The 288,358-nt window shown below is 41.5% G+C and overlaps 2 protein-coding genes across 3 annotated transcripts; both read left to right on the forward strand.

The window, feature by feature from the left end:
• The first annotated feature begins 100,772 nt into the window (after positions 1-100,772).
• On the forward strand, positions 100,773-237,557 carry cox10 (cytochrome c oxidase assembly factor heme A:farnesyltransferase COX10). 2 transcript variants are annotated; one of them, XM_068058015.1, is made up of 7 exons: positions 100,773-100,899; positions 121,700-121,839; positions 132,947-133,271; positions 148,755-148,879; positions 217,156-217,226; positions 230,426-230,658; positions 234,716-237,554. In XM_068058015.1, the coding sequence occupies exons 1-7, from the start codon at positions 100,869-100,871 to the stop codon at positions 235,138-235,140; spliced, it is 1,350 nt and encodes a 449-aa protein (XP_067914116.1). In that variant the 5' UTR covers positions 100,773-100,868; the 3' UTR covers positions 235,141-237,554. The 2 variants fall into 2 exon arrangements, with proteins under 2 accessions (XP_067914116.1, XP_067914115.1); XM_068058014.1 differs by lacking the exon at positions 100,773-100,899 and adding an exon at positions 130,046-130,184 and having other exon boundaries at positions 121,710-121,839; positions 234,716-237,557.
• Positions 237,558-250,615: 13,058 nt separating this feature from the next.
• Positions 250,616-279,772, forward strand: LOC137384256 (heparan sulfate glucosamine 3-O-sulfotransferase 3B1-like). The gene is made up of 2 exons (XM_068058016.1): positions 250,616-251,414; positions 274,575-279,772. Exons 1-2 carry the CDS (start codon positions 250,855-250,857, stop codon positions 275,191-275,193), a joined length of 1,179 nt encoding a protein of 392 aa, XP_067914117.1. The 5' UTR covers positions 250,616-250,854; the 3' UTR covers positions 275,194-279,772.
• Positions 279,773-288,358: the final 8,586 nt, after the last annotated feature.

Here is a 288,358-nt window from a genome sequence, read left to right on the forward strand (position 1 = left end):
GGCTTCCAGGTCTCGCTCTTCTCACTCCTTCCCATCGCTGCTGCTTTTAATGGTCTCCAGGCCTCACTGTCTCAGTTTAAACAGTTAAACACTCACTGAATTGGCAGGTATATCCACTGCACAGAGAAATAAACCTGTTGTGGTCAAACAAGGAGAGGGAAAGAGGGGAGCCCTTCAACCTCTCCTTACCTGATCATTATTTTTTAGAGATACAGCACTGAAACAGGCCCTTCGGCCCACCGAGTCTGTGCCGACCATCAACCACCCATTTATACTAATCCTACACTAATCCCATATTCCTACCACATCCCCACCTGTCCCTATATTTCCCTACCACCTACCTATACTAGGGCAATTTATAATGGCCAATTTACCCATCAACCTGCAAGTATTTGGCTCATAACCAAACCTTTCTTGAATTCGAGTGAGTTAAACATCTGGCTTTCGATCGCTGGATGAGATCTCTGAAGTTAGAACCCCCATATAAGAACATACAAGAAGGGATCCTGTTCAAGGAATTTTACGATAGTATTCCCTTTAATATAAAGACACATAGTGAGGAACAAAGAGTCACAAGAGTGAAGGATGCTGCTGCAATGGCAGATGATTTTGAGCTCACACATAAACCTTTCTATCATGGAAAACCCTTCCCTAATATTCCCCAGACATCTGGGAGGACAGAAAGTGGGATAGTGACAGAAGATGGGGTGGTAGTGAAAGGGACAGGGTTTAATTTTTAAACACACTGTGTTTTGAGCTCCCCCTTGGTCAATCCTTATTCACTGCTTTCCAATTATAAGGCAAGGAAATGAGCACACGCAGGCTTTCTTAGGTTTAAAGAAGAAAAGTGAAATTTATTAAACTTATACTTTAATTCGGTTAATGCCTACTGATACACGATGCGCCCACGCTAGCATGCACACATGATACAAGCAGGCAGATCGGGACATAAAAGGGCAGAAGAAAAAAATAAAGTGGAAAGGTTTGAGGCAATGTCTGAAGAGTTTTTTTGTTTCGGGTCTGAGCTCAATGTATAGTCCTTGCTTGTAGGTAGATCTTGCTTTTTGTTGGGGCCCAGTATTCTTCTTAAACCTTGTTGGCTGTAGGAGACTTTTCTCTCTTGGGGTCTTTGTGTCTTCAATGGATTCCGAAGCTGGTGAGAAAGAGATGGAAGCAGACAGGCGAGGCTCTTTTCAATCCAGGAGCCAAGAGCTTTTTCCCAGTTCAAACACTGTCTCTACAATTTAAAAACTCCCCAAGTTGGCCAGCAAGGTGGTCACATGACCAACTGGTTTGTCCGGATCTGTTTTGTGTATTGTAGGGGAGCAGGGGAGAGCTCCTTTGTTCCAACACTGTCTGCTAATGTCCAAAAATGTCTTTTCGCCCAGGGGCCTGGCAATTCCTTGTAACAGACTTTCTCTTCTTCCCAGCAACAATTTGAAATTTAATGTCCATTTGGCGAAATTAATGTGCCCCATTCTTGGCAGGGGTGGGCCTGCATGACAAAACATTTATCTTTAAACATGCGGGAAAACCTGTCATTTGTCTGTCTATTGACCATTAAACGCTCAAGGGCTAACACACAATTCTAATAAAGCACACTTTCTTCAGTCAGTTGAGGGGTGAAAAGTGGAAACCATCCCTATCATTTCCCATCTGTCCGTAACAATATGCTTTCGCCCAACAATCCCAGATTGTACAGTTAAACCCTGATGAGCTAAATATAAACACAATCTCTGGTATGTAGATTAGACTCCTGCACCAAAATTCTACATTGAAATTCCTCACAGTGTTCAACATGCTCAGAGGAACCACTTTTATTTTCTGTTAATCAGCACTTCATATTTAAAAGAATGACATAAAAAATAACTCATAAAAATGACCTGTAGGTGGTATAAGGGTTTGAAAGAGTTAATGTTTGGAACAGCATGAGTAATATCTTCCACTATGATGATGTAAGAGTCACATGAGAGAAATACATGAAGAAGAAGTAGCATGGCATCAGTGGAGTTAGATATACTTCTGTGAAGCTGTATATAGTTCCTTCATATCTAATAAACCAGTTATTGTTCAAACTTACCAAAGACTCAGTAATCTCTCCTAGCTAGTGGTACGACCAGGTGAGGAAGGGGTCTCAGGTTCCCCTCTTGCCCCTTTCCTGGTTTAGACATAATAGGGTTTATCTTTTTAAACACAGTGATTTTAACTTACCACCTCAGTGAGTCTTTGCTCACTGCTCACTAATTGTAATTGCAAATTAACCAATCATACATGGTTTCTTTAGTTTAAACAAGGAAGATGTCAGTTTATTAGCCTTATCACTCTAACGCGGTTAAAATTACTAAAATACACGACACAAGCATGCTCGCATGCTTAGGAGATAAACACACACACAAATAGATACAGAGGGGGAGAAAAAATTGTGGGGGGCGGGGGTTGGTGGTTGAAGTAGAGTTGGCAATAAATGGAAGCAAAATACTGCAGATGCTGGAAATTTGAAATAAAAACAGAAAGTGCTGGAATTACTCATCAGGTTAGGCAGCATGATGAAAGGTCACATACGTGAAATGTTAACTCTGTTTCTCTCGCCACAGATGCTGCCTGACTTGCTGAGCAGTTCCAGCACTTTCTGTTTGGCAATAAATAGAATTCAGTTTTGTCTTTGATGTAATGTCCTTGATTGAAGTTAAGGTCTTGGAGTTCTTGCTGGGGCCCAGTGCACAATTTTAAGCTTGCTTCTCTGGTACCAGAAGGCCGAAGAGAGGTTTTAGTTGTCTTCTTGGTGGTCACCTGTAAAGTTCTGTAGTCTTGAGGCTTACGCTGCCACAGTGGTTTCCCTAGGAGTTTGCTGGAGAGAGAGAAAGACAGAGAGAGAGGTGCTTTCTGCTTGGAGTTCAGTTGCAGCCTGTTACCTTTCTGTGAGGCACAATTCAAACAGTCCCCAGTCTGGCCAGCAGGTAGGTCATGTGTCCATCTCTTTGTTTGAAACTGCAGCTTTTGGGAGGGTTGTTGATTTCAAAACTTTCCAGACACACTCGGTGGGGTGTGGAGTTCTGGATCTTACACAGACAAAGAATGTTGATTATTATGATTGCCCAGACCAATCTTGTTAATTGAATCAGTGAGCACTCCCATTGTCTCTCTATTCAACTGTCTCTCAGAATTCAAATCTGCAACCATGTTTTCAGCCGTTAAACAAGTTATGTGCAATGTCCAGTAAAAAAGGTTCAAGTAGTGTCCCACATGACAAAATTAATATGTTTCCATTTGGCAGGTGTGATTTCCATCACACCAGACTAAACAAACATACAACACTGTAAATCTTGGATTTTTCTATCAGTTCCACCCAATATGCGCCTATAAATCAGATCTATTTGGAAAATTGGGCAGAGTTCTGTCACGTCAGATCTTTGCCCAGTTTGTAACACAAGCAAATTCTTGTGGGTGGGCATTGCCAACATTGGATGGGCTGACTTCACATGGGCAGGAGCTGAATTTAACGATTAATTTGTGGGTGGAAAGTCATTCATAACAGATCTCAACATTCTCAGAGGAGCCACTTTTAGGACATTGGGCCTAAATGGTGCTTGCGTGAAATTTGCTTTCAGTTACCAGGACATTAGCTTGTGAGTTGCAGCTGAGTTAACGGACAGAGTAAGTAAATTACTCCTCCAAATTTGAATCTCAGTGATGATCTAGTTTTTCTTTTGCTATCTTGTATGTACTCATGGGTCTTTATGTCAATTGTCCCACTTTTTGCCTCCCTCAATACTGGCACAGTAGGTTTTCCCATTGGAATCCCTTAATCTGAGGATTTTGTTCGGAGAAGAGAAGGACCAATGGAGGAATGGTGGGTCAGTCTTCATGAGAGGTACATCAGGCAGCATCTGTGGATAGCTGAACAGTTAAAGTTTCAGGTCAGAACTGGAAAGAGTTAGACATTTAACCGTTTATAAGAAATTACAGAGGCAGGGAAAAGGAGGGGTGGAGAAAATAACAAAAGGGAAGGTCTGTCATAGGGTGGAAAGCAACAACGATTAAAAGATAAAAGGGATGATAGTGCAAGGCAAAGGCAGGTGGTAATGGAACAAGAAACAAGATGGGTCACAATGACCTGTAAATGGCAACAACAAAAACATTAACAGCATTAGCTGTCTGAGAAAATGGAAAAAGTGGTCATGAGATAAAATAGTTGAACTAGAAGTTACATCTGGAAGGTTGTAAAGTGCCAAATTGAAATATGAAGTGCTGTTCCCCAAGCTTACACTGAGCTCCACTGCAACAGTTTAGAAGGCTGAAGACAGAGAAGCCAAAGTGGGAGTGGGACAGAGAATTAAAATGGAAAGTGAGCTGAAGCTCAATGTCATGGTTGCTTAATAAACAGAGATGTGTAGCAAAGCATCACCCGGTCTTCGTTTGGTCTCCCCAGTGTAGAGAAGACTGCATTGTAAACAGCAGATACAGTTACTAAATTGAAGGAAGTAAAAGTAAATTGCTGTTTCAGCTGGAAGGAGTGTTTGGGGTCTTGGACATTGGAGCAGGTAAAAGGATGGGTGTTATATCTCCTGCACTTGCATGGGAAAGTGCCATGGGAAGGGGTGCAGATCTTGGGGGTGATGGCAAAAGAGAGAAAGGTTTGGCAGAGGGAGTAGCTCCTTTGATTGCTGAAAGGCGAGGTGAGGGTAGACGTGTTTGATGGTGCCATTGCATTGGAGATGGTGAAAATTGCGGAGTATGATCCATTGAATGTGGAGTCTGGTGGAAGGTGAGGACAAGGGGATGCCTATCATAAGTCTGGGAGGGAATGGAAGGGGTTGCAGTGTTTTGAGAATTACATTGTGCATTTTGTCCACTTGAAGCTACCATACAAACAGGTATCAACAGAGGGAGTTGGGGAAAGCTAGGTTAATAATAAAGGAATCTGTGTTTCCAAAAGCATGCACCCGCATTCAGTGCCTCTTACTAACTCTGACTGAATCTTAGTCCCAAGAACATCACAATGCTGATGAGGTTGGTGAAAAATAGGAAACGGATAGGAAACTTTGCCTTCAGGTATGAAACCTTTGAAAGGTGTTTGTCCACTTTCTGCAGACAGCATTTTAAGTTGGAAACTAAGAGCAGTGTATATACACACACTCACACACACACACATCTCATCAAGACAATCATCCAATCTAAAACAAATATATAATCTTGGATCATTGCAGAAAAGTTTCCCTGAAGGGAATACGATCCTGTATCCTTGATCACGCAATATCACTGCGCTGCTGATCAATATGGCGTTGTCTATGCCCAATCTACTACCTTTTGATGTACATTCAAAGCCATCATCTCTATTCCCACATTGGCAAAAATGGCTTCGACATTTCAAAGGCAGGTTTTGCAATCACAGATGAAAAAGGCCTTACTTCTCCACTATGGAGGTGAAAAATTGGAGGACATCTTTGAGACACCTATGCCTGAGCAAAATGATTACAACTCAGCAAAATATGCACTAACAACCTACTTTACGCCCAAGAAAAATACCATATATGCAACAATTGTCTTCCGATATACTAAGCAAGAAGCAAACAAGACAATTGACCAATATTGCAGGCGATTGAGGCAACTAGAAACCAAATGTGACGTCGGTGATGTTGAACATGTCGAAGGGAAAATCAAAACACAATCTATCAAAGGTTGCCTCTCTAGTCAACTATGCTGAAAAGCACTCGAGGAAGACAGAAAGCTGTTAGATCTTTTGGAGTTAGCAAGATCACTATTACTGTCAGAGTCCAGAGCTACTGAAGTTGAGGCTAATGGTAACTACCACACTCCAAGTTCAACTCCTATGAATACTGTTAATCATTCACGTGCCAGGAAACCATCAGCAAAGCCACAACAGCAGTCTCACAAATAATTGTCCAAAGAATGTTTCCACTGTGGTGGTGCTTACCCACACTGGACAGAGTGTCTGCTACTGGTAAAGCTTGTGGAAAACCCAATCACTTTGCTCATGTTTGTCACACAACAGCAAAATCAACTAAGACCAATAGCAACAGAAGGGTGCCACATATGCGTACCACAGCAAAAAGGCGAGAGAATGTAGCCAACATAGAGGTGGTGACCCCGACTGTACTTTAGTGCTCTCTCTCAGACACAGCAAACAGCCACATGTGATAGTGACCTTTGGCTGCTCGAACGTAAATGCTCTCCTAGATATAGGATCACCCATCAATTTCATGGGAGACAAAATGTTCAACAAACTTCAGAATTGCCCCATTTTCTGCAAACCAGGGAATATAAAAAAATTCCCTTACAACAGTGACAAACTGCTGAAAGTTCTCAGGGCCTTTGAAATGCCGGTTTCATTCCAAGACACTAGAAGAAATTCTCTATTCTGTCAGATCTGGAGAATGTGACATACTTATCAGTTTTCACACAGCAACAGAACTACACATGATTGCAGTCATATACATGATTCCTGCACATAACAAAATTATTCTTGAACTGCATGCTGACCCCTTCACTGGTATTGGCAAACAGAAAGGCGTTACATGCAATCTGCATGCAGACCCTAATGTGTCCCCAGTCACACATCGACAGCGACGAATATCATTTCCTGTCAGAAAGCAGACAGAGAAGGAACTTCAGCGCCTACTTGACCTTGGCATCATGGAGAAAGTTGGCGATGAGCCTACCCCTTGGTACTCACCCACACAATTTGTCCAGAAACCCAAGCCAAGAACCAGATTGGAATCTGCGTTAATATGAGCTCACCAAACCAAGCAATACACAGGAAAGACACTTGACACCAACAATCAATGATATCCTGGAGATAGTGAGTGGTGCTAAACACTTTGTTAAACTTGACCTCAATGCAGGCTGCCTTCAAATTGAGCTTGCAGAAGAATCAAGATATCTAACTGTATTCTCCACTCATCAGACTTCTTCAATACAAGAGGCTCAACTTTGGAGTTAACTCAGCAGCAGAGGTATTTCAGTATATTATTCAGTCTTCACTTCAAGGACTTGAAGGCATGCTGAACATCAGTGATGACATTCTCATCTACGGTCACATTGAAAGATGAACTCGAGACATAACTACATGCATGCCTACGATCTCATAGAGAATGTAACCTCACCTTGAACAAAGACAAGTTCTTGTTCGATTAAAGCAGAATTGAATTCTTCGGTCATGTGTTCAGCAGTGAAGGAGTGTCACCTGATTCACAGAAAGTTGAAACCATTGCAAATGCTACAGATCCTACAAAAGTGCATGAAGTCTGGAGTCTGCTAGGACTCATCACGTACTGTAGTCGCTTCATTCCTGACCTTTCTATGTTTTCTGCCCCCTATGCAATTTGGCAAAAGAAACCACCAAGTGGGAGTGGACTAAATCACACAAACAGGCTGTACACCAGATCAAACGACGGTTGTCAGCAAGTTGACAAATGCCAAATTTGGCCCTGAAAAAGCCACCCAGCTAGTCATGGATGCAAGCCCTGTTGGCTTAGGTGCAGTTCTCATGCAGAAACACAAGACAGGTAACCTATCAATCGTTGCGATGGCAAGCAGATCGCTCAGCCTATAGAGCAACATTATTCACAAACAGAGACAGAAGTAATCTCAATCACATGCAGTATCTTACACTTTCACCTCTACTTGTATGGAAGCGCGTTTAAAGAAATAACCGATCATAAGACACTAGTGAGCTTGTTCAACAATCACATAGCAAACCACCCACTCAATTAGAGCATCAGATACTCAAGCTTCAGGACTATGAGTTCCATGTTCAGTATCAGCCAAGCAAGCTCAACCCAACGGACTATCTTTCACAACATCTGTTGCCGACAGTCAGTCCTACTAGTCATGAGGAAAAGTTTGCCAAACAATATCTTACCTACATAAGCCTAAATGGGGTGCCAAAGTTGCTAAAACTAGCTGACATCAAAGGGGCAATGAGACAAGATGAGTCATTGCAACTATGTATGATGGCTATGGAATCTCAAAACTGGAAAGACATGATCAAGAGAATGTCTACAAGTGAAATCACTCACACTCAACAAGGTCTTCACAATGTTCGAAATGAACTCACCGTTACAACCACATCTGATCTCATGTTATGCAACAACTTTGTCATTCCACACTCATTGAGGGAATGTGTTGTCAATATAGCACATGAAGATCACCAAGGAATTGTCAAAACCAAACAACTCCTTAGGGAAAAGGTATGGCTCCCAGGAATTGGCCGCATGGTAAAGCATAAAATCAATCAATGTTTGCCCTGTCTTGGAACCACAATGTCAAATCCTTGGAAAGCAAACAACCCCTTATGACATCCAACCTTTGTTGTGACCAACACAAAAGGACCAATGATCACTGCTAAGTGCGGTTTGCAAATCATCACACAAAACACGTCTACTTCAAAGCACTGAAAACACCACTCATAACCATTGAATCCGATTCCAAAATCAACATCTCTGATGAAGAACAAGTTAATTGAGACTACGCCTGATGTCAGACGATATCGTACTCGTGAGAGAAAACGTCCACCATACACAGATGACTATGTTACGAAGTGAACTGTTGTACTTTTACTCTTTTGGAAACAAATCATTGAAACATGCTATGTCTCTCATTTACTAAGAAGGGGAGGGATGTAGTGTTTCGAGAATTGCATTGTGCATTTTGCCATTTGAGGCTACCATACACACAGATACCAGCAGACAGAGTTGGTAAAAGAAAGCCTAATAATAAAGGAATCCATGTTTCCAACAGCATGCAGCCATTCAGTGTCTCTTACTAACTAGCAGAATATTACTGTTTAGTCCCAAGAACATCACAGGGGTGAGCACAGAAGTGCAGAAAATGGGACCGACATTTCTTTTAAGACCGACATAACTGAGTGCCCTATCAATGAGTGGGACATACAAACATACGAATTAGGAGCAGGAATAAGCCACTTGGCCCCTTGAGACTGATCCGCCATTCAATCAAATCACGACTGATCTGATTGTAACCTCGACTCCACATTCCCGCCTACTCCAGATACATTTTCATCTCCTTTCTTATCAAGAATCTATCTAGCTCTACCTAAAAATTCCACTACTTTTTTTGAGGAAAAGAATTCCAAAGACTCATCTCTGTCTTAAATGGGTGACCCCCAGTTCTAGGTTCTCCCACAAGGGAAAACATCCTTTCCAAATCCACCCTGTCAAGATCCCTCAGAGTCTTATATGTTTCAAGCAAGTCGTCACTTACTCTCCTAAACTCCAACAGATACAAGCCTAGCCTGTCCAACCTTTTTTCATCAGACAACCTGCCTATTCCAGATATTAGTCTAGTAAACCTTCACTGAACTACTTCCAACACATTTACATCCTTCCTTAAATAAGGAGACCAATACTGTATACAGTACAGATACTGTATACAGATGCTGTCTCACCAATGCCCTGTATAACTGAAGTATGACCTCAATTCGTCTCACAATAAACAACATTCTATTAGCTTTCCTAATTACTTGATGAACCTACATACTAACCTTTTGCAATTCATACATGAGGACACCCAGATCCCACTGCATCTCAGAGTTCTGCAATTTCTCACCATTTAGATAATATGCTTCTTTTTTATTCTACATGCCAAAATGGACAATTTCATATTTTCCCACATTATACTCCATTTGCCAGATCATTATCCACTCACTTAATCTATCTATATCCCTTTGTAGCCTCCTTATGTCCTTTTCACAACTTACTTTCCTACCTATCTTTGTGTCATCAGTAAATTTAGCAACCACACCTTCGGTCCCTTCATCCAAGTCATTTATATAAATTGTAAAAAGTTGAGGTCCCAGCACTGATCCCTGTGGCACACCACTTATTACATCTTGCCAACCAGAAAATGAGCCATTTATACCTACTCTCTGTTTCGTGTTAGTAAACCAATCTTCCATTCATGCCAATATGTTAACCCCTACATCATGAGCTTTTATTTTCCGCAATAACCTTTGATGTGGCACATTATTAAATGCCTTCTGGAAATCTACGTACAGTACATCCACCAGTTCCCCTTTATCCACAGCACATGTTACCTCTTCAAAGAACTCCAATAAATTGGTTAAACCTGATTTCCCTTTCACAAAACCCTGTTGAATCTGCCTGATTACCTTGAATTTTTCTGCTATAACGTCTTTAATAATAGCTTCTAACATTTTCCCTATGACAGATGTTAAACCAACTGGCCAGTAGTTTCCTGCTTTCTGTCTCCCTCCTTTTTTGAATAAAGGAGTTACATTCAGTATTTTCCAATCTAATGGAACCTTCTGCGAATTTAGGGAATTTTGGAAAATTAAAACCAACGCATCAACTATCTCACTAGCATGAAGTCCATCAAGACCCGGGACTTGTCAGCCCGCAGCTGCAACAATTTACTCAGCACCACATCGCTGGTGATTGTAATTTTCTTGAGTTCCTCCCTCCCTACAATTTCCTGATTTACAGCTATTTCTGGGATGTTACTTGTATCCTCTATAGTGAAGACCGATGCAAGATCCCTGTTCAATTCATCTGCCATCTTATTTTCCCTTACTAATTCCCCAGACTCACTTTCTATAGGAACAACACTCACTTTGTGAAATCTTTTCTTTTTTAAATATCTATCAAAACTCTTGCTATCTGTTTTTATATTTCTAGCTAGCTTTCTCTTGTACGCAAATTTTTCCCTCCTTGTCAATACTTTAGTCATTCTTTGCTGTTCTTTATATTCTGTCCAATTGTCTGACCTTCCATCCATCTTTGTGCAATTATATGCTTTTTCTTTAATTTTTATACTATCTTTAACTTTTTTAGTTAACTACGGATAGTGAGTCCTCCCCTTGGAATTTTTCTTTCACGTTGAAATGTATCTATTCTGGGTATTCTGAAATATCCCCTTAAATGTATGACACTGCATCTCTATTTACCTATCTCTTAACCTAATTTACAATTGCACTTTAGTTAGCTCTGCTTTCATGCCCTCACAATTGCCCTTATTTAAATTTAAAATACTAGTCTTGGACCCACTCTTCTCTCCCTCAAATTGAATGTAAAATTCAATCATATTATGATCGCTGCTATCTCACTAACTCACTATAAGGTCATCAATTAATCCTGTCTCGTTGCACAATACCAGGCCTAGTATAGCCTGCTCTCTGGTTGGCTCCAGAACGTGCTGTTCTAAGAAATTATCCCGAAAACATTCTATGAACTCCTCATCTAGCCTACTTTTGCCCATCTGATTTTTCCAGTCTGTATGTAGATTAAAATCCTCCATAATTATCACAGTACCTTTCTGACAAGCTTCCACTTTTTCTTCCTTTATACCCTGTCCTATTGTGTGGTTACTGTTAGGGGGCCTACACAACACTCCCATGAGTGACTTCTTGCCTTTGTCACTTCTTATCTCTACCCAAACTGCTTCTACATCCTGGTTTCCTGATCTTAGGTCATCCCTCTCTAATGTGCTAATACCATCATTAAATAACAGAGCCACCCCTCCACCTTTCCTAGCATCCTGTCCTTCCTAAATGTCATGCACCCTTCAATATTCAGGTCCCAATCTATGTCACCCTGCGGCCATGTCTGTGTAATGGCTATCAGATCATACTTATTTATTTCTATTTGCATTATCAGTTAATTTGTTCTATTTTGAATGCTACGTGCATTCAGATACAGAGCCTTTAGTTTTGTCCTTTTATTATTTTTGTAATTTCTAGCCTTGACTGCTTTTAGATTTGTACTCTCTAATCCTTCCTGTCACAGTCTGTTTATCATTTCCCATATGAATACTTTTCTCTCTTGCCTTGTCTCTACTCTTTGATTTACCACATCTTCATAAATTTGATCCCTTACCTCCACTATTTAGTTTAAAACCCTCTCTTCTTCCCTAGTTATGCAGCTCACTAGAGCCCCAGCATGGTTCAGGTGTAGACCGTCCCAACGGTACAGCCCCCACTTTCCCCAGTACTTGTGCCAGTGCCCCAAGAATCGGAACCCACTTCTAGCACATCAGTCTTTGAGCCACACATTAATTTCTCTAATCTTATTTGTTCTATGCCAATTTGCACGTGGCTCAGGTAATAATCCAGAGATTATTACCATTGAGGTTCTGCTTCTTAATTTGGTGCCTAGCTCCTCGTACTGACTATGCAGAACCTCCTTCCTTGTTCTGCCTATGTCTACATGGACCACGGCGACTGGATCCTCCCCCTCCCACTGTAAGTTCCTCTCTAGCCCTGAGCAGCTGTCCCAAACCCTGGCATTGGGCAGACAACACAGCCTTCTGGACTCTCGCTCTTTGCTGCAGAAAATAGTGTCAATCCTCCTCACTATACTGTCCCCTACTACCACTACATTCTGTTTTGCTTCCAACTCTGGAATGGCTTCCTGTACCACTGTGCCATGGTCACGTTGCTCATCCACCCTGCAGCCTCCAATCTCATCCAAACAAGCTGAAAGAACCTCAAACCTGTTGGACATCGCAAAGGCTGAGGCCCCTGCACTCCTGCCCTCTGGATCCCCTTACCTGCTTCAACTGAAGGCACAGTCCCCTGCCCCTGACCACTGACCAAATCAGAAGACCCTATCCTAAGGGGTGTGACCACCTCCTGGTACAAAATGTCCAGGTAACCTTCCCTCTCCCTGATTTGTTGCAGTGTCTGTAGCTCAGTCTTCAGCTCAATGACTCTGAACCGAAGCTCCTCGAGCTGCAAACACTGCAGACGCGTTTGCCCTGAATCACACTGGCATCCAGGAGCACCCATATGCTGCAGCCCCGTGACAAATCACCTGTCCTGCCATCCTTAATGTGCTTTACTTAACCACCTAATTATTTTATTCAATTATTTATTTTCCTTTTTTACATATTTTATTAAATTTACCACCAGTTCCTGTACTATTTTAAACCTTAGGAATAGAATAGACCTTAACCACTTACCAGAGACTCACCAAACATCCAGCTTCTTCCCCAAACTCCCAGCACTCTTTTCAAGTCACACTTTAAATCCTCTCTTCTCCCGCTGCTTCTCTCCGAATCTCCGAGATTTTGGTGCGCTTTTTAAATCCTCTCCTCTCCCGCTGCTTCTCTCCGAATCTCCGAGCTTTTAGCATACTTTTTAAACCATCTCCTCTCCCGCTGCTCCTCTCCGAATCTCTGAGGTTTTGGTGCTTTTTAAATCCTCTCCTCTCCCGCTGCTTCTCTCTGAATCTCTGAGGTTTTGACGCACTTTTTAAATCCTGACTAAGAGTAGATATTAGTATATGTTAATGCTTAATTAAACATATAGTTGAAAATTTCCTCAGAGGCACCTTCATTACAATAATGTCATGCATTCAGTGGCACTGCATGTGAGGGTGCTCAAGAGCCAAAGTACTTGATTAGCCATACCCACCAAGACACAAATAGATTGTAAAGACAGATTAACTTCCAAGACTGTTTGATTTCTTTAGTGATCAGAAAGAAATCTGACTTTTAACATTTTCTTCATTGGTGATGAACAGAGTCTATGATAGTTAAGTTGCACATTTTTGTGGAAAGGTGGAAAGCTAAATTATTTTTCTGATCTTTATGTTAAAGTTCTTGCAATGAATTTGCATCAACTTGTATGGGGCAAAACAGTGCAACAAATGTTCTTCTAAATGAACATATATGAATGACTCTTCTCCTGTACACTAATTGTAAAAAGGAAAGGAAAATCTTTTCATTGGAAAAGACTATTGACAGAACTGAATTTCATATTGTGTAACTACATGTAAATCTGGAATTCTATACAAATTAAATAATAGCTTCTAGTAATTCAATGTAATTTTTTTTGAATCTATCTTTTTAGGGATGCCACCTTCAAGAACTAGGTTGCATGTTAAGAAAGCAAAAACTGAGGAGCAGTTTTCTAATTGCTCAGTTCTTACTTACTCAAAAGGGCCATTGTAAGTTTTAACAGCACACCAAGTGACAGCAATTCTATCAAGAAAATAAAGTTAACATTGTAATTGCAATTGAAATAGTAATGTTTTAAGCTTAATTTATGTTGGAATAAATCTTGGACCACACAGACCACATCACACCCAGCTCTCTAAGGCACCCATAAAGGTTTGCTTTTGAAGCACTGTCGTACAATAAAGATTTAAAAGCTCTGCTACTTATTCACCCAGAAAGTTACCTAGACATTTAGGTTCCTTATTAAATGCTATATAAAGAAATAAGTCAAATAAATGAGGAAAAATGTGAAAATAATTGTTGCATTAACCTTTGGGTTATTTAACCCTTGAAGAACTGCAATTGCGTTTTTGCACTGTTTCAGAATTTTCCAAATGTAACATAAGGCCCATTTTAAGTGCTCTCTAACGTGTGCTCACTGCATTAATTATTCAAGTACTAACTGGAACTTAGGCACTAAAATATTACCTCCATGGGATGTGAAAGTGAACAAGAGTATTTTATGATGCCTAGAGCCAAAAGTAGAACACATTGCTATACTTTCATGGTCCCCTGTTTTTTTTTTTAGTTTTCTCTTCACGAGATGGTTATTCATTCTGGAATACAGCTTCAGTGGTCTGATATCTTGGCCCATGGGAGCTAGCAAATATTATAAATGGTTCCCACTTCTTAGGTATGTTTCAAAACTGCCATCATCACCCATCCTAAAACACCCCCCACTTGACCCCTAACTGTCCTTGTAAATTACCACCCCATTTATGCTGCCCCTTTCTTCTCTCAAGCCCTTGAACAGGTTGTTGCCTCCCAAATCTATCTTTCCTGCAATTCCATGTTTGTATCAGGTTTTTGACCCTGCCGCAGCACTGAAACGGCTCTAACTGAGAGACTGTAACCGTGATGTATTACTCCTCCTCATTCTCCTCCACATTTCTGCTATCTTTGACACAGTAAACCACAAAGTCAACCTTCCACACTTTTCCTTCACTGTCCAGTTCAGTGGGACTGCTCTTACTTTGCTCCACTCTTACCTATTCAACCATAGCTACATCCTCTCACCAATGGCTTCCCTTCCTGCCCCACACTGTTATTTGCAGAGTTTCAGGGCTGCTCTTCTTCCTTATCTACATGCTACTCCTTAGTGACATCAGCTTCCACATGTACACTGACAACCCAGTTCTACTTCTCCACCGCCTCTCTTGACTCTTCCACTATCTCTGGTGTTTTCAGACTGCTTGTCCAACCTCAAGTCTTGGATGAGCCACAAATTTCTTTAAGCTAAACAATGGTACAACCAAAGTCAAAGTCATCAGCCCTTGCCAAAAACTCCTAACTGATTGTCTCCGGCGAGGCCCTAAAAATGTACCTTTTTCCCAGAGCCGTCCTTCACCTTCTTCCGATAGCTGGGGGTAGTCCCAGCAGTGGCCACCACTGCTCCCAGTGGCCACTGCTGGGACTAAGAGCTGCCAGCCCGCTGATAGGCCAGCAGCTCTATTAGATGGGACTTCCTGCCTCAAGGAGGTGGAAGTCTCGTCCAAGACCAGTTAAGGGCCGAGGGAGTGTAAAATCCAGTCTAGCTACCCAGACCCGATGGAGACGGGCTCGCCACCAACTTTTTGGCCAGTGTATGGGCCCCCCCGCCCAACGAAAAACTCCAGCCAGTGGCGCTGCCTATACATGTTGAGCTGTTGGCCCTGTGATTGTCCGGCAGCTCTTGGAGTCGGGAATTCCATCCTAATTAAGTGTTTAAAGGGACAGACGTTGACCCCAAAAGACCAGAGGATCGCTCTGGGTGTCAGAAAAGTGCAGAGGTGGGGTTTCCCCCTGCCTTTTCGGCCTGGCACCCGGCCCCTGGAGCCCCACCTCCTGGATAAAGTCCAGCCCACTATCTCCTTCTTTGACTCAGTGCTCATTATTTCTTTACACCTCTGTTAAGCACTTTGGCCAGTTTTTAACTATGTTAAAGACGATATAAATAAAAGTGTGAATTTCCACAGGGGCTCACCTACTCACCTGACGTAACTTCTGTGGAAGAGTCACAGAAAACTTGGAAAAGCAGCTGGAATGCCTATTATGCTTTTTTCTGGGAATTCAGTGGCTCTTCTGCTGAAATTATGATGGATGATCAGGAGAACTCTCCCGGGAATTTTCCCTCTATAGCTTCAATTTGAAATTACTTCCTTGTCAGAATGCAAAGGTTGGTGATTAATTGAGGATTCATTTTTAAATCTGTACTTTACTTGCCAAGTTGTTAGATTATCGTTATAGGGTTAATGAAATAAACTTTTTCTTTATAAATGCAGTCATTAAACATTAAACAAGTCTGAGCTGCCATTTCAGGGTACATTTTAATTACAATCGCATACCAAACACCATTTTACCAAGAATGCAAACACAACATGAACGAGTATGAAGCAAAGTCTACTTTTGTCCGAGTAAAGTGTATTTGGTATAAACAGTGCTTTATGTGCATTGGAAGTCTGCTCTGTATAGCCACAAGAAATTATGTGATTACAATAAGTAACAATAAATGCATCTAAGTTGCTCGGACAGTGATTCTGACTAAATGGCCAGATTACCTGTTTTCAGTTACATTGTATTTTTATTCATTCATGGGATGTGAGTGTTGCGAGCAAGACCAGCATCTGTTGCCTATCCCTAATTGCCTTTGAGAAGGTGGTGGTGAGCTGCCTTCTTGAACTGCTGCAGTCCATGTGGGGTAGGTACACCCACAGTGTTGTTAGTGAGTTCCAGGATTTTGACCCACCGACAGTGAAGGAACGGTGATATAGTTCCGTCAGAATAGTGTGTGACTTGGAGGGGAACTTGCAAGTGGTGCTGTTTCCATGCGTCTGCTGCCCTTGTTCCTCTAGGTGGTAGAGGTTGCTGGTTTGCAAAGTGCTGTCGAGGAAGGCCAGGTGAGTTGCTGAAGTGCATCTTGTAGATGGTACACACTGCTGCCACTGTGCGCTGGTGGTAGAGAAATTGAATGTTTAAAGTGTTGAATGATCATGTGGGGTGCCTAGTCCTGGATGGTGTCGAGTTTCTCGAGAGTTGTTGGAGCTGCGCTCATCTAGGCAAGTGGGGGTATTCCATCACACTCCTGAATTGTGCCTTGTAGATGGTGGACAGGTTTTGAGGAGTCAGGAAGTGAGTTACTAGCCACAGAATTCCCAGCCTCTGGCCTGCTCTTGTAGCCACAGTATTTATATGGCTGGTCCAGTTAAGTTTCTGGTCAATAGTAACCACCAGGATGTTGATGATGGAAGATTCAGCAACGGTAATGCTGTTTAACATCAAGGGGAGATGGTTAGATTCTCTGTTGTTGGAGATGGCCATTTCCTGTGTGGTGCGAATGTTATTTACACTTACCAGTCCAAGCCTGAATATTGCGGGCACGCACTGCTTCAGTATCTGAGGAATTGTGAACGGTACTGAACATTGTGCAATCACTAGCAAACGCCCCACTTCTGACCTTATGATGGAGGAAGATGGCTGGGCCGAGGACACGACCCTGAGGAACGCCTGCAGCGATGCCCTGGGACTGAGATGATTGGCCTTCTACAACCACAACCATTTCCTTTGTGCTAGGTATGACTTCAACCATTGGAGAGTTTGCCCTGATTCTGAATGACTTCAGTTTTGCTAGGGCTCCTTGATGCCATATTCGGTCAAATGCTGCCTTGATATTAATGGCAGTCACTCTCACCTCATCTCTGGAATTCACCTGTTTTATTCATGTTTGGAGTAAGGACGTAATGAAGGTTGGAGCTGCATCGCCCTGACAAAACCCAAAATGAGCTGCGGTGAGCAGGTTATTGCTGAGTAAGTGCTGCTTAATAGCACCGTCATTGACACTTACCATTAGTTTACTGATGATTGAGAGTAGATTGATGGGGCAGTAATTGGTCTGATTGGATTTATCCTGCTTTTTTTGGACAGGGCATACCTGGGCAATTTTCCACATTGTTGAGTAGATGCCAGTGTTTTAGCTATACTGGAGCAATTTGGCTAAGGGCACAGCTAGTTCTGGAGCTCAAGTCTTTAGCACTACAGCCGGGATGTTGTTGGGGCCCATAGCCTTTGCAGTATCCAGTGCCTTCAGCTATTTCTTGATATCACATGGAGTAAATCGAATTGGCTGAAGACAGGTACCTATGATGCTGGGGACCTCAGGAAGAGGTTGAGATGGATCAACCACTCGGCACCTCTGGCTGAAGTTGGTTGCAAATGCCTCAGCCTTGTCTTTTCCACTGGCGTCCTGAGTTCCACCATCATTGAGGATGGGCATATTTGTTGAGCCTCCTCCTTTGGTTGGTTGTTTAATTGACTACCACCATTCATGACTGGATGTAGCAGAACTGCAGAGCTATAATCTGATCCATTGGTTGTGGGATTGCATAGCTCTGTCGAACGCATGCTGCTTCTGCTGTTTAGCATGCATGTAGTCCTATGTTGTAGCTTTACCAGGTTGGCATTTCATTTTTAGTTATGCCTGATGCTGCTCCTGTCATGTTATCCTACACCCCTCATTGAGCCAGCAACAGACCAAAGCTTTGGAAATGCAATTGTAGTTTGAAATGATTGTTCCTGTATTTATGAGAAAGATGTGGCCAGAGGTATTGCACCACTTTTAATGCAGTTTTTAAGAGCAATGATCACACCAACATTGCACAAACTAAAATTGTTGATCATATTCTGAACATGCTTTTGGTAATGATATGTGGCGTTACTGTTTATTGAATTTCTTTTTTCAGTGAAAGTACAAGGAGCCAGTAAACATTAAAAAAAATAGTAACTATCCCTTGGGTAAGACAATGGATGTTGGAAGTGGCACTGGTCTCTTTGGATAACATTGAAAGTAATGGGAAAATGTTAGTAATAGGAATATGCCAAAGGCCACCAAATAATCAAAGGGAGTCTGATATAATGTTGTGAGAGATGATAAGATGAATGGCAAGACTTCACTTGCAATCCTGGGGCATTTCAATCATCCTGATAATGATTGGAGTACACAGTGAGGAAAGCCTGCATGTGAGCAAGAATTTACTGAAATTGCAAGAGACTTGGTCCTAAAACAGTACATCAAGGAACTCACAGGGGGTAATACCATACAGAATTTAGTTTCAATAAACAATAAGCAAAGTAAAACTAAGGGAAAATTTGGAATAATGTTCTGATATTCAATATAGACATGAGGGTAGAAAACAAAAGAAAGCCAATTAAAATAAAACTAAATTTTAAGGAAGCTGAAAATAAATGTGAAATAATGGCTGGGGTTTTACAAAGCTCCCGACACCAGGCTCTGTGGTAGTGGTGGGCGTGGCGGCCCTCCACCCGCTGCTGAGCAACAGGTCCTGGATTAAAATATTCAAATTAGCAGAATGCATTGACTCCAATCTTACCGTTGGGCCGCGTTCTTCTGAGTGACAGCCGGCTCTCGCGCCTTCACTTTCCAAAATGGGGATAAAAGGCACCGCAATGGTGGCGAACTTAAGATTTTTAGTGCGGGGTGAGGGCAGGGGACATGGAGTCAAATTTATATAATTAGTGTAGGGGATGTTGGGAAGGGGTGACCTGTGCACTTTGTTCAGTTTGGGTGGGGTGGAAGGTCAAGTGTGGAAGCTAAGTGCTTTGGGTGAAGGTAAGAGGGCAAATAATGAATTTTATTGTTATTGGCGGGTGGGAAAGGGGCAGAAGATTTTTAATCAGTACAGTGAGGGGTATAGCTTTAAAAATGTAAATCAACCGGCAGGGCTTTAAAAATGGCGCCGGCGCCTGCGCACAGGCAGCTAATGCCATTGCTGACGTCGGAGAGCCTGTCCCCTCCACCTGATTGGGAAAGGTGAGGCGGCATGTTATTGTGGGCCGCCACAAGGAGGATTGTGGTGGCATGGCAGCACACAGCATGCACATGTGCGCCGCCATTTTTCTTCACTCACTGCCGCTCCTGGTGACGGGTGCATAAAATCCAGCCCAAAATGTGGGAATGGTAAAATGGAAAGAGAAACTGGAAGGAAAATATATCAGTTGTACTCTAAATTCCATCTTTTGGTTTCGTAAGGAAGGCCTTCATCTGCTTATTTTAAAAATATGTTTGCCCTGTATATATATTTTAAAATGTCTTATAGAAGTAATTCCTGACTTGCCGCAGCACAATATCTCTCTGGAGGCTTCGACTTGGCTGCCAATCTATTTATCATTTGTTGATGCACTAATGGATACGTAAAGCACAGAAAAGGTGAGGACAGTTACTTGTCAAGTGATTCTAAGCACAGGATGCACCATTCTGTCCTTGAACTTGATTCAATGTAAGGTCCTTCCATGTTCCTTCCTAATTGACAACCTTTGCTCAGAGGATTTCTGGTATGTAGTGCCAAAGTTTCACAAAATCCTTAGCTAATTTTCAGCCAGATTCCAGTTTCTATAATTGACACACTTGGGGGGTGAAATTGGTCTTGCTCATTACTGCAAGATGGACAGCAGCGTATTGGCAGCCAGTTTTACACCACATTTGATTTTCTTTTTCCCTGAAACCAATTCTGGAGAAAATAGTTTCAGGTTTTTTGAACTAAGTATTTGTACCACACTGATACTTCAGATTTCAGGACATATGGTGCAAAAAACATTTGTTCCAGTATAAGACCAGTGGTATGACTGCTGTACTTTAAAACGTGGCTTTGGAAGTCAACACAATTTTTGTACTTTGCAGCGTGAATTTGAAAAATTGATTTTGCTCATGCTGCAAGATTATTCAAACCACAAGATGACAGATGCCTCTCCTGCACTATGCTACTAGAAACTACAGGGAGAAAAAGCGACCTGGTCAGAGATCTGATAAAAATTCTGACTGTATTGGTTACCCTTCCAGCACCATCAAAAATGATAAACATGTGCTTAGCCACCTGATTGCCAGGCATCAGATCTACTTCTAAACTGAGCTAAGATCTCAAGAGTGTGCACACGCACATACGCACACATGCACAAACAAGCATTGCATTCTTAAACACATGTATTTAAAAAGTACTAACCTAAAACAAGATTTAAAAATGGGAAATTAACCTTTTTGCTGATGTGGTTCCATTGAACACATTTAAAAGCTTACACTCTCGCTTGATAAATGTATCTTTCTATCTTCTTGTAGTATTTCCATTTGCATTCATAGAATCATAAAATTGTACAGCACAAATAGAGGCCAATTGTTCATTGAGTGTATGGCGGCTCTTTCACACAGCAATCTAGTTCATCCCACTCCCCTGCTCTTTCCCCATATCCTCACAAATTTTTCTACTTAAAGTATTCATCCATTTCTCTTTTGAAGGTTACTATTAAATCTTTTTTCCACCACCCTATCAGTCAATGCATTCCAAATGCTAACCATTCATTGTGTAAAAAAAGCTTTTCCTCATGCTGTCGCTTGTTTCTTTGCAAATCACATTACATCTGTGCCCTCTGAAGGTTATTGCCCCTTCAGCTACTGGAAACAATTTCTCTTCATTTACTCTATCTAATCCTTTATAATTTTAAACACCTCTATCAAACCTCCTCTGAGCCTTCTCTGCTCTAAGGTGAACAACCCCAGCATCTCCAGACTATCCAGAGAATTGTAATCCCCTATCCCAGGAGCAATTCTCGTATATCTCTTCCCAGAATCAAAATACAGATTTTAGGTTGATCAGTCAATGGAATCATCCAACCTGTTCCAACTCATTCTGTTTAATTCTCCACAAGCCTCACACTGAATTCAGTTGTCATATCTTTCTTCTTCAATTCCCCAATGCACCCAGCTGCTCATCCTTTCTAATCCATGCAAACCAGATTCACAGAAAAAAATATTCACTACTTTTGTTGGAATTATTGATGACTTTTGAGACATTTTCACATACAACTACTATGATATTTCCGATGAAGGGTCACTGACCCGAAACGTTAACTCTGCTTCTCTTTCCACAGATGCTGCCAGACCTGCTGAGTGGTTCCAGCATTTCTTGTTTTTATTTCAGATTTCCAGCATCCGCAGTATTTTGCTTTTATGATATTTCTGGGCTCTGAATCAAAGACTTTTGCATTGAAAATCCACCACAAGTTCCCCTGCCTCTAAATTCGAATTTTCCTTGCACTGATTAGCCAGATAGCATTGTTACATACTGATGGATAATAAAAACAGCAGGGATGGGGGAAAAGTTGCAAGTCTATCTGTACTTTCAAATAAATTAATTTACAATACTGCTTACTTATATCTATTTATGTATTTATTTTGTGCCGTCAGTCAATCTTTGAATGCTGTGCTCTGGTGAAACAGTAGTGTAGCTGATTTCTTATGTTGGAGGGATTCCCCTACCAGTGTCCAACAGAGAGTGCCTGATGGAACCCCTGCTCAAACAGACTAGTTTGTAGTCGGCTCCTCTCTTGTCATGCCTCACATAATTATCAACATCCATAGCATAGACTGTACAGTCATTATCTCCTGCTAACAAGAATAATCAATGCATTAATTTCAAAGGAATCAACTAGGCTGTGTTCTTACTCCCAGCCTACAACCTCTCACTTTCTCCTTTAGTCATCTCTATTTTATCAATATGACTTTCCTCCAAACTTTTGTCTCTTGTCCAAAAACACCTTGCTGCGCAATCCTTCTACCTCTGCACTTTCATTGTACTGAGACAAGGTTCATCATATTCTTTCCCAGGATCTCAAAATTTACTCAGTGATAAAAGAACATTGAAAGGATTATCACAAAGTATATTACAATTAAGAAAAAGGACAAGTAATATTAACATTGTACATTGATTTCCCTATATATAAAGGATATTGAATTTATTGATTTTTTTCGAAAAAATAATCTTGTATCCTACATATTCTAACAAAATACACACATTTGTTTTTTCTTTTCACCTCAGACATTAAAGGGTATTGTTACGACCAGGTGAGAAAGGTGTCTAGGGGTCCCTCTCAGCCTTCACCTGGTCTTACTGTAATAGGGTTTTATTTTTAAACACACTATGTTTTTAGCTCCCCCTTGGTGAATCCTTGTTCACCGCTTTTGAATTATAAGGCAAAGAAACCAGCGCAAACAGGTTTTCTTAGGTTTAAAGAAGAAAAGTTGAAATTTATTAAACTTAAACTCTAATTCGATTGACGCCTATGGATACTCGACGCGCCCATGCTAGCATGCATACGCGATACACACATGCAAATAGAGACAGAAAAGAGCAGAGGAAAATAAAGTGGAAAAGTTTGAGGCAATATCTGAAAAGGTTTTGCTACAGTTCTTCGAGCTCACTGCAGAGTCCTTGATTGTAGGTAGATCTTGCTTTTCGTTGGGGCCCAGTATTCTTCTTAAACCTTGTTCGCTGTGGGAGACTTTTCTCTCTTGGAGTTCATGTCCGGGAGTGGACAGGAGAGATCTTCTCAGTCCAGGAGCAAACAGTCTTTCTGTGTTCAAACTCTCTGGGGATAGTTCAAAAGACCCTGGAGCAGCCAGTTAGTTATGTGACCAGCTGGTCTAACCAGTCCTGGATTGTATGACCTTAGCAGTCTCTGGAATGTTCCTCTTACACACAATACCTGGTGATCAAGGTCCATTGTGTCAGGGAATGTATCAGGAAATGGTCCTTTGTCCTTCCAATCACTGTCTGTTAATATGCAAATGTCTTTTCCAGCCACAGCTGATCTATTTAACAAGTCATTTCCTCGCTCCAGCAACAATTTAAAATCAATGTTCATGACAAAATTAATGTGCCTCATTCTTGGCAAGTGGGGGCCTAGCATGACAGTAGGAATCAGTTTTGCCAGCAACATTTTGAACAAGGGCCATTGGTTGACGTACTTAAGTGTCTGGGATCTTGCTCATAATGGTGACACACCATTTCATACTCTGCAGTTCCCTGTGGGTTTTTCTTTATTCGCAAGTACTGGAAGCAAATGAGGGTATTGCTAGTATATTGCGTTCACCTTTTTAACACAGACCTGTGAATTATTTTATGCAACCTCTCAGTATCTGTCTGCAACCTCTCTGATAGCAGCTTGGAACTGAAATGGGCCTGTAACTCCTTGTGTTGATACCTGAGATGGCCCTGTTGGTTCTTTTGTCACATCTGCTGTCCACTTTATGACAAAGCTCAAGCTTGTAATCATATTTTAAGATAGTAGGTTATTCTTAAAAATATCTCTTGAGAAGATGTTCAGAAGTGTAACACAGTCTCGAGATTAGAAAGGCATTGATAAAACATGCAGCAGCATTCTCTTAGCGCTCCAAAGAACCCTGGGTGCATTACTTGTAACTCACTCCCAGCCATCCAGCTATCTAGATACCATTTCATCATCATTATCCAAGATTCTATAACAAGGGGAAACATGCTGTGTTTTATTAATTTGTTAATAAATCATCACATCCAATTGAAAATACTCGGAGTATTATACCCAAACCCCACTTTACAAATGGCTGTGAAAAGTCAACAGTCAATTGAACATAGCTTTCTTTGATTAACAATGAAGAATTAAGCAGCTTAGTCATGAGACATGGTGCTCTTTGATTAGCGGGTGAAAATGAAGCAGATTTTAGTCATATTTTTTATATCAATTCACATCATATCGTACAAATTCTACACAAATTAATCAGCCAAGCAAGGATGGCACTTTTTTTTAACAAATGGTGCCCGTCAGAAGCACCATGGAGCAGCAGGTATCAACTTCGCCATACATGAGTAGCTTGAGTCTGAAGAGGTCTATGCCAGCATCTGCTGTTAGGGGAACATAATGGATGATCCCTGAGTTTGGAAATCATTGCAAAACAGATCAGATATGGAATATTCTGCATAACTGTTCTGCATTACCCGAGCCTAAAGACTTAATTAAATTTATGCACTGATACAATTTGCTAGTTTTATGCTAGGCAGCTATTATTCTTTGTCATCTTGGCATTTAACAGCAAATGAAATATAACCATTAGAGCAGCACCAGAAGCAACAAAGATAAATAATGAAGCAAAAACTGATCACAGCCGTCTGTCATAAAATTTAATTACAGCTGGCATCCTGTACAACATGACCAATGGATAAATACTAATACACTCCCTGGCCTTATGTCTCTGTATTTCACTGAAGTGTAAAAGAACAAAGTTAGAAGTTGGATCATTGCAGGCTTTTTTTTCCATTAAAGCACTGAATAGGAGCATGTTGAGGGAAATGTATTTCAAAATGCAAGGCCATTGCTGCTGATAAGTGTTCTCTGATGATGTCTGTGTTCTCTCCATACCAGACAGTGAGGCGAGCTATGTGGCTCATTTGCTCTGCCACTCATGTTCCTGCACTTCCTTTCAGCTTTGATTGGGTTAAATTAACTTCCTGTGGTCTTTAGCCTTGCTGAACCTTCAAAGAAGTAAATTTGAGTATCACCGGAGAATAATGAGCATCCAACACAGTTTTAGAAAGGAAAGACATATTGGGACTGTTTTTTCTTTTAGCATCAGCATAAATGCATGGAAAAAGATGCACAGGCCCATAACACGAGGCATCTGTCCCTTCTTTGCATGCTGTGTTTTTCTGCTGGTTGGGCATATGAAAATAATACAAAAGTGAAGCGGTCCTTTGTTAGTACCATTTTTAATTATTGTCCATACTAAACAGGCATTCAGAGTTACTTAGCTGTACCTCAAGGCCGCATTTTGTTTATAGGTGCAGCCAGTAACTTCTACTTGGAATTGTGTGATAACTTTGTTGGACCTGTGCTGCACTGTGTGCATCAAGGAGCGTGTTAGGTCATCTTTCAGGTACACTCTGGTGTTTCCATCATACCCTTTTGCACAGTCGGTTTCCTGTTCGGAATGCCATTGTACATATGTTACTTGCAGGCAGAAGAGATGGATGAGGAGAAACATTTGGATACTGAGAAAGCCAGGCTAAAGTGCTTATTAGCTTGAGGAACTGGAGGATACAGCAGTGCAGGCACTTTGCTATGTGCAAGAGGCATTTGACAGGTACTCTTAATCAATTCATGAACCCCTTGTGCTGCAACTGTATTTATCTGTAAGGCAGACCATTCCTCTGAACTGCGCATCTATTCCACAAACATCTAAATACAACTGCACATGTTGCAATGGTAATGCCACCATATTTTATTATCTTAAACATGACAAGTCTTTTAATTCTCATGCCTACTATCACAGTATTCCCCTTCCTAAGAGTCCATGTGCATTGTGCTATATCAACTAATTTGTGTTTCTTCTTGATGCGACACCAATAGCTGCAGCCTTTGAGAAGGCTGGCAGCTATGTCTGTGAAAGGCTCCTTGGTTGAGGTGCCTTTCAACCTCTGTGAGCACAAGCGTGATATGGTCCAGCTGCAAGCTCTAGCTGTGAGTACAGCTGTGTGAGGTCATTGAAGGGAAGTGGTGGAATGTTGTGGATCTTTTGGCAGCAGGAGTAAAACCAGTATCATTCATTGCCAATTCTTATTTTCCCTTGCTCCCATGCTCCATGTCACCATTGATCTGTGAGTGAGCAGATCCTGTGATACTAATGTCATTAAAGCCGTGTCAACAGCACTCTTCATTGAATCAGCAAACCTATACAACCGGTGTGGCAGCAGTCTTAGCATTCATGGAAGATACTAAGAATTGCATTAGAGCCATTGCCATGGAAAGAGGAGGGAGAGAGGGGCAACGGGAGAGAAGCCTTCACTATACATGTCCCTTGGGTGTCAAGATGAAATGCATCACACATGCGAGTTGTAGGAGCCTCCACATTAGCTGCCATATGCTAAAAGCTGTTAGGTACATTCTCCAGTGATGACAATGATCTTCCATACTCAGTAAGCACTCTTCATTAAAAAGTAGCACCCCAGAGATCAGCATTTCTGTCCTTTAAAGCCGTAGTTAGCTGCAGTCTGACCTTCTGGCCAGCTGCTTCCTGTTACTTCTGTTCCAGCTCCAACTGCTCGTGCTCACCTTTGCTGTGTTTCACCCAGTGTAGCCTCTTCAAACTCACTGCCTTAATCCACCAGGGTGGGCATACCTTCCTGTTTCTTTCCAGAACAAGATTTAGGGACAGAATGTGCTGTGAAATGAAATGGTTGTTCCTGGCCATTGATCCCCAACTCAGCTTCTTTTGCCATATTTCCATAAAAGGAAGAAAAAAACTGTTACCAACATGTCAGCAACAACAACTTGCATTTATATTAACACAGTAAAGATTTGACACTAAGCCACATAAGGAGATATTAGGACAGGTGACTATAGGCATTAACTTCAATGGAAATAAAAATCAGGAGTATTGCAAAATGTGCTGCTGATCTGCTATCGCCTGTTTATGTTATCGTACAAGTCAAGATTTACTCCATGGAGTTGGGACTCGCCAACAAGAATGATGTAAAAATCTAGAACAATTAGGGTAGAAAAGACCCAAAAGCATAACTGCCTGAAGTTTCTGAAAGCGTTCTTCCGATTTCCCCACATAACAAAAGTGGAAGATGACAAAAACAGTGTAATGTAAATTGTTTCTCCTGGGTTTCTCTCAATCTTTCACAGATATTACAGTAGAAGTCGGGGAACCCCCATGGAAATTCACTGGATCTCACTATTGCTGATATATTCCTAAAATAATTACATTTTATTTAAAGCACTCTTTCCAATCACATTCAGATGTATAAGACCAACAATAGTTTGTATATCTCAGTTACATTTTCAGATTCATAATTTTCCTTTTCCGAGAAACTATATCTGAGAGTGGAGGAAATCTGGGCAGATGTGTGTTGGTAAACAGAGCATATTTCTTACAGCAAACCACTTTAATGATCATGCCAAAACACAACTGTTTATATGGACACTGTCAGTAAAGAATGAAGTAATGTTTCAAAATACTGAATAATATGGTTTACAAACTGAATAATTAAAACATCACCTGTAGTGCCCTAAGTATTTTGTATTGGTCATAATAAAACAGGACATTGGGGAAGATTTGTCCAGATAGAGAAATAAAGGCCATATTTCAGACAGTATATTACTCTCTTAATAAATTGCAAAGCTGTTCCACTGTCTTTGTCACTATGCATTATGAAAACGCAATACACTGTGACACTGATTAATCAGTCACCTTTCACCTTTGCAACAGAACCAAACAGTTTGTTTAAGGTGGGAAACTATTGAATCTAGATGGCAAATATTGGCATGAGAAGCTTTGAATCAATCCAAGAAGCAGCGTTAATCACTGATCATGGATGTGATTAAGATCAGGGTCTAATTAGTTCCCACCCTGATACTATATTAATATTTACTAAATTGTGTGCAGTATTGAAAGAAAACAAAATAATTAAAATTTTGATATACTTTTTGCTCCATGGCTTTTCCCCCATCTTTCCTATCCTGTTGTCTTCGACTGATGCTGCAATACATTCCAAGAGAACAGCAGTCCTCTTGATTCCTTATTCTACTGGCTATTCTTCATATGAGAGACTAGGCAGTGTGTGTTGGCAGGCAATATCTGCACATTTTATTTGTGATTCTTTACTTTTTAATATTTTTCCATTGTTCTCCCGTCTTCACCTCTTTATACTCCCTCTACCATTGGAATTCTTGAACCACAGACCGCAAGATGCATGCAAACAGTTTGGGTGCTCCCCCTGCAATCACTCCTTGCTTACAATTAAGAAGCATCTACTTTCCACACAGTATGTCACTATAACAATGAGACATTAGCACATGGAGCTTTGAGCCTGCATCAAGATCACAAAATAACTACAGGTGAGGAAGGCCATTGAGTCCATCTTAATTCATCCATCTGCAGAGATCTTCCATTCCTCTATTGTAGCAGCTGATTGTTTCTTCTAGGGTTTTTACCACTACTGCTCTATTTATTCCACATATTGATCCCTTTTTGTGTAAAGGAGAATTTTCTGCTATCAGTCCTGAAGTTACCTTTCCCTGGTTTATACCTGTGTCCCTTCATCCTATTCCCAGTTTAGTTTCATAATATTCTGGACTATTTTTTCTATACCCTTAGCAATCTTATGTACCTCCATAAGATGACCCCCGCCCCCTCCCACCCCGACATCTTCTTTCCAGGTTCACTTCTCCGCATTGTCTCCAGTGCTTGAATGTCTCTCTTGTTTCTTACCGACCAGAACTGAACCAAGCAATCAACGTACAGTCTGACCACAACACTATACAGTTCGATCATTACCTGACTTATATATGTAACATATATAAATTATATTTTGGCTATGTAGCTCAAACTAGGTACAGACAGGGGAATTGGAGGAGCCAGCTCAGAAATTAAGGTTCAGCTGGATAACATATGCGCATGGGTGAAACAATGCAAGAATCGATTTATTGCAGCCAAGTGCTGCAGATTGGAAGGAAAAATAGATGATCCACATACACTTTGTTGATTGCCATTTGCATTGGTTGTATATTTTTAGCATTGAATATACTAGGCTTCTTAGATTTTTTTTCAAGTTATCCTTGGTTATTTCAAAAAGGTACCAAAAAGGTAACTTATGTGCAGAGGCAGAAGATGTGGATATGGTTCTTACTGGATACTTTGCATCTGTCTTCACAAAAGAGGGGGGCAATGCAGACATTGCAGTTAAGGAGGAGGAGTGTGAAATGTTGAATGTGATTAACATAAGGAGAGAGGAGGTATTAAGGGGATTGGCATCCTTGAAAGTGGATAAATCACCAGGGCCAGATAAAATGTATCCCAGACTGTTAAAAAAAAGCCAGGGAGGAAATAGTAGAAGGTCTGACCATCATTTTCCAATCCTCACTGGATGCAGATGTGATACTGGAGGACTGGAGGTGTGTTAACATTGTACCTTTGTTTAAAAAGGGAGTGAGGGATAGACCGAATAATTACAGGCCAGTCAGTCTAACCTCAGTAGTGGGAAAATTATTCAATTCTGACAGACAGGATAAATTGTCATTTAGAAAGGCACGGATTAGTCAAGGACAGTCAGCATGGATTTGTTAAGGGAAGGTCGTGTCTGACTAACTTGATTGAATTTTTTGAGGAAGTGACAAGGAGGATTCATGAGGGTAGTGCAGTTGATGTGGTCTATGTGGATTTTAGCAAGGCTTTTGACAAGGTCCCACATGGCAGATTGGTTAAAAACATAAAAGCCCATGGGATCCAGGGGAATATAGCAAGGTGGATACAAAATTGGCTCAGTGGCAGGAAACAAAGCAAAATTGTTGATGGGTATTTTTGCGACTGGAAGGCTGTTTCCAGTGGGGTTCCGTAAGGTTCAGTACTATGTCCCCTGCTTTTTGTGGTATATGTCAACAATTTGGACGTAACTGTAGGGGGAATGATCAAGAAGTTTGCAGCCTACACAAAAATTGGCCTTGTGGAGGATAGCTGTAAACTGCAGGAAGATATCAAAGGACTGGTCAGGTGGGCAGAAAAGTGGCAAATGGGATTTTACCCAGAGAAGTCTGAGGTGATGCATTTGGGGAGGTCAAACAAAGCAAAGGGTTACACAATAAATAGAAGGATCCTGAGAGGTGTAGAGGACATGAGGGACCTTAGAGTAAATATCCACAGATCCCTGAAGGTAGCAGGACAGGTTGTTAAGGAGGTTCAGAAGGCATATGAAATCCTTTCCTTTATTAGCCAAAGCATAGAATATAAGAGTAGGAAGGTTATGCTGCAACTGTATAACTCATTGGTTAGGCTGCAACTTGAGTACTGTGTGCAGTTCTGGTCACCTCATTAGAGAAAGGATATAATTACACGAGACAGGGTACAGAGGAAATTTATGAGGATGTTGCCAGAACTGGAAAATTGAAGCTATGAAGAAAGATTGGATAGGTTGGGGTTGTTCTCCTTGGAACAAAGGAGGCTGAGGGGAGATTTAATTGAGATATACAAAATTGTGAGGGGCCTGGATAGAGTGGACGGGAAAGAACTATTTACCTTAGCAGAGGGATCAGTGACCAGGGGGCATAGATTTAAATTGATTTGTAAAAGGATTAGAGGGGAGATGAGGAAAAATGTTTTCACCCAGAGGGTGATGGGGCTCTGGAACTCACTGCCTGAAAGGGTGGTAGAGGCAGAAACCTCATCTCATTTAAAAGGGATCTGGATGTGCGTCTGAAGTGTAGTAATCGGCAGGGTTACAGACCAAATGCTGGAAAGTGGGATTAGGCTGTTTTTTGTCCAGCAGGTGCAGACACAATGGACCAAGTGGCCTCTTTCTGTGCTGTAAACTTTCTCTGATTCTATGATTCAACTCCATTCCTGAAATGTGTGCGTATTATCTATTTTTCCTTCCTATATGCGGCACTTTAAACGTCTTTGCATTAAATCTATACTTACGTTGCTTCACCCATGTGCATATTTTGTCCAGCTGAACCTTAACTTCTGAGCTGCCTCCTCCAATTCCACTGTCTGTACCTAGTTTGGTATCATCTGCAAATCTGACCAGTTTGCATTGAGTTTCTGAATCCAAGTCATTCATAAAAATTAGAAACAGTTGTGGTCCCAACACCGAGCCCAGGGTTAGCCCAGTCAGTACTTTCTTCCACTTCAACATAACTCCTCTAATGAGTACTCATTGTTTCCTACCTTATTTCCCCTGGTGTGGGAGTCCCAAACAAGAGGGCATAATCTTAAAGTTAGAGCTAGGCCATTCAGAGGTGATGTCGGGAAGCACATCTTCACACAAACAGTAGTGAAATTCTGGAACTCTCTCCTCAAAAGCTGTTCAAGTTAGGTCAATTGAAAATCAGAACCGAGATTAGTAGAGTTTTGTCCTTACAGGTTACTAAACCAAGGTGGGTAAATGGAGTTACGATAGAGATCAGCATGATCTAATTGAATGCTTGAACAGCCTTTGAGGGCAGAATTGCCGATTCACGTTCCTGTCTTCCCTTTAGCTGGTTTCTTATCCATTCTAGGATTAATGCTGAATACCCACAGCTTTGAGTTTAATTAATAGCCTTTTGTGTGGAATTCTATCAAAAACATTTGGAAGATGTGGTGAACCACAACTAGCTTTTAAAAATTCCCTAAGCACAGTGACTGAGCTTGTGATAAATTGGTTACAATATTAGATTTAGAAAATAGTACTTCTGTTTGCTACAGCTTAAGAGGCTATACTTGTATTGTGCCAATAAGAAAATTGAAACCCTCTTAAGAGACTTGGGACAATGTAGTGGAAGCTTCATCCAGATTCCATACCTAACTTAAGAAAGCTTTTGCTGAGACTGGATCAAAAAGTTAAAAAGATTTTTTTTCCCTACCACTGTAATGCCAGAACAAAACTTCCCAAAATTCTAAAATATAATAGAACATGCTGGAAATACTCAGCAGGTCTGGCAGCATCTGCAGAGAGAGAAACAGAGTTAGCGTTTCAGATATAAAAACAAGAAATGCTGGAACCACTCAGCAGGTCTGGCAGCATCTGTGAAAAGAGAAGCAGAGTTAACGTTTCGGGTCAGTGACCCTTCATCGGATGAACTGAGAAAAGTTAGAAATGTTATAGGTTTTAAGTAGGTCAAATAAGGAGGGTATAAAAAGAACAAAAAGGAAGGTCTGTGATAGGGCAGAGGATGGAATTCATTAAATGACAAAAGAGTTGGTGGGGCAGAGCCACAGGGAGTAATAATGGGACAAGTAATGAGGCAAAAGATGTGCCCAGAGGAGGTGTGCACAACACAATAATGAACAGCTGCCGTCCAAAAGCAAAACAAGAGAAAACAAGATTAAGATCGAAATTTCTAATTTAGAAATCAATAAATATTCACTCTTGTAATTTTAAGTAAAAGCTTAAAATATACCAGGATTCCATGTTAGACTAATCTTGCAGCTAGCATAGTACTCTTGATGACATAGCTTATTGGATAAAAGTAAAATAAAAATTGTGACTCCTCCTGTCTCTCTCTTCGTCTGCCATTCTCCAATTCTTTCTGTCTCCTTTTCAAACTTTCCCTCTTCACTCGATTTCTGCTTCACTCAGACTCTTTGTCCCACTCTCAATTTTCTGTAAGACTTTTCTACCTTCTGTCTTTGCTCTTCTGTATGCCTCACATTTTTACTCTCTATCGTTGATGCTGTATGTATGTGTGTGTCTCTCTCTCGCTCACTTTTTGTATGTCTCTTCCACTCTTTGTTCTCAAAGTATTTCACCTGGGTTTTTTTCAGATCAAGCTGGGTGCAGTATTCATATGTTGCAACCATAATGTTTCCCTATTTATTAACTAAATTTACATGAACTGGGGAAAAATGTGCACCTTTCTAAACTTATCTAAGTTAACTATCACAAAACCTACCCACTTTTTCCTTCAAACCTTCTTTATCTGCAAAGCTTTCTTTCATTAAGTTGGTATTCTGTGCTTCACCCTTTAAAAAACAAAGTTTGGACTCAAGTTTCACATCAGGAATTGCCTCCTTTTTGTTCTTTACTATACTTCAGATCTGGTCATATTATTTCAAATATCTTTCTTCTTCCTGATATCTTTGAGATAGTTTATTTTTCTTTTGATAAACATTTTGGTAAAAATTTCATTCCTGCGAATATTTTATTGGATTGGAAGTGGGTAGGTAGAGGGATAAGTTTCTTGGAAGCTGTGAAGTTATCAAGAGCAGGGACAAAGAAGGGGGAGGTGGCAGTCAGGGAGTTGGATGATCCAATCTATCTGCAAGATGATGAAATTCATTAGTCTTTGCATTTGATGCTCAAAGTAATAGTGGAAGGGGCAGGGGGAAAGGGGTTTGAGGAGGTGGTTCATTGCAGAGAATAGTAGCCACGGATTGTTCCTTCTCTCCAGGATAATCCTGGAGTAATAGGAGGATTCAACTGAGGAGAGTTAGGCATGGCAGAGTTGAACAACAATAACAATATTCACTAATTGGTCACCTTTAAAAAAAAATTCCAAGGTTCGCTACAGAGATGGGAGAAAAATAAAAAGAATAAAGGAACAGACACTAACAGTAAATTGGAAGAGTTAGGAGAGATGACTGAAAGCCTGGTTGAAAAGATGTTTTTTGACAAGGTTTTTAAAGGTGCACCAGGTGTGCTTGAGGTTGTGACCCTCAGACTAAGGGAGCCAAGATGTGAACTGTACCAGGGAAATGGCAGAAATGGAAGATTGTGATTGATTTGTTGAAAACAAAGGCATCTAAAGCAGAGGTGAGAGTGAGGTTCAGCAGGCCAACAGTAGCAGAGGTGTCAGTGGAGGAGGACCAGAAAGCAAAAGAACACAGAAAACATGCCCTTAACCAATGAGGAAGAACAAAGATGACAGACATTTGTGGTGATCACTAGTGACATAAAACTATTTATTTTGGAGATAGATATGGTATTAGTAAGATTAAAAAAAAGTATGTTTGTTGAACATTTCTTTTATGGTGGTATAAATGCTGCCATATTCTTATAGAGTTAATATGACTCATGCTGAAGTTTAAAGCTCTAGCCATTTGGCATGAAAAATGACAGCAGAGCACAGCTGATGCATACCACCAAATCAATCGCCACTATTATTATTTTAAAGCCATAAAATCAATTTTAAACATCCGTTTCTTCTATTCTTCCACACTTACATATTTACCCCAGCACAGTCATTTACAAAAACCAGAATCTGGTTTGAATTATTCTATTCGTTCTTTTTTATGTGTGGTTCCTGCCTCAGGCTTTCTAGTAGGTCAGGATTCCCTAATGGCTGTTGTAACTATGGTATGAATAGTGTGTAGTTTTACCATTCACATATGATCCATCTTTCCTTCATAAACATCAAACAAAGGGGCTAAAAAATCTACAATACAGTTATGAAACTTTGGTAAGTTTTATTACATGCTGAAGTTACGTCTTCAATATTGGTACATTGAACTAAAATTGGAATATTTTCTGTGCTTAACCGACACAAACCATAGATCTTTGTTCTCCTCCTTGTGAAGTCCTAATTTTTCAGCTGCAGTACTTTTAAAGTCAAGTAGTTGAAGGAAGCCATCTGGAAAATGAACCATAACAGCAATTAAAAACTGCTTAGATTTCAAGAACGTAGGAAACTTTGACCTTTCTTCATAATTAACCTGGACAGAACTCATCAAAAGCACAAATAATCAAAGGCGCAAAACAAAGGAGGAGCATCTTATTCACTCTACATTAACTACAGCTCTTTCAAAAACTACACTGTGCCAGATACATAAACCAGGTATTCTTCAATAGCTTTTTTTTTAGCAACCATTTTCTTTATGTTTCAGAACTTTCAGGATGGTTATAAAAAGCTTTTGAAAAGGAAGCATGTTGATGCAATGAGTGTACTTGGATAAAATACACACATTTTAATTGGCTGCCAGATGGTTTTGCTTGAACTCATGGACCCAGCTGTACCACTGTGCACAGACTTCTCCTTGTCTTTCATGAGCATCCTTGATTACTCGATAACTCTGAATGAGCTACTAGAGAATAACAGGGCTGGAGTCTATAGAATACAGCAAAAAGAGGAACTTAACTGGGGTATTTAGTTATTTAATAACCAAATATGGGTGATGTTTATATCAATGAAAATATGAAAAGTTAGGTACAGCATGTGGGAAAAAAGTATATTTACTTTGAGCAGCATGTTTAGCAAAACTCTAGTTACCTGGGTGTAAATGTTTTTTTTCAATGAGAAAATCAATGCAGCATTACTTAAGCCCAATGACTGCTCTTACCGTTATGAGAGAGTTGGGACACAAAACATCTGAGATGGACTTCCAAGGCTTCCAACTTCTTTTGTTCAAGTTTCTGCTGTTACTCCCTTATTGTTGAAATATATCAGTCCAGAAACTACTTTCAGCATTTGTATTTTAGATCCTGTTTTTATCTCTCTTTATCTCTGTTCTATTTTAATCTGTTCGTACATTAAGTGAACAAGTTACAGACTGCAGCTATTGATGTCACTATTCCTGTTCCTGTGAAAATGAGGGATAGAAATGGCAAGATTAGGGAACCATGGATGACAGGTGAAATTGTGAGACTAGCTAAGAGGAAAAAGGAAGCATACATAAGGTCTAGGCGGCTGATGAAAGACGAAGCTTTGAAAGAATATCGGGAATGTAGGACCAATCTGAAACGAGGAATTAAGAGGGCTAAAAGGGGTCATGAAATATCTTTAGCAAACAGGGTTAAAGAAAATCCAAAAGCCTTTTATTCATATATAAGGAGAAAGAGGGTAACTAGAGAAAGGATTGGCCCACTAAAGGACAAAGGAGGAATGTTATGCTTGGACTCAGAGAAAATGGGTGAGATTCTAAACGAGTACTTTGCATTGGTATTCACCGAGGAGAGGGACATGACGGATGTTGAGGTTAGGAACAGATGTTTGATTACTCTAGGTCAAGTCGGCATAAGGAGGGAGGAAGTGTTGGGTATTCTAAAGGGCATTAAGGTGGACAAGTCCCCAGGTCCGGATGGGATCTATCCCAGGTTACTGAGGGAAGCGAGAGAGGAAATAGCTGGGGCCTTAACAGATATCTTTGCAGCATCCTTAAACACGGGTGAGGTCCCGGAGGAATGGAGAATTGCTAATGTTGTCCCCTTGTTTAAGAAGGGTAGCAGGGATAATCCAGGTAATTATAGACCGGTGAGCCTGACGTCAGTGGTAGGGAAGCTGCTGGAGAAGATACTGAGGGATAGGATCTATTCCCATTTGGAAGAAAATGGGCTTATCAGTGATAGGCAACATGGTTTTGTGCAGGGAAGGTCATGTCTTACCAACTTAATAGAATTCTTTGAGGAAGTGACAAAGTTGATTGATGAGGGAAGGGCTGTCGATGTCATATACATGGACTTCAGTAAGGCATTTGATAAGGTTCCCCATGGCAGGCTGATGGAGAAAGTGAAGGCGCATGGGGTCCAAGGTGTACTAGCTAGATGGATAAAGAACTGGCTGGGCAACAGGAGACAGAGAGTAGCAGTAGAGGGGAGTTTCTCAAAATGGAGACGTGTGACCAGTGGTGTTCCACAGGGATCCGTGCTGGGACCACTGTTGTTTGTGATATACATTAATGATTTGGAGGAAAGTATAGGCGGACTGATTAGCAAGTTTGCAGACGACACTAAGATTGGTGGAGTAGCAGATAGTGAAGGGGACTGTCAGAGAATACAGCAGAATATAGATAGATTGGAGAGTTGGGCAGAGAAATGGCAGATGGAGTTCAATCAGGGCAAATGCGAGGTGATGCATTTTGGAAGATCCAATTCAAGAGTGAGCTATACAGTAAATGGAAAAGTCCTGGGGAAAATTGATGTCCAGAGAGATTTGGGTGTTCAGGTCCACTGTTCCCTGAAGGTGGCAACGCAGGTAAATAGAGTGGTCAAGAAGGCATACGGCATGCTTTCCTTCATCGGACGGGGTATTGAGTACAAGAGTTGGCAGGTCATGTTACAGTTGTATAGGACTTTGGTTTGGCCACATTTGGAATACTCCGTGCAGTTCTGGTCGCCACATTACCAAAAGGATGTGGATGCTTTGGAGAGGGTGCAGAGGAGGTTCACCAGGATGTTGCCTGGGATGGAGGGCGCTAGCTATGAAGAGAGGTTGAGTAGATTAGGATTATTTTCATTAGAAAGACGGAGGTTGAGGGGGGACCTGATTGAGGTGTACAAAATCATGAGAGGTATAGACAGGGTGGATAGCAAGAGGCTTTTTCCCAGAGTGGGGGATTCAATTACTAGAGGACACGAGTTCAAAGTGAAAGGGGAAAAGTTTAGGGGGGCTATGCGTGGAAAGTTCTTTACGCAGAGGGTGGTGGGTGCCTGGAACGCGTTGCCAGCGGAGGTGGTAGATGCGGACACGATGGCGTCTTTTAAGATGTATCTAGACAGATACATGAATGGGCAGGAAGAAAAGAGATACAGACCCTTAGAAAATCGGCGACATGTTTAGATAGAGGATCTGGATCGGCGCAGGCTTGGAGGGCCGAAGGGCCTGTTCCTGTGCTGTAATTTTCTTTGTTCTTTGTTCTTTATTACACCAGCTCTCAGTTGCCAGTGGCTACACAGATAACCTAGCGCGTGCCAAGGCAGTTAGTGTCCCCTACATAGCACAGGACACTCTCCCAGGTAACCCCCAAGAATATGCTATTACTCTGTAGTAAAATAAAGTGCACAATCACTAATTAAAATCATTTGGAACACAAAGACTTCATATCAAATCAAATGATTTAGCTGCAGAAGCTTGCTGCTGTCACAACTTCTACAAGTGGTTAATCAAAAATGTGTTGAAAATTAAATAAGATATGCCACCCAGAATTGCGAAAGGGCTGGAAGGGCCTGCCCAGCTTCTTAGGTCATGTGTGGTTGGGGAAAACCAAGAGAAAAGTAGATGAATTTTATATCCTAAAAATATTTAAACTGTTCCATCTGTGTGCAATATATAGAAATAGCACAGGTTGCAGTTTGTCAAACTTGTAACATGTCTCAGTGCTAACACTTAATGTCATACAGCCTGGACCATGTGTTAGTTGCTATGAAATAAGCTGCTATATAATTTATACTGGAGCTGTACATAAAATTGTTGAGAAATTTAATCATGAGAAATGTGACAAAGGAACTTAAAGAATAGGGTTGAATGGAAGAATATTTTGCAGCAAGCTGAATTTGCAAGTTGAAAGTTTTTTAACAGTTCAGCTGCAGTGCCAGTGCAAGGTATACATCAATGCTGCCATTATACTGTTACGTAGCCTGAATGCAAGACATAGAGACATAGGAAGGAATATTTAAAGGAATAGGCCATCCAGCTCCTTGAGACTGTTCTGCCATTCAATTCGATCATTGCTGATCTGTGTCTCAACTCTATTTACCTTTAGTACCTGTGCACTAGCTTTTAATGCTTTCTGTACATGGACACCTAAATCACCTTGCGCCTCCACAGCTTCTAGTATTTCACCATTAAGGAAATATTTTGATTTGCCTTTTTTAGATCCAAAGTTAATGGCTTCATATTTCCCAACATTGAAATCCATTTGCCATAGTTTTACCCACTCACTTAGTCTACTCAACTTACTGTGCCTCCTAACTTACTGTCATCTGCAAACCAGGATGTACAACTTTCTATTCCTTTACCCAAGCCATTGATATATGAACTGTTATGACCAGGTGAGAAAGGTGTCTAGGGGTCTCTGACTGTCTTCACCTGGTCGTATTGTAATGGGGTTTAATTTTAAAACACTGGGCTGAATTTTATGAGTGTGCCGCAGTGTGCCTTTAAAAACGGCATGCATCCTGCGCGGATACGTTGTCCCGGAGCCCTCGCGATATTACCCACGGGGATTCATTTAAATAGAGGGGGCTGAGCGGTCGGCCCTGATGATGTAAGGAGGCAGCCACCGCATACCCAGCAATGGCGTATGGCGCCACCACGCAGGCGCCATTTTTAAACTGTAAGCACTTCAGTCACCTTTTAAATTTAAAGGTCCCGATCTCCAGGATGTAACAATACAATGTCATGTCAAATAGAAATCACTGCTCCCACCCCACCCCAATGGGTAAATTAAACAGTAATCGCACTCTTCCCCCATAATAAACCTTTAATAGTATTCTGAACTTTACCCCCCAAAATTTGTTCCCTTTGACCCTCAACCCCTTCCCACTATCCCATTAGCCAGTAAAGATTGCTTACCCCGCTCCTCCACCCCTCCTCCCTGAAAATTCTATTGCTCCCCCCTCCCCACGAAGTTCTCGTTGGGAACTCCGTGCGGAGTTCAGAAGGTGCGTGGAGCACAAACAGCAGCCATAATATTGGTGTGGGACAGCTGCCACCTGCAGGTAAGTTTATTTGCATCTCATTTGGTATGGTTTTCATACGTATATGAAGGGCCCACCGCCTGGCGGCGTGGCGGGCTGCACCAAGGTCCCCTCACCGCTGGTAATATGTGGCAGGCCCTTCTCGACTTTGTGGGTCAAGGCGGGCCTCTCCCTGCAGGATTTTACCGGCCCCCATGCCGTGACCCATGGCGTCGAGGGGCCAGTAAAATTCAGCCGACTATGTTTTGAGCTCCCACTTTGTGAATCCTTGTTCACAGCTTTCCAATTATAAGGCAAAGAAATGAGCACAGCAGGTTTTCTTTCGGTTTAAAGAAGAAAAGTGAAATTTATGAAACCCTAAATTTAAACTTTAATACGGTTAACGCCTATGAATATACGACGCACCCATGCTAGCATGAACATGCGATACAGGCAAATAGGGATAGAAAAGAGAAGAAAAATAAAATGGAGAGGTTTGAGGGAGTCTTTAAAAGGATGGTTTCTTGTTACTGTTTCTGTGTTTCCAGCTCGCTGTAGATTCCTTGATTGTAAACAGCTCTTACTTTTCATTGGGGCCCAGTATTTTTCTTAAACCTTGTTTACTGTAGGAGACTTTGCTCTCTTGGGGTTAATGTGTCTTCAATGGTTTCTGAAGCTGGTGAGAGCGAGATGAGAGCAGAAAGCAGAGAGGTGTTTTCAGTCCAGGATAAAACAGCCTTCTGAGTTCAAATTCCTTGTTGGAAGCTCAAATTCAAAAAAACTCCAACAGTCAGTCAGTCATGTGACCAAACTGGCCCAACGACATCTGTTTGTGTATTCGCCCACCTTAGTAGTTAACCAGGAATACTTCAATGTCTGGTAATCAAAAGTCCATTGTGGGTTAGTTTGGATCAGGGAATAGCTCCTTTGTCCTTTGAAGTACTTGTCTGTTGATATGCTCATGTCTTTCTCCAGCCAAAGTCTCCAATTGTTTTTTGAAGCAAGTTCTTTCTTCATCATCAGCAGTTTAAAATCAATGTTCATGTGGCGAAATGAATTTTCCTCATTCTTGGCAGGTGGGGGGGCTTGCCTGACAGAAGATACGGACATATGAATTAGGAGCAGGAGTAGGCCACTCAGCCCCTAGAGCCTGCTCTGCCATTCAACAGATCATGGCTGATCTGATTGCAACCTCAACCCCACATTCCCGCCTACCCCTGATAACCTTCCACCCCCTTGCTTATCAATAATCTATCTACCTCTGCCTTAAAAATATTCAAAGACTCTGCTTCCACCGCCTTTTGAGGAAGAGTTCCAAAGACTCACGACCCTCTGAAAGATTTCTCCCTAACTCTGTCTTAAATGGGCAACCCCTTATTTTTAAACGGTGACCCCTAGCTCCAGATTCCCCCATAAGAGGAAACATTCTTTCCACATCCATCCTGTCACGATGCCCTCAGGATATTATATTTCTCAATCAAGTGGCCTCTTACTCTCCTAAACCCCAATGGATGCAAGCCTAGCCTGTCCAACCTTTCCTCATAAGATAACCCGCCCATTCCAGGTATTCGTCTAGCAAGCCTTCTCTGAACTGCTTCCAACGCATTTACATCCTTCCTTAAATAAGGCGACCAATAATGTACACAGTACTGAGGGTGTGGTTTCACCAATGTGCAGTATACCTGAAGCATAACCTCCCTACTTTTGTATTCAATTCCCTCGCAATAAATGATAACATTCTATTAGCTTTCCTAATTACTTGCTGAACCTGCATATGAACCTTTTGTGATTCATGCACTAGGACACCCAGATCCCTCTGCATCTCAGAGCTCTGCAATCTCTCACCATTTAGATAATATACTTCTTTTATATTCTTCCTGCCAAATGGACAATTTCACATTTTTCCATATATATGCCATTTGCCAGATCTTTGCCCACTCACTTAATCTATCTATATCCCTTTGTAGCCTCCTTATGTCCTCGTCACAACTTACTTTCCTACCTATCTTTGTGTCATCAGCAAATTTAGCAGCCATACCTTCGGTCACTTCATCCAAGACCCTGGGATGAAGTCCATCAGGACCGGAGACTTGTCAGCCTGCAGCTCCAACAATTTGCTCAGTACCACTTCCCTGGTGATTGTAATTATCTTGCATTCCTCCCTCCCTTCCATTTCCTGATTTACAGCTATTTATGGGATGTTACTTATATCCTCTATAGTGAAGACGGATGCAAAGTATCTGTTCAATTCATCTGCAATCTCCTTATTTTCCACTATTAATTCCCCAAACTCACTTTCTACAGGACCAACGCTCACTTTGTTAACTCTTCTTTAAATATCTACAGAAACTCTTACAATCTGTTTTTATATTTCTAGCTAGCTTTCGTACATTAATTTTGCCCTCCTTATTAATCTTTTAGTCATTCTTTGCTGTTTTTTATATTCTGTCCGTTTATTTATGATATTTATGGTGAAAGGCTGTGGCCCCCCAGTACAGATCCCTGAGGAACAATACTTGTCACATCCCTCCAATCAGAGAATATTCCCTTTAAGCCTGCTGCATTAAAATATCAGAGAGAGGAATTTAAGACGAATGCATTCGGCATTCGTATACTAGTATCCCACAGTATACTTTTGGGGCCTCTGAACCACTGACCTCAAACATCACATTAGTAGAGAAGCTTCAACAATCAGTATATGACGGACACTTTGTTACCTTTCTAAATATTGATAACATACCTGTATTTTTAACAAGATAGTTGACTCTGCTCAGTAAACCTTAGGCTGAATTATTCCTGATTAATGTGTTAACCTAGTGTTAAGGTTTAACTAAATTACATTTTAAAGTATGTTAAACACAGATGTTCCTTCTGTGCACCTAAGCCTATGTCTATCATGTGCCAGGAGCAACAAGCTTTCATTTTAGCTCCATTAGCAAAAGGAACTTTTAAAATCTCAAAGTTTCCATGATTAGAAAATCAGGTCTTTCTTCTCTGCCAATCTGTTGGTTCTTAATGGTAGAAGGCAGTGGCACTGACATAAAATGTAATTTTGTTTGATATTGTGTAACTATAGCATTAGTTTCTGTTTAGACTGTGTGTAAGAGTCACCTACAAATACTGGTATCAGAGTATTGCTTCACTTATGCCTGACAGACTACATAGCAGGCAGTATTGTGTACTGTACTGGTGCCAGTTTAGTGGGCTTGCATAAAATCAACTGAAAGTCTTTGACTGTTGCAAGGCATTACTTTCCATCCCTAGAGGCCAGAGACTGTAAACAGAGCTTCCCGTTTGGAAACTTTTAATTAAATAGTTGCAGAGTATTACACATGAAGGTTAGGTTCTTTTAAAAGGAGGAATTCACTGGTATATAGGGAGGTCAGTAGGGAGATTCCCAATTTCCATACACTCTATAATAAAGTGAATGTTCAGCATGTCAGCAAATTCTGTGTAAAATACATTCTAAAGGCTCAATACAATTTCTATTTTTGTATTTATTGATGTCATGTAGAAGAGTGCATTTAATGAAAAAGGTTATCACCCCCTTTCCAGATTCGTTAATCAAGATTTACCACTTGACAAAGGCCTATTTACTGGGTTTATGCAATTACTGAAAGGTCTCAGATAAATAAATGTTACAAGCTTATGATCTTTTTTTTAATTTCTTGCTTTTGAAGAAGCAGCGCATTTTAATTGGTGCTATTGGCAGAGGGACCATTAATATTTTAATTGTACCACCAACAATCTATAATTAAAGCAGTACTTTAATTAAAAGAAGTATATTTTGTGCAGAAGAGTACTTCTGGCACTGTTGTGAGGCTGGCAGATGTGGCCAGGCTGAGCAGCATGTAACTGGAAGTCCAGCTGTTGCCTGACCCTATTCCTCCTACATGGTCAATGAAGGATGCAATAGGCTCACTGCTCTATTTGTCGCTCCATCTTTTCTAGAGGGAGGTTAGTGGGTGAGTTAGCAATACACTAGACTAACTATAAAAATCAAATGCCTCAGCTTTATATTTTTAAAAATAATTAATGTTGTTATTAACATAAATTGTGTGTACAGATATATGATTATTATTGAGAAAATCCAACTACAAGTTATAAATTTAAACAAAGTAGAAAAGTTACCAATAAATAAAGTAACACCCTTCTTTAACATGTGGATAAATTTTCCACTCACAGTACAATCAATATGTAATTCACAAATTCCTGATGTGTTTTTTCTCTCTCTGTGGAAATTAAAATAATTTATAAACCCGATTCATGGTGATTGCATGAATTATTTTAATGTAAATAAGTCAGTTCCGAAACTAAGCAAACTGGATTAAATGGAGAATCGGGTCAGTATTTATGAGCTCATTTGCTGATATTGGAATAGTTTACCCTGCTTATGAAACGAATGCAATTAACAAGTGCTGCCCAAATAATAAACTCCCCTGTCACTGGATTATGTTTTGGTACAGTGCCTTCCTGCACCTTTTAATTGGTACTGTTTTGATGATCATATTCTGCTGCAGAATCTCATCATAAAAATGGGCTCTCACCCAATATGTAATCACCCGAGAGCACCTTTAAAGGAATGCATTAGATATCTCAACCAATAAATGTGATAATGATAGAAGTAGAATGGATCGTAATACTAAAAATAACAAAACTTACACATTCTTATCTATGTACCTCACCTTTAATAAACAGACCTGCTGGTGATATGCAAGTCTGTGTCACTGGTCTCCAGGAAGTAACATTAAGAAAAATAATTATCTTCTTAGTGGCTGCTTCTCGTCACTTCTGACTTTCAAATTAATGCATTTTTCAGTGACTAGAAGACAAAATATATAAGTGATCTATATAACATGCAGATCTACATGTTTGCCCTAGCTTCTTACAAGCCCACATTTATCATCCATAGCTATTTCTCATTCCCATTTCAAAATAATTAGTAAGACAGTTGCATTGTACATTGTATTGTAGTCTGCAATCTAGTCTACAAGGTTTACTTGTTTAAATTCAGGTCTGCGAAAAAAAATGACGCATAATTGTTGAAGGACGGTTTAGAATTCCATTGAGTTTATTTGATAACAACTTTAAACTCAGTACTGAACAATATAACCCAAACCATGTAGAATCAGGCCAAAGTAAATAATGGTATTGATCTTTAAACGGCACAATTTACACTGATACCGGAGTGACTCCATTTCATGTAAACGAGAACTATATTGAGTAAGACCTTTGTACAATATTTTGAAAAAAAATGAGTTAACTGTTTGATATAGATCAGTGTAGTAGGAAATATCAACACTTCAAATCATGAGATCAAACATCCTGAACTTCGGGATTGTAACCTGAATTAAGTCCAATTCAACCCGGGTTGTGCTTAAAAATGTCTTTTAAAAATAAAACAAAGATGGAAACAAAAAGTCTATTTGTACACTCTGTTGGCTACTAAAAATCCCCTTCCATTGTGGTTGATACCATTGCAACAAAAGTGATTGCTTAGTTTTTGTTTTATTTTCTTACATCATGGTTCCTTTTCAAGGGCATCTGATCCCTTGCTGCCTTTATTTGACTTCCTTTGAATAAGTGACATGTGCTGTGGATAAAGGGGAGCCCATTGACGTACTGTACTTGGATTTCCAGAAGGCATTTGACAAGGTGCCACACAAAAGGTTATTGCACAAAGTAGGAGCTCATGGTGTAGAGGTAACATATTAGCATGGATAGAAGATTGGCTGGCTGGCAGAAAACAGAGTATGCATAAATGGGTCTTTTCTGATTGGCAGGATGTGACGAGTGGAATCCCGCAGGGGTCTGTGCTGGGGCCTCAACTTTTTAGAATTTATATCAATGATTTAGATGAGGGGAGTGATGGCATGGTAGCTAAATTTGCAGATGACACAATGATAGGTAGGAAAGTATGTTATGAAGAGGACATAAGGAGGTTGCAGACTGATATAGGTAGGTTGAGTGAGTGGGCAAAAATCTGGCAGATGGAGTATAATGTGGGAAAATGTCAAGTTGTTCACTTGATTCATTTAGAGATACAGCACTAAAACAGGCCCTTCGGCCCACCAAGTCTGTGCCAACCATCAACCACCCATTTATACTAACCCTACATTAATCCCATATTCCTACCACATCCCCACACTAGGGGCAATTTATAATGGCTAATTTACCTATCAACCTGCAAGTCTTCAGCTGTGGGAGGAAACCAGAGCACCCAGCGAAAACCCACACAGTCACAGGGAGAACTTGCAAACTCCACACAGGTAGCACCCAGAATTGAACCCAGGTCACTGGAGCTGTGAGGCTGCGGTGCTAACCACCACACCACTGTGCCACCACTTGGGCAGGAAGAATAAAAAAGAAGAGTATTACTTAAATGGAGAACAACTGCAGAATTCCGAAGTGCAGAGGGATCTGGGTGTACTAGTGCAGGAGTCACAAAAAGTTAGTATGCAGGTACAGCAGGTAATAAAGAAGGCGAATGGAATGCTATCCTTTGTTACAAGAGGAATTGAAACTAAAAGTAAGGATGTTATGCTTCAGTTATACAGGGCATTGGTGAGATCACATCTCGAATACTGTGTGCAGTTTTGGTCTCCTTATTTAAGGAAGGATGTAAATGCTTTGGAGGCGGTTCAGAGGAGGTTTACTAGATTGATACCTGGAATGAGTGGGTTGTCTTATGAGGAAAGGTTGGACAGACTGGGCTTGTTTTCACTGGAGTTTAGAAGAGTGAAGGGAGACTTGATTGAAGTTTATAAGATCCTGAACGGTGTAGACAAGGTGGATGTGGAGAGAATATTTCTTATTGTGGGTGAGTCCAGAACTAGGAGGCAGTGTTTTAAAATTAGGGGTCGCCCTTTTAGGACCGAGATGAGGAGAAATTTTTTCTCTCAGAGGGTTGTGCGACTTTGGAACTCTCTGCCTCATAAGATGGTGGAGGCGGGGTCATTGAATATATTTAAGGTGGAGGTAGATAGATTCTTGTTAGGCAAGGGAATCTAGGGTTATCGGGGATAGATGAGAGTGTGAAATTCGAAACATAAACAGATCAGCCAGGATCTTATTGAACGGCAGAGCAGACTCAAGGGGCCGAATGGCCTACTTCTGCTCCTAATTCATATGTTCATATTTTTCTTTTTGTAAACTTTCTAATTGTGTAAAGTGGTTATTTAATCCTTCCTAGGTCAATGGTAGGTCTGAGTTTACCTCGCAGTTTAGTGGGTAGCAGATTGTCCTGCATTATTTGGATATTCCAAATTTTAGGACTTCTGAAGCTGAAATCAAGTTAGAACACAAAACATTTACTGTATGCCAACAGTGCTTTGTAACAAATTAACACCAAGAAAGGAAACCTTGCATTTACATGACACCTTATCATATTCCTAAGAAATGTTTCATAGTGCTTCACACAGCATGAATGACTTTGAAAACCTGTCACTGTTGTAATGTAGAGACATGTGGAATCATTTTACACACAGAAGGTCCTCACAAATAGCAATAGCTAGCCGACTAGTCTATTTTCAAGAGAGCATTGTGTACATCTGACATTTCCACTTGAACACTTCTACTGACCAAGCCAATTGACTTTCAAGGAGACTTCAACATGGCTTCAATGCTTGTATTTCTGCTTCAGCAGTGTAAAAACTATTTTTTGCCGCAGTAAATTTTCAGACTTTCCTGGAATTCCCAACCCTTTTCTGAACAAGAATAATTTTCCAAAGCTGGATTTCCTTCAAATAAAATTGAGCCGGACAAATGAGATCATAAAATCATAGAAACTTACACCACAGAAGGAAGCCATTTGGCCAATTGCGACCACGCTGGCTGACAAATAGCCATCCAGCCTAATTCCACTTTCCAGCTCTTGGTCTGTAGCCTAGTTGGGAACAGCACTTCGAGTGCACATCCAAATACTTTTTAAATGTAATGAAGATTTCTGCCTCTACCACCCTTTCAAGCAGTGAGTTCCAGATCCCTACCACTGTCTGGGTGAAAAATTTTCCCCTCAAATCCCCTCACAACCTCCTAACTAAATCTATGCCCCTGGTTGTGGACCCTCAACCAAGGGGAATAGGGCCTTCCTATCCACTCTATCTCAACCCCTCATAATTTTATACACTTAAATTTGGTCTCCCTTCAGCCTCCTCTGTTCCAAAGAAAACAACCCTAGCCTATCCAATCATTCCTCATCACAAAAATTCTCCAGTTCTGGCAACATCCTTGTAAATTTCCTCTGCACGCTCTCTAGTGCAATCACATCTTTCCTATAGCGCATGGACCAGAACTGCACACAGTACTCCAGTTGTGGCCTAACTAGTGTTTTATACAATTCCAGTATAACCTCCCAGCTCTCACATTCTATGCCTCAGCTAATAAAGGCATGTATCCCGTATTCCTTATTGACCACTTTATCTACCTGCCCAGCCACCTTCAGGGATCTCTGGACATGCACTCCAAGGTCCCTCTGTTCCTCTACACTTCTCAGCACCCTACTTTTTTTGTGTATTCCCTTGACTAGTTAGCCTTCCCCAAATGCAATATCTCACACTTCTCCGGATTAAACTCCATTTGCCACTGTTCCACTCACCTGACTAGTTCATTGATATCTTCCTGTAGCCTAGTTTTCTTCTTTATTATCAACCATTTAGCATTTAATTTCTCTGATTGCTGTTGAGGGCATTATGTGCGAGTTTAGATATTCCCAACCCAGTTTCATTGGTTAGTTAGGTTCAATTTTTGTCATGCTTGTAACAGTCTTAGCTTTGTGAGTTAAAACACTTTCCTTTCATGTTGAAATCCTTAGGGTTTGAGCCTATGTCCTTGCAAATAGGATGAAAGACTGTTAAGGGTATGAAGTGAAAATTAGTTTGGGAAATCCAAATTAAGTTCTGAGTGGACGTGAGGCCATGGAACAAATCAGCACGTAATTAAATGCTAATTGATCAATCTTGCTACACATTCATCAGAAAGTCAAATAGGCGAAATGGAAATATCACACTGATGCAGTAGGTTATGGACTTCTGATTTGGGGGATTAGGGCACACTGTTCCGTTAGCACAGAAAGAAATGTGAACAGGATCCAGGCCACATGGGAAAGCATGATATTGGCATATTTGGCGCAAAGACAAAAGCAATAAAATTTTCTTTCATAGCACTATCATCACCCTCTTTAATGACCAGAAAACTGACTGCAGAAAAACAAGTTAATCCAAGTAAAATTTGGGAAAAGATAGTTTCAAAACAAGACATTTTTCAATTTTGTTGGCATTGACTTTCCATCTGTCAGCACTCTTGTTTTTCACACCATTCTTCTACATGTCCCAGGCTTGGCGTAATATTTATGGTACTAAATGTAAACCTAGTCAAAGATGACAGGTGTACTACAGAAACCAGCCTCCATATTATTTACCCAAGAGACTTTCCTTTCAGAACTCAAATTGCACAGTATGGTAAATGTAACTTTTCAGGAAGGTTAAATTGGTATATAATGAAACCTATTCAGAACATGGCATAATGAGTTGCTTAAAAGTATTGGCCTAAATAAAAGGATAACATCATTTTAACACTTGTAAGAATTTAAGATAAAGATCACAATATTTAATTTTTCTACAGTATATTGCAAAAGCGAAACATTATATGATTCTTAGTATTTCTTGAACTTTATTTTGATATTCAACATAACATTTATAATTATTACAGTATGTGAATGTGAAATATAGAAAGCTATTATTTTTAAAACATAGCAACAATTACATTTTACACTTCCTGAGCACAAATTGTATAATTAGACAAATATTTGCATTATGAAATTATTTTCCCATAGTTTTGACTTAATATCATCAGCAACTATTGGGTGGCATGATAATCCACTGCCCATGGTTGGGGCACCAGTGAACAGTGCCAGGCTCCTAAGACTCAAAACTTTCATCCAGTGTTCCTCAAGCATTAATAGTGCCGTGGAATGAAAGCACACTGTGAAGGGCAAGTGCTTCCCAAAAGGAAGGGAAAGTTCCTGGAACAGCTTTTGGTTGAATTCCACCATGGGTGGTTACAGAGTGCAAATTTTAGAGACTTAAGAGCAAGTCAATCACTTGCTTGACATCTCAATATAGGTATGGCATGAGATATGGAGGTATCGAGAAAGAACCAGGAGGAAAAAGAGGAAATATTTTTTTTTTAAATTCACCATTTAAATTTTTTTTTTAAAATCCACCATGTAATGAGAAATACCAATTAACCATGATTTGTCATGAACAGAAATAAAAAAGGTGATCAGTCAAAAAACATACCATGGAATCCTTATATATGTAAAAGCAGAGAACTGGAAAAAACTTGCAAATATCCTAATGCACATTTAAGAAAAAAATTCCATTTAAAGGCCACTTCTGTAAAGACAAATTCATGTTCTGAAAAAAACCTGTGAATGCTAAGTGATTATTATCAGCCTAATCTGTGTTTTTCTCCCCCGCTGGGTGAAAACCTGTATTATATCCATGCCGAAGGCTAAAAGAAAAACTCATTGTCATTTTGGCTCAGAATCTGGGTTAAAAGATCATTAGTTCAAGCCCCTCACAGTACTTGAGCGCGTAATCTCACTGACAATTCAGTGCACTATTGAGGGAGGGGGATCTTTCAGATGAGACATTTAAAACAAGGCACTGTCTGCCTGTTCAGGTAGATGTAAAAGATTTCATGGCACTATTAGGAGAAAAGTAAGGGAATTTCCTTGATGTCCTGGCTAACATTTCTTCCTTGACCAATGCCACCAAAACAAAAGAATTGGTCATTTGCCTCATTGGTGCTTGTGGGGCCTTGCTGTGCACACATGGGGATTTTGTCATGCCAGCAGGGCTCCCGGTGCTGGGCCAAAAAAGGCAAGGGGAATCCCGCCTCAGCTTTTCGAATACCCCCCTCCCTGGCGTGATCTAACGATGCTCAGTCACTTAAGTGCCTGACGCCGAGATTCTGTCCCTTTAAAGACAGGGATCCCATCTCCACGAGCTGCCAGTCAATCAGAGGGCCAGCAGTTCAGTTGTATCAGCAGCGCCACTAGGAGTGGTGGCCACTGCCTGTACTGCAAGAGGCATTGGACCCAGGCCCAGCGCTGGAGCCCGGACCCAAGGTGAGTGAGGTGGGGTTGCTGGGGTCAGACAGGCGGGCCTGGGCAAGTGGGTGGGTGCTTAATGCAGAGAGAGAAGGGTTAACGTAGGTGGAGTATTTCCCAGCAGGGGCCCTCCATGGGCCACAGATTGGCCACAGAGGAGGGACCTTGTGCAAGGAGGGTGTCGGGGTCTCGGGGCTCTGCAAGCGGAAGGGGGGTCTTGGGATTGGGTGGCTGTAACAGGTGAAAGAACTGAAAGAAAGATGTTTGTTCACCCATACTGCTGAATGAGAGGGTCAGCTATCAGAAAGGGTGGGCACTGAGGGCCATCAGGAAGTCAGCATGGCAAGGTTTCAAAAGCTCAGTTGCTAAGGCAGGGTCGTCTCTGCATTGACCGAGCTCTGTAGGCCAACTGATCACCAGGCATGGGTCTCATACACCATGTCTTTTTGGACCCCCATGGCATGATGCGGCACTTCCGATGGAGGGAGGGTCAAGAGGCAGCTGCACCTGCCCATGAAGCATCACAATGAGAGCAACAGCAGCCAGCCATGCTTAGAGGGTCACACCTGCACCAGAGAGTGTACTGGACTCGGATCAGCTACCTCCAAATGTCCAAGTGACATTGTCAGTGGCTAGTAGGATTGTTGATGTGTTTAATTTTTGCTTTTAATTTTCCAAAATTCCCTAGATTCGGGGAAGGTTCCATTAGATTGGAAAATAGCAAATGTAACTCCTTTATTCAAAAAGGGAGACAGAAAGCAGGAAACTACAGGTCAGTTAGCTTAACATCTGTCTTAGGGAAGATGTTAGAAGCTATTATTGAAGACGTTCTAGCAGGGCACTTAGAAAAGTTCAAGGTAATCAGGCAGAGTCAACATGGTTTTGTGAACGGGAAATCACGTTTAACCAATTTATTGGAGTTCTTTGAGGAAATAACATGTGCTGTGGATAAAGGGGAACAGATAGATGTACTGTACTTAGATTTCCAGAAGGCATTTGATAAGGTGCCACATCAAAGGTTATACTGAAAAATAAAAGCTCATGTGTAGGGGGGGACATATTGGCATGGGTTATAAGAAACAGAGAGTAGGCATAAATGGGTCATTTCTGGTTGGCAAAATGTAGTGAGTGGTGTGCCACAGGGATCAGTGCTGGGGCCTCAACTTTTTACAATTTATATAAATGACTTGGATGAAAGGACTGAAGGTATGGTTGCTAAATTTGCTGATGGCACACAGATAGGTAGGAAAGTAAGTTGTGAGGAGGACTTAAAGAGGCTACAAAGGATATAGAAAGGTTAAGTGAGTGGGCAAAGATCTGGCAAATAGAGTATAATGTGGGAAAATGTGAAATTGTCCATTTTGGTAGGAAGAATAAAAAAGCATATTATCTAAATGGTGAGAGATTGCAGAGCTCTGAGGTGCAGAAGGATCTGGGTGTCCTAGTGCATGAATCGCAAAAGGTAGGTCTGCAGGTTCAGCAAGTAATTGGGAAAGCTAATAAAATGTTAAGTTTATTGCAAGGGGAATTGAATACAAAAGTAGGGAGGTTATGCTTCAGTTATACAGGGCATTGGTGAGACCACATCTGGAGTATTGTGTACAGTATTGGTATCCTTATTTAAGGAAGGATGTAAATGCATTGGAAGCAGTTCAGAGAAGGTTTACTAGACTAATACTTGGAATGGACCGGTTGTCTTATGAGGAAAGGTTGACAGGCTAGGCTTGTATCTGCTGGAGTTTGGAAGAGTAAGAAGCGACTTGATTGAAAAATATAAGATCCTGAGGGGTTTTGACAGGGTGGATGTGGAAAGGATGTTTCCTCTTGTCAGAGAATCTAGAACTAGGGTCACTATTTAAAAATAAGGGGTCACCCATTTAAGACAGAGATGAGGAGATATTCTTTCTCACAGAGGGTCGTGAGTCTTTGGAACTCTCTTCCTCAAAAGGCGGTGGAAGCAGAGTCTTTGAATATTTTTAAGGCAGAGGTAGAAAGATTCTTGATAAGCAAGGAGGTGAAAGGTTATCGAAGGTAGGCGGGAATGTGGATTAATCAGTTCAGTCATGAACTTACTGAATGGTGCAGGCTCAAGGGGCCGAGTGGCCTACTCCTGTTCCTAATTCGTATCACAGAATCACAGAATAATAAAGTGCAGAAGAGGCCCTTCGGCCCATCGAGTCTGCACCGATACATTAAAACACCTGACCTGTCTACCTCATCCCATTTGCCAGCACTTGGCCCATAGCCTTGAATGTTATGACGTGCCAAGTGCTCATCCAGGTACTTTTTAAAGGATGTAAGGCAACCTACCTCTACCACCCTCCCAGGCTGGGCATTTCAGACCATCACCACCCTCTGGGTAAAAAAGTTCTTCCTTAAATCCCCCTTTAACCTCCCGCCCCTCACCTTAAACTTGTGACCCCTCGTAACTGACCTTTCAATTAAGGGGAACAGCTGCTCCCTATCCACCCTGTCCAGGCCCCTTATAATCTTGTACACCCCTCAGTCTTCTCTGCTCCAGTGAAAACAACCCAAGCCTATCCAACCTCTCTTCATAGCTTAAATGTTCCATCCCAGGCAACATGTTCCTATGTTTGTATGTTCGCACGTCAGCGAGGACTGCAGCTTTCCAGGGAGTTGTGACCTATGGGATTTGGGGGTCACCCTATGCCAATGGCCCTGAAGATCACAGTGGCACTGAACTTTTATGTGTCAGGATCTTTTCAAGAATCCACCGGGGATGTGCATGGGGTCTCACAGGCAGCAGCCCACTACTCCATCAAGGAGGTAACCAATGCCATGTTCAAGAGGGCAGTGACTATGTGCACTGCCAAACTGACCTTGACAGTCAGGCCGAGAGGGCAATCGGATTTGGGGCCATCGCTGGATTCCCCCAGTGCAAGGTGTGATAGATTGCACACTAGTGGCCATCAAGGCTCCCATGGATTAGTAAGCCACCTTCATCAACAGGAAGGGCTTCCATTCAATCAACATTCAACTGGTCTGCAACCTCTGAAAGCATTTCCTGCAGGTGTGAGCCCGCCTCCACGATGCCTACATATGTCGACAGTCTCAGGTTCTTCAGCCCACCCACTTGCCTTTAGTGATGGATTCTCAGCGACAAGGCCTACCCATTGAAGATATGGCTACTCACGCCTGTGAGGAACCCTTGCAATGCAGCAGAGGAAAGGTACAACATTTACCACAGCACCACCCGAATAATCATCAAATAGGCCATTGGGCTGCTGAAGATGAGATTCCGCTGCCTAGATCGATCTGGTGGACCCCTACAGTATGCCCCAGTGAGTATCTCCTGTATCGTATTGGTCTGCTGTGCTCGGCATAATCTAGCAATGGAGAGGGGGGAGGCCTAACATGACAAGGAATGATTGACCGCCGCTCCTCAACCGATGAGGAGACACAGAGAGGGTGATGAGCAGGCAGCACTGTCTGTTGAACCTCTTGCACCGGAGGCCAAGCACATTGAGCGACAGGCCAAGGATGCAAGAGGCAAAGAACAAAGATAATTACAGCACAGGAACAGGCCCTTCGGCCCTCCAAGCCTGCGCCGATCCAGATCCTCTCTCTAAACATGTCGCCTATTTTCTAAGGTTCTGTATCTCTTTTCTTCCTGCCCATTCATGTATCTGTCTAGATACATCTTAAAAGACTCCATCGTGCCCGCGTCTACCACCTCCGCTGGCAACGCGTTCCAGGTGCCCACCACCCTCTGCGTAAAGAACTTTCCACGCATATCCCCCCTAAACAATTCCCCTTTCACTTTGAACTCGTGTCCTCTCGTAATTGAAACCCCCACTCTGGGAAAAAGCCTCTTGCTGTCCACCCTGTCTATACCTCTCATGATTTTGTACACCTCAATCAGGTCCCCCCTCAACCTCCGTCTTTCTAATGAAAATAATCCTAATCTACTCAACCTCTCTTCATAGCTAGCGCCCTCCATACCAGGCAACATCCTGGTGAACCTCCTCTGCACCCTCTCCAATGCATCCACATCCTTTTGATAATGTGGCGACCAGAACTGTACGCAGTATTCCAAATGTGGCCGAACCAAAGTCCTATACAACTGTAACATGACCTGCCAACTCTTGTACTCAATGCCCCGTCCGATGAAGGAAAGCATGCCGTATGCCTTCTTGACCACTCTATTTACCTGCGTTGCCACCTTCAGGGAACAGTGGACCTGAACACCCAAATCTCTCTGGACATCAATTTTCCCCAGGACTTTTCCATTTACTGTATAGTTCACTCTTGAATTGGATCTTCCAAAATGCATCACCTCGCATTTGCCCTGATTGAACTCCATCTGCCATTTCTCTGCCCAACTCTCTAATCTATCTATATTCTGCTGTATTCTCTGACAGTCCCCTTCACTATCTGCTACTCCACCAATCTTAGTGTCGTCTGCAAACTTGCTAATCAGTCCACCTATACTTTCCTCCAAATCATTAATGTATATCACAAACAACAGTGGTCCCAGCACGGATCCCTGTGGAACACCACTGGTCACACGTCTCCATTTTGAGAAACTCCCCTCTACTGCTACTCTCTGTCTCCTGTTGCCCAGCCAGTTCTTTATCCATCTAGCTAGTACACCTTGGACCCCAAGCGCCTTCACTTTCTCCATCAGCCTGCCATGGGGAACCTTATCAAACGCCTTACTGAAGTCCATGTATATGACATCGACAGCCCTTCCCTCATCAATCAACTTTGTCACTTCCTCAAAGAATTCTATTAAGTTGGTAAGACATGACCTTCCCTGCACAAAACCATGTTGCCTATCACTGATGAGCCCATTTTCTTCCAAATGGGAATAGATCCTATCCCTCAGTATCTTCTCCAGCAGCTTCCCTACCACTGACGTCAGGCTCACCGGTCTATAATTACCTGGATTATCTCTGCTACCCTTCTTAAACAAGGGGACAACATTAGCAATTCTCCAGTCCTCCGGGACCTCACCCGTGTTTAAGGATGCTGCAAAGATATCTGTTAAGGCCCCAGCTATTTCCTCTCTCGCTTCCCTCAGTAACCTGGGATAGATCCCATCCGGACCTGGGGACTTGTCCACCTTAATGCCCTTTAGAATACCCAACACTTCCTCCCTCCTTTTGCCGACTTGACCTTGAGTAATCAAACATCTGTTCCTAACCTCAACATCCGTCATGTCCCTCTCCTCGGTGAATACCGATGCAAAGTACTCGTTTAGAATCTCACCCATTTTCTCTGAGTCCAAGCATAACATTCCTCCTTTGTCCTTTAGTGGGCCAATCCTTTCTCTAGTTACCCTCTTTCTCCTTATATATGAATAAAAGGCTTTGGGATTTTCCTTAACCCTGTTTGCTAAAGATATTTCATGACCCCTTTTAGCCCTCTTAATTCCTCGTTTCAGATTGGTCCTACATTCCCGATATTCTTTCAAAGCTTCGTCTTTCATCAGCCGCCTACACCTTATGTATGCTTCCTTTTTCCTCTTAGCTAGTCTCACAATTTCACCTGTCATCCATGGTTCCCTAATCTTGCCATTTCTATCCCTCATTTTCACAGGAACATGTCTCTCCTGAACGCTAATCAACCTCTCTTTAAAAGCCTCCCACATATCACATGTGGATTTACCTTCAAACAGCTGCTCCCAATCTACATTTCCCAGCTCCTGCCGAATTTTGGTATAGTTGGCCTTCCCCCAATTTAGCACTCTTCCTTTAGGACCACTCTCGTCTTTGTCCATGAGTATTTTAAAGCTTACGGAATTGTGATCACTATTCCCAAAGTAGTCCCGTACTGAAACTTCAACAACCTGGCCGGGCTCATTCCCCAACACCAGGTCCAGTATGGCCCCTTCCCGAGTTGGACTATTTACATACTGCTCTAGAAAACCTTCCTGGATGCTCCTTACAAATTCTGCTCCATCTGGACCTCTAACACTAAGCGAATCCCAGTCAATGTTGGGAAAATTAAAATCTCCTATCACCACCACCCTGTTGCTCCTACATCTTTCCATAATATGTTTACATATTTGTACCTCTATCTCACGCTCGCTGTTGGGAGGCCTGTAGTACAGCCCCAACATTGTTACCGCACCCTTCCTATTTCTGAGTTCTGTCCATATTGCCTCACTGCTCGAGTCCTCCATAGTGCCCTCCTTCAGCACAGCTGTGATATCCTCTTTGACCAGTAATGCAACTCCTCCACCCATTTTACCTCCCCCTCTATCCCGCCTGAAGCATCGATATCCTGGGATATTTAGTTGCCAATCATGCCCTTCCCTCAACCAAGTCTCAGTAATAGCAATAACATCATACTCCCAGGTACTAATCCAAGCCCTAAGTTCATCTGCCTTACCTACTACACTTCTTGCATTAAAACAAATGCACCTCAGACCACCAGTCCCTTTATATTCATCATCTGCTCCCTGCCTGTTCTTCCCCTTAGTCACACTGACTTCATTATCTAGTTCCTTACAGGCTTTTGTTACTACCTCCTTACTGTCAACTGACCTCAATTGGTTCCCATCCCCCTGCCACATTAGTTTAAACCCTCCCCAACAGCGTTAGCAAAAGCACCTCCAAGGACATTGGTTCCAGTCCGGCCCAGGTGTAGACCGTCCAATTTGTAATAGTCCCACCTCCCCCAGAACCGGTCCCAATGTCCCAAAAATCTGAACCCCTCCTTCCTGCACCATCTCTCAAGCCACGCATTCATCCTGACTATTCTTTCATTTTTACTCTGACTATCACGTGGCACTGGTAGTAATCCTGAGATTACTACCTCTGAGGTCCTACTTTTTAACTTGGCTCCTAACTCCCTAAACTCTGCTTGTAGGACCTCATCCCGTTTTTTACCTATATCATTAGTGCCTATGTGCACAATGACAACTGGCTGTTCACCCTCCCCCTTTAGAATGTTCTGCAGCCGATCTGAGACATCCCTGACCCGTGCACCTGGGAGGCAACATACCATTCGGGGGCCTCGTTTTCGACCACAGAACCGCCTATCTACTCCCCTTACAATCGAATCCCCTACGACTATAGCCCTTCCACTCTTTTTCCCGCCCTTCTGAACAGCAGAGCCAGCCACGGTGCCATGGACCTGGCTACTGCTGCCTTCCCCTGGTGAGCCATCTCCCCCAACAGTATCCAAAACGGTATACTTGTTTTGGAGGGAGATGACCGCAGGGGACTCCTGCGCTGCCTTCCTGCTCTTTCTCTGCCTTTTGGTCACCCATTCCCTTTCTCCCTCAGCAATCCTAATCTGCGGTGTGACCAATTCACTAAACGTGCTATCCACGACCTCCTCAGCATCGCGCATGCTCCAAAGTGAGTCCATCCGCAGCTCGAGAGCCGTCATGCGGTCTAACAAGAGCTGCAGTTGGACACACTTCCTGCACGTGAAGGAGTCAGGGACATCAGCCGTGTCCCTGAGCTCCCACATTGAGCAAGAGGAGCATGACACGGTTCTGAGATCTCCTGCCATTTTTAATCTTAAGCTTAACTTAGTTAAATGAAAAAGGAACGAAAAGTTTTTACCAATCACAATAAACCAGAGAAATCGAAAAAGCCTTACCTTATAAACACCCCACCGAGTCCTTTTTTTTTTTGGTTAGAGGAGGAGGGCGGGTGGGACACACGACAAGTGTGGTGTCTCGGGTTCAGAAACCGCCCAAATATATAGTGTTTTACTTACCCAGCAGCCCCCTGGCCTCCGCCGAAAAACAAAAGGAAATTAAATTTACTTTCAAACTGACCTTCCCAGCTGCTCACTCGCTCACTCACTGCTCCCGAAAAAGCTGCTGCAATGAAGGGAAAGTTATTTTAAACCGCCCAAATATATAGTGTTTTACTTACCCAGCAGCCCCCTGGCCTCCGCCGAAAAACAAAAGGAAATTAAATTTACTTTCAAACTGACCTTCCCAGCTGCTCACTCGCTCACTCACTGCTCCCGAAAAAGCTGCTGCAATGAAGGGGATCTCATATTTACCGGCTTCCAGCCATCATGATGGCATCTAAGTGTGAAATCAGCTGAGACTCACCTCAATACATTTTGACTTCTTTCTATTTATGTTCCGTGCATAGCACCCAGCTTAACCACGCACTGTGGCCCATGGGAGACGCTAATCAAATGAGGGCTGTGTCAACACTGGCAGCCACTGAGGGGGAAGGGTGAAGTCAATATCTCACAATTAAGGCATGATAGAATAAGCATTTTTCACAAACAATGTTTACTTCAAAAACAAAAAAACAAAAAGACAAAACAAATGGCAAATGTCAAATGCCCATGAAACCTCAAGTATATCTAGGTGGTTTTCTTTATATGTTTTTGAGTTATTCTGTGAAGTGTAACCCCTGTGCTAGCAGCTGGGCTGGAGGCAGGCTGCTGATTATGTTGCCACTTGGCCTGTGATGACTTTGGCAGCCATCCTCTGGCTGCTTGAGGTCTGGAGGGCCCGGCTGCCTGAGGGTTTCCTGCACAGGTGAAGGACTCTCTTCGGGCATTGCGACTACTGGAGCTGGGCTCACTGGTGAAGGGGCTGAGCAGCCGCTGTCCACACACAGAGCCCCTAAGGGCCCCAGTTGTGGAGCGCAGCTTCTCCTCCTCCCTTTCAAGGCTCACTTGAACCTTCCTGCTGACTAGAGAAGGACGAGGAGCACACCCTTCTCTTGCCTTACCACTGCTGCGCTTAGCTCATGGCCAAGGCGATGGTGTGCAGGTCTGCATGCATCTGCAGGATCTGGCTATCTGTGAGGACCGGCAACCTCTCGATGGGAGAAAGCTTGCACGTACACGCTTGAGACATGGCAGCACTCATGACATGAATGGACTCCTCCATCGTCCACTCATGGCTGCGCATGGTCTCTGGCATCTTCGCCAGATGTTGCCTACCCTCTCTCTGCAAATCCTGTACGCCTTGTGCTGTCGACACCAGAGGCTCATCATCAACCAGGGGCTCAGCATGGGCCTGGCCACCCCCAGTCCTCTGACTATCAGTGGCCTCGGCTGTCACAGCTCGGGTGTGTGTGCAGTGCTCTTATCAGCTTGTGACCCTGATTCTAAGGCCGAGTACAAACCCACTGAGGTGAAAGTATCAGTGCTGGTGGTGCAGAAGAGTCATGGGGTGGTGCATCCTCTGACTGCTCCTCCTCCTCAGAGCTTGACGGCTGCTCTCCTTCAGCTAGAGCCTCCTCCAGATGCCAACTTTCATGCGACAACATAAATATGTATGCGTTAGGATGTGCCAGATCTTGTCATGCCAACCAAGTGGGATATGGATCTCCAGAAGTGTGATGGATGTCGAATGAAGACTATCCTCACTTACTTGTGCAGAGACTGCAGTCTCAACATCCACTATTGAGCAAATATCCTGGGGCCCTGCTCGCACCAGTGCCTCCTCCTCAGCTGCGGAAAGAGGCCAGATATTGGCTATTCTTCTGCCAGTGAGGTCTCTCTGGTGTTATGAGCCTGGTTGCCCTGTAAGTGGAAAGAGGAACATAGTAAGACTTCACAGAGTGAGAAAGAGACCAGTTCTACTAGTGGCAGCCTCTTGTCCCCTGTTGGAGTTTTCTATACGGCTGCTCCCCATGTCAGCTCTCAGTGGATGCTATTGAGCTGAGTTGTGAAAGAAGGTGGCCTGTGGCCGAGATGCATCCATGCATCTGCCAGGATATGGTGATGCCTAACCCCCTTGCCATCGCTATTGTGGTGACTCCCTCCCCATGTCATCCTGCCTGCCGCATAGCCACGTGCATGCTCCATGGAGGAGAGAGGGATGGAGTACTCACCTTGGCAGAATGAAGTAGGTCATTGACTCTCTTCCTGCACTGGACCCAGTTGCGTTGGTTGACCCCACGGCTGCTGACGTCTTCTGTGATCTCCATCCAGGCTCAGTTGGTCAGGCGAGAGGACCTGTTCTGGCCATCCCTTGGAAGGATGACCTTCCCCCTTTCCCTTGCAGCTTGTAGGGGAATCTCCAGGGAGGCATCACTGAACCGTGGGGCCACAAGGTGTCTTCCACTTGACATAGCCCTTGTTGGTTTCCAGTGAGCCTGTGGCCTTTTGAGGCCTTGGTCAGCAGCACAGCAACAGAGGGACTCCAGGCAGGGGGTTCAGCATGTTAGGGTCTGAAGTTCTGTTAATGGATGATAAATACCTGGTAGTTCAAGATAATAGGGTGAACAGGGGTTGGGTGTTAATTAGTTAGTTGTATTCAAGTGTGTATATATAAAGAAGAACCAGCCAGCACTGACTGATGGTATTGTTTGGACAGCAGAAGTGAGCTCAGTGACAAGCAATAAACAATCTCCACAAAAGCATCCTAGTCTCAATGTCTTCTTTACTAACAGGCTTGGAGATTCCTCTAATATTGGTAGCAGAGGATGGCTGCCTGAAAGTGAAGATTGGAGACTAAGATTTGTTTTCAGACAGGAGATTAGAATTGGAGCTTTTCTTTGAGAAAGCTGTATTTGGAGTTTTTGTTGAGGAAAGATGACTGAAACCAAGTGTAAGGTGTTGGGATGTGATTTTCCACCGCTGTTCTGTGAAGCCTAACCTTACAATCAATGGAAGAATGAAGTTGATATATGGACACGGGTTATGTCTTTACCTAAAGGGAAGCATGGAATGGCCCTTCCACTTTCACTTCCTGCCAGAAGCAAGATCAGGGGCAAAGTGTTCTTGTAGCTAGAGGCTCATCATTTGGATGATGAGAAAGGTTTGTACAAACTTTTGAAATATATGGATTAAATTTATATGAAAGATGACTTATTGAGTGTTTATGAGGCATGGTTGGAGTTTAATAAATTTAGAAAAATGGATGGTTCTTCCATAGAAGAATATATTGTGGGGTTTAACTGATTATATGCAAGGTTGCAGTGATTCTGCTTGGAAATTCCTAGATCAGTACTTGCCTTCAAATTGTTGGATTGTGCTAGGATATCGAACATGGATAGGATCTTGGTATTAATCAGAGTTAGATTCAATGAAAAAGATATCCTGTTTGAGCAAATGTTTGATGCCCTAAAAAATTTTGGGGAAAACATTCCTTTCCGGCCGCTTTCATGGCGCAGCTGGGCTCTTTAGCGATGACACCAAAGGTAGAGGATACAATGCTAGCAGCATTTCGAGGCCGTTCAAGTATGGAGCCTAAGCATCAGTACGAAAGGAGAAACACACACAAAACAAATGAGGATAGAGACCCTTTTGGTAGCTATAACAGACGGCAAGAATTGGGTAAATATGGCAGAAGGATGAACCCCAGGAGTCACCAAGGGGTGGTCAACAGGTGTTTCCGATGTGACTCAAAGTATCACTATGCATTGCATTATCCAAAAAGGAATAACACGGTTTATAAGATTACACATGATGTGGAAGGTGAGGATGATGCTACTGATCAACCAGAAGGAATTGTACTGGTCATGAGAAGCTTCGGTCCGGTAATCATAGTCGCAGATTCACTCAAATGCGTAGGACTAGAGAGTGGGTGTACATCCACAGTATGTGGAGTGGACTGGTTAAGGTGTTACATGATTCTTTAAGTAAGGAAGACCGAAATAAGGTCAAAGAATGCAACAGTTCTACCTGTTCCAGGTTCGGGATGACACCACATTGAAATCAATAAAAAATGTGGTAATTCTGTGTAAAATAGCAGGGGTAAACCATTTTATAAGTATGGATGTAGTATCCAGTGATATACCTTTTTCTGTCCATGATAAAGCTCTGATGAAATTGGATATGGAACATGATAAGGCGATTTGTCTTTGGGAAATCTGTAGCTTTGCCAGTTACACAGTCGGGACATTATTGTATTCCTTTAGCAAGACCTAACATCTCTAAGCAGGATGTTAAAGAAGTATTAATGGCATCCGGGGGTAGGGATTTAAAGGAGAAAAGGCAAATTATTTCAAAACTACAGTGACCGTTTGCACGTCCAGCTTGTCATAGGTTGAAGATTCTGTTAAAAGATGCAGGGGTAATAGATGATCATAGTCCAAGGTAAAGGTCACAAACTTGTGAAAGGAAGTCTGGTTGTAGAAGGAACAGATCAATTAGTAGCAGTCCAGAAAGGGATAGGAACTCTAGTCGGGGATGTGGTTTCACCAGAGCAAGGACCAGAGAACAGGCGAGGGGCGCCAAAAGAAGTAGGAGCCCTTACAATAGAGAAGTTCTAGTGGCTACTAACAAGTTAGATGGTAAATTGATAAAGGATGTCAAGCAAAACGAGCTTGACAGTTGGAGAGAGACTGGCGTTTACACGGAGGTGCCAGATAGAGGACAACCAGCATTGTCCCATAAATTGGAGATTCACCAGGATGTTGCCTGGGCTGGAGCATTTCAGTTATGAAGAGAGACTGAAAAGGCTAGGGTTGTTTTCCTTAGAGCAGAGAAAGTTGAGGGGGGACATGATTGAGGTATACAAAATTGAGGGGCATTGATAGGTTAGATAGGAAGAGACTTTTTCCCTTCGCGGAGTGGTCAGTAACCAGGGGGCATAGATTTAAGGTAAGGGGAAGAAGGTTTAGAGGGGATTTGAGGAAAAATGTCTTCACCCAGAGGGTGGTTGGAATCTGGAACGCACTGCCTGAAGGGGTGGTAGAGGCAGGAACCCTCACAACATTTGAGAAGTATTTAGATGAGCACTTGAAATGTCATAGCACACAAGGCTATGGGCCAAGTGCTGGAAAATGGGATGTGAATAGTTAGGTGCTCGATGGCCAGCACAGACACGATGGGCCAAAGGGCCTGTTTCTGTGCTGTACAACTATGACTCTATAAATGGATCTGTAAAGAGAAAGTACTTCTCGATGGTACGCATAAAGTGAAGGCCAGATTTGTAGCTTGGGGATTTGAGGAATGACTAGGCAACCAGGAAGTTAGAGTGGACTCCCCAGTAGCAGGAAAAGCATATTTGAGGATTTTCCTAGCCCTTTTAGCGATATACTCATGGGAATGTAAGTCCATTGACATCAAAGCAGCATTTTTTGCAAGGGGAGAAATTTCAAAGAGAAATAATTTTAAAACCACCAAAAGAAGCTGGAGATAAAAAGGGAAATTATGGAAGCTAAACAAGTGTGTTTATGGGCTAAATGATGCATCCAGGGTGCAGTATTTTTCAGTTAGGTCATCCTACTAAAAGTTGGTGGTATTCAACTAAAGGTGGATCTGGCAATGTTTTATTGGTACTATGAAGAAAAACTAGCAGGCATTTTCTTGATGTATGTGGACGATTTTCTTTGGGCAAGATCTGAGGCATTTGAGAAATTTGTGGTAGATAAAGTTCTGCAGGAATTTAAAATTGGAAGTCAGGCTTCTGGAACTTTTAAATATATAGGGTTGAATATTAGGCAGACTAAGTTGGGAGTAACCCTAAATCAACAGTCTTACCTAGAAAATGTTAATAGGCTCCCAATAAATTGGGCCAGATCCTCACAAAAGGAAAACTCTGCAACCAAGGAAGAAGTAGACCAGTTAAGGAGCTTAATCGGACAGTTGAACTGGTTGTGCACACAAACTAGGCCGGATGCTTGCTATGATGTATTAGAATTGAGCAACATGCTACTGTTGGGGAAGTGCTGAAAGCAAAAGACATTGAAAAGATTGAGTTTTGATAAATGTACACTCAGGTTTCCTGCATTGGGTGGCCCAGAAGAGATGAAATTGGTGATTTTTATTGACGCCTCACATGCTAATCTTCCTGATGGTTATTCGAGCGCAGTAGGGTTCATTATATTTTTGGTGGGAAGAAATGATAAATGTTGTCTGTTAGCCTGAGAATCAAAGAAAATAAAGAGGATAGTTAAAAGCACCTTAGCTGCTGAGACACTTGTACTGATAGAAGCGATTGACAATGGGTATGTATTTATCGAATATTTTAAAGGAACACATAACAGGCAATCGGAGAAGAGTTTGCCTATAGAATGCTACATAGATAATCATTCTCTCTGGGACAATGTCCATTCAACAAAAGGTGTCGCAGAAAAGAGGCTGAGGATTGATCTCGTGAGTATAAAAGAAATGTTGGAATGAAATTTCCAAAATAAAGTGGGTTGACACAAGTCATCAGTTGTCAGATTGTTTTACTAAGGGAGGTGCTTGTTCGAAAAAATCGTTGGATGTTCTCGAAGAGGGCCATCTTGAGTTAGAAAAGTTAGGAAAACGTGGAAAAAAACTTTTTACGATCAGATCGCTTTTTCTTGAAACAAGTTTTTTTTTAAAGGGGGGAATATACAGCATGTTAATGGCTGGTGCTGTTGAAAGTTAATGATAAATAATGTAAAGAAAAATGGATCATTATTTTGTTTTTATTTTCTTATATCTATGTATTTAATTTAAGGGAAAAAAAGGGTCTGAAGTTCTGTTAATGAATGATAAATACCTGGTAATTCAAGGTATAAAGAGTGAACAGGTGTTAGATGTTAATTAGTTAATTGTATTCGTGTGTATATATAAAGAGCCAGCAATGGCTGCTGGTGGTGTTTGGAGAGCAGAAGTAAGTTCAGTAACAAGCAATTTCCACTAAAGCATCCTAGTCTCAATGTCTTCACAAACAGGCTTGGAGCTTTCTCTAACACAGCAGCAGAGGGACTCCTGGCAGTGGGGTCAGCAGCACAGCTATACAGCAGCAGCGGAGGCAAATCTGCAGCAAAGTCAGGCAGTGAAGCAGCAGTTTAAGCAGGGCTGGCAGCACTTTAAAGATGGCACCAGAACCTGTGTCCTCTCTGCTTATGATGACAACAGTGACTCACTGCCTGTCCCCATCGTGTACTTGACCGGACCTTGTGCCTCCAATATGTAAAGTGGCTGCCTGCTGTGTGATTGGGTGGGCCGGCTGAACACATGATGAGTGGCGATGGTGCTCACCTCTGGGTCAGGACCTGCGACAAGTTCATTAAATTCAGCCACACAACTTGGTGAGAGGCAGAAACCTGGGGGGTGGGAGTGGGAGTGGGAGGGGGGCAATGGGGTGGTGTGGCTCTCCAGGGTTCAGGAATGGAGGGGGTGGCCCTCCAGTGACAGGTACCTTGATGACCACTGGCAATGCATGCCCCCACTGCTCCACTAGGAAGGAGGTCTTGGGTCTTGTTCCAGGAGGCTGCAAATGTCAGTAGAAAACTGTTGAGAGCCTGAGTCTTCTGAGGCACTGGTGCTCAGACATGTCAAAAGAGCTGATCTTCTGCCTGTAGTCCCTGTGTTAGGGGTCTTGCCTCCTTTCAGTTAGATCTCAGCGTCTAAGCCATTTGCCCTGTGGAGGGGCATGCTGTTGAGCTGTTACTCCTGGTGTTGCTGCTGCTGGAGCAGTTGTCCATAGTGTGGTCCCTGTTCTAGTCCCTCAGCAGAGATGGAAGGTGGAGCTCTATATAATCTGAGAAGAGGTGCTTTGAACAGCAGTCTCAATAGCTATGGCTGGAGCTGATCAAAGCCTTCACAATTTATCAATATCACTGAATAAGCTCTTCCTGCTGTGCACTCGCATTGGTGACCCAGGCAAGTTGCTGACAAGTCAGGAAACATGTTCCCTGACTGGGAAATTCAGGATTCAGGGCTAAAGGACTTCATAATTGGCTTCTTAACAAATTCAGCAACTACTTAATTACTTACCCGACAGATCCAAAGGGGTTCCCTGCACTCTTGCAATGCTGGTCTGAGGGAAGCCAGAATTCATGTTGGGATACTGATCTGATGTCAATTTCTGGGGCTTTCCCATCCCACATGCCCCTGAACCTGCCACTAATGGGCTGGTAAAATGCATATAAAGTTACACTCTGTTTTGTAGGGAGCACAAGTTCAATTACAGTTGTACATTTTTTGGCATAGAGCCTGAGAAATATCTATGTAAACTTTCAAAATCTAAGATTATTGAAAATTTTATGTCCTTTTAAAGCAATGGGAACCCATTGGTTTTATCAATTCTTGTAACTGTGCATATAATGACTTTTAATTTTAGACAGCAGGACCATTTAAATCCTGATCTGCTGTGCACTTAGACATTATCAATGTTTGCTCCAGATTTCCATCATTTGTAGCCTTTTTTTAGTGCTGGCCATTTTTATTTAATTGGCTCCTTCAGGTCTCCTATTAAATGGTGATATTGTGGTTTGCTCGAGGAAAGGTTGTTCATCATGAAATATTGCGAGGAGGTCAAGGAAAAATAGCCGTTAAAAGTTTAAACAGTGGGTATAGTCTGTAATGCCCATATATGGAATGAAAGTAGAATGAAAAAAGTATATCATGCCTTGTTATCTCTGGGGAGTACAATGCTGCCTGTTGTATAATTCCAACTTTTGAGAAACCTCCTCACTTAAATTGGGTCAAATTAACAGTTATATAGTTAAGTGGAACCATTTACCTCAGAAAAGGGCAGGCATACTTAATGTTTTCCTGCATGGCTTTTATTTTTTTTAAAAAATGATTTTTCAGTTAAACAAAGTATTCATTGCAAGTGGTTTGGAGAAATTAGAACAGAGCTATTGAATTTTAAAATAAATATTTAAACTGTTAAATGAAGTGAGAGGTCACTGATATTTCAGATTACACCTGAATCCACCCATTCATGTACAAGCACATTGCCTCGAATATATATTTTCAGAAGGATAAGAAACCTTCTGTTGCATAAACACTGATGCGTTTAGCCTGCGGTGTATACTCTTACCAGCAAGGGATATTAAAAAAAAACTATCAATAAGTTTACTTTACACCTTAGCTTTTCATGAATTTTAAACTGTTAGGGTGAAATTTATCTGTTTACCTTCAATAGCTAATAATAATGCACATGATAGGCACTTCTCCAAAGATACTGAAACCTACTGAGAAAGACAGCTGAGATTTAAAAATTAAAAACAACTTCAGCCATAATTTGTTATACTATGGCATCTAACAGCATCTGCTGTGAGTTAGACTTGCCCTTGCATGTTTAGGTTTTTACATTTTTGCTTGACATTTGCTGAAAGTGCAAACTGATATCATCACAGCAGAGAAACAAGGGAGCTGGGACTTGAATGAATAAGATAAGAAGTGTGTATGTCCCTAACCAATCAGATTGAAGCATTGTGAAATAAATAGCGTAAGGACTTTTTATTTATTTTTTATTTAGAGATACAGCACTGAAACAGGCCCTTCGGCCCACCGAGTCTGTGCCGACCAACAACCACCCATTTATACTAACCCTACAGTAATCCCATATTCCTTATCACCTCCCTACACTGGGGGCAATTTACAATGGCCAATTTACCTATCACCTGCAAGTCTTTGGATGTGGGAGGAAACTGGAGCACCCGGAGAAAACCCACGCAGACACAGGGAGAACTTGCAAACTCCACACAGGCAGTACCTAGAATCAAACCTGGGTCCCTGGAGCTGTGAGGCTGCGGTGCTAACCACTGCGCCACTGTGCTGACTGTGAAGGAAGTGTAAATTTAAAGTGGATGAATTCAATGTCAAATCAGGTATAGGAAGAGAAATAAAAATCGTTAAAGAAAGATTGGACTAAGGGAGGAAAAGAGAGGAAACATTAAATTTTACTTTTAAATTTTTACATTTTATATTTTTAAACTCCAACAATTAATACCTGAAGGAATGAGTCTCCAAACTCATAACCTTTCTGGCACTGAACATTAACTATTAATTGATAGCAATTAATACTTATGTCATTAACAGGGTATGTAAACTTGAAATGACAACTTTCTGTAGTGGCTTTAGTTCATTACTACCATGCAAATGCAACAACTTTGCGCCGTTCAATGTATATCAATGTGGTGAGGCAGACAGCAAGGTGCCGTTTTCACGAAGCTAACGGAAGAGTGCCGTAACTTGGACAGCAACTTCTAGATAACTACAACTTACCTCGAATATGCCCCTTGTCTAAGTTGCTGTAACATTTGCGCTTAAATAACAGCGAACACCATTTGATAGCAAATTCTGGCCCAACATTTTAAACTTGTGTTAAGATTAAGATTTCATGCATTTGGAAGAATAGGCTGAGATATCATTTATAACAAATATTTAAAGCATCTATAGATGCACAAAAAGATAAAATACTGCAACAGCTGGAAATCCAAAAGAAAAATATAAAATGCTGGAAACACTCAACAGGCCAGACAGAATCTGTAAAGAGAACAGATGTTTTGCAAATGGACCTTCTTCAGAACTCTCCCTCCAGATTCTAAGGAAGGATGCATTTCAAAACATCTTGTCTCCAAATTTCCTGGATCTCTCAATGCAGAAATTATTCCAAAAATATACGTCAGTCTCTATGTCCATCTTACTAATGGGAACTTACACCTAAATTATCTGTAATGTTCATTTGCCTTCATTGGAATAGCAGTATCAGTGTAAAACAAGCACACATACAATAACACCATAAGGGGAAAATGGGTTGCTGTCTTCTGCCATGATGCCTCACTCTCAGAGACTCATACCTCTGCTGTTCCTCTTCCTGTCCAATTAATATGCAGGATAAGGGTATTGGAAAGGCCATTTCAATTGCTTAGTTCTGCTGAACAGGCAGTAGCAATGGTCCAAATGAGACTGGCAGCACTTTTGTTAAGTATAGTGCAGGTTTCAGTAAGAAAAATAAAAAATAAATTGCAAACCTCACACCCATGTCTCACAGCTTGCACACACTGCTAACTATTCAACCATGACATCCACATCACTCACTAACACACTTCGCTCTCTTTCAAGACAAGGTGACATATATAATTAGAGGCAGCAGGACCTAACTGGCAGGGGATGAGCGCAGCTGCATGCCCTAACCCCGATAGAGGAGACAGTGATTGTCATCTTTAGAGCCAGGTTGACACAATCTAAGATGACGGTATCCTGATACCTAATCCTCCTTCTCGCATCCCACTATCTCTTTTGAGTTACAAACTGCAGATGGTGTAAGCATGCACCTGTTGCTTCTGCTCCCCACCCTGCCCTGTCCGTCACCACAATCCTACCCTTGTGCCTTTCTTCTGTCAGATGCCCAAGATCTGAAAACTGGTCAGACAGTGGTGGAGAACCAAGAACTGGAAGAGCAGAAAGTCAGCAATGAAGAAGCAACACCATCAATCTCTTTCACACTCTGAGCCACCAGCTCAGATATTGATTATGCGCTTACCTTAGCGGATAGCTTGGAGGCAGCATCTACACATGGTGAGACACCGGGAGTAAGTGGCCTGCAGCACACAAGTTCTACTGCAGACTCAGATGAGAACTTTGATGGGGCGGCCTAGAGAAAAATGCTGTGCTTGTGCACAATGAAATGTTTGGCACATCGGCAGGCCTGTCAGGAAACATTCAGTCACTGTCTAGATGCTTCGAGGAGTCTGGCACCATCTTGGTACAGAGCCTTACACCAATCTTGCAATCGTGGAGCTCATCCTTTCCAGTGTGGAAGTGTTTGCCAATGTCATTAGCACACTTGTGGGCCCAACTATGATATAATGTCTGAGCTTCCATGGCAGCACTAGCAGAAGCCACACAATGTTTGGGTACTGCAGAGGCAGCTCAGACTGCTGCCATCATGGCTGCAGATACTCATGTTCAAAGGGCTTGCAGAATGTCATAGATTTCCAGCAATATGTCCTCCACCATATTTCTAGGATTGCCCTAGTGGGGTGCCAGTGCCTCTACGGAGCATGAGCCTGCTCTTCTGTCTCTGTGTGATGGCATTCATCTTGCTACCACTGCCACTTCGTCAGTGCCCTTGCTGTTGCCTTCCAGCGAGTCAACCCAAACTGCTGTCACCTGTGCTGAGATGGTACAGTCCCCAGCTAGACCTTCCAGAGCTGCTCTCGGTTGTCCTCCAAGGCCATCTACAGTCTCTCCCACAGAAGGTCAGCAGCTTTCCACCAGCTATGCTGCAGCAATTGGGGTAGCACTGCATTGGAGCATGAGAACAGGCAAAGGCACACAGAAGATGAGCACTAAGGGAGTGCCCAAGTGTGATTAATTGGCATGTGCATGGAATATGGCATGGTTTGATTTATAAATTTGGGCTGGAATGTTCATTTTGTGATGGCTTTTATTTAATATTGTGGCGAAGAGGACCCAGTGATGGTCAGGGTCAGTAAGAACGGCAGGTAAGGTGTGGGACTGGTTAGTGAATGTGGAATTGAGATTGCGTTCACTGCTATCACAAATGGATGAGTTGATCAGAGACAGCCCAGCCAAAAAAGGCTTGTATGGGTTGCCTCCTCCCTTCCTCGTCTACCTCCCTCCACTTCCTCCTCCTCAGCTGCTCGCAGTATAGCTGGTGGCAAGGGAAATGCCCTCATGATGGTTGTGCAGCATGCCGTCAACCACCATGAATCTCGATATGCGCTCTGCCGAGTACTGAAGGGCTCCTCCAGAGTGGTCGAGGCAGCGGACACATTGTTTCAGTATCTCAATGGTCTACTCTCACATTTCTTGTGGCAGCATGGCTTTTATTATATGCATGTGTCCACGTGTGCATGGGTTGGACACCAAATTGAGTCATGTCGTCAAAAGGTAGTGTGTTGCCCAGTAGCCACCCTTTGCTTTGCCAAGATGGCTCAAATGCAGCTGGTACAATGGACTGCTACACAATAAATACATCATGACTGCTGCCAGAATACCAGGTATTGACCTGCCTAATATGCCACATATGGTTCCACACCAGTTGGATACTGAGGGATTGGAATCCCTTTAAGTTGTGGTGCATCTCAAAGTTGCCAGACAGCACCTACAAAGCAACATGCATACAGTCAATGGCACCCTGTATCAGGGGGAAGCTTGCAATCCTTGTGAAACTGCATGTTTGCTCTGCCTGCTTCCCTCTGGCAAGAGAGACTGAAATGTATTCAGCTGTCTTTAAACTGAGAGACTCAGTAACCTCCTGTATGCAACAGTGGACATCCAGCAGCAAGATGTTGCAAATATCACCTGTTCCAGCCTGGAAGAGTCAAACACACTAAAGTTCACTGCCACTGGCGGTGTCTTTCTTGTCCTGCTCTGAAGCTGCAGTTGTGGCTAAAGCAGGTGGCAGATTTCAGTGAGGACGTCTTTAGTGAAGGGGTGGCATCTAACACAGTTACTCACTGAGGCCCAGGTAGAAAAAATGCTCACTGAACACCTTGGGCAGATATAGTGTTCTGCTGGGAACCCTTCATCACCACATCCTCCCTCTTCCAGCAGCTTGACCTGCTCTGTGTCACTACTGCTCATTCTCCCTTTCATGCTATAGTCAATGAGGGATGAAACTATTGCATTCATGTCTGGAAGCAGGTGGTTTGTGCAGAGTCCTTAAAGTCAGCATAAAGTACTTCAGCATATGCCACAACACTCCCTGTAGACCTTAGCATCTTTAAACAACTATAGAAACCGCCAAACACTTCTGCAATCACAGCAACAACCAGTAGAAATCACACAGCAACTAACCTGTAAGTAGTTGATTTAAATAGTGCTGGTGGCGGTCCTTGCTGCTGCCTAATGCATGTTCAGCTGTGCGAGGTTAAGAGAGGGCATTAGGTGGAGTGCTGAGCTCATAAATGGCACCGTTGGCATCAAATCAGCATTCCTCTGCATTCTTCCATGGACACTTCATGTGCGCACACTAATGCCCTCACCAAAATGGCAGAGTGGCCAAAAATGAGTGTGTCATCGACACCATTTTAGAAGCAAAATGGCACAGTGTCAAAAAACTGAGCACTAAGGAGTCAAATTTTGCAGCCTTGGTTATACTAATCCTCGTAACACATTTTAGTTTTTACACTATTATTGTTTATTTGATGCCAATGGAATCAGTCCTACCCCCTTCAGGGATTTACCAGTAACCCTGTCAACCAAACGGACAGAAGCCGGAGACCCGAGGCTTACCTGAAATTAAGTCTTGGATCTTATCAGACAATTCCCTCTCCCAAAAGTAAAATCTCAGCAGGCACCTCATGATGGGCTCACATGAATGGAATTATCCCCACCATGTCTTGTGTAGCTATTTTATTAGATCATCAAAGATGAAGTAATGAATGGCTTAATGTCCACTGTTATTGTAGGTAACAAGACTCATTAACATATCAAGAGTTCCAAAATGTGACCGCTATATTATTTTAAAAGATAGTACACTCACATCTGGAACCTCATTTAGATTCCAATGCAGACAGAGGTGATGACTTCCTTTCCTCCTCATGACTATACTTGAATTCAAAGTTCAATAAAGTTTGGAAAACAAATTGCCATGTCGTTTTACACTAATTTTAAAATCTAGGGATTTTCATAATCGAAATGCAACTTTCAAAACGATGGAGAGACTCTCGTCTTTTTAGTCTAGTGCTACATGAGGTAGTAGGAGGTTTATACTTACAATTGGCCTGCTGATATAATGAATAATAGCCTTTCATACAGTTATTATTTATATTGATTAATATGGCTGTATCAACATGGCTCAGCTGGTAGCACTCGACTCTGATGTATTCAAATCATGTTTGATGTTTTTTATGAATAATTGTCATACTGCTTTCAAATAGCTATAAAAATGGGAAGATCGGAGACAAGTATTCATGGTCTGTCTTAAAGCTGTGGGTTCAAGAATCTCTCCAGGAGTTGTGCATATCGTCCATGCTGTGGGAGTGCTGCATTGTTGAAGATGCCAGCCTTCAGATGAGCATCTGCCTGTTCCAGTTGTTCTGGTGGGTACAAAAGATGCCTAGAACTATTGGAAGAGTAGGAACTTCTCCTGGTGTGACAAACAAAATTGTCTGCTCAACTACCACCAAACATTAACTGCTGATTCATCTCATTATGTTTGTGGAATCTTGCTGCGCACAATAATGGCTGCCACATTTGTCTACAGATTGACAATGTAGTTGAAAGTAGTTCATTGCACATGAAGCACTTTGACATATCTATGAGAGATGTGATAGCATGCTGTTTTAATTAAAGTTTTTTTTTGAGCTGGAAATTCATTTTGGACTGTTTTCAGACCTGAAGTAGGCGCTGCGCTGGGAAAGTGTGGCAGAGGTCGGAGGCCCGAGGATCACTCAAAATTGGGTCTTTGGCCTCAACAGCCTATCAGTGTGCTACAAATGCCAATCCAGCATCCAGAGGCAGCTTGCTCATTCCGTGATTATGAAGTTGTGCCAGCAGTCTTCCCATCAGCATCCATCAGGTAAGACCTGCGAAGTGAGGGGCAAGAGATTGGGAGTTGGGTGTTTGTGGCAAGTAGCGGCCTTCGGGAATGTTTTGGAGCAGGGATAAGCACTCCTGCTCCTCTCCCAACCCCTGAACTCGACTTTACAGAAAGCTAAGTTTCAAAAGAAAAGTATGTAGTTTGAGACTGCATGTAGAACCAAAAAGCTGAGTACTGACCAATTTCACTGATACATCCTTAACCTATGTTAGGCCCCTCATTAGCAAATTCAAGAGCACTATTGTCCACTAAATGCTGCTGCCCAAGAAACTTAAGAATCATCTGAGGCCAATGTGGTATGAGACGTATTTCAGGAGTCCTTGGGGCCCAGAAATATTGTTCCCTGTAAGGTCTGGCTAATCGCCAAATCTCAAAGTTTTTTTTCATAACTCTGAACATGTTACTGTTAAACACTGGCTGTCATTTAATAGTGATGCCTGAGGGCAGTAATTTTAAGTTAAACTGACTTTTTTTGTTGAGACTAAAAGAAATTACTGTCTGTCTGTCCTATTTTGGTATTCTTTTATCAATACTTGTAGGTCCGAATAACAGGAAGCAAACTACACCCAAAGCCACCAAATAGCAACTACTGTTTACGCTTCACATGGGGGTTTTATATGTTGAAGGGGCATCATTATCCTGTTGGGATGAATGAAAAACAGAACAATTCTTGTTATGCCTTAGAACCACCTAAACTGTAACTGATAGTGACAGCAGCATCTGATGTTCATTAATTGTTCTTATTGCTGAAATTGAAGGCAATTTTTCTATTATTTAAATTCTTCTGATATCAGCATTACTGAAAAGAACTTGTTAATTCTGTATTCCACATTTCCATCTTGGAAAATGACTGTCAGGAACCTCAGTCTTGCAAGCTTGATATTTTTGGCATTATTGTCCTTTTAAAACATTTGGCTATATTGATTATTTGTAAAATTGGACATTCTTGATCCTATTTTTTGCCCTTTCTACCTCTTTATCTTTACTTTCATTGGAGTTTACCTCACACATTCTCCAACTTTGTACAGGTCCAGTCAACAAATTTTATAGCATCCCATACTGCCACAGGCAGTCGTATAATAACACATTTATAGAGACTGTGGAGGGATGCAAATGTCACCAAGTAGTGAATACCAGTATCCAATATTACCATATTTATAGTTACATGAAACCAGTATGAAGGACAGACAAGTATCAAAAGGGAATACAGTACTGTCAGTGTGCTGGCACCAATATTGGATGACTTTATATCAGAACAACCTTTATTTTTTTTATTATGCTTGGAAGTAGTAAGTGAAAATGAGGAACAAAAGTCCCTGTTGTTGGTACTTTTCATCAAAAAATAAATATTCCATTTACTAGTACTGCCATTCCTCAGTTTGATAAGCATATAAATATAAAAATAAAACTTCTGCACTGAAACAATGTACTTTGACACTGTCAATGCCCTTAACAATTATGATGGTTTTGGAAGAAAATTGCATAAACCCCAGAGTAGTTTATGACTGATAGCAAATGTAAAATAATGTTAAATTATGGCGTGATAAAGTAGGGAGCAAACAACTCCTCTACCACTCAAACAAGTAATTCAATTGAGGTTTGATGCCTCACATTACTTTCCATCGCTTCCAGCCAAGCAAAGCTATATTAATTGCCTGAGTGAACTGTAAATGTGTTGAAGGCTGTATTGGATCAGCGAGAACATGAAGTATTGGAAAATGATGAATTATTGTGCCAGGGTGCAAATATTGTTCCCTGTAAGGTCTGGCTAATTGCCAAATCTCAAAGTTTTTTTTAAATTTTGTAACTCTGAACAGATTACTGTTAAGCATTTAATAGTGATCCCTGAGGGCAGTGTTGTAATCTCAGCTAAACTGACTTTTTTTGTTGAGACTAAAAGCAATCCCTGTCTGCCTGAACTATTTTTGGCATTTTTTTATCAATACTTCTGAGTCTGAATGGCAGAAAGCAAACTACACTCAAATGGCAACTACTCTTTACACTCCACATGGGAGTTTTGCATGTTGAAGAGACATCATCATCTTTTTGGGATGGATGAAGAACAGAATAATTATTGTTATGCCTTAGAACCACCTAACCTGTAACTGATAGTGACAACTGCATCTGATGTTCATTAATTGCTCTTATTGAAGAAGGCAATCTTTGAATGATTTAAACTCTTCCGACATCAGCATTACTGAAAAGGGCTGAATTTTCCCGGCCTATTGGAAGTGGACCGGGAAGCAGGAGGGGTCAGAATGTCGGGACGGAAGGCGTCAGGATGGAAGCCCAACGTCTTCACGTAGGAACTGAATATTCTGAAGGGTGGCCGTCATGGCGGCAGGACCTCATGCTTGCACACAGCAGGAAAGTAGTTAACCTTGGCAATTAACTTGAATTTTACCACGGTTTTCTGATTTTTCGAGAAGTGTATGGGAACCACGGAACTTCAGGTATAAGGAAGCGGTTAGCTAGCAGGAGGTTAGATCTGGCTCCAAATGGCAGCCATCATGAGTCTTTGGCAGGGAGGGTAAATCAGCGTGGGCATTGGCATAGTTGGGAGAAGGAAAAAAGGTGCCAGAGCTACAGAGGCATACTGCCAGAGTGGCAGATCAAAGCTGGAACTTATGTGGGTAAAGCAAGGGTGGGAAGAGGCCCTGGAGACTGAGTGAATCTACATGGCATGGGACTCATTCACTCAGGTTTCAGTTCCTCCAGTGAGAAGGAGCATCAGAGGGAGAGAGCTGCAGCCATAGACAGCGGGGCAGCAGCAACCAGAGGGTCACTAGCCTCGGGGAGTTGCAGGGAGCGGAAGAGAAGGGTGCAGAGGGGCATGCAACCAGCCTCCTGTGCAAAGAAGAGATTACACACCACAGAGGGTCTACAGAACGAGGCTCCGCTACTGCCAGATATCGGAGCAGCAGTGTCGCCGAACACTACATCTCTCCAGGGAGGCTGTCACAGAGCTCTGTGCCATGATGGAGGATGAGCTGAGCCCCATGTGAAGTGGTGGGCTGCCAGTGGTGCAGAAGGTCATCATGGTACTGAATCTCTACACCTCAGGATCATTCCAGGGATCCACTGGAGATATTAGGTGAAATTAGGGCCCTGCAAGAGCGGATTTGGTGGTATGCAGAGTAATTTAATTAGGTGGGAGATGTTTTTTCAGATTCCCAACGATGGGATTTTTTCCTGAAATTAAGTCGATGGAGTGTTTTCAGTGTTCTGGGGATCCCCCTGCATAGTGGCAGATTTCAGCTTTGCATTCATTTGCATGCCATGAATAGTCACTCAGGAAAAGGACAAATTACCTTCAAATGTCAGAAGCAATGCCTAAGGATGTCACGTGAAATGATCACTGAAATTTGTAGGATCCTGCGCATGACCTGAAACCGCTTGGGTTTGGTGGGAATGCTATGTCAGTAGCCTTCAAGGTGACTGCTGCATTCAATATTTTTGCTAGTGGGGCCTTCCAGGGATCGACGTGCGATATATGTGGCATATCACAGTCTGCGACCCATACGTGCAACAAAGGTGACCAATGCCCTATATTGACATGCCAATGATTTCATCTACTTACCTGTAGACGAGGACAGCCAGGCAGCAAGGTCTGCGGCCTTTGGCACCATCGCTGGGTTCCCTAGAGTGCAAGGGGTGATCAACTGCACTCATGTGGCCATTACAGCTCCCTGGGACCAGCTTGCTGCATTTGTGAATTGCAAAAGTTTCCACTGTTTGAACATACAACTGATTTGTGACCACAGGAGAAGAATAATGCATGCTTGCGCATGTTTCCCATACATTTTGAGGAACTCACAGCAGCCAGGAGTTTTTGAGGAACCAGCCAAAGTAGACAGCTGGATCCTGGATGACCAAGGTTACCCACTTTGTACATGGTTGACACCAGTGTGGCATCCCCAAAGCGCTGCTGAAGAGGTACAATGCTGCTCACGTATTCACCAGAGCCACCATCGAACACACCACTGGCATGCTGAAAATGTGCTTCCGCTGCCTTGACCAGTCTGGAGGGGCTCTTCAGTACGCATCGCACAAGGTCTCATGAATAATCGTTGTCTGCTGTTCCTTGCACAACCTTGTAATTAGACGCGGCAACATTATGCATGCAGAAGAACAGGGGGAACACAAGTCCTCCCCAGATGACGATGACTGTGAAGAGGGTGAGGAGGCAGACAACAATGCCAATGATGCTGTTATAGATATGAGGGAGGGACATCAGGGAGAACCTCATATTTGCACATTTCAGCCAACAATAACCCACTTCATAAAGGAACATTGGTAGGAGAAAAAAAAATTCTCCAAATATGTTCACATATGCCTGAGATCTTATTCATTGTGTTAAGACCAGGTGCGAAAGGTGTCTAGAGGTCCCTTTCAGCCTTCACCTGGTCTTACTGTAACAGGGTTTTATTTTTTCCAACACTGGCCAGAATTTTACCTGCCAGAATTTTACCTACCGTAATTGGGTCAGTTCAGAGGCGTCCAGGTGGTAAAATGGCATCCAATGACATCAGTTTGGGTCCCCGGCATCATCACGTACAGACGCCATTTTACAATCCAGGAAGTCGGGCACGATCGAGTGGTTGCTCGCTGCCCGACCGCAAGTAATTTGAAAGTACTTAAAGTAGTTGAGAACCCAATTGACTGGAAATGTTCTTGGCCGTCTGATTTTATGGCCATAGCTTTAAAAGGGCAGAAGGCAGGCAATCAGTGAGGGTGTTGGAGGTAAGTTTTTGGTGTTTATCTGAGAGTTTTTGTGTTATATAAATTGTAGATAGCTGTAGCTTGTACAGAGGGCTCCAACTGAGTCTGACTCACTGCAGCTGGAGACCCATCTGTTCTGAGTCAGCGCATGGAAGGAAGGGGGTTGTGTGTGCCTGTCCTGATAGCTGGAGCTTGAAATTTAATTATTGAAACTGGTAACCAGTCCAACGATGGGGATTGTGCATTCTGGAGGCAGCACTTCAGGACCATGCCCCAATCAGGGACAGAAGGACAGCTGGGTATGGGCATGCGCGGGCAGCTGGTCAAGTGGCTACCCGTTATGTGGGAGGGAGAGCAGGCGGCAGATTTGGGCGAGAGCGAACTCATGTCAGGAGATGCGCCTGCCCAACAGGCAGGGTATACTGTCGGTGTCTGAGCTACCTGCACCTGTCGGAACGCTAGTGCAGAAGAAGGCTGCGTCTATCACGTGACAGTGACATTTCTTTGTGAGATGCTGGCAACGGATGGAGCCTCAAACTGCCTCAGTGGCCATCCAATGCCAGTCGCTCTAAAGGTGACCATCACCCTTAACTTTTATGCGTGTGGCTCTTTCCAGGCTTTGACAGTAGACTTGTGCAGAGTCTCCCAAGCAGCTGTGCACTGCTGCATAAAGGTTGTGACTGATGCATTGTTCAGACATGCTAACAATTTAATTTGTTTCAAAACAGACAACAGGCAGGCTGAAAGATCAAGAGGATTCAGCACCATAGCTGGATTCCCAATGGTTCAGAGTGTGATAGACTGTACGCATGTGGCAATTAGATCACCAGCAGGTCATTCAGGGGCATTCATCAACCGAAAAGGCCTCCACTCATTGAACGTTCAGCTTGTATGTGATCATCGGAACAGAATCATGCAGGTTTGTGGATGGTACCCAGGGAGTTGCCACGATGCATACATTTTCAGAAACTCCCAGGTGCCTGCTCTTTTCAGTCCCCCGGACAGACTGGAAGGTTGGATGGTTGGCGACGGGGGTTGTCCTTTGAAGACATGGCTGATAACACCCGTGAGAATCCCAAGGGGTCATGCTGAGGAACGCTTCAATGAGAGCTATGTGGCCACAACAGTCACAATCGAACAAATGATTGGCCTGCTCGAGATGAGATTTGGGTGTCTGGACCACTCAGGAGGATCACAGCAGTACGCGCCAGCACGGGTAGCCAGGATTATCATCATTTGCTGCGCCTTGCATAACCTTGCGATGGAGAGGGGAGATGCCATTGAGGAAGTTCAAGGTAACCCTGAGGAGTCATCAGATGAAGATGGAGATTCTGATGAGGACGATGGGCACCACCCACATGATGGCAGGGGAGAGGAAGAAGAATGTCCTCTGGTATAAGAGCAAGAGAGACCCGTGATGCCCTAATAGGCTGGCATTTCTCTTGAGAGGATCGCTACATGCAAAGAAACCACATTGTGGCATGCAATGAGCCATTGTGGGATTGCGAGAGGGGAAGGACACACACATCCAAGGGAAGAGATGATCTGATGAAACACAACAGCATGTCACGATGAACCCAACCCAAGAGTGTGACATTTCATATATAACCGCTTGAGCAGCACAACAATGTCTGATGCAACCTCATGGACGACATATGCAAAGTTAAATGTTCAAAGCACAAATTTATTTCCAGTGATCTAATGTCCAATTCAAATAAATAATCAGAAGGTAACTCAGAGAACCAGAAGTGATGTTAGTGATTTCTTAAAACGTTTGCAGGTGCTCTTGCGTGCAGATGATCCCTTGTCACCAGAGGCTGGTGGCTGATCGGGTTGTCGCCCTGCTCTTGACTTTAGCGGATATCCTCTGCCTGCTTGCGGCTGTGCAGACCGCAGCATATCAGGATGCTCATGAGAAATATCAGGAGCACCCTCTAACACCCTGGGAGTTTGTGGTAGACATGTCACTAGCGGAGGGAGCAAGGGGCTGCATGATGCATCAGGGGCACCCTGAGAGGAGCTCCCATGTGCTATCGGCTGCTGCCCCAATGCCCTCCTGAGGCTTGACTGGTCCTCAAAGCTGACCTCCGAGGATGAGCAGCCTCGACCTGCCGCATGCGCATCTCAGTTTGTGCTCTGATGGCCTGGTCCAGGGAGGCTACATTCGCCCTCTGATCACTGATGACTTCCAGTACTGGCCCCTCCACTGCATCCGCCAATCTGTCAGTGGAGGATGCCAGATGGACAAACGCCTGAGAGTTTGCAGCTGACATACGCTGGATGGACATTTCCAGAGTATGTGCTACGGCTCGCAACGTCTCAGGCAACTCCGCCAGATGTTCATACACCGCACGTTGAACCTGCAACATCTGCCGCTGAATGGATGTTCTCAGAGGCGCGTCATCAGCTTGTGGCTCTACACTGGCCTGGCCTCCCACGCTCCTCCGAGTGTGTGAGGCATCGGCCAGTTCTGCCTCTGGTGGCTGGTCCGTCAACTGTGCTGTTCTAACACCTGTAAGTGGCATCATTTTCGCGGAGACAGTAACTCTAACCATGGTGGAAGTCTCTGCGCTGGCGCTTGGTGAGGTGTGATAATGTGACAGTGCACCCTCCAAGGCAATCTCCTCATCCTCAGAGGTGGACTGTTGAGCCCCCGGGACCCCTCCTGGCCGCTGATGTGTTTCACCTGCAGGGAAAATCAGATTGATCAGCACCACAGATTTAGGCACCATGATCCTTACTGCAGTTTGGTGAATCAACTTTTATTAGCACACTTCAGTGCATGAGACTTCACTACTTCAACTGCAACCCCCCCCCCCCCGCCCTGCCCTTACACCCTCCCACCACATTATGGGTCACTCATTCTGATGGCCAGGGCCGCCAACCTTGCCATCTGCTATGGCACGTCTTGCGTCCTCCCCTGCCAGCATCAAGGCATCCTCCTCCATACTGGTCAGGTATGCCTGAATGCCATGGCCACCACTGGTCCGGGACTTCTCTCGGGCATTGTGGGCCCTCTTCTCCTATTTACACAAGCACACCTAGTTTAGACATATGATTTGGTATCTCTCACCCTCACCCATTGGGTTTGTTGTTGCATTTCACTGCTACTGCAATGCAGTGTCCAATTTGAACTCATATGGATCACCATGCATCCCAGACCTGTCCATCTTGTGTCCCAATACAATGTAGCAGACAAGGACTACTCACTGCTAGTTTCCACCTTGCATCGTTAGGACCCTTCTCTGACACACATTCACAATGAGGTTAATGAGGAGTACCCCTGACCTGGGCAGAGCAAAGCAGGTCATTGAGCTGCTTGCGGCACTAGAGCCATGTCCTCCATACCACACAGCAGCTGCTGACCTCCTTAGCGACCTCCAGCCAGGCCCTCTTGGTCACTTCTATGGGCCTTCTTTGGCCGCTGGCATTGAATAATATGTCAAGCTTGGCCTCCATCGTCTGGAGAAGGACCTGCAGAGATTCCTCTGAGAATCTGAGGGCTGTGGTGAACCTTCTCCCCTCCATCAATTTGGAATTCTTCTGCAAATCTTTTCTCCTTTTCCTGCCCCTTGGCACTGTCCGTCTACCTTCACTTCTTGACTTTACAGTCAGTTGGTCACCTTGGCTGTTACACTCACAACTCCTCCTCCTATGTATTCCCCTGAGCAGTTGCTCCATTGTAATGCTGTATATCTTTATAAAGGGCTGACATTGTCCCCACCCCCAAATCCACTGGAAAAACTTTGGCCACTGTCTTTTGAGCTTTCCCTTGGTGAATCCTTGCTCACTGCTTTCCAATTATAAGTCAAAGAAATGAGCACAAACAGGCCTTCTTAGGTTTAAAGAAGGAAAGTGAAATTTATTAAAACGTAAACTTAAACTCTAATTCGGTTAACACCTACGGATACACGATTCGCCCATGCTAGCATGCATTTGCGATACACACATGCAGATAGGGACAGAAAAGAGTGGAAGAAAAAATAATGTGGAGAGGTTTGAGGCATTATCTGAAGAGTTTCTTGTTACTGTGCTTCGAGCTCACTGCAGTACTTTTTTAGGTAGTTCTTGCTTGTAGGTAATTCTTGCTTTTTCGTTGGAGCACAGTATTCTTCTTAAACCTTGTTAACTGTAGGAGAATTTTCTCTCTTGGGGTTCATGTATCTTCAATGGATTCCAGAGCTGGTGATAGAGAGATGAGAGCAGACAGGAGAGAGATGTTCTCAATCCAGGAGCCAGGAGCTTTCTGTCTTCAAACACTGTTTTCTCCAATTTAAAACTCTCATTTCAAAACTCTGCAACAGCCAGTTAGTAATGTGATTAAACTGGTCTGACCACATCTTCTGTGTATTGAGAGTAGGGACTAGTTCCTTTGTTCCAACACTCTCTGCTAGTATGCAAAAAATGTCTTTCTGGCTAGGGGCCTGGCAATACCTTGTAATAGACCCTCTTTTCTTCCCAACAACAATTTGAAATTTAATGTCAATGTGGCGAATATAATGTGCCTCATTCTTGGCAGGTGGGGGCCTGCACGACAATTGCTGTACTCAAAAAGGGCTCTTCTGATAATAGCACATGAACCTGCATTGGAGATGTGCCTGACTGCCTGTATGCTATCAAATTCATTAAAAAAGACCTGCATCTCCAATGGAAAAATTTTCCTGCATCGCGGCATTAACCCACACACATAGGAAGCTACAACTTTGGCAGATCAAATGATGTCAGGGCTACAATGAACCGAAAACACACCAATGCAAGTATGTGGGCGACAGCAAAACCACCATGTTGGTAGTGAAAAAAATGAAAAATCTTCAAACAACAAATACCCATCGTTGAAGATGGAAGGCTCAAATAGTAATGATAAATGGACACTGAACACTTTCGGAAATGCTTTGCAAGCATCAATGCATTCCTGCCAGAGGCCTCCAATGAACATTTTCCTTTTCATCTGAAACAAATCAAATTATTTACAAGACTGCATCCAATATTTAAGTAAATAAAGATGTATATTAACTTCTGTAATATGTGCACAATATTGACAGTGCCCGTGCCACCTTCGTGTTCAAAATGGTTTATTTTTCTGTTTCCTACTACTATGTCTAGGTGCTACCCTAACATTAGCAGCTGAGGTGGAAGCATTCTTCTCAGTGCACTGCCCCATTGCTGTGGATGACCATGGCCTTCCATCTTGAGGAACGGGACCTTGATGGCTCCATTCTACTGGGGGTCTGCAGCACTGGTGCATGAGTATCCCCCGTGTGCCTGTTGGAGGTAAGGGGGTCAATGTCAGGGGGGAGGATGAGATGCTGCTTACCCTGAGGATATCCTGAGAGGAAGGCCCCCGGCCAGCTGGCGCACGTTCATCCTCCATCTGGGTGCATGATGGCACCTGTATGTCTCCCTGAGGGGAAGGAGCACCTGTAGGGAGGTCCAGGTTCCTCATCCTCCTCTTGCTTAGACTCTGCTGCATGGAGCCTATGGCTACAGCGATGGAGTGCAGGTCAGAGCAGATATGGCTCGAATGCTCAACCAGACTCGCCATGGAGTTCGCCAAACTCTCTACTGAGGAAGCCATACACTCATATGCCTGGGACATGGCAGATGTCGTGGCTTGCATGGATTCCTCCATGGCACCATGCATGACCTCAGGCATCTCCGACATATTTTCCACATGGCTCTGCTGCATATCCAGCAGACTTCTTGTGACAACAAACAAAGGATTATCATGAGCGTGGGGCTGAGCAGGGGCCTGATGCTCAGCAGTCCTCCGATTATCAGGGAACCTGGCTGGCACATGCTCCCTCAGCTAATGGGACATGTCTGTGTTGTGAACACCAGATTGTGACCCAGATTCTAATCTTACATTCACACGGTATGTGGGGGGTTTATCTGTGCTGGAGGAGGTGGAAGAAGAGGCAGGTGACGACATAGTCCAGTGTATTGGCTTCTTCTTCTTCCCCAAAGGGGAACTTGGGTCTCGTGGCATTCAGAGACTCAAGTGCAGGCACCTGCAGTGGAGACACAAACAGAGGCACATTAAGCATCAACTGAATTTGAATTCACATACACTTTCTTTTGATGTGCACATATGGCCGCAAGACTGAAGATGACAGTTCATCCTAATGCTTTGAGGATCCTGCCTCGCCATCTGTTATTGCCTTGCCTCCCTCCTCTCTCACTATTTCTGCAGCCTCCTCCTCAGTTGGTGTCAGGATGCTGATGTCTGGGACACCGCTACTTGTCTTTGCCTGCTCACGCTGGTTGCGGGTGCGTCTACAATGCAGGAAACAATGCAGATTTAATGACATGTCAAAAGATGCATCACACCCATTGTAAACATGCACAGACATCACTCATTCCAGAGTGGCTTTCGCATGACATATCCAAGCACATCAATAATGTGCACAAAGTTGACGATTGGCAATCAGTAAGTGTATGGCACCAAGGCTGCTCACGCATTCCACTACATTCCTTGTGTACCCTATGCCTTAAAGAGGCATAGCCAGGGAGAAAACCAATGGAGCAATTTCACCAAGACCACTTATCCTCACCAATCTGCGTAAGTCATTGATACGTTTGTGACACTGTTTATGTGCGTCACCCCATGGTTTGAGACCTCCTCTGCTACCTCATCCAGGCTGCCTTGGCCAGGCGGGAGGGTCTTCAGACTCCATCTGCAGGGAAGAGGACCTCCCAGCTCTCCCTGACGGACTGGAGAAGAACCTGCCGGGAGGCATCACAGAACCATGGCGCAGGACGCAGCCTACTGCCTGGCATTTTCTTTGCTCTTGCTGCAGAGAAAAAAAATGATGGAGAGTTGGTGCTGGATTTGTTAAATTCAGGAAGGAAAGAGCAGCTACAAATAAGAAAAAGATTTAATTTTGGTAATTCGAAACACACTTACATAACACAGACTGCTGCTCCTTGAGGCATGAAACAAAGAATGCTTTATAGCCGTGGTGATCATGGTGCTTGAGCCCGTGACGGCGGGTTCCACCAATGAAAGGCCGTCGCTGCCACATGGTTGCAAGTGTTTCTCATGCTCATCGTCACACCGTTCATTTACATATAAAATCGTGTGGGATACAGGAAAAATGACGGAAGCAGAAGTTACGCTAACTTCCGGTCCCGCCGTCAGGAATGCCACGGGACTTATAAAATCCCGGCCTTAGCATCATAATGCCACAGAAGGAGGCCATTTAGCCCATCGAGTCCATGCTGATTCTCTATAGTGCAATCCAATCAGTCCCAAGACTCTGGCTCCATCCCCGTAGCCCTGCAAGTTTATTTCCCTCAAGTGTCCATCTAATTTTATTTTGAAATCATTCATTGTCTCTGCTTCAACAACCCTCATAGGCAACGGGTTCCAGGTCATTACCACTCGCATGTAAAAAAGTTCTTCATCACATCCCCCCTACATCTCTTGCCCAAAACCTTAAATCTGTGTCCTCCAGTCCTTGTACCATCAGCTAAGAGGAACAGTTTTTCTTTGTCTACCCTATAGAAACATGACATAATCTTGTACACATCTATCAAATCTCCCCTCAATCTCCTTTGCTGTAAGGAGAACAACCCCAGTTTCTCCAAACTAACCTTGTAGCTAAAATCCCTCATCCCTGGAGCCATTCTGGTAAATTTCCTCTGCGCCCTCTCAAGGACCCTCACATCCTTCCTAAAATGCAGTGACCAGAACTGGACACAATACTCTAGTTGTGGCCTAACTAGAGCTTTATAAAGGTTGAGCAGAACTTCCCTGCTTTTGTACTCAATACTTCTGGCACCTCCCCCATATCAAGCGTATGTGTGGGATCTGCCAGTCTGCGACTCATCACTGCATCAAGATGGTCACAAATGCCAAGTTCATGAGGACCAGCCAAGTTGTGTGCTTTCACACCAATCCAGACAGCCAGGTTGCAGGGATATGGCCATCAAGGCTTCCACAGACCAGTCTGCAGCCTTCATCAACAGGAAGGGCTTCCTCTCACTCAATGTACAGCTGGTCTGAGACCACTGCAAGCGATTCCTGCAGGTGTGTGCACGGTTCCTGTGAAGCAGCCACAACACCTACATAGTAAGGCAGACACAGGTGCCAGACATTTTCAGGCCCCCCGCATGCCTTTTGAGGATGGATACTGGGTCAAGAGCTACCCACTGAAGCCCTGGCTACTGATGCCTGAGGGGCCCTAGCATTGCTGCAGAGGAGAGATACAACACCTGCCATGGCACAATAAGAGCAACCATCGAGCAGGCCATAAGGCTTCTGAAGATGTGGTTCAGATGCCTGTACAGATCTGGTGGAGCCCTTTGGTGTGCCCCAGCGAAGGTCTTGTGTATCACGGTGGTTTGCTGTGCCCTGCACAACCTGGCACTTCAGAGGGGACAGCATTTGAACACTGAGGATATTGTTGAGCACGATGCCTCCTCTGACAACAAGGATATGGAGAAGGATGATGACCGGGGGCAGAATGGTGGAGAGTCCAGGGACCACAGGCAAGGTGCCATGAGCTTATGCACAAGGGAGGCTTGGGATGTGTTATTACAGGCACAGTTCACATGATCCTTAGTGACAGATCTATACAATTCAATAAAGCCACAGCAATCTGCAGGCCTATAGCTGCCTCCTTTATTAACCTTGCCATCTACTTGCAACCAGTTAGATATGACACTGCGGCATGGGCCAGAGGGTTGGCGGGGGGTGCCTGGACCTCACGCGGTGTGCTCCCACCCATCAAACCCTTTAATGGACCAGCCTGCAAGAAATGCAAGCAGACCTCAAGCCTTGACACATCAGATACTTATTGGCAGAACAAAAAATTGCAAGACTGGATGCTTCCGAATAAAAAACTAACCTGTGAACCCCGAGTGCTCTTACATGGTCCACCGCCTGCACTGTCAGCTGAGGTGGAGGTAGGCTGCTGACCTTGCTGCCCCATGGCTTGGGATGATCTTGGCTGTCATCCTCTGGCTGCCTGAGGCCTAGAAGGTCCTGGAATATTGTGGTCCACCTACACAAGTGCAGGAGCCTCCTCTACCGTCACGACTGACTGAAGCACTGGGGTCACTGACAGGGGCCGAGAGGTAGCTGTCCATTCCCGGTGTGCTGAGAGGAGCCACCAAACGCATCAGAAAGGTGCACCTCTGCCCTTTTAAGGCACCTGTACCTTCCTGCTCACCTGAGGAGTGTGAGGACCTGCTGGTGAGTGCAGGCATCTCACCCAGCTATTGCTGCACAAAGCTCACGGACGTGGCAACGGCATGCAGGTCTGCACACATCTCCGGCATCCACTGTATGGTTTGCTGGATATAGCTCTCCATGAGGGTGGCCAATCTCTCAATGGAAGAAGCCAAGTGCACACACGCCAGAGGCCTGGTGGCATTCATGGCCTGGTTAGACTCCTCCAACATCCGTGCCAGGATGCACAGAGCCTCGGAAGCTCCGCCACGCGTTCCATCCCCTCACGCTGCAGCTCCAGCATCTGCCACCTTGGTGATGACTCCAGAGGCTAAGCATAGTTGAGCTCCCCAACAGTCCTCCAAGTGTCAGTGGCCTCGGCTGTCATAGCATACGTCAGCTGCTCGGGCGCACGTGTGCTATGCTCACCAGATTGTGATCCTAGATCTACTTGTGAATGGATGCCCACTGCCGTGAGAGTATCTGCGCTGGTGGAAGGTGCAGGGGAACGATGCAACATTGCATCGTCTGAGGCTCTCTCCTCCTCCTCAGAGGTGGACGGCTGTCCCCTGGTCTCTTGATCTGTCTGCCTTTGACCTGCGTGAGGGAGAAGTTTAATTAGAGGATAATGCGCATTCCATCACTCCCTTCTGTCCACACCTAGTGTGGCGGTATCTGCGACCTTTGGTGGACACTTAAGCGCTCTGCCTCGTGTTTGCCAGAGGCTCTCTTGTGCCCACCCATTAGACCACTCACTATCTGGTGTCTCCACTCCCATCTCAGCATCTGTGATGTAACAGCCCCCAGGCTGTTGCAGTGCTGCCTCCTCCATGGGGGTTAGGATTGCAAGGAACGGGACGCCACCCTGAGTCTTCACTCTTTCCTTTGCATTATGGGCAGTCTTCACCTCTAAGCAATTAGATGACCATTGTTTATCGCCGGACAAAGACACACTCAATGCCTATGCTGGTAGCTACCCTACTGTCCACAATGGTGCCACAGGAATGCCTCCTACATGCTGCCACTTGGAAGTGGGAGTGCAGGAGTCTACTCTGACAGACCATGGCCATTCACTGAGATGCTGCCATGCCTTGCCACTGGGTTGTCATTAAAGGCCTACTACCCGACCCGAACCCGACGGGACCCGGCGACATGTGTCGGGTTTTGGTCGGGTCGGGCCCCTCTTCCGGGTCCGGCTTTCGAGCTTGGGTCGGGTCGAGCCGAGTTCAGGTCAGGTGGGGGTGGGCCGGGCCGGTAAGTGCTCTGCTGGTAAGTATTGAAATTAAAAAACTTAACTGAGCTGGGAGTCCAGGACGAAACTGAGTCTGTGCAGTGAGCAGGTGATGTCACTATGACGTCATCACACATGCGGTGCAGCATCCTGGAGATTCCCAGTCAGAAGGTAAGTAAAGGGATGGTCTGGTTGGGCTCGAGTCGAAATTGGAGGGACTCAGTCTGGGTCGGGCTCGGGTCCACTGTGGATTGGTCGGGTTCTTTTTTCCGACCTGAGGCCTTTAGTTGGCATTCCTTTTCTAGCTGGCTCACCTTTATGCATTGCTACATGGACAACCCCTAAGGAGAGTGAAGTGTGGTGCATCTAACTTGGTGGATCACATGAGGTCATTCACCCACTAATTATACACTTCAAATGGCTCAGATTTTTAACTCAATAGCAGGCTTTGCCAATGCTCAAGGGGGCAAAAGGAAATAAGGGACTGCAAAAAAGAAAATTAACTTTGAAACACAAAATGGAGTCTGCAGTCAAGTGTCAGAGCTGCTCAATGCCCACTCACCTTTTTGATGGCTGATGAAATGAAGGTGGTAGTACATGTAGCTGTGAGGAGAGTGGCCTGTTTGCAACCCCATGGCACCAACCCAAAAGGTCAGGAATGTCAGCTTACATAGAAAGCGATTTACTGTTACTGTCACTGGCTGTGCCAGTCTTTTGCTACATTTTGGCTACAGGTCACCTTGCAGCAAATGGCACAATTTTACATCTAGTTTTTTATAGACCCAAAGCCAGTCACAGAGTTATACAGCACAGAAACAGGCCCTTTGGCCCATCGTGTCTGTGCCGGCCATCAAGCACATATCTATACTAATCCCATTTTCCAGCACTTGGCCCGTAGCCTTGTATGCTATGGCGTTTCAAGTGCTCATCTAGATACTTCTTAAATGTTGTGAGGTTTCCTGCCTCTACCACCCCTTCAGGCAGTGTGATGCCAGTTTCCCACAGTCACTGCCAAATAGGTGTGCCAGGAGCTGCAGATATGGTTGAGATCATTGCAGGTGCAGGCATCAGGCTCTTCTGGTTGTTGGTCACTTTAGTATTCTGTCTTTCATCCAATACTAACTAAAGCAAGAACTCACCCTCATGTAATACCTTTCATGACCTCAGGAAGTCCCAAAGCACCTCACAGCTAATTAATTATTTTTTGAAGTATATTCTCTGTTGTAGGGAAATACAGAAGCCAATTTGCACATAGCAAGGTTCTGAAAACAGCAATGTGATAAATGTCCAGATAATGATCATGGGTGGCAGAAAATTGAAATAAATGGTTGAAGAGTAAGGATATTAAGGGATATGGAGAATGGCAGGGAATTGAGATTAACATAATGACAAAATTCACAAAATGGCCCATGGCAGATGAGAGCACTGGAATGCTCCATTGATCTATCCCTTGTTAACATAATTGCCACAATTGATGCTTTTAGAACTGTTGAACAATGTACATGTACAAAGTGCAACTCTCAATTGCGTTGGTAATGGTATTAGAAACGAAGCAAAACTGGATCTGTCTCATGGGAGGTGGCAAAGAATCTCACTGTGCATTGTCAAAATGTGGTGGTGCATCACAGAGCAGTGGTTATCAATGTTTGTCCTTCTAGGTACAGACATAAGTGATAATATCACCGTTGATGAGTTACACACTGTAGTTACCCAATTAACCTTTGCACTGAGAATATCTGGACACATTGGGATCCTGTGCATTTCAACACATTAATGTCAATGAGAATGTGAAAGAAAATGGGTGTTCTTTGCTTTGTCTGTATTTTACTACTTGTGCAAACATCAACATATATGTGCACAGCACCTTGTAATTGCATCATAAATCACCAACATTCACTTAAAGCAATCCAAAGTGAAATTCCATTAATAATGGCTAAAATGTCTGGGTGGAAACAAAGGCAATGGATGGATCTAATCCAGCTTGATGTGGGTTAGCTGTGCCAGTGAGAAAATGGAACGAAACAGTGGGTTTTCCCTAACTTAAATTGTAAATTATGTTGGCACTTTTTGTTTAAATTATCTAGAGTTTATTTAACTAAGACCATTACTTCTTTTAAAGTATTTTAATATTTCCTATTGTTCCTTTAAAGTTACAGTTTCAAAGTAAATGAAACTATAAGACCACCACATTTGGCAGGGATACTTCCTAACTGTAGTCCTGTTTTCTTCACTTTCCTGTTTATTTTGCCAGATCACGTGTTCATAATTCAGTTTTGTGACAGACGTAAAACCAACAGATTTTATCTTCTTCAGTCATTAATCTTGCATTCATTCCTCAGGTGAATAGATGCAGCTTTAGGCATTTATAATTAAAAATGCTGGCAGATTGTGACAACTAAATAGACTTTGGAAGTTTTTCAGTCATTTGCAAATATGTCTGGAGTTACCTAATTGGATCCCATTCAAATGTTGCTGCTCCTGTGTTCAAAGCAATTAATCAGCCTAAAAATACAAATGCTCAGATGTTCTGATCATTAGGTTTATCTGCGGCCTGACCACCTAGGGGTTTATTATACCCTTCCATTCAAATTATAAATGTGAATGGCTAGAAGCCAAATATGGGAGAGAAACCATTTTTGCAACTGGCTGCTAAATTGACTTCAGCAGAATGAAGTCTCCCGTCAGTAATGCTAGAAAGCAATTGAAGACTTTTGTCATCTGATCTCATGGGGGAAGAGTGTGGTCCCCACTGGAATCACAAAGCAGAGACTACTGCTTAGTTGTGTGTTTACTGATGTTTCCTGTGATTTTCTTAAAGGAGCACTCTCTTCATGAAACCATATTTGCAAATGATTATTTGCCTAAATACACATTACGATATCGTAATTACACCAAAGAAAATCCTCACCACTTACAAATAATATCATGGTAATGGAACTGAACCACTTTCGTGATCCCTAAACTAAGTGTCTCTTTAAATTTAGGCCAATGGTGTAAATATATATATAGTGACCGAATTTAAAGCAGCTATTTAATTTAGTCCTAATGACAGCAGAAGGGATCTCATGTTTAGCATTTTCTTGAACACTTTGTTACGATCAGGTGAGGAGGGGTCAAAAGGTTCCTCTCTTTTCCCTCTCCTTGTTTGACCGCAACAGGTTTCCTTCTTTTCTGAAAAGGGTATACTTGCCAATTCAGTGAATGTTTAACTGTTTATGCGCTGTGATCATAAAATGAACCAATCGGACAGGTTTTCTTGAGTTTAACAAAGAATGAGGGGAGCTTTATTATACTTAAACCAATCTAAGTAAAATAATATATGCTCCGACTTACACACACTTGAAGTTCACACACACACACAAATAGATTACCGAGTTTGGGGTGGGGGGGGGGGTTTGGTGGGGAGAGAAGACAGACTGGTAAAATAAGAGTCCAGAGAAATAAAAGGGGTTTACAGTCTGTGGAGGTTGGTGACATGGCTGGCTTCAGGCTGAATTTGGTGGTCGTGCAACTTTCCCTTTGTAGTCCCCATGCTACTGATTTGAAGATGGAGACAGCTTATTTGGCTGTTCGCCTGGAGACAGCAGTGCCGGGCTGATTTCCTTCAAGGCTTCTCTGTCTGCAGCAGAGACGTCACTGGGTGGTCATGGTCAGCAAACAGGATTTGAAACTGGCAAGGTGGGTTGGAGAAAGAGAGAAAGAGGGATCCCACTCGAGTCTTCTCTCGTCAGCATCGAGTTGCTTGTCTCCTTACTGCAGAGAAAACAGAAGCTTAAGCATATGAAGGGTGGGCCTGTCACATGACTGTCACCCAGTGATTCAAATATGGTCATTACCAGTGTATTCTCCCTAGCAACTTAATTAGTTCATTTCTGGGAATCCGCTTCTCACAGTTAGGGTCCCACTGTTCAAATGATTAGATTTAGTGGTTTGTCTCCATCAGTTGAATACCTCAGGTGTTTGCCTTGATGCCTTGCTAATAGGGACAGGATATGTGGTTCACTCAGATTCTCCAGCTCATTGACCTTGATGAGTCTTTGCAGACATGGTGTCTCCATCTCAATGGATTGGAGTGTGGAAGGTACAGTGATGCAAAGTGGGGTAGCCATCTTTAGCTGTGAGCCCAGGTTACCTTTAGTCTCCGTTTTTTTTACATTCAGTTTGGGTTTCCAGTCAGTGGATGAAAAATCATCATCTGACATAAAGCATGTATTCATGACAATTTCTAATATATGTAAGACAACATTTTATATTTTTTGAATATGCACTTAAGCTTTTTTTTTAAATCTCTAATTTTATTTTATCTCCTCTCCTAATATAGCAGCCCTTCAGTATCTAGCTCAAGTGAGTATACTGCATATATGTACCTGGGTATAGGTTTTGGTGCTTTGTTCAATCATGAGGGGCATCACAACTGAGCTCAATCTTGTCCTAACCCCCAACATATCCTTTTCAAAAGGAGTCAGCAATAGGAATTGGAAATAAAAACAGAACGTGCTGGAATACTCAGCAGGTCAGGCAGCATCTGTGGAGAGAGAAGCAAAGTTAACATTTCAGGTCTGTGACCTTTCATCAGAACAATAGGAATTGGAACCTGGTCTGAATTCTACCCTCCTTGACCTTGGCATGCAGAAGAAAAGAGTACATTAGTAAGGGAAAGAAATTGAGAAACAGTCAACACTCAATCTTAATGTAGTTAACTTTCTCTGCAAAAATGTTTATTGAATTAATCAGATTGAGTGCTAGTTGCTTCAAAAATTATATTCAGACTTATCCCTATACTCTATTGCCCTTCCCAACCACATAGCTCCTCCTTACCTATAACTCCAATAGATTTGTTTCTCAGAGGTTGACATCTCACTACCCAATAGTGCTGGTTGAGCTCCTGAGACGGCACTTGGCTTCTTTTCTTAAACTTTGCTTCTTCCCTTCTGTGGCTTATCTTTCACCCTCATCTCTAAGGATGCCGATATCTTTTCAAAGGTTCTGCTTAACTTTATCCCACATTATGCTGTCTCTTATTCCAAAGCTATCACTGTTTCTCTCCTCAGCACCACTGTCACTTTGTTGTACAGATACAGCTAGTATCAAAAGGCATCATTGCTTCCTGGAGAATTGCTGATCTTTCTAAAAGACCGACATTTTGTCACCATGATTAATGAAAAATCACTCCCCTGTGTAAATTTTAATCTTCCTCACTTGTACATAAACCAAAGTACATATTGGAAGATAGTAATTACAAGATATTAAACCTACATTATGCTCTATATACTAGTTATTCATATGCTCTACCATAGCAAAAAATTGCTTTTGTTCCCAGAATTGAGAAGATTAAATTCTTCCCCCCCCCCACCCCCACCCCACCCCCCGGATATGAACCAGTGGTATTATATTCCAGACTGAGGTTTTGTTGGGTTAATGTTTTAATAATTTTGATGTAATAAATACATAACCAAGTGAATAACCTACTATTTCACTAAAATACCTTGAGCTCGCCTTCTAGCAGTCACGTGATGGAGGCTAATGCTTCCTTACATCATTAGCAGTGGGGAACCTATTAATTTATTGAAGTGTTTGCCCATTGTAGATCAGTGCTTGATAAATGAGTGCCACTACCAAAGAGTTTTATAGGCAGTGCTTCCACAATGGCATGGTTACTGAATTTACTGCCGTGTACTGAACTGAGTCATCCAGATCACGAAGGTTCCACATTCCATCTCAGCAGTGTACAACATTAGGCTTCAGTGAACCTACATTCAGCTTCAGCACACTTGAGCTTTGGAGGGAAAATTTAAAAAGTGAGCTCCTGCTTACTATCTAGTGATTTTGAAAATGTACATGTGTGGACATTGAGCAAGGGGAGAACCTTGCTGAACTTTGATTACCTCCCACATATATAGAGGCAAATAACCCACTGACCTATTATGCAGGTTCGTGTATGAACAGTGGCCATTTGCGTGTGGCAATGGAGGGCAGTTTCTTTATGTGGAACCATACTATTTTTTAAAAAGCATTCTTTGGAATGTGGGCATCACTGGGAAGGCCAGCATTTATAGCCCATCTCTAGTTGCCCTTGTGTAGGTGGTGGTGGGCCTTGAAACAGTGCAGCTAATGCCTTTGGAAGAGAAACATAGGGCTGAATTTTATGAGTGCACTGCACATCGCAGCGGCATGCTCTGATCCTGCCGGCTCGCCCGCGCAGTGTGGCCATCGCTGAGACACCGCAATATCTCATATGGGGGCTCATTTAAATTGAGGGGCAGAGTGGCCGTCTCTGATGACATAGAGAGGGCGGCTGCTCCGTCCCAGGCAACGGCGTCTGGCACCACCGTGCAGGTGCCAGTGTCATTTTTATAGGGCTTCAAGCCTGATAGATGATTTCAAATTTTAAAGGGAACATCGCCTTTTATTTCAATAAAAACGGTTAATTAAACATCAAAGTCACTCCTCCACCCCCACAATGTTCACACAATATATTTATTTTCCCCTCCCCCCAAAAAACAATTTTTGCCAGTCCCAACCTTTCACCCCCAAACTTCGTAATCTTTGCCCTTTAGCCCCTTCTCACCAACCCCTCAGCCAATTGAAACAGTTTTAACTGCTCCCCCAGCCTCCCACCCTGAGAATTTCACTCCTCCCCCCTCCCCACCAGTATCACGCCTCGGATGTCCATACGGAGATCCGAAGGCGCGCGAGCTCCGGCCGGGGGCCAAAATATAGGTGTGGCCGGCTGTCATGACCAGGTAGGTTTATTTGAATTTATTTGCATTGATTTCAATGTGGAGATATTGATATTTTCAGCAGGGGAGCTGCACCAAGGCCTCGCCGCCGGCAGTAAAATGCATCGGGCCCTATTCGGCGTCGGGGGTCATGGCGGGCCTCTCCCGGAAGAACTAAAGTCCAATGTAAGAAAACCATTCAGTGCAGTTTCTGACTGCAGTATGCACAATTCAAATCAGACCAAAACTGCCGTTGATGCCTGTACCTTTACCGATGTTTGTACAGACCTATTATGTATACATGCTCAGTAATTCCTCTGATTCAGGTCCTCCTGCATTGTCATTGTTTAGAGAGGGAGATTCAAAAATGAATGAAAAAAAACCCCAGTGTTGATGTATATTATTATAAAGTAATCTCAGATTATTATAGTCTAACTCAGAGGGCAATCATAAACCACTTGAATGTAAGTCTCATGGTTTATTGAGATCGTCTGTGATCTCAACCAATCAATTACAACATTATTCAATATTTAATTCATTTGTAATAAACACTGAATATGAAACATTTTTAATGTGTTATTACATTTAGTTTCACCATATTAGGTATATGTGATCGACCTGAACAATATTTACTTTTTACTTTAATCTGAATTTTGAAAAAGGGCCGTTAAGTAACAAGTATTAAATCAGCCATTCTTCATGAGGGACACTTTTGCAAATATTGACACTTCCAGAGAAACCCTTTGCAACTTCTGAAAGACATGGCAATCTACCCAAGTGCTATTGTGCACAGAATATTTCTTAGTTTTCCCAACCTCAACATCTCAACTGTGGACTTCCAAATGTGCTTTTTTGCAGTTGTAGGCCATCCCATTATCTTCTAAAAATATCAAATTCCAGCCAAACTGCATACATGGCCCACCCACAACAATCTTATTGCTGTAACATGCTCTAAGACTTTCCGTTTAGATAGTACTGGGTAGCATATAGGGATGAAGATGGCAGTAAAATCCCGAGGGGAAAGCACATAAAAATATACTATACAGGGGCCCAGAACAAGGTACGAAAGCAAAGAGTTAGCTTTGATGCTAGGAATTTCTTCTTTTCACAGACAATTGTTGACTTCTGGAATAAGTTACCAGTACATGCGAATTTGCTGTAAGGTTTCAAAAGAGAACATGACGAGGACCTGTGAGTGGAAGGCATCTTGAGTTAGAAAGGTAGGTAGTTAAAAGTCACAGTGATCTCCTGGAGTTGGTTTGATTGCCAGAGAAAAAGAGTCAGCAAGAAAATTCCCAGAGTTTTTTTCCTAAATTGTTTCAGGCTTCTTTTTTTGTCTCTCCAAGAAGATTGTCTGTTTGGAAAGCATGTGTGGAGGGTGGGATGGGATGTGTTTGATAGTGTCTGTAAATTCCATCACATGGGCGGCGCAGTGGTTAGCACCGCAGCCTCACAGCTCCAGCGACCCGGGTTCAATTCTGGGTACTGCCTGTGTGGAGTTTGCAAGTTCTCCCTGTGCCTGCGTGGGTTTTCGCCGGGTACTCCGGTTTCCTCCCACCACCAAAAGACTTGCAGGTTGATAGGTAAATTGGCCATTAGAAATTGCCCCTAGTATAGGTAGGTGGTAGGAGAATATAGGGACAGGTGGGGATGTGGTAGGAATATGGGATTAGTGTAGGATTAGTATAAGTGGGTGGTTGATGGTCGGCACAGACTCGGTGGGCCGAAGGGCCTGTTTCAGTGCTGTATCTCTAAATTTTAAAAAAAAATAAATAAATAATGGGACGGGACAGGCTTGATGATCCAGCTGAACTGTTCCAGTCCATTTTTGTACATTTATCTGTTCATAGATTAAATTCTGCAGCTGACCAAAGTGTAACCCAATCCTGAGTTGGAATGATATAACTCCACTTTGTAACACACTATCAATTATCAGGTTTTCTGTATGGTGATAAAATAGATGTGATTGAAGAGTGATGGTACGTCAGTAAAATGCTCTAACTAAACAACGATTTAGTTGTGTTCAAAGGTCTCCCTGAGGATTCCAAGTTATCCAAAAATAGATTAAGGAACATTAGCAAAAAGGTAATGGGAACAAAGAACAGTACAGCACAGGAACAGGCCATTCAGCCCTCCAAGCCTGCGCCGATCTTGATGCCTGCCGAAACTAAAACCTTCTGCACTTCCGGGGACAGTATCCCTCCATTCCCATCCTATTTATGTATTTGTCAAGATGCCTCTTAAACGTCGCTATCGTACCTGCTTCCACTACCTCCCCCGGCAGCAAGTTCCAGGCACTCACCACCCTCCGTGTAAAGAACTTGCCTCGCACATCCCCTCTAAACTTTGCCCCCCTCACCTTAAACCTATGTCCTCTAGTAACTGACTCTTCCACCCTGGGAAAAAGCTTCTGACTATCCACTCTGTCCATGCCGCTCATAACTTTGTAAACCTCTATCATGTCACCCCTCCACCTCCGTCGTTCCAGTGAAAACAATCCGAGTTTATCCAACCTCTCCTCATAGCTAATGCCCTCCAGACCAGGCAACATCCTGGTAAACCTCTTCTGTATCCTCTCCAAAGCCTCCACATCCTTCTGGTAGTGTGGCGGCTAGAATTACACGCAATATTCTAAGTGTGGCCTAACTAAAGTTCTGTACAGCTGCAACATGGCTTGCCAATTTTTATACTCTATGCACTGACCAATGAAGGCAAGCATGCCATATGCCTTCTTGACTACCTTATCCACCTGCATTGCCACTTTCAGTGACCTGTGGACCTGTACACCCAGATCTCTCTGCCTGTCAATACTCCTAAGGGTTCTGCCATTTATTGTCTTCATCCCACCTGCATTAGACCTTCCAAAATGCATTACCTCACATTTGTCCAGATTAAACTCCATCTGCCATTTCTCTGCCCAAGTCTCCAACCGACCTATATCCTGCTGTATCCTCTGACAATCCTCATCACTATCCGCAACTCCACTAACCTTTGTGTCGTCCGCAAACTTACTAATCAGACCAGCTACATTTTCCTCCAAATCATTTATATATACTACAAACAGCAAAGGTCCCAGCACTGATCCCTGCAGAACACCACTAGTCACAGCCCTCCATTCAGAAAAGCACCCTTCCACTGCTACCCTCTGTCTTCTATGACTGAGCCAGTTCTGTATCCATCTTGCCAGCTCACCTCTGATCCCGTATGACTTCACCTTTTATACCAGTATGCCATGAGGGACCTTGTCAAAGGCTTTACTGAAGTCCATATAAATAACATCCACTGCCCTTCCTTCATCAATCATCTTTGTGAATTCAAACATACCAGTGAGCTTCTATTTACTAAAGAAGAAAAAAAACTGCAAATGTTTAAAAAAATGTAGTCAGTGGTCAGCATCTGTAATGAGGGAGTGCAGGTCAAGATGTTTTGAGAGGTTAAACACTCAAATGTGTACCATCTCCAGACTATTGGCGATTATACTGTGGAAAAATATAGGAACCAAGGTTTGGGGGATTAAAACTGGATTTACTGTTGGAAGCCAAGTAGCTGGTATTTTTCTGTAATAATTGTAAAGGCCTATCAAAGTTGGTGAAATAGTCTCAATGATAAATACCTAAACTGGCTCAGCTCCTGAAAAGAAGATTCTTGCAATAGTGTTGGAGAAAAATCCAGATTACGCCCAATTATTCAACAAATTCTCCGGACGCAGACTTTGAGAATAAACACTTTATTCATGATATCATGGGGAACACACCTTCCCTAAAAGCGGTCCAGTGCTACTCCACAGAACAAAGGAAATCCACAACGGATATACAGTTACTCAGCCCATCCCGGCTGGACACAATCCAATCAGAACGGTTATTGATTACATACATTAAACATATTACCAATTAGACTACTCATTAGGCATCATGTGGCTACGTGATCAGCTCATGCAAGCCCCCGATCACCAATTGATGATCTCAGGCCCCATCAATTATTCCAACTGTCACTTTTAATTGGGCCTGCATTCCTGAGTGCTTCGTGCAGTCTGCAGTTACACTGATAAGAGGGGGCCCTCTTGTTGTCTGTGCCATGCTGTACCAAGCTCCAACTGTGAACTAACTAATCTGTCCCAGAATGCCTCGGTCAAAAACTCCATTTTGTATCAATATGTGGCTATACTTTCAACTCATATATGAAAGAATATATGTATACGTATTCACTAGGATTATATTAATCTACTTACTAAAGTAATAGTTATAGAAGCAAAAACTCAGCAAAACTGCTCCCACAAATAGACAACCCAAATGGAAGCGCTCAGCCTCCTCCATCATGGGTAAATCTGTTTGCCACAAGAGGTATTTCCATATCAGGGAGAAACTTCCTGCGAAGCCATAGAACCAAATGCTTATGATGGGAGCCCAAAGTTGAACAACCATAACTTGCATTTTCTCCTGACAGATGCTGCCTGGTTTGCTGTATATTTGCATTTTGAGCTTTTTTAAATTGGATGTTCTGCTAGAATGCCAAGTTCATCTCTTGTAGCTCTGGTATGTGCCCGCGTTACCCTGGAGTATTGGGAATGTGCTAATATGAAGGCCCGGTGACTGGTGGGCACCACAGGGTATATAGTGTGTCTTAGAGATGCTGTTAACAACATTGCTTTAGTTGGGTAAGTTCTCTTTGCTTTTGTTGGGGCTTTGGGTTTTTTTATCTTGAGTTTCTTTAAGTTGAATATGTTTCTTTGCTATATTAGTGGGCTGATTCTTGTTTGGCTCAGTCATTGGTTCACCCAAATTGACCCATAAAAAAGGCAGCCTGACATTTTATATTTATAATAGGACAGTGGGTGTTTTCCTCCCAGAGGAAGAAAAGCCAGACAAAATCTCTCACCTGCAGCTCCAACTTCAGTCCAGGCTGGAATATGCGGCACTTTAATCCAGAAACACACTCGGGGTCCGGCCTCGCGACTCCGTTGCCCCGACAACTCTGTGCCAACCAATCCCGGAGCTTGCAGCACAGCCGGAAGCAGAGACCCGGAAGTACTGGTGGCCCGGGGATCAGGAAGTGGCACAATATGGCGGCGTGCAGGATGTGAGGGGAAAGAAGCCGACAAAAGGGGCCTCATATAAAGAGACCATGTACAGTGTGTTATGTCGGTTGTTGCCAGGTATGTGTCTGGTTACCAGGGCGAGGAAATAACTGCAAGTTGACTGGAGGGGAGAAAAAGCGTGGGATAATAAAACAGTGTTATTTCCTCTGTTTCCGGTTGACCGTGTCAACCTTGAATTGAGAAAGATGAAAGTCTGCGACTGCAGGAAATGTTCGGTTTGATCGCTGGTTCTTTCACCCTTAAATAATATTTAGCATGTAGCCCCTGGGTAAAGACTTTTCATAAAGACCAACCGTGCTTAAACCACACCAACGTAAGGGTTAAAGTAAATAAAAACAAGAAATGCTGGAATCACTCAGCAGGTCTGGCAGCATCTGTGGAAAGAGAAGCAGAGTTAGCGTTTCGGGTCAGTGATCCTTCTTCGGAACTGACAAATATTAGAAAAGTCGCAGATTATAAGCAAGTGAGGTGGGGGTGGGGCAAGAGATAACAAAGGAGAAGGTGCAGATTGGACCAGGCCACATAGTCCAATCTGCACCTTCTCCTTTGTTATCTCTTGCCCCACCCCCACCTCACTTGTTTATAATCTGCGACTTTTCTAATATTTGTCAGTTCCGAAGAAGAAGGGTCACTGACCCGAAACATTAACTCTGCTTCTCTTTCCACAGATGCTGCCAGACCTGCTGAGTGATTCCAGCATTTCTTGTTTTTATTTCAGATTTCCAGCATCCGCAGTATTTTGCTTTTATTTTAGGGTTAAAGTAAATACGTCCCAGATTGAGGGTCTCCTGTGGATTGAATTGGACATGACCGTTATGCTTAGTTTTCCTATTAATTTAAATGTAACATTTGTGAGAACAACCCATTGCCACGCTTCTCCCAGGGGTTTCTTTCAAATTGGGGGTTACTGTATTCATTGCACATTTTCTTTTCAAAGGGAATTAAACTCCAGTTAACATTAACAGACTCGTTTTTGTTCTATCAACATTTGGGAACGAATAACCAAAATGTGCATTAATAACTACTATATATTTTCCTATTAAGTGCCTGACAGTTAAATTTGTTTTCCATTTTGTTTAAAAGTTCAAAACATTATTCCTAAATATATAGCACATAATTACATTTAAAAGTTGGGCTTTGAGGTAATGGAAATGATCAGATTTTGCAATGATTAAAATTCTGTATGGGGAGCACCAGCTTTCTCTCTCCATTTCATCTCAGTCTCTGTCTTCCACAATAATCCAAGGAATGTTATATTCAGCAAATAATATATACAGTCTGTCAAAGATTGTAGCATAACAAACACCATTTTATTAAGTGGTTTTCTCATGGACTATTATTGACTTGCATTTATATAGTCAATTTATTTATATATTGGCCAAACTTGCGATATGACTCATAACCTGATGGCCAATAGTAGGCTGTGTTTCACTTCCTGTTCATAAAACTATTGGACCAGAACTTCATGAGATCACAAAAGGAGAGGGTCCCTGTAATGTCTCTTTTCGAGCACTGCGTCCAACAAACAGTTTCCAGCTATGAATCAAGCCATGAACAGTGTGATTGACATGTTGATAAAAGTGCATATATCTATAGCATTGAGAATTGTGGTGATTTAGGAAAATAAAATTCCCTTTTAAACAATGTTCTAAAAGTATTTTTAAAAACAAAAGTTCATACATTTTCTGTAGCATGAGGCATTTGCTTGCATTTAAAATTCAGAACACCTATCTGATATTTTATTCCATGGGTTACTGAAGGTTTCTAAAAAAAAAAAATGTTTTTCAAAGCAGCATTGATTTTAAGAAAGATTTGAAGTCCTGTAATTTCTCAAGCACTATCTCCTCAGTTGTTCAAATATATTGGCTTGGGAATAAGAACTATTTCTCAATCTAACTTAGCTTATTTTACTATTAGTACAATAGAATACTGCATTGCAAATGTAATGTATTGCATCAGGTACTTTGAATAATTTATTTTAAAATAGAACATTTTAAATACTGTTTGTAAGTAATCTAGGCTGACATTGAATGCAGAACTTTTGCACATTTTGGGCTCCTGTTTTGCCCCACTGTCTGGTACTGTATCTGCTGCTCAGCTGCACACCTGATGCAGTGATTAACAGTGTTGTTGTGATAATCACTAAACACAACTATTGACTTGAGCCTGTAACAACTTCATGGGCAAGATAAACAAAATTTGCAGATGACACAAAACTTGGAAGTGGTGTGAACTGTGAGGAGGATAGTGATAAGACTTCAAGAGGACATAGGCTGGTGGAATGGGCAGACGGGTGGCAGGTGAAGTTTAATGCAGAGAAATGTGATGTGATGCATTTTGTTAGGAAGAACGAGGACAGGCAATATAAACTAAAAGGTGCAATTCTAAAGAGGGCACAGGAACGGAGAGATCCATGAGATCCACGTGCACAAATCGTTGAAAGTGGCAGGGCAGGTTGAGGAAGTGGTTAAAAAGGCATATAGGATCCTGGGCTTTATATTTAGAGGCATAGAGTACAAAAGCAAGGAGGTTATGATAAACCTGTATAAAACACCGGTTCGCCCTAAACTGGAGTATTGTGTCCAGTTCTGGGCACCGCATTTTAGGAAGGATGTAAAGGCTTTCGAGAGGATGCAGAAAATATTTGAGAATGGTTCCAAGGGTGAGGGGCTGTTCTTAAAGAGAAAATTTGATGGAGATGTTCAAAATCATGAGGGATCTAGACAGAGTAGATAAGGAGCAACTGTTCCCGTTGGTAGAAGGGTCAAGAACCAGAGAACAGTGATTTAAGGTGAATGGCAAAAGAACCAATGACAACATGAGGAAAAACGGTTTTTACACAGCGAGTGGTTAGGATCTGGAATGCACTTCCTGAGAGCATGTTGGAGGTACACTCAATCGTGGCTTTTAAAAGGGAATTGAATAAACACCTAAAGAGAAAACAATTACAAGGAGAAAGGAGGGTGGGAGAGTGGGACTTGCTGAGTTGATCTTGCAGAGAGCTGGTATGGGCACGATGAGCCAAATGGCAGCCTCCTGTGCTGTAACCATTCTGTGATTGTAAGTAGTGTATTGCCAGAGGTGATGTTTTTGGTTTAGACTTTAAATCAGGGCCCTGCCCACTGTTTCAGGTGTATGGAAAATAAAGCCTGGCTCAGGTATAAAATTAAAACCTGACCTGGGCCCAACCCGACAACAACCAACCTGGACCCGAGTCCTTTAATTTTTTTAAATGCCTGACCCGAACCGAAAATAACAAACATTTTTGAAACAGAAAAAGGTCATAGACTGAAACAAAATCAATACGAAACAAAACAGTACGGTCCAACCTGACCTGAGCCCGAATGCTGGACGCCGAATACAGACCCGACCCGACATACGTAGTCGAGTTTAGTCGGGTTCATGTCGGGTAGCCCAGCTTTAATGTAAAAGATTCCATGGCAATACTCAAAAGCAGGGGAGTTTTCCACTGTTCTGGCCAACATTTATTCCTCCACTAACTGCTTAAAAAAAAATTTAATTGGACACTTGTTGCTTGTGGGACCTTGCTGTGCGTAAATTTTCTGCTGCATTTATCTACGTTACAACAGTGACTGCTTTAAAAGTACTTAAAATAAGAACAGGAAATGCTGTAAATACTCAGGTCCATCAGCATCTGTGGCGAGATAAACAGAGTTAATGTTTCAGGTTGATAACCTTCCATCAGTTTTAATGAAATGTCACAGACTGAAATGTTAGGTCGGTGTTTCTCTCTCCACAGATGCTGCCAGGTCTACTCTATTTCCAACACTTTCTGTTCTTATTTCAGATTTCCAGCATCCACAGTATTTTGCTTCAATTCTTTAGCATTGATTGTATAATGTATTTTATTGAAACTGACCATGGTTACACTGTTCTAGATGCTGTACCCCATTGTACAGCACCAACTCTGGGAATGTCCTGAAGTTGAGCTTTTATCCATTTTTTTTTCGAGAGGCAAGAGGCAACTACCCCAATATCAACTGGGATACAAACAGTGTAAAGGGCACAAAGGGGGCAAAATTCTTGAACTGCCTTCAAGAGAACTTTTGTAGCCAACACGTAACAAGCCCAACGAGAGGAGGCACAATTCTAGATTTAGTCTTCAGTAATAAAACTGGCAAGTGGAGGAAGTAACGGGTGACCGTTTTGGAGATAGTGACAATAATACAGTAAGTTTTAGCATAATCATGGAAAAGGACAAAGATAAAACAGGAGTAAAAGTTTTAAATTGGGGAAAGGCGAATTTTAAGAAACTGAGGTAACCTGGCGAAAGTGAACCGTATACAGCTACTTGAAGGAAAATCAGTGGCAAACCAGTGGGAGGCATTCAAAAGCGAGATACTACAGGCACAGTGTAAGCATGTCCCCACAAAGATAAAGGGTGGTACTGGCGAATCTAAAAGTTAATCAAATCAAAGTTAAAGCAGAAAAAGAAAGCTTATGATGGTCACAAAAATCTTAATACTTTAGAAAGCCTAGAGGAGTATAGACAGTGCAGGGATGAAGTAAAAAAGGAAATTCGAAAAGCAAAGAGAGGACATGAAAAATTATTGGCAGGTAAAATCAAGGAAAACCCAAAGTTGTTTTATCAGTACGTTAAGAGCAGGAGGATAACTAAGGAAAAGGTAGGGCCTATCAGAGATGTAGAAGGGAACTTGTGCGTGGATGCAGAAGATGTGGGCAGACTTCTTCATGAGTTTTTTGTCTCTGCCTTCACAAAGGAGAGGGTTGATGTAGACATTGTAGTTAAAGAGGAGGAGTGTGAAATATTGGGTATAAGCATAATGAGAGAGAAGTATTGGAGGGTCTGACATCCTTGAAAGTGGATAAATCTCGAGGGCCGTATGGATTGTATCCTAGATTGTTAAAGGAAGCCAGGGAGGAAATAGCGGATGCGCTGAGGATCATCTTCAGATCCTCACTAGATTCAGGAGAGGTACCAGATGATTGGAGGTCTGCGAATATTGTACCATTGTTTAAAAGGGTGCAAGGGATAGGCCAAATAATTATAGGCCAGACAGTCTGACCTCGGTGGTGGGTAAATTGTTAGAATCTATTCTGAGGTACAGGATAAACTGCCACTAGAAAGGCACGGATTAATCAGGGATAGTCAGCATGGATTTGTTAAGAGGTAATGTCTTACTAATTTAATTGAGGTTTTTGAGGAAGTAACAAGAAGGATTAAAATAAAAGCAAAATACTGCGGATGCTGGAAATCTGAAACAAAAACAAGAAATGCCGGATTCACTCAGCAGGTCTGGCAGCATCTGTGGAAAGAGAAGCAGAGTTAACGTTTCGGCTCAGTGACCCTTCTTCGGAACTCAGTTCCGAAGAAGGGTCACTGACCCGAAACGTTAACTCTGCGTCTCTTTCCACAGATGCTGCCAGACCTGCTGAGTGAATCCGGCATTTCTTGTTTTTGTAACAAGAAGGATTGATGAGGGTAGTGCAGTGGATGTGGTCTACATGGAATTTAGCAAGGCATTTGACAAGATCCCACATGGCAGACTGGTTAGTAAAATAAAAGCCCATGGGATACATGGGAAAAGTGGCAGGTTGGATCCAGAATTGGCTAAGGGCCAGGAAACAAAGAGTAGTAGTCAACGGATGTTTTTGTGAATGGAAAGCTGTTTCCAGTGGTGTTCCACAGGACTCAGTGTTGGGTCCCTTGCTGTTTGTGGTATATATTAATGATTTGGACTTAAATGTGGGAGGCGTGATTGGGAAATTTATTGTGACACAAAACTTGGTCATGAAGAGGATAGCTGTAGACTCCAGAAAGATATCAAAATGGTTTGGTTGCGTGGGCGGGAAAGTGGCAAATGGAATTCAGTCCAGATAAGTGTGAGGTAATGCATTTGGGGAGAGCAAATAAAGTGAGGGAATACACAATAAACGGAAGGATATTGAGAGGGGTAGAAGAAGTGAGAGACCTTGCAGTGTATGTCCACAGGTCCCTGAAGTTGGCAGGACAGGTAGATAGAGTGGTGAAGAAGGCATATGGAATGCTTTCCTTTATTGGCTGAGGTATAGAATTCAGAAGCAGGGATGTAATGCTGGAACAGTTTAAATGCTGTTTAGGCCACAGTTGGAGTATTGCGTACAGTTCTGGTCACCACATTACAGAAAGGACATAATTGTTCTGGAGAGAGTACAGAGGAGATATACAAGAATGTTGCCAGGGCTCGAAAGTTGCAACTATGAGGAATGATCGGATAGGCTAGGGTTGTTTTCCTTAGAACAGAGGAAGCTGAAGGGTGACTTAATAGAGGTGTACAAAATTATGAGGGGCCTAGATAGAGTAGAGAGGAAGGACCTGTTTCCCCTAGCGGAGAGGTCAATTACCAGGGAGCACAGATTTAAGGTGATTGGTAGAAGGATTAGAGGGGACATCAGAAAAACCTTTTCACCCAGAGAGTGGTGGGTGTCTGGAATTCACTGCCAGAAATGGTGATGAAGGCAGAAATCTTCAATTCTTTTAAAAGGTACCTGGACATGTACTTGAAGTGCTATAACCGGCAAGGCTATGGACTGGGTGCTGGAAAGTGGGATTAGATTGGGCGGCTAGTTTTTTCGACCAGCATGAATGCAGGCTGAATGGCCTCCCTCTCTGTCGTAATTTTTCTATGGTTCTGTGGGTAAGATATTTTTGTGCTGTTCATCCCATTCTGTTTTCCGACAGACTGGAACAATAAATAGCTATTAGGTCTGTGAGTGGTATTCTGGAATCCCACCCGAGATTTGCTGAGAGTGCTCCAGGTTGATCTAATTTTCTTTCCCTCAGCAGTTTAAATTCATTATTTTCAATGTTTTTCAATCTTTATATTTAAAGAACAGTGAGCTATTATAGTAATGGATATGGTGAACTGCAATGAGAGTGTGTGTTGTGGCCCGTTGCAGGGGTTACACTTTCACCCTGTTTCTCCCCCCTCAAGATACTTTCCTCAAGATACAGCCAGATTAAAATTAGGGTTTTTTTTCTTGTGGGCAGTCCACATCCAACCACTGGCACAAAGGGCTGCATCATCTTTTAATCCAATGAGACTAAATAGAATAATGCAGCTGAAGTTAGGTAGGAAAGTGATATATTTTCTTGTGTTTGTATTTGAATGGGTCAAGCTGTTTGAACACAATATAAAATCAGCTTGTTTATGAGCTGTGTCAATGCTTGCCACTGTTATATTTACTGAGGTTTTTGTAACAAATATGTAGTATAAGAAGAAAAAAATTCCAGTATCTTAATTTCCAGAAAGCTTTTCCAGGACAGCAATTTCAACTGCTTTAGCCGAATTTAATGTACAGTGTGTATTCTGAAGTCCAACTACTAAATTATAATGGTGCTGATGTAGGGAGATAGTGAGGGACAGTGGATTATCACACTGTTCTTTCACCTATGGAATGGCAAGTTAAATTCAAACCAAATTGATGGGCTGGAAGCCTCACCTCTGTAATGACTATAAGAAAACTTGAAATAAATTTGGACTGTTTCAGCCCAATTACTAATAGATTATGGCCAACTTTGTTTAAAAACTACATCATTTGTGCTAAATTAGTCTCACACACAAATCCACAAAGATGGTAAATATGAGAGGTGAAAATGTTGCATTGGTGCAGAGAGGTATTTGGCAGTTGGGTTATATACTAGCAGGTAATGAAACCTTGGCTATTAGTGTCTAATAATTGAATATGTGGAACAGTGCCAGTTGGTGAAGATCAAGGATGCAGCCATTTGGGGTATTGATGTGATAAATCTTGAGTGACAAAATTTCAATTTCTTCATATACTAAGTCATGAAAGTTAAAAACTAAACAATGGAAAGGAGATCCATTTGGAGAATGAGTCATCTTTCTTGCACTGCAACCAGTTCCTTGGCAGGAGTGAGTGCTGGTTGTCAGCCTGGCCTCGCCAGCAGGAAGTGGTTCAATGAAACCTGAAGAGGGGCAAAGAAAATGCAAAAAGGTCATGGAGAACCGGGTGGGTAAGTTTTGGTTAGTACGTTACATCGTAATGTACGAAATATCTAAGTTGTGTTTTAGTCTTGTTTAATTTTGGGAGGCTGTTAGCAAAGATATTCAGTTTGGAGTCTGAATGCAACTCATTAATTCCCCTATATGCTTACTTCTGGAACTTGCAGCTATTTTGGCACGTCTGATGGCCTGTAGATTAGAGCGTGTCTAGACAATGGTTAAGGATAACTTTTGAGTCAATATGTATGGAATAATTTGACTTCTAATTGGCTGTCATTTTAGTGACTCACCTATGTGATACCCAGCGACCTAATGATTAATTTTATCAGCTTTTCTTTGCAATTAAGTATGTCACAGAAAAACCAAGACTGAAACCTTTCAGACTACAATAAGCAAAATAAAAACCAACACAAATTGAGCTCTGCTATTGACAGTGGCTATGGAATAATGTGAGAGACCCCACAATTGTTCTGTCAAACTACCCTGGAAAGCAGCTGGCTGCTATACGTTGACTTTGATATGACTATGAACATATTAGTTTGGATATTATGGTGTAATTTATGACTTAAAATAAAAGTTCCACTTTGGTGTTGGAAATTTAAGGTGAATTGCAGGCAATGTAATCCATCTTTATTTGAGCCATTTCCTTTTATCTGAAAATTAGACTTTACATTAAGTAATCGTTTGAGCAGTGAGATTTTTGAAGAGAAGGAGAGACACAGTGCAGCAGGAAATGCTGCTGTGTGTTACAGGGGAGATTAGTCAGGCCTGCTGTGAGGGTGTAAAAGAAGGCAAAATGTTAGATGAGAAATGCTTAATAATAGCAGGGTTGGTCAAAAGTGGTTGGAAGATAAAGTCACTGAGGCGAATATTAGGAGGAATTAAAATTAATTCCTATTGGCTGAGTTCAGACCTTACCAGAGAATCTTGAACTCATCTCATACTGCCATCTGACTGCAGTGTTAAGGTTGGGGAGTGGGGTCACAATATTTATCAGATGCATCATCATATTGGACTACCTCCTAAAATATCTTCAAACGAAAATAAACCTTAGTATTAAATCTGTGCTTCGCTTGTCTGCCTTGTACAAAGGCGTGAGGAAGTAAGTGTTCCTCACCCCACCCCCAGGGAAAGATGGGTACAGTAGCACAGTGGTAGTGTGACTAGACTAGTAATCCAGAGGCTTGGGCTAATGCTCTGGAGATATGAGTTCAAGTCCCACCACGGCAGCTGGGTAAATTTAAATTCATCTAATTAATAAATCTGGAATAAAGTGCTAGTCTCATTAATAATCGTGAAACTACCAGATTGTTGTAAAAACCCATCTGGTTCACTAATGTCCTTCAGGGAAGGAAATCTGCCGTCTGGCCTACAGGTGACTCCAGATCCACAGCAATGTGGTTGATTCTTAACTGCCCTCTGAATTGGCCTAGCAAACTACTCAGTTTAAGGGCAATTAGGGATGGGCAACAAATACTGGCCTTGTCATGAATGGATTATAAACAAGTGTGAACAAAGGCAAGTATGGTCCACACAAGCCTCCTCCCACACTTCCTTATCTAACCCCACCAACATATCCTTCTGTTCCTTTCTCCCTTGTGTATTTATCTAACTTCCCCTTTAAGGCATCTATGTTAGTCACCTGAAAAACTCTTTGCGGTAGTGAGTTCCACATTCTAGCTACTCTCTGTGTAAAGAAGTTTCTCCTGAATTTCCTATTGGATTTATTAGTGACTATCTTATAGTTATGGCTGCTAGTTCTTTTCTCCCTCAGAAATGGAAATATTTTCTCTACATCTACCCCATCAAACTCTTTCATAAACTTTTGGGTTATCCCTCATTCTTTTCTAGATAAAAGGGCCCTAGCTTCAATCTTTTGTGATGGGCATACCCTCTCAGTTCTCATCCTTGTAAATTGTCTTTGCACCTTCTTCACTGCCTGTACATCCTTTTTATAACAAGGAGACCAGTGCTGTTCCGAGTACTCCAAGTGTCTTCTAACCCAGGTTCTATATAAGTCTGACATAACTTTTTTGCGTTTCAATTCTATCCCTCAAGAAATGAGCCCCAGTTTTTTTGTTTGCTTTTTTTTTAACCTGCTTGCGACTGTTAATGATTTGTGCATCTACCCCCAGAACCGTCAGACTTTTTTTCTGTTAGAATTGTATTTGACCTCTGGAAGCCCTGCCAATGGCACACCTTGAAATAATGTCACTTTCACTTCTGTTGTCTTCTGATGAGACATTAAACTGAGATACTGCCTGGCCTTTCAGATGCATGTAAAATATTCCGTGGCAGTATTTGAAGAAGAATTAGTGAGTTCCCCTGATGTCCTGGCCAACTTTCATCCCTCAACAACACAGCCAGAAACAAATTAACAAATCATTCATCTCCTTTGCTGCTTGTGGCATTTGTCATGTGCAAAATTGGCATTTGCTGACACACTGACTACACTTCAAAAATAAATTCATTAGCTGTGAAGCGCTTTGAGACATCCTGAGAATGTGCTAACACCGCTTTATCACTGCATGCTCTTTTCTGAAGTCAGGCAAAGGAAATAGCCGAGCATATTGTTCCTGTCCCAGTGTAAAATGCTGCCAAGGAAATGGGGTTAGACAGCAGCAAAATGGGAACTTGCAACTGCCTTCTGTCCTGGCTTGGCTCCCAGAAATCATAGCGATATGTAGCAATGCGTTAATTTTCCTTTCTAAAACCAGTTTTTCCATAGTTTCTGGTTTGGAATCATTGGAGTTGCTGTGTTAAATATTGTACTGCTAACAAATGAATCATGGCAGGACAGCCCTTTCATTTCCCATATCACTTTTGAATGCCAGATTTTCTGGCGTCTGTGTAATTGGTGCCAAAAGGCTACGTAGGCACTCAGAATTAAGTACTGTATTTGTGGAGAGCTTCTGCTAAATATTTGTGCGGAGCATGAATAATGACAAAATTGATCAGCTGCATTTGTGAGATTCAAGACAAATCCCCTTTGAAATCTTTTTGATGCCTTTGCATTAAAGCAAGTGCATCAGTGTTCTGGAAAATTGAGTAAATTGTTGTTTAAGTGATTTTTTGTGATAAATGTGCAGGACATTAAAGTAATACATCAGTGGTCTAATGATTTGTGTGTTTTCTGTTAAAGGAAATTAGATATAAATATCTTTAATTGGTTACTTGAATTAATGTTTTCTTAGGTAAGGGAAATGTCTGAAATGGAAGATGGATTATCTTGTCACACATTGAATTAAGTCACTGGTACCAAAATGGAATTTTTTTAATGCTGGTTACAGATTATATTTACACAGGACAAACCAAATTATAACCATCTGTTTTCTGGCCAGTTCTTACTCCATGCAATTATTTGCGATATTTTATATTTAATGTGGCTGGAGTGCAACAATTATATCGTCATCTTTTTATGAAATTATGCTCCTTAGAATTTAACAATCTGCTGAAAAAGGGTTCTATTTAACTTTCAATTAGCATTTTAAGTAAACATAGTCAAAAAATGTTTTTCTTGCAAACTCCAGTGGTCAGGTAGTTTTAAGGTAGCGCATATTTGTTATAGTTTTATTGAGACATCAGTTTAAAATCATGCCACCTGTCTTGGTATCTTGCATATTTGATTTGTAGAACAGTAATTCTATTAATTAGTGTTCAAGAGCTGGAGCTGCTAATCCTTGATTGGCTGTCAAAGATAAATATGTGTGTAACTCATTACATTAAAGAATATTCAGTAGGTGGCAGTGAGCTGCAAGGCTATAATCCATTTACCACAGATCTGATAATCTCTCAAACTAACGTGGGGGGGTGGACGCAGGTGGCGTGAGGGATGTGTCTTGAACATTAGCAGAATATTGAACTTGTATTGGTGTCTAAAACTTGCTGTCATGTATTATTGCTTACTATGCAGTCAAGTTTTCTTTCGAGTTTCATTTCCTCGGGTGCCTTGAACATCATGGCGATGGTGTGTTGCAGGTAACGTGGCATTAAGTCTGGTAAATTATGCCATAATTTTCTATGGTACAATGTTCTTGACCATGGATTTACAGGAATTTAATGGTATGTTATTGTCAAATTTTGACATTTTTGAATTTTTTTTCTGCACAGGCAATGAGAAATTACTTTTAAATGTTGCAGTTTTAAAGCAAAGTGTGCTCCCACAAGTTTTTTTTTAAAATTACTGAAGCAGATGATAGTTAATATGCTAAAAGACAGGGTTTGGAGTTGATTTCCCAAAGATTATAAACAGGTGTAAACAGCCTCATAGTTATAACACTGGATTAGCAATCCCATCATGGCAAATTGTGTAATCCAGTAATTAGTGGGCTAGCGGCAGAAAATAATCCTGAAAGCTGCAGTTCATCATAAAAACCTAATTGGTTCACTAACATCCTTCAAAGAAGCAGTAAAAAAGGGAGCAACTGGGATGATTGAGGGGATAGAGGGACTGGATTATGAGAAGCAATTGTGTGAAGCAAGCACGCTTTCAGTGGAAGAGAGAAGGCTCAGAAGTGATATGATTGGTCTTTTTAGGATTCTAAAGGGACTAAGTAGTGTAAACCATGACAAGTTCTTTCACCATATCTAGAACAGTAGAGCACTGCCTGTGTTTAAAGGGGGGTAAATTCAAAACAAATCTGCAAAAACAATATTTCAGTCAGCAAGTGGGCAATCTATGGAACAGTTTCCCTGTAAGATGGTGGAAGCAGGTAGTATTGATCCATTTTAAATTAGATAAAGTTTATTTCAGAGAATAACATTTTGGGGTACAAAGTGTGAGTAATTTGGGACACGATGTGGTAACATAGAAACATAGAAAATAGGAGCAGGAGTAGGCCATTCGGGCCTGCTCTGCCATTCAAAAAAGATCATGGCTGATCGTTTAATTCAGTACCCGGTTCCCACTTTCTCCCTATATCCCTTGATCCCTTTGGCAAGTGTCACGTGCTTGTAGGAGCAGGTAACTTTGGACCTGTGATTCCTGAAGCTCTTGAGTCATGTCGGGGTCTGTTGTAGACTAATAGATTTTAATTGCTATGATCGGTTAACAACTCCGTTATTATTGTACCATGCAACTACCAGGATGATAGAAGATGAACGAGGTGAATCCTGGTCTACTTTTGTCTCAAAATTGCTATGTTCCTGTGTGATCTGCAACCAGCATTCCCTGTAATTTTTTTTTTGAGTGCATGGCTGATTTCTTTAAGTGTGTGACCTCTTGAAATTTTTTTGCGCAACATTGGTAATTTAAAGGGGCCGACTTGTGTGCAGCCTGCCCAGGGACTTTTGAGTTGCTACGCGGCTGCACGGCTTAGAGGGAACATTTTATGCACCAGTCGATGTTTTCAGGGCAACTAGGGGTGGGTAATAAACACTGGCTTGCTAACTTTGCTTACATCTTAAGAACAAAAGGGAAAATAAGCAACTATATTGGTAAGCAATAAACAGTTCATACTCTGTGTGTTGGGAAATTGCTGATCCCAGGTAATTCGCAAGGGGTGCCTGAAATAGCACCTCCCCTCAGATTATGAACACAGCTAGATAAAAACACAGGCAGAAATATTCACTGACTCTTTTTTGAAAGAAAGGCATGAGGTCCAGAAGGTTAGAATGGATGTGGACAGCTAAAAGCTACTTTAAATCGAGTGGCACAATGTACTGATATAGGGAAGCATAACGTCTCATTATTTTGTATTATTACATGAAGACTAGTTGTACTGATTGATCTAAGTGAATTTGATAACTTGCTTCGTATGTTCACTTGCTGTAAGATAAAGCAACTTAATTCATATCTGGCCTTGCATTCTCAAATATATTCTTGATCCACCATTGTAAAAATTGAAGTGACGCATGTAAAATATATGAATATTCTGTTCAAATCACAAGTAAGAATTATGGTTACATCCATGGGTTAGACTCTTGCATAATTTGCTTTTGGACAGTAAAGCCATACAACTAAATAGAAGACAATATCCCAGACTCCTTCATTACCATCCTGGAGTATGTCTTGTTCCACCGGCAGAACAGATGCACCAGAGATAGCAGCAGCACAATGGAACACAGTGGGCGGAAGTGGCTTTGGGAGTCCTCAACATTGAGTCTGGACCCATGGAGTCCCATGCATCAGGTCAAACATGGGTAAGAAAACCTCTTGCTGATGTATCAGTGCTCCTCCGTGTTGAACACCATTTGGAAGAAGCACTGAGGGTAACAAGGGCACAGAATGTATTCTGGGTGGGGAACTTCAATGTCCGTCACCAAGAGTGGCTCAGTAGCACCGCTACTGACCGAGCTGGCTGCAATCTGAAGGACGAATCTGCCAGACTGGGCCTGTGGCAGGTGGTGAGAGAACCAATAAAAGGGAAAAGCCTTCTTGACATCATCACCAATCTACCTGTCACATTTGCACCTGTCCATGACAGTATTGTTAGGAGTGATCACCGCACAGTTCTTGTGGAGTCGAAGTCCGGTCTTCATACTGAGGGCATTCTCCATCATGATATGTGGCACTACTATTATACTAAATAGGATAGATGCAGAACAGATCTAACAGCTCAGAACTGGGCATCCATGAGGCATTGTGGGCCATCAGCAAAAGTAGAATTGTATTCAACAACAATCTATAATCTCATGGCTTAGCATATGCCTCACCCTACCATTATCAAACCAGGGGATCAACCGTGGTTCAATGAGGAGTATAGGAGAGCACGCCAGGAGCAATACCAGGTATACCTGAAAATGAGGTGGGAACCTGATGAAGCTGCAACACAGGACTGCATGCATGCTAAGCAGTATGCTGCAGACCGAGCTAAGCAATCTCACAATGAACAGTTCTGATCAGAACTCTGCAGTCCTACCACATCTAGTTGTGAATGGTGGTGGGCAATTAAACAAGTAACAGGAGGAAGAGGATCCACAAACATCCCCATCCCCAATGATGGTGGAACTCAGCACATCACTGCAAAAGACAAGGCTGAAGCATTTGCAACTATCTTCACCCAGAAGTGCCGACTGGATGATCCATCTTGGGCTCCTCCTGAGGTCCCAGCATCACAGGTGCCAGTCTTCAGTAAATCCGATTCTCTCCACTTGATATCAAGAAATAGCTGAAGGCACTGGATACAGAAAAGGCTATGGGCCTGACAACATTGCAGCTTTAGTACTGAGGACTTGTGCTGCAGAACTAGCCATGCCCCTAGCCAGCTGTTTCAGTACAGCTACAACACTGGCATCGACCCACCAATGTGGAAAGGTGCCTAGGTATGGCCTGTTCACTAAAAAAAAAAAGCAGGACGGGGGATTGAGCGGGGGCATGGGACTGACTGAATAGCTCTGTGGAGAGCCAGCATAGATTCAGTGAACCAAATGGTCTCCTGCTGTGCCCTCAATGACGCTACGACAAATCCAATACGACCTATTACCATCTGTCTACTCTCACCTTCCATCACTTTGCTCATGATTATCGTCGACGGTGCTGTCAAGTTACGCTTACTCAGCAATAACCTCATCCGTGCTCAGTTTGGGTTCCACCAGGGCCACGCGGCTCCAGGCCTCACTACAGCCTTGGTCCGAGCCTGGACAAAAGAGCTGAATTCCAGAGGTGAGATGAGAGTGACTGTCATTGACATCAAGGCAGCATTTGACTGAGTATGGCATCAAGAAGCACTAGTAAAATTGAAGTCACTTGGTATCAAACGCTCACCACTGGTTGGTGTCATACCTAGCACACGGAAAGATAGTGGTAGTTGTTGGATGCCAGTCATCTCAACCACAGGCCATCGCTGCAGGAGTTCCTCAGGGCAGTGTTCTAGGCACAATAATCTTCAGCTGCTTCATCAATGACCTTCCCTCCATCATAAGGTCCGAAGTGGTGATGTTCACTATACAATGTTCAGTAGCATTCACAACTCTTTAGATACTGAAGCAGTATGTGTCCACATGCAGCAAGACCTGGACAACATTCAGGCTTGGGCTGATGAGTAATATTCGTGCCACACAAGTGCCAGGCAATGACTACCTCAAAGAGAGAATCTAACCATCTCCCAATGACATTCAATGACATGACCATTGCTGAATCCCCCATCAACATCCTGGGGGGGTTACCATTGACCAGAAACTGAACTGGACCAGCCATATAAATACTGTGGTTACAAGAGCAGTTCAGAGGCTGGGAATTCTACAACGAGTGATTCGCCTCATAACTTCCCAAAGCCTGTCTACCATCTACAAGGCACAAATGAGGAGTGTGATGGAATATGTCCACTTTCCTGGATGAGTGCAGCTTCCAAAACATACAGGAAGCTCGACACCATCCAGGACAAAGCAGCCCACCTGATCAGCAGCCCATCCACCACCTTCAACATTCCCTCCCTCCACCACAGTGGCAGCAGTGTGCACCATCTATAAGATGCACTGCAGCAACTTGCCATGGCTCCTTCAACAGCACCTTCCAAACTCGCAATCTCTACCACCTAGAAGGACAAGGGCAGCAGATGCATGGGAACACCACCACCTGCAAGTTCCCCTCCAAGTCACACACCATCCTGACTTGGAACTATATGCCATTCCTTTACTGTCGCTAGGTCAAAATCTTGGAAATCCCTCCCTAACAATACTGTTGGTATACCAACACCATATGCACTGCAGTGGTTCAAGAAGGGGGCTCACCACCACCGCCTCAGGGGCAGTTCGGGATGGGCAATAAATGCTGGCTTTGCCAGCGACGCTTACATCCCATGAACAAATTTTTTAAAAAGTCACACATGCTAGCTCATGAATGACTAGCAATGCTGAACCTAAGAGAACATTGAAGGCAAGACCTAAACTTGTAACAGTTACATTCTATAATGTTTTTTCATTATGTTCCAGGATCTCTGTCTTCGTGCCATTTATCTTCACATTCATTGAGTACCTAACCATCTCCCCTTGATGTTCAATGGCATTACCATCGCTGAAACCCCCACTATCAACATCCTGGAGGGGGGCGGGGGGGTTACCACTGACCACATAAATGTTGTGGCTACAAGAGTAGGTCAGAGGCTGGAAATTCTGCAGCGAGCAACTCACCACTTGATTCCCCAATGCCTGTCCGCCATCTACAAGACACAAGTCAGGAGTGTGATGGAATACTCTTCACTTGCCTGATGGGTGCAGCTCCAACAACACTCAAGAAGCTTGACACAGTCCAGGACAAAGCAGCTTGCTTGATTGGTACCCCATCCACCACTTTCAAGATACCCTCCCTTCACCACTGCCACACAGTGGCAGCAGTATGTACCATCTGCAAGATGCACTGCAGAAACTCACCAAGGCTCCTTCGACAGCACCTTCCAAACCCATGACCTCTACCACCTCGAAGGACAAGGGCAGCAGGTGCTTGGGAACACCACCACCTGCAAGTTCCCCTCCAAGCCATACACCATCCTGACTTGGAACTTTTTGGCCATTCCTTCACTTTTGCAGGGTCAAAATGCTGGAACTCCCTTCCTAACAGCATTATAGGTGTACCTATGCCCCCCAAGGACTGCAGCGGTTCAAGAAGGCAGATCATCACCACCTTCTCAAGGGCAATTAGAGATGGGCAATAAATGCTGGCCTTGCCAATGATTCCCACATCCCATGAACAAATTTTAAAAAACATGCAGCAAATCCGAAGTCACTCAAAACTTTTGAGGACTTACATGATTATCGTATTGCAGTAAAACAAATAAATGGTTTATGCTAACTATTTTATAACAGGCATTATTTTGCATATTCAATTCAAAAGAACTTGGATCTCATTACTAAATAATCGAACAAAGATGCTTAGTCTGTAAATATTCCATTTAAAATATCACCATAAAGCAGCACATTAAGCAACATCAACAGATGGTCATTGCCTGGCACTTGTGAGGCACGAATGTAACTTGCCACTTATCCTCCCAGGCCTGGATGTTATCCAGGTCTTGGTGCATCTGTGCATTGGCTGTTTCGGTATCTGAGGAGTCATGAATGGTGCTGAACATTGCAATCATCAGCAGACATCGCCACTTCTGACCTTTATGATGGAGGGGAGGTCATTTATGAAGCAGCTGAAGATGGTTGGACCTAGGACACTACCCTGAGGAACTCCTGCAGTGATGTCCTGGGACTGAGATAGTTGACCTCCAATGACCACAACCGTCTTCCTTTGTGCTAGGTATGACTCCAACCAGTGGAGAGTTCCCCCTGATTCCCATTGACTCCAGATTTACTAGGGCTCCTTGATGCCATACTCGGTCAAATGGTGTCTTGATGTCAAGGGCGGTCCCTTTCACCTCACCTCTGGGGTTCAGCTCTTTTGTCCATCTTTGCACCAAAGCTGTAATGAGGTCAGGAGCTGAGTGACCCTGGCGGAACCCAAACTGAGCATCAGTGAGCAGGTTATTGCTAAGCAAGTGCAGCTTAATAGCACTGTCGGCGACACTTTCCATCACTTTGTTGATGATCAGGCATACACTGATAGGGCGCTAATTGGCCAGTTTGGATTTGTCCTGCTTTTTGTGCACAGGACACACCTGGGCAATTTTGCACATTGCCAGGTAGATGCCAGTGTTGTAACTGTACTGGAACAGCTTGGCCATGGACGCGCCTAGTTCGGGAACACATGTCTTCAGTACTATTGCCGGAATGTTGTCAGGGGCCCATAGCCTTTGCAGCATCCAATGCCTTCAGCCATTTGTGAATATCACGTGGAGTGAATCAGGCTGAAGGCTGGCATCTGTGATGCTGGAGACCTTGAGAGGAGTCCAAGATGAATCATCCATTTGGCACTTCTGGCAAAAGATGGTTGCAAGTGCTTCAGCTTTGTCTCTTGCATTGATGTACTGCACTACTGCATTGTTGAGGATGGAGATACTTGTGGAGCCTCCTCCTCCTATCAGTTGTTTAATTGTCCACCACCATTCACAACTGGATGTGGCAGGACTGCAGAGCTTAGATCTGATCCATTGGTTGTGGGATCACTTAACTCTGTCTATTTCATGCTACTTCTGCCTTTCAGCATGCAAGTAGTCCTGTGTTGTAGCTTCACCAGTCTGACACCTCATTTTTAGGTATGCCTGATGCTGCTTCTGGCATGCTTTCCTGCACTCTTCTTTGAACCAGGTTTGGTCCCCGACTTGATAATGGTAGAGTGGGGGATATACCAGGCCATGAGATAACAGATTGTGGTTGAATATAATTCTGCTGCTGATGGCCCACTGCGTCTCATGGGTGCCCAGTTTTGAGTTGCTAGATCTGTTCGAAATCTATCCCATTTAGCATGGTGGTTGTGCCACACAGCATGATGCAGGGTATCCTCACCGTGAAGACGGGACTTTGTCTCCACACAAGGACTGTGCGGTGGTCACTCCTCCTAATACTGTCATGGACAGATGCATCTGCGACAGGTAGACTCGTGAGGATGCGGTCAAGTAGGTTTTTCCCTCTTGTTCGTTCCCTTACCACCTGCCGCAGACCTAGTCTAGCAGCTATGTCCTTTAGGACTCGGCCAGCTTGGTCAGTAGTGATGCTACCGAGCCACTCTTGGTGATGGACATTGAGATCCTCCAGCCAGAGTACATTCTGTGCCCTTGCTATCGTCCGTGCTTCTTCCAATTGGTGTTCAGCATGGAGGAGCACTGATTCATCAGTCAAGGTGGGGCTGTAGGTGGTAATCAACAGGCGGTTTCCATGAGATTTCATGGGATCCAAAGTCAATGTTGAGGATTCCCAGGGCAACTCCCTCCGTACTGTATATTACTGTGCCACCTCTGGTGGGTCTGTCCTGCCAGTGGGACAGGATATACCCAGAGATGGTGATGGCGTCTGGGACATTGTCACTAAGGTATGATCCCGTACGACTATTGCTCAGGCTGTTGACTAGTCTGTGGGACAGTTCCCCCAAGTTTGGCACAAAAATGTAATGACACAATTGACTAATGATAACATCTACATTAAACTGATGAGATTTTTCCCAGAAACAGTACATAACGTTTCATATTAAAATGTTATTTTAATATATAACATCAATTGAGAAGTTATACTGCAACAAATATGATTGATTATACTAAAGAACTCAGGGTACGTTTAACAGCGATGAAGCATATGAATCTCTGTGTATTCTTGACTAAGTGGCTGCTGTGCACCAATAAGTACATTGGCCTAAGGCTAATTGTTGTTTGTTTCATGTATGAAATTGATTAAAGAGATTAATCTGGGATTCTGAAAATAGTTATAAATTGATAGTCCTAAAATTACTGTAATTATATAGAAAGCTTCTTGACTTGAAGAACTACCTACAAATTATTGCTTAGCAAGTCCAGACTGGTAAACACGCATGGAGAGGCAGTAGAGATGCTTGCATATTGGCTTTAGTGGGCTGCTGCCTTCTAACGCTTGATCCTTCTGTAGCTGGCACTCTACCCAAAGTAAACTTGCCACATTTGTTGAGGCCAGCGGCTAGAAAGACCTGTTTTACCGGATCCTCCTAGCTGTCGGCATTAACAAATATGTCGTGTTGACATTGGGATTGCTGCCGGCTGTATGGATCTTACACAACAGAAGCCAGCATCCTCGAGCTCCAGTTAACCCAATGGGAAGGCAGCTGATAAATGTTCTCAGCCATCTACAGTTCGTGACATACGTAAAGCGTATCTGACAAAGAAAACATTGAGGCTGTGTGAAATATTACATGGTGAAAACTATACATATTTGAGTAGTTGGTGTTTTCTGAACTTGAGTAAAAATCTAACTCCATATTCTCATGAGTAAATTCTTGTGAATGAAGGGATAGCATATTTTAACTCTTATTAAAGCTTTATTCTCTGCAGTTTTAACAGTTTGCTTTCTTTCCCCTATCTCCCTAGGTCGGTTGGGTGTGTGTGTTTTCGAAACTCTTCAAAAAGTAACAATCATAAAGCAATTTCCAAAGGTTATTGTCCATCATTACAGATCAGGCAATCATGAATGGCTCACATTTCAGCATTTTACCCTCCCCAAATGCCAGGTTAGTAAAAGCATCTTGAGTGTTTGATGGTTTATATATTTTTGGGACACAAATACATGTTTCTAGAGCTCAATTTTTCCATGTAGACAGGAAGGTTGAGTGTATATTGGAGATACAGAAGTGGGAGGGAAGTAAGGACAGTTTAATGTCTCACCCAGTTTCCGAACAACTTTGTAAATTTTAACTGGATTTGTAGGACTGCTGTGGCACTGAGTGGTATAAAATATGCTGCCTGACTAATCACTGAAGGTTTTACTGTACCAGAAAGAAACAAGCACCTAGTTAGAAGGTGAGGAAATGCAGGTCTCCCAAATCTAGAAATAAGACTAAAAGACATTGGTTTTCTGGAGAAAGTGAATTCTCTGTGTGGAAAATTCACACACAATCTTATCTTGGATTAATAAAGTGTTACCTTCAATTTGAGATTTTTCAGGTCTCCTAGAAAAATCATCATATTTTATTTGAGCGATCCAGAGGAAATTATTCAGGACAGGTTTCAGTGGACTGGCTCACTCCTTAAGTGATTTTTTTTTTTGAAGTATCTCCTTTTCAGGTTCCTTTGTTGAAGGATTCCTCTACATAGTTCAGAAAGCAAAGTGGAAAGTTGAACTAGTTTATTATCACTTTTATAGGCAAATCACAATGTTCTCTTTATAACAAACTCCCTTTTTCCTTTGAGTGTTTCCATTCTGGGGTAGCTTGTAATAAAGGTTTTGTGCACAGAAAAATTCTCAAGTTCTCTGTTATCTGGACTGTTGCTGGCCAATATGTCTGATATTTGTCAGTGTTCCTCTCTGGATTAGTTCCTCAAGGTTGCGTTCACAATTTTAGTATAAACACAATTGTGCATTTGCTTCCAACACAGAACATGCCCTCAGAAGCTTTTTATTTGCTGGTTACATTCCTAGCCACTTGATTCCAATTTGTATTTTCTTCCCTCCCCTCTGAGCTTTTTTCATAGGGCGTGAAGCACAGAGACTGTTACGGTTCCTGTGCCAATGAATGTGACTCTTCTGTGAATTAGTTGTAGCCAACTTTTCAGAGTTCCAGACCTAGAAAAAGAAACAATTTGGTGACGCACCTTATCAACAGACAGAGCCCTTAGAATTCTGCAGCAACACAATGTTGATTCTATTGTATGTTACCCCCAAGAGATCTGGATATATTTCATTATCTTAAAACTGTAACACAAAGTTTTAGATGAAAACAAAAACACCAGAAATTCAAGACAGCACCTGAACTTGTAGTTGTAGTCTGATGAGAGAGGCTGAAGCAGGTTGTGAAGGTAGATTTGGAATAGCGAGCACTATATTTTAACAACTATATAATCTTGCATTGATACTGGGGGAGGAGCTTTTCACCAAAAATTACTGCGCTTTAGGTTTTTGCCATTGAAATTTAGGAGAAACAAGTATTTCTTTCATTTCAGCTTGCAGTAACAACTGTGTTTTGTACCCACACTGCCCTGTCACTGTGAAACCACAGTCATCTCTAAATTTTTATGCTCTATAGGGCCCAATAATAACTGAAGGTCAGAAACAAATGGTACTGGCCAGATAATTGCAGCAGGGGACAATTTCTTTGCCATAGAATTAGGGCGCACTGAGGCCCTATCAATCAAGTATTCCAATAGGCTTACCGAAATTCCTACTGTAGCTACAACTAGTACAAGTGCACCATGCAAAAAATTTTGAAACCTAGCTGATCAATGGGACTTTAACGTGCATTGTTTCGAACTATTCACATCCCTATTCTCAATTTCTGCATTTCTCTCTTCCTTCGTTTATTGTTCCCCCCTCCTTTCTCTCATTTCTTTTGTTGCCTTAGCTGTAGGAGACAGAGAGTGATGACAGACAGCTGTTTTAGTGACTGGAAGCCAGTGTCCAGTGGCGTACCACAGGGATCTGTGCTGGGTCCCCTATTGTTTGTCATTTATATAAACGACATAGATGACTATTGGAATTTAACGCTGAAAAGTGTGAGGTGATACACTTTGGAAGGAGTAATGTGACAGGGAAGTATTCATTGAATGGCCTGACACTGGAAAGTTCCGAGGAACAAAGGGACCTTGGCGTGTTTGTCCATAGATCTCTGAAGGCAGAAGGGCAGGTTAATAGGGTGGTGAAAAAGGCATATGGGACACTTGCCTTTATCAATCAAGGCATAGATTACAAAAGCAGGGAGGTCATGTTGGAGTTGTACAGAACTTTGGTAAGGCCACAGCTGGAGTACTGTGTGCAATTCTGGTTGCCACATTATAGAAAGGATGTGATTGCATTGGAGGGGGTGCAGAGGTGATTCACCAGGATGTTGCCTGGGATGGAACATTTAAGCTATGAAGAGGTTGGATAGGCTTGGGTTGTTTTCACCGGAGCAGAGAAGACTGAGGGGTGACCTGATCGAGGTGTGCAAGATTATGAGGGGCATGGACAGGGTGGATGGGGAGCAGCTGTTCCCCTTAGTTGAAGGGTCAGTTACGAGGGGTCACAAGTTTAAGGTGAGGGGCGGGAGGTTTAAGGGGGATTTGAGGAAGAACTTTTTTACCCAGAGGATGGTGATGGTCTGGAATGCACTGCCTGGGAGGGTGGTAGAGGCAGGTTGCCTCACATCCTTTAAAAAGTACCTGGATGAGCACTTGGCACGTCATAACATTCAAGGCTATGGGCCAAGTGCTGGCAAATGGGATTAGGTAGACAGGTCAGGTGTTTTAATGTATCGGTGCAGACTCGATGGGCCGAAGGGCCTCTTCTGCACTGTATTATTCTGTGATTCTGTGATCCTCTCTCACTTCCCCCTCTCATCCTTTCTCTTTTGCAGATACTGGCAGTACCTCTTTGTTTTACAAATCTGGGTAGCGCTTCTATTCCAAGCTCATTTTACTGCTGCAGAGGTTTGGTAGTGCGCTAGATGTGCGTAGCAGTAGCAGCAGTGTCTCTTTCTATTTTCTCCTTTGCCACATTCCAGGAGGAAATACTATTTGCTATGTTAGGGGATTATTTTTTAATTGCTGAGTTGTGCACCAGGTCTCTTACTTTGAGCTTAAATTATTTACTTTATATTGTTAATTTAAAATACTGGCTAAGTCAGAAGAGAAGTATAGCTGCGTTTTTATTGTGGTTACCTACTTGTGTTTGGAGTCTTCCATGTTGTGATTCAGTGCATGAACAGAATCTGTATAAAGTATTCAAATAAATGCACTTTAACCGCAGTTGATAAGATGCTGATTGGGCTGCTCTTGCTATAAATCCTAATTGAGCAGTTGGTAGTCACTGATATAATTTTTACATCCATCAACCTCATGTATTTCTGGTGGCCATTGTATGTTAACAAATGATGGCTAATGTGACAACTAGGACTGACCAAACCATGGAAGTTTTCTTTTTTTAAAAAAAAAAGTTATTTTAGTGGCTGAATACTTTTGACACAATCAGTAAACTTGGCTATCTGATCAGAATTCTAACTTGAAGCACTGAAGTTAATCCCATTATATTTAGACAGAAAAAGCAACATAGTGATTGAAAATTTCAGCAGTACCTTCCAACTTGCAAATGTAACCGTTCCTTTGATAATCTGTTTAATAGAAATATCAGTCATTTAAAAGCTTGCAGATTTTGCTTGGTAATTAAGTTGATAATTCTAAGTATATGATTAGACTTTTCAAGTGTCAGCCTGGTATAGTTGATAACTCTCCTATCTGTAAGTCAAACAATTGTAGGTTCAAGTCCCTCCATGGCTTGAGCATAAATTTTAGGGTGTCCCTCCAATGAGGGAGTGATGCCGTGTCAAAGGTCCTGTGCTTTGGGTGAATCTGCCTATTCAAATGGACATAAAAGATCCCTGGCACGATTTAAAGAAGAGCAGGAAGTTCTCCCAGTGTCCTAACTAGCATTCCCCTCTCAATCAATTCCAGATTAATTGTCCCTGGATAATCAGGCTGAGATTTGATTGACTAGTTTTCCAGTAACTGATAAGAAATGACTTTAGAGATCTGGTGGAAATCCAATGTTTGTTTATTTCCACTTCTCATCACAATATTGCAGAAGATGGGAAAGGGTCCTTTCTTAAATTGTCTAAGTGACCGGACAAATGTCAGAGCTGCCCATATTTCATCTAATTTCATTTGGAGACATAGAAACCAGGAAATTTGCTCACCAGGGTGCACCAGGGTCATTGATCTCATCTGCTCTCTGTGGGATCTGGTTACGCACAAATTGCCTGCCATGTTAGACCAAGTAACTATGTATTCCAACGCATTCCTGGCTGGCCTCCCATTTCCACCCTCTGTAAACTAAAGCTCATCAAAAACTCTGCTGCCTGTATTCTAACTTGCACCAAGTTCCATTTAATAATGCTCTTATGCAGTGACTTGGGACATTTTACTGTGTTGAAGACACTTTTTAATTGCAAGCAAGAATCACTTGCTTAATAGTACACCTTGGTGAGCAAATTTCCTGGTTTCTATGTCTCCAAATGAAATTAGATGAAATATGGGTAGCTCTGACATTTGTCTTGTCACTTAGTCAATTTAAGAAAGGACCTTTTCCCATCTTCTGCAATATTGTGATGAGAAGTGGAAATAATGAAACATTGGATTTCCACCAGATCTCTTGAGTCATTTCTTATCAGTTACTGGAAAACTAGTTCATCAAATCTCAGCCTGAGTATCCAGGGACAATATGCAACAATATGAATATACATAGCACCATGAATGGCGAAAAAAAAATCCCAAAGAACTTCACAGAAATGTAATCGAAAAACAGATGCCAAGCAAAGGAGGAAATATTATTCGAATCACCAAAACCTTGGTCAAGAGGTGGATTTTAAGAAGTCTGTGAAGGGAGAAGAGGGAGGTGAAGAAGTGGGCAGCTTTAGGGAGGAAATCCCAGAACGTGGGGCTAATGCAACTGTGAGCACAACTGCCAGTGATGAGGCAAAAGTGGCAAGTGATGCACAAGAGGCCAGAGTCAGATATGTAAATAGTTGTAGGACTGGAGGAGGTTACAGAGATTGGAAGGGGTGACGGTATTTAAACATAGCAACGAGAATTTTAAATTTAAGCGGGTCACTGACAACATTGAGGATGGGCAAGTGGGACTTGATGTGGGACATAATATGTAGCAGAGTTTCGGATGAACTGAAGTTTACAGAGGATGAGGGATGAGAAATTGGCAAGGTGGGCACTGGAATAGCTGAGTCTGACGGTGACCAAGGTGTGGAGGATGGTACTGGGGACAGATGTACTGAGGAAGCTTGAGGTCTTTGTGAACATCTGAACTTATGAGAGGCAAAGTCTTGATTTACAGGTGGCTAAAATACCTTTCATATTTGCCCATATGTCCATTATGGCATTTTATTATGGAATAGTCCTTAAAGAATGAGCTAAAGCAGCTTCTCTTTAAAATGTTTTCAGAAAGGCAGGACATTACCCACCTCTTCCATACAGCTTACCAAGATGTAGGCAGTCTTTGTGATGGAGAGGATTGTGGGGTTGTTCGCTCAGTTTGGGGCTGACTGTGAACCATGGTTATGAAAAATCTGGTTTAGTTTGAAACAGTGGCTGGGGAGGGAATGGAGTTAATAAAGGTGAAGATTTGTGGCAGAGACTGAAGACAATGGCTTCAATCTTCCCAATATTTAGTAGGAGGAAATTACAGCTCATCAAGCAGAGTAACATTACAGAGACAGTAGAAGGATCAAAAGATGTGGTGGAGTTGGGTGATGTACATACTGAACCCCTTGGCTTTCTTTGATGCCAAGGCACAGTGTGAAGATGTGAATGAGGAGGGGACTGAAGAAAGATTCAAGAGAGCTCTGGAAGTAATGGTGCAGGGATGGGAAGAGAAACCATTGCTGAAAGTGCTTTGGATAGGTAAGAGTGGAACCATGGTGGTCTCACCAAGCTGGGTGATGGTGGAGAAGGATGATGTGGCCAACTGGCTGCAACCAATTCAAGAAGGCATAATGCATCAAGGGCATAGTCCAAGAGAAGGTTGTTTGTGCCGGAAATTTGATTGGAGAGATTCGAATGGAGCTGCAGGAAAGGAAGGCGTAGATTTTGGCAGTGGCAGAATGTTCGAGGACTTCAGAGAGGGAAAAACAAGAAGCTTCTTTCTAACTTGGTAAGCTGTACAGAAGAGGTGGGTAATGTCCTGCCTTTCTGAAAACATTTTAAAGAGAAGCTGCTTTAGCTCATTCTTTAAGGACTATTCCATAATAAAATGCCATAATGGACTTATGGGCAAATATGAAAGGGAGATGGTCCAGGGAAGGGACAAAATACTGAGAAAGTTAGGCAAAGATTGAGCAACAGCTGCTCTATTCAACATATAAGCACAAAGCTTATTTTGACCTGAACATTTAGAAAATGTGTTGTACAGCAATAGTTTCTGTTTTTCACCTGTGGCTTTAAGCAAGTACTTTGAGTTTCACGTAAAGTTTATGTTTTACCGCAACAGGACTATATTTAGATTTGAAGTAAATAAACATTGTGTAACCTTATGCAAGTAATTATTTTTAATAATTATTTTGATCACATGACATGCATGCAATAAAGAAAACCCTAAACCCTTTGAGGATTGAAGAATCTTTTGTAGTTTTTTTAAAATTAAAATTAAAAATATGCATGCTTTGGTGTAGTGTTTAAGACTTGGCTTTCATATGTGTTCAGAAACATTCGATGAAGGCCAATACTTCAGTGATTTAGTCATCTAGTTGTGTGGATCTGCTGCTTAATGGATACTTTCTTTGATCGCTGTAATGATAGAAACCTTTTATACACACCCAAACTCCCAGTGATGTGGATAAAAGTTTGCATGTTGCATTTACTGGAAAATGGAAAAGGACTCTGACAAACAGATTATAATTTTACAGGACTATCAATACAAGTAGCTTTTTGTAATGCTTATGATTAACAAATTTAGCAACAGATTGATAGCATTTGTCTCTTTAGCTGTACATTAATTGTGCTGTACATTCTTACATATAGGGTGGTCCATATACAAGATGACCCCACAAAAATCTTGAAACAAATTCAGGACTCATATAAACGTAAAGTTAATACTTACCAAACTCTCTCACTTCATCTTGACTGACATGCAAAAATACATTTTTTTCTTTATTGCTTCTCATTCGGTCTAATGTTGCTCCAATTCTATCCAGCGCCATAATATTTGAATGACCGAACTCTCTTCAGTTTTCTGCCCTGGCTCCCACTGCAGATTTTTAAATCGTTCCCTGTATCTCCCCCACCCCCCGGTGAGCTGGCTGTAATAAATCAGCAATGACACGTTGGCTGGGAATCAGGAAAGACAGTGCTTCAGAAACAGAGTGGAAGAGCATTTGATGGCCAACCTGATATGAATGCATTGATGTGTTGCTGCTGCTGGTCCCACTATCCTTGGTGAAATTATTTTACCAGGAGGAAAACCAGCTTAAAATGAAAACTGAGGGACTACATGGACAGTGTAGGAGACAACCTTTTCCTTTCTTTTCAGCCCCACTTTTAGTCTCTCTTTGGCACAATAATTTCTAATCTACTGTGAGTATATTCAGAAAGATGCAGGTTTGTGTACTTTAAAAATTCTTTTACTTTTTGTCCCTCTTTCTGCAGAAATGTAGTTTTGGGTTTAATAATTGAATTCACTCTGCAGAAAATAAAATCTGCTGATTCGATTTACCAGCAAACAGGCCAGTGTGGAGAGGAGAAACACCTTTCGTATCCTCAGGGCGTTCCAAAATGCTTCACTGACATTGAAGTACTTTTGAAATGTTGTAATTGTTTTGTAAGGAAATTTTATCATTTTGTATAGTTGCTCTGTCAAATAAGGACACATTAGTTGGGCCTGATGGCTCTTTGTTCTTGAATAATATTTACTACTGCAGGTGAAAACACTAATATTTCTAACTTGCGCATTGTAATTACTGGGAGATTGACTATTGAGGGGAAAATCTAACTCAAACTGGAGATTATTCAGTGTCATGTTAGCAAGATGATTGTTATGAATTTCAGCAAGAAATGGTGCAGTTTTCATGGTAGTTTAATATGTCTGAATTATCAAATTAAAATTGAGTAAATCCCATTCCAAGAACAAGTTTTCCGTAGGCAAATGGTTTCCCCAATTTGTCATGGGATGGATTTTCCACCCAATGAAATCTAGCCCTTAAAGAGGATTATGTTCCAGGTAACAAAGTGTTCTTTGAAATTCAGTTCAGATCCACTCCAAAGCCTGATGGAAAGGAGCGAGAATTTGCTGAGTGAGGTACCTTACTACTATTCAACAACTTCTTTGGTAAATATAAGAAAGAAACTGCTGTGTATCATAGAGTTCTTCACTGGAATGCACATGGTGAGAAGCAATTTATTCCTTGGAATTATTGAGTATAGTGAAAAGGTAAACTATTTGTAGAGCAGTTCCTGATATAAGGTTACAAAAGCAAAATACCATGGATGCTAGAAATCTAAAATCTGGAAATACTCTGGTCTGGCAGCATCAGTGGAGAGAGAAACAAGAGATGACCCTTCATTCTGAGTGGGAGCTGACTCTTAATCTTTTATATGAATAATCATTTGGGATGGTCTTTTAGAAATGCTGTGGCAGACCGCAAAAGGTTTAGTATTAGTAACTTTTCACTTTTATGTACAAGTGCATATTGGTTCATTTTGGTAAATGACAAATCACCAATTTTCTGTTTTTATATTCTTGCCTAATACTGCAGGTAAGTCACTGTTTTAATGCTGTAGTTCTAAGGTCTTGAATAGCCCATTGTTTTCTGTTAAATAATTTGGTATAACTTTGTGTGCCTTGTTCACACAGATGGCTATATAATTCCATTATATGATTTCACTCTAATGCACTGTAGGTTTTGTTTGCCAGTGATATTTTACAAAAGGAAACATGGAAAAGATATTTTGAGTACAGCCCAATCCTAACAAGCACATAACCACTTTGCCAAGAAAGTTAATGCTTGGTTTCACGTTTTTATTAACTGCAGACAGAAATGGGCAATTTGCTGCATACAGCAATCAATTCAATCTAAGCATGAAGCAAAATAGATAACAATTAGCAGAAGTGTGCAGTTTGCATAATTTGTTTTCATCTTCAATGTGTGCTCCAGTCTTCATGTGAAATTTGAATTGAGCTTTAAGGGGACACATTTTGAAATATGAAATTTGAATGACTAAATGATTGTTTTTGGAGCTTTCAAATTGTATTTTGATCTGAAATGCATTAATCCACAGTCCATTGTTGCTCAGTTTTTTCAGTACCTGCATTGTTGAAATGTAGATTTTTGGAGGAACGGTGTCTTGGTGAGTTTCCTGACTGCATTTTTGCCTCTTGAATTCTGGGTTTAAATCCAATGTGGGCAGATGTGAAAACATTTGCTGTCTGCCAGATGTAAGGGTTCTACGTGGTATCAGTGGGTATTCATAATCAGGCTCACAGTGGACAAAATTGTCCATAATTCAGCACTGATTAGCACTAATTGGCAATCTTGCTGAAAGAGGCTAGAAGAATAGCTGGTGTGGAAAGTGGGGAAAAAAATTCCGTTGGCACAGTGGAGAGTGCTCTTTAGCGAATGGAATCGCTGCACACTGATGGGGCACAATAGAGGGAGCTTTACTGTGTACCTGCCACATGCTATTACCTGACTTGGAATTGCTTGAAACTGATGTACAGTGCCAAAGATAAAATAGTATTGCATTTCTCAGCGCTGATGTCACTTTGGCTACAAGGTTTAAAAACAAACAATATATTTCAACACATTTAAATTTTGACCCAGGCTACTTTTCGAGCTTCCTTTTCCCAAATTTGCTTTAAAGTATAGCCACTCCCAATTACCTATAACACATGTTATGCTTATACATTTTGTTTGAGGTAACTTCACTGTCTGTAATGTTGGATCTCATTTGAATTTGAGTTGGTACTAATATGAACATGCTGGTGATGCTAATCTGTAGTAAACAGACTAAATTCAACACTTTTTGGTACTCTGAGAATGTGATTCCACTCATCAGCTTCTTAGGAACATCTTTAATGTTGTAATCATCTGCTGTCGGTAAATGCCCAAGGATATACCAATTGTGGAATGAGATGGGTTGTTCAGTGACAATATGTTAGGCCACTTGGCTAGAGTCATATACGCTTTCTAAATTCACACCCTGATCTTGATTTTCATACTATACACTTCATTTTAACTTGTTTTATTTCCTTTTATTCTCTTACCATTTTGTAACTCAGTTATATATTTCTGAATTATTCTCTTTCAAGGCGTTTTAGATTTTGCAGGACATGTTGCTTTTTCAGTGCGCAATTCTTTATTAATTCTCGCCATAATGTTCCATTAACGGAGCGACTTGACCTTGCCAAATCCAATAATTTTAAATTGCATCTTAGTTGGAGCATTCAGGTTGGTATATCATACCAGCTGCAAGATGTGGAAGAGATTTGTACTCTAGTTTCTAAATTCAGAGAACTGTAGAACCGAAAATGCATTTTAATTGAGTAGAGGCTTTTTTAAGAAAAGGTTATTTTCCTCAAAAAGCCCAGATTAAGTCAAGATTTTCTGTACAAGGCCTAATAATTTTTCCCCCTTCTACTTCTGCTTCACCACATGCATCAGGCTATCCTTGCTCTAATAGACTCAATATTAGTATCCAGGAAGTAAAATTGGCCACTTGGAATCTCTGCAATTCTCATCAGTTCTGGTTTCCTAGAAGGACCAAGAAGGTTCAAGCAGCTCTTGACATGCAGTAAATGTGACACTGTTGTGTTAAAAATAATAGATTTTGTTTCAAAAATGAAACATAAACTTAGTGCATTGAATATAATTATGGTGTTGAATGTAACCTCCAAAGTCTATGCTCAGCATTTTACATGTTGCTTTATTTAAAGATAAATTGCTAAGAGTAACTTAAACTGTGTCATTTGGGATCAGACTGAAAGCTGAATACCAGACAGAGTAATTTAGACTGAGTAGAATTTTTGTTTTAATTAATAAACTAGCTCATAAAAGTAATTTATGGATTCTTATTCTAATATACAAGTATAAAACACTGATGTTTAGATGCCTAAATTAAGACTCACTTTATTATTCCTTTGTCATGCAGTATGTAACCCAAGTTGATAAAGGATTGTACCAACGTGCAAAACCCAAAGCTGAACCATCAGGATCACCCTGTCTAGAGAAGCAACCTCTAATAAATGATGAAGCTGTCATCCAATCAGTACAACAAATTCCTGCAATTACACCACATCCGTCCAGTCTTCAAGAGAGTGAAGACAGAATGACAGCGAAAACTGCAATGGCTGACGTAGTGGAGGATGAAGTGACTGCCCAAGATATCAGGGAAGCCAAACAGTGGAAAGAGGTGAAAGTGCAACTATCAGATCTGCCAGGGATCTATGCAAGACTGTCTAAAATAAAACTCACAGGTACTGTATGATATATTCTTTTATGCCTGGTTCTATGGAGAACAATGCTGTAAGGAGCTGGTGTCAGTCTCTTGAAACTACATTTATATTGCCACGGTTTCATTAGTGCTAAGTGGTTTGGGCACAAATCAACACAAAACTGGCAGTATAATGCAGTAGACTTACCAAGTGCAATAAAGCCCTGAGGTGCGAGATCTTTTCCAGAAGGCCCAAAACGTGCAGTATAAACCAGTGTTCTGGGCATTTACTAGATGTAAGCATTATAGGTACATTTTCAGACCACAGAAAAGCTCAGTCCAGAGTGACTAAGCTCTCGTACAAATCTAGCTAGAGGTATAGTATACTGACCTCATGCAAATTTTCTAAGTTAACTTATTTCAATAATTGTTCACTGTTTGCAGTGCAGCTTTGGCTTTGTGCCGGGAGCTGGCTTAATTGGGTGCTCAGAAAATTGTGTAGGTGAAGCTTTAAAGATAAGCACAAGGGAAAATGTTTCTTGCAGATTTTAGAAAGGTTCAGCAAGGCTTAATACAGAGAGGGGGCAGAAATGCCAAGTAAAAATGAAATGAGAGGAATCGCAATGTGGAGGCATGATAATGAGTTTAGGGGCCATGGACTCCGTGCTCCTACCCTTCCCATTTCATGGCTGGTGAAGTGAGCCTTATTCCTCTTGAGGTGAAGGTGAGAGGAGTTGCCCTTTTTAGCATACCAGAGTATCTTCCCATAGGGAAGCAGTGCAACATACTTGCTATAAGCTGGGGGCATAAAGGGCAAAGGTAAATTGTTCTTCAAAACCATTGGCAGTGCTACCCTTATTCTTAGTTACAGGTGTGTGTGTAGCAAATGACAAAGATCTACAGTGAGCTCGCTGCTGACCTGGAGTTTGAGGATATATACATATGAACATACGAACTAGGAACAGGAGTAGGCTATTCGGCTCCTCAAGCCTGCTTTGCCACTCTAGAAGATCATGGCTGATCTGTTTGTGGGCGCAACTCCACTTTGCTGCCTCCCTCCGATACTCTTTGACTCCCTTGTTTGTCAAGAATCTGTCTACCTCTGCCTTAAAAACATTCAATGACCCTGCCTCCACTGCTCTCTGGGGAGAAAGCTCCACAGACTCACGACCCTCAGAGAAAAAAATTCTCCTTATCTCTGTTTTAAATGGGCGACCCCTTTATTTTTAAACTGTGTCCCCTAGTTTTAGTCTCTCCCACAAGGGGAAGCATCCTTTCAACATCCACCCTGCCAAGTCCCCTTAGGATCTTATATATTTCAATACGATCACCTCTCATCCTCCTAAACTCCAATGAGTACAGACCCAACCTTTCCTCATAAGATAACCCTCTCATCCCAGGAATCAGTCAAGTGACCTTTCTCTGAACTATTCTGGGTTTATATGCCAAGGCCTGCAGGTATAGCCGGTAGTAAAATAATGGGTCTGGCTTGATCAACTGCTGATCGTCCTGGCATGCCTGTTCATAGACCCTTATTATCATCCTCAAAATATCCCAACACATTTTCATATTCACTGATTTACTTTTGAAGTGTAGTCAATGTTATGTTGGCAACCAATCTGCACACCGTAAAGTCCTACAAATGGTAAATGACCGGTTATGGTGTTTTTTTGGTTGAAAGGGGGAAATGTTGGTCAGGGCACTGAGAGAATGCTCAGAGACAAAACTTTGCATGTTGTGCCGTGGCACCTTCTATGCCCATCTAAACAGCCAGATGGGGGCCTTATTTTAACACTCATCTGAAAGATGGCACCTACAGCAGTGCAGCACACTCAGTATTGTACTGAGGTGTCCGCCTAGGTCATGTGCTAATACCTGGTACCACTTTAGCCAAAAAGGAGTGTATTTTGAATACATCCAGACCAGCTCCCGTCATAACTTTAATTTCACATGCTACCTGCCAAGGGGCACCAAAATGTCTTGTGACATCCTCAAAAAATCCATAGTGGAAGAACTAATTTTCATGTTGTTCTGATCCTGTAGTTTTTTTATTTTCCGGGAAGAATGCAGTGTGCCTTTAAGGCTGTGACAGGATCAGTACTGCTTTGAGGCAGCAAGCTCCAGGGGCTAAGTCAAAGGATGCATTCTCGTTGCCATAGGATACAGCCACTCAGGACCAAGGGCACGAGCTACAATGTTGCCAATTGGCATGTGAAACTAGCTGGAAAACTGGCTTTTGAGACACAGACAGCTGGACCAGCATATACTGAAGGAAATGAGAGCTCTCTCTCAGTTTATTTAAACCTTATTTATAATTTTCTCAGAATTCTGAAAAGTCAAGCCAGATTAATTTCTTAAAAGAAAATAACCAATTCCTTTAACTACTGAGCTGTAATTGCTGAAATTCATCAGCGGAAAAGAAGAGCATCAATTCAACTGCTGAATTAGACTACGAACTGTTCTACTGTTGAACCTTTTTATTTTATTTATTTCGAGATACAGCACTGAAACAGGCCATCAAGCCCACCGAGTCTGTGCCGACCAACAACCACCCATTTACACTAATCCTACATTAACCCCATATTCCCTACCACATCCCCACCATTCTCCTACCACCTACCTACACTAGGGGCAATTTACAATGGCCAATTTACCTATCAACCTGCAAGTCTTTGGCTGTGGGAGGAAACCGGAGCACCCGGCGGAAACCCACGCGGTCACAGGGAGAACTTTCAAACTCCGCACAGGCAGTACCCAGAACTCGGGTCGCTGGAGCTGTGAGGCTGCAGTGCTAACCGCTGTACCGCCCAATTTCCGCGGCGAGAACTTGAAGCAACCTTGGACTGTTCCACATTGGATTCCTCTTCTGCTGAACCTGTGAATGCATAAAGGGATGACAGTGGATAGTCAATGGCAAACATTCAAAGAGTGCATGTATGAACTACAACAATTGTTTATTCCCGTCTGGCGCAAAAGTAAAACGGGAAAGGTAGCCAAACTATGGCTTACAAGGGAAATTAGAGAAAGCATAATTAGAGATAGCATTCTTCTTTGGCCTCCTTATCTCGGGAGACAATGGGTAAGCTCCTGGAGGTAATCAGTGCTTTATGAAGCAGCGCCTGGTGTGGCTATAAAGGCCAATACTAGAGTGACAGACTCTTACACAGGTGCTGCAGAAAAAATTGGTTGTCGGGGCTGTTAGAAAGTTGGCTCTCCCCTTGCGCTTCTGTCTTTTTTCCTGCCAACTGCTAAGTCTCTTCGACACGCCACTTTTTATCCCCGCCTTTTTGGCTGCCCGCCAGCTCTGACGATCGCTGGCAACTGACTCCCACGACTTGTGATCAATGTTACAGGACTTCATGTCACGTTTGCAAACGTCTTTAAAGCAGAGACATGGACGGCCAGTAGGTCTGATACCAGTGGCGAGCTCGCTGTACAATATGTCCTTGGGGATCCTGCCATCTTCCATGCGGCTCACATGGCTAAGCCATCTCAAGCGCCGCTGACTCAGTCGGGTGTATAAGCTGGGGATGTTGGCCGCCTCAAGGACTTCTGTGTTGGAGATACGGTCCTGCCACCTGATGCCAAGGATTCTCCGGAGGCAGCGAAGATGGAATGAATTGAGACTTCGCTCTTGGCTGACATACGTTGTCCAGGCCTCAGTGCCGTAGAGCAAGATACTGAGGACACAGGCTTGATACATGCGGACTTTTGTGTTCCGTGTCAGTGTGCCATTTTCCCACACTCTCTTGGCCAGTCTGGACATAGCAGCGGATGCCTTTCCCATGCGCTTGTTTTGATTTCTGCATCGAGAGACAGGTTGCTGGTGATTGTTGAGCCTACGTAGGTGAATTCTTAAACCACTTCCAGAGCGTGGTCGCCGATATTGATGGATGGAGCATTTCTGCCGTCCTGTCCCATGATGTTTGTTTTCTTGAGGCTGATGGTTAGGCCAAATTCGTTGCAGGCAGCCGCAAACCTGTCAATGAGACTCTGCAGACACACTTCAGCGTGAGATGTTAATGCAGCATTGTTAATGCATTAACATCTCACACTGAAGCGATAGCATTAGATCCAAGGAAGAGGCATATAAATTCACCAGAAAAAACAACAGACCTGAGGATAGGGGAGCAGTTTAGAATTCAGCAAAGGAGGACCAAGAAATTGATTAAGAAGGGGAAAATAGAGTACGAGAGTAAGCTTGCGGGGAACATAAAAACTGACTGTAAAAGTTTCGATTGGTATGTGAAGAGAAAAAGATTGGTGAAGACAAATGTCAGAAACAGTCAGAAACAGGGGAATTTATTACTGGGAACAAAGAAATGGCTGACCAACTAAATGCATACTTTGGTTCTGTCTTCACAAAGGAGGTCACAAATATCATACCAGAAATGTTGGGGAACACAGGGTTTAGTGAGAGGGAGGAACTGAAAGAAATCAATATTAGTAGAGAAATGGTTTGGGGGAAATTCATTTGATTGAAGGCCGATAAATCCCCAGGGCCTGATCATCTACATCCCAGAGTACTTAAGGAAGTGACCCTAGAAATAGTGGATGCATTGGTGGTCATCTTTCAAGATTCTATAGACTCTGGAACAATTCCTACAGATTGGAGGGTAGCTAGAGAGAAAACAGGGAATTATAGACCAGTCAGCCTGACGTCGGTAGTGGGGAAAATTCTAGAGTCCATTACCAAAGATTTTATAGCAGAGCACTTGGAGAACAGTGGTAGAATCGGGCAGCGTCAGCTTTGATTACGAAAGGGAAATCATGCTTGACAAATCTACTAGAATTCTTCGAGGATGAAACCAGTAGAGTTGATGAGGGGGAGTCAGTGAATGTGGTTTATTTGGACTTTCAGAAGGCTTTCGACAAAGTCCCACATAAGAGGTTAGCGTGTAAAATTAAAGCGCATGGGATTGGGGGGAGTGTATTGCGGTGGATAGATAATTGGTTGGCAGACAGGAAACAAAGAGTAGGAATAAACGGGTCTTTTTCCGAATGGGGGGCAGTGACTAGTGGGGTACCGCAGGGGTCGGTGCTAGGACCCCAGCTATTCACAATATATATTGATGATTTAGATGAGGGAACTAAATGTAATATCTCCAAATTTGCAGATGACACAAAACTGGGTGGGAGGGTGAGTTGTGAGGAGGATGCAGAGAGGCTTCAGGGTGATTTGGACAAGTTGAGTGAGTGGGTAAATACATGGCAGATGCAGTCGTCTTTGGCCTCCTTGTCTCGGGAGACAATGGGTAAGCGCCTGGAGGTGGTCAGTGGTTTGTGGAGCAGCGCCTGGAGTGGCTATAAAGGCCGATACTAGAGTGGCAGACTCTTCCACAGGTGCTGCAGATAAAATTGGTTGTTGGGGCTGTTACACAATTGGCTCTCCCCTTGTGCTTCTGTCTTTTTTCCTGCCAACTGCTAAGTCTCTTCGACTCGCCACACTTTAGCCCCGCCTTTATGGCTGCCCGCCAGCTCTGGCGATCGCTGACTCCCACGACTTGTGATCAGTGTCACAGGACTTCATGTCGCGTTTGCAGACGTCTTTAAAGCGGAGACATGGACGGCCAGTGGGTCTGATACCAGTGGCGAGCTCGCTGTACAATGTGTCCTTGGGGATCCTGCCATCTTCCATGCGGCTCACATTACCAAGCCATCTCAAGCGCTGCTGACTCTCAGTAGGGTGTATAAGCTGGGGATGTTGGCCGCCTCGAGGACTTCTGTGTTGGAGATACGGTCCTGCCACCTGATGCCAAGGATTCTCCGGAGGCAGCGAAGTTGGAATGAATTGAGACTTCGCTCTTGGCTGACATACGTTGTCCAGGCCTCGGTGCCGTAGAGCAACGTACTGGGGACACAGGCTTGATACACGTGGACTTTTGTGTTCCATGTCAATGCGCCATGTTCCCACACTCTCTTGGCCAGTCTGGACATAGCAGTGGAAGCCTTTCCCATGTGCTTGGTTGATTTCTGCATCGAGAGACAGGTTACTGGTGGTAGTTGAGCCTAGGTAGGTGAACTCTTGAACCACTTTCAGAGCATGGTCGCTGATATTGATGGATGGAGCATTTCTGACGTCCTGTCCCATGTTCGTTTTCTTGAGGCTGATGGTTAGGCCAAATTCGTTGCAGGCAGCCACAAACCTGTCAATGAGATTCTGCAGACACTCTTCAGTGTGAGATGTTAATGCAGCATCATCAGCAAAGAGAAGTTCCCTGATGAGGACTTTCCATACTTTGGTCTTCGCTCTTAGACGGGCAAGGTTGAACAACCTGCCACCTGATCTTGCGTGGAGGAAAATTCCTTCTTCTGAAGACTTGAACGCATGTGAAAGCAGCAGAGAGAAGAAAATCCCAAACAGTGTGGGTGGGAGAACACAGCCCTGTTTCACGCCACTCAGGATAGGACATTTTAGCCCTAACTACAAGTTATCAGCTAGTTTAATGTTACCTAGGCCAACTGCCCTCTCCCAGCCATACCTGCTCTTTGCTTTCTTCATTGAGCACTGAATTTTGCTGAAATTAACATCCAGTTTTCTGGACGCCTAGGCTACACTTCTCTACCGGGCAAAATTGCAAAGTACAGCTGGTGATACTCTGATCTTGTATCCTGTTGTCTTCATCGTCCAGAGCATCCACAGCCACGGCGTGCAGTAAGTCCAGTGCAGAGAGGCAGGAGCAGCGGAACCCTAGGGTAATAAGACCTAGTACAGAGTGGAAGCATTGAGAAAAAGGTGCCCCCGAACACTTAAAAAGCCACGACCCGGCCCCAGTTGACTCCATCGCGGAACGGCTCCTTGGCCACAACTTCAAAGCGCCCATGGGAGATGTGCGGCTTGTAGCGCATCTGCAGCGCAATGTCAGCGAATTTCTGCTGATGCTGGCGCCCGAGGCTGTCGCCCACCTCCCGGAAGACGCGGATGAGCTGTGACTCCTAGCTGCAAAGTTTTTATGAAGATATGAAACATGCAGTATAATGTGGATAAATGTGAGGTTATCCACTTTGGTAGCAAAAACAGGAAGGCAGATTATCATCTGAACGGCTATAAACAGAGAGGGGAATATGCAACAAGACCTGGGTGTTCTCGTATACCAGTCGCTGGAGGTAAGCATGCAGGTGCAACAGGCGATAAAAAACGCAAATGGTATGTTGACCTTCATAGCGAGAGGATTCGAGTACAGGAGCAGGGATGTCTTGCTGCAATCATACAGGGCCTTGGTGAAGGCGCACCTGGAATCCTGTATGCAGTTTTGGTCGTCTTATCTGAGGAAGGATGTTCTTGCTATAGAGGGAGTGCAGCGAAGGTTTACCAGACTGATTCCTGGGATGGCAGGACTGACGTATGAGGAGAGATTGAGTTGGTTAAGATTATATTCGCTGGAGTTCAGAAGAGTGAGGGGAGGATCTCATAGAAACCTATAAAATTCTAACAGGACTTGACAGGGTAGATGAAGGAAGGATGTTCCCAATGGTGGGGGAGTCCAGAACCAGGGGTCATAGTCTAAGGATACGGGGTAAACCTTTCAGGACTCAGATGAGGAGAAATTTCTTCACCCAGAGAGTGGTGAACCTGTGGAATTCGCTACATTGAAAGCAGTTGAGGCCAAAACATTGTATGTTTTCAAGAAGGAGTTAGATATAGCTCTCAGGGTGAAAGGGATCAAAGGATGTGGGAGGAATGCGGGAACAGGTTGCTGAGTTGGATGATCAGCCATGATCATAATGAATGGTGGAGCAGGGTCGAATGGCTTACTCCTGCTCCTATTTTCTATGTTTCACTTAACTGTGTTTCCAGTGACTTAGCAGTGACAATAGACTTTTTATTTTGGGACATTTAAAGCCAATCCTGCCTTAAGTAATTAAGTATTGTGCCACCCCCCACCCCCCCCCCCCCCCCCACACTACCACATCCCCCCAAAAATGCACAAATTAACATTAAAAGAATTTCATAAATATTGAAAAATGTAAAAAATGCTGCTTTAAGATGTTATGATTTTTGCAGCAAATTACAAAATTAGAAGCCTGTTGTCCTTGAAGAACTCTATTATACCCATAGCCTTCCACTGTCTAAGCTCACTTGTGAAGAATGCCCATTTGGGCTAGGTACTATAAGGCTTCCAGCAATTACTGAAACCATCCCCAGGAAACATTTGAAGGGGGTTGGGGGAGAAAAGTCACAGACTTCATTTTGAAAATGTAAGAGTGTGATTTTAATCTTCAGTAACAGCATATGAAATTTGGCACCGCAATAGTTACACAAACACTTAGTGAGAAGATTTGATCGAATATTTTATTCTTTGCTGAAAGTGTAATCTAAACTTTTTCACACAGCGCGTGGTTAGGATCTGGAATGCACTGCATGAGAGTGTGGTGGAAGCAGATTCAATCAAGGCATTCAAAAGGGAATTAAACAGTTATATGAAAGAAAGACTGTGCGGGGTTATGGGGAGAAGGTGGGGGAGTGGCAGTAGGTGAAATGCTTGTTAGGAGAGCCAGTGCAACGCAATGGGCCGAATGGCCGTCTCCTGCACGGTAACAATTCTGAGTTTGTGAACCAAAAAAATACCGTTTTTAATTTGAAAGCTACTATCTGAATTTTGGTGTAAAACTGTTACTGTAACAAGTCAATGAGTTTTTCCCATGACTATTTCTGTCATCTTCTGGTCCACCCAGTTTTTAAAGAATTTGGTTTTGCTTTTTGTGTTTGTGTATTTTTTGTAATTTTTCCTGGGCTGCTTTTTTTTATTTCTGGAGCACTTGCTGTTTGAACAAGAACTAGTTCAGGCCATTAACTGTTACAGAGTATGCTTTTAAGACTACACAAGTCTTTCATTATATGGCATACATCATTAAAGGCTAGGTCAAATTACAGAGAAATCTAGACTACACTGAGGTGCTACTACTGTATTAAGAATTTTGATGCCTTAGCATAACCACAAGAGTAGAGATCAGAGGCTTGTGCTCCCTCACCTCACCAATTTTAAAATACACAATTGTTAAGGCAAAAATAAAATCATCAGTGTAAATATTGATGGCAAAAGGAATATAGTGCTGCATGAAATAAACTGCACCTTTCTATGTAACAAACATTGTGCATGGCCTTCTTAATGCTTGGGAATGTGCTATAAGAAGGGATTCGGATGAAGCTGTCGGCCTTGCCACTGCTTCAGAGCTTTACCAATATCCCTTCTGTTATGCAAACTGTCTTTTCAGAGTTTTTCTAGAGAATATAGTGTCTTGTTATTGCTGTTGGATTTTTCGTTGCAGTTTTAAGTCATGTAACTGGAAGACGAAGGTGTTTTACAGCATGGCTGCCTGAGACAATAGGGTTAGCTGACAGAAAAGAATCTTAAAAGAACAAAACAACTTGCATTCATAACGCCTTTTTAATCCTCAGAATGCCGCAAAGCGATACATAGCCAACGATTTGTTTTTGAATGTAGTTACTGTTCTGTAAGAAACATGGCAGCCAATTTTTGCACAGCATGGTTCCACAAACAGCAATGAGATTAATGACCAGGTAATCTGTTTTTGGAGGTTTGGTTGAGAGATGCGTGTTGGCCAGGCTGCCACAGAACTCCCCTACTCCTCATATTGTGCTTGGATTCTTTTAAATCCCCTGAGTAGACATCCAAAAGACAGCACCTCTTACAGGTAGCACTCCATCAATACTGCACTGAAATGTCAGTCTGAATTATGTGCTGAAGTCCTGGAGTAGGGCTTGCATGCATAATCTTCTCACTGAGGCGAGAGTGCTACTACCACTGAGCCAAACTAGTGAGAAATATGTTTTCTAAAAGAGGAAAAATACATTTTTCTGTTATGATCAATGCAGTAAGCTTCTACATCAAAAGAAGAGTTGCTACTTTTCCCTTCTAGGATTTAATTATGAATTTGACAACATAATACATGTGCCTGTCGAAATTAGAGATATTTCCATTGCTAGACACACTTTTTTTGTCTCTGGTATCATCTAGCTTACACTGGCGTGATGAGAGAGAATCATATCATCAATATTTTTAAAAGGAAAGGATTTGCATTTATATAGCCCTTTCATGACCTCGGATGTCCCAAAGAACTTTTAAAGCCAGTGTAGTTCTTTTGAAATATAGTCACTGTTGTAATGTACAGAAATGTGGCAGTTAATTTACACACAAGGTGCCACAAACATGTGTGAAGTAGATGACCAGATAATTTGTTTTAATGATGTTAGCTGTGGGATAAATATTGCCCAAGACCATAACAGGAGCAGAAGAACTTCCCTGCTTTTTGCCATCACTTCCTCTACTTCCGCCTGAGAGGACAGACGGGGCCTCATTTTAATGTCTTATCTAAAAGCCCAGCATGAGTCGACATCTTTGAGAGAGGGAAGAAAATTAGTTGCCTGGTGACATTTTTCATTTTAATATGCTTTCAAATAAATTAGATTTCTACATTAGGACTCATAAGCTGTGAGGAAAATGATCTGTTCAATGGAGGATTTCATTTCTTTGGCTTGAATGTATTTCAAATACCAGACTGTAGTCGGCAAGTATCCTGGGATTGAAAATGTTCATTTGAAGGTAATATTTGTCCAAACACTAATTCTTTTCCCTTGCACTCCAAGGTGTTTGCTTAAACAGAAGATCTGGATATAAGGAACATTTTGTTTTCCTTAACAGTGATGCCATTTAAAAGAGTTCCACTTATTGAGATCTTTATACCTTTTTGAGTGCAATTAACTTTTTTTTAAATTAATTTATTCCCTGTCATAGTTTGAATCAAAGAATGCCATGCAATTCATTTCTGTATCATGGGAAGGGATTGTTTTGTAAGTTTCACTCATTAATTAACCAAGAGGATCCATTAAAACTATTTAATTGCTATTGGAGCTGCATTTATGGGATGAAATACATCTTGCAAGATCAGTGGTGGCAATTAAACAATTCACTTGTTTTCCACTTGCCTTTTAAACAGATCAGTTGTGTAGGCAAAATTATTGTAACAAATGAACAAAGCCATTCTAAGTTTGACATTTAATGAACTACCCATCTGTTACTGGCCACTTCAGTTACAGCATAGCAATTAATTTCCCCATGTTCAAAGAATGTTAATGGAAAAGGCCAGTTTCATGATGTGACTTCTTACTTTTTCACATCATTTTTGTTAATTTGTTTCAAAGCTAGCACTCTAATCTATTTTACGCTGTTTACTTAACAGATAATTTAATTGTTAAAGGCATTTTGCACCCAACTCATAGTTGGCACAAAATCAAAATGTCTTAATTTCTTACCTTAACGTATACAATCAGAGGACACCTCATATCCACCACAACAGAAGGGATCCACTGGTGGATAACTGAAAGTGAAAGACAGTCGGGAGTCCTTAAATTTTAAAATTAGTGAGCTAGAAGGAAAGACAATGCTCCCTTCCTCCAGATTATTACAGCAGAGGAACAATGGAGCGGTATAGCAGGCTCCTCTAGCAGCGACTTCAGTACAATGCACTGAAGACTGATATCATATGGTTGATGAGAAAACTCTGAGACTTGGAATAACAGCTGCTGAAGGTATTACCTGAAGCCTGTGTTTGAGAACACATGCTCATGTGTCCAGGGTTTGGTGCCTGCTGTGACTGGGTTGCACAAAGGCAAGCAGCTTCCACTGAAGCTATGCTTCTCTAATTGGTGGAACTATTATTTGATAGGTATGGTGTGTGTCCGGTGTTGTGGTCAAGAGGATGGTGATCATGTCCTCATATATTTTCCGGTGAGTTGTGTTACTCATTGTTTTGTTCACAAGGAGACCCTGCTATCTCCTGCCCACTTACCAAAGATTCAAACCTAGTAATCCTAGCTGGACAAACAATGGGAAGACTATCATTGCTCTGTATTATTGAAATTTAGCTGATTTGAACTGTGAACAGTACAGACTAAGGGCCTCCCCTTCCCCCACATCCCTCTAATCTTAAGTCTGTGCCTAAACATCCTGGACTTGGGTAAGTTAGGTGTATCCTCACACATGTTCACTCCATATCAAACAAAAGAGTACCAAAGCAAAATATTGCAGATGCTGGAAATCTGAACTTAAAACAACAAATGTTGGCAATACTGAGCAGGTTAGGCAGCACCTGTGGTGAGAGAAACCGAATAGTGTTTCAGGTCGATGACTTTCCACCCTGTGGAGGAGTGAGGTATCTCTGACAGCAGCTTTCATATTTGTGTGTTTAACTGCGCATGTGCAATCGCCAGAAGTTGCTGTTTCATTTAGCCCGATTAAACATGAGTGTTGTTTGCCTCACTTATCGCAAAATGCAGCACAACATGTTTAACATTACTGGAAGTAATAAATGTCCTTTCTGCATTGCCTGCAAATGATCTCCTAAGCTAAACCCTTGTATATTAGAATATGCAAATTTTAATGATTTTCCATTTCTATGTACTGTGTAATGTCACCTTAGCAACATTTTAATATTGTTTTGTGTATTCGTAACTGCAGTCAGTCACTTCGATGTTACATGAACTATTTGCAGAAAGCTAGACAGGTTTGAGAGAAATAGCATGTATTATGCAGAGTGAAAGATGGATGTGGGATGAATTTCAGAGGTGTGGGGAGTCCCGAATTGACCTGGACTTGTGTGTGTGCACAAGTATCCATCACTTATTGGCATTCCAGCCTCAAACTGATGCAAGACTGCCTAGTTTGCATAATTTTGTCCCAAGCATTTGAGCATAGTATCCACTTTTACAAAGTAGATTATTGTTTTGTTCAAACATCATCTAACTGGAAACTGTTCATTGTATTCTGAGCATTGCTGTTACTGTATTCATAATCAATGAAAAAATATTCAGAGGAAGTAATTCATAAAAGAGGCATCATGGATCTCATTTTGTAACCAGATGTATCAGACACAGCCTACGCTGTGTGATCACAGACATCATTTCAGGTGATGACCCATCTTGATTGGTTTGTGCTGATGCAGTTGGTACAAGGTGAGTAGCTGACAGATAAGGTTAAAAAAGTGAAGGAATCGATGGAAAGAAGGGTTTATTTGAAATCCGAATGATTTAGTTTTAGAGATACAGCACTGAAACAGGCCTTTCGGCCCACCGAGTCTGTGCCGACCATCAACCACCCATTTATACTAATCCTCCACTAATCCCATATTCCTACCACATCCCCACCTGTCCCTATATATTTCCCTACCACCTACCTATACTTGGGGCAATTTGTAATGGCCAATTAACCTATCAACCTGCAAGTCTTTAGCGTGATTCTTGGCAAGGTGGTCATAACTTGCCTGTAGGCAGTTTTCTTTTGTCACAGTGTCCTGACTTGTTGAGTTTCCCCTTGTTGGGGCAGAGAGGGAGGTAGACTTCTTCAAATGGGACGAGAAATAATGAGCACATACCCTGTTGAAGGACATGGAGAATGAAACTATGGCAAGATCTTTTTGAAAGGAGAAAACCTCGAGTGTAAGGGTGGGATCCTTCAAAAGAAGGAGCATAACACTGTTGTGAGGGTCTCTTACTTTGCTGGAATTGGTTACTGTTGGAACTTGACAGGCCCACATTATAAAGCAATGCATTTTCTGACTCTGAGTAACTTCATGGGAGATCAACTGGTTAAATCTGAAATTAAACTCTGACTGACCTCAGCCTGTGGGTGCTTAACACTAATCAGATTTTGTGGCTTTAAAGGAACACAACTGTACCTTAGTAACATATGACATACTTGTGCACTATGCAATGTTATGCCTTATGCTGTTTTTTTTTAAAGAACTTTATATCAGACTAATAGGATCTGGGACAGGAGATTCTCAATATATGAAGAAAACCGTTTATTGGTCATTCAAGCAAAATTGAATGAACATCACTTTTTAGCCAGGTTGGTTAGAAATGAATGTCTCTAGCAAGGTCATTGATCCCACGATCATTTTAGGAACTCTAAGAAGGATGTGAAGGCTTTGGAAAGTGCAGAAATCATTCAAGAGAATGGTTCTAGGGATGAGGAATTTCAGTTATGAAGATAGACTGGAAAAGTTAGGACTGTTTTCCTTGGAGAAAAGAAGGCTGAGAGGAGATTTGATAGAGGTATTCAAAATTATGAGAGGTCTGGACAGAGTAGAGAGGGAGAAACTGCTCCCAGTCATGAAAGTATCGAAGACAAGAGGGCACAGATTTAAAGTAATTGGTAAAAGAAGCAAAAGCGACAAGAGGAAAAACTTTTCATGCAGCGAGGGTTAAGGTCTGGAATGCACTGCCTGAGAGTGTGGTGGAGGCAAGTTCAATTGAAGCATTCAAAAGGTAATTAGACTGTTATCTGCAAAGGAAGAATATGCAGGGTTATGGGGAGAAAGTGGGGTAATGGCACTAAGTGAATTGCTCATTCAGAGAACCGTGCAGACACAATGGGCTGAAAGGCCTCCTGCATTGTAACAATTCTGTGATTTTTGTGGCGAGTTCCTTCATCTGATATATTAGGTTAAATGACTGTTGATCAATGCAAAGGGTGATTTGATGGGACTTTGATCAATGAAATTGGGCAACGAGGTGTTTAATTTCTTTTGCTCTAATACTGCCTGTTCTCCACCTTCCCTCTTCCCAGAATTGCTTTTGCCTTAAAATTGCCCCGATCCATTGTTCGGTAGCATTTTGCATCTGTTTCATGCATGAGAGAAGCAGCTTTGATTTAAATGAGGGAAGGCAAATCATAGAAGATGGAAACGTGGCACCTGGGCTTTGCTTTTCCGCCAGGCCGATTGGCCAGGAAAATTACTCTGTGCTGTTGAGTACGCGGGCACCTTGAATATCTGACTGCAAAATGAATACTGTACTGAAAGGTATACAGATAGAAGAAAAGATTCAGTTAAGCTCCCTCAATCTTAATCACTGGATTTAATTCAAGCAAATCTCATGCAATCGGATTTTAATTATATTAATTATGACAATACCATTCAAATTTGTAACCATTTCTGAAGTTCATAAAAATGATACGTGCTGTGGATGCCTATTTACTTGCCTCAAATGAGCTTCAAATTTTAAAATGTCTTTTTTAGTCTAGCATGGATGTTTTAAATTATTTCCTGGTCTTTTTATCAGCATTATTTGTGATTTTTTTGGGGGTCTCATGGTAACTATCAACGCTTAGAATAAGTACATAATAGACTTTACACTTAATGCATTCTAGTGTTAACATGCTATTAGTTTATTGATTTTGTGAATACATCAACATATAATTAAAAAAGAATGAATCAGCATTGAATTGTCCAGACTGCAGCCTGTCCAGTCTAGACAGCTTTTGAAAAGGAAAATCTCTACGCTGTTTCAAAACCTAGTCTGGCCTCGTGCTCAGCCCTTGTATAAGGCACAGGAGATGCATAAGTCACATTAAAATATAGCCGCTGAAAGTGGCATAAAGGACGTTTGACTAATTTTTCCAACCATTGTCGAAGACAGAAACTTTTTAAATTATAAGTAGAAAAACTCTCCATAATGGCATTTTCTGAAATTATAAGTGATTTCCTTTCTTCCTGCTTCTTTCAGCTCTAGTTGCAACAACTGCATCTGCTGGATTTGCAATGGCACCTGTACCCTTTGACCTTAGCTGTTTCCTTCTCGCCACTATTGGAACAGGCCTTGCTTCCTGCGCTGCCAACTCCATTAACCAGGTAAGTTATTCATTTTAAAACAAACCAGGCCAAAAGCCGAGCACATTTGTGCAGGATGTGTGTTTCACCACCTTTCCTGAGTAGGAAATGTTTTACTAGTGTCTGTTAAAAGCACTTGCCAAATGGACAATCTCCACTAGCAAAGTAAAATCTTCAATGCTTTATCAGTTGGAATAAAGATAATCTAACAGCCTTGCTGTTGATATGAAACTGGCAAAGAAAACAATTTTCAAAAACCTTTGAAATACTGCCATAATTTAAATAAACAAATGTATTATATCAAATTATGTATTAAGCAATAAGAGATTTTTTTTATTTTTAAGTTGCTTAAAAGACATTTATGCATCAGGTCATTTTAAGTAGGGAACAGTTTGTACTTTGGGTACTGTTCACTCATAAGGATTGTGCTCATGTCTATGGGTTTCACAGTACAACCACACGAGGACTTTGAAGCAGTGGTTTATTTTTGTTCATAACCGCTACATTTCTATATTATTTTTATATTTAGAGATACAGCACTGAAACAGGCCCTTCGGCCCACCGAGTCTGTGCAGACCATCAACCACCCATTTATACAAATCCTACACTAATCCCATATTCCTACCACATCCCCACCTGTCCCTATATTCCCCTACCACCTACCTATACTTCTTTTTTCTTTTTCTTTTTGGGCCTCCTTATCTCGAGAGACAATGGATACGCGCCTGGAGGTGGTCAGTGGTTTGTGAAGCAGCGCCTGGAGTGGCTATAAAGGCCAATTCTGGAGTGACAGGCTCTTCCACAGGTGCTGCAGAGAAATTCGTTTGTTGGGGCTGTTGCACAGTTGGCTCTCCCCTTGCGCCTCTGTCTTTTTTCCTGCCAACTACTAAGTCTCTTCGACTCGCCACAATTTAGCCCTGTCTTTATGGCTGCCCGCCAGCTCTGGCGAATGCTGGCAACTGACTCCCACGACTTGTGATCAATGTCACACGATTTCATGTCGCGTTTGCAGACGTCTTTATAACGGAGACATGGACGGCCGGTGGGTCTGATACCAGTGGCGAGCTCGCTGTACAATGTGTCTTTGGGGATCCTGCCATCTTCCATGCGGCTCACATGGCCAAGCCATCTCAAGCGCCGCTGACTCAGTAGTGTGTATAAGCTGGGGATGTTGGCCGCTTCAAGGACTTCTGTGTTGGAGATATAGTCCTGCCACCTGATGCCTACCTATACTAGGGGCAATTTATAATGGCCAATTTACCTATCAACCTGCAAGTCTTTGGCTGTGGGAGGAAACCGGAGCACCCGGCGAAAACCCACGCAGACACAGGGAGAACTTGCAAACTCCGCACAGGCAGTACCCAGAATTGAACCCAGGTCGCTGGAGCTGTGAGGCTGCGGTGCTAACCACTGCGCCACTGTGCTGCCCTGTCTGCTGAAGGCTTGTAGTCTTGGCCAGTGAGGCGAATTTATATCAATACATATTGTAATGTATGTTTTCAATCCCCAGGTCATCAATGTTTAAGAAAAGCATTAGCATGAAGGAAGAACTTGTGTTTATATAGCGTCTTTCACATTCTTAGTATGTCCCAAAACACTTCATTGCTGATGAGGTACTTTTGTGGTCAATCAGTTATGTAGTGCAATGCAGCAGCCAGTTTGCGCTCTGCAAAGTCCTGCCAACAGTAAATAAGATAAATGATCAATTAGATTGTTTTAGGGCTAAGAGCAGGAGTAGACCATATGGTCCCTTGAGCCTGCTCCGCCATTCAATATGATCATGGTTGATCTTCTGCCTCAGCTGCGCTTTCCTGCCTGCTCCCCGTATCGCTTGATTCCCCGAGAGCTCTAAAATCTAGATGAGGACGTCAGACTCCCTGATTGTCTTTGAATAATGCCATGGAATATTTTACATCCAACTGACTAGGCCCATGTAATCTCATTTAAACAAGTCATTCGAAAGATGGCATGTCTAATAGTACAGCACTTGCACAGTACAATATTAAAGTCAACCTAGATTTTGTAAAACTTGAATCAAGGCATAATGGTACCAACTGAACCCAGTTGACTGCAAGTCTAGGATCTGCTATTGTTACGTAAGTGCTTCCATTTTTTAATTTATTTTTTGAGGACTTGTGTTAAAACTGAAAAGATTCCATGGATGTGATTTTTTTTTTACCAAGTTCACTGAAAGGACACTTGAGATGCTGTTTGAAAACAACCTGCGCTGGAAATTATGTGCTTTAAGCTCAATAAACAGCAGAAACCTTGGTGACCTGGGGAAGATGTTTGCAGAGAAACTACATGTCAGGAGGTTGACATTCTGTTTGGGGTTTGGATATTGTTTTCTGTTTATTTATTTAGAGATACAGCACTGAAACAGGCCCTTCAGCCCAACGAGTCTGTGCCGACCATCAACCACCCATTTATACTAATCCTGCACTAATCCCATATTCCTACCACATCCCCACCTGCCCCTATATTCCCCTACCACCTACCTACACTAGGGGCAATTTATAATGGCCAATTTACCTATCAACCTGCAAGTCTTTGGCTGTGGGAAGAAACTGGAGCACCTGGCGAAAACCCACGCAGACACAGGGAGAACTTGCAAACTCCACACAGGCAGTACCCAGAATTGAACCTGGGTCGCTGGAGCTGTGAGGTTGCGGTGCTAACCGCATTTGGGGTGTGAACTGTTTTGAAGACAGTTGGTGTTTTACCTGCCAAGGAAAAAGAAACCACCCAGCTCACCTCTTTCTCTACCTCTCGAAGAAACCTTACAAAGATCCAGTGTGGGAGAGCTAGAATCCCTGGTACTACATCTCTCCTGAGAAGCTGGAAAAACCTGCCAGATTAATTCTCAACACTGCCTGAAAAGAACTGCTTTAGAAAAGATCCCTGTGACCCGTCTCCATATACCCGGGCGCCAGACCGAAAGGGACAACTGACTTCCTTCCATATCTTTTTTCTTCAAGAATTAGCAAGTATTTGGCCAAAGTTTTTTTTAATGTCTTTTTTTGTAACAGAGCTTTGCAGAGAGAATTTCTGTATTTTTCAGCATGTGTGGGGAATTTAAAAAAGGAACTTTCATATTTCAATTTGAGTGTTAATACTTTGCTTCATGACTGGATACAACTTGTTTGATAAACTGATAAATTTTTGTTTATTAAAGAAACCTGGTTGGTGTATTTTATTCTGCGATAAAGGGTAGAGTATATGATTGACTGAATCAGTAACTGGATAAACATTTTTTAAAACTATTTTGCGACCTGTGGAGAAGTGGGACTAGAAAAAACTGTGCACTCCTCCCATCTTGGTCGTAACATGATAGATAACTTGGGTTCAGTGGCATTAGTTGCTCCAATAGGCAGTTTGAATGTCATACTTTTATAGGAGCTGACTCACTGTCCTATATCTACTTGTGTGAGAGTGTAACCTTGTGGGGGTGGTGTGGGTGGTGACAATTGTACCGCTTGTGACCTGTAAAGAATACACTTCTTTAATCGCTTTGAAGGCAGACTGTGCAAACACTTGGTGACACAAGGCTTTATATGAATCAGTAAGTTGCTTTATTTCACAGGTGACTATACAGAGCAGGTAAAAGTACAAAGTACAAAACATGTCACATTTCCATGCATTGGTATGACAATTTACTTGACTCAAACAAGGTAAGTTCTAACTATCCATCAGCATTTCTAACTTTTTAGCCTCCTTGAAAGGCATTGAACTTTATCTCTTTAAAAAGAACCCAGAGGACTGCCTGAGTCTATGTCTCTGTGTTTTATTTTGCTCTCTTTGTAACTGGAAGGGAAGGTCTGCCAGATTCCCTGCTGAACACTTGGGACAGTTGAGTTTGCCACTTATTTGCTCGTGTAACTGTTTGTTTTGCAGTAACCAGCTTTCACTGATACTGTGCCGAGTGGTCTCTGTTTTTGCTTTTCCTGATGTTAGGTGACAAACTAGAGATTTGCTGTTTACACTGGAGTTCACAATATGACAGTTACAGTAAGAATTAAAATTGCATAAATTAATTGTAATCTGAAACATTTCATGGAAGTGTCTGTTCTACACCAATATAGATTGTGGTTTTACTGTAGACTTCTGATCTGTGACTGAAGTTGAAAGAACTGCGTTTAACTGAGTATAATCTCCAGTGCAAATGGATGTTACATCTGTAGGCTTAATAAACATTTCCATTTTGTATTTACGCTTTGGGTCAAGACTTGCAGCCGGATGTGTTGCACCTTCCTGCTCTAAATGTGTTGCCGGTATCACTGAAGAAAGGTAGAACCTTTTTTTTCACCAATCATATTACCACTTTTATACCTTGCCGCAGTATCTACACTGACAATTATGCAATTGACTTGCCCAGTGTTATTTTTTTCAACTGTTGGGAAAACAACGGTTACCAGCAGGACCACAAAGCTACAAATATAGCTTTGTTTTTCAAACCATGAGGAATCATTTTGACAGACTGTACTCAATCTGACCATGTGCTAGAGAGCAACACTCCACAGAAGTGGAGTATAAATACCTGATCAGCCTCTGTGAAGTCTGCTTGGGTTTAGCCAGGCAGGTTGCCTTGAGCAGTGGTGCTTCCTTTCATCTCTTGGTTGATGAAGTGATTGTGAAAGCGACATGTCAAAATATTCCTTGGTGGTTTCATGATGTAGCTTTAAAACTATGTATGAAGATATTTGTGTCACTTATAATTTGTGAGTTGGCGCAGTGCATGTCTTCAATTAGTAATAGATGAGGTTTTATTTGATAAACCACAAAATAATGTAAACCAGAGAATAAACTCATGAAGGCCAGTAAAGCACGGTAACTTTATTGCAAACCTAGTACAAGTTAATACTATCTTTTTGTTAACGCGTAGCATGCAATTCCGCTATTATCCTATTTATGCCTGTATTTTGGTTTACTTTTTAATGAAACTAATGGAACTTTTATCACTTCCGAGAAATTAAACTTTCCCAATTGTGAGCATATAAGTACCATACAGCTCCAGTTCAACAGCCAAAGGTCTTATCTTATCACTTACTTCACTACAGAATAAAGAACTTTAATGCTGTCATTATAATCACAACTTAATCTGAAGTGCCCAATTTATAGATAAAAGATATGAATACAAAAAGCCATTAAAAATTTATCTTTAGACATCTCCAAATAAAACTCTTAAATTATGGGAGAAAAAGGCACATTAAATTCACTTGATTACATATCTTCACCTGTGTCAACATTCAACATCATCACTGTGGTCTTTATTACAACTCCACCCAGTCTGAGTTGGGGTAAAAGTAAAAAAAATAACATTTTAAAAGGATCTATCCTTGGCCTCCTCCTATTTCGCATCTACATGCTGTCCCTTGGCGATATCATCCAAAAACACAGCCTTAGGTTGCACATGTACTCTGACGACACCCACCTCTACCTCACCATCGCCTCTTGACTCCTCCACTGTTGCAAAATTGGTTGTCCGACATCCAGTACTGGATGAGCAGACATTTCCTCCAATTAAACATTGGGAAGACCAAAGCTATTGTCCTTTGGTCCCCGCTACAAACTCCATTCACCTAGCTACCAACTCCATCCTTTTCTCTGGCAACAGTGGCTAATTGCAAACTTGGTGTTGTATTTTACCCCGAAATGAGCTTCCGACCACACATCTGTTCCATCTTTAAAACCATCTATTTCCACCTTCGTCACATCGCCCAACTCCACCCCGCCTCAGTCAGAGTCATAGAAATTTACAGCATAGAAGGAGACCATTCAGCCCATCGTGTCTGCACCGGAAATCCAACATGACGATATCTCATCTGCTCCTGAACCCTCACCCATGAATTTGTTACAAAGAACAAAGAACTGTACAGCACAGGAACAGGCCATTCGGCCCTCCAAGCCTGTGCTGATCTTGATGCCTGCCTAAACTAAAACCTTCTGCACTTCCGGGGTCCGTATCCCTCTATTCCCATCCTATTCATGTATTTGTCAAGATGCCTCTTAAATGTTGCTATCGTACCTGCTTCCACCACCTCCCCCGGCAACAAGTTCCTCTAAACTTGACCATTCTAACTCAATTCTGGCTGGCCTCTCACATTCTACCCTCCATAAACTTAATGTCATCCAAAACTCTGCTGCCCATGCCCTTATTCGCACCAAGTCCCATTTACCCATCACTCCTGTGCTCACTGACCTACATTGGCTCCCGTCAAGCAATGCCTGGATTGCTTGTTTTCAAATCCCTCCATGGCCTCGTCCTTCCCGATCTCTGTAATCTCCCCAAGCCCCACAACCCCTTGAGCATCCCTGATTTTAATCGCTCTACCCTTGGTGGCCATGCCTTCAGCTGCCTAGGCCGTAAGCCCTAGAATTCCCTCCATAAACCTCTCTACCACTCTTCCTCTCTTTCCTCCTTTAAGCCGCTACTTAAAAACCTACCTCTTTGACCAAGCTTTTGGCCATCTGCCCTAATATTGCCTTATGTGCTTTGGTGTCAAATTTTGTTCTGTAACTTTCCTGTGAAGTGCCTGTGAAGCACTATATACATACAAGTTGTTGTAAAACAATTTAAAAGATATGATAAATGCCTAGCATTGAATTTTAGGCAGCAGTTGAATTTCACTGCTCAGCTAGCAATCATGAACTGCTCAATTTTTTTGTCTGTCAATCAATCCCTTTGATTGAATTACTGGTTGTTGGTTATCTTTTTGTAATTCAGCAATAAGCAAAACAGCCTACTTTTTGTGATTAGAAACAAAATATTTATTTTCCTTTGGCTTTCTGCAGACTAACTGTCATCAGTGAAAAGATGGTGGCGGAGTGAGTACTTTTTTTTTTCTCAATTCAACTGGCTAAATTCCAAGAGATCACTAAGTTTATTTGACAGAGTCACGGCAGGCAGTTTACCTCTGATTGAATATATAAATAATAATAGGATAGTCCCCCAGTGATCCAATTTAGAATAATTGTCCTAAGCACATCAACCATAATTTTTACTCAGTTAGAATTAGTGTATGAATAGCGCAAGATCAAAGTTTGATGCCTATAATAAATACTGTTTAATATAGTCACAGATCTTTTTTTAAAGTAAGGCAGGTGAGTTTGAATTGATACAAGTAGTTTGCATTAGTGACTGGTTCTCTGACTGGATCATAATTTTAAGATTACATGGATACTCGTGCGATTGATCTGAGCAGCTGTATATAGAAATGATGGATCTCTTGCCAAGGTCTTGGTTCACAAATAATCATCATACTGGGAACAAAAGCATTCCAGAATGATCAAAATGAGAAAAAGTAGTTAAGGAAAAGAACAAAGGAAAGACTATCATTTAAGCCATCTTTTTCAGGTTTGTCTGTGTGTTGTACTTAAAAGTACAATTGTTGTCTTTGACTTGTCAAACTGGCTTTCATGGACTGATCCAGCAACTCTCTGAAACCCTGTTATTTGCTTTAAATTTCGCCTCATGTTGTTTAAGTTGTTCTTAGCAGCTTTTAAAATGGGACATTGTCACTTGATAGTGCCACAATGCTCATTCTTCACATTTCACTTACACATGGCTCAATAGCAGCATTCTCATCTGAGTCAAGGTCATGGGGTCAAGCCCCTCTGAGACACTTGAACACATAAATGCAGTACTGAGGGAGAGCTGTACCATTGGAGGTGGCATCTTTGTTTCACAGTCACTATCCACCATCAAGAGCAGGACAAAAGACAGTGCTGTGTTTTACCTAGACTTGGCTGGGCATTGACATAAATTGCTATGTTACATTAGGTACTCAATGCTGCCATTGTTGGGATGGGGAAAACTGGAGGAGGAGACTTGTATGACCAGTCCCATATCAGCAGTCCGTCAATCGCACACTTGCGTAGACAACCATGGTGAACTTTGTAATCAACCCTTTCCATAATGTTGAAAGAGGAACAGTAGTTGTAGGAGGCACTAAATGAGCAAGAAAGATTATACAGCACAATCTGTCTGTTGACCTAAATGCTGTTGTACATGTTTCTGACATTCAGATTAAAGATTTTAAGCCCACTGCTCTTATCGTATTGAGGTGCACCAGGGGCATCACCCATGTTCTGAAATGTTTGCACATTGGACTTGTAAAATGGCAGGGTCTTAAAGTAACCAGGAGACAACAGACATGTTTCTGTCCCCTGTGTTTCTAAGTTTACATTTCTGGTCACCTATGTACTGCAGCATCTACTCCATCATGCGACTAATCCTATCACCCATTAATATAGTTCCAGCCACTCTACGTTATGATTGCAAACTGCAGATTTTTCTGCTTAGTCCACCCAATGTATTGGAAAATCTCTCTCTTAACCACTATAAAATGTCTCTTTCAACAGACTATTACTGTTAAATAGAGCTGTTCTTCACTTATACTAATATTATGTTTTAATTTCTCTTGTCTTTCTTACTTATGTTCTCAAGTTACCTGTGAAGGGTGAATATCACTATCAGTACCCTGTTTTTAAAATACCTACCTGTTTACCTACATTATAACAATGACTACACTTCAAAATGTACTTCACTGGCTACACAGCCTCCTGGAGTTTGAACTAAAGAAAAAGCAGCTTGAGAAAATGTAAAAGCAAATAAATTCCTTGCAAGTTCTACTTTCAAGCAAGTTTAAAAAGAAAAATTACTGTTGCTTTTTTTCATTTTTAACCTAAACTACATCCATCAAGGTAGTTTTTTTTAAATTTGTAAACATTTCATTCTGCTAACTGGTCATTGACTTGTAATCACTGGATCTTATTGTAAGGTGTGTTCTATTCCGGAAAGCCAGTTGGTGAAGGTTAATACTGGAGCCAATCGTAACTCAGTCTAACATTTATTTTCAGAGTGAAACATTACAAGCATTCACCACCTAACTCCCGCCCCTCCCCACCCCATTTCTGTAAGTGTCTCTTTCAATGTGCTCAAGTGAAACTCCACCTGTAGAAAATTAAATGCAATTAATATACATCATTTAAGCTTTGGGACATCTAGTTATGAAAGCCACTATTGCAAGTTATTTCTTTCTCATTGCAGTGCAGGGTAACAAAGATTACTGTTTATTGAATATTCAGGGTGGTAGCATTGCTGGCCTAGGTTTCAATATCTGAAATATGGCTTCCTAAATTTCTCTGCTTCTCCACTTCATTTTCTCCTTGAGGACTCACCTTAAAATCCAACTTTTGATGAAACTTTTGATCACTCCTCCTGTCATCTTTAGGTTGATATCTGTTCTTTCCACACTTTTTTTATTTATTTTATTTAGAGATACAACACTGACACAGGCCCTTCGTCCCACCGAGTCTGTGCCTACCAACAACCACCCATTTATACTAACCCTACACTACCCCCATATTTTCTACCACATCCCCACCATTCTCCTACCACCTACCTACAGTAGGGGCAATTTACAATTGCCAATTTGCCTATCAACCTGCAAGTCTTTTGGAGGTGGGAGGAAACTGGAGCACCCGGCGGAAACCCACACAGACACAGGGAGAACTTGCAAACTCCGCACAGGCAGTACCAGAATCGAACCCGGGTCGCTGGAGCTGTGAGGCTGCGGTGCTAATGCAGTGCGTTAAAGGCGCTAGATAAATGCAAGCTTTTGTTTAAAGCACTTTTGTATTGGCGCTGTGTTATTTCAGACTCAGGCAGGTTTTGAACTATTGGATTTCAAGAGACTGGTATCAATAAGCCAGCTCGCAGCATTTACACTCCTCTCTTATTCCAGTGAAAGACACATATACCTATGAAAGACTGAATCTATAAGTCTGCTGTCAAGATCAGGGAGCCAACCACCCCCCCGCAGTTTCAGTAAGTGTCTCTTAAGTGCTCAAGTGAAACCCCAATCCAGAAGTAATGCCCTCCACCTGCATAAAATTAAACGCAATTTATATACAATTAACATTGTGCCCCTTGAGATAGGACGGGGGGTGGGGGGGATGCCCGTAAGTATTTAAAAGTTTTTCATGGGGAAGCTTTATATCCGAGCTGCCATTGTGGAAAATACAGTTTGTTTTATTCAAAAATGTACATTAAGTGAAGTATGTCGGTAGATGTTTCTGAAGACCTGGGGCAAGATTTTAGCCCTAAATGGGGGTGAGCATGAAAATTTGCGCCGCCGGCTAGTGTGCCATTTTGCCGGCACCATCCTGCCCCCGGGCCATTTTCCTGGAGGCGGGATGGGGGTCGGCAGGGCTACCCACCTACAAGCAGCGGGTAACCATTTGAACTAGTTAAAGGCTTATTAAGGCATCAGGCAGTAGGCCTGAGGCAGCCTCCTGGTGGCAGACTGGGGTGGCCAGTGCTTCAGGCAAGCTTTGAAACCCTCCCTGCTTACCTGGCCAATGGTGGCCCAGCTGCGGAAGGCATTTTGAAATTTCAAAGTTTAAAAAGTTAGAGAGAGGCCGCCTCAAAATGAAGGTGCTCTCTCACTCTTGCTCGCTCTTGCGCACGCTCTCTCTCTCTCTCTGCAGGCTGCTGCTCCTTCTGAGTTGGAGGAACTCCTTTTGGCCCTCCAGCTTCGGGAGCCTGCCTGCCATCCTTAATTGGATGACGAGGCAATTTGGGGAAAATCACTGCCGGGTGACTGTTTCCCACACAGTGCGGGGTTTTGACCCCCATTTGACCCCGATGTTGGGGTCCCGACCCAAAGGGAAAAATCCTGCTCCCAATTTATTACCAAATGTGCAAAGTGCTTTCTTGCATTTTGCTCTACAAATAAATTTGACTTGAAATCTTTTCAGGAGTTCAGCGAATCATGCACATGGCTACCAGTTTCATTGTAACATCTTGCACTTTGCGGGGTAAAAAAAGCTATCAACGATCTGAGACAAAAGGTTTGCTTTGGAAAACCAAGGTCAGAAATGTTCATTGGGTTGTTGAATTCCAGCTCGTGGTTTTATCCTTCACTGGAGAATATGGCCTTTTAGCAGACACATCCATGCTATGCTACAAGAATGGAGAGCGCTTATTAGCTGGCAGTATCACTGGCATCATTGGGAGTGGAGACTAAGCAGCACTAATTAGTTCAACAACAATGCATAAGTGCATTAAGTTTCAAAAGACTTTCTAATTCTTAAAAAAAAAATTGAATGACCAAGGCTGGTGTGGGCTAATGAGAAACCTTTTGCATCCTTTCGTGCTTGAGTAATAACTATAAATCTTACCAGTGAGTGAAATATCAAGCTTTGTAGAAGTAGCTGGCATTAAATTTAATAGCTCGCTTCAGCTGAACAATATAACTTAGCAGGAGCTCATTGCAGAAGGACAATTTTAAGTATTTTATTAGCTAAATTCAGTCAGATAATGGACTCCAGTACCAGAAACTGCAGCAGCAGATGTTGGTGTCAGATATTTATAGTGGAAATAATTTCTAGTTTGATGTAGAGTAATACAAGGCGATGAATGTGTTTTATGTTAGAAAAGGAAGTCTGGCTTGTTAGTCATGCAACAATACACTTTTTATAAAAGAATAAATAGCACTTATTGTGTTGGTTGGCAGGAACTGTGTTCCCGTATTAACCATGTCCAGTTTCTTGGCCTGGACTGTTGGTTTCACATCAATAAGGATCCAGGTTTGGGGTAATTTGTTTATTTGGCCTAAAGTTAAATTGCAAAAAAAAGTTCTTTATTTGTGACAATGGCAGTTGGCAACAATCTGAAGCCTTTGATTGTGCCACAACCTGCTGCTAATCGCTTTTGCCTACTGTGTAAACATTAGCAAGTGATGTGTTGATTAAAAGTAGACCATTTAGAAAGTGTATTCTTGGCATCTTGAGTGTTCTGGAATTTAAAGTCTGTAGAACTTTCAAGTGCTTTGAGTATTTGTAGGCTTACCTAGTTTTGTTTTTGAATTGATGTTTGCAGTGTTTAAAGTATAGCTTCAATTCTTCTTTGTTCAGTCCCAGAAGTGTCCAGTCATAACTATGTGTCCAAGTGGTGGTTCAATCATCCAGGTTTTTGTTCCATACCACCTTCATTATGGGCTCTGTAAAACTCTGATGGATCTATTTTACTACAGCAGTTTAGAGGAGCGCAGAAATATTTAATCTCGCATTCTATAATCTGTACACAGGCTTCAGCATTTTTCAGTTAAATTCCATTTAAACAATAATTGATCAGTGAATATATTTTTTCAGATAAATAGTAATTGAACACCCTGAACAGTCTTATATCTCATTGTGATGACCATTGCCGATAAAAGGAAAGAAGTGTAAAGTTCAGTTCAGACAATAGTTTTCTTTTTAGTTCATGTTATTTACCCTGTTGTGTTTATAGTCCAAGTTACATGGACTCTTCTGGGGTTTTATTGCATTGCTTGTTGTATCCCAAGAACAAAATAAACATCATTGCTTCCAATATGGTGACTTTTCCTGCAGTATACACCTATAGGTAACCAGCTCAAAAAAACTATAGACCCTGTCATATAATCCAAGTTCCTTCATGTCTGATGTCACAGCAACAAGCACCCCAAACTGCAACAGGAAACAAACACATCAAGTAAATAATAAAAACAGATCAAGGGATGCAGAAAAATCTCAACGTTCAGATAATGTACTAATAAAAAAACTTGCATTTATATAGCATCTATTACACCCTCAGGATATTCCAAAGCACTTTACAGCCAATGAAGTACTTTTAAAGTGTACTCGTTGTACACAATGGGAGCTGATGGCATAGTGGAAATGTCACTGGACTAGTAACCCAGAGGCCCAGGGGACATGGGTTCGAATCCCAACACGGCAGATGGTGAAATTTAAATTCAATTAATCTGGAATTAAAAAGCTAGTCTAATGAAACCATTGACAATTGTTGTAAAAACCCATCTGGTTCACTAATGTACTTTTAGTGACATCTGCCGTCCTTACCTGATCTGGCTGATATGTGACCCACAGCAATGTGGTTGACTCTTAAAATGCCCTCTGAAATGGCCTAGCAAGCCACTCAGTTGTATCAAACCGCTACAAAGTCTAAGAAAAGAAATGAAACTGGACTGGAAATAACAAAGACAAACCAACCTGTCGATCCTCCTTACTAACATCTGAGGGCTTGTGCAAAAATTGGGAGAGCTGTCCCACAGACTAGTCAAGCAACAGCCTGACATAGTCATGCTTACAGAATCATACCTTACAATGCCCCAGACACCACCATCACCATCCTGGGTATGTCCTGGAGGGAGTTGCCCTGGGAGTCCTCAACTTTGACTCCGGACTCCATGACGTCTCATGGCATCAGGTCAAACATTGGCAAGGAAACCTGCTGATTACCACCTACTGCTGCCGCCCTCCCCCCACCCCCCCCGGATTGGCTGATGAATCAACGCATCAATGCTTCACCATTGGAAGAAGCACAGGGCACAGAATGTACTCTCTGTGGGCGACTTCAATGTCCATCACCAAGAGTGGCTCAGTATCTCCGCTACTGACTGAGCTAGCCGAGTCCTAAAGGACATAGCTGCTAGACTGGGTATGCGGCCCGTGATGAGGGAACCAACAAGAGGGTAAAAACCTACTTGACCTCGTACTCACCAATGTACCTGTCGCAGAAGCATCTGTCCATGACAGTATTGGTAGGAGTAACCACCGCACTGTTCTTGTGGAGACCAAGTTCTGTCTTCACGTTGAGGATACCCTCCATCGTGTTGTGTGGCACTACCACCGTGGAAGGGATAGATTTCAAACAGATCAAGCAACTCAAACCTGACCATCCATGAGGCATTGTATTGTATTCAACCACAGTCTGTAACCTCATGGCCTGGCATATCCCCCACTCTACCATGACCATCAAGCCAGGGGACCAACCAGGCATACCTAAAAATGAGGTGTCAGCCTGGTGAAACTACAACACAAGTGGAAGCTGCATGCGATAGACAGGCTACATCCAGTTGTGAATGCTGGTGGACAATTAAGCAACGAACATGAGGAGGTGCCACCATTATCCCCATCCTCAATGATGGGGAAGCCCAGAACATCAGTGCAAAAGACAAGGCTGAAGCACTTGTGACCATCTTTAGACAGAAATGTTGAGTAGATGATCCATCTCGGCCTCCTCCTGAGGTCCCCAGCATCACAGATGTCAGTCTTCAGCCTATCCGATTCACTCCACGTGACATCAAGAAACTGCTGAAGGCTCTGAATACTGCAAAGGCTATGGGCCCTAACAACATTCCGGCAATAGTACTGAAGACTTGTGCTCCAGAATTAGCCACACCTCTAGCCAAGCTGTTCCAGTACAGCTACAACACTGGCATCTACCCGGCAAACTCCCTTGGATATCGTATAACATGACATTGCTATCCTGCAGGTGCCAGTTTAAAAGCAGCACCTGTTTCAAAAGAGGTGATCCTAGAAGACACAAGTTGCGCTGGTGATTCTGCAGTATTCTCTGTTTAAGGAAATCTGTCCAAGCATGCTTATGTACTTCTGGAGAATTCCACTTATTGGCATAAAATGTTACTTAAATAATAACAAGGAGCCATCTATCCTGTCAGCTCTCAACTAACACTAGAAAAATTAAAATAAACTTTTAAAAAGTTCCTAAGCAGTCACCTTAAGCTTTGCTTCACACTGGGCTGCAGTTATACTTAAATGGTGTAAGAATCTCCTGTGATAGCTCGGGTTACTAATATCAAAGCTACGTGAGACAGTTTGCATTCATGCAAAGCCAAAACCATTTTACATCAACACACTTTGTGCAAATTGCCTATTTGTTGAATCTTTAGCTTTCTGAACAAAATTGTATCCGTGCAAAAGATTACTTTAGCATAGCTATCGATCCCTTAGCAGAACATTATCGACTGCCGATTTTTGTAGCATCAGAACAGATTTATTTTGCACTGAGCTACCTCTTAAATAGTTCTGGAATATATTTTTATCCAGCAGATAGTCATTAGTAACAATGAAACCATTCTCAAACTGGCAGCAATAACGTTTGTCAAATATACTGCTTGTATTTGTGAAGTATTCAGTGTATCTAACACTATATTCTCTGGAGTTTAGAAGAATGAGAGGTGATCTCATTGAAACTTACTAGATGCTGAATGTGCTTGACGGGGTAGACACTGAGAGGTTGTTTCCACTGGTTGTGGAATCTGAAACACGAGTACATTCTCAGGATAAAGGGATGATCATTTAGGATTGAGATGCGGAGAAATTTCTTCACTCAAAGGGTTGTCACTCTTTGGAATTCTCTACCCCAGAGGGGAGTGGATGCTCCATTGTTGAATATATTTAAGGCTGGCATAGACAGATTTTTGGTCTGTCGGACTTGAGGAATATGGGGAGCAGGCAGGAAATTGGAGTTCAAGCCCAAGATTATCTGTGATCATATTGAATGGCAGGGCAGGTCTACTCCTGCTCCTATTTCTTAAATTTCTTATGTAACATGTTTTGCCCAAATCCGGGCACATTGCATGCATCATATGTGTCTTCTCTGTGATTTTCATAATTATAGTGTATTATATAATATCAAATCCCAGAGTTTCCTCTTCTGGACAATCAAACGCGTGCAACAGTAATAAAAACAAAAAGTGCTGGAAAATACACAGCAGGTCTGGCAGCATCTGTGGAGAGAGAAGCAACGTTAACGTCTCAGGTCAGTGACCTTTCATCAGAACTAGCAAAGGTTAGAAATGTAATCGTTTTTAAGCAAATAAAGTGGGGGTGGGGCAAAAGGGATGGTGTTGATAGGACTGAGGGTCACAGAAAATAACTGACAAGGAGGTTATGGGGCATAGGCAAAGGGTGTGTTAATAGTGTGGTGAAAGACAAAAGTGTTACTGCAGAGAGGGTGTCAAATGACAGAATAATGAAAGCCCTGGCCAAAAGCACAAACATGAAAAAAACCGTGGGCAGGCACATGGTTAAAAAAAAGTTGAATGACGAAACAAACTAAAATAAAATGAAATAAAAATAAAAGATAAAAAGTAAAATTAAAAATAAAAAGGTGGGGTGGGGGGGGGGGTGCGGCGGCAGTCATCCTCTGAAATTATTGAACTCAATGTTCAATCCGGTAGGCTGTAGCGTGCCTAATCGGTAAATGAGGTGCTGTTCCTTGAGCTTGTGTTGATGTTCACTGGAACACTGCAGCAAGCCTTTTGTTCTCTTTTGCCCCACCCCCACTTTATTTGCTTAAAATCTATTACATTTCTAACCTTTGCCAGTTCTGATGAAAGGTCACTGCCCTGAAACGTTAACTTTGCTTCTCTCTCCACAGATGCTTCCAGATCTACTGAGTATTTTCCAGCACTTTTTGTTTTTAGCTCAGAGTTCCAGCATCTGCAGTATTTTGCTTTTATATGTGTGTGCAACAGTATTTAGGTTGCTCCGCTATCATAGTGTGAACAGAGATATGAGATATATATTGACAGTATGTTCCTCTGTTTACAATATATGATAATTGCCACCTTTATCAAAGTTCTTGGGTGTCTTTTTGGAGTTTGGGGACTCAAAAAAAAAAACAACTAAAATTTATGGTTCACTTGTTTCTGAAGTACTTGTGCTCTAAACTCGTACGTCATTTTTGGCACATTCTGCAGTAATCCTGCAAAGACTAAAGGTCGAGTCCTACCTTTTAAAATATATGATTCCCTTTAACAGCGTTTCTTTTTTTTTACTCTGCGCCATTTAAAAAATATTTTTAATGCAAACAATAGGTGATAACATCATTGCAGCACTATCTTAGAGAAGTTGCAGTGTGAGACCATAATTGAAATTGCAGACAATTGGAGGGACAGGGTTATTAGAATACCATTGATTGTATGCAATCTGTACAGTAGCAATGATCTCTCTTCCGTGCTTTTTCAATAGCTGTTCTACATCAATTCTCAATTTGATGTCAGCACTCAACAGTTTGAACAAAATTACTTTATTTTACAGAAATAGGCCAAAATAAGTTTGTGGTGAATTATTACATTTTAGCCCCTCCAACTTGTGGTGACAAATACTTTGTGAACTGTTTTTGGTTTTTTTTGCCTGTGCAAGTTGACATGCAACAAAACAAGTGCAATGACTGCTGCTTTAAAGAACTCATTTAGAGAATTCGGGCACAAAAATATGCAGGTAACTGTTCTCAGTAGGTCATCAAAACCTCAATGTTCCCTGGAATAATGTAGGCATCATCACGTCTCTACCCCTGTCAATCATTGTGTCATTGCTGATAAGCTCTAATGTGGTGAAATGTAAGTGTGTGTTTCCACCAACAACAGCTTTCAATCTTATAGTTTCTTTGATGTAGGAAAAGGTCCGAAGGTGCTTCACAGATGCGGAATTAGGCAAATATTAGCACTGAACCATGGGAGATATTTGGTGGGGTGACCAAAAGCTTGGTCAAAGAGATGGGTTTTAAGGTGGAGCGGTTTAGAGCAGGAATTGCACAGTGTGGGGCCTAGATGACTGAAGGCACAGCAGCCATGTGGGGAGGCGGTGGCCTAGTGGTATTGTCACTGGACTAGTAACCCAGAGACCCAGGGTATTGCTTTGGGGACATGGGTTCAAATCCCACCACAGCAGAAGGTGGAATTTGAATTCAATTAATAAATCTGGAATTAAAAGCTAGTCTAATGATGGCCATGAAACCATTGTCGTTTGTTATAAAAACCCATCTGATTCACTAATGTCCTTTAGGGAAGGAAAACTGCTGTCCTTACCAGGTCTGGCCTACATGTGACTCCAGACCCATAGCAATGTGGTTGACTCTTAACTGCCCTCTGAAATGGCCTCGCAAGCCACTCAGTTGTATCTAACCGCTAGCATTGTGGGTGCACATGGACTGCAGCGGTTCAAGAAGGCAGCCCACCACCACATTCTCAAGGGCAATTAGGGATGGGCAATAAATGCTGACCTGGCCAGCGATGCCCACATCCCATGAATGAATAAAAAAAAGCCAATGATGGAGTGATGTTGGGAAGGATTTTGAAAGTGAGGAGGACAATGCATTTACAATGTCTGGTTCCAATCTAGTCTCTCTGTTCCAAATATAATGACTGCTATCCTGCTGTCTTTTAATAATGCAAGAAAGGAAAATAACACAAGACTTGTGAATGCATCAGTTACTATTTGATTAACAAAAGCAACTGGAGATTTTCGTGGAAACTATGACTTCTGATGCATTAATATGAGCTTTATTCCAGTAATGGGTGAAGAGGCTAATTAGGGTTGTCCCTTTTGCATGTGTTGTGTGGAATCTTTTAAACCAGAAATACTTAGTAAAATTCATCAACATCCAATCAGAGTGTCTTTCCAACCAGGATCTGAGCAAGGGAATGAATAAGTGAATGAGACAGGGCACTGAGCCTGGTATTAGTGTCTGTAATTTTGGAGTTTATTTTTCCTGTCCTGTCTTTGGTGCATTAATCTCTGGCTGAGTTGCTGCAGCTCTTCTCTGGCATCAAGAAAGGAATATTTCATACTTGGTTACTATCCTACAGGGTCAGCTCATATTTTGGTTGCAAATGCAGTTTGCTGTCAAGTTAAATCCAATATTTAACTCCGACTGAATTTTCTGCAATCCTGATCTCATGTGATTCTCAGGCTGCTAAAAGAAAGTTTCCATGGTGTAATGCTGTCTTCCACTCATGGCGCTGAAGGGGAAGAAAGGTATTCAAGTCCAAGCCTTGTCTGTGCTTGTCTATCTCCAGTCCAGAAGCTGTGATCTGTATAAGAAAGCGGTTTTATTGGAATAGTTAGGAATCTGTATTTTGTAGGTATTCTGTTTGTTTTTAAATGTTTCATAACCCATAAAATGTGTGTTTTTTGAACGTGCAAAGGTTGTGAAATTTGACCAAAAATAAGCAGAAAATGTACAGCTCTAAGGATAATATGCAATGCTTGGCAAATGGAGCGTGCTCAATGGTTAGCTCTATTATCATCATTCCTAAGCTAATCCTGGTTTAGGTTACTCACCAATTAATATACACTTTGTTCCACATATTACTGCTGGTTCTGTGGTCCCATGTCTGTGTTCACTCAACTTCAGCACATAAAGAGGCATATCTTGAGATGAAGTGTCATACATAACAGTTCTGAAATAGTCCAGATCAAATTATTGCAATTAAGCTGTTCATCAGCGGTTTTAGCAAGACTGTCCCAGTCCTAAAACACCAAAATACACTGTAGAAACTTCCTTTCCCAAACTCCATGCTTGCCAAAAAAAACGTGAAATCTTCCATGACAATAATGTTTCAAACTATTTTGTCATGCCTTTTCCACATTCATTTCTTTCACTTTAAATCTTGCTTTAGAGCAGATGATTGAAACAAATTGCGTTTGGTTTGCTTTTGCCGTTGTCAGCAGCAACATCTAAGGTGATCTTTGAACCTTTTTCTGTATGGCATGTTTCCAACTGAGTTATTTTAATAGTTTGAAAAAAGATTCACTATTATATTTTACAGGTTAAATTCAAGTGTCCTAACAGTTTATAATGCAGAATATTTTGGAAGTTTGTGACAATGAATTCCTCATATGTGCAATTTGAGTGGATGTATTTTCATTGTTAAATCTCAGTTGCTCTTAAGTCAGCTGTACATTCAATCCCTGTTAATGTGATACCGTACATTGTAAGGAGGTCAAGTGCAGTTTCTAAGGCTAATAATGAGGGTGTAAATATGTCAATATTTATGTTGAAAGTTTTCACTTAGAATTGAGTACAGTCCTTTTCAGGGTCAGACCTATTTGATGAAGAACTCATACGTTTCAGGTTAAAGTCTCATGATGAAGCACCTAAAGAATAGATGTGAAGGGGCAGATAAAAGAGTTGGCCGGAGATTCTGAAGTTTATTTAAAGGATTAAACCAAGCATTACTTAATTCATCTCAGGTGCTGTCAAATTCAGTCTGCATAGAGCTGCAGCAAATTAAAATATTAAAAGAACAAGGAGCAAACCCTTATAGACTCTCTTCCATTTGTTTTCGAAAGGTGTTTTTCAGTTTAGACATGCACTTAAAATCTTTTGTTCTCTTTCCTTTTGTAATTTAAATTTGCAAACTGCATTGACCAGACCTCTTTCTGGAATAGAATAGTACAGCACAGTAAGAAGCCATTCTGCCCATCAAGCTTGCACTGGCTCTTTCAAAGAGAAGTCCAGTCAGTCCCACTCCCCCTGCTCTTTCCTCATATCCCTTCAATTTTTTTCTCTTTCAAGTATTTATCCAACTTCCTTTTGAAGGCTACTATTGAACTTGGAACCACCACTCCCAACAAGCAGTGCATTCCAAATCCTAACCACTTGTTGCATAAATTTTTTTTCCCCCTTATATCGCCTCTGGTGCTTTTGCTAATTGCCTTAAGTTTGTGGCCTCTTGTTATTGACCCTTCTGCCCTGTTACTCTACTTTATCTAAACCCTTCATGATTTTTAATACCTCTATCAAATTTCCTGTTCGCCTTCTCTGTTCTAAGGAGAACAAGTTTATTGATATAACTGTAAGCCCTCATCTGTGGAACCATTCAAGTAAATCTCTTTGTAGCCTCACCAAAGCCTTCATGTCTTTTCTAAAGTATGGTCCAGGATTGGGTGTAATACTTCAGCTAAAGTATTTTATATAAGTTTAGCATTACTTCCTGGTTTTTGTACTCCATGCCACCTCTATTTATAAAAGCCAGGATCTCAATGCTTTATTAACTGTATTGTTAGCCTTTCCTGCCACCTTCAAGGATTTGTGCACAAACACCTCCAAGTCTCTCTGTTCTTGCACCTCTTTTAAAATTGTACCAAATATATATATAATTATAGATGCATCTATGCTTACACATGTATATACACAAACAGGCACATCAAGTCATGCATTCTGTGACTGCTGCTAGCCCATCCCAACTGACTCTGAAACACTCCTCCAGCACAGGACATCACATGGCCTGAACACTTCTCTGTGCCCAGCAGCCTCCAGCCTGTCCAAAACTGTCACCCATATCTGGTACTACTGAGTGCTGCACCCCCATCACTGATCTCCACTCATCTGGCTTCAAAATAGCAACAATAAACTGCATAAAATGCAGAACTCCATCTGCCCTGTCTGTCCTCCTCAATCTGCACTCCTAACTTCAAGCTTCCATCATCACCCCTAGATCTTTGTTCCTCTACCTCCTATATTAGAACACTGACTACACTTCAGAAGTACTTCACTGGCTGTGAAACACTTGGGATGTCCTGAAGTTGTGAAAAGTACTATATAAATGCAAGTTTGTCTGTCTTTCTCTAGTAACATCCTTCCCGAGTCCACTATAGTTCCTTCACTGTTACTTTTCCTGAAATGTATACTTCATTGATGGCACCACAATTGGCCTCAGTTTCTCTCGACTATGGAGAGGGAAAAAAAAGCCTGAAATAGCATTCTTGATTCTTATCCAGTGTACGTGCACAAATACTACCTGAGGACAGCCTGGTCACAGTGTAGTTTGCATATGAATCTGGGGGACATAGAGGAAGGTTTCTAATACTTGTAGGATGATGGCCCCAGCATATGCCACTGCAGTTGCAACAGAAAGGGTAAAGGAAGATAATTCAAAAAGTACTGAGGGTGAAGTCAGCCTTACTTAGATAATTTTTAAAAATCACATGGTATACCAAAATAAATCTAGCAGCATCATTAATACTTTCTGCCTTAATGTTTATTAAGCTTTGGCTAGCTACTGCATAGGCGGAGAATGGAACATTGTTCCAAATGGTCATGTGCAGCATAGTTTTGAATATTCCAGTCACTGATAGAAGGGCAGGAATGAAACTGAATACAGAGCAAGGTCAGTTGTTTTATTGAGAATATTGCAGGCAGTACAAAATGAATGGAAAGTAGGAATACTACCAGAACTTAAGAATAACACAAGGTCACAGACCTGAAACGTTAATTCTGTTTCTCTCTATACAGATGTTGCCAAACCTGCTGAGTGTTTCCAGCACTTTCTGTTTCAAATAATCTTATCTTTATTTCAGTGCCACTTGCACCTCACCCTTCAATTATCTTCTCCAGTCCATATCAGAATGCAGGAGCATAATATAAAAAGATACACATGCTTTAGCAATGTTTTCCTTTTCTGTGGCACAACCTGATCAATGGCAGAAACTTGAGTTTTGAATGTGCCCTATAAATATTTTACCAAAAGTTAGTTTTATATAAAAATTATCAATTTCTTCTGTTTCCAAACAATCTGGAGTTTTAAGTAAGAGTAATTTTAAAATCCAGAGCCTTTTCTTCCCAAGAACTCATAATGGATTTTAATGTGATGAGACATGTAGCCTCTGCATCTACCCTTAAAAGATTATTTGCGTAGAATAACAATATATTAAATTATATTTGGCAACATCAGTAGCCACATAGAAGTGCAGTCACAGATCTAACAGTCAATGACCAGATCTCCACGAAATATCAAAATTATCCAGCATTGACCGGAAACAACAACACCAAACCCAGCCTTGTCAACCCTGCAAAGTCCTCCAGACTAACATCTGGGGGCTTGTGCCAAAGGTGGGAGAGCTGTCCTACAGATTAGTCAAGCAACAGCTTGACATAGTCATACTCACGGAATCATACCTTGCAGACAATGTCCCAGACACTGCCATCACCATCCCCGGGTATGTCCTGCCCCACCAACAGGACAGACCCAGCAGAGGTGGTGGCAGAGTGGTATACAGTTGGGAGGGAGTTGCCCTTGGAGTCCTCAACATCAACTCCAGACCCCATGAAGTCTCATGGCATCAGGTCAGACATGGACAAGGAAACCTACTGCTGATTACCACCTACTGCCCTCCCTCAGCTGATGACTCAGTACTCCTCCACGTTGAACAGCACTCGGAGGAAGCACTGAGGGTGGCAAGGGCACAGAATGTACTCTGTGTGGGGGACTTCAATGTGGCACCATTACGAACCGAGCTGGCCGAGTCCTAAGGAACATAGCTGCTAGACTGGGTCTGCGGCAGATGGTGAGGGAACCAACAGGAGGGAAAAATATACTTGACCTCGTCCTCACCAATCTGCCTGCCGCTGATGCACCTGACCATGACAGGATCGGTAGGAGTGACCACCGCACAGTCCTTGTGGAGACAAAGGGCTGAATTTTGTTAGCGCGCCGCGCAGCAGAGCACTTTGAACTCAGCGGCCTTCTGACATGGAAGTGCCGCTGCTGAGCCCCCGCAATATTACACTTGAGGGCTCATTTATGACATAGAGGGGTGGCCGCCGCATCCCCAGCAACGGCATCCAACGCCACCGTGCAGGCGCCGGCACCATTTTTAAAGGGCTTCAAGCCCTTCAGTAACATCTCAATATTTAAAGGTCCCCGTCTCTAGGAAATAAAAATTAAATTTTATTTCAACTCTAAATCCCATCTCTCATCCCCCAATGGGTAATTTATGTATAAATTGTCCTCTCCCCCCATAATAAGGTTTTATTGATACCCCGAACTTTCCCCCCTGAAATTTGTTCCCTTTGATCCTCAACCCCTTCCCGCCATCCCCACAGTCAATAAAAATTGTTTTCCCCACTCCCCCACCCCTCATGCCCTGAAAATGTTATTCCTACCCCCTCCCCACCAGGTTCTCGCCTCGGAGCTCCATACGGAGTTCCGAAGGAGCGCGAGGTGCGATCGGCGGCCGTAAAATCAACATGGGACAGCTGCTGCCAGCAGGCAAGTTCATTTACATCGAATTTATGTTAATTTAAATATTTAGATGAAGGCCCTGCCACTTGGCGGCAGGGGTGGGGTGGGGGTGGCCGCACTGAGGTACCCCTGCCGCCGGTAATATGCAGCGGGCTGTTCTTGATGTCAGGGGTCGAGGCGGGTCTCTCCCGGCAGAATTTTACTGCCCCTCCCCTGCCCCAGCCGTGACCCACAGCGTCGGGGCCGGTAAAATTCAGCCCAAAGTCCCGTCTTCACATTGAGGATACCCTCCATCGTGTTGTGTGGCACCATCATCGTGCTAAATCGGAGAGATTTCGAACAGATCTAGCAATGCAAAACTGGGCATCCTTGATGCGCTGTGGGCCATCAGCAACAGAATTGTACTCAACCACAATCTGTAACCTCATGGTCTGGCATATCCCCCACTGTGCCATTACTAGCAAGTCGGGGGACCAACCCTGGTTCAGTGAAGAGTGCAGGAGGGCATGCCAGGTGCAGCACCAGGCATACCTCAAAATGAGGTATCAACCTGGTGAAGCTACAACCCGAGACTACTTGCGTGCCAAACAGCGTAAGCAGCATGCGATAGACAGAGCTAAGCGATCCCATAACCAACGGATCAGATCTAAGCTCTGCAGTCCTGCCACATCTAGTCGTGAATGGTGATGGACAATTAAACAACTAACTGGAAGAGGTGGATCCACAAATATTCCCATCCTCAATAATGGGGGAGCCCAGCACATCAATGCAAAAGGTAAGTGCTGAGATGATGATCCATCTCTGCCTCCTGAAGTTCCCAGCATCACAGATGCCAGTCTTCAGCCAATTTGTTTCACTCCGTGTGATATCAAGAAACGACTGAAGGCACTGGATACTGCAAAAGCTATGGGCCCTGACAACATTCTGGTAATAGTACTCAAGACCTGTGCTTCAGAACTTGCCTCCACCCCCCCGCCAAGCTGTTCCAGTACAGCTGCAACGCAGGCATCTACCTGGCAATGTGGAAAATTGCCCAGGTATACCCTGTACACACAAAGCAGGGCAAGTCCAATCTGGCCAATTACCACCCCATCAGTCTACTCCAAATCATCAGCAAAGTGATGGAAGGTGTCGTCGAAAGCGCTACCAAACAGCACTTGCTTTGCAATAACCTGCTCAGTGACGCTCAGTTTGGGTTCTGCCAGGGCCACTCAGCCCCAGCCCTCATTACAGCCTTGGTTCAAACATGGACAAAAGAGCTGAACTCAAGAGGTGAGGTGAGAGTGACTGCCCTTGACATCAAGGCAGCATTTGACCGAGTATGGCATCAAGGAGCCCTACCAAAACTAGAATCAATGGGAATCAGGGGGAAAACCCTCCGCTGGCTGGAATCATACCTAGCGCAAAGGAAGATGCTTGTGGTTGTTGGAGGTCAATCATCTGAGCTCCAGGACATCACTGCAGGAGTTCCTCAGGGTAGTGTCCTTGACCCAACCATCTTCAGCTGCTTCCTTCAATCATAAGATCAGAAGTGGGGATGTTCGCTGATGATTGCACAATGTTCAGCACCATTCGCAACTCCTCAGATGCTGAAGCAGTCCATGTAGAAATGCAGCAAGACCTGGACAATATCCAGGCTTGGGTTGAAAAGAGGCAAGTAACATTCACACCACACCAATGCCAGGCAATGACCATCTCCAACAAGAGAGAATCTAACCACCTCCCCTTGACATTCAGTGGCATTACGATGGCTGAATCCCCCACTATCAACATCCTGGGGGTTACCATTGGCCAGAAACTGAACTGGAGTAGCCACATAAATGTTGTGATTACAAGAGCAGGTCAGGGGCTAGGAATCCTGCGGCGAGTAACTCACCTCCTGACTCCCCAAAGCCTGATTACCATCTACAAGACACAAGTCAGCGGTGTGATGGAATACTCTCCACTTGCCTGGATGGGTGCAGCTCCAACATCACTCAAGAAGCTTGACACCATCCAGGACAAAGCAGCCTGCTTGATTGGCACCCTATCCACAAACATTCACTCCGTCCACCACCAATGCACAGTGGCAGCCGTGTGCACTGTCTATAAGACTCACTGCAACAACGCACCAAGGCTCCTTAGACAGCACCTTCTAAACCCATGACCTTCATTACCTAGAAGGACAAGGACAGAAATTGCATGGGAGCACCACTACCTGCAAGTTCCTCTCCAAGCCACACGCCATCCTGACTTGGAACTATATTGCTGTTCCTTCACTGTCACTGGGTCAAAGTCCTGGAACTTCCTTCCTAACAGCACTGTAGGTGTACCTACCCCACATGGACTGCAGCGGTTCAAGAAGGCATCTCACCACTGCCTTCTCAAGGGCAATTGGGGATGGGCAATAAATGCTGGCCCAACCAGTGCCGCCCACATCCCGGGAACAAATAAATAAAGTACGGCTGGTGGTGATTAGGGATAGGAAAGCATGTGACCATGAAGGGATTTAAATGCAAATAGAAGAATTTTAAGTTTGAGATATTTGGGCAACAGAATTTAGGTCAATGGGAATAGAGTAGAATCATTTACGGCACAGGAGGGACCATTCAGCCCATCGACTCCATGTTGGCTCACCACGGAGCTATCCAGTAAGTCCCACTCCTCATCTTGATCCCTGAACTCCTGCAAGTTCATTTCCTTTGGCAGCGATTTGAGCATGAATTGGTGCAGGATAGATTAAACAATGCAATATCTTGAATGAGCTCAAGTTTATGGAGGATAGCAAGCTGCTAATGAAATCAGTAGCAGATAGGCTGAAGTAGGGATTGAGCAGATCATAGGGAGGTGGAGTTAAGCTGTTGCGATGGAGAGGATACATGGTTTGAAACTCCGCTCACGGTCAAGCACAATTCGAGGTTTTAAATAATCTGTTTCCGCCTGAGTCAATGGCGAGCTTAAAAAGTTTGTCCTGAACGCTGAAGAAAATTGTTTATGCCTTCCCAATGTATCAAAATATTTTGCATTCTTTTGGCGAGATTGTAAGAAATGTTGTGTAATATCAGGATTGTAAAGAAGAGCAGCACACAAAAAAATTCCTGTTACATTAAGCAGTGCAACCTTTTCACTGAGCAGATAGGAGCGAAGTGATTTGGAGCCCAATTGACTTAAGCTGGTAAAGTTTAACAACAGATCAAATAAATTATGTATTTGTCGCACCAAGTTCCATTTATATTCAAAGTGCTGTGTGGTTATTTTCTGTTCCTCATCCTCAAAAAAAGCATTTTAGCAGTGTACATTTGTCTTTCTCCCAACAAGAAAATGACTCGCCTGACCTGGTTTTCCTCGAAAGAAAATATACATACATACAGGTGCTTCACCCCACTCTCAGGGCATGCCTCCAGACAAAGGAACATAAAACGGTACTGCCATTAGGAGGCATGAAAAATGATATTCTGGTTGTCTATTCTTGCAGTCACAGTGATAAAGGCAGTGACAAAATGTCAAACTTTTCCTCAGATTATTGACTGACCTTTCTCTTTAGATCTTTTCTCTCTATTTGTGCTCTCAAATGAAAGGTCATGTTACTGGTTTTATCGTCCATGCCATGGTTATTTTTGTGTTTCAGTTTTGTGTTAGGAAGTCATGAGTCCAACCCATTGAGTTAATCTATACATAGACAATTTGCAGTAATTTTGAAAGCACAGGTCAATGTTAAGTAATTCTGACAGCTTCACTAATCATATTAAATGCAATCTATGAACACATTTTGAATACATAATGAATCTATTGTATGAGTGGTGCTAATGTATCGGGCAAGGGCAATTTCTTCATGCATCATTTGTCATATGTTGCAGAGTGGCAACCGGTGTGTTGTACCAGCTATAACAATTCAGTGCAGCAGTTACTGAATCTCATTTGTCATGCCTCCAATATTTGCAAACCCATCTAGAAATCAATATAAATGTGTTTGTTGGGAAGGACAATGATTTTGTTAAACATATGCTAATTACATGCAAATTACTAATTGGGTTTCGCTTCTGTTTAAAACTAATCAATGAGATCCTGTGGTTGGTTACCATGAATAAAATAAATTGTGGCACTGAAATGCAATTGTTTGCCAAAGAAGATTTTTAAAAGCACTCTTAAAATGCTGAAAGAATTGTAATGGCTAATTATTGAATACTGTACTCGTCTTTAATAAGTAGAAACATTAACTATTACTAGGAGTTTTGTGTAGAAGAATTAGTGCTTGCTTTTCTATATCAGATTTTAATGTATGTGTATGTGCACTTCGATCAATATTAAGATCCATTAGTTGTGCTGCTTCCTGTCCCTTTATGGCATAGGTGCTTTAGGATGTTTTGATAAGCTGCTACTTCCAAATGCAGTGAAGAAGTATGGATAAAGTTTGTTATGAATTTTACTTGTGGAATCTGTTTAATCAGTGTGCGTGACTTATCTAAGTGTACGGTATCTGGGGAAAAATTGATTGAAGGAATCTGCATTAACTGAATGTTTAACATTATATGTGCACTGTTTTAAATCTTTGTGGCTAATTTCCTTTTTGGCAGTAAGCGCTGTAGTCACTGGAAGTGTATTCAAGTAGACAACACTGGATTGGATTATAGATGAACCCACAGTAGAAATAAGTGTAAAGTAGCCAATTCTGCCAAGATTTTAAACAGGGGGAAGGAGAGATCCAAAAAATGAGAGATCTTGGAGAGTGCTACAACTACAAATGCAGATCAATTGGAAAACAAAGAACACATTTATTTAATTTCACTGAGGGCTGACGTTTGCTAATCACCACAGTAAAAAATAAGTCTATAAAAAGTTGCCATAACAGTTGACTGATGTAGGGAATAGTAATATTGTATGTGCCAGACTCGATCAGCAGGACTCACCAGGTCCCCAGTTGAATTGTAGTGGTAGATGGCTGCATCAAACGTGGTAGCAGGCATCTGGGATCTCAAAGCAGAAACTTCACTCTGGGCTTTGGATAAAGCTTGAGTAAAGCTACAGAGCCATGCCAATAACTGTTCAGCCAAGACGTTGCCTTATTAGGAAATTTTGCAATCAGACGCTGGATTAGCAAATATGAAAAAAAACTAATGTGTGGCATTGCTCATGGTGAATTGATTTGAAAGGAAATCTCAGTGATACTTGGTGCACATCTCAACTTGTGCTTACAGAAACAGTTAACCTATTGTTGGGCCTCACACTTTGATTAGACAGTTGAAAAGACAGTGGAAGCAACCCGACAACACTGCAGTCCAACATTTTTATCTATATATATATAATATATTTTCTTCAAATCCAAATGGAAATTAGCTGGTAATATGTACTGTAAAGCTTCACTTTGTGTTGTTGTCAGTACTGCACCAAAAAGAACCCTTAAATGGTCCAGTGCAGACACACGCAAACTTGATCGAACATTACTTGATTCGAGTATATGGTTTTTGTGTATACTTGGATGACCTCCTTTTGAATTTACTTTCCTTTGGATGTTGTTCCCTGCCTTTCAAAATTTCTGTCATGAACCCACTCTTCAAAAACTCACCTCGCCACCTCTGTCCTTGTGAACAACATCCCTAGCTCCAAGCTCTGCTTCCTCTCCAAAATTCTTGAAGATGGTGTTGCCTTGCAACTCTGCCCATCTCTCCTATAACTTCCTGTTTAAATACCTTCAAGCTATCTTCCTTTGCTACCAAAACAGTGCTAGTCAAAGTCAATAATTACCTTATCTGCAACTGTGATCATGATGCACTATCCTTCCTTGACCATTCTGTAGTTCTTAACATGATCAACCACTCCATCCTCCTGCTACTCCTTCCTTTGTTGACAAACTCTGAGAGACTATCCTTACTTGGTTTCCCTCTTATCTGTCCAGTCACAGCAAGAGCATCTTCAGCAATGCGTTAATTGCTCCAGCACGAATTCCTTAAGTTTAAAACTTCTGTGCCTGAACTTGCCTGCAATCTTTCCAACCTCCTTCAACCTTGTACCCCTGTTAAGATCGGGTGAGGAAGGGGTCTCAGTCTCCCCTTTCGCCCTTTCTATGGTTTGACCACAACAGGGTTTATTCTTTTAACACAGTGATTTAGTTTACCACCTCAGTGAGACCTTGCTCCTGTTCCTCTAATTATAATTGCAAATGAAGCAATCAGACAGGTTTTCTTGAGTTAAACTAGAAAGATGTAAGTTTATTAACCTTATCACTCTAAACCGTTTAAAATTAATAAAATACACGATGCATCCACGCTCACATTCACACGAGAGGTGCACGCGCACACAAATAGATTACAGAGGGAAAACTGAGTTTGGAGGTTGAAGTAAAGTCCGCAATAAATGGAATTCAAATATTGAGTCTCAGTGTCTTTAGTTGAAGTTGAAGTATTGAAGTCTTCGCTGGGCCAAGTGCACAATTCAGGCTTGCTTCTCTGGTTCCAGAAGGCAGATGAGGCACTTTATCCATGTCTCCTTCTTGGCTGTGAGGATCTGTAGATTTGACGCTCACCTGTAGCTGAGGCTTCCCTGGGACTTTGTTGGAGAGAGAGAGAGGGGAGAAATGTTCCTTCCTTGAAGTTCAGTTACTGTCTGTTTTCTGAGGCACAATTCCCAAACTCTGAGTTACATAGGTAGTCATGTCACGTGATCACCTCTTAGTTTGAAACAGCACCTTCTGGAAGGATCTTTGAAATTCAAGGCTGTGGGGGGTGGTGGGGGGGTGCAGCGGTGGCGGTGGTTGGCTCTTTGAAAGTCAATGATAGTTGATGGCCTTTGACGATAAACATTGACAAAACCATTCTAGGTAATTGAATCAGAGAGCACCCCCATTGTTCTGGCTAGACTGGGTAATCACCTCTGCCTCCCGGCTGATTCTTTGTTATTTTACATGCAGATTCGTGGCCATCTTGGCTGCTCTGTTCTGTTTTTTTTTAAAGTTGTTTGGAAAAATTTCAGTAAAAGTCTCAGGTAAAGTTCCATATGACAAAATTAATATTTTCCATTTGGCATGTGGGATTTCCATTGCACCCCTAAGACCCAGGATTACCACCACCGTGACATCTGCATCAGTCTTCTGCTTCTAGCCTCTTGCCCTGCCGTTCATGGCCATATTTTGTCACCTGGGTCCCACTCCTTTGGAACTTTCTCCCTAAACTACTCTGCTTCTCCTTGTTTAAGATGCTTCAAACATGCCTCTTCAGCCAAGCATTGGCCAGTCCCTTCTGGTCTCTCCATCTTTGACATTTCCATAAAGCACCTTGGGATCTTTTTTGACATTAAAGATGCTACATTAATCTCGTTTTAAAAAAATAAATAAATCCACGTGAAATGTTTCCCAATGATCTATTTTCTTGTAATACTTGGCACGCTAAATGCATTGTATGTATTTTACAAGAAATATACATAGATTTTATAAGTATATTCTTTTAAGTTATGACTGCTTAACCTTTTATTCTGCAAATTCAATGTGGTAGAACTACTGAGCAATTGTTTTTTAAAATCTGTTTGAAATGCTGATCTAAACAAAATTTCTACAAGAATCCAGTTGGGTTTGGCAGCATCAACTCTTATAAGATGTTCAACGCGAGTTTTATTCTGTCTACCAATTACTCTTAACATGTATTGAAACTAGAGGCAAAGACCAATAAGGGTCATATAACGATCTTTTGCTGTTCTGACAGTGAGCCTTGAGTAACATAGAATAATAGGTTGCTAGTATATTACATTTTAAATCACAGAAACATGTTACTCCTTGGAGATTGACTCTTTGTGGTTTGTGGTATTAACACATCTACTGCTTCAGGGCTGGAATCCACACCACTGAGCCATATTGCCTATTAAAAAGACAAATGATTGATTTCATGCATTAGTGAAGCAGCATGATTCTACAAATATATATGTTTGTGCCTTTCTGATTGAGGGTATATGAAGTGTGTCAAAATGCATTTTTAATCTATGAAGAAAATTTCAAGTTATCTACTTACATAAATGGGGAGGTATGAAAGGTTGGAGCTGGTTTTCATAGAATTGTTTGTGTAGAATTGTGCTTATATAAGGAATGTAAACGACAGCAAGGGACAACCCCTCTGTTGTACTACGAATGTTTGATCAAACATTGAAGGGACAAATCAGCCTATATTACATTAAATCCAGTATTCTGTGTTCAACAAATCATACGAACTCTTGTGTATGATCTTTATACATTAAAAAAAAGTCCATGTTGGATTCACAGAGTCAAAGTTGCGGAAAGTTGGTGACACAATGGTTTCCTCTTCAACTTCTTTCTTCCAGTTCATAAACATAACAGGAGAGAGTAGTTAGTAAGTGCTATTATGGTGTCTTCATTTTCATTATATTGTTCAGCATGCATATTTTGGATCTTGGCTATAATGCCCAATTGCATATAAATTCTGTATTTGAGTCTTTGGCATATGGCTGAATTAACACTAAGTCTAGTGGAAAATGGTCACTTGTCAAAATGGATACTTGAGCTAGCTGGACAGCTGTTTGAGTTTGTTCACTGTACGCCAATATGGTCTACTCTATGTCAATTTAAGTGTTTTAAGTGGTCCTTTTAAGGGAGCAGTTTTGAAAGATCTGCATGTATATCAGTTACAGTTGGCAGTGGCATGTCTTGTTAATGTTCCAGAGGAAAAACCATTAAGTGACAGGTTATTTTTGGTGCAAAAAGCTGTAAAATTGTCTCTTTGAGCTCCTACAGCCTATAGTGACACAAGCAGAAACCTAGACACCACCTGCTGACCTTTGGTAGCTGTATTTCATCTGTTTATGAAAAATTTAATACTCAGAAAAGTGATGTCGTTTGTTAAAGTAATACTGAAAGTTTTCATTAATCAAAATCACTGCTGATGCATGACACACAAAAAAGAAATTAAAACCATTTAGTAGTATCCTGCTTAGGAGAGATATAGTTAGAAGGAAGTGTGAATGGTATATTTTTTTCCCCACAATATTTCGGGCTGATGGGGGAAGTCATTGAGAAACTATGTTCGCTGCTCCATCCAGCATATTTCTGTGAACATGTTCTTACATTTCTCTTTCTCCTATCTCCATCTCACCAGTACGTTAGAATTGACACTGTGAATTCCCTTGCTTCTCACAGCAATAAATAGCAATTTGATAATGAAATGTTTTATTTTATGCATGAACTGGCATGTCTGCAAACCATGTAAAAATTGAGTCATCACTTGAGCAGCACTATATTTTCTTCCAAATGAAAGTTTCCACCGTGGCTAATTTAAATTATGTGCCTGTATTCAGTATAAATTTAAATAAATCCACAAGATTTTGAAGTCCTGGTGTGCAGGCATCAGCTAAAATGTTAAAAGCAGACAGTCTGGCCTAATTGTGCACAGCAGTAATTGTTTTAGACTGTGAAGCCTTCTGCCAATTTGCTTACCTCTGAATTGTATGTGCCAGTGAGGCAACTGTTTTTATGAAGTTAATGCAGCCTTATTTTTCTCTTCATGTCAGACCCTTTTACAGCTGAGTATCTGTTATGGTCAAGTAGGCAACCTGTTGCTCTCTATTCTAGCCAAAACAATGGTCTGGCCAAGACTAATTATCTAAGAATATGAAAGGCACATGACGTACAGTTATTTTCTTCTTGAAATCCAAATGTAGACATTGACACATTGAAAATATTAATTTTTTTTCCTATTTTAAGGTTGTGCACAATAATTTCAGGCCTATTCTGATTGCTCATAAATACCTGGTATAGAGCAGACCTGAGAGCACACATGTGTACTGTTAGAGAAGAGAGACAAGAAAGGGATTTAGTAAAAATAGTTTTTCTGTTATTGATCGTGTTTTTAAAAGTCATGCAGGCATGTAGTCTGTATAACTGTATTTGTATATTTATCATTTGCTGCAGAGAATAGGCACCATTTTATGTTGATAAATGCATTCAAAATCCAAACACGTTTTTATCTGCCAAATATTTACATGATATGCCAGCAAGACATGTACATATAGGTAGAAGGCCTGTGCTACTCTGGAACACATTAATGTGATATGTAAAATTTACTGTCTGGAAGTGACATCTGGTTCACCCTGATGGCCCAGCCAGGATCAGGCCATGTCATTGGGGAAATCGGGTGCACCACATTGTTGCCCTACCAAAACCTGCTTGCAATTAAGCCATATATTTGATAGTATATAATATTGGATTGTATAAGAATGTAGGACTGGAAATGTTAATCCACACAAGTTATAAAACAGCCTAGAAAATTCAAGGTCTTGACTGGCATTTCAGTACTGAGACTTGTTGCCATTTTCCAAGTCCTTTGTTCTCCTTTCTGTGTACAGATAGGTGTGCTGCCCTTTTTGTTTGTGTTTGACTTACCCCAGTCATTTGACTGACAACTTATAGCAGGAACATATCTTGACTTCTGTGAATGCTGGAGAGCACTTGTCAGACGGCTGCACTGTTCAGCATGGTATTTGACTAGCAATGGTTTTGTTCCTTGCAATGTGTTGGGTTGTGCTGGCAGTTTGTGTCAGTACCTGCCATATTGTATTAACGTATAACAACCTTTTCTGGCTTCCTAAAGAACTGGCCCAAAATGGTAAAATATAATTAAGGGAATGGCTAATACTTAATCGCTGATAGGACAAAGTGATGTTTGAAGTATTTCATTTTAACACACTTTCCAACAATAAATGCTCAATGAATTGGATTTAAAGCCTGACCTAGCTATTGTGCAACAAAATATTTTTAGAGAATATGATACAATTAATAAGTTAATGAATGCTTGAAGTACACCATGTTTGCAGCTTTAAAATTTAAATTGTTTTTCATCTTGGACGATAAGTATCATTCTAATAAATTGTGTACATCAGAATTACATAGATAATTGGAACAAGTACATTTGTTTAATCGCCTTAACTATAAATGGAACCAGAGGAAGTAGTGCACAGGGATGTTTTTCTTAAATTCTCCAGCTGCAATGTTACAAGAATAATTTTCCTGCTGGAATGTGTAGGTATTGACAGAGGGAACTGTCCCGACTCCAGAAAATTATGCAAAATCTACTCCGGTTGCAGTCAATGGGGGTCGAGGTCAAGGAGGATCTCCAAGAGGTGAAGAGCCAGCAGGCCTCGCTCTTTGCCAAGGAGGCCTCCAAGATCATCTTCCGGTCCAGAGTCCGCTCCATCGAGCAGGATGAGACGTGCTCGCGTTACTTCTTCCAAAAGGTACACAGAGAGAGCTCTGTTATCAGCAGCCTGAAGGAAGAAGATGGCTCGGTAACGTCTTCGCAGTCCGACATACTAAGGATCAGCAAATCCTTTTATGCTGGGTTGTATGACGCGAAGCCCACAGACAGCAGAGCCTCCCAATCCTTCCTGTCATCTATCACAGAGGTCTTAGATGACAGCAGGAGGGAGGGACTGGACAAGCCGCTAACTCTGGACGAGCTGACAAAGGCCGTCGAGTCTTTCGAGGCGAGTAAAACTCCCGGGAGCGACGGCTTACCGGTCGAGTTGTACTCGGCCCTGTGGGACTGGGTCGGCCCGGACCTGCTGGAAGTATACGAGAGTGTGCTCCTGGCCGGCAGCATGTCAGAATCCATGAGAAAAGGCATCATCACCCTCATTTACAAGCAGAAGGGGGAGAGGGCAGAAATCAGAAATTGGCGGCCCATCTCACTGCTTAATGTTGATTACAAGATTCTGTCCAAAGTCATAGCCAGTCGAGTCAAGTCTGCTCTGGAGTTGGTGATTCACCCCGATCAGACCTGTACTGTACCCGGCAGGAAGATCTCTGATAGTCTCGCGCTACTCAGGGATACGATCGCCTACGTACGGGACAGGAGGGTGGACACCTGCCTCATCAGCCTGGACCAGGAGAAGGCTTTTGACAGGATATCGCACACCTACATGATGGACGTGCTTTCCAAAATGGGGTTTGGGGAGGCAATCTGCAATTGGATCCAACTGCTCTACACAAACATCAGTAGCGCAGTGTCAATCAACGGGTGGGAATCTGAAAGTTTCCCGATCAAATCTGGAGTCAGACAGGGCTGTCCTCTGTCCCCGGTCTTGTTTGTTTGCTGTATTGAACCCTTTGCTGAGTCTATTAGGAAGGATGCGAGCATAAGAGGGGTGACAATCCCAGGCAGCGGAGGCACTCAGGTCAAAACCTCCCTGTACATGGATGACGTCGCCGTCTTCTGCTCGGATCCGCTGTCCGTGCGCAGACTGTTGAGCATCTGCGACCAGTTCGAACTGGCCTCGGGAGCCAAAGTTAACCACGGCAAGAGCGAGGCCATGTTCTTTGGGAACTGGGCTGACCGATCCTTTGTCCCCTTCACCGTCAGGTCAGATTACCTGAAGGTGCTGGGGATATGGTTCGGAAGGGCCGGGACGTGCACCAAAACATGGGAGGAGCGAGTAGCCAAGGTACGACAAAAGTTGGGCATGTGGGGGCAGCGATCTCTCTCCATTGTGGGTAAGAACCTGGTCATCAGGTGCGAGGCGCTCACGTTGTTGCTCTATGTGGCGCAGGTCTGGCCCATACCCCACTCCTGCGCCGTGGCAGTCACCCGAGCCATTTTCCGCTTCGTCTGGGGATCTAAAATGGACCGGGTCCGGAGGGACACGATGTTCAAATCTCTGGACATGGGCGGGAAAAATGTACCCAACGTGGCCCTCATCCTGATGACCACCTTCGTGTGCGGCTGCATCAAGCTATGTGTAGATCCCCAGTACGCAAACTCCAAGTGTCACTACGTGCTGAGGTTCTATCTGTCCCCGGTGTTGCGAAGGATGGGCCTGGTCACATTGCCGCGGAACGCACCATGCAGTTGGGCGGCGCCGTACCACCTATCCTTCGTGGAGCAGTTTCTGCGGAAAAACACCTTTGACCACCGGTCCATCAGGCAGTGGTCTGCACGGAATGTCCTCAAGGCCCTACGGGAAAAGGAAATGGTGGATCCTGTCGGATGGTTCCCCGAGCAGACCGTCAAAGTCATTTGGCGGAATGCCTCATCACCAGAACTTTCAAACAAGCACCAAGACGTAGCTTGGCTGGTGGTGAGAAGGGCCCTCCCCGTCATATCCTTCATGCACACCCGAAGTCTCGCCCCCTCCGCACAGTGCCCCCGCGTTGGCTGTGGTGGGGAAGAGACGGTCGCCCACCTCCTCCTGGAATGTGCCTTTGCAAAGCAGGTGTGGAAAGAGATGCAGTGGTTTTTGTCAAGGTTCATCCCAAGCAGCTCTGTAACACAGGAGTCTGTGCTCTACGGGCTGTTCCCAGGGACGCACACCGAGACAAACATCAACTGCTGCTGGAGGACTATCAATTCGGTGAAAGACGCCCTTTGGTCTGCCCAAAACTTGCTGGTCTTCCAGCGCAAAGAGTTGTCCACCACCGAATGTTGCAGACTGGCACATTCCAAGGTCCAGGACTACGTGCTGAGGGACGCACTAAAGCTTGGGGCAGCCGCAGCAAAGGCTCAATGGGGAAAGACCACAGTGTAAGGTTCCCCCACCAAGCTGGACTGAGGGGCTGGATCCATGGGAAACCCCTCGAACTGTATCGTTAATATTCTGAATTGCTGTAAATGTAAAACTGTAATTGACACGACAATTGTGAAACGGAAGCGTTGGGAAGAAACTCATGACAGTATTGAAGGAAACTGATCTCCCTTGCAATGTTTGTATTTTTTGGTGCTGTTTGGAAACTGTTTGGCAATGTAATTTTTACAGATGTTTATGAATAAAGTATATTTTGGAAATAAAAAAAAATGTGTAGGTATTAATCTCTCTTGGCTTTGCAGTCATCACGGTTAAATGTAATTACTTTCTATTGTAATTCAAGCAAATATGGCCTTTACTGTGTTATCAATGTAGATATTGTATTAATTTATACTACTGCTTGACTAAGGCACAAGTGCCAGCCAATTACAGTGCAAGGATAGCTGATGGGCTACTCTGTGTTTTCTTTAAATAAGCCTGCAGCTGTTCTTTATGATGGCAAAGCAAATGTAATGAGTTTTCTTTTAGCATTCTTTAACAATGAATCCATTTTGTACTTTAAATCCTTTCAAGAACAGCCCCACCTTCATCCCCCGCTCCCAAACAACCCGTACACGCACGTTCTGTTATCTCTGATGAATAATTAGACTAAAGATTTTATTTTAAAATTTTCAATTATTCTGTAAGATGTTTGTTTCCCTGGGGAAGAGATGCTTCTATTGTCCATCTGTGCATCGTCCACAATCAGGAAATGGGGAACATGACAAACGTAAATAATTTGCTTTCGAATTGCAACAGAGAGGTTATTTTTCCCACTGAGAAATTGCAAAAGAATGTCAAAGAACTTTTGAAGCTGATGAGAAATTAAATCTGATTAATTGCAGTGTGCTGGCAGCATGACATCACCATTATGTCACATTTATGAGTGTGCATACAGTTTTAATTTTTAAAAATTTCTAAGCAAATTATACATTGGCCTGTGGATTCCACAGGACTACTGAATCAGATCTAGTCACGCTTTAGGGAGCCTTCAAATCTGAGGTCAGTTCTATTGACTGCCAGCTTGCCCTGCTGCCTCACTTGTTACTTCCTAAAGCACATTGCTTAATCACTGCTCTCAGCAGCAGCCCCAGCTACCCTATTGCCAGACATGGGCATTGAGGTTTCCAACTTTCATAAAATGCTATGGCTGTACTCAGCCCCAAGTATTTATACTGCAGACAGACTTGCATCACTCCCTGTCCCAGCACTGAACCAGGTGCCAATTCCCTAATCTTACTGCTACACTTCCTTAGTCTAGAGGAGAGAGGCAGCGACTCTGGGGGTGGAGGGGGATTGGCAGGGGAAGAGAGAGGTTAGGTCCTATTTGAGGGAGGGGTGGCAACAGAGAAAGAGGCAACATAGGCCTCAGCCACAGCTTCACCCCTAACGGTGCTGACCAACCAGCTTCCACCTATGGAAATTAAGTGGAAGGTTCTGCTGCATAACCAACAGGTGAATGATCTTATATTTTCCTGGGTAAGCCATCAATGCATACTCTCCATTCCTTAAGTGACTTGTTCACAGATTTGGGGCCTAGAGAACCTAACCCCAGTGATCACCGGACCATGGTCTCACCCCAAAAGAACTCAGTGTTCTGAGCAATGCTGCAGGAAATGACTGGTTTTATAAATATTTAAAAGTTCAAATTAAGTATCAATGATGTAATGAGAATAAAAGAACTTAACTAAAGGTTTGCTTTGGAAACAAGTCATTTGTTTTTTAGCCTTCAGGGCAGATACTTATTTACAACCGACAGTGAAGGGACGTGATGTTGTTGTGTAAAGTTTTCAATACTTTCTGCCAGTAATAATTCAGCCAACATATTATTACCCCAGTGTGACAGCTGAACCTTTTCTGAAGTGCATTTTTATTGCATTATACAACTATATTAATGACTTCTACCTGAAAGCTAAATTGAGCTGTTAAAGTTGAGTATTGTGAAAATGTCACCCATTGTTACAATTTGAATAACGTTTCCATATTATACAATGAAAAGATACCATTAACCAGTCACAGTGTAATTATTTTCCTGATGGGTGGAGATAAACACTTGCAGACATTTAGTCCCTTGTATGTTCTATTTGGTCTGTTTCTAGCAGCATTCAGGTTTTTGAAGGGCTTGTTTCCTCAGCATCTGATGTGGAAAACAGAATTGCGTCTGTTATCAATAAAATCAACAGGTGCTGAGGTGCTGGGTACCCCCGAGCTGATTGGCTGTTTGCCTGGAGATGTACAGAGGGTAGATTGTATGATCCTGTAAATGTTTGTGTGTGTTCAGCAAGTCCCGAATAAAATATGAAGGTTTCGGCCAACCCATTTGAATAGAAATACATAGTTGAAAGCCCGAAGGATTAGAGCTGTTTCCTTGAATCTGCAGGCCAAGGCTTCATCACACTGATGTTTTTGAAGTTCCCCAAAATGCTAAATGTTTTCCCTCACCCAGATGAGCATGATTTTGAAATGCGTAGCTGTTGGTGACCTATTTTGATAATTACTTCAGAAACCACAAATTATTTGCATGAGCAAAGAACATTTGCGATTATCTGTTCTGCTTACCTTTCCTTCCAGCATTGACTAACAATTAAAAAGTGATTTACAGCAAAGCAGCATATTTCCTGCTAATTTGGCTGCCATTTCCCAAAAATGTGGTGTGGGAATTAAGTGTGCAACGTTGAAACAAATTTCTGTAATTGTGGTTGTCTGCTGGATTACTACCACTGACCATAATTCTGCATCCACTGGAAATGTCAAGTAACTTGATCTTAAAAACTGTTTGGTTCAATAAATTCTTGTTGCATATGGAGCAGCCTCATCATTTCAATCATTTTTTTCGGCAGCATTGTTTACAGTCATCTTCTGATATTTTCTGGTTGCATTTTGCTTTGTGTTAAAAATCATCTGTAACTGCCAGCTACTGTGAGCAGAGCTTGACATGGTAACTATTACTGCCTTGGAGAAAAAAAAAAGATAAATAGCATTTGGCAATTGAACCCTGGTTTGGCTATATTTGTTACCTCCAGCAAAAAGTTGTTAATGAAAACATTTTGACCTGGAGTTCTGCCTGAATAAAAAATAGCAGAAACCTGGGGGGAAAGTTCTTGCACTGAATGTACAGAGTGTACTTAATGCAAGGCAGGCATCTTAACATCAATTTTTATTTGCTGGAGAAATAGTTGATCGAGATTTGTTCTTAACAATAATAAAAATTAGTTAACAAAAATTTGATATACATCACCTTTTATGTGACTTTCAGAATGCTTCCAAAGTACGTCACATCTAATGGCACCAACGCATTCAGCTCTGAATTTAATTAGAAGCGTATTGTGATAGATGCATCAGTTTGTCACAAAAGTAGTTCTTGACAGAGTTTCCTCGGGGGTTAGGAGATTGAGCCAAGATTTTGTAGAAAGCATACATTAACTTGGTTGAGTTTTGTTCCCTCTGTCACATTAGAAGGTTACCGAAAAGTGCAGCAAGATTGATCTAAGGTATTAAAAGAATCAACTACACAAAAGGATTTGAGAAAGGATCAGAGGAAATAACTGGAAACTAGCAAAGAGTGAATTTAGAACACATAATGGGGTGGGGGGGGGAGGGGTGGAAAAATCTTTACTGAAGGTGTACTAAATGGGACAGTTTACCAAGAAAAATAGGCAAAAAAACAATGAGACTCTTTAAACTACAACTCGTTGCTATGTGTTAGAGAATGAACTTTGTTCGGGCAGAACTTTCTCATATTCTTCCTTGTTTTATGTATGCAATCACCTTGTCCTATCTGTTGTGACAAAAAAGGCCATATTTCGCCAAATTTTGTTGTGGATTCTGTGTGATGATGCAAACCTTGGTTGATAAATCTAACCATGCAACGCTAAACCGCCTCCTCAGTCTCCGATGTAACAGACAGGATGTGCATGCTTATTACAAGCCAAAAATACACTGACCACCATATTGGATTGCCCTGAACACAGCCAGTACCACACTGGCTGCATTCAGGCAAACCAGGTCTTCATGCGGTCATTAAAGGGACCACTGCATGTTGCAAACAACAAAGTAAGTGCTTAAAATATACTTACCTGAATGTGAAGCTTGGTGGAGCAAAAGTGCTCCTCGCAACCTCGCATTCAAATGATGCCGGCTACCCGATTCCCCCAGCAACCTCACCTCTACCTTGATTTTCCCCCCTCAATTCCTGATCCTGGCCTCTGTATGTTACACATCCTTTACGATCGGCATTACTACCCACCTCTTCCCGGCCACCCCTACGCTCACTGCCTCCACCCCACCAACCCCCTTCGCAGTCACCTTTAACAGCTTACCTAAGTGGCATTGCACCAACCCGATCTTCGATTCTGTTTCACCAGAGCTGCCTGGGGATGACCACTAGGTGCCCGCAATTTGTTGACTCACTGATAATGCAGCCTGAGCTTCAGACTTTTCCTTCAAGCATGGGGATTGTTCTTTGTGGCACCTGTGATTTTTGGGCGCATTCGGGTGAACAGTCAAGACACACAAAGCCAACTTATCCTGCATGAGTTATGGTGCAGACCTGCTTCCCAGATGTGACTGAAGTTAAAAAGGCACTGTATCCAGGACAGCCTTTCATTTGAGACATGAGCTTTCTCTCTGCCTTTCCCTGAGCCCTTAGGCAAGATTGACCAATTGTACCTCCTCCATTCCCTGTCAGTTGTACTATCTAGGTCTCCACGAACTATTGAAACCTCATTATTTGGCTGCTTGCCTCATGTCCAGAGCTGACATCAAGCTTTCTGTTTGAAATTGCCATAGCTGCAAACAGGGGGAAGAACCCTAGCTGACTGTTGTTGAATCCACTAACCCAGGGGCACTGAGATTATTTGTAACAGCCTTACTGCTTGACTAAGAACAGCTAACTCAGCGCAGACTGGGAATCAAACCCAGAACCTTCTGATCTATATGGTTTAGAGGTTGGCGTTTTTACTCATTAGGCTGCTGGAGGAAACTTCTTATGCTGGCCAAAGGTAGCCTGTGCACATGTATAACAGCAGTGACGAACTAAACAGAAAGTTCCCTAGTCTATTGCCCCAATCCATAGTGGCAGTAGGGCAAAACTTGATGCATGGAAAGCTTGTACATAATGGTTCCTCTTGGATTAAATGATAAACCCTGGGAAACCTGCACAAATATATTATTTTCCTTAATAAGGATCTTGTTACATGTCAAATGAATAAAAACTAAGATCTGCTGGCAGAGTGCTGCTGTTGACACTCCAATACAATGTGCTTCAAATCATGACTCCGATTTGCCCTCGCGCTAAGTTCCTGATTTCCACTGTAGCATGATGGAAACTTGACTGAAAGGAAAGACGCTTCATCACAGAGAGGTTGAGGAAGTTAGAAGACAGGTTGTATGGAGGGAATCTTGTACACGTCCTAGCACCAGTATGTAGTAGCATTTGCAAGGGTCTGGTCGTGGAATGGTGTATAGCAGAGATTCAATAAAGAGAGAGGTGGGGAGGAAATACAAGACTCTTACCACAGCAAGTAACCTGAATTTCCTTGCTGTGAAACCCAAGTACTCTCTGAAGTGTTTGGAATCATATTATGTTTTTTAAAAAAAATCAATTTTGTGAATTTTGCACCTGGTCATCTCCACGCTTTCTTCCTGTGTTCAGCACAAGGTGTCTTCACATGGGACTTAACTGCTTATTTCCACAGAATGTGACCCTGTAAAGCATAATGCAAAAAAAAGCTATAAAGTATTAATCTGCGTGTATAATATTTTGTGTGTCACCATGATCATCCCTGTCTGTTAGTTTTCCCCCATAGATATAATTTTAGTCATTTTAAAATGCTCCATTCCCTTGTATCTTTTTTTATATAATTGCAGGTATTTTGGCCCATTCACCCCTTTTGTACTTTTTGCCTACTATTCCAGATGGACTGATTAAAGTCACCAAGCAAGTTTGTCTTTGAACACTGCTCTCATTTATCAATTTGTTTTCAAGTGCTCAGTGAGAGGCAATATCTGGAGTGTTCATGATGCCAAATGCTCCTTTGGAGAAGGTATTGGGTCAAAACTTAGTCCCTAACTAAAAGGTTGAGCTGGTGTCTATGACCCCCAGTATGTTTAGTGCCACTGTATGTATGGGCATTAAACAGCTTTAGAGTTCAGTTTGTTAGAGAGAAAATAAACAAATCTGTAGACGGGGGTAAGGAATGCCAATGAATATTGCTCTAAACCCTAAATGGGCAATGCAGTTTCTAGATATGGTGTCAACAGGTGAAATCAAAATAAAAAAGTAAAAGAAAGACTTACATTTCTACAGCGCCTTTTGCACCCTCAGGTCGTCTCAAACACATTGCAGCTAAATTAAGTACTTTTGAGGTAAAGTCACTGTTGTAATGCAGCAGCCAAGTAGTACACAGTAAGGTCCCATAAACAGCAATGTGATAATGACCATTCAATATGTTTCAGTGCCATTGGTTGAAGTATAAATAGTGGCCAGGACACCAGGGCGAGCTCCACTGCTATTCCTAGGATAGTGCCATAGAATATTTTACATCCATCTGAGAAGGCAAACTGGACCTCAGTTTAAAATCCCATCTGAAAGGGTGGCACTTCACTCCCTCAGTACTACATTGAGGTGCCTTCCTGGATTATGTACTCAAGCTTCTGGAGTGGGACTTAAGCTCACAATAAATAAAAATTGTAATTAAAAATTTATGAAACAATGTCTCTTGTATATTAAATGTGTACCCTAAAATTATTTTGTGGAAGGCTGTATAACATTGCATTGAGCACAATGGCCTTATGGTGCATCACCATGACAGCACAGGGATGTACAAATTGAATGACGTGCCACATATCTGCATGTGTGTGGTGCCCTGAGGTTTGGAGGAAAGTAGTGAAACTGAGAAACTACATGCAAAATGCATTTACCGTACTTTTTTTTTTACAAACTCTACCAATATAAGTCTGTATCATTGCCATTTTTCTCTGCCTCTTTCTACAAAATAAAACTGCTTTCATGTTTCACTAACTTTCTAAATGGCAGCATAACACTTGCACAGAATTAAGATTCCAGTGGAAATTATATCTGCCATTTTGATATTGTCTGCTGTAGACTATACATAGATTCCTATCTGCCCACCATGGCTCTTCCTTCACTGCTTGTCAGATCTTGCTGCCAGATGAGATTGTAGCCATGTTTTTGGATCAGAGCAGAGTTGTCAATAACTTGTCTTTAAAATGAAATAACTGCTGTCCATCCGGGCTCTTAAGATTTTATGGAAGTTGTTATTAAAACTGTCAATCCTAAAGGGGTTGTTTAGTGTTAAATCCAGAAATGTATTACACAACCCAAAATAATTAGTAACCAGATTTCAAAGATGCAATGTCAAATTAATACCCATTTATGAATTTAATGTAGCGTCTTTTGATTTGAGTGCTAGTGTGATATTGCAATTTATAATAGCTTTGCTTCTGCATATGTTTGTTGAAGTCTACTATAGAATTATGAAAAATACATAAATCTAGTCATTAAACTCTTGTCTGTTAACTGTTGAACTGCATTGACTCATTTTAGTATATTTTGGAAGAGTGCTCTTGAGTTGTTTTACATTTAATGAAAGCAACTATTGCCTCTGTGCACAAACCAGAAACAGAAATAGTGACATTTATGTATGTCACTATTTGTGTATCACAAGCATATTTTTGTATTGTGTATTTATGTTTGCTGTTTATATTCTCTTCTCTGCTTGTTGCTGCCTCCACATATCCTCTTTTCTGGTGAGTAGGTGGTTTGGTCTGGGCCACAGCTAGATTTAGTGAACTTTTTTTTTATTTGTATTCAAAATAGAGGCTTAAAGAGGTAAACCTGGGACCCTTGCATGTGAGTTCAATATACTACTGCAAGATCAACTTGGCTCCTTACCAAATATGTCTATGATCTCAAAGTTTGTGTGTAAGTTACAAATCCTTTTAGCACAGTTATACTGTTGTTAAATGTGCCGTATTTGTGCACCTCAGCAATGACTGATAACAGACCATTTTGAGCAACTGACTACAATATTACAGCATTTCTTATTTAAAAATTTGGTAGTGCCCAAATAGTCCACTGAAAGTTTTCTTGGTACTAAAGAGCTGATAGATAAGTTGACAGCTGGTGCTTGCCATCTGTTAACATTAGAAAAGCCACTGGCATTTGGACAGGAGCAAGCAGAACTTTGCACATGTGTTTAAGAATGCATGCACTGAACTGGCAGTATAACTCAGTGATGTCAGTGTTCAGTACTTCTGCTTTACTCTGGTATGATTTTAGTAGGAACAGTAGCTGCAAAATTTAGTATATCCTTGAATATCTAGTTTTAAGTAGGTACTGTATATAAGTTAGTTAACCCTAGTCAGTATTCATACTATGCCCACATACTTTGTCCTAGACCAAAACAAAATTGATATGGATTGTTACCTGTATTCAGACTCCAGTCTGCATAGCTGTAAGGCAACAAAGACATTTAATGAGAAAAACCTATCTGTCTTTTTCTGTACTTGCTTTTCACAACGATGCGATTGACAAATAGACATAGACTGAGATAAGTAGCCACCAGGCCTTAAAAATGGTTGCTGATTGTGGTATGTGAAGAATGATTCTTTATGTTTACTGTATGTGCTCTGTGGTCTTCTGTAAATACTGTACTTCGACCGCTATCAAAAGCAATTTCTTGTCACTGGAATTTGATCCAGGCACTGCCGCCAATCTTTACCAATAGACATTTCAATAGATTACCAGGCAAGTCAGGTACAGAATGTAGATTCTTTTAATTGCAAAAAGTGTCAAAAAAAGTACTCTATATTCATAATACAGTTGATTGGATTTTCAGAGCTTATCTAACTTTGCAATACAGCAACCAAACCATTTGCTAGTATATTATTTAAGCTGAAACAAAAGGGCCTTTTTTTGGTTGGTTATTTAATTCAGTCTCTGAAGTCAATCATCGAAGAACCAGCTCATGTTGAGACAATTAAATCAGTTTTCCGTAGACGGGTGACCTTATCTGTATCTACAAGTCTTCTGCTATTCTGCAGAACAACGCATAAATGCTGGAAGCTGGCTCACAATGACAGCATCCCGAAATCTGAATTAGAAGCCTAATATAAATACAGCTAACTGCCCTTGAGGCAGATAAAAGAAAGCCAAGTATTAACTGAACTGTTAAATTGCACAGGGGAAAATGTCAACTGTTAACTGCATGTTCCTTTGCCCATTTACATTGCACCATTCTAATGGAAATGGATCTTCTAGCAACTGCCTGTGTTCCAAGTTTGCCCTGCATTACGATCAGGTGAGGAGAGTTCGAAGGGCTTCCCGCTTTTTCTTCTCCTGGTTTGAGCACAACAGATGTATTTTGTTTTTAAGTGTATATACTTGCCAGTTCAGTGAGTGTTTACTTGTTTGCATGCTGTGATTATAGACCCAATCGGACAAGTTTTCTTGAGTTTAACCAAAGAAAGAGGTTAGTTTTATTGTGCTTAAACCGGTCTAAGTAAAAAAAAAAATGTGCTCCAACTTTCTCACGCACACAAATATAGGTTACAGAGTGGGAAAGGATAGTTTGGTCGAATTAGAGTCCAGAGAAATAAAAAGGATATATAGTCTGTGGAGGTTAGTGACTTGGCTGGCTTCAGGCTTAATTTGGTGGTCGGGTGACTTTCCTTTAGTGGTCCTCAAGCTTCTGGTTTAAAGACAGGAACGCTGATTCGATGGTTCTCCGGCTTCCGGTTTGAAGAGGTAGACACGGATTCATTGGTTCTCTGGGAGACAGCAACGTGACTGGATTCCTTTTAGGGGGATCTCTTCTTTCCGGAAAGTTCTTTACTTTCTAACTCGCCCATCAGGCTTAAGTCATTAAGCACAGTGAACAGACTGACACAATCAGAGATCAATTAATCCACTGCACACTACAGTCTGCAGCAGGGAATGTACCTCGGTGCTCACGATCAGCAGACAGAGGTCGAAGCTTGCAAGGTTTGAGTGGTTCGTCTCTGCCAGTTTAATATTCATGTTTGCAACCAGTGGGTTAAACAAAAATCATCATTCAACCTAGCACATTTTTGTGATGCCTGTTTGTGCTGAAGCATTTATTCAGAGCCTGACAGCGATGGCACATGCACAAGATTTACACATGCATAATTACTCAAATATTGCATTTGTAACTTGCATTTGTAACTTGCATTTGTAGCAGCAGAACTTTGCAGATGAATGGGCCAACAAAGTGAAAATCACAAATCAGAATCATGAACCCATTGGCAAGCACCAGCAGTAGTGGGCATTTACAATAGCTGTTAGCAGCACTTTACCTCTGAAAGTAAGACAACCTTGTGAGGCACTCTGTGCCTCTGGAGTTATGCACACTGCTTCAGTTAGATTGCAACAGTACTGTAGTACAAATGTATCAATTTCTAAATGAATATTTGAACAGCCCACATAATTCAGGTTAAACAGAATTTGTGGGTTGTGAAGAACACGGCAACTTATTTTACTTCATGATTTCCCAATATTAAACTGTAAATAAGCTCGAAGAATAAGCTTCATGAAGTACTGTGACAAGAACACAGCACAAACAGGCCTTTTAGCCCAACAGGTCTGTGCCAGTGTTCATGCTCCACATGAGCTTCTTCCCATCTAACCCTACCAGCATTTTAAAGTATATTGAAACAAAAATAAATGTTTTTTTCAGCTTTAAAGGTTAGAAACAATTTCTTCTCAGCATACCAGAGTTTTCACAGAGTCTGTCTCCAAAAAAACTATCTTTTAATTTACGCAATTATCATATAATTGAGAGGTCAACACAAATGACAGACTTTCTCTGAAGCCTCCAACATTTAAAGTGACTGCACATGGAGAGGCCTGTTAAGATATGCTTGAAGAATTCTAGAATTTCTTAACCATTAATAACACAGAAGGGGTTTAAAATCTGTCATTTTTGGGTCAAGTAACATTGAGTAGCCAGTAAAATATTATAGCTGTAAAACAAAATATTTATGATGAGGTCTGTAGCAGAAAAATAATGTAGTAATTAAACTCTCTAAAGGCCCTGTCAAGTTCAACTAAATACCTATAAGGCATTATTTTCCTCCAAGTGTTCTTGGAATTGTGCAATAGAACAGTACATGTCATTTATTACAAATTAATTTTCTTGGCAAATCAGAGTTCTAATGCAAGAAGAATATCTAAGTGGGAACATGCTTTGTATTTGGGACATTCAATACATTGATAAATGGATGCAAATGAAATGTATATTTGGTGATACGGGTTGGTAATCATACATGCTTTTGTGAAAAGAAATAAATTGCATAAATGTTTCCAGTATCTCCTTTCGTTTTACATTTTTGCAGTCAAACATTTGTAACAGTACATATTTCAGAACTTTTTATTATAAAATATGCTAGTACAGTTTGAGGCACCAATGTTATATCTAACTTTCCGAAAGTCAATGCTGACCACCACAGACTAGCAACTGACCTGAAAATGATCAGCTCTGTATTTCGGAATAATTGTCACTCAGATCATTTAATTCACTATTTTTTTCATTTTGAACTCTCATTTAACTTGGCTCAAGATTAACAGTGCACAATCACTTAAATTCCAAGATTTTGCAGGCGGAACTGGAATTAGTTTCAAATACTGGCAGAGCCCGATAACCCGATGTATCTAAATGGATCTTCAGTTTTGCTTGTTTTGACAGCTTGTTTAATGATGGACGGGACTCCATCTTCATTACAGCCATCAGGTTTATTGGCATTAGGATAGAGAAAATGAATGCATTATATTGAGTTCAACTTGGTTTTGCTTGTGCAAATATCTGTCATCATTTCTGGGATTCATAATTATAAGAGAACTTTAGTTTAAATGTTGTCAATTTGGAGAACGAGCAAGAAAATCAGGCCTGTTGCTCAATTGTTATAAATTGCTTTGGTTTGAACACCTAGAGTAAGACAATCAGAATTTATAGTACTTGTCAGATCTTTGCATTCTTGCATTCGTTCAAATGAAAGGAAAGTCTCCTTTGGCCCCTTTATTACCAAATGCAGTAACAGTCCAGAGCTCCGGATTTGGATGTATGAAGAATCCCCAGTAACCAATATTGGTCTGTAGCCACCAGCATGGTCTGGCCAGCAAAATATGAAAGGTCACAGACCTGAAATGTTAACTCTTGTTTCTCTCTCCATCGATGCTACCAAATCTGCTGCGTATTTCTAGCATTCTCTTTTTTAAAATACAATAAAAGCTGCTTTTCAAATTAGTGTAAGAAATAAAAGTGTTATTACGTCCAATGAGAAATTGTATGATTGTGCCATTCAAAAGAAGTGCTGGAGCGAAGCATTGCAGATGCAATGTATTTATAGAATTTAGAAAATGGAAATATAATGCCTTTGTTGGCTATTGTCTTTTAACAGTATAGCTCACTGATTCAGTGTAAAACTGATTATTTGGATTAAGTTAAGAAGAGCCCATACTATCATGTAGACCAAAACTGCATTTGCATTTTTATTTTACAATAGGACTTCCCCATAAAGAACTTGGCTATTATTTACACAGTTGCACTCTATAGGTAGTAAATAATAAGGGTCTCAATCAGCATGGATAATTAAACAGTTACCAGATTATTGGTTGCAAAGAAGAGCATGTGTGGTTCTATTAATCTGGTATTTAAGTGCATATTACATGCCTAGACTGTTAGGTGCTGGAAATGCTTCTATGGAACTTAATGAGAGGAAGCTTTAGTGGTTTAAAAGAAAATCTGTACAATTGAGCAAGATTTTACGTTTAAATAAAAGCAAAATACTGCAGATACTGGAAATCTGAAACAAAACAAAAAGTGCTGGAATAACTCAGTAGGTCTGCCAGCATCTCTGGAGAGAGAAGCAAAGTTAATGTTTCATGTCTGTGACCTTTCATCAGAACTGGAGCAGGCCAAAGACTGAAATGTTGGCCTGAGAGCAGGGGGAAGTGTTGAAATAGCAAGCAACCGGAAGTTCAGGGTCATGCTTTCGGACTGAGTGGAAGTGTTCTGCAAAGCGGTCACCCAATGTGCGTTTGGTCTCCCCATTGTAGAGGAGACCGCATTGTGAGCAGCGAATACAGTATACTAAATTGAAAGAACTACAAGTAAATCGCTGCTTCACCTGAAAGGAGGGTTTGGGGCCTTGGATAGTGAGGAGAGAGGAGGTAAAAGGGCAGGTATTACACCACCTGCGGTTGCATGGGAAGGGGAAGAGGTTTCGGGGGTAACGGAGGAGTGGACCAGGGTGTCATGGAGAGAACGATCCCTTCAGAATGCTGGGAGGGGAGGGGAAGATGTGTTTGGTGGCATCACGTGGAGGTGTTGGAAATGGCAGAGGATGATCCTCTGGATGTGTAGGCTGGTGAAGTGGAATGTGAGGGCAAGGGGAACACAGTCGCAGTTCTGGGAGGGAGTGGAAGGCGTGCGGGCTGAAGTGCGGGAAATGGGCCGGACACGGTTGAAGGCTGTCAACCACAGTCGGGGGTGGGGAGGGGGGATCCTTGCTTAAGGAAAAAGGAAGACACATCAGAGGTGCTGTTGTGGAATGTTGCATCATCAGAGCAGATGCGTGGAGACGGAGAAACTGGGAGAATGGAATCCTTACAGGAGGCAGGGTGTGAAGAAGTGTAGTCGAGGTAGCTGTGGGAGTCGGCGGGCTTGTAATGAACTTTAGTGTACAGCCTATCTGCAGAGATCGAGACAGAGAAGTCGACGAAGGGCAGGGAAGTGTCGGAGATGGGTCGTGTAAAGGTGAGAGAAGGGTGGAAATTGGAAGAGAAGTTGATGAAAGTTTTCCAGTTCGGGACGGGAGCAGGAAATGGCACCGATACAGTCATCAATGTACCAGAAAAAGAGTTGGGGGAGGGGGCCGGAGTATGACTGAAACAAGGAATGTTCAACGTATCCCACAAAAAGATAGGCACAACTAGGACCCATGCGGGTACCCATAGCAACACCTTTTACTTGAAGGAAGTGGGTGGAGTGAGAACAAGTTCAGCCAAGTGGAGGAGGGTAGTGGTGGATGGGGATTGGTTGTGCCTCTGTTCAAGGAAGAAGCAGAGATCCCTCAAACCGTCCTGGTGGGGGATGGAGGTGTGGAGAGATTGAACGTCCATTGTGAAGAAGAGGCCGTTAAGGCCAGGAAACTGGAAATTGTCAAAATGATGTAGGGCATCAGAAGAGTCACAGATGTAAGTGGGAAGAGATTGGACCAGTGGAGAAAAGTTAGAGTCAAGATAGGAAGAAATAAGTTCAGTGGGGCAGGAACAGGCTGAAACGGTAGGTCTGCCGGGCCTGTCCTGTTTGTAGATTTTAGGAAGGAAGTAGAGGCGGGCTGTCCGGGGTTGCGGGACAGAGGTTGGAAGCTGGAAAGGAAGATCTCCGGAGGAGATGAGGTCAGTGACAGTCCTGTGGACAGTAGCTTGATGTTCAGTGGTGGGGTCATGGTCCAGTGGGAAGTAGGAAGAAGTATCTGAGAGTTGGTTTCTGAGCCTCTGCAAGGGTAGAGGTCGGTACGTCAGATCTGCTGAGTTTTTCCAGCACTTTTTGTTTTTGTTTAAGGTTTTACGTTTAATGGCTACGGTACACACATGTTGTAGTTGACCTTGTACGTGTGGTCTGTTGCAGTGAATTACAAAATGCTAATTCAATTGGACATTATTAATGACATCATCATGCTGAAAAAGCAAAGTTCATTTTTAAAAGGTCAGCAGAACCTTGCAATAGAATTTTGGCCTTGCACTCAGTTTCAGTAAGTGCACCAAGCAGAGTAGAGGGTATGCGATGTAGACAAAGAAGGTACCTTTAGACAAATATGTTTGTTTGGGGATGGGAGTGGTTGCTGTATGTTTACAGGAAAATATGCATTATTATTTGCAAGTATACTCGGACTTACTGCTTTCAACCTTTATCTGCATTCTGGGCCCCAGTCTTCAATTAGGTTTCTCATTTAGCAAAAAAAAATGAATACTGTTAGATTGTATGAATGTGTGTAAAGTAGTTGGTTGTTTCCCAGCCATTTTGGTGCCCAAAGGAAGATCCTGTATGCTTTTACAGGCTTGTGCGTACTGCAGGCCAGCAATTAACAGAGCATTCTCTGTATATTCTCACAGAAAATTAACAAATTAGTTGAAACTGAAGAAAAAAGTTTCCATCTTTTCTCAACCATGGATAAACAGTTGAGCGTGGTGTAATTATCAACAACATCTTTGCTCACTGTATGTTAATTACTGCTTCAAAAGCAGGCTGTATGTGACAAAGCAAAGCCTTCTGAGGCATAAAGGATAAGCATAGTTGTTTGCCCGGATTTTGCAGTAGGAATAGCAGTGAGGCTATCGGTGTTCACTGTTATTGAGGAGTGGATGAGACAGCAACTTCCCAGCATTTGCTCACTTGAAATTAAACATGGAAATCTGGAAGTTGTTGCCTGCATTGCCCTGCTTCTCCAGAAGCTTTGCTACACTGGTGCCTCACTGAGAGACAAAGCATTCAAACACATGGAGGCCATGAATTTGATGTACTTGCCCGAAAGATACACACCAAAGGCACCAGAAAAAGTTAGAGCTTGTCCATTCAAGCGTAAATGAATTTTTAATGCTGTGATCAGATTTAGTTACCGCCAAACAACCTCTTTGGCTCTGAAAACTAACTTTTCTCATACTTTCAGTTTTTAATTATTGGAGATTTTTTAAAAATGAGCATTTGTTTGCTTTTTCTATCCCTTTTGACTCTCCATCTTAACCCATCTATCCCTCCCTTTATTTCACTTTCTGTATATATTATGTTGAATTAAATATTCTAGCTTGCAATTCCTGGTTTAGGCTCTGCGGCCGCAAAATTGACATTCTCAAACAGTTCCACTGCTTGGAGACCAGTTAGGGGGAGCCCTCCAGTACTCGCCAAATTCATGGTGGGCTGCTGCGTTCTGCACAAGCTGGCAATTATGAGGGCACAGTCCTCGCCACCAGGCCTTCGGTAAGGAAGGGACGAGGCATCCGGGACACTATCGATCTGGATGGCCTGCCCATGAGCAGGTGATCAGAATGGCTCCCCTGAAAACATCCCCACATCACCATTGCTCCCCAATTCCTCACCTTTCCATTCCTCTGCTGCGAAGATTGCATTGTCCTGAATTTTATCAGCCCTCTAGGGACAGGCAGGGTGGTGTGGAAGCCCATAAAATAGCAAGGGAAGGTGAGAGATAGAGTGCCCATTGCCTTCCCAATGCCAAACAATTTTGTCAGGGGCTGGGAAGGCCAAGGACAGGCTTCCCACCCAGAAGCCGCTTGAGGCCCCTAAGTGGCCAATTAAAGGCCACTTAAAGGCCTCTTCCCGCCACTGCTGGTATTTTACCAGCAGCTTTTGGGAGCCCCTGCCATGTGGGGAAGCGGCCCAGTAAAACCAAGTGGCCTCCCTGTGTTTGGGCGGAGGGTGGGTGGGTGTCCCTCCTGCCTGGGCAGTCTGTGGCCCTCGGAGGGCCCCTGGCAGCAAAGGCCGCCCCTGCGCCGAACCCTACCTGCCCCACCAACACGCATCACCGGGGCCTGCTAATCTGCCCTGGTGAGTCCACCTTCACTTTCTGGCACTGCTGAGCTGCCAGTCCTCCAATTGGTCAACAGCTCTTGGAGGCGGGCAAATAACTGCCTGAATGTTGTCAAATGCAGCCAGGGCCCCTCAGAATGGCCGAGGCAGGGTTCCTCTCACTTTTCTGGCCTGGCATCAGGGTTCCTGCCGCTTTTGTAAAATCCAGCCCACCATGTGCAAATCACGCCACTGTGCTACCCTCTGAACTAATGCAGTGCCAGTATCTGCACTGTTGGCTGTGAGTGTCTAATTAAGAGGCAGTGCTTCTTCAACAGATGTCTGCTTCTCACCCTTCATCGTCAGGCTGCACTGGCCGGGCAGCCGTTCTTGGGTATTTCAAAGCATAAATGCAGAAGGGGAGGATTGGGGTGAGGGGAGGCAGTTGGGTGGGTGGAAAGTAGAAGTTGCAAAGATTGTGGGATGAAGGTGAAGTGGGATGAGAAAAGGTACATAAGGCAGGAGCATTCAGTCTGCACCGCTTAAAGGGGAGATGCATTCTGGCTGCAGGCTTTGGAACTGTCTCCAAAAGAGAAGGGATGAAGCAGCAAGCCAGAGACAGGGCTCCCAGGTTCTCCGATGCAGTGCTGCAGGCCTTAGTGTAGGAGGTGGAAAGTAGGAGGGTCATGGTGTTTCCACAGAGGGCCCAGAGACACTCCGGGTATACGCTGCGAGGAGAGTAGGAGCAGATAGGTGAATGTCTGTGTGAATTCTAATTGCTAGAAATTGTTGATGGGTAAGTGATGGCAATGTGGTGTTTTGAGCATTGAGAGTTTGGAGGTGCGATGTATAGGATATTGCATTTGAAGATATGTTCACTGATCTTAACCACTTGTATGAGGTCGTTGCACTTTTCCAGAACTGCAGCCAGGTCCTTGGGGCCAGACTCCGTGCATTGACCTCTGTGGCTATCTGCTCCCATTCCCTTTGCAGTGTATGCCTGGAGGGTGTCCTGACCCCCTACAGAAACATGTCGTGTCTCCTCCTTTCCACCACCTGCATGAAGGCCTCCAGTGCTATAATGGAGAACCTGGAAGCCCAATTTGGCTTGCTGCTTCATCCCTTCTCTTTTAGAGACAGTTCCAAAGCCTGCAGCCAGAATGCACCTCGCCTTTTAAGTGGTGTCGGCTGGCTTTAAGTATTGCAGGCTAAATTTAACTCGTGCTAGCCTCACATGAGCCTGGGCCCCCTGCTGAGTGTGCAGCCACTCCGCACCGAAATCATCGAGATTAGCAGGTGGTATGAAGTTTGCTTGCTGCCTGCATCACCTCGATTGGGCATGGGATAATCGTGCATTGCAATCCTGCACCCGCAAACCAGTCATATCAGGTTTTTATCCCTGCATCTTAGTAAGGATTCTTCAATCTGGTTGAAGAGACACATAGTTGATTTCACTAGTCACAGGTCCCAGATCTCCTGCAGACAGTACCAAGTTGTTTCAGCGGTCTAGTAACTGCAAATTGCAGTACAAGAGCACACAAAGTTTGTGAGCAAGTGTAATTTTAATGGATGACAAGCACTGTTTGTTCACCATTGACACCAAAATCCAAGCCTTTATGTATGATACCTAGCTTGTTGCCCAACATTGACTAGTTTAAAAAAAATGCCGACAATACGAAGGTTTGTACAGCTTTGTTCACCAAGTGCAACTTAGCATAGCCATCTGCTAGCCAAATTTTTAAAGCTTCCTGGACTCACTAAAATTGTTGGTGGGAAGACTCCTTTTCAGCAAGATTCCTGCTTGGGAAACCCTTTAGAAGACGCAGTATAAAAGTATCAAGAATATCTGTCTCATTCTTCTATGGCATTGCTCATGGATCAAAAATGTTTAAATGATATGGCCTCGCCTAGAATTATATCTCTATCCTCCAACTCTCTCAATCCATTTTTCTGTTTCATTCTGTCTTTTTTTTTAGTTCTTCTGTCTTCCTCTCTCTGAGGATCTCTAGTATCTGTATCTTTATCTGTGACACCTGCTTAACTTCTCCCTTTATGTAAATCGCTCCTTGACTTTGTATCCTTTCTTCTGTTTGCCACTCTCACAGTTTCTGACTTTATCTAGCATGTTTCTTCCTCCTTCCCTCCCTGAGTGCAGGTTGAAGTATGTGTTTTAATTATCAAAAAAGGACAAATAACAGGTTCTCTGATAAGTTTGAAAGAAAGATAAATGTTTATTCTGTTACGAGTGCTTCCAATTTTTTGCTACATTTTGAAGATTTGTGTTTAAAACTGAAAAGGAATACATGGATGTTTTTATTTACAAGGGTCACTGAGAGGTCTGGACTGTAAACAGTTACTGGAAGGTACCTGTCTTCAAATAATTACCCAGCAGGGGTTGTTTTTGACTTGGGGAAGATGTTTGTAGAGAAGTGACAGGTCAAGATTTATAGGGGTCAGGAGGCTTGACTCCTGACATTATGGTTTCACTTTGGATAGTGAGTTGGGATATGGACAGTGGTTTGAAAAGACAGTTCGAGAAAACCTGCCAAGAGAGCAACGCCCAGCTTAGTCTGTTCCAGCTCTTTGCCAGTTTTCCATCTCTTGAGAAGCTGAGAAGCAAGTGTAAGAAACTACCTGAAACCCCTGTTACTGCATTTTGCCTGGACGGTCTGTCCAAACTCATCTTCAATGTCGCCTGACACGAACTGCTCTAGGAAGATCCCGAGTTTTTAAAAAAAAAAAAGCTGTCTTCGGTCAGTTGAGAGGTGGAAAAGGAGGAACCATCCTTATATCTCACCTGTCTGTAACACAATTGATGAGAAATGTTGCAAAACAATCTATGAAAAGGCTTTTGTTGGTGTGTCTGTAACATTGTACGATTTTAGTTAACCTGTAATGTTGCTGATTGATGTTATATGGTTTGCATGAATCAAGAGCAGTTAGATCATTAAATATAAAACGTTTTCTTTGAATATTTTGGTTCCAGCCAGTGTTAATCCTTCATCCCATGCATCTCTGCTCCCTCTTCACTCCTACTGGGTACTGCAGCTAGAAACATACAAACAATGACAGACAGGAAAAGACTGTCTACACGTATTTGGGATGCTAAACCAAAAAAGGAGTTCTGACAAGTTTTTATATCTTTTTTCCTTCAAGAGTTAGCAAGTATTCTGGCCAATGTATTTTTGTTGGGGGGTGGGGGGGTCGGGGGTCGGTTTTGTACTAGAGCTGTAAAAAGTAAATCTCTTTATTGTTTGCAGTTAACCTGTATACGTGTGTGTGTGAGGGGCTAAGGTAAAAAGGAAACTTTTATATTTCCCCAAACACTCCTTTCAGGTGAAGCAGTGATTTACTTGTACTTCTTTCAATTTAGTGTATTGTATTCGCTGCTCACAATGTGGTCTCCTCTGCATTGGGGAGACCAAACGCAGACTGGGTAACTGCTTTGCAGAACACCACCGCTCAGTCCGAAAGCATGACCCCGAGTTTCCAGTTGCTGGCCATTTGAACACTCCCCCCTGCTCTCATGCCCACATCTCTGTTCTGGGATTGCTGCAGTGTTCCAGTGAACATCAACACAAGCTCGAGGAACAGCACCTCATTTAATGATTAGGCATGCTACAGCCGACCAGACTGAGCATCGAGTTCAATAATTTCAGAGCATGACGGGCCCCCCTTTTTATTTTTATTTTCAGTTTTTTATTAATGTGTTTTATTTTAGTTTGTTTCTACTGTGCCTACCCACTGTTTTTTTCATGTTTGTGCTTGGGGCCATCCTGTTCAGTTTTCTGTCCATTAACACCCTCTCTGTACAAACGCTTTGTCTTTCACCACACCATTAACATACCATTTGCCTTTGCTCCATGACCTTCTGATCAGTTATTTTCTCTGGCCTTGTCCCATCAACACTTCTTTCGTTATCTCTTGCCCCACCCCCCGCTTTACTTGCTTAAAACCTTTTACATTTCTAATATTTGCCAGTTCTGATGAAGGGTCACTGACCTGAAACATTAACTCTGCTTCTGTGTCCACAGACGCTGCCAGACCGGCTGAGTATTTCCATCATTTCATGTTTTTGTTTCAGATTTCCAGCATCTGCAGTATTTTGCCTTTATTATAACTTTTATATTTCGATCTCTGTGTTAATGCCTTGCTTCATTACTGGTTAAGACTTGTTTTATAATAAACTGATAATTTTGTTGTTCATTAAAGAAACCTGGTTGGTGTGTTTTATTCTGGGATAAAAATAGAGGCTATGATTGACCATATCGGTAAGTGGGAAAAAATTTAAATATATGTTGTAACCTGTGGAGAAGTAGAACTAGAAAAATAGTGCACTCCTCCTGCCTCGGTCGTAACAATTATACAGTACCGAAGTATATGCAACACCGGTTTTCACATTCATACAGATAGACACACTCGAGGAAAGATAGAGATTATAAAGATAACATGCGTTGGTCTGGCAATTTTTAAAGAGTTCTCTGTTAAACTTGCTTTTACCTGGGGTGAAGACTTGAAACGGTGCAGACCTGTAATCTTTTCCCTTGTTCACTGAAGAAAGACTTGGGAGGTTCAGGAAGACAAATGTGCTGTTGCAGACTGATCTTGTTATATTCCAGCCAAAGGTCAGTGGAGAAGTCTTTGTTCGATTTCTAAGGTAGAGAGTTCAAGACCAAACTCCAGTCACTGCCTACATGTAGTTCAAAGCTGGTAATTTTAGGCAGGGTCCTTTCTTTTCATTGGCTTAGATGGATCTCCTTTGTCTGCCTAGAATATACCTTTATTAAACCCCCTCATCAGAAACCTATTTTCTGTCATGTGACCATAGTTTCTTTTTTCATTTTCTTCATGGTTTTTTATGGTGAAGCCATTGTTAAGACAATGGAGTTCGTGTGTCAGCTTGATAAAGTAGGGCTTTTCACACCCATTCTTTGGAATTTGAGTTTGGAGTCAAAACGTCTGTGACAGTGTTGTTAACCCAATCAGTTGCAGAGAAGCCGTCATTACCACAGAAAAGGTTGTTTGCATTTTCATAGCTTCTCAGGAATGTGTCCAGAAAGGTCGTTTGTATTTTAGGGACTTCTCCGAGACTTGTCAAGACATGAAAATTAGCTCAGGGTTCTTGTAGTTCTATGTATATTGGCAGGAAAGGAAAAGCCACCTGACCTCTTACTTCATTTTGTTCACAGGAAAAGTGTCTGTTTTGGGTTTATTTCATAAATTCATTTTATAGCTCATAAGTTAATTTTATAGTTCATAAGTTCAGATTGTGTGGATGTGACAATTGTGACTGTCAGTTAATGAGAAGTCACAGAGCATTGTAGCCATTGTTCTTCAGGTAACTTAGTCCACTCACAGACTGAATATATCTCTTTCCACACTTTGATCCCAGAAAATTCATCACTCGGCCTTAATTTCTTACAGAATTGTTTATCTCCACTTAGTGGATTCCATTTGTGGAACTTGAGATTTTGGAAAGCAGGAGGAAAAATTCACCAGTTTTGTCATTTGAATGCTCATGTCTTGGAATCCAGTTGTGGATGTAAGAAGATAACGTGCCAACATTTCGAGCTGTTACCAATCATGAATTGCATTCCTGTAAAATGTCAGCCATGTAGTTAGACATCTGGTAATCGTTTGTTAATTAACATTCTTAATGGTTTTTGACAACTTTTTTTATTCTGGAACAGAGTTTGGCAAAAAAAACTGCATTAAACATAGATGAACAACATGTAGAAATAGGTGGTCAGGGAAATAGTAAGACAGACCCCTGATGTAATATCAAGTGACCTAGCAATGCCAGATATCCTAAACGACTCCTTTTATGTCACAGAGAAAAGCACAGGCGGCTTTCCAAAAACAGAGATGGAATTGCCAGGGAGGGACAAAAGGAAACACAAAGAATGTTAGAAATTACAGATAAACAGGTAATGGATAGAATTGGAACACTTGGATGTCAAGGCACTTGACCCAGACTGTGTACTGGGTACTTAAAGTGGTTACTGGAATCGTTCACGCCCTAGTGGGCATTTTTGGTGATCATTAGAAACTGGAATAGTGCCAGAGGATTGGCTCCATCCAACCTGGAGTTCTGTGTATTATACTAGTTCCCATGCCACAGTGCAGACTTTCTGCTATTGGTGAGGCTAAGAGTGAAACAACTCAGCTGAGACCAAGCATCAGATCTAATGAGGGGACACTTGAGGAATTGGGAAATGCTTTCTCTGGAGAACAGGGGACTTTAGGAAGGCTTGAGCAAGGTTTTCAAGATTCTAAGGGGCTAATAAACTTAACCAAAATAAATTGTTGACCTCAAAGGAAACGGACCAAGTGCTGGAAAATGGGGTTAGGCTGGATGGTTCGTTTTTCGGTCACGCAAACACGATGAGCAGAGCGGCCTCCTTCTGTGCCGTGAATTTTTCTACTATTTTGTAAATATTCTAAATATCTGTAGACGAGGAATGTGCAGGGATGTTGGGGAGAGGATGGGGGAGTGGCAGTATGTGAATTACTCCTTCGGGCCAGCACAGATGTGATGGGTCAAATGGCCGCCTTCTGTGCTGTAACGATTCTATGATTTTATAAGCTCGGATGAGGGGAAAGTGGCTTAAACTACTTGACACCGTGGTGAATTCGTGGAATAAACTGTCTAAGAAAATATTGAAGGTAGATCAGTAGAAGAAACGTTTGAGTGATATAAAAAAAAATTGTGTTTTTAAAAAAAAAACTGTGCAACTGGCCAAATAGACTGCAGTGGTCTTCTCCCATCTTGTGTCTACAGTTTACTTTCCACAGGCAGTAGTTGTCATGGAAACATAGCAATGACATGTTGGCCATCCAACAGTCAAAAGCAGATATGATATTTCACATTTATTACCTCAAATATAGCCCTTAAAAATGTTATTCTGTAGTTGTGAGCCTTCCAGCATATGTTTTACTGAAATGGAGGGCAGAAATTTGATGCATCATGAGCTTTTATCTAGTTTATTTTGATTTAACCTGCCTAATTTGGAAGTTGTTCATGGTAAACATTTGCATTGCTTGAAGCATTGAAACAAAATAATGTCAAGAATGTAAACGGCACCATTTTTGTCAACTCAGATTGATACAAATAAGGGATCAGGCAGTAGATTTGATTGTAGAAGTAATGATGTGTTTATCCAAGAGTAGCAACATATTGAAAGAAATTGCTTACAAATACTTTACTCCTCTTCCATTGCCCACATAATGCAGTCTTAAGTGCTGTACATTTACCACTAATGGTAAAGTTGTCTCTAATATGGATGACATCACAAACAAAGAACTTCTGAAGCAAAAGCCAGCTTTTACTTTAGATTAATAGCCATTGTCTCCAGCAATCAGGTCATCGGTTTGATTAATCATCCACTAATGCATTATAAAGTTTATAGCAGTGCTGTAGTGCATAGCTCAATCAGAACATTATTTTCTGTGCATAATATAATTGAGAGCAAAGTATGTACAGTCAGACCTCAGTTACAAAGTCAAAAGGACTTTTGATGAGGATTTAGCATATTTGTATTTCAGCCGATGACATAACCATGGAGTTTGGAGAGGCAATGGACAGTTACAGGGGAATGTTTATTTATTTGTGTTTTTTGAGATTTTATGCATTGTGTAACTCCTCACAACTTTTTGTTCCATTCAACGAGGAGCTTTGTAAATAGTTCAGTCTTGTTTAGTACTATCAAGATAGTTTAAGTTTGCCTCGCATCTGAAAGAAAACTGCTCCTTTTGTCCCGGTAAGATGCATTTGAATAGCATCTTTCACAACTTCAGGACATGCAACAGCACTTCACACCAATGAAGTACTTTTGAAGTGTAATCATTTTTGTATGGCAGACCGTTTGCACACAGCAAAGTCCAGCACGAGATAAATGACTGCATAATTCGTATTTTGGTGGTGTTGCTTGAGGGATAAGTATTTGCCAGAACACCAAGAGGACTCCATGCATCTCTTTTTAAAAGTACTGTTTGGGTCTTTTCCATCCACCTGACAGGAAAGACAACCTCAGTTTAACACTTCATCTGAAAGACAGCACCTCTGACAGTACAGCACTCCTTCAATTCTGCACTGAAATATCAGCCTAGATTATGTGCATGAGTGTATGCCATAGGGCTGAACCATGACCTACTGACTCAGAGTGGCACCTAAATGTAAGAATACAAAAGGCAGAAATACTAGAAATGGGGATACACTCCAGACTGTGTGTCAGTTTAAGGGCAGCTGGGCTGATGGAGAAGGAACAAGTCAAATTTCCATGGACTGCTAAAGGAGCCAATAAATATATCGGAACATGAATATTAAACCATCAGAAATTATCTGTAAAGGCTTAAAATTATCACCAGTGACCTGAATAAACTATTGTCCCATAATAAAAGTTCAGCATACAGATTTTGTTTGTACCTAAAGACAAGTTGTGTTCCCATCTTACCATCTGTCTCTGAGTATGTCTCTGTCTCTAACTGTCTCTTGATATGCAGTTCCCTAAAATCCGACAAAAGGATTAGTAAGTGCTTTCTTTCTCCTTGCTGTTTACTTGAGATACAGCTTCTAGCTCTTCTGCAAGGAGTCAAAAATGTGTTGAGATCGTTTCACAGATGTGGAAATATTTTTTTTTAAAGTAAACATCGTTACAGCAATGCTTTTGTCAAACTGTGATTTATTTGCCAAACAGCTGGCAAAACATTTGTATTGATTTTATATGTAGAAGATACAGTGGAGTGCTGTGTCACACAACAACTTGCATTTATGTAGCACCTTCAACAGAGCAAGACATTCCAAGGCGCTTCACAGGTCGGTCTTATCGATCCTTTTTGTGCAGTTTGTAACATTTATTTTAAGTACAGTTGACTCTTTAATATCCTTTCTGTTAGATTGTGTGAACTCTCTTTTATCTGTTTTCAGAACTGGGTTGTTGGCATCATTTTTGTTCAAAACTTTCATTGAACAGCAACAGAAGGAGCAAAATCCTTTATTTTGTGCTGAGTTCTTGCCAGGGTAAATGTCTGCAGCAAAGCGTATTGGCATGCAACTAGCTCCTAGGCCACTGTTAATACTGTTCTTTAGTTGTCTAACATTAGTAACAAGCAGCTCCGCAAGTCAGAAGATTTGGAAGAGATAATCAAACTTGCATACTCCCACTTCAGTGGCACTGCATATTAAGTTCTCCACTGTATGAAATGTCGACCTGTCATTTTCCCCACCACTTTTCCGGTGCATTTGATCTTCCCACTCCCTGTGCACCTGTTCCCCTGCCCCTCCATGCCTCAATTTAGATTAACAAAGTACTGCCATGCAATACAGCTGGACATTTTAGAAGCTGATCAAATTTTGTGACTTTAATTTTAAGGCCGGAATTTTACATTGGGCGGGAGGCCCCGCCCACCAGCCAAAATTCACGGGCGAGCCCACCTCCGTCGGGCCTAGGGAGGACTTGGGTGGGACTTCTTCCCTGAGGCAGGAACTCCCACCTCCAAGAGCTGCCGGCCAATCAGCGGGCTGGCAGCTCTTAGTCTCTTAGCTCTCTAGGTTTTACCTGGCGGTGTTCTGGGGGCCTGAGGTGCTTCCTGGCCACTGGTAAAATATCAGCGGCAGTGGGAGAAGGCCTCTTAAGGACCTTGATTGGCCTGGGGCCGTTTCTCGCCACCGTCGCCCCTGGTAAAATTGCAGCAGAAACAGGAAAATGTCGGGAATAGCGCCCCATCCCCACCCTGCCTCCCACTCAATTTTACTCCCCACCCCCCACCCGACCACCCCACTCGTGTGGTGGGGAGGGGGGATAAAATCCGGCCAAAGTTTCTGATATGTTTGGAAATAAAATTACTCAAATAAGAAATGTTTCATTAATCAGGAAATTGGAGTCGTTCTTCAGAAAAATAGGTATGTGCTCAGAACTCAGCATCTACTAGCCCCATTCTGTTGATTTAAAGCCATGCCTAAATGTTATTACCTTTTTGTTGAGACAATCCATTATGGCACCTCTTGTTCCACTGTTACCTATTTAAATAGAGCAGGAGAAGAATGGTTAATAATTACATCAGGGTTCACTGGATTTGTCAACATTAAGTGCACAAGCATATTGACTTGTAATAGTGCATCATGTTTGGACAAATGTGGTTATTTGAATAAATGAACAGCAAATAACCTCATTGTATGTTTCCATTATCACATATTTCCTGATAATATGCATAGGTCATAATTTCAAGATAACCTTCCTGTGCAATTATTCATTGATTTGTGTAAATAAATTACAGGTACATCCGAGAAATAACTATAACATTTAAACCATGTTATTCTCCATAGTTACAGTATTATCATCTGATTGTCAATTTATGCTGGAGCGAAACCTGCTTAAATAGATTTTCTCACCTTGAAAACAGCTTTTAAACTTGCGCTAATTTTTTTTGGCTCTGTAAATATACATTGAATATTTTTTAATTTATCAGTGAGAATCATCATGTATAGCAGGTTGAAAAATGTCTCTACCAGAGAGATAAATTTCCATGTATTTATGATGAATCATTTGTAGGTTAATGGCCATCTATTATTAGGACTGTAAACTTTTTTTTTTAAAAACTCTTGAGCTGAATGGAACCCTCTCCACCTCCCAGTCTATTTGTATGTTTCTTTTGAGTGGCTTTCAATGGGATACGGATGATGCATTTTATTGTATTTAAAATTGTACAAGACTGTTATACTGACCCTTGGCTGCCAAGACTCTTGCTCTTATGTAATTACTGATGATTAAGAACTTCCTGTCTCATTTGTTTGGATAAAATTCCTTTTATCTTTATCTTTTGGTACTTTTGTGTCAAAGAAACATCAGTGTTCAGCTGTCTTGTTAATTTTTTACTCTTATTTCCTTCATTACTGAGGGCAGCTCTTCACCACACCCCTCAACTAACATCTGGGTATTTATGCAAGTGAACACTCAGATGTTTGAATGAATGAGACTAAAATACATTGAGGTCTTGGGGGAAGAAACAAGATATTAACTTCTGCAACCACCAACATGAAGGATTATACACTTAAAAATTTACCTTCAAAGTCCCCATCACTGAATGAGGCTTCAAAGAAACAAAATTCTGTTCTAGCTATACCCAAAACAATGTGCGTTGAAAATTCTTTGATTCATTAGCTGTCTGGCATAAACAGAACAGGGCAAAGAAAACTAGTAGGTGTGACTTGCAGCAGGGTCTAAAACAAAGTACTCTGTAGACTCACACCTGGTGTCACTGGTATAGCTGCAACCCAATCAGCGATTGTGCAATGTTCTGGGTCAATTACATACAAATATATTGCAGAGCAGCTCATAAGTCAGTTTTGTGCCTGTACTAGGTCAGTTGTCAAAGTGAGTGCCTTTTTGTGAGGGATTTTCCTTTAATATTTGGACTTTAAAGTAGCAAAATCTGCTGCCTCGAGCATATTTTAACCATAATTTATGTATGTTCATGTGTCCTTTGAATAATGTGTCCTCTATATGATTGGACTTCCTAGAAAGTAGATTTCTGATACATCCAAGAAAACTTACATTTAGAGTACATATTTTTGATCAGAACCAACTTGGCTATCCATAGTCAAGCAATACATTTCATTTCAGCTAAATCTAATATTAAGAGTAATGTGAGATAGAGTAATCTGAAACTATTGAATATCCAAAGCACATTATCCCGTTAGCTTTGCCTGGGACTCGAGTTTAACCTGCCCTTTGTCGTACTAGGCCCCCACCTGCCAAGAATGAGGCACATTGATTTTGTCATGAACATTGATTTTAAACTGTTACTGGAGTGAAGAAATGACTTGCTAAACAGATCAGCCGTGACTGGAAAATATATTTGCATATTAACAGGCAGTGTTTGGAAGGACGAAGAAGCCATTCCCTGACACATACAACCCACAATGGACTTTTGATCACCAGACGTTGGAGGTGGGGGAGCCCGCATTCCAGGTTGACTGCTAAGATGGCTGAATATACAAGCGGACATGGTCAAACCAGCTAGTCACATGACTAACATGCTGGGCAACCTGAGTTTTTTGAATTTGTACAAACAGTTTGGGCAAAAAGTCTGTTTGTTCCTAGACTGAGAAGATCTCTCTCCTGTCTGCTCCCATCTCTTTCTCACAAGCCTCTGAATCCACTGAAGACACATCAGCCCCATGAGCGAACAAGGTTTAAGAAGAATACTGGATCCCAACGGAGAGCAAGATCTACCTACAATCAAGGACTCTACAGTGAGCTTGAAGAACCGTAACAACAACTTTTCAGATATTGCCTCAAACTTTTCCACTTTATTTTTCCTCTGCTCTTTTCTGTCTCTATTTGCATGTGTGTATCGCATATGCATGCTAGCGTGGATGCGTCGGGTATCCGTAGGCGTTAACTGAATTAGAGTTTAAATTTAAGTTTAATAAATTTCAACTTTTCTTCTTTAAACCTAAGAAAGCCTGTTTGTGCTGGTTTCTTTTCCTTATAATTGGAAAGCAGTGAACAAGGATTCACCAAGGGGGAGCTAAAAACACGGTGTGTTTAAAATTAAACCCTGTTACGGTAAGACCAGGTGAAGGCTGAGAGGGACCCCTGGACACCTTTCTCACCTGGTCGTAACAGCTTCAAGAGCCTTTTAAGAAAGTATATAGTGTTGCTAGTGTGGCATGCATCTTGTAAATCACCCCTGTCCTGCCACAAAGAACTTGAAAGGAATGTGCAAAAGTTAAGCACAGTTACCAGCAGAGTGTTCCAATTGAGCCTGCTTGCACGTATTTACGGAATTGATTTTGCTGGAGTTTATTTTGTGCTCATCAAAGTAAAGGATGCCAGGAAATCAAAATTGTTAATCATAGGCTCTTACAGCAAAGACGATGACCATTCAGTCCATTGTGCCTGTGCTAGCTCTTCAAAAGAATTCATAATAAAACCTACATTTCTATTGAGCTGGGGCCAGTGCTCATGCCCCCCCCCCCCCCCCCCCCCCCCCAACTTGTGCGCATTTGCTTGCAGCCCGAGGATAAATTTGCTAGACTGGCCGCTGGTCGTAACAAATTGCAGCAAGTTTATTTTCAGGTTATAGTTGATGGCATGATACATGGGGGAGGGTGCTTCTCTCATAGGTCTTATCGTAATATAAAAGCAGCTCTAGCCTGGAACAAATCCCGGTTGACTTTGGGCATGTGTTTAATTCAGAATCATTCAATCTAACTGTTACCATGTTTCATGAGTATTGTCTGTTACAATGATTCACTTGTACTCTTGTCCAAATTCTGAATAATGTAACAAAACTGTGTCAATGTAATTTCTTTGCAATGGCTCAAATTCAATATTTAAGGAGATGTCACCTCCGTGTGTTACACAATATGTTGTGTTTTTGTCTTTGGTCTTGTGTCTATTTGTGGCCAGGTTTGAACTGAGATTTATTTGTCTTATGCAAACCTCTTGTCAAAGAATATAGCCTAGTTTACAGGAATATGTTTTTTTTTAAAGGGAACTTTAGTGTGGTGGGGTGAGAGGTGATAGCTGTTGGAATTCTCCCCCAACTATCTACCTGTGTGTAGCACCGTGGGCTAAATATCATCAATCTTGGGTTATTTTTACCTGTGTAGAATCAAGTCTCCTATTTCTGTTAATGTACAGTTCTGCTTCATGAAATAAACTTGACTCATGCATTTCCTGACAGTTACATTGACTGTAATAGCTGGCAATGCTTTTGTATCATCCTGAACCCAATTCAGACCCACCTGACCACAGAAGGCCCTCTATTGGTCTACTATGGAACACCCACCAAGTGGGGACTTCTTTAATGGAGAGCTTGGAGAGGGAAGAGCGAATGATGGTCTTCCTTTCCCATTACGGGATGTTCACTTTGGAATAGTGCTGTTTTTCAAAAAGGTTCCACTTTTTACAAAACTACATAATAGGTAAATTCAGAATCCGTTTTATTTAGGTTGCAGTCACTGTAGTATTGGAATATGTAAAATCAAAATTATAATTCTGGCTTTCTTGCAGTCCTCAAGTTAGATCAATAGAAAAGTTACCATCTTAAATCACAGTGGCACAGTGGTTAGCAACGCAGCCTCACAGCTCCAGCGACCCGAGTTCAATTCTGGGTACTGCCTGTGTGGAGTTTGCAAGTTCTCCCTGTGTCTGCGTGGGTTTCCTCCGGGTGCTCCGGTTTCCTCCCACATGCCAAAGACTTGCAGGTTAATAGGTAAATTGGCCATTATAAATTGCCCCTAGTATAGATAGGTGGTAGGGAAATACAGGGACAGATGGGGATATGGTAGGAATATGGAATTAGTATAGGATTAGTATAAATGGGTGGTTGATGGTCGGCACAGACTCGGTGGGCCGAAGGGCCTGTTTCAGTGCTGTATCTCTAAATAAAGGCTGAGCAATTTAAGAAAGCATTTTGTAGTATGAAGGAGCTTTTCTGTATACTTATTATTCGGCATAATTTCAGGTTGAACTTTTTAACTGTATTTTGAAGGTTGATCTTGCAGGAACATTCTGATTTACTATGTCAAACTTGAATTAGCTTCATCAGATTTACAATGACTCATACTATGTTCTTTTATAATTTCTAATAGTTCTTTGAGGTGCCATTTGACTCGAACATGAACAGGACAAAGAACAGACCCCTGGTCAGAGGACAAATTAGGTTGGTTTCCCATTTGGCATTGTACTTTTACTTTTTAGAATTTGTGTTTTTTTTTAATTTGTAGTCTTTGAAATGTTTGTTAGCAGATGTTTCAGGTTAACGGCACAGTATGATACTGAACAACACAAATTAGAAAAATACAAACTTTGGTTTCTCATCTGTGCTGAGTTACTGAATCTTAGGCTAAGAGGTCTAGGAAATGCAAGAATCCCATATTGCTTCAGCTGTGTACAGTCAACCTTCTCACACCATTGGGCTCTAAATGTACATAATGAGACCCCTTTATGGCATCAGCACTCACTGCTTTAATAAAAGGATGTTCAAGCTATTCTAAATCAGAATATTTTCTTAATGGTAAGAAATTAGAAGCTCTGGTGGAGTAAAGAGATTTAGGTCAAATCACTAAAAGCTAGTGCACAGGAACCAAAAGTAATCAAAAAGGCACCTGGGAATGTTGGTCTTTATCTTAAGGGGGTTGGAATACAAAAGAGAGGAAGCTATGCTTCAGTTGCACAGAGCTTTGGTCAGACCCTATCTGGAGTACTGCATTCAGTTTTGGGCATTGCACCTCATGAAGGATATATTCACCTTGGAGTTTATACATTACAGATTCAACACAACAATACCAGCGCTTAAAGGATTAAATCATGAGGATAGGTTACATAGACTTGGCTTGTATTCTCTTGAGTTGTGAAGGTTGGGGGTGATCTAATCGAGGTGTTTAAAATGATAAAGGCATTCAATGGGGTAGATAGAGAGAAACTATTTCCTTTAGTCAGGATTCCGGAACAAGTGGGGTATAATAAAATAATAGCTAGGCCACATAGGGGTGAAATCGGGAAGTGTTTTTTCACACAGATAATAGAAATCTAGAAGTCTGTCTTCCCACCCCCCCCAAAGGTTGTAAACATTGGGGGAGTTGAACATTTCAAGATTAAGATCTTGGGTAAGGGTATCGAGGCATATGGAGTTCAGGTACAGATCAGCCATGATCTAAAGGAAGAACATACTGCTGTTCCTATGTTCCTATTGGTATTTTTAAAAAGAAAGCTGACAACAGTAGCTCTTTCATTTACATATTTTAAGAATTATTGCGGTGTTTTCAAATTGATCTGCACTAATTTTAACCACTGAAGCTTGGTGATACTTTTCATTTTATATTTATTCACACATTGTGGTAAGTTGTTCTGCTGGCCGTACTACTACTTCTGGTACCTACTATCCACTGTCAGTGATTTTGTGCCTGCAATTCCCCTTACAATAATTGTATGAACTTAGTTGTACTATTAAATGGAAACAAGAGGAGGAAGAGGAAGTAACTGGATGAATCACCTTGGTTGGCTCGCCTTTGTTGATTAAGAGTACCATTGGAAGAGGCCAATGAGGGAATCTTGTATATCATTGGGGAGGGGAAGACTTCAGGAACAATAAATGAATAGTCTGATTAGGTCACTTAAAGATTGCTTAGAACACCAATTCTGTACAATCCTGAACGCTCACTTGTCAATTCAATAATGAGAAAATATATTATTGAACTTTCACTCAATTAAAAAGTGATATGGTCTTATCAGAGTCTGGACTCCATTCAAACACAGCATATTGTGTATACTGTGGAATTTTGGGATCATGCACCCATTGCTGAATATTTAAGTTTTCTACTCTACAGATTTGTGTTTATGCAATTCTTTGGCAGTATGTGATAACCTTTTTATTTTGATGTAATTATTATAATATATGTACCACAAAAAATGTTAAATTTAAATGCTTCTAACATCAGTTTTTTGTGCTTGACCTGTCACACGTCATTAGTGCAATTACCATTTTATGTGTAGTTTCAGCAAGTGTTTTTGAAATAGACCCTCTATTTTCTGTGAAAGCACATGTTGTCTGTCTTTTATTAACCCTTTCAGCAGCTCCAACCTCGATTAACATTTGATCAAATATCAGATATACTCCACACTGATTACAGCTTACTTTTTGCTCAAATAATAACATTCCTTGACCGTTGAGCCAAGTAATAGATGGAATTGGTACAATTTTAGCAGTCTCTCAAAACAAATCTGTAATTTAACAGATGAATACTCCAAAGTAATGCAGTTACCAGATCCAGCTCCTACATTGAGCTCATCTACAAAGTCAGAACTGGCCAGCAAAAGTATATTCCCTATACATTCCGACGATGGAACTTTGCGAAATGGACCAACAACATAGGCCACTAAGTCACTGTATTCTTTGTTTTTAAATTTATATTTATACTTTGTTTTTGGATATTTTTACATGTGGGTACTTGGCAATTGTAGATAATATGCAATCTAGCTGCTGTAACTTTAATTTAGTCAGTTGCTTCAATTTGTTACTGAGTTATTTCTTTTCAAAAGAATTTCTGGTTTTACTTAAAATGAAATTAATAGTTGCAATCTCTCCCATCATAGTGATATGATCCCATAGTTTTTTTTTCCGGGAAGAATGCAGTGTGCCTTTAAGGCTGAAAAAGGAACAATACTGCTTTAAGGCAACAAGCTCCAGAGACTGAGTCAAACAATGCATTCTCGTTGCCTGGGATATAGCCACTTAGACTGAGGATCGAGAGATACATTGTTGCTGATTGACATTTGAAACTAGTTGAAAAACAGGCTTTTGGAGCACAGTTAACAGAGACAGACACAGACTGTCAGCCAGCATATACTGAAGGAAAAGAGAGAGTTCTCTTGGTTTATTTAAACCCTATTGATTATACTCTCAGAATTCAGATGTCAAGCCAGATTAATTTCTTAAAAGAAAATAACCAATTCCTTTAATTGCTGATCTGTAATTGCTGAAATTCATCACTGGAAAAGAAAAGCATCAATTCAACTGCTGAATTAGACTACGGACTGTTCTACTGTTGAAGAACCTTTTTTTTCCCCCATCGGACGGCTGTGAGCACTTCAAGCAACCTTGGACTATTCCACATTGGAAGATTTCACTTTGGCAGGAATGTAAATATGCAAGGACACTAATTTTTTCTATTTTAAATGTTGTTTATATCTTAGTGTTTAAGAATTTAGTTTTTCTAATTAAACAGTTAATTTGTTTATCTAAAGACACCTGGTTTTGTTAGCCTCATTCGGGGTTAATAGATGGTACAATTTGGCTGGGTCTTTAATTTGGAAAGTTTAAAATGATATGTTAGACGATCTGTGGAGGGACAGGACTGAATCAACAATGCGTTTCTCCCATCACAATCAGAATCATATATTTTGATTGGGGGCTTTGACTTGAGCAGTCGGTCGTAACAATAGGGAAACGAGAGTTAATGAAATAGTTTGTGCAATACAAGTAATAATGTTAAAATGTAAACTGGCCTATATTATCCAAGTGACTGAAGAGACCCTGTCCTTAAGAGCCAATATCAGATGTAAGAATTGCATGATTCATAACAGTATTCTTGCTGTGCATTAGCTGAATGTACTTTTCTATTTTGATCTATGTCCTCCTAAATGATTAGCACAGTGCTCTGTAATGTTTTACTTGTTTGGCCCCTATTGAGCTTCTGTCTGATAGATATAAAAGTGTTAAAGTTTAAAGCATTATGATGCAGAATTCTAATGCTCTCAGGACCTTGGATTCTTTAATATTAATCTTGCACACATGCTGTTGACCCTTCACACCTCAAGGCATTCTTTCATTTTTTTTGTGAGACCAGGGGTCCTTGCATCTAGAGGTGTACAATGCAGGTTTCCAACTCATTAATTACAAGCCTGGGCACTTGATAGATTTGACTGTGTTGTACCTCACACTGCGTGAGGAAACATCCCAGATGCTCATCTATAAAACTTGGAGTCACGGTGCATTTTGCTAAATGGAGGCTCCATCTGCTTTGGGTGAAGAACTGAGAAGAGAGATGAACTCCTAATGGAGCTGTCTTCACTGCTGCTGCCATCTTCTTCCAGAGGTCAAGCTGAGTTAATTTGATGGAACATATACCATTGTATACTTCTCTTAGTAATGTCCTATTCAACACAAACCCATGGTTTATAATTCTGTTTAAATTAAAGTCAAAGACAGACAGTTGTAATTTATGGCAGCTATTCTAAATCTTAATTTCTTCATGCAGTGTTTAAAAGTTCTTGAATGTTTTATTTATCTGACAACTTACACTTGTTCAGTTATAGGCTTGCACTGATAAAGCTACAAATTCAATACTCTTTGGGTTTTTACTGCATCTTTACTCTATCTGTCAAAATAAATGCCACTTATCTTGCTTAATATCACATTTTTCTTCCCAAATGCCACATTCTGTTGGCTGAGAAATTACAATTTTTGTAAATGATGCAGTATGTTGAAGAATGCACGTACAGATATTCAGGTTATTTGTGAGTGTCCTATTAATTACTTGATTTTCTTGAGCAAGATTTAAGGTAGTACTCACAGCATTTGTTAGTTAATTTCCTTAGCATGTTCTTTGAGTAGTTAAATGTATTTAAATTAATTTAATCGGGAAAGGGGAAGTGTTTTGAGTGAATTACAAGGTCATGAGTGCTCATAAAGCACCTGCCATTAAAACATTTTCTACCACTTACTTTGGTGTCATAGGTTAATGTGCAGTTGTATAGGACCTCACAGGATACAGTTATTTGAGATGATCCGTTCTCTATGTCTAACATAAAGTAACAGAAGAACAAATTAAGTGTAGGAACAGTATTAACTGCAACCACATCGCCACCCCCAACCCCCGCCCCGTCCACACTCTTTTTCCATTTATTTAGGTTAAAATGTTTGTTTAAAAAGTCGCCAACCTAAATGCCCAGTGTTATTGTCACTGGCCATATCACCTGCTATTTCAGGTTTCAGACATCCCCCAGAGATGCTCAACTGATATTGATCCTGTTTTCTGCTAAGTATTTAAGTCTGGAAACTTCACTGCTGGACAGATAGGTCCCAAATGGCATTCATAACGAGTAAGGATTCTGATAAAGCTTTTAGCTTGGTATGAGACATACGTATGAGAATTGAAATGATGGGTCTCTGTGGAACTACATGAAAAGTATTACGCATGAAATTTCTCCGAAGTAGCAGACTTTTTAAATGAATTTTTAAACCTAACTTTTCAAGGAGAGTACTTTGCATTCCACATTTGAAGGAAAAGATTAATGACTTTCCTCTGCTACATAAATTAAACCCATCATCATTGTCCTTCCTACCTGGTCCAATGCACATACAAAACTGCCAGCTTTATCCTTCCTACCGAGCCCATTACATGCTGATAAAACTGATGAAACATGCCATCTTCTTCATTGTCATCATCTCCCAGGCACTATACAGAGTATCCATTGCACACACCAAACCTACTACTGTTGTCGCCTCTACAGACTGCACCATTTGCAAATCGTGTCTATCTGCTTTATCCTTCCTACTAGATTCCATTGGACACAGACCACCACCCTTGCCACACTCATTCTAGTTTTACACCCCATCACACACAAATACATGCAGACTAGTGTTCCAGTAACACAACTGAACAGAGTTGTTTAAAGTATATTCACAGAAATGGCTTTTGATTTCAATGGATATAGTCTGTATGTTAAATTATCTGCTCCGCTGTGAACACTGTTTCCTTTTTGGTTCCAGTGCCATTTATTCCATGCACTTTTACACTACTACTGCAACTCTGCCTAAATGTTGAGTCCTGGGATTTAGATTGAACTTTAGGATGGTTAGATTACATGTCTTTAGCTGTATATTTTAAAAATATTTTTGTGAATGATTGAATGCATCTATGAATGTACTACTACTCCCTTTTCAACTCATTTTGTGTGACGCACCAAAAAAAGTCAAGTCTCTTTTGAACTAGTTAAGGTGAAGTGTTCAAGTGCAGGCTGGGATTGGCTGACTGTTCACTTTTATCTCTTTGCCTCTGCTTCCTGCATCACCTTTTCAGCACAGCTGAAATTGACAACTTGCAGCAAGGGTAATCACAGACTTAAATCCTACAACGTTATAATGCCGCACATTTGCTAGACTCCAATGTTGATACTCCGTTTACTTCCATAGAGCTCAAAACACCATTAAATGGCTAGCACTCAACAACACTCAATAATCTTGACACCATCCGGGATATAGCAGCCTGCTTGTTCAGCATCCCATCTACCACCTTAAACATTCACTCCCTCCACCACTGGTGCAAAGTGGCAGCAGTGTGTAGTGTCTACAACATGCACTGCAGCAACACATCAAAGCTCCTTCGACAGCACCTTCCTAACCTGTGACCTCTACCAACTAGAAGGGCAAGGCAGCAGACACATGTAAACACCACCTGCTAGTTCCGCTCCAAGTCACACGCCATCCTGACTTGGAACGATATCACCATTCCTTCACTGTTGCTGGGTTAAAATCCTGGAATATCTCTCTGACAGCACTGTGGGTGTATCTACACCACATGGACTGCAGCAGCTCAGGAAGGTGGTTCACCACCACCTCAAGGGCAATTGGGGATGGACAATAAATGTGACACCCACATCCCATGAATTAATTTTTAAAAAGGTTGGATTTTCCGCTGAATGGAGGATAATTCCTACGATACCAATTGCAATTATTTTCCTTTTGGTCTAGTATTCATATTCCCAACTTTTCCCACTGTGGCTTATCTTGCAATAAGTGTCATTGTTGATCAGTTGATAGCACTATCACCTCTCCTTCAGGTCTTGAACATATCATCTAGGCTGACACTTCAGTGCAGTAGTGAGGGAGTGCAATTGTTAAATTGAGACCCCATCTACCTGTTCAGGTGGGCATAAAATACCTGGCCAATATTTATCCTTTAACCATCATGCAAAAAAAACCTAACTGGTCATTTTGCTGTTTGTGAAGCCTTGCTGTGTGCAAATGGGCTGCTATATTTGTCTACATAACACTAATTGCACTTCAAAAATGGCTGTAAAGCATTTTGCAATGTCCTGAGATCATAAAATGTTATATAAATGCAAGTCTCATCATTTGGATGAGATGTTAAATCAAAACTCCGTCTTCTCTCTCAGGTGGATGTAAAAGATCCCGTGACATTACTCAAAGAAAAGCAAGAGTTCTCCTGGTGACCTGGCCCTTATTTATCTCTCAAGCAGCATTCCAAAAGCAGATTATTTGGTCACTAATCTAGTACTGTTTGTGGAACTCTACTGTGCACGGATGGGCTGCCACATTTCCCTATATTACAGAAGTGACTACACTTCAAAGATTACTTCATTGGCTGTGAAGCACAGTGGAATATTCTGAGGTTGTGAAAGGTACTTGTATAAATGCAAGTTCGTTCTTTCTTGATCACATTCAATGTGCTGCACATGCTGTCCTCAAGTACTTTTATTGTTCAACTATATATTTAAGCAGCATCTGCATATATGTCTTTGGAAGAAAGTCACCATTAAAAGCAAAATAATAGGAAATTATTTTTCAAGCTACCATAAATGTGCTCATTATCTATTCCCGTAAGGCCACATTTGATAACCCATTGTTTTGATACTTGAGAATGATTTATTAAAGAGAACATATCAAACTTATTGAAAAATGATTTATGAAGCTGTTAAAAATATTGCTCATTAATGTTTGCTGTGAACACTTAAGCCTCTTTCAAGTTGAATCCCATCCCACAGCAATAAGTACTGAATATAGTAAGTTGTCACATTTCTCAAATAGCACTTTATTTATTAAGTCTGTGCTGTCAATCAATTGTGTGTAGAAGCTAAAGATATTCAGATTATATTTGCATGAAGTATTTAATTGAATAGAAAACTAGTATCACATACATGCCTGTTACAAGAATTCTTTGAGGAGAAGCTAGACAAGAGATTCTTCTGAGGATAGGAATCCAGTCCCATCTGCTGTCCATTAAGAAATGGGCAGTGCTGGGTCTTTTATTTACTGTATGGAGAGGCGGTGGGGGAGGCGAAGCATTCAGTTGACCGTTCTATCCCTAGCTTCATTACACTGTTCCTCTTCTCTAATATTTTTGCACTTAAATCTTTCCATGTCTGCCTGATGTCAGACATGCCTTCTATGTAGTCAAAGACTTCTGCTCCACATCCAATCTTATTTGTAAACAATATTATCCCCCTACACATTAATCCAGTTGTCTGTCTCCATTACAGACATCTTGAATGCAGCACAGATGGATAAAATGGAAGGCATTTAAAGATGAGCCTTTGCAGACCTCACTAAAAACTGTAATTGCATAGTGCTTAGCCCTGCTTTGAGTGTTAATCTACACATGCAGGACTCAGCAAATCATTTCAGTAACTATAATTTGTATTCCTTTTTACCAAATTATCCATGTGATCTGACAGCAGTACTGCAGACTAATGGAAGTTGGCCCTAAAAGTGGATTGACAGTAGAAAGTCTGGCCAAAAACAAATCCTGTATGAATGTATAGAATTGCTTTTTCAATTTGAATGGTATGAAAATGTATTCAGATCCAACTAGTTTCAGTATGTCAACTGGAATATGGTGTTCCTCTTATGGTATTACATGTAGTTTGACAGAGCAAGTTATTCAAATGATCCCATGACTTTAGATCTAACAAACAAAAGGCTTAATTGAAAATGGAATGAGCTTTTCAAATCTTGTAAATTTTAGACTTTGCCTTTCCCTCCCCCATAGGTTCCTTCAGAGTTACTCAGCATTTGCCAGCCAAAAGAGGGAACAAACTATCTGCTCCCAAACCTATGATCCGGCCCCCAAGGAGATGCATAGCAATGGCTCGAATTGAATCTTCACATAAGATTTGTTTTCCATTCTCCGTTCCATCCCTGTGGCTCTCCCTTACAATACCAATGAAATTGCAAACTTTTCACATTGAATTTTAATGTTTTATCAAAACGTCTGCCGATCTTTCACTTGGATTTCATATCCTCTAATCTAGTCAACCAAACTTCACTTGTAGCGTTAAGGGAATAATTTTTTCAAAAGGCAAACTTTAGAAGTACTGCAGTGCAGCAGACCCTGCTGTAAAGTGCTTACAGGTGTAAAAATCTGTTACTAAGTGGGTTGAAGTGTTACTTGACTGTCTACAAGTTTAAAAGTTAACATTCCCCCTGCTGTGATTTGTGGAATTTTGCAGGATAAAGGATAAGTGGCTGCCCTGAATGAACTGAGTCTCTATCATCACAGCACTCTTTGCCCATCCTTCACTTGCTGAAAGTTGCTTACCATCCTGACTTGACAGGTTGGTGAAACTCCATAATGTTCCTGGCTAGGTCTGGGATGATGGATAGGGAATCACGCCTGGCCGTGCACCAGAACCTGTTCACGCTATGCAATTGTGAAGCAACACCATCTGCCCCCAAGAAACCTTTGTAAAAGATACTGTCATCAACATTTACCACACGAGAGCTCTACAGCCTCAGTTTTTTTGTTTTGTTAACCCCACGCTCAGCTATTTGTTTTACAATGAATCGGACCGTCAGAAAAAGTGTTGAGGTTTGTGCCACAATCTTTGGACAGTGTGAGAAAGCAGGCCGCTTCTTGGAATCCCTTCAAAATAGTACTTTAGTTGCAAGCTGATCTGTTCAGTTTTAGATCATTTATATCGAAATCATCATTAATTTTTATATCTTATCTGTGTGGTATTTCCCTTGCCTTATGAATGTGAGGGTGTTCAGTACTTAGTAGCAACATCTACCATAGTGAAATTAAAATGAAGATAAAGTCACTTAGTTTATCATCATAAACTGGAGCACTGTTGCAATCATAAATCTCCCTGTGTACATTTTGCTGCACTTAAGGACAGACTAAAACTGAATGACAGAAGTAACGTATATTTACAAAACATCTTTTCTGTTCTTAATGCATCGCAGAGCACTTCACAGGCAATGATTTTTTTTTTGAAGTGCAGTCACTGTTGTAGGGAAATAATACATTTCAAAAGTATGTTACATAGAGAACATGTGATGGCTGAGTAACAAGCCTACGTATGACTCATAAATTGACTTATGTAATACAGGCATATAATTTTGTATTTATTTTTAAGGTGCATAGTGCATATGGTATTAAATCCATTATCCAAAGATGTACCTAAGGTACATTAACACACTAACCTTGGCGTCACAGTAAAGCAGTTTGAGGTCACATCGAGCTCCAGACTCAAGTGAAATCCCTGGCACCTAATGGTTTCACATTTGAACTGCAGACTGCAGTGCAAACACCATCTCTGTAGTTCATGTTCAGGAACTAACAAAGGAGAAATGCATGGCAGTGATAGGATGATGTCATCATCTAGTTGCAACATTTGGTCCAGCTCCTCCTACCTACTTTGATGAAAATTCTTCTGCCCCAGTAACTTTCAGCCAGCTTATTTGTAGTGCTAACAACAAAACTTTGGACATGGTGTTAGCCATGGCTCAGTGATAGCACTCTCATCTGTGAGTCTGAAGTTTGTGAGTTCAACTCCCATTTCAGAGACTGGAGCACAAAAATCTAGGCTAATATTCCAGTGCAGTACTGTGGGAGTGCTGTAGTGTTGGAGGTGCTGTCATTTGAATAAAACGTTAAACTAAGGCCCTGTCTGAGCTCTAAGGTGGACATAAAAGATCTTAAGGTATTATTTAGAGAAGAGCAGAGAAGTTATCCCCAGTATCCTGCCCAATTTTTAATCCCTCAATCAACATCTCAAAACAGATTATTTGATCAAGGTCACATGGCTATTTTTGGGACCTAGCTGTGTGTAAATTGGCTACCATGTTGCCTACATTACAACGTTACAACTTCAAAAGTACTTCATTTGCTGCCAAACACTTTGTGATGTCCTGAGGTCATGAAAGGTGCTATAGAAATGCAAGTCTTTTTTTTTCTTTCAATGTTAGGGTCTGTGCGCTCCAATATCATGCCACACACAAACATTGTGATGTTGTAATCTTCAGGGGATACAGACCACTGATTCCAAAGGAACCTGGATCTGATTTGGGAGCACTAGTATGAATTAGCTTTCCAAATCTGTAGTGAAGTCAGGAGCAATTCATTGATTCACTTGCTACAGTGGGACTGTGCGATAACAGTTGCTAATCAATACTATGTCTTTTGATAAATCAATATCATTGTAATACACTGGTTTCAGGTCCCCTGTATTTTAAATAATTTTGTTCCCTGCTAAACCATAGAACCATAGAAAAATTACAGCATAGAAGGAGGCCATTCAGCCTGTCACGTCCGTGCTGGCCAGAAAAAAACTAGCCGCCCAATCTCATCCCACCTTCCAGCACCCAGTCCGTAGCTTTGCAGGTTACAGCACTTCAGGTGCATGTCCAGGTACCTTTTAAAAGAGTTGAGGGTCTCTGCTTCCACCACTGTTCCTGGCAGTGAATTCCAGGCACCTACCACTCTCTAGGTGAAAAACGTTTTCCTCATGTCCCCTCTAATCCTTCTGCCAATCACCTTAAATCTGTGCCCCTGGTAATTGACCTCTCCACTACTGTCTACTGGAGCTAGGCCCCTCATAATTTTGTACACCTCAATTAAGTCACCCCTCAGCCTCCTCTGTTCTAAGGGAAACAACCCTAGTCTATCCAATCTTTCTTCATAGCTGCAACTTTCAAGCTCTGGCAACATTCTTGTAAATCTCCTCTATACTCTCTCCAGAGCAATTATGTCCTTTCTGTAATGTGACCAGAACTGTATGCAATACTCCAGCTGCAGCCTAACCAGCGTTTTATACAGTTCCAGCATTACATCCCTGTCTTCTATACCTCGGCCAATAAAGGAAAGCATTCCATATGCCTTCTTCATTCTATCTACCTGTCCTGCCACCTTCAGGGACCTGTGGACATGCACTCCAAGGTCTCTCACTTCTTCTACCCCTCTCAATATCCTCCCGTTTATTTGCCCTCCCCAAATGCATTACCTCACATTTCTCTGGATTGAATTCCATTTGCCATTTTTCCGCCCACTCAACCAAACCATTGATATATTCCGGAGTCTACAGCGATCCTCTTCACTATCAACTACACTGTCAATTTTTGTGTCATCAGCAAATTTCCCAATCATGCCTCCCACATTTAAGTCAAAATCATTAATACATACCACAAACAGCAAGGAACACAGCACTGAGTCCTGTGGAATGCCACTGGAAACAGCTTTCCATCCTAATCTAAGAGCTAGTTGCATTCGAGTACTCCAAACATGTGTCTCAGTGTTAACTATGAAAAGGCATTTAACTACAGGGGCTTGTGGCGAGTTGGATCCTGTCCTGTGACAACACACAAACATATTCATTTTCACCTTGGGTTGCTGGGTGGCAATGAGAAGTATGAACCCGCCAGCTGAAATCAGCTAACTAAGCATAGAACGGGGATTAATCCTGGAACCTGTCCACGTGGCTCAGCTATTCACTTAGTAAACTCTACAAGGCATTGGGAGAACCACCATAGGTTCTTTGAGCATACAGAAACCTTACTTGTATCACTTCAATGGAAAAATAACAATGAAAGGTAAAATCATATTGCCACAACTTATTGTAACAAGGAGTTATAAGTATAATTAGATTCTGCTGAAAAGCTACAAGTGGTATAAGTAGACAGGCCTGATATATGACTAATATCTCCATTTGGGAAGCATCTATAATTCAATTAATCACTGTTGAGTTAGTATCCAGTCAGCTTCCCATATTGCAATTTTTTCATATCCAGGCATGCTATGGAATAGCTTGTGTAAAACACCCTCCCATCATTTTCCATTTCAGTGGCTCTTGCAGACATATGCTAATAACTATGTGCCGTATCTAATTTTAGAAGCTTAAAAAAACTTGTAAGTTAACCTTTAATTGTTTTTACTGTAGGCAATTTGCAGAAGAAATACTGGTTGTATTAATCAGATGAATTTCACCCTCTCCACCTATCAGTACACAAAAATAATACTTGCCCCAACAAAAACACAAAGTAGTGTGGCAGATTCAGGCTTTCATAATTGCAGACTAGACAGAAGTACCTGTCAAAAATGTGGTCCAGTGACTTGATTATAACAGCATTGTTGTGGGGGATAGGGGAGCTGGTGGTGGAGAAAGAGCAAACAACTTTTCTATTTGGCATATAGATATTTAACTGCAATACTGAAATCTTAAGCAAGGATATTCTAGAACAGCATTGACTGACTTTTTTCCCTCTCTGGAAACCTGTTGGAATTGTGTAAGCAGCATAATTTATGCAATTTGCTGATCTATGTTTTTTTTTTAAATCCTCAGTCCTCTCCACGCAGTGTCCTTTGCAGTCGCCTGCAGTGTGCCTGGCATAGCTCTACTGACCCTTGGAGTTAACCCACTGACAGGAGCTTTGGGAGCCTTTAACATCTTCCTCTACACATGCTGCTACACCCCAATGAAACGATTGAATACCCTTAACACCTGGGTAGGGTCCGTGGTCGGAGCCATTCCCCCAGTCATGGGCTGGACAGCAGCCACTGGTACCATTAGTGCAGGTAAGTTCTTTACACAGTGTGTCCTACAAAAGTTCTCTGGGAAAAGTAAGGATGTGCATTGAATGTACAATGCTTTTCACTTCTGACAAATTCATTATCTGTATCAATTGCAAATATGAGTAATCATGTTAAGATGAGCAGGAAGAGGAGTTTAGGAAGGAAATCTTTCTTCCACAACTGGACACAACTGTTAATTCATGGCAGGTAGAAATAGCCTAATACTGTAGTGTTGAATAATGTAGGAACCAAGAACAAAGAACAGCACAGGAACAGGCCATTCAGCCCTCCAAGCCTGCGCCGATCTTGATCTTGTGTCAGAACTTTTTCTTATAGAGTGATCAACACATGGATTGAACTTCAGATAGAGAGAGAAAGCCTAGAATCATTTACAAACCAATTAGAAGCTATAGTGGAGCAACTTTATAGGGTTATTCTGGAAAGATGAACCAAGGATAGCTGAATGACCTTCCTCATCTATAAGTATCTTGTTGGGAATCATGCAAACGTGCATTTATTTCAGTAAAAGAAGTATTGCAGAAAATGGTTACCTAGTATCAACCTAGCCATATTTTCTAAGACTATATAGATTTACATTCCTGCACTCGATAGCATAGAACCACAGTCCTCAAATATGTTAGCAGCATAGTTGTAGCTTCTGAGTTCTAGGTCGGTTGCTGTATATCAAACAGCCAGCTGTTTTATGATTGAAACCAATTAGTTCACATTCGGATGTTTATACCAGACGTCATTGGGCCTCTGTTCCTGTCAAGATCAACGTGATTGTTCAGTAAATGGTCATCCCATAATTGTTTCTAAACCTCCCTATTTCCTGAGTTGAGGTTTAATTTGGGAAAAAAAAGAACAATGTCTGCAACGATTCAGATGAATGAATATTTTCCTGGCCTGAATTCAAATCATTGAATGCACTTGACCCACTTGTTCCTAAATGTCTCATCATTGCTAGACCAACTCTAGCGAATTGGGCGAGGCACAAATTAAGGGCTTATAACAAATGCACAAACCACCCAGCAACTGATCTAAGGTGGTCCCAGTGGACACATGATGGCCCTTATCATTAATTGTTAATCAGATAAAGAGATTTTCTCATAGTGGGTGGTGACTCAGCAGAAGAGCACTAGACAGTGTGCTGCCTTGGTGGCCTGAGATCACCAGTACTCCAGTCAGCACCGTTTTACTGCAGATATTAATGATAAACAAAGTTGCAGCAGTTTTCAATCATGGAAAATAGCTTTGCTTTGCCTAAAGTATGTTGATGAAGGACCTTTCTGCCCAGTTTTACCATTAGCTGCCAATAGTAGCATTTAAACTAATTTTTGTTGCAGAGTGAATACAACATGAATTCAGGTTTGAGGCAAATTCATATCTTTCATATGCTTTGACCCCAGGGACTCTACTTAAATTGTTTGGGAAGTTTTGGGTGGAGCTAGCCACAGTTATAACCACTGGCTGTCAGCAAGACAAGCTCCCTTATTAATATGTACAAACATTTTATTAACAAATTTTGTTTCCACTAAAACTACCAGAACAGAGCAGATGGAGTGTAGGGACATGGATTATGATTCCAGCTAATGATCACATTCCACCTCCATTTGACACTATAAGCCTAGCATTTGTATTATAATTGGTTAACTCTGGAACCACAAGCATTTTCCTTCCCTGTGCTGTGTAATAGTTTGACATCAGAATAAGTGTTATATAAACTGCTACCTCATGTGGCCTCACTGTGATGGCCTTTCAGCTACCTAGCAACAGCGAAGCCAGCTGAATACTGGAAGTATCTGACATATTGTAGCCTTTGACAGATTTCCAAGTGAAACTAGCATATGCAACTCATAATCTGTCATCAGAGCTGCCCTGCTCTGAGACTGTAATGTAAACAGAGCTGCTCCAGGCTCAGTCAACCCCACTGACCAGATAGTCATTCCATCTGCTAATGTAAACAGGGCTAATGACTCTTGTGCATCCTGTCACTTCCGTGTTGTGAGTTATAAAGAGGATAGTCAGAGAGTAATTACAGAATATCATTTTTATCCCTTGAGTGAGGGGAATTATCACAATGACTGAGTTATCAAATTCTTCCTCAAACTATAGTCTATAATTGCTCATTTAGTATTCTATTTCTGCCAATTCTTTTAAAGTGTTTAAAAGTATTACATAAGACTGTATAAACTAGAATTCCATTTGTACTCCATGAAATTAAGAGGTGACTGTGTCCACTCTGAAATGTTTGGCTACCAGAATGGAAATCATGTCAGGGCAAAATTAAAATTGTGGTGTTATGGAGCTTAAATGAACAGATCTCTAAAGCTGGTCAGTAGAACTAGTTAACGCTTTAGACTCCAAGACTACAGACAGATCTGTCATACCTCCAGTATATTAGAAACAGTACTTTGCTCCAAGCGCATTTTTAGTTTCTTTACAGACCTTTACAGTGGTAGTATTAAACTATTAATGCTAGGTCCATGAACATGATAAAATATATTTGGGACTGTGCAAGTCACTTTTTTTAAATCCACATCCCTGTTTAGGGAATTTTCGATATTGGTGACAAAAGGGAGGATAACAATTCTGTCTTTTAAGGACCTCATATTGATATTGCTGAGGTTATACCTTAATGACACAAACCTAGGCAAAATGTTATTTTCCTAAAGCCTGCCATAAGATTGTCAGTTCATGCTTATTTATTTCCCTTTCCAGATGACAAACATTTACTTTTCTTCTAGCCTCTGCGCCACCAAGCCACATTGCACACCAGTCCCCACCCTAGATGTTACTTGTGTCTCTGCCCAGGTATAGCACAAAGATCAGCCTAGACTGAATCTGCATGTGGATTTCTCTCCCTCACTAGGCAGCAACACTTCACCTCAGCTTGTGCTTACTCCTAAGGGCCCAAATTAGATTGTTAGCTTGCTGAATTGAGTGCAAACTTGTATACTGCATGTGCCTGATATAATGGTACTTATCATGCCATAAAACGGCCCCAGGTCCTTTTTTTTAATTTCCACAATTTACATCTATAAAATTTGTTACCTTATTGCTTTCTCAAAATGGATTTTAAAACAAATTGACCCTGTACATATTTTTATCATCATTCTGGGTCATTCTATGATATTTGTGACATTTTAAATAGATTTAATCAGATGCAATGAGGATCTAATGTGTAATTGATCTCTATCTACTGGGAGTTTTATAAATAGATTATTGCAGTCGTCCAACTATTTGAAACAATGGATTTTGGACCCTTACCTTTGAGAGATGTGTTCAGGTCAGGCAAACAAAACAAATTTTCACTGTTGTATTAACAAAGGTAAGTCCTTTCTTGTAATATACAGATGTAAGGTTCGACCACGTTGTGAAGATATATTAAGGCTGCTGGTGTAGTAGGGTTCTTCTGACGACTCCCTGGAGATAGACTGCCTTCCTCACTTTTTTTTATCCTTACCAGCAATTATAATGTAGTTACAAATTGTGGCATGCTCACTTAGTGGTCATGGAATCGTTTATTTTGAGGAATAGTTCAACATAGCAACAGCAGTTTATCTTATCTGATGTCCTTGCAGGTGCCAGTGTGAGTGACAAAATAGAAGGAATAATGGTGCTGCACTGTCGACATGTACTATTGAGATTCTCTCAACGCCTTAGACTATTTAACCAAAAAAATTATATTATGGATCTAGCGGTTTAACGATTCATGATCTATTCACACCTTTATACACTAATTTAGTTTAGTACATTTTTCTCTATTTTTCGTGTAGGTAGTATGCAGTGTTATCCAATGCCAAAACCGGTGTGTAACAGGACACTGAAATGTGTGAAAAATGACCTAAGTTGATTTCCCTAGCACTTTAGAAGGGCTTCAGTCCATAAGATTGGGAAATCATTGTGCAAGGAATTGTGTGCAAAATCTTAATGTAAGTTTTCTAAATATATTTGATGTGCAGAAGATAAACTTCTTGGAATTTAATCATTTTGGAAAAGTAACATGAGTTTGTCATTGTTTGAAATATTATACTCATCTCCCTGTTCCTTTGTTTAGGTGCCTTGCTATTGGGTGGTATCCTATATTCCTGGCAGTTCCCACATTTCAATGCTTTAAGCTGGAACCTTCGAGAAGATTACTCACGAGGTGGCTACCGCATGATGTCAGTCATATATCCGCTGCTCTGCAAACGGGTGGCGTTCCGTCACTGCATTGCTCTCGTTGGGCTGTCAACATTGTGTCCTGTCTTTGATGTAACTACATGGACTTTTCCACTCATTTCACTTCCAATCAACTTGTATATCAGCTACCTCGGCTATCGATTTTACAGGGACTCAAGTCGCAACAGTGCTCGAAAACTTTTCTTTTGCAGCCTCTGGCATCTCCCTATGTTACTACTACTCATGCTGACCTGCAAGAAATCTCTAGTTGGAAATGAGGGCATAATTCATCACAAAGTTAAAACAGAAATGAAAGCATAATATTGATTTTCATTAAGAAGTCTTCAGAAGGTGGCAAAGACTATTTCTGTACAGTGTTTATATGGCCTCATTAAGTGAGATGCACTGATTTTGTTCTTGGAAGTTGTACGTTACTATATATGTTGGCGTAATGTTAGACAAAAATTGGTTTCATTGGAACACAAGTAGTCCATTCATCCTCTCGAGCCTGCTCTGCCATTCAGTTAGATCATGGTTAATCTGTACTTCAACCTCATTTACCTGCTGTGACTCCATATCCCTTGATACCCTTACCTAAGGGCAACACAGTGGCGCAGTGGTTAGCACGGCAGCCTCACAGCTCCAGCGACCCAGGTTCGATTCTGGGTACTGCCTGTGCGGAGTTTGCAAGTTCTCCCTGTGACCACGTGGGTTTTCGCCGGGTGGTCCGGTTTCCTCCCACAGCCAAAGACTTGCAGGTTGATAGGTAAATTGGCCATTGTAAATTGCCCCTAGTATAGGTAGGTGGTAGGGGAATTGAGGGAAGGTGGGGATGTGAGAGGGTAATGGGATTAATGTAGGATTAGTATAAATGGGTGATTGATGGTCGGCACAGACTCGGTGGGCCGAAGGGCCTGTTTCAGTGCTGTATCTCTAAATAAAAATAACAAATCTATTGATCTCAGTCTTGCAGGCCCCAATTATCTCAGCATCCACAGCCTTTTGGGGGAAGACAGTCCAGATGACTACTATCCTTTGTGTGGAAAAAATGCTACCTGATTTCCCTCCTAAATAGCCTGGCTCTGATTTTATGTCCCCTTGTTCTTAATTCACTCATTAGGAGGGTAAATAATTTATCTGTATCTACCCAATGGAATCCTTTTGACATTTTAAATACCTCTATCAGTTCAACCCTGAATCTTCTAAACTCAAGGGAATACAAGCCAAGTTTATGCAATCTGTCCACATAATTTAACCCTCAAGCAGCTCCCACATTGTGTCTATAAAGTCATAATGCGTCTTCCAATCTCCCTGTAGCATGTCCCTTAACATTACACTATGGCTTCAGAGCCTATAAGATACCCCTTAAAGTCACATTACATATATGCACCAATAACAGATTGTAATACCACTATTGCTTTTGACCACCAAGAAAAGTTTTGAATTACTGTCCAGAATTTCAGGAAAAATCAGTGGCCAGTGATTTGCACAACAAACGTTGTGTGTTCTTAAAACAAATTGTAAAATATGTTATTCAGATGTGTTCTTCCAGAAAAAAAATAAAAGAAATTCTTCCAGAATTGTGGCACTTCATTTAATTGCACTTACTTTTGAAGGCACTGGAGGTGCCTTTGAGACTTCCAACCAGCTCTAGAACATGTTCAAGATACTTCTCCAACCAAACATTTATGATTAACCATGACACCTTTGTTCAGGTGTGTTAATATTGCACATTCACGTTACTTTTTCCAGTACTGATTTAGAATTATTATTTCATGTCCTTGTGTCTGAATTGTATTCTTCCCACATATTAAGTCTGGCTTAACTACAGTCAGTCAGCAATTGATGTTGCTGAAAATGTCCTTTGAAACTGACAGTTCAGAATCCTCCCGATCTCATGTTGGGAGTTATGTTACGGAACTACATGAGAAAAATAATACCTAAATCACAGCCCATATTGTCACCAGGTTTATTTATTGAATCAATACACTAGTACCAATTGCAGTTAAATTGCTGCACTGTGTGAGATGCTTTTAATTCATCATCTCATGAAGCTCAAAGATTATTTCTGCAAAGTTTGAAAGGTCACAATATATAAATAGTAAAATTTCATATTGCAAGAGGATAGACAACAAAAATGTACACATTCATCACACTTTACTAAAATTCTAGTGTCAACAAGTCAGCCTAATGCAAATTTTTATATATATATATAAAATTATGGACCAATTATTAGGGGGTACAATAACATTGTAGTTATATTACAGAGGGCTGGACCAAGGGAGATGGGGAATTTGAATTCAACTAATTAAATAAATCTGGAACTTAAAAAAAAAGCTAGCATCAGTAATGGGGACCAAGAAACTACCGGATTGTCATTAATGTCCTTTAGGAAATGAAATCTGCCGCCCTTTCCTGGTCTGGGTTATTACGTGACTCCAGACCCACAGCAATGTGGTTGACTCTTAATTGCCCTCTGAAATGGCCTAGCAGGGCACTCAGTTGTATAGGAGTGGGCAATAAATGCTGGCTTTGCTGGCGATGCCCACACACTGTGAAAGAATTAAAATATTAGAGGTGAAAAGTGTGGTTAAAATGTAAAGTAATGCTCCAGTTATTATTCACTGTCACTTTGACCAACAATAAATGATTAATGTGATTAAAAGACTGAAATCTGAACATAAATGTATTAAGCAAATGAAATATTTGATTTATATTTTTTAAATGTCCTTAATAAATAAGTGAAACAGAACAAAATGATCTGCAGTCACATTCTGCTTTATTATTCAAAATGGGGCAAGGGGAATTATAGTGTAAAAAGTTTTATTGTAGCACTTAAGCTCCAATGTGAATATGTAATCCAAACCATTGTTAGAACTGCACACATTATTTGGAGGTTTTTTTTTTAAACTGGCGTGGTAAAAATTTGTTACCTAAATCACATTTCTCCTGATCAGATACTAGACTATCTGAAGTCATACCTTTGTCGAAGCATGTTGATCAAAAGTAAACTAAGTGCTTTTTTTGGATAATCACTAGTAGATCTCATGCTGAGTCAGAGGTTACACTGTTGCCGAGAGCAGGGTGCATTTCTCTGCTTAAAGGATTTGGAAAGAAGTTTGTAATAGGTCTCTTTAGAGACAGTGAAGTAAGTGTTTTTGATTTGTTCCAGAAAAATAAATAAATATTTCCTTCACTCCCTGCAGGGGGACAAATACATTTGTTCCTCTCATATACCCCAGTGACATAAATAAATCTCAAAGTACTACAGGGAGAAGCTACGCTTAAACCTTATTGTCCATCAATTTAGGAAATGGGCTTTAAAAGGTAAGTCAAAAAATGCACACAACTCCAGAACATAAATGAATTTGTATCTTTTTGCAAACATTGTTGCTACTGTATCATAAGACTACAGAAATGATAGTACAGAAGGAGGCAATTTAATCATTGCACCTCTGCCAATGTTAGCTCCTAAACTAGACTGGTCTACTGGAATCCTAAACCTAGATCTTTCCACATCTGTTATATTCTTGTACTTAGTGCATAATGTTGGTACTCAGTACTTTGCATTACTAAATGTATAACGTTGGGACTTCTTTTCAGAAAAACTCTTCAAACTAGAAAAATGGTACAGGCCTTCCATAATTCTCAATTTTTTTCTTGCTGATTGTTTTAGTACTGAGATATGTAAATAAAACTTGTAACCATTTAGAATGCATTATATTGCAATGTATACAAATTAAATGTCAAATTTTCTATCCTCAGATAGATAACATGATGCATTTGCTAAATAAGCATACCATTGAAAGTGGTAACCTACATCTTAAAGTTACCTCAGGAACAATTGAAAATGCCAGTCTTTGCTTTTCAGTTTTCTACATAAACATTTGAATTGCTTTCATTGCCCCTACGATGGTTTCTAGAGGCATTGGTCCTCAATAATTTGCAGAGGGACAGCAGGTCTTAAAAAAAGTTGATGCACTATTGAAGTTGTAGTTTACTGCCTATTTAATCTCTTCAATTGCTGTTGAGAAGTCTGGGAAACATCATGAAATGCATCCTTCTGAGATGCAGACCTCCAATAGAAAATGTGTTTAAAGGCATTTCAAACACAAAATGCAGATACCAGTTTTAGTATTTTCTTGCAAATTAAGCATATTTTATGTTAACCTTGTTAGTAAATCCTCATCTTATTGGAGAAACCAAGATTGCAACTGAAAAGATTTTCAAAAAAATACTTTAAGTGCTTTGGTTTCCCTTCTGGTGGATTTTTCAAGACGGTTGATATTTGGTTTATTGTTTTCGTATCACCTTGGTAATTTCTCAATGATGGCTTTTTATTGGCATATGAGTCATGCATTCCCAACATATTTGGTTATGATTTCACTGCCTTGGCTCAGTGGTAGCCCTCTCATCTCTAAATCACCAGGTTGTGGGTTCAAATCCTACTCCAGAGACTTTAGCGCATAATTTAGGGAGACACTCCAGTACAGGTGCTGTCTTTCAATGAGATGTTAAACGAAGGCCCCTCTGCCCTCTCAGGTGGATGTTAAAGATCCCAATGGCACTGTTAGAAGAGCAGGGAAGTTTTCCCCAATATCCTGCCCATTATTTATCCCACTAGCAACATCATTAAAAACATTATTTGCCCATTATCACATTGCTGTTTAACTTGTGTGCAAATTGGCTGCCGTGTTTCCTATATTACAACAGTGACGACTCTTCAAAAGTACTTTGTTGGTTGAAAAACGCTTTGGGACGTCCTGAGGACATGCCAGTTGTGTCTTTGTGAATATATTTCAGTTAATCAAGTGGATGCCATATATTAACAAATGCGATACCTAAAGTGGGATGAACAAAGCATACACTACATCAAGCTTTTAAAATACATATCGTGCAGGATAAAATATGAGATGCGTTTATGCACGTTGCGTATGTCGCACACCAAACATTACTATTCCAAAGACAAGACAATCTTTCAAAAATAGAAATGAAGCAACGCATTGACATAAAACTTGAAATTAACCAGGGCCTTTGAATCTGCAGATCAACTCATCCCTCACCCTGAATTTACTTAATAGCATTTATGACCTTAAAGAGACATCGTTCCACTTGAGCAGCAGAATAATCCATTGCACACAGATTCTTTTGTCATTTAGTTCCCTGTGACCTTCAGCAGTGCCGTCCGCTACTATAAATGGATATCTTTGGATATACATTGTACTGTTCAATGTTTTATATTTGTTGAAAGAAAAGCAAAATATTAAGCGCCTCTATTATCATCAGAACTGGCTGCCTTTCTACCGGCTTTGAAAGCTAGAAAATGGGTTTTCACCAACTTGCTTCTATCTCCAATCCTGTTTCTGTCTACGCTTTCTCTTGCACTCGATCTTATGGTTTGATTCAGTTGTACACCGATTTTCTCTTCATTTCTACCAAAGAAGTAATTATTCCAGTTTATTTCCATTTAAGTTTTTATGCAGTTAACTGAATTTGCAAACTTTCTTTTTCTCATTACTGTTCTGTATTTAACACATCTACAAGTCTGTTTAGTATTCAAGGGAATGAAATCAGATGATGAGGATCAATGCTGCACTGATCAACCATCAGGCAGTGGCGATGCACTTCCTGTGGTGAACAAGTAGCGCTCCACCTAGGGGCCTCAGTAAGAACTGCTCGATAAAGACACCACTGAGGAAGACCGTTTCTGAAGAAGTGGTACCGACTGAAACTGTGTTTCTCTCTCCGCCGGTGCTTCTCGACCTGCTGAGTATTTCCAGCACTATCTATTTTTATTACCGAGGAAGGCGAGGCTGGTATTAAAATTGATGAGCCTCGAGATCGAGAATTCCAACAATCAACAATTAGAACCATCGAGTCCTTTGGTGCCCAGAGAGGGAGAGTTCAGGATTGTGCTTTTAAAAAATGTTACCCATGTTTTATGTATATGAGCTGCTCTTTTGGGGCTGGAGGTTATTTTTGTTCAACAAGAAAAGCTTGTATCTATACGGCACTTTTAACATAGTGAGACGACATAAGGAGATATTAGATCAGATGACCAAAAGCTTGGTCAAATAGGTAGGTTTCAAGAAGTGTCTCAAAGGAGGAAAGAAAACTAGAGAGGTTATTTAGGGGGTGGTGGTGAAATTCCAGTGCTGCCATTCTTGGCTGATCGTCAATGATGGAGGGATGTACAAGGAGCCAGAATTGGAGCAGCCCAAATATCTCGAGGGGTTGTAGGACTGGAGGGGGTTATAGAAACAAGGGGGTGAGGCCATGTTGGGATTTGAAAACAAGGATGAGAATTTTAAGATTGAGACACTTCTCAACTGGGAGCCAATGCAGGTCAGTAAGCAATGGGTGATGGGTTAACACTGATGTTACTAAATGCAATTTATTCCGCAGGTTGGATGGAATGATCCACATGCTTTCCCTAAACTATACTTGTGTCAAATTTCACAGTGGGGCAAGAAACAGTCAGAGGAAATGGTGGGAGTATACAGGCTATGAAAAGTATTCTCTTTGAGATATAAATAGGGCAGCACAGTGGTGCAGTAGTTAGCATTGCAGCCTCACAGCTCCAGTGACTCGGGTTTGGTTCTAGGTACTGCCTGTGTGGAGTTTGCAAATTCTCCGTGACCACGTGGGTTTCTGTCCGGTGCTCTGGTTTCCTCCCACAGCCAAAGACTTGCAGGTTGATAGGTAAATTGGCCATTGTAAATTACCCCTAGTGTAGGTCGGCAGTAGGAGAATTGAGGGAAGGTGGGGATGTGGTAGGGAATATGGGATTAATGTAGGATTAGTATAAATGGGTGGTTGATGGTCAGCACAGACTCGGTGGGCCGAAGGGCCTGTTTCAGTGCTGTATCACTCTATGCCCTAAAATGGTTTTCACCCAAAAACCTGCACTTTCAACTTATAGGTAGACTAGTCCAGACTGGACTATTCAGGTGCTCAGTTGGACACACTCCATAAACTTGAGCTGATCCAAAACTCTATTGCCCATTATCCTAGGTCCCCCTCACACAATGCCCCAGTGCTAACAGGCCTACAGAGGCATCTATCCACCAACTCTTTTTTAAAATTCTCATCATTATGTTCAAATTGGTTCATAATGCCTCCATGAGCTCACCCCTTCCTAATTTTGTGACCTTCTCCAGCCCTAAAACTTGCCCTGAATTATGAGTTCCTTCAGCATTGGCCTCCTGTGTATCCATTGGTGCCTATTCTATCTGACACCTGGGCCCTGAGTTTTCTGGAATTCTATCTCTAAATCTCTCCATCTCTCTCCTCATTTAAGAGGCTCCTTGTAACCTATGTCCTTAATCAAATTTTAGTCACCCATCCTAATACCTCCTTTGGTTCACTCATTTTATTTATTAAAAAGGCATAGATTTACATAGACAAAATTTGGAGCACAGTAACAGGCCATTCGGCCCAACTGGTCCTTTACAGTGTTTATGCTCCACAAGAGCTTCCTCCTATCAACGCATCCCACCCTATCAACATATATTTTTTGTGTACTTACTAGGCATTGCCTTAAATGCACCAGTGCTACTGGCCTCAACCACTCTATGTGGTAACCAGTTTCACAGCATCACCACTCTATGAGTAACTATGTTTCTCCTGGATTTACTGAATTTGTTGGTAACTATCTTTTATTTATGGCCCCAGTTTCGGACTTCTCCAAAGTGGAAACATCTTCTCCATATCTACCCTATCTATCGAAAACCTCCATTTATCTTTTGTCTGATTCTGCCCCTATGAAACGCCTTGGGAAGGTATTATATATGCAAGTGTTGTAGCACAATTCCTTCTGTACATTGTGAGCCTGATTTTGGAAAACGTGCGCATTAATGGCTGTTTCGTGTATTTTCTCGTTGCCAGTTACATCTGTTAACAAATTGCTCAAATGCACATCAGTCGTTACAACATGAGTGCAAAAATCTTATAAATTAATATTCTGCGATTTTTAAACCCCAATAGGTTTTGAATTGCTAAATCTGGAAGGATCAGTGTAAATGAATGCGGTTTCCTTAATAACCCAGCCTTTTACCAGAAAGTCAAAATCTCACTACAACCAAATATACATATGAATCCTTTTAATCGTAGAACTTCCTCACTGATTAATTTCATGTGCTGTGGATTATACTTGGAGAGGTTGCTAAAGGACAATTAATTCCAAATTAAAACTCTCTGCAGGTTGAAGGCCACCAACAATTAAGATTCATTACGTTTTAGTTTTTGTACAGCTGGGTGATGGCTGGTGCAAGAAACTGCACGCAGCTGGGCGAGGGCGGATTTATTTCACCATTAACCCTTTATTGGTGTATCTACAAAGAAAGGAAACAGTGGGTATAATTCTCAGTAATATATGATTGGTGATGCAGTATTTTAATCCAAGAGGTACACTGTTCAGCGTGGTTCAAATTCAGTAATTTTACAGTAATACTGCAGGTCTTACGGTGCAAGATGCACTAATTCTGCCGAACTCGTCCATTTAACTTTTCTGGAGAAGTGACGGACCACCAGATGAGGTGAACTCGGATGCTGGCGCTGTGCATTGGAAGGCTGGTTGTTTGAACCATTATCATTTAACATTTTAAAAGAATCGCCTTGAAGGTTACCAATTGACCCGGTAGCTTTTTTTTCCTAACTGTAAAAGTCTCACTGGTTAATCCTGGAAAGTGAAGCCAACCCCTAGAGCCCCCAATTTATAGTTGCAACGGGAAGATAACGTTCCTTCTATCTATAACTCGCCCACCAGTCGATTTTTCTTGAAATTGGTTAATAGGATTGAGCCTTGTTGAGTGAGAATTATGTCACTGAAGAAATTATGTCCTTGTTCCAAACACTTTTCGCAGTAGAAGGCTCACTGCAATCGTTTTGTCACTTTCATATTACTAAAGTGTATTCAACTACACAAGAAAAAAAAATAAACGGTTTACAAGATAAAATTGAACACTGAGTTCTACACCGTTTTCAGTGACATGATCCCTTAAGGATGTAGTTATAAAATCCAGACGAACTGCCCATACTTTTTGACGCTGGTGATAGCTGACCATACAGATCTATATTGGCTCGTCATCTTTCAGATCAACCAGCTCTACTTCAACGTTTGATTTTCCTTTTTAAGATGTCTGTGGAAAATCGGCTTTATTTTTGCTGCTTGCATAAATAATTCATTTTATTCACTAAGCGGGCAATGGTTCGGCAAAGCTGAAAAAGCTGAGTTTTGATGAAGACTGCCTTATTTTTAAGAAGTTGTTTTGACCATGTTTGGCTGTCTTTAGTATTTAATTTGCAAAATGGTTCGAGAAAACGTTCTTTGTCGGTGTCAGCTTTGTCTCAGTTGGTAGCACTCCCGCATGAATCAAAGCGTTGTGGGTTTAAGTCCTACTTCAAAGACTTGAGCACAATATCTAGGTTGGCCCTCCAGTGCAGTACTGCGGGAGTGCTGTACGATCAGATGTGCCAACTTGTGAATGAAATGTTAAACCGAGGCCCTGCCTGCCATCTCGGGTGGATGTAAAAAGTCCCATGGCAATATTTCGGAGAAAACCTGGGGAGTTCTTCCTGGGTCTTGGTCAATATTTATTCCTCAACAAACACACTAAAACAGATCTCTTCTTCTTCTTTGGCCTCCTTATCTCGAGAGACAATGGATAAGCGCCTGGAGGTGGTCAGTGGACAGATACAGATAATCTGGTTATTATCACATTGCTGTTTGTGGGAGCTTGCTGTGCGTAGATTGGCTGTGTTTTCCACATTACAGCGGTGACTAAACTTCAAAAGTTGGTTTTAAAGCGCTTTAGGACCTGCTGAGGTCACACAAAGCACTATATAAATGCAAGCATTTCCTTTCCTCATAAAATAGGAAATTTAAATTAAGTTGTCATGGTACAATTAAGTCATTCTTACTAGTTAAATACAAATGTTAGTTTTGTATTGTTTCTTTTCTATGGATTTGAAGAAAAGGGTGCAAAAGAAATGGATAAGAATAGACTGACACTGCGAACTTGGTGACTGAGTTTGGTGGAGTTGATTTCAAGTTGACCAGTTATCAGAATTCCACTATATCTAGCCATTTACCATGCACTCCTGTTATACAATATGGAATTTCCAGTTCAACCATAACACATCAATTCTGTTTCGACTGTCACCTTTAGTTCTCGGCATCCTCTTGATTACCGTTGATAGAACAGTCTCAGCACAGGAAATACTGGGTTGACTCTACCAGCCCGGTGGTGGTCTGCACAATCCGCTTCGGGTCGAACCAGGGTAAAAACGGGACAGGATTAGAAAGAAAATATAAATAGGGCGCTTTGATCCAAATATGAAGTGTTCCCAGATAACCCATTTTAATGGTCAGCACGCAAAGTTAAATGTTCGAGTAGTGACAATACATCCCAGAAATGAATTACTTTTGCGTAAAATGTGGATTTTATTTAATGTTTTAAGCTTATATCGAATTCTTGAAAGGAGGGCTAAAGAAGCCTCAGTGCGGGGATTTGTAAATGAGTTGGTCTTATCAGTAATTTATCGGAATCCTAGCCCAAGCATAACACTCCTTGGGATACTGCTTATCGCTATCAATTTTCAGCTGAATTCCATTTAATTTAGTTCATTGGCACGAAGGCAATATAAACATTTATTAGACAGCCTGCAAAGATATGATCCACCGTAGCCAACCTGACTTGTGAAATGTGTGTTCGGGTTGTTAGATTCACTCTGCTCTGTGGGAAAACTTCCACCACATAATAGAGGGGACAAACACAAAGCTGGACAAACGGTTCTACATTCTGTCATCTGTAAATATGCATGTGTATGTATGTATGTGTGTGTATATATATATGTATATATATATAGATATAGTTAGGAAAAGGAATAAGAAAGATGACTGATAAGAGTGGATAACAGTCAGGCTGGACTACGCAGCTTTTGGTCATTTCATTTAGAAAGTCCAAAATCAGACGCTTGTGTGTGTGGATTTTTTTTGTGCTTAAGAGGAAGGAAGCTATAAGAGATGTAAAAACATCTGGTCTGACCATGTCAGATGCTTTTGGCACGGTTCTTAGTCCAGTAATCATTGTCTGTGTCCTGTGATCTAGAAACGGCTTCCCTTATTGTTTACCCATATTTTAATGCTAATTTGCAAACACTGAAGAAGCGCCCAAACAGATGTGAACCATTTGGTTGGGTTGTAGTTCATTTGTCAAGGAAAAAGAGAAGGCTGCCTCGCAGGATATTAAATATTACCTCGACCATTCACCGGCACTTCATATTTCAGGGTTAGAATAGATGTCGAGTTTGTAAGGAATAATGAATCTGTCCAAAGCAGCAGAAAAAGACAGACGAGTGTTTGGGGAATTTTAGAAATGGAGTAAGTATTTGTAATGGTTCCTGACCACATCCCAAGCAGATTACAAACACTCTTCACGCCAGTTTCAGGCATTGCGCTTAACCCTCTGGATGCTGACAATTTCTTGACTTTTTAAACATAAAATCATCTATAATCTGATAGAAAAATGCGAAATCTGATGCCTGAATGTTAATACTTTCCAAAAAAAAACAACGCCGAAATGTGAAGTCCTTGTAAAGAATTAGTTCTACAGAAGTTAGCTCCCATTCTAATTGTAAAAGCAGAATAAAAAGTAATTCACACCTTGTAAATTTGCTATCTCCCCTCCACCCCACCTCCAGCAGGTAGTCTTTCGTTTCAACTAAAAGAAACAAAAGAACTTTGTCTCATTTTTATTACTAACGTGATTGGTTTATGAAAAGTTTCATAGCAATCCAGTGCTGTCCATCTCGAAGAATGAAACATTGGTTCTCCGGCCTCGGCGCAAAGAAGGCAGTTATTTGTACTTGTCGTTGTTAACTCCGAGATATAAAACTATTTCCTGATTGGTGATAATTAACCGATCTCTGAATGCCTCATTGCTCATGTCAGGAACCATTCACTCTTTTACTTATCTCAATAGCGTCTACCATTTAAAACAAACGACCGCCCATGTTTAAAGAATGAAACAGTTCAGATTTTCTTCCACTCCATAAGCCATACCTGGAATACAATACCTTCCTGTTTTGCGCAATTTTACAGTAAATATGACACCGGTCGCGTCACGAAGTATATCACGCAGGTTTTGGTAGCTCTTTTTTTTTCAGGCGATTAGTATTGCATATGCCCTCACTTATTGCTCTCATTCTGTGTCTCAATCCCATCAAAAACTATCTCAAAATATTAAATAAGTATCAAAAAAGAACTTCTAATATACAAATTTAGGTTCGATCTGCGATGATCAGCATTGCACCCGCCATCGTATTTTGTTAGTCTGGTTTGCCAGTTCCAAATAAATAAAGACCGGTTTTAATGGCTTTACCCAGCCTTGGGCTGTAATTTAATGGCATGGCTTGTCCCATCATCTGTTAACTGTGGGAATGTGCATAGAGTTCACAGAAGTTTCTGTGACTGCCTAACATAATGTGCGTGGCAAAAATGAATCAATGTAACACTTCTCTGAATGGCAGGGAGAGAATAAATTGACTCCATCTATTTTATATCCTCGCCCACCAAATATACAGACAGACACACATACATACAAAAACACAAGAACAGACTTTCCCTCCCCCACCCCCACCCCCGGTTCTCACGCACACAAACTGACATACACATACATGCAAGTGCGACACGTTATGTCACATGGCGCCGTGGCTTTACATGTAAAAGATAACTGATAAAGTTCAGAACATTTGGTATTCAGTGAACTTTTATTCCAAAAAGACAGGAAATTGTAACGAATGGAGAAGTTAGACTCCGGCTGTAAGTTTGGCAGGGGTTCAAGGCTGTTCGGGAAACTATCTGTGGCGAGATATTTAGCGAGGTCACAGTAATCGGAGTCGTTATATACCCTATCGCGTCAGCGAAGGGTGGAGAGATTTTACAATATGGCAAAATCAACACTGAGGATCAGAAACCTTTCGCCCCTAGGGGTGTAGCATAACAACATTTGTGTCTTTCTCACTTTGTTGCAACAATTAAAAGAACGTCCAGTTGATTCAATCATGGATTATTATAAAGGGAAAATCCAATCAGTCCTCTAGACTCATCAGTTATCTATCAGTCATTCCCGCATCCACTTGACAAACATTTTGACAAACTTTCCATGTTCTGCAATTATTTAAAAGATTCGATCGTCCAACCAGAAATTGGGTGTGCCGCTCCTGCCGGTTGCTCGCTGGAGTTCTCGGGTTTCTGACACCTGCGAGGATGATGAGGAACCGCAGAAAGGTTGTGGCCCAGAAAAACTGTCGCCACACGGTGCGTGACTATTTCCTCGCCGAGAGTGTATTTGCCCTGAATTGGCTCTCGAATCTTCGAAAATGTATTAGTCACGCGTGTTAAAGCGTCAGGATCGCTTTCGTACCCACGCGTCACTTTCATGTCAGTTTCATGAATTAAAAATGAACCGAGCAGTGATTTCCGTGCAACCGCGGCTGATTTACAGAGCAGGGGCCATCCGTAAACTGATTAATGCGATACAATTAAAATCATTAGAAAAGGAAATGAGATGATGAGAGAAGACAAAACGGAGACTGTCCACTTCCATTTCCATATAGATTTCACTCCACGCCTCTTCAAGGGGAACGGGACAGAGGTACAATACGATATAAGGCAGATGAATATTTTACCTCACAAGCGGACATTCTGAGTGACAGGAGAACTGTATTCATTTATTATCCATCGCCTCCTGGTTGTGGGTTACTTCGTTATTATAGTGAGGACGAACGAATGTGGTCTTCACAAATGTAGTACAAAAACTCGTCTGTAACATGTTTCCCGCATTGCTATTAAACAAGAGAACAGTTTCTGATTATTATTTTATCTGAAATATTAACTTCAACAAAGCATGGCTTAAACACCAAAAAAGCAAGAAACTAAATAACTTCAATCATTGCGCTATTTAGAGTTAGGCCCGCTAAAGCATTCCGAATTAGTTTTTTTTTAAGGAGACCACTTTGAAGCAAATGCTCTATTTAAAACTTCTCCTCAGTTTCGAAGCTGCAATATTATTTTTTCAAATGCTGCACTGTTCTTAAAAAAAAAAGGAATAAATTACAACTGTGACTTTAGAAAGACAGTGTAGATCAGGATCAGTTACTCTAAAAAAAAAACGACGCTTTGCAGTTGAGTCTTGATATGGGTTTTGTGTTAAAAGTTGTGGAAATAAAGCTCTATATCAGCCGCGGTGCTTCAGCGAAAATGCTCAGAAATACCGTGAGGGAAATTAAAGGGAACACGCACCGGACTTAGGAGACTTTTCTTTGGGTCACTTAATAAAGATATTATCTTCAAAGGCTAAGCTCTGCCAAACCATTTGTGATTCAATTCACCTCCCATCCCAACCGTAAATTAGCAAAGACCTCCGCAAATTGCATTATGTTTTTAAAAATGCAAATCAAGCAGCCTCTGTAAATGGGGAATTTTTAAAGTTTAAAGAGTTGTAAGTTATTTTACGATTGCAAGGTGCAGAGAACCCCTTTCGGACAGCGCTGCCTTTTATCATAGGAAGAATGAACCAATCCAGATGTTAATAACAATATGAAAAGCGTTTATCTCTTTCTGAACTGTGTCCAATCTAAATACTTGCAAATAAATTACAAGGCGGCTTACGAAGCTTGGTAACTGTACATAAATCTGATGTTAAAAGTTACAAACTTCTTCAAAAACCTAAAGTTTTATACATTGCTGTAGCTCTCCATATGTGGAATTACAAATTTAACTGTTGTCTGCTATGAAACTCTACTATCCCAAACACTCTAGTTTTCACGGCTTTAGATATGAATACCAAACGTTGCACAAAATAATGCATTTATTATATAGACTGTGCATTTGCATAAAGGCACTGATGATGGAAGAAACACTCCCGCTGTACTATGTGTATCAATGTTATTTTAATCTGGGATTTAAATCATTGTTGTTCCTGTTGGCCCGTCTCAGTAACTTTTAAGATTGAGGCAGTTTTTTCTTTCTTTCACCAGTCATCACAGGCTACACTAGATGGCGGTGTCAGAGGTCATGCTGACGGGGCCCACTAGAAAGAATTTTAAACCCCGTTTTATTTATCAGAAACAGACCGATTACCCAGTCTGTTGATAATATTCCAACTCCGCCGCCTTTCCCCATGGCTCTCAATCCCAATCCCCGAGCTGCGTCTGCACTTTGAGAAACACCGTGAGGAATTTTATGGTCGAACTGCACAAGATCAAGGAACCATCTCCGGGTAAAATGACCCTTCGGATGCGGATCCGTCAGTTCCAGCAAGGGAAGAAGTCTGATCTTCAGGAGTAAAGAGCAGCTTTAAAACTCTGCGCCTATTTTTCTGACATGAATGCGGTGAGACTGGTGGGTAAATGTTTTCCTGCTGTTTGGGATAAGGCTTTGGGAGAATTAAATTAAAAAGAGATGGTCCTGTGATTTATAGAGTGATAGATGGGTGGGCGATGGGGAAGGGAGGGATACAAATCAAGCGGCTGCTGAAGGTGGACGGGATTCAGCGCCAGGTGGATGGAAGACTCACTCTTCGGCTTGTTGCCTTTGAGGACTCGGACTAATGGACAAGGAGCCAATAGGAAAGCACACTGGCCGCCAAGGGGGCGGGTTGTGGGCGTATCCAACCTCATCCGCCTCTGATTGGAGGCAGGGCTGCTCATGAATATGTATCGCGGCTTCTATGTGGTCGCTGGGGCTGTCAATCAGCCGGCGTCAGGCCGCCCTTTATATCAAGGCGGGCTGAGAGTGATATTGAGCTTGGGAATTAGCAGCAGAATCAAGCAGAGGATACAAGGGAAGGGCGATTATCCCATCACCCAGCAGAGAGAGAAAAAAATGTGGCCAGAATCAACAGTGTGATGGCCCCGATTCTATACAGCGGTCACATGCTGTGTTTCTAGATGATGGAAGTTGATTTGATCATCTCATTGCACTTTGTGTAGGAGTTGTGGCTGGTTAACAATGAGTCGCTTCCACACGGCATGGAATGTAGCCTGAGCTGGTATCATTCAGATTTCACTTCCCCGGCTGCCTTCCGAAAGAAACTTTTGCTGCTTTTCATCATGCTGCTGCTGTGGGTCTACATCTTCTACTCTTGCGCCGGCCTCTGCGTCTCCGTGCCCAGCCTGCCCCCGGACTCCGAGGCGGCCCGTCCCAAGTCAGCGCCGGGCTCCGGAGCCGGCATCTCCGACCTCCGGTCCAAGCTGCTGCTCCTCCGAGGCCAGCAGCAGGCAGGTGAGGCGGCGCTCGGGCTCGCCGCCTTCAGGTCGGCTTCCAGAGACTTGCTGCAGGACGTGGACAACCCCACCGAGCTGGCCGAGGAGAGCCCCACGGCCGTCAGCGGGCACTCGCAGAAGCCGCTGGATCTCAACCAGAGCGGCTACGGGGCGAAGAAACTGCCGCAGGCGATCATCATCGGGGTGAAGAAGGGAGGCACCCGGGCTCTACTCGAATTTCTCCGGGTCCATCCCGACATCAGGGCGGTGGGGGCAGAGCCGCATTTCTTCGACAGACACTACGATAAGGGGATGGAGTGGTATAAGTAAGTGTTGGCGATGATGTTGGCGGCTTTGCTGCTAGTTTGGGAGGTGCGCCCAGTCCCTGTCCACAAGGGGACAGGCAATGAATGATTACTGTGGGGAGCTGTACGAGAAAGGGGGTGGGATATGGCGCTGGGATATTGGGGAGAATGTCTTTGCATTTTTTTAATGTGCTAATTGAAACTGAAATGTAGTTCGGGGTGTTGGGAGGTTCTGACTGATCTGTGAAAGCAGGCACTGAATGCAAACGCGTTTGGGGCACATCTTCGCCCAGCTGCATCTTTTTTTGTAAGTCTGCAGTCTACCAAACTCTCATTTCTTTCCATTGGTAACATTCTCCCCCATGCCCTCCCCCCAGAGAGAGTGTCACTACAACACACAGCCCCAAATAAAATCTATTCAAACACGTGAGTGCAACCTCCTTTAACACCTTTTTGGCAGTAAGCAGACGCGTGATTTAAATTTTTTTTTTGGTTAAACAGACTATTCTCTTAATGCTGATGTAATAAACCTGAGCTTCACTGGATTTATGATGCATGGCATTTTTATATCTCCACTCTCTGGAGAGGGGGTTGTGTTTAATAGTTGGGAAAGCGGCAGGTTGACCTCTCTCTAATATATAATATAGCGTGCATGTATTGCTTTTACCGTCTCAATTTCACAAGGTTTAAAATGGATATTGCTTTTTAACATTTTAATTAACTTACAAAGCCCGGCAAACGGAATTATTTACCTTTTTATCGTCAGGCGAATGGCGCCACGGTAGAACAGAAAAGCAAACAGCGCGGGATGATAAAGTTATTGCAGATATCGTGCTACTTACATGCAAGGAGGGGATTTCACGAACTGCACAATGCATCTTGAAGCGATTCATTTATACCCTAAATCCTTTCATGCGGCCAAGGAAGTGTGCGTTTTGGCAATATCTGATCTGAATTTGACTTGCAATATCCCAGAATGTGTAGTAGATGATCGATCACACTACTTTCTGCACATAGTTGAGAGTTTACTTCACAGTAATAACTAACTGTTGAATTTTGATCTTTTATTCAGTCGGAGTTTCAGCCCAAGTCGTGCTGTCTATTTTCCAAATCACTCTTTTAGTTAACACTGTGCGTGGAGAGCGATTTAATGCGTGTCGGGGGGAGGCGGGGGCTAGGGCAAGAAAGTAAGATCATTAAAATAAATTATGGTGCAAAACTCATTAGGTTAAAACTGTGGGGAGCTGAGGGCAGTGTGCTTTTTATTTTTATGGATCTCCATAGTAGGCCAGGAAAAAGGGATATTGTGTCGGTTCAAAAGGTGAAACCCAGCAGTCTTTTAGCTTCAATCCATCAAGCCAGGAAACGGCTCAGTAATACAAGCCCTGGGAATACATCGGGATGCAGGGAAACAAGAGATTTTCCTCTTTCTCGTGAAATCTGCTGCTCCTTCTGCTCCGGCTGATGATTTCTATGAATGTAGTCTGACAAGAGAGTCCTGCTTTCCATCCCTACAAGGGACAGCAGTTAAAGATCTTCCCATAACCAATTCGCTCTCCGAGATTTTCCGTCCCGCTGCAGTTGAAGGGATCTCTGTTTGTATAACTTGTGGCTGCTCTCTGATTTTAAACACATGCTCCAACACATGGTGGCAACCCGGCGTCTCACCTCACCTGCGAAGCCTCCCGTCTGATATGCCGATGAAAAATGCAACTACTCTTGTCACGTCCTTGGCTGTTTTACGGACCCCAACTTCCGTACAGCCTAAGACGCAAGAGTTCAGATCTGACGGATAAAACTAGTTTTCACCCAAGTGTCCAGATTAGACAATGGTCAAACCCAAGCGAATAATTTCCAGTATGTTCTGATCAGATGACTGACAATTCCTGGAATTCGCCGAAGACTGTTCCCCACTCCTCTAGTGTATTTTACAGCTTTCGTTGTTTCGGCCCCATGGTCGTGTCGGGTGGGCGAATGTTATAAATCAAATTGAATGTAAAATTATTTCTAAATTAAGTGTCTTTTTTTTTCCCTTTTTAAAACACTTGTGTTTTGTGGATTTTTTTTAACCTTCACGTTCGGGGGTGAAGGGGATGAGAGACGACATATTGTAGAGAAAAGTTCCACTTATTCTTTCATGCGTGAGTCGTGGCTAACAAAGGCGTCCTTTTGTAGATGCGCTAGAATCTGTAACTACCATCACAATCTCAAACTCCTGGTGGCTTTCAAAACATCGGGAATGCCGATTTAATTTCACCTGTTGATGAAACGTCCCGTTCCTTTTATTGTTCACTCTTTCTGAAAGATTTGTTTCAATTGAGATAAGAAAAGGTGTCAGATCAGAGTTGGCGAGATCTCCCGAATCTGATGGGGGTTTATTCTGATCACACACACACGCACTCTAATATATCTACTTTGTCTTCTGTCTCCAAATACGCTTGGCTTGCCTCGAGGCAAAGACTTTGATGTGAAGTTTGTATATGATAAAATACTTCTCTGCTTGAAAGATGTGAAGTTTGAGAAAGTTGCTTGTTTTAATTTTCCCCGCTTTTGGGAATAGTGCAATAAAAATGTCAAACCTTCTCTAATCCTTATGTCCAATCATTGTACTGACGCGAAGAGGAGCTTATAAAACGTCAGAATGAAATGTACAATTTAAAAATCGTTAAAATCCGATTTTTTAATGTATAGATTTATGGATTATTTAATTAATTGTCTGGAAGGCAAGAATTAAAAAAAATATCAGGGAAAATGTAACCAGAGATGTGTGTCACCTTTTTAAATACTTTTAGCCCCTTAAAGTGGAAAAATAATCTGAGCCCATATAATCCCAAACAACACTGGGAAACTAAAAAAACTGGGAAGTTGTTCAGGAGCTGTTAAATACTGCTTTTGTTTTCATACATTACAATCACTTGTATATTTTTTTTGGTTCTAATGGCTTTTACTGTTGGCCACAAGCTGCTTTTTTTTTAGAAGCTGTATTTTTCTGCAACAATTATTAAAACAAGACTTTGGAATATTGTAAACACGAGTACATGGCAAAACTGGAGCATTTTAAGCGGGAATAGATTCTCACTTATTTGTTCTGGAGTATGTTTGTTATGACAGTGAAGCTGACCAGAATTTTTCCCAGCCGAATGTTTTAAGTGTTGGAAATTTTGCTTTCGATTCTTAATTCCGGTGATTTTATTTTTTTGCGTTCGCCTCAGACTGCGCCGTTGCCAGCTCATTTGTTGACTTGGATTGAGTGGAAGGTAAATCAACATTAACCAACGACACCAAGAGGAAAAGAAAATAAATTCTCAAATGTGTGCATCCTTCTCCGGTGTTATCAGTACTTTGTCTAAAACAATCTGCAGTGAGAGAGTCCTGGGGGAGTGTTTGACAAGTTCAGATCCTCCTCGAAAGCAACGTCTAATTATCAGCAATGTTACTGGATGGAAAACTCCCAGTTTTACACCAAAGAGAGCTGGGTGTCCCTTTATTAGGGAATTTTAATAGGGTAGAAAAGCTTGGAGGCTGCAGAAAAAGATTTATCCTATTCCAGGTACCCTTTCCTCAGTTCTGGACAGGGCAGCGATTTGTCCGAATATTCAAACAAGGCTGCACAAAAATATCGAATACAAATCTTGAGTTGCTTTTGTGAGTTGTGTAGATTCTAATTGATTCTCATTATTCAGCCCAGAGAAAATACATAAATTGGTAAAAATTGCACATTAATATTCAGACGACTTTCGTATTGGGCTTAAAAACAATTAAACACAACCTAATGAACGGATGTATAAGAGTTGTGTTGTTTTTTCACCCTCTCTCCCATTCCGCTGTTCCTGGTCGAATATCTGCGGAGGTCTGAGGAGCAGGAACGAAAAAATAGGCTCTTCACCAGTCGCCATTTGGAGTAGGTGGATGCTCTGGGACTCGCATCAGAGTTTTGTCGTTTGTTTCTGTTTACTGTGACAACACAGAACAGTTTTTATTCCCCGAGATTTAGGACAGAGGTGGCAAAAGAAACAAACAAGAGTCCATCTGCTAGGAGATCGCCGGCTGCTTTTTGTTTAGCTGGAAGATAATTGTAATCCTGTCCAGACTCAGCCTCGACATTAAGCGCCGACTAATTATGAGCTGTTAATAAGGACAAAGTAATGGTTTAGACCTGATGTACTTTATCAATAGTGGCGATTAGCAATTTAGCAAGGGAAAAGTTCTCTAAATGTCGATGGACATTGTTGGTTCTTTAAATAGTTTGAATCTTGACCCCGAAAATCAGGGTCCTCTGACCTGAACGGTAACTAATGGTAGTTTAGTAAACCAGAATACATTCAAGGGGCATACGTGTTTATTATGATTAGGATTTTAAAACAGGCTGCATGTTGTACATTTCTAACTGTATTAGGGTTCAGTTGCCACTCGGGAGAGTGCCGGCATTTTACTCCAGAATGTAATTGGATAGGGACTGTCCGGGAACTGAAGCAAAGGAAATTGATTCATATTTCTTTAAAAAAAAATAAAAACTGTTTCATAGCTCTAGAAATTAGTAACGAAATGGAAGTTTGACCCCTGAAACATTATTATAATGCTTATTATACTTTTTTGAGGGTAGGGTTGGGTGGGTTAAACCCTCGTCCTTTTCCAATATTAAAAATAGCTGGCAATCAGTCGGTGGGAGGCGAGGCAGATCCTTGGCCAAGTCCCCTGAGTTGCCCTGACAGATGGCCGCTTCATTCCGTGTCAATGCTGCCACCACCAGGCTCCCGAGCTCCGGCTGCTCCACTGCGGCCTGTGCATTTCACAGTCCACAAGTGGTGACCCGCCTCAGCAAGAAGGAACTCCGAATACAAACAAAAACCACGCCCCAGCTCAGACTGCGGTTTTGCTGCTTCACCTGTTGGGCTCTTGACACACTACACAAATCTATCTGGTCATTTAAAATGCTGGGGATCCTCATCTGTGTCCTATACTAATAAAAATGTGATATTAATAGTCCAATCTAATACACAATCTGCAAATCAAAACTACTCTTCTGTGTATTTCTGGTTTCTAAAAAATTGAACGCCGATGCAACAAATAACTCGTTGAACTTGCAGTTAATGCTTAATCATTTTGTCAAAGGGATTAATAAAGCATTGGTACATTTCTGTTACAAGACAGACCCTACACAATGTCTATTTTGAGACGTTGTGCTGTGTCAATTCACATAGTTGGATAAATTGAAATTATCCAAGTTGCAATTGAAAAATTTTATGGATTCTGTGTATAGCAAAAAAAAATCACAACTATTTTCGGTATCCCGAACCCATACAATTGATGCTGAATAAAAAGAATCAAATACAAAAAAAAAACGGGGAGCCTACTTTCCGGCTCCATCATCTGATCTATCATTGGTTGGACCATCACGAAATATTCCATTTGTACGAACATGCAATGAATACCGTGCTCAATGTGAAACTAACACCACCACCCGCCACACTCCCAACAAAATTAAGTTTTACAAAAGTTAAATCGAAGAACTTTAGTTAAAGTTGAAACACCAAGAGTTAATAACCACAAACTTCGCCTCATTTTCAGACGAGAGCAAAACAATCCCTGCTCTGTGAAGGGTCGCGGTAAGTGATATCTGCAGCAAAAGTATTTCATTTAACCCATGTTCACTGTCATCTTTGGACGGAAAAATGTTTTGCTGTTAAGGCCCCCTCAAATAAGTGTCGGTTTTCTAAATAGAAATTGTAGATAGAATTTTCAAAAGGAAAAGCTGGTATTTGGTGTCTAATCATTTTCTTCTCGGTATGGGGGTGGGGGGAAGAGATTAAAATAATCGCCTTTAAAAAAAAATTTAGTAGGAAGGAAGCTATCTTTCACAAAGCCACATCCACTTGTTCCAACAGTTTTTTTTAAAAGAATGATCTGTGTTCAGTGAGTAAAAAAAAAGGGGGGGGGGTTATAATTGATAAGACATGGCTGTGGTTGTCACTTAGCATATGGAGCAAAGGAAACAGGAAAAGAGAGGGGAGGGTTCCTTCTTTAATTAGGAAGATCAGCTGCTCTCACCGGATTGGAATCCCGTCGGTAAATAAACTCGCAAGTCGGGCTCCATGCAAATGAAGCCATTCTTATTGTCGATGAGCCACATACGAGTCCAGACCTGAGGGATTTACTTTCTGCCAATAATAGCTGTATGTGTATACACACCAAGTCTTTCTGTACCGATATATATAATATATAAGAATCACTTTGTAATCTAGTTGTCTAAGGACATGCAACATAAATTACCTGGGATGAAGAGCTTGCCTACTGCCTTCAGAAAAGGAAACTCATAATTCCATTAAGTCAGCACGGTGTTTGGTGTGTAAAATGTAGCCTAACCTCAGTGTAAAATCACAGTCTAGAGTATTTTTGTTTGAAACTAAACTTAATTTTGTTGTCAGTTTTGTGCTGAGGGCTTTTTATTGCCAGAAAATTGAACTCTGCGCCCATTTCTGGGCATGGAGATTGATTTTTTAAAATCGTGGTTTTGAACCCTTGTACAGCAAAGCTTCAATAGAGAGAAGGGGAAACATTGAAGATTTGTAGCTGTAATTAAGTTTGACTATAAACTTTTAAGGCACTGGCAGAATTTGTCAGTCAAGTATTTCCCAATTTATATAAGCTAACGTTCAATTTTAATTGAGTTTAGAAAAGCACCAGAGGAGAGTACCCCCAAGAAAACAGTAAAATTGCATTATCTCGTAGTTCATTAGGTACTCCCATTTTGGTACACAATGTGTTGCCAGTATATGGGTTAACAACTATGCATACTCAATATATTTGTATTTAGAGACAAGCACTCACATTTGAGTGAGCTGTTTGTGTATCTCCTATTAATTGTCAAGGGAGTTATGGAAGGCACATTTACGTAAGTGTTTTGTAAATACATGCCAAGATGGGTGAATGGACAGCTTTTCTGTATTGAATAGTTACCTGAATAGTTAGAGATGCCATTATATTAGTTCATCCAAGGAAGGGCAACAACAGATTCCTTTGCACATCAAACCTTGCACTAAATTACACCATTGCAGTTTTCCATTTACTTGAATTTTATTAGCTACAATGTTTCCTTCATTAAACCTTGTAATTGCCATTTGACTATGTAAGATGTGGGAATGTTTTCACTGTGAGTGGCTGTGTGCTGGTGAGCGACCAAGAATCTGACCAGGTTCATTGTAAAGTACCTTACACAGTTGGAATGTATCTGCAATTTAAATTGTCATATTTTAGAGTTATTAGCCTGTCTCAGATTATCTGCAGATTAAAACAAAAAGTCCAAATATTGTCAGTTTAATTAGTTGTATATAAAATATCTGTACCCGGGTGAGTCTGGTGTTTGTTTTATAGGAATAGAGGCTTTCATTTGGCAGTTACCACTAATTAACCTGCCTGCACCAGTGGTCTGCTGACAAGGAGAGTGAAATACAGGACATGAACTGGATTCAAAATTATAGATAAGATGAGGACAACCAGTTGAATGTAAAATTGTTTTAATGAGACAGTCATTAATTATGGCGTATTTGTTGGAGGGAATGTTAATAGCAAAAGCTGTACCTCGTTCTTTTTACTCAATTTGGCACCGTATTCAAACGTTTTTCAGCTGTATTGCATTAAAGAGGCTCAAGGACATTACGCCAAACTGCTCAATTGCTGCACTTTCAATGGCCTTTCATAAAGCATGTGAAACTTACATATTACTGAAAATCAGGGGAATTTATTGTAGACAGCTGCAGCATTTCAAATGGGACAGTGCAGAATCTCTGATGTTGATTACTGTTAAATAAACACACATTGTGACTAGATTTAAAAACAAATTTGCAGGAGAAATGGTAATGCAGAATTCATAATTCATTTAAAAACTTGTAAGGGGAATTTTTCTAATTGTGGATGTAGTTGAGCAAACCTTTCCCACAACCTGTGTTTAAAAGATATACCTCATATGTACCATTGATGACTGAAGCAGTCCTTGTTGCAGGATTTCTTTCATCCAACTACCTGGACAGTGCATTGGGAATTTTTCTCAATGGCTGTCTTACAGATCAGGTTAAGATGTCAAAACTTAACAAGTCAATCAAGTACATCAGTTGTGATCAGTACCTCACCTGACAAATTTCTTGTTTGTAGTTAATCTATTGATATTAATATTGTAAAGCAAGAGGGATGTAGAAATTGTGATTAGCGAGTAGCAAGAGACTTTCAAAACCTTCAAGATTCCGTCGGCAGGTGATAAAGTGATTGTCAGTCAACTGCCTTACCATTGACAACTGCTTTATCAACTGGAAAGAGACCAGTGAGGATCTGCAAGCTTGCGTGAGTACCATAAAAATATTTGTGTCACTAAAGGCATGAGTCATTACACTATCTGCACATCAGTGACTACTAGGTATTTAGTGATGTTATTTTTAATTTGTTTCATGCCACTGTCCTGAATATATCCTGAGGCAGTCACATTGAAGCTGACCGAACCTTTGAAGTTTGTACAGTACCAGTAAATCTGTTACTCAGAACTGCACTTAATGCTAGCTTACAGATTCCCCCAATAATACATTTGCCTTCATGTTCACTTAGTTATTAGCATAGGTGCCATGCAATGGACACTATAATTCTAACATCTTTTGTATTGTAAGGAACTCCCTTCCACCTGACTTAGTTGTTGCGTGTGCTGCAGCTTCTCAATTTAGGGTTACAGTGGTTGTTGTGGTTTTAGACTGTATTGTGAAAATACCCTCATAACCCAGGTCATCTATAATACAAAGCTTTAACATCGTATTTTCCTTCCTTAGTAAGCCATAATGAAATTACTTTTTCTAATTATTAAATTCCCCCAATTTGTGAAATTTTATTGTAAAATGGTTGATAGTCCCAATGCTAAATCTGCTTAAACACATCAGGATGACTAGTTAGTTACTGGTAAATCTGTTAAAATAAATATTTGGGAAAATTTTTAAGACAGTATCCTTAGTACTTCTACTAAGCTGTCCTAGACTTCAGCCAAATTAATGGAATGTCAATTATATTTAATCACATTGAATTGTATCAAAAACTGCAAAGGTATAGCCACTATCTTCCAATGGGTTTTGCTAGAATGAATTTGTATAGTTTAATGCTATACTTGGCAAGGGACATCATAGAATAAGATAAATGCAATATTATGTTTTATTTTAGCTATTTTAGTTTGAAACTTTTATCTTTTTATTTCACCTTTTAAGCTTTATTTTTATTATCCATCAGGATAACATTCTGCTTCCTTATTAACTATCTGTAAATGGGAAATATTACTATAGTTAGCATTAGTATTTATTTTGAAAACTGATGCAAGGCTGGAGTATAGGTATGTGAGCAAAGATTCTTGCCTTCTTGCCTCTTATAATTAGCAACAACATTCAAGAAATGGCTTCACAGATGTTGGTATCTAGATAGTGTTGAATTTGGAACTGAAAATAATCTTACAAATAGGGCATTATCTTCCATGTTCTGCTGATGTAGAAGGTCTGTGTCATTCAGAGCACATGGCCAATTCATAAGACAAACGATAATTTTGGGTAAGAGACATGATTGTAGCTTCCCATTTCTTGTTTATCTTGTTCTGCATTTCTGTCTTTGTTACACACCCAGCACTGAAGACTTTTTAAAAAAATGCTATTGGAGGTTTTGACCCTGATTGTTTCCCTAGTTTGCAGGCTCTTGACCCAAATGCCTCATTAGCCTTACATTCTACATTTTTTAATGGACAACTGGACCAGCAGCTCTCTGGGAAAGGTCAGGCTAATATCCTGCAGTTTAAAGAACAAAGTAACCAAACCTCGTTTTCTCTTTAGTTACTTGACTGCCACTTCTTCTGCTCTGAACAGACTTTAAGGCTAGACAGGTTTAATGTTAGGTTACACATCACTTCTCTGCCTTTGGAAGTAACTTTACATTAAAAAGCATTGAGGGGTTGCAGCATGCCAAAGCACCCAACCGTTCTGATAGTTTGTTGAAAGCACGTTGAGTGCATCTCGTTAAAGAAACAATTAGTCTCTTGCTTTGGAACTTTTGTTTTCAGAATAAACTTAGTCACTATTTTTTAAAACAATGTGAGTTGCAGAAGGATTCTACAAGAACCGAATCATTTTAAATCTGTCACACTGAGGATAAGCAATTAGAAACCTGAGTTTAGGTTCATTCGCAGAGCAGAGAATTTGGACATCATTTGAGTTTCAATTTTTTTTGTTATTGTTCTAGAAGTGTAGAGGAGTGGCTGCTGTTTATAAAAATTCTAGCTTCCACTGCATTTCATTCTCCTTTCTTTTTGTAAGATTAACTTTTATAGTTGTAAAATCACCGATATAAGATTGTAAAAATCCAAACAAGAATCATTGTACTTTACCTTTCTCCCGTTTTGTTGCTTGATTTCAGAACAGCTCTGCAACATGACTAACTTCATGTATTGTTTGCAGACTTGAGTGGTTTGCTCAGCATATCAAGTTAATATAGCCTTAAAAGCTGTGATCTCAAACCATAAAATAAACTTGCTTAAAGTTTTAGGTAATAGGCCACTGTGAGGCAAAGGACGATGGATTTTCTTAGAAAATGTTCAGCATGAAGGACATTTTTTTTATAGTGCAGTTAGGTTCGAATGTAATGGAGGAACTGGTGTTGTATAAATAAAACACTTTCCTCTGTGCATTAAAAGATTACTTTCTCTCCTGTATTCTTTTGTGACCATTATCCCAACAGGCTTTACCTAAGCACCATAAAAACAGTAGGAAGCAGCAGAATCACATGGCAACCCCTGCCAGCCAATCCTGTTCCAACTCTTTAACTGGACACAATGCCTGGAGTGGCCTCTTCACAGCAGTTAAATTACTTCTGCTGCACAAATTCCTTTCATCTCACTGAGAAGAAGTGGATTGTTTTCACTCTGAATTACAGAGACTAATTGTAAAGGGGACATGGGGAGAGGGGAGGGCTGAGGCTACTGGGGTGGCCTGGCCCCTGCCGGCCACCACTGAATGTGGCCACAACAGTTGGGAAAACATGGCTGAGCGAAATAGGAATCTCCTGCTGAAGGTGGAAACAAAAGCGATTCAGTCCAACAGGAACTTCATGTCAAACGCCCATGTTGGCAGTAAGCTTTCCACACATGGTATACTGTCAATTATTGTTCATGACCATTCAAACAGCCCCCCTCATCAAACTTCTTTCTACACATATTCCTTTTTCCTTATTAAGGTTTGCTTTCCCCTGTTGCTGAAGTCAGCTGTATCAAAAGAAGCCGATTGTCTAATGCTCAGCAATTTATTGTTTTGACCAAATGAAGGGGTTATTTTATGGGTTTCTAATTTGAATGTTGGACACTTGTTTTAACAATATGCTGACTTGCAATGATGTTTATTGATAAAATTAAGGAGGGATAGAAAAAACACCAATGGCGAGAATACAGGCAGGAATGAACTACTTTCATTACACTGATATCAATTATTAACTCTTAATGCTCCAGTGACCTGTCTATTCATCAAGAAGCACAGACTTGGCATAAATAGCTCATTTTATTCTACCAGGAAACTAATGCATGTTAATTTTGGCCACAAAATTATAATAGTATCTGACACCTTGAGGGTCTCTTCCCATGAAGATCCTTGGGTGATAAAGTAGTTTGTCTGCAGATTGATGTTTCTCCAGTAAAACATTGCTTTTGAAGCTTGAACCATGTGGATAATTAATTTCCACCAATTTTGCAGCAGCAAAGGTTCTCAAATATCTGAGATACATTAATGAACAGTTCAGTATTTTTCCATGAAATACTGTGGTCTCCATTTTAATCAGCTGCAGATGAGAAGGTTTTAATTGTGTGGTTTTACTAATCCATGTTGGTAGTGTAATGACTTATTTGATTTATGATACTCGTCATTGACTACAAGCTATTCAGCATTGAAGATATGGCTGGCTATTAATGTGGTCCTTAGCTCATTTCAGTTTGTCTCTTTTATAGAGTCTGAAATGCTTCCTAACAAGTGGCAGACAGTTCTGCAATTATGTAACTTGAAACATTCGGCTTTAATTGGCTGTTTCTCCATGGCAATGTCAGCCAAGCAAAGGAACAGTAGCAGAGAATAATCTCGGTTATTCTTGTTAAAACAGCAGAACCTGAATGCCAACACTCCCTCTGACTGTGATACTCGCATGGTTTGACCACAGTTAAAACATCCCACAGTCTTGTAATATTTCTCCCACTTTCCAAGCATGAGATACAATGGTTGAGATGATCCAGGACGTAACTGAATCAGTCTACACATGTAGAAGATTTTGCATGGGCCTAGTGACTTCCAAAACTCCAGCTTGATGTGGAAATTGCAACGCCTTAGGATAGGAAATCTACAGGAAGAGAAGGAAAAAAAGTTGAACAGCTGTGACATTCTTACCAAAAATGATCGAGGCTGCTGCACAAATTGTTTTATCCGCTGCCATCTTTAAAATCATGCCATCATATTTTTCATTACTGGTAATGGGTCAGAGCTGAATAAATGCACATTACTGAACAATGGTGCAATGCCTTAAGAACCTCCCAATTATTGGCATGTGTGTGAAATATGAGGAATTCAAAAGGAAAAAAAACATTTTTGATTGTCAAATTAACGTATGGGAATTCCTGTTTAAAAATACGGTGGCTGAGAAATATGTACAGTGGAAAAAAACTGGCATGAAATAGATACCATACCTGGAATGCGTGGCCGAAGAAGTTGGCTCTAGATTCACTGGAAATTGAGTCTCAAGCCTTGCCTCCTTAATCTTGGTGCATTGTGGACACCAATCCATTGCAGCTGACTGGGTTAGGGCCTTGGGCAGTTATGGTCCTGAGCTGGCTCACAGATAACATCTGAGGGGATGCGGTGGGAGTAAGCCAGAGGGAACACGCCTGGGCTGGCAGTGGCTTGCAGTTTCTTTTGGAGCCAGGAGCAGCACTCCTATGCCTCCTAGCTTCACAAACCAAAGAATAACATTTTTTCATATCTTTCGGAGGGAGGCCTCCAGCAGTCCCTTTTAAAGAAGACTGGTTAATCTGCTTTAAAGGTGGTGCATGCTCTGCCAAGTTAATGACTAATTTAGAATGGGGTCTTAAGTGGGCACTTGGCCTGCTGTTTTGTATATTCAAGGTGCCTAACACATGTTTCGGCTGGGCACCCTGGACACAATTTGGGGTGTAGCTGGGTACATCGTATAAAGAGTAAAGGGACAAAGCTCCCTTGCTCTGTGTGTGTATTTGCTAATATGGTTTACTTCAATCTTCTGGATTGAATTCTCCAGACCTTTCCTTCCTAAAATAATCCAGGCTTGGCTCAAGAAAGCTGAAACCTTCTGTGGCACAGCATCTGTAATGTCTGAAAGGAGATAATTAGCTCTCTGATGTTGGATGATAAAAATACTTTGACTATTTTTATGATCATATAATACAGCAGGAAGAAGTTTGAATGTGACTGTTCAGAATTCATTATGAATGCATATGGCTGCAGTTCCAAAAGCATGGCACCCAAAGTATCAATGGGCCATAAATGGAAATGGTATCCTGAGATTCACCACTCCCAACTGTTAGTTACAGCTAGCAGCTACCATGAAAACTAAGAACAGTTACAATATTAAGGAGGCTTTCAAGACATGAAATGGATTGTAGTCAGTGCCTTGGTCTGTATAGTTCTGATTAGTTATTGATAGAAGAACAATATGGATCCAGTTAGTAGCTTTTGACCAATAGTGAAACAGTAAATATAAGATTGCAAAGGAGATACCTGTGTGAATAGCCACAAATGATTCTGCTCAACCTTGTAATGCAATCCTAGCATTTGGTGCCCAAGCTCCAGAATGGTGTCAAGTTCTGCTCTGGATGAACGAGTTGGAATTCCTATTTTGAGCTGATTGTACTGGTACATGGCCATTTAAAATACTAAAGGACGCCAAGGACAGATAATGCATCAGGCAACAATGAGGTTATGCCACACATGGCATTATGTGATGAATTATGGGGTACGCACTCTATGATGTAAGTTGTGTTAATTGAAAGCCAACAAGCCAGCATTTTGTTCTTTGCCAAGTCTGGACAGAGTTAGTGTCATTCCACTGTGTATTGGAACCAAGTGGCAGCTGAACTATGTGCTATTCATTTGAGCAGAATGCTGTTAAAAGTTGCTAAGCATGTAGTAGAAATTATTTTACATTGTGAATTTTTTCACTTCAGTTGATTACTTGACATTTGCTGTATAACATTCTTTGGAGAGAAGCTGGTGATAATACCTTTTAAATTGGAAGACGGGGGGTGTCAATCAATTACTTCTGAAATTAATTTTCAGAAAATATATCAAATCAAGCTGTTTGGGAAACAGTAGATTTATTGAAATTGACTAAGAGATCGTGTTCTTTTGTTAAAAAGTGTGCAGTTTATTATGGAATGACTCACACATTCACACAATAACATGATGAGTTCACGCACAGCACAGTTTGATGAAGTATGCATTTTAGAAGGCAGAAGCACTTGCAGCCAACTCCATGTGACAGAAGTGACGAGGTGCCACACTGCACTGCTTGCCACATAGTTAGGAGCAGCTAGCTTGTGCTTTAGCAGATAGAATTTCAAAAAATGTCAAAATTGAGCGCTGTTCCCAAAAGTGTAGCGTGACCAGCACATCATAGCCTCCTGAGGTGAGTAAGGCACACCTGCTGAAAGACTTACCAGGTGCTATAAATGTAACCTTTTTTTAAAGAGTGTTCTGACTGAGGCCACAAACTGCTGTTACTTTGATATGCTCCTGTTTTTCCTCAGTGATAAGATGGGTCAGTAACAGGTTACTAACACCTCTGGCAAACAACCAAGATAAATAGATTAATCACCTCACCTTTAAAAGTCAGTGCTAAGTGGGCATTGCCAATTAACACACATACACAGCCTTTTGGTTGCAGTAACGAATGGTCTGGACTACAATTTCCCTCCATTTGCTGATTTTATTTTGAAAGTAGATAGAGTATTTACCAGTGAACACCATTTTATACTGTGCCTACATTTTCCTTAAGATTCTTGAACAAAGGAATATCCTTAATTGTTATTTCAGCCCAATTTCCCTTTGTGTGAAGCTCCTTACAACATTGCATTCTTCAGTAGGGGGATGGTGAGAGGAGAGACTTGTTTGTACAATAGGTGTCTCTGTCAGCACCCTTCACACAGCACGAGACTCCCAAAGCAGTTATTTCCTCTTCCTTTCCCTTAGGAAGGTTACAGCACTCCACCTCACAGCCTGGGCAAGAATGGACAACACTAGTGTGATATTCCCCTTACGAATGCTTCAGTGAGTTCAAATCATGCTATGAAATACTGCGAGGCTTATTACTTTGGGAAAGTAGAATGCTCCAGTGAATGGAGTATTCAATTTTTGAACTCTATTACAAGTGTCATGCTAGGTCCCCACCTGCCAAGTATGAGGCACATTAATTTTGCCATGAACATTGATTTTAAGCTGTTACTGGAGTGAGGGGAGGACTTGTTGAACAGATCATCTGGGGCTGGAAAAGACATTTGCATATTAACAGATGGTGTTTGGAAGGACAAAGCAGCCATTCCCTGACATTCAACCCACAATGGACTTGTGATCACCAGACATTGAAGGTGGGGGAGTTCGCATTCCAGGTTGACTGCTAAGATGGCCAAATACACAAGCGGACATGGTCAAACCAGCTCATCACATGACTAACCTGCTGGGCAACCTGAGTTTTTTTGCATTTCTACAAACAGTTTGGGCAGAAAGCTGTTTGCTCCTGGATTGAGAACATCTCTCCTGTCCACTCCCATCTCTTTCTCACAAGCCTCTGAATCCACTGAAGACACATGAACCCCAAGAAAGAAAAATCTCCTACAGCGAACAAGGTTTAAGAGCAACGAAAAGCAAGATCTACCTACAATCAAGGACTCTATAGTGAGCTCGAAGAACCATAACAACAACTCTTCAGATATTGCCTCAAATCTTTCCGCTTTATTTTTCTTCTCTTTTCTGTCTATTTGCATGTGTGTATATTGTATGCATGCTTGCATGGGTGTGTCGTGTATCCATAGGCATTAACCGAATTAGAGTTTAAGTTTAATAAATTTCAACTTTTCTTCTTTAAACCTAAGAAAGCCTGCTTGTGCTGGTTTCTTTGCCTTATAATTGGAAAGCAGTGAACAAGGATTCACCAAGGGGGAGCTTAAAACACAATGTGTTTAAAATTAAAACCTGTTACGGTAAGACCAAGTGAAGGCTGAGCGGGAACCCTACACCTCTTTCTCACCTGGTCATAACACAAGTCATGAATTGTAGATTGTGACAGAGCCCTCCCTCAATGCATTGACCTAAAAATCCCTTAAAACTTTCAATTAAACACACTGACTTGAGAAAATGGCCTGTCAATGCTTAAAATACAGCTGTTTACATCAATAAGCAGACAATAGTTCACATGACTGCTTTTAACATTTTTAGATCTCAATAAATACTACTTAGTTTCTAGAATCCTTCAAAGGCTTTGCAAAACTGTCAGTAAATCATCAACCTAGTGAAGAGTAATTCTTATTGGAATCTCTTGAAATTTTAAGGAATTACATTTTACTTCATTTTTGAATAGAAAAATGTCAGCTCATTGTGCTCACTCTTGTTTATTGGATGGAATCTAGCAACTTACTTGCTTTCCAAGAAATGGGCAGTAAATTAATCAATCTGTGCATGGCACAATGTACTAGAGCACTGAGTCAGAGTGGTGGGGCAGAGGTGTGTGCCAGATGTTTCCCCACCATGCTTGGCACCAAATCAGCGCACTCACACCATGGAGACCAGGTATGTCTCCACTCTTGAGAGAGTGTCGCCATGCAAGGTTCTCACAATAGTCCTCTTCTGTTTACGTGATGCTGCCATGCCAGTCAAGCCTCATTGCAACCGAGAAACTAATTAATGGAGCCCTTTATTAAAAGAGAGGGAATGTGCTGTGGTTTTAACATTTTAAGTGTAGACCATGTCGAACCATGAATTTATGGGTTCCTAAAGCTACTGCACCTCTAGAATTCTTCTGCTTTGTGATCAACTGGGGAAGTACTGTGCATGTGTAGTTTAATGCACTTACACAATATCAAAGTATATAATTGAAAAGCACAGGTGTTCCTAGGTTTGGCAGGACTGTACAAGTAGACTATGCCAGGATCTAGAAAGGCTAATCTGCCTTAATTGAATTTATACAGTAGTTCATCACAAGATATTCATCTATTGCAGATTCTTTACAGAACAAGCTTTGACATGCTCTATTTGCTTTATATAACCCATGCCTTATGATTGGAGAGTTTCTGATTTGGCAACCATGTGACAGATCACTTATACATTAACACTTCCAATACAAACCATATGTAAGCAAGAGAAATCTCCCTGTTATCCTCCATTTAACGTCAGGTATTTGGAACATAGTTTAATGGAGCTAGTTTACTGTTAACAAGCATTTAGTTTAATTCAAAAGTTCAATTTTTCTATCTGGGTGTCCAGGGCAGCTATGTTCTAAGGCAGTGGAAGAGCAGAGTCATTCCTCATGACTCATTTGATGTAAAGCAAAATGGTGTTGTAAATTCATTAAGTGGCACACCTCATAAGTTAATGTTTTTTTAATAATACCTTTTACAGAAAGGTGACAAACATAATTGGAAAAACAGTGGTCCTGTTTTATTGGTCTAGAGAGGCCAGTAATATTCTTATACATTGATGGTATAATGTTTTAAATGATTTCAAGGATTAGGGTAAAAAAAAAAGAGTCTAGATGAAGCAGGCTTTAACATGTTAGTTTGGTAAGTGGAAGCTAGGATTTTGCTTGGGTATTGGTTGAACCAACATGACTTGAGATAAAATAGAGGATCTTTTTAGGAAAAGATTAGGGTAAAATGTCTTTCAGGAGACTTGGATCTTTATTCCCAGTTAACTGTATACCACAATCAATGTTGCAATGACATCATTGCTTTGCCAATACCTGACACATTTACATCAAAACCATGTTAAAAAAGTTTGCATCACACATATAGTATATGCATTGGAATCTTTGGGCCTTTCCTCTGTTTTATGAAAGCTAGGTGCTGATTACAGCGTGCTCTTTGATTCATTATGTATTATACCTGATTAATTTTTAATGGTTTGCAGCAAATGAAAATGGCTGAGCACTGACTTGAATCAAGCCCAAAGTTAGCTTGAGTTAAGAATTCTACTCTTTCCCTTTTTGATGTTTTTGACATTGAGACGTCCAATGAAATGGCTTGGCTGCAAAAGCATAGATCATAACTTTAACTGTAATCACGAGTTTATGCTTAGAGAAACATGTTTTGCTTTAGGCACCCACTTTAGTTAAATGAACCTTTGCTTGACATGGATCTTGAAGATTGTCTTTTGATGTTTGGTTGGTTTAGGCATCTTCAAAGCATTAGTGCATCTTTTTAAAATTCTGAATGGTGCTTGACACTTATAACGTATAGGATGAGGCTCCTCTGTCTAGCAATTGTTGATAAAACCAGGTATACTATTCCAGAATAAAAGATGCTAGTGAGGTCTGCTGCTTGCTTCCTGTATTAGATCTTCCAGCTTTGTCTGCTGGAGTTGAAAAGTAAATGGAAAAAACAAAAGACTTGAAAGCAGGACTGAAGTAATGTGAAAGAACATCTGTTTGCTGATGAAATCTCTGAATACCTATACCTTATAAATCATATCAATCCAGTCTCCCTTTTCATCTAATGGTGAATCAGGCTTCTTAGTCTTTTGTTGCCTTCAAACCATTGCAATCACAATCAAGCATATTACTGACTATACATGTTCCTATATTTTGTGCAATCATTTACTGTTTGTTGATGTAGCTGTTCACTTTGTTCCTTTCAAAACGTTAAATCCAAATGGCTATTGTGCTTCAAATGAATCCTACCCAAATTTATAGCAGGATAATTTTTGTAACGTTAAAGCCATTACCAGAACTCATGCTTCCAGTGTAAGTGAACATTTACTTCCAAATAACAGGGTAATGTGAGATGATACTTCATGCTCTGTGCACGGAATAGGACATGTACTTTTGTAATATTGTACTGGAAGCCATATAAAATAGTTTTACAGTTTATTGATGAGTCAACTGTAAACAAAGTACCTTCTCTGGTTGTGCTATGCTTAGGAATATTATGCTGAAGCAATGAATATATTTGTTGGCTGCAGATGGCACGTGAATATTCCTGTATTTTTGTTGATGTGGTCACTGTTGCATCCTGCTGCTTTTCAGAATTCAATCTTGGTCAGATTGTTAAACTTCACGAAAATAACAAAGGTTATAATTATCCTTACATAATTTATTCTTAATTTATGATAACTGCTTAGTGTCATACTGAGCCAGAAGGCCCAAGTTATGCTGGCAATTGCATATCATAATAAGGTACTAAAATGCCAGTTCAATTTTAATATCACAGAAGTGCTTCTGAAACTTTGCTGTGCAGTGCTTGGGATTATACTGCACCCAGTGCAATGTCCTGGTGGTCTTACACTCTCTGTCTAAATTTGATTTGGGTGAATTCACATCTGAATTATGTCACAAATTTGATGCAAAACTGAAACTCCTTCACGACAATGTGAATTGGGTTGCATTACTGGCCAACAAGGGAAGTGACATACTAGGGGACTGATACTATGATTGTGTAAGAGGGCTGTGAATTAAGTATTATATTTCGACAAACCCCTTCCTGTTCAAGCAAGTCTTCAGCATTAAAACACTCCCTTAGATGTCCAAAGGTATCTTACATGAAATATAGACATACTGAATTAGTAGGGTTGGAGATGAAACATTAAAAGAGATTAGTAAATTTGTTTTAATGCAGAACTCTGAATCTAAATTTCAATACTTTAAATAGACAATCACAGTGTTTTGAGAAAGAATAATGAATGTTCTTATATAGACTAGTTGTGACCTGAGATATCGGTGTTCAAAACAAAAAATGATTCTTTTTAGTGTTTGTCAATTTAGGTATTTTTCAAAGTTGATGGGGAAAATATTCAATGCCTCCTGATCTTAAGCACTAATTTACCAAACACTTCCTCTTTATTCCTGTTTGCACAAAATGTCCCACAATTTTTTTTTAAATGATAGTTTGAACACTACAATTATTCCATAAATTTCTACAAATTTAATATTTGTACACAATGTCTATTATAGTTCAGACTGAATCACTGAACTAAGTGGACCATGATACAAAGATTTTACAATTTTTTCTGCAGTTCATTGAAATATTTTCCAAGTAAAACATTTCTTAGTGATTCACTGTTTGCTAAAGTTCAGCTATCTTAATACAATATGTTAAGAATTACATTTACTACCAATCAAAATTTCTAAGGATGTAAAATATGATTGACTGACTCATGGAAATAAGCTTACTGAACTCCAGCTGCTTCTTTCTAACTTTGTCCCTAGAAGTACTACAATCTGTCAAGCTAGACAGTTTTTTTTACATTAACTCACTGGTTAGCTTTTTCTTTAATCTGAGGAAGCCAGAACATTCAGGCAGAAGGTGCACTACATTCCTGCCACAGTGGAGGACTTGTTACAGCTGAATTTAAAAAAAAGAAACATTTATAAATCCCCTACTCTCCTGTTGACTATAATCAGTGAATGTTCCTTGAGAAACATTAGCAGATTAGCATAGAGTCTCTCTATGCAGACAAAACCTCTAGTTTAGATCTGGGATTGGTGTTTAAAATGGCCACTTGCTATTGATAAATTTTGTCTGTCTTTTTTCCCATTCCCTCATATTTAAAGATCCATGACTTACTGCTCATTTTATATTGCATCTTGAACTTTGCATTTTATTTCTCCCAAACTATGTGCCTTAATGTGGAGTGATTCCAAGTACTGAGTTAAAGAGCAAAGCAAGTCAAACTGTTCTTTGAATAAGACAGATTTCTACAGATATTAGTAAAAAAGCTGTTGGTTCTTTCCTAAAGAAATCTTCACTAAATTATCAATTTTTCTTGGAAGATACTAATCTATGTGTGATCCCTAAATATAATTCTTAGGAAGATAACAAAGGCAATGTAAATCGAGCAATAGAATGAGCATAATTATTGTATTGGAACACAAATTGAGTGGTTGCACTCTATGTAATTAATAGTATGAAGCACCTGGAGATAGTTTTATAAATTTGGGCGAGAAAGAAGTACAGTAAACTCCTCTTAATTCAAGGTTGTTTAATTCAAATTCTGACGATTACATTTTATTGAGTGCCAAATTGCCATTTTGCTGCTTCATTGCTATTGTTTAATTCCAATAATTTGGGTTTTGATGCAAATTATTTTTTGATATGACTGGAATGGTGTCAACTTACTCTGAGTTGTATCAGACTAAAGAATTGAATCCTGGGCATTTGACAATTTGCTGAAGTTCACTTGCAAGAAATTTACAAATTCAGCATAACTGTATTTCAATCACCTTTCCAATTGATAAAAATTCTGATCCAAATGCACTTTACAGCATCAGAACTTCACGGAATCAGGATGTCATGATGTGTGCCAAAATTATTGCCCATCACTAGTTGCCCTGAGAAGGTTGTGGTGGGCCTTCTCCTTGAACTGCTGCGGTCCTTGTACTGATGGTGTTCACATGAAAGTTTTAGGTAAGGAACTGTAGGGTTTTGACCTAGAAATAATGAATGAATGGCAGTACAGCCTTAAATTTCCATGCAGTTCTCCTGGTGTAATTTTGGTGGAAGATTGGTGGAAATCCTGGTGTTAAATGCTGCTTATGTCATTACTCTGGGAGGTTCCAGTGATTTACCACCAGAGAACCCCTGTGGACATTCCAGGTGTATGTGTCCAGGTCAAGTGTGACTTGGAGGGAAACTTAGATTGACGACATTGTCCTTCTCAGCGGCCATGAGACTGTTGAATTGCAGCAAGTAGCTTATTAAAAATGTTGCCATGGCTTATGATTTAATTGGTTTGTTATATTGTTCACAGCTCAGTTGACTACCACTAATCATGTTAACTGTACAGGTTAGTGTTGCAACTGAGATGACCGTGCAGGTTATTGCTCCAGCTGAGACTGATGCTCATGTACCATACACATGTAGGACAATGCTTGACTCATCTTTATAATCACTTGTGTATAATCTCACAGGAAGATCCAAAACTTTCAGCAGTGATACATTTAACATGAATAAACAGGGTCTCTTATTCTGTGCAGCATAACATTTCTGTAAGTTGAAGCTTATTTATTTTAATAAAAATGGCTTGTTTGTTTTACAATTGTCCAAGAAAAGAATTATTAGCAATTATTTTATTCAAATCCATCCTCTCAATGGGTGGGCAGTGTGTATAAAATGCCAGTAGAGACTATATTCATAGCATACATTTGAACAGTTTTGGCAGGTATATTCCAGGAACCTGTTTTAAAATTCACAATGTTATAGGGTTCATTGTCAGAACATTCAAGCTTCATTTTTGGGTGGGAAAGGAATTTACAGCAATCTGAACATTGAAAACAGTTTGAGGGAACCATAATTATTTAAATCACTTTTTTGTGTTGAACCACTTCAATGGCTATTGATTGTGACTATCACGGTTATTTCAATGTTGAATGCCAGATGGTGGTCTTGTTTTAACAAGTGCTTGCATCTTTCAATAATACGAGGCAGTTTCAGAATCAAGGGCATTCCGACAATCCAGTAAACTCCGAACAACTTTTTACCATATTAACTATGTGGCATTGCAGGAACTTTGCATTGGGCATCTTGGGACGTTTTGTTACTTTAACAGTGCTATAGAAGTCTACATGCAAGTTGTTGGAAGTTATATATGTCCCATCTACTCTTTGCCTACCCCCCTCCCCAATTTAGCCAAGAATCACTTTCACTTGTGCTTAATGTGTGGCTGTTATCCCAATTTTGTTTTGTTTCCATTGAGACACAAGCAAATTAAATTTTTGAGGTCAATAAGTATCAATTGTCAACTCACCAGGTTGTTATAGGCTGTCTTTTCAGGGGTATAGACAGCACTATATATATTCTACATGATTACATTTGCATACTTTTTCTGATGGTTTTATGGCTATCTTCTTTACTTCTGGCCTTATTCCTCAGATGGTTTTCTTCATCAAAATATGTTTCTTTTTACTCAGGGATTTGATGCCTAAAACACTGGATGGACAAATCACCATGGAGAAAACTCCCAGTTACTTTGTTACCAAGGAGGCAGCTGCCCGAATCTATGCAATGTCCAAGGATGCCAAGCTAATAGTGGTGGTTCGGGACCCTGTCACTCGGGCTATTTCTGACTACACGCAAACTCTCTCGAAAAAGCCCGATATCCCCAGCTTTGAGAGTTTGACCTTCAAAAACAGGACTACAGGCCTGATTGACACCTCATGGAGTGCTATTCAGATTGGCATCTATGCTAAGCACCTGGAGAATTGGCTACAGTACTTCCCAATGCACCAGATTCTGTTTGTGAGTGGAGAGAGGCTGATCAGTGACCCAGCAGGAGAACTAGGCAAGGTACAAGACTTTCTGGGTCTGAAGAGGATCATCACAGATAAACATTTCTATTTCAACAAGACCAAGGGCTTCCCCTGCTTGAAGAAGCCAGAGGGCAGCAGCAAGCCCCATTGCCTGGGCAAAACAAAAGGCCGAACCCATCCCAACATTGACCCAGAGGTGGTTCAGAGGTTGAGAGACTTCTACCGGCCTTTCAACATGAAATTTTACCAAATGACGGGACAGAACTTTGGCTGGGACTAAGCTCAATTTAACCTCATGTAATTACGATAAAGACATGTGAATTTATTGCTATATATATATGTAACTTGTACAGAAATCTATTTTATAATAATTTATTTTTAATTCTTAAGCAATTAATTCACTAAGCTGCCTAACCACACTGTATATAGACCAGCCCATATCTTCTAACATTCCACAGTTTTTAATTGCATTGCTCATTGGTGCTGTCATTCATCTATTAAGATTTAATATCCAAAAGCACAACTTTTTGTTACGGGTATTCAGTGTTCATAAGGTCTAACAGTTGGGCATTTGATTCCTTGCCTGTCTACATTGGCTTCATGCAGAAAGCTCTTGCTGTAAAAGTCAAACAAGAAAGCAAAAAGTAAGTCAGTGCAGAAACTGCACATAGCTGTTGAACATAAAATCTTGCCCGGGATTTTACCGGCACAGGGGGAGTCCTGACGCCAGGACCAAATGCGGGTCCCAAGCCCGCATGGGCGGATAGCCGGATCGCAGCGGCAGTTTTACGGCAGCAGCCAATTAGGAGGCTGCCTGCCCACTGTCCAATTAAGGATGGCAGGCTGGCTCTCCACACTGTCAATCCAAACAGAGGGCTGGCAGATCTGCAGCCTGGGCAGCACCATCTGCAATTGAAGATGGGGTTTACCTTCCAGCAGCGGCGTCTGGAACATGGGAGCAACCATTGCCAACAGTGGGGAAGGAAGGGGGGCACATCCTCAGACCATGGACCTCCAAAAAGGAAGGCCCCTGCACCCACCCCCACCTAGGTAGTCTCTGGGAGGCCACCTTGATGCTGCTGACAAACTCTCCATGTGGCAGGGGACTGTTTGACATCAGCAAAATGCCAGTGGCCTAGTAAAATGGTCGTCAATAGGTCAATTAATAGGCTTAATTAGCCACCCAGCTCAGGCTGGCGGGCAGCCGAGCTGCTGCCATTCTTGCCACAGGGAATATCCCCTGGCAGCGTGAACACGTCTGGCTTCTCTCCTGACACCTTTCACCACCTTCAACCCGGCCCTGGTTTGCCGATCAACAACAAGAAGGGAAAAATAATCAACCCATTGTCACACCTTGTTTAAATTACTTGTTGTAGCAACTGTGTTCAAGGCCTCTAATGAATAGAAAATTACCAGTATCTTGCTGTTTGAGTCCTTTGTTTTCTCTTTTTAAGGTCACAAAGACCATGTTCTGTTCATTTCACGGCATGAATTACTGTAGATTAGCCTGTCATTCTGTGTAGTTTGTGGAAAGGAAAATTTCCAAACTGATTCTAAATATGCCAGAACCACCCTTCCTCCCCCATCGTGAGGCTAAATTTAGAAAGGCATCCATTTATTTCCCCTGTTGTATTTAGATATTCATATTATTAGTTATGATCAGTTGGGTTGTGACCTGTAGACTGAAAATTCTCCTCATCTCTTTAATCCTAATGCCGATGATCCTTTTGCAGGCAGATAGCAATGATCGTTCGATAATGGCCAACAGAGAGACTACCATAAATGACTGTGTATGATTATTGTTAAAATTCATTTGTCCAGCCCTTTCACTGGCCAGTTCCCGTTCTGCAGGCACTCTCAACTGCAGGATGTGGTAGTTATGTGGTTAACATGATGTTTCAATTCCTTTTTGTGAAAATGCTGATTGAATTCTAAAATGTAACACAGTTGTGAAATAAGATGAAAAATTAATGCTGTTAGCTTAAAATGAAACATGTCCTATTGTTGCCTGAAGCAGTTTGTGCAGATCTAAATATTGATCTGTGCCAGTAAAAGGGTTGGAAATCTTGTGAAAGTGATTGAAAAACAACACAGAATACTTTGGCAACTGGTAATAGAGAAGTTTGTTTTCAGGCTCGAACTTTGGCTCAAATTGTGTTCGCACTTTCCATAAGTAGGAAAATTTAAACTGGGAGGATAGCCTGTACAGAAACATTACTTATTGTGTGTTCCTTTGGGTCTTGGCTATTTTCAAACCTTCACTGAATCCCAGTACCTTGTTTGGGCCCTGAGCAAGAAATTGAAACCACAAGGACCATGATGATGAGATCTGCAACAGTGTTGTTCAAACCCCTTTCTATGTTGTGCCATGAACAAAATGCTGCCTTTATCTTTTTTTTTAAAAAAGGTGAGCTTCCATTCACATTTGTTATTTAGCCTACAACCACACTGATCTATTAAGATTAGTTAGAATTTTTGTTAATGAACAAAGCACAATTTTTCACATCTATTTTTTATTTTTATTTTTAAGATTCTCACTTTGCATGCTATCCTGTTTTAACCCATAGATTGAGGTCCTTTGAAAGTAAAGTCATTCTCAGTTTTAAAAGCAGAAAATCTTGTCCAAAATGCCACCTTTCAGTGACAACGATTGTTCCTGTACAAAATGGAAGCTATCTGTAACATGCTATGATGTCAAATGCACTGAGGCTGCAGCAAAGTGCTCTATAGCGGCTTTGCAATTGAAAATGAATTACACATCTGTTTAGTTCTGCCCGTGCATAATATCACAGCATATCCAATCCATTGTCTTCCGAAGGGTAAATTTATACCTTGAAATGGTGGTTAGCTATCAGTTTGTAATAATAAATATGTGGCTGAGTTTTATTCAGCCTGCATTCAAAAGTACGGATATTAGCAAATTTCTTCTGATATTGTACTTTAGAATAGTTAATGTGTAAAAAAAAAATGTAAATCAAGTATTTTGTGGTATGTACAACAGAAAATTAATTTTACACAGATAAAAATGTTTCTTTCTAGGATATTGAATAAAAGCATACTGTTTCTTATCATGAAGAAACAAATAAAATATATTTTACCAAATTGATGGTCTTTTTTCTGAATATGAAATATTTGTTCATAGCCTTAATAATTGGGTAGCTCTTTACCTTTCAGATAAAAGGAGTGTATCATTATTTGACAATTGGTTTTATTGTTCTGACATTTTGATGTATGCTGCCTCCATTTCAAAGAAGAAAAAGTTAAATAAATCCAGCTAGAAAGACACTCAATTTACTTCAAGATTACACTGATGCATGTTCTGTATTCCACTTGTCAATGTTATAACTTCAAAACCAGCTCTGTTGGAACTGAATTGATCTACACCTTTTACCAATCACCCTACCAATTGCCCTACCACCACCACCCCCACCCCACTCCCCCAAAGAAATTCAAAAGTTTTTAAATTGTCAGTTTGTGAATAAAACTCAATAAAAGTTCTCCTTTTTAATTTTTTAATGTAATTGTATTGTTTAGTGATGATTACTGATATAACAGTTTGCCAAGATCATGGTGAATTGAGATTGCCAGTTCAAAGAGCAACTAACCATAATATCATACACAGTTCTTTCAATATAATTGCACAGTACTCTGGAAAAGTAAAGTTATATGAACTGAACCATTAGTGCTGCACTCTTAAGGGATAATTTTAACCCAAGATGCTCTGTTGGAGAACTGATCCAATCCAGTTTCCATCCTATACTCTCATTTGAAATCAAGTGGGGTGTAAAATGAGAAATGGGTTAAGAATAATATTGAATGAATTTCTAGACAGAGAAGGGGATAATGGATGTGTTGAGAAGGGAGATGATGGTGTTGACCTATTAAAAAAGGATTAGGCTTTTTAACCCATTCCTAAACATTACGCTATTATACACTGAGTACCTGTTAGGCTACAAGGAGATTATGATTCTGTCACTGCATTCACTGGAATACAAGCCAGTTTTAATGATGTGAGATGCTTCAACTCAATAAAAGGTAGAATTATTGTTTATTCAGAGTTGAGAAATGGCTAACTAAAAATTAATGGATTTTGAGCAAGTTAGAACAAACTGGTTGCTGTTTATTTTTGTATCATGCACTATAACTAACAATTTTATTTGAAACTTGGATAGCAACACTAGAAGAACTTTAAAAGGTTAATAATTGTGAAAAATAAAGTCTAGCAGCATTTCATGCCTTTTTCCTCTTTTTCCTATGTATTTGTAGCTTGGAGGAATTACTGAGATTAACTGATTGTATCTCCACGAATGTTTGTGCAAGTATTAATTCAGATCCCTTGCAATGTCTGGATCAGTGACCCCTTCAAGCTTAATGATCCTATCCGTACATGAGGTTGATTGAAACCAGATAATATGTAAAGTTAGCTGTAATTTTTTAAAGTATTTAAGATAGCGAGACTCCCTCTAAAGATTTCTAGTTAAAGTGTTTACTTTGTAATGTTCAGTGTCTATGATAGTGCACACAGAGACAAACATTTCCTTTTACTAGCACATGATTTTCTTTGACATGTTATCAATTGCCTAACTGTCATAAGTATTGCCAGGTTCTTCCTGATCTAGGTAATCAGGAGTTGCTAATTGTCATTTGTATGAACATCTACTTATTTATATTTGCTATGTGTCTCCTAATGTGGAAAATTGCCAATTAGGAGTATACACTCAATCCTTTAAATATTAAAGAATTTCAGTTGTCAAAGTGTAACGTCCTGTGTATTTTAAAAACAATGTTAATTCCTAATGTTGAAATGTTATTGAAGTAAAATTGGAGAACTGTATTGAACCAAAGAATTTTTTCTTAATTACTGGTATTTTTGAATAAAATAAAAACAGTAATTAAAATCCAGCTTTATTTTATTATTGGTGCTAAAATATTACCTTGAAGGGTTAAGATTCGGAAAAAAAAATCAAAAGTACATCAAAACCTGTTGACTTACAGCCAAAGGACAATTTAGTAGTGGTTTTGGAGGTAAGCATGTTTACACTGGCTAGAGTCTGGAAGTTAAATAAATAATTAACAGATTAGTATTTACTGTAAGGGTGCGACTGCAAAACTATTCATTTGACTTCATTTCTTAACTGTTGTTTGTACATCAATGTTTCTTCAGGATTTCAACATTTTTGAGGGGGAGGGGAAAATTGGGTGGTACTGTTGGTTGACATATTTTCTGGTCTCTGGGATCTTGAAGTCTGAATTCAGCATCAAATAATGAGATGAATTTGTCTCGTTCTATTTAAGCAGTGTAGCATGAGTTTAATTCCTAGTTGAGATACATTCACAGCAATTAAGTAGGTGCAATATGAAGTAATTTTCTGTGGCTCGGGGCACATTAGGGGTACTTTAACCCAATGGCTCTCAAACGGGTCCATGAAACTCCAGGGGTCCATAGAGACATTCCAGGGGGTCCACAAAATAAAGTGAAATGCGAACTGGGAACGGAGTATGGCCACCACATATGCAGTGCAGAGTGGGCTGGATGTGTCACCTAGGAGGGCAGCATGCAAGGATAGCCAGACTCTAGTGAGAAGCAGGCACACCCATCTCCCTGATTGTCTGTCTCTAAGTACATACCTCTTTTAAAAAAAAATATTAAAACACTCTTTGCATGCACTACTCATGGTAACAGTATTATGTGGTATATTGTAAATAGGGGTCTGTGAGTACTAATCCATTTGAAAAAGGGTCCTTCAAACAAAGAAGCTTGAGAATCATGGCTTTAACCCATATCTTACCTGACCTGGAGGTGCTTGGTGTAAAATACTACTTGTTCAAAGCAGGAAGGTGTACTAATTCTCAGTACTGATTTCCTTAATGGACCCGACAAATATATTAAAATATTTAAAATATTATCTGTGGTATGATTCCAATTACACAACAGTAACATTGCATTGTAAAGATATAACTGTATTTTGTTAATAGATTATTTGTTTACTGTTTGTTAAATAACTTCATTCTTAAAGATATCTACTGTGATGCTCTTTTGCTTTTGAAGACTGAAGTGAAATTTTATGAAGGCATCAGATAGTCAGTACCTAAGACCAATTACCAAATAGGAGTTTCTGTTTGTTTATACATGCATGTCACGAAAAGCTTATCCAGATCTCAAAGCAAAAATAAACACTCTTGAAGGATTGGGGAATTGGGACTTACCTACGTGATTGATATGATATGAAAATCAAACTAATCTAGAATAAGGTGGTTTAAAGGAGATGCAAAAATGTAACCGGCATTTACACTCATACAACTAATGTGGTGATTTTTTTTCCTGTTTCTTGATATCTACTAAGGCAGCCAGCTCGTGCTGTGGTAGCGTTCTATGGGTGCCAGTGGTACCTCCAAGTAAGCATTCTCCATGTGCCAGCCTTGAGATGTATGCAAGTGTCCAGAAGCTAATCCTGATTCTCATCCATTTCCTTTGTGGCGTCACTCAATAATAATCAGGATTGGAAAGTCTTCATTATTTTCTCCCCAACCTAGCTGAAAAATATTCAGATTAAATTTTGTGTCCCTGCTTATGCTCTGGCTGAGATTAGCTGACTTACTACAGACCAAGGATTGAACTTGGAATCTTCATGAGACTGCCAAGTGATACATTTACCTACCAAGCTATCAAGGATAATATTTTTAATAACATGAATCAATATGATCAAACAAATGATAAATATCTCATGACTGTGGGACAATATTTTTGTCACCAAGGATTTTTTTTAATTTAAAAGTTATTTGTCTTGGGTCCATTAAGGAAATCAGTACTGAGAATTGGAACTTACATTATCTCCCTTCTCCATGAAACAGCCACTCGCCAAACTCGCAATATAAAACAAACCGAAGAGGGGGCATGAAAAAACACTGGCAGGTGAAATAAAGGAAAATCCCAAGGCATTTTATAAGCATATTAAGGGCAGGAGGATAACCAGGGGAAGAGTAGGGCCCATTAGGGACCAAAGCGGCAATCTGTGTGTGGAGCCGGAGGACTTAGGTGAGGTTTTAAATGATTACTTTTCATCTGTGTTCATTATGGAGAAGGACGATGTAGGTGTAGAGATCAGGGAGGGGGATTGTAATATACTCGAACAAATTAGCATTGAGAGGGAGGAGGTATTAGTGGTTTTGGCGGGCTTAAAAGTGGATAAATGCTCAGGCCCAGATGAGATGTATCCCAGGCTGTTACGTGAGGCAAGAGAAGAGATAGCAGAGGCTCTGACACAAATTTTCAAATCCTCTCTGGCCACAGGAGAGGTGCCAGAGGACTGGAGGACAGCGAATGTGGTACCATTATTTAAGAAGGGTAGCAGGGATAAAACAGACAATTACAGGCCGGTGAGTCTAACATTTGTGGTAGGGAAACTATTGGAAAAAATTCTGAGAGACAGGATTAATCTCCACTTGGAGAGGCAGGGATTAATCAAGGATAGTCAGCATGGCTTTGTCATGGGGCGATCATGTCTAACAAACTTGATTGAATTTTTCGAGGAGGTGATTAGTTGTGTAGATGTGGGTAAAGCAGTTGATGTCGTCTACATGGACATCAGTAAGGCTTTTGATAAGGTCCCGCATGGGAGGTTAGTTAAGAAGTAAGAGCCTGTGGGATCCAGGGCAATTTGGCAAATTGGATCAAATATTGACAGTGGCAGAAGGCAGAGGGTGATGGTCGAGGGTTGCTTTTATGATTGGAAGCCTATGACCAGTGGTGTACCGCAGGGATCGTTGCTGGGACCCTTGCTGTTTGTAGTGTACATTAATGATTTAGACATGAATATAGGAGGTATGATCAGTAAGTTTGCAGATGACACGAAAATTGGTGGCGTCATAAATAGTGAGGAGGAAAGCCTTAGATTACAGGACGATATAGATGGGCTGGTAAGATGGGCAGAGCAGGGGCAAATAGAATTTAATCCTGAGAAGTGTGAGGTGATGCATTTTGGTAGGACTAACAAGGCAAGGGAAAATAAAATGGGTGGTAGGACCCTTGGAAGTACAGAAGGTCAGAGGGACCTTGGTGTACTTGTCCATAGATCACTGAAGGCAGCAGCACAGGTAGTAAAGGTGGATAGGACGGCATATGGGATACTTGCCTTTATTAGCTGAGGCATAGAATATAAGAGCAGGGAGGTTATGATGGAGCTGTATAAAATGCTAGTTAGGCCACAGCTGGAGTACTGTGTACAGTTCTGGTCACCACACTATAGGAAGGATGTGATTGCACTGGAGAGGGTGCAGAGGAGATTCACCAGGATGTTGCCTGGGGTGGAGCATTTCAGCTATGAAGCGAGACTGGATAGGCTAGGGTTGTTTCCTTAGAGCAGAGAAGACTGAGGGGGGACCTGATTGACGTATACAGGATTATGAGGGGCATAGATAGGGTAGATAGGAAGAAACTTTTTACCTTAGCGGAGATGTCAATAACCAGGGGATATAGATTTAAGGTAAGGGGAAGGAGGTTTAGAGGGGATTTGAGGAAAAACTTTTTCACCCAGAGGGTGATTGGAATCTGGAACACAATGCCTGAAGGGATGGTAGAGGCAGGAACCCTCACAACATTTAAGAAGTATTTAGATGAGCACTTGAAACGCCATAGCATACAAGGCTACGGGCCAAGTGCTGGAAAATGGGATTAGAATAGATATGTGCTTGATGGCCGGCACAGACACGATGGGCCGAAGGGCCTGTTTCTGTGCTGTATAACTCTATGACTCTATAAACCGGCATCAGGATAGTCTAAGACTCCAAATTAATCCGAAGATAAATATCAGATCTTTTATAAAGCAACTCAAACATATGGCGCACTGTGAATCAGTCTCTGAAAGAAAGACACACACAAGACTGGAAAGCTACCTGCACTCACATATGCAACCTGGCGCCTGTTACCTCAGATGCTATCTCCAGGACGGCCTGCTCACAATTCATGCTGTACTATGCCTTCTTGCAAAAGAATTCTAAGAAGAATGAAATAAGAAGTTCACCAATAACAATTGCAAATTTAGAGTTTGGAATAGTCATTGGAGAAATGAAAGGCACAGAGCATGAAAGTGCAGGGAGGTGTACATTTGGATTCAAAATACTTTATCCCCTTCATGCTTGTCTGTCTCATTCACTCACTCAGGCGAGATAGATATATCAACTTGTCTGTTGCATTTCTAAGTGTCAAAAGTATTTAAAAATGATGGAGCCCCAGGCATTACCTGAAGCTGTTTCTGTCTGTAATAAATTCCCCATTGGCAGGAACCCAGGATTTATAAGCATTTGCCAATCTACAGAAACTTTTCTCAGCAATTAGTTTCGAACTGGCTTCTGAATGTACCTACTTAGACCATTATACTTGCATCGATATTGTTGTTGCCCCAGAGACCCACCAATTGAGTGTCCCATCCTCATGAGCAGTTCTTGTCAGAACTGTTGCAGGAATACTTGTGTCTTGGATGAGCCTCATTCATTTTAATGTGTACTGACACCTCATTCTTGTTCGTGGAGTTACCTCATCCTGGGGCAAACACTACCAACGGTTCAGGTATTTTTTTTCCAGATAGATATTGGGCTGAATTTTATTAGCGGCCGCACATCACAGTAGCGCGCTTTGAAGTCATGGCCCGCCCGTACTGAGCGGCCACCACTGAGCCCCCACGATATTTCACATGGGGTCTCATTAGCATCACTCCGACGCGTCGCCCCCCACCCCCCCCCCCATATTACGTGGAGAGAGGTGGGACATCCGGCGCAGTGAGGGACCTTTTGACATCTGTGCAGCAGGTGCTGGGGTTCTATTTAAAGCGCCCCAGCACCTGCTTCCTGACAGCGGTCAAAGAAATACTTACCTCACTATTGAAGAGTGGGGCTGCTGTCGATCTGGCAGCAAAGCTGGAGAAACTCAGCAGGTCAGGCAGCATCTGTGGAGAGAGAAGCAGAGCTAACTTTCAGGTCTGTGACCAAGTTCAGAATGGGGCATCACCTTATCTATCCAGGCATTGGAAGCCCATTTTCAGCATGCTGATCGCCCGCTCATTGGCAGCTCTTGTAGCTCAGTGGCTGGCATTGTATCTCTCTTCTACAGCAGTGGTGGGGTCTCTCACTGATGTCGGAAGCCATGTCTGGAAGGGATAGCCCTTGTCCCCAAGAAGCCATCCCTCCATCTGAGCCAGTTCAGTGAACAGCAGTGGCAGCTGGGACTGGCGCAGGGCCCAGGTGTCATGGCAGCTGCCTGAGATGCAGGCACAGATTTGCATGAAGCATCTCTGGTGATCAAGTACCAGCTGCACCTAGATTGAGAGGATTCCTTTAATGGTAATGTCTGCAGATGGTAGCCTGGTGGGAGGCCTGATGGCCACATGGGTGCAGCCTGTGAACCCTAAAGCCTTTGGCTATCCAGCAATGGTGCCGAAACCGATGGCCCTTTGGGCCCGGCTGTGAGAGTCCATCCTGAAGCGGACATACTCACTGGCCATCTGTTGCAGGGCATCGGTGACCTCCCTGATGCAGCGGTGCACTGTTGACTGTGTGACCCCACAAAGGTCTCCCGTGGGCCCCTGAAATGCTGCATAGGCATCAAGCTTAAGAGCCGCTGCCACTATGAGGACCGCAGGCATAGGATGTCCACCGAAGCCTATGAGCTACAGGTCACTGTTGAGCAGAGCACAGAGATGTGCCACCACCCACTCTACATGCGCAACTGCCTCTGACACTGGTGCTCTGACATGCGATGGCATGTCCTGTGTGGACTGTAGATGCGCAGCGACCTGCAGTGGCGAGCTCCCCTTGGGGGCTGCAGCTCACGATTGGGGCCTCTATGTGGACTGCACCTGCCTGTTGATTTTGCCTCTGGCGCATATGAATCCTCAGGGGAGGCAGATCACACAATCTAGGATGAGACATACCCATTACCATGTGATAAATAAAGTTGTTTCCTTCCCTTAATCAAAGGTTCCTAACAGGGCAGGCATTATTGTTGATGGTGCTTTCATGTATCAACTATGTTGCATGGCATGGCATTGCCCATCTTTGCTCTTATTAAGAGTGGCACAGCATGACCACATGAAGATTCTACCAGCTGCCAGGTAACCTTTACACTCCTGCCAGTTCTGGCACACTCCCCAAACACAGGGTGACTAGAGTGCCATTGCTCCTTCACACACGCAAACAAACAATGGCGCAGAACGGACACCATTGCCAGAGTGAGGGTACGCAATACCTCCCTTCATGTCTACTGTGCTTTGCCTCCAGTAGTGCCACCCCCCTCCCCACCCCCCCCCCCCCCACCACCTCCCTTCAAGTATGCAGAGTTCAGACCCCTGTATATCTGGACTTACCTTCACTGTCCAGTACTCCTGCTTCTGATGTCCAGGTTTGTGAACGGGAAGGCACGTGACGGACGCTCGTTCGACGTAAAATGCGGAAGTGTGGATGGAGAGGTGGCGGGATGCATAATCAGGAGAGGTAAGTAGTCCTTTACATATTATAATTGGGGTGTCACTGCCAAGCGGCGGGGGTGGGGGGGGTGCGGGGGGAGGCCACACCGAGGTCCCGCTGCCGGCGGTAATATGCAACGGGGTCTTCTCAGCATTGTGGGTTGAGGCGGGCCTCTCCCACAAGTATTTTATGGGCCTCTCCACTACGATCCATGATGCTGAGGGGCTGGTAAAATCCAGCCCATTGAGTGAGAAGTTTGAACAGAAAATATTCTCACTCGACTTTCCTTCCCCTATAATGAGAAGTGGAGATGATACAGTGTTTCTCACAGTTATGGGGAAGGTTTGTGCAATGCACTCCTGAATAACACAGTAACCCCGATCAAATATATTGTCCCAGATTTTGTGAAGGAACATTCCTCAACGTTCATCTCACTGACAGCTGGCCACAAAGGGTTTGCAGGCTTTAGAGCAAAGACTTCCTCTAATCTGGCATCTGATCCAGCACAGTGCATTCTACAGGGCACCTGTGAGCAGGACAAGTAACAGTAAGATTCTTCAAACAAGCAGATTGAAGAATCCTCACTGAGACACAAAGGGCTGGATTTTTCCATGAGCTTTGGGACCCTGATGTTAGGACTAAATGGGCCTGGAGCGAGACCGAAGGAGCAAACTTCCCAGAGGCAGCCTCCTATTGGCCACCTCTGGGCTTGACGTCCAATTAAGGATCACGAGGCTGCCAGCCCAAACAGAAGCCAAAACAGGAGAGGTGAGTGCTGCTGAGGCAGACCATAGACCACAAGGGTGCCTCAACATGGAGGCTCCTTTGCTGAGCTGCACATGATGGAATAACGAACCCGGATCTAGACCAGTGAGTCAAGTAATTTGGAGGGGAAACCCTTCCGATGGATTGATCACGGCCGCGACTGTGCCTTTTATTAGTGTGGCCCCCTCCTAGCGGCATGCAGTCCCCAGCTCCGTTGCCCCCTAACCTCCCCACCACCCCCCTCCAGTCTGCCGCAGGGAGGCTGCCTCCATTGAGCTGGCAGCCTGCCCAGGCAGTGTGGCACTGCTCCGCTAGCAGCAAAATGGCAGAGAAGCTGCAAAATCACCCCTAATTGGGGCTGTAACAATGCAAATACTGCACTCCAGTGCATTACCCAGGGAGCGCTGCACTGTTGGAGGGACCATCTTTTGGATGAGATGTTAAACCGAGGCCCCAGCTGCCTCCTCAGGTGGATGTAAAAGATCCCATGGCACTATTTCGAAGAACTGCAGGGGTGTTATCCCCAGTGTCCTGGCCAGTATTTATCCCTCAATCAACATCACAAAAAACACAGATTATCTGGTCATTATCACATTGCTGTTTGTGAGAGTTTGCCGTGCACATACTGGCTGCTATGTTTCCTGCTTACAACAGTGATGACACTTCAAACAGTACTTCATTGGCTGTAAAGCATTTTGAGACATCTAAAATAAAAACAAAATACTGCGGATGCTGGAAATCTGAAATAAAACAAGAAATGCTGGAAATACTCAGCGACCTGAAACATTAACTCTGCTTCTCTCTCCACAGATGCTGCCAGACCTGCTGAGTATTTCCAGCATTTCTTGTTTTTACTTTGAGACATCTGGTGGTTTGAAAGGCGCTATATTAATGCTACTCAGTCTTTCTTTCTGTCTGTCTGTCTGTCTCTCTCTCTCTCTATCTCTCTGATTGACTGCTCGCCGCCATGGTGCAGACAGCCAACCAGCTTCCCAGCCACCCCACTGGGAAAGTTCCCCAGTGATGTGAATGCATGTGGCTTCCCACTATTTTCCCATACCCTGCCTCCAAGTCCGCCATAACTGAGCTGGGAAGATTCAGCCCGAAAAGTCTGAACCAAAAAGTTTATAGCAGGAAATATGAATTAGATTTAAATCGGCACAGTGGCGCATTGGTTAGCACTGCAGCCTCACAGCTCCAGCGACCTGGGTTCAATTCTGGGT

The sequence above is a fragment of the Heterodontus francisci genome, chromosome 26 (assembly GCF_036365525.1).
Source record: "Heterodontus francisci isolate sHetFra1 chromosome 26, sHetFra1.hap1, whole genome shotgun sequence".
NCBI classification, from domain to species: Eukaryota; Metazoa; Chordata; class Chondrichthyes; order Heterodontiformes; family Heterodontidae; genus Heterodontus; species Heterodontus francisci.

Coding starts and splice junctions, on each gene's coding strand:
- cox10 (XM_068058014.1), top strand. CDS start 121,796: ATGAATGGCTCACATTTCAGCATTTTACCCTCCCCAAATGCCAG. Junction 148,880..217,155: donor CTGCCAACTCCATTAACCAG/GTAAGTTATTCA, acceptor AATTTCTAATAG/TTCTTTGAGGTGCCATTTGA. Junction 230,659..234,715: donor CACTGGTACCATTAGTGCAG/GTAAGTTCTTTA, acceptor TCCTTTGTTTAG/GTGCCTTGCTATTGGGTGGT.
- LOC137384256 (XM_068058016.1), top strand. CDS start 250,855: ATGGAATGTAGCCTGAGCTGGTATCATTCAGATTTCACTTCCCCGGCT. Junction 251,415..274,574: donor AAGGGGATGGAGTGGTATAA/GTAAGTGTTGGC, acceptor CTTTTTACTCAG/GGATTTGATGCCTAAAACAC.